The following is a 288,358-nucleotide window of genomic DNA, read 5'->3' as shown; positions in this document are numbered from 1 at the left end:
ACCGTTCAATTCTCCGAAGGGATTCGGCACACTTCAGGAAGCAGCTGCCTCCCAGTCAGACTCTCGTCCTCAACGCTGATATGCGGTTGTGTGTAACGGATTGTAATTTACTATGGCGACTGTGATTGTCTCTTAACGTACATCAATACATCAACAAATGCTGCAAATGGAAAATATGAGCAGCAACATTATTTCTGTCGTATTTTTGAAGCATTCGTACCAAATCTTTTAAAAATACACAAACTGAGAGAGCCAGCCAATAGGATGGTTTCCCTCCAGATGGTTGGTGATGTCATACTCTTTTACTACAACCACACACAGCCAGCATCTGTCACTGAAGTCCTTTTGTGGATCATTGACCACAGCACAGGGAGGCAGTGTGGGAAACTGACATCAACCAGCTCCTCACACCAACTAGAAGGCACGTGTCAGATGACATGAGTGCATCTGGACGGCAGCATGATGATTATCTGAGTTAATTCCCATCGTCAGAAACCACACTCTACATTAGAATATTGTTTTATAAATGTATATCAGCGACATTTGAGGACAATTTAAAAAAATGTAATTGTGGAGTCTGTTTGTCTAAGAATTGAAGTCAGTAGTCACATGTTGCATTTTAGGACTGGGATCAATCAAACTCTACACAACAACTACATTTCTTATTTCCTTCATGAAATCGTTCACACTTTTCTGGGTCTGATCATTTCTCCAGTCAACATCATTGAACATTTGATCCTTCCATCTCCGCCCAGTCCTCCACCTGTTCCCCTGAGACCTATCTATTGTCCCCAGAGAATTAAAGGCAGTGTGTTGCTGCTCCACATGTCTCATTGTCTCAACCAGCTCTCTGATTGGTCCAGACTGTGGGAAACATCCACCAGAGTCAGACCCACACATTCATATGGAGATGCAGGAGTATAAATAGGAGGGAAGCGGCCAGCACACATCAGATTCTCTCTTCAGAGACCTCCACAGCACAGAGATCCAAACATGGCTCCTACAATCACTGCAGCAATGACCAGTCCTCAGGACCTCCTCACTCTCAACCACAAGGTAAATTGATGATTCATCAAGTTTCAATCAACTATGAGAGATGTATTTCTTTATTGTTTTGCAGCTGAACAGGTTCATTAATGACTTTGTCCTTGTTTGTGCAGGTGAGAAAACCTCTGGTGGAGAAGTTACGCAGAGAGAGAATCAACAGCAGCATCGAGCAGCTCAAGTCTCTCCTGGGTCCAGAGTTCCTCAAACAGCAGCCAGACTCCAAGCTGGAGAAAGCAGACATCCTGGAGAGGACAGTCTGCTTCCTGACACAGCTGCAGCAGCAGAACCAACAGCAGAGAAAACTGCTCAACCACTTCAACAAGCTGCAGTCGTCCTCTGATCACAACCTGAGAGAGGCTGACTTCTCTCCTCTGAGCTCCACAGTCCAGACCAGCAGCTCCAAAGACAAGAGTCCAGTCAACAGCGCCCTCTGGAGGCCGTGGTAGACACCTACAGACTGGAGATGACGCAGACAAACTCTCAAGACCATATTGGTCAACGATTACTGGACTGAATTAAGTCACATTTTATGGACTTCTTCTTCTGGATTTACAGAAGATTAGATTACATTTGCAATAAAATATTTCCTGAGGAAATTATTGCAAAACTTATCCTTCATATTAAGAAGGAAAACATGTTGTCATGCATGTTGCATGAATCCAATTTGATTGCTTGAGCAATCTGTCTTAAAATGTACTGTTGTATTATTTGTTATTGATCAATGTGGTCAAACATTGAAACGTCCTTTTCATGGACTGATTATAACAGACAGAGAAATTGTTAGAAGAAATTCGATCTATTGTAAGATCCAAATGTTTATTTTTCACTGTGAAAGATTTGCTTGGTCAAAACACGTTTTGTTAACTTTACTATTATTGATCAGTTTGATCGAGTAATTTAAGTGTCAATTTGTGGACATTTAATCAAAGTAATCTGCTTTATTGAAACTCAATAATGGAACTGATCTGTTTTATGATCTTTAAAGCCATGATGTCACTGTTTTTTGTGACCATGTACATTTTGCTTGATGAATTTTCAGTTTGTTATAAACTATTTGATCTGTTTAAAGGTCAGACTGAAGGTCGTTTTAGGCCCTTTGAATTAGAAATTCAACTCCAGTTGGAGAAAATGTTTAATACATGTTTCATAAGACTTTTATTCAATGTGTAAGAAAAGTTTTTCTAAGGAAATTATTACAACCATTTTCTTCTATATTAATACATATTGCATCAAATCTGATTGCTGAGCAATCATTATTATTATTATTCATTTATTGGAAAGCACTCGTCATATACGACTTCAAATGTGATCATTTTGATTCAGAGACGTGTTATTTGTTTTGCTATTTTGTGTTAATAGCTTCATGTGTTTGTTTTTAGAAAATAAGTTGTGCATTTAACCATACCATGTTTTATATAGAACTTCTGAACATTTTAAAATTAATGTTTTTATCTACAAGAGCTATTTGTTTTATGTTTTGTCTCTTATGGAGACTATTGTTCCTTTACTCTCTTGGAGTACAGGGTATCTTGTAGAAACCTACAAGTTGTTATTGTGGTGAATCATCACCTCTTGTTGAGCTCTAACTCATTGTGCTTTAAATAAACAAGAACGTCCAGCTGAAAATGTCTCGACTCTTAGTTTTTAATTCTGCCTAAAGAGGTGACATTGCATTTTTCTTTCAATTGTGAAAACATTTTACTGAGTTCAAGTTTAGATTTCAAACTCATAAATGAAATCACATCAAGATATTTACACATATGAATATGCATTTCATAAAATCAACATACATTTCCCAATTGTCCTGCTTTTCTGGCAACATCTCTGGTACTTGGAGCTGTAAAAGCAGTTTGGATATTATAAGATGGACATTAAACGAAGCTTTAAGATTATTTTTTGTCCCATTTGTGTGAAAACAGGTGATTCAATGAACAAAGTTCTTTGTGCTGCGATTTGGAAAGTCCGCTTCACAATACCCATGAGATTCTCTGTCAGGGGTTTGGATCCAGTCTGTCCTTAATCCAGGTATTTATACATCTGGCAGGCTGGTGAGAGGCCAATCAAATCTACATCTCCCTCAGAGGAGAAGGGACAGCATGTAGAGAAAAGGATGTGGACGAATGAAGAGACACAAGATTTCTTTGATTTGTACTTTCCATCGTTGTCCAGTTTTCACTATGTCGTGGTGAAATAGTTCCAGTGAACACCTGGCAAACTCCCAAATCACTTTTCGTTGTGACAGGAGTTTAGAATTGTGTGTTCTGTGGTTATCACTCCCTGAAGAGAACCCTGGAGGGAGCCTTTATTTGTTCATGTTGCTCTGGACAGTCCAGACAGAATCTGAATGATCCTGTTTCCTGAGGCCACGCCTCTTTTATTCAGGGACTTTTCCAGGATTGACAATTAAAAGATAGATTACCCACTATTCATGATCACATTAGTTAGATAATGACAAGCAAAGCACCAGTCTTCTTAAAAGGAAAGAAGGTCTTTGTTGGAATAATCTTACGAAAGGTTATCACATTCATTGTACCAACATACTTTCTCATCTATTAGGACTTGTATTTCTCCACTGTGATCTTTTATGGTAAGGAGGAATGTGGTCTGCAGATGGGAAGTGCCTTGAAATCAGATAAGAGGAACCCTAATAAAAGGAGAGGAGGCGGCAGAGGTTTTTCAGAGCGGGTTGGAGATTGTAACTGAAACACTCTCTGTCCGTTCTCCTCGCGAGTAAAACCATCTTAACTCGGTGTGTGTTCTTCCTTGCAGAATTAATAAATGTTCAGAGGTTGGACCTGACAGTCTTCTTCTTTTTTTTTGTTTTCTTTTTTTTTTTTTTTTATCAAATCAGGTTATACAAATTTCACCTTTATTAACACATTCGGAGCAGTTAAAGAAATACACAGACAAAACGCACACTTTTAATAGGCCAGTGATGACAATTGATTAAAAAGAAAATCCCAGTGGAAATGTCTCAGGCACCGCGAGTTTAGTCACGAGTTCACAAATGAAATGACAGAAAACAGATTCCTGCCGCTATGTGAACCCTGGTAGTGAAGCAGAGTTTTAAATCTGAACAATTTTCACACAAAGAGGCAGAGACTGACTGCAAAAAAGTGTCTGGAATTTTAAATGGTTTGTCACTCATTATTTTTGTTGCATATGGAAACAAAGCCAACCATTTCTATTTGTTTTTTAGAATTATATGTTAAATGTCATGAAGTGTCTTCAGGAGGATCAACTGCAATCCCAGATGTCCCACAGTGTTTCTGAACCAAACTCATTTGGACAAAAGCCGGTTGCATCCTTGGAAGTCTGATCCCTGCAGCCTTCAGCATGCTTTTCAATGTTAATGCTGTTTAGGTGACTATGAGCGAGTTATCTAGTATTTGTGCATTACTACACGGGTAAAAGAGTAATAAATACGTAAATAAAATTATGACCAGCGGAAAAAACAAACTCTGCATGAGACTTTTTAAGATGTTATTCTTAATTGTTTTAAGCAAAGACTGTTACTCCCAGCCAGAGATTGCTTTGTGAGCTATTTGATTCCAGTCCAGATGTTCTCAACAGCCTTCAGCTAAAAAAAAAAAAAATACAAGTTGTAATTTAACAAGATGAAATGACAGTGTCCTCATTTCGGAGCCAGAGTCCCTTTTAACCCTCGTCCCTCCGGGGCAAAGGTCTGGATCTATTGTCCCACAGCGGCTCTGTGAGTGCGTTTTCTCCGGTTTCCCACACTCTGTCCTTTCACCGGAGGAACAATAGAAGTGTGCCCCATTATACATCACATTAGATAAGCCTCGCGATTGCTTCAAGCAGGAAAATTAATAACGTGAAACTTTTGTACGATAAAAACACTTGAAATGAAGCATCACCCAATGGCATTCATGACAAATATTAAATTATATGGTCGTCGTGGTTTAATGTCTTAGATGTTCCGACATAATCAAACTCTCCTTTTCAAAAAGAAATCCTAGAATCAACTTTGTTTTATGATTTAAAGACAATATAAGAGGCTGAACTGGAGAAGCCAGCACTCAGGATGTTAATATATTCACTGGGATTAAGAACTATGGGCAGGATTAGGATGGAGTACATTATGTTTGTCATACATAACAATAGGGGCTGTAGTTTGCAATTGTTTGTGTGGAGATGGAGAAGCAATTATATATTTTCTATTAGTAAGAAAGAAAATTGTAAGTCAAACAATAGAAGACAAAGAAAACAGTATATTCAGCAGGTAGTGTTTTTTATTGAACAAAGCACAATGAGCCACATTAAAACTGAAGCTCATCAACAGGTGATGATACATCACAACAACAGCTTGTTGATTTCTACAAGACACTCTGTACTCAGAGAGTAAAGGAACAACCGTCTCTATAAGAGACAATTTACTGTATTTCAGCACATAAAACATACTGTTCATTCCACCTTTTTCTCCAGTTGGAGTTACATTTCTAATTTAAAAAGGCACAAGACAACCTTGAATCGACCTTTAAACAGATCACATTGGAAGAAACTGAAATTTCATCAGTTAGGACAAGCAGTGACGGTGTGACATTACATAAAAAACATTTAAATCAAAAGAAAAACACGGATCTTAAAACAGATCAGTTTCATTAAGAAGTTAGAAGCAAAGCAATGTTTACTTTAATGCCCTAAAATGGACAATGAAGGTTTTGGATCAATACGATCAATGATAATTGAAGGGTCACAAATATGACCGTAGTACTGTGTTTAATACACAGTGAAACTTAAACATAACAAAACTTGTTCCGACCAAGTTAAATGTTTCACAAGGAAGAATAAACATTTGGATCCTACAACAGATCAGGTTTTAGTAACAAGATCATTAAATGGATAAAAATCCATTGTGATAATTTTATGTCCATGAAAAGGACGTTTGAATGTTTGACCACATTGATCAATAACAAATAATACAACAGTACATTTTAAGACAGATTGCTCAAGTAATCAAATTGGATTCATGCAACATGCATGACAACATGTTTTCCTTCTTAATATGAAGGATAATTTTTGCAATAATTTCCTCAGGAAATATTTTATTGCAAATGTAATCTAATCTTCTGTAAATCCAGAAGAAGAAGTCCATAAAATGTGACTTAATTCAGTCCAGTAATCGTTGACCAATATGGTCTTGAGAGTTTGTCTGCGTCATCTCCAGTCTGTAGGTGTCTACCACGGCCTCCAGAGGGCGCTGTTGACTGGACTCTTGTCTTTGGAGCTGCTGGTCTGGACTGTGGAGCTCAGAGGAGAGAAGTCAGCCTCTCTCAGGTTGTGATCAGAGGACGACTGCAGCTTGTTGAAGTGGTTGAGCAGTTTTCTCTGCTGTTGGTTCTGCTGCTGCAGCTGTGTCAGGAAGCAGACTGTCCTCTCCAGGATGTCTGCTTTCTCCAGCTTGGAGTCTGGCTGCTGTTTGAGGAACTCTGGACCCAGGAGAGACTTGAGCTGCTCGATGCTGCTGTTGATTCTCTCTCTGCGTAACTTCTCCACCAGAGGTTTTCTCACCTGCACAAACAAGGACAAAGTCATTAATTAACCTGTTCAGCTGCAAAACAATAAAGAAATACATCTCTCATAGTTGATTGAAACTTGATGAATCATCAATTTACCTTGTGGTTGAGAGTGAGGAGGTCCTGAGGACTGGTCATTGCTGCAGTGATTGTAGGAGCCATGTTTGGATCTCTGTGCTGTGGAGGTCTCTGAAGAGAGGATCTGATGTGTGCTGGCTGCTTCCCTCCTATTTATACTCCTGCATCTCCATATGAATGTGTGGGTCTGACTCTGGTGGACGTTTCCCACAGTCTGGACCAATCAGAGAGCTGGGTGAGACAATGAGACATGTGGAGCAGCAACACACTGCCTTTAATTCTCTGGGGACAATAGATAGGTCTCAGGGGAACAGGTGGAGGACTGGGCGGAGATGGAAGGATCAAATGTTCAATGATGTTGACTGGAGAAATGATCAGACCAAGAAAAGTGTGAACGATTTCATGAAGGAAATAAGAAATGTAGTTGTTGTGTAGAGTTTGATTGATCCCAGTCCCAAAATGCAAAATGTGACTACTGACTTCAATTCTTCGACAAACAGACTCCACAATTACATTTTTTTTTTTTCCTCAAATGTTACTAATATACATTTATAAAACAATATTCTAATGTAGAGTGTGGTTTCTGACGATGGGAATTAACTCAGATAATCATCATGCTGCCGTCCAGATGCACTCATGTCATCTGACACGTGCCTTCTAGTTGGTGTGAGGAGCTGGTTGATGTCAGTTTCCCACACTGCCTCCCTGTGCTGTGGTCAATGATCCACAAAAGGACTTCAGTGACAGATGCTGGCTGTGTGTGGTTGTAGTAAAAGAGTATGACATCACCAACCATCTGGAGGGAAACCATCCTATTGGCTGGCTCTGACATTCTGGAAATGTGAGAAAAATTATTGTAATATTTTTTTCCTATCAAAACAAAAACAACCTAAATGATATTGCTAATCAAATGTTTACTATAAAGAGACATTCTAATGCAGTTTGAAGGTTGAGTCATGCTCTTAGATCTTTACTGACCGTTAAACAGAATAAGAGGGAAGTTGGGAGTTTTATTGGGAGGCAGCTGTTTCCTGAAGTGTGCCAAATCCCTTCGGGGGAATAATGGGCTGCTGGTGGAGTGAGTCTCGCTGACAGTCATTTGTGCTCTCCAGAGTTTTCCCACACTTTGCTCATTAGCTTAAAGCAGACACGGGACCCATGCAATGTGATTTGGGAATTCTGTCTGGCCAAAGTGTTTACCTTAGATAACAAACCCCCACTGAAGATGTATTTATTCCATTTTATTTAACATATCTGCCATGAGCATATGTACAACAACATATGTGCAACATACCTTGAGCAAAATATATCGTAGAAAGTTTTCTGTTTTCTGTATCGTCTCTGAATTTAGCCAAGAATATTTGGGCTGCCCAAGTAGAAATGGACACATTTGAGTAACAGTTTGTTTGTTTGTTGGTTTTTATCGTTCAATGGTTTTTACAAATTATTACGTAATTATATATTTATATAGGAAATGCAGAGTGCAAACAGGGGTATCAGGGGGGGCTCAGCCCCCCTTAATAAAACATGTTTTCTGTATTTGGTAGTGTTTTCTGTATTTGGTAGTGTTTTTTGTATTAGGTAGTGTTTTCTGTATTTGGTAGTGTTTTTTGTATTTGGTAGTGTTTTTTGTATTAGGTAGTGTTTTTTGTATTTGGTAGTGTTTTCTGTATTTGGTAGTGTTTTTTGTATTTGGTAGTGTTTTTTGTATTTGGTAGTGTTTTTGGTATTTGGTAGTATTTTTTGTATTTGGTAGTGTTTTCTTTATTTGGTAGTGTTTTTGGTATTTGGTAGTGTTTTCTGTATTTGGTAGTGTTTTCTGTATTTGGTAGTGTTTTCTGAAGTTTGTTCTGTTTTGCACTTCCAGGCCACCGTAAGTCCAGACAGGTAGAAACAGAATCTGAATGATCCTGTTTCCTGGGGTCACTCCTCGTTTATTCAGGGACTTTTCTAGTATTGACAATTAAATAAATTGATGATTGACTATTCATGACAGGGCTTTTTTTTTTTTTTTTCCTCCTTTCATTTTCCCTTAATTTCGTTCTCCAACGGCACAGTTACAGGTTTTCACACACCTGGAAGCGGGTGTGTGAAACCAGCCTCAGGTGCGTTCGCCTTCCTCCTCCTCGTACTTCCATCTGCTTCAGTGTCTCGAAGACTCGAGGCTCAAGTTTCCCATCGCCCCTCCTCTGAGCCCCCACGGCTCCCAGCACAAGGCCGAACGTGCCCCGGTCGCACGCCCTCTCTCTCTGCTGCTGGGAGCCACGGGGACACACGGCTTCCCACACTTCTGTATGCAGCCGGCTCAGCCGCACACACAATGGAAGTGTGTCTGCCTCGACAAAGCCTCAGGGCCGTTCTCAGGCAGGGCGAGGACAGAAGGCCACTTCACACATAAACCATCTGGTTTGGCTGCAACTCACTGCTGAGCCACGCTCACAGGTAGAATAATAACCTTATATACATCTATATATCATACAAGCATATGTACAGATTCTAGTGAGATTAAGGATTTTTTTTTTTTTTAATACATAAATCTTAATGAATTTGTAGGGTTTTTTTTCAGCCTGTGCGAGTCAGAAACTTGCTCATATCAGGTACAATTCTTTATAAAAGAAGTTAAAACATTAATATGTTGCACACGTTTACTCGGTATTGCACAAATATATAATTTCATAAATTTTCACTATCATCGAGGGGATTTTCCTCCGTCCTCTCATTGGTCAGTGTCCTCGCCTGAGCGCCACAGAAGGAGGCAGAATTTTCCCATGTCTATACTTGAGAAAAAAAATATTTTCCCACTGACCCCGGTGACGTGTGTCATACAGATAAAGCATCCCACCTGTTCTTTCTGACAGCCATTAAATTCAGCCCATTGTCCAAGAGCCGCGAGGCCCCTGATTGGCCGAGCGGCGGAGAGGGCGCCGCGCCGGCAGCATAAAAGCAGAGCTGAGACGCAGACGTAAACAGAGGGAACTCGTCTGCACTTTTGCAAGCAACGCCACCGCAACCAGGAGAAAGGAAGCTCAACATGGCTCTGTACACAGACCTCGCTCTTCAGGACAGCATGAAGGAGCAGCTCTTCAGGTGAGTTCACATCAAATGTCCTCTTATTATTTGCAGAGTTGCCGCCACCAACAAAGTTTGTCAAAAGTAAAACGAAAAACTGGATTTTCGCGAACGTCTTTAATAAAACTTTTTTTTTTTTTTTTTCTTCCTTAAATCCCAGGTGCAAACTTCAGATGCTGGAGAGGAAGTGCAGCATAGGAGTGGAGAAGCTGAAGGCTCTGATAGGGGAGCACCTGCAGAACGGCATCCCCGTTTCAGACATCCTGGAGAAAACCAAGTCACTGCTCACCTTGAGGAAGGCCCTCCTGTCACACAACGGCTACTCCAAATACTCAAGGGACATTTTGCGTCTCTTTCCCGACGCGGAAGACGACGTGGCGCCGCTGTGCTTCTAGCGACGAGAGATTGACCGTCCAGGACGGGACTAAAACTGCTGCAGCGTTCACATGATCAGTGCGTCGCAGGTTTCATCGCGACACATCTGCGTCTGTGACGGAAATCTACAGAGAAACCAGCCGGATGCAACAGGATGAGGAGGATGAGGAGGCCCTCAGAGACGAAGGAAGCCTTTTTAATTGACAGAAGACATTTTGAAGGTCCCTCGTCGAATGTTTCATTCCAGCGGCAGGTGCCGAGTCCAACCTGAGGAGACGACTGAATGTGCTGGAGGCTGTGGCGTCACATGCTGTGCTGCTATTTGTTGGGTTTATAACTCCAGCGCCTCAATGTAAACCCCGTCTCTAACCTATGCAATGCCTAGTTGTTGGTGACTTAGAGACACATTTTAACTGTCCTTTTTATTTTGCCATCAAAGTTCTGTCTTTTTGTTTTGTTTTTTTATTATCCTGAGTGAAGTTTTCGATTTGAAGCCAAACGGAGCCGTGTTGACCTGTGATTCCTGTGAAATGACAGGCGGACATTGTACGACTTCACTATTTTATCTTACTGCCTTATTTCAAGGCATTTTGTTCTTTTTAAATCCAGCCTTTCTTCTGAAAAGGGAATCCGTCATTATCTTTTGTATGCTGTGTATGCATATTGTGTTCTGTTCATCGCTTTTGTTTTTATTCATCCACAGTGGATTTAAATTTGTTTTTGTGTTGTTGCATATGTGAAGAAAATAAATATCTAAAAACGTTACTACTTTGCCCCGTGCCTATTCTTCTGAAATACTACATTTTTACCAAGTTAAACCTTCAGACCTTCACTGTCCGGTGTTTGAGCGATCGAGCTCAACTCCATGAGGAAATACGAATTTATCGAAATTGACTTTTACCGATCGACTGTGAATGTGACGTACTGTACAGACCCTGAGGACGAGACGTGACAGACTCTACTCAGATGATCATGACTTCAAATAAGCAGTCAGGTGGATGATTAATGCAAAAACTTTAACAAAAAAAAAAGGACTTGAGCCACATAACCGATGCACTCTCATAAAAGATCAGAGGACAACTTAAATGGTTTAATCTGTCGGGTTGGACGAATGTGAAATTGCATAAATTATTAACTATGGCATTCATGAAATACCTCCTATGGGAGATAGTGAAGCGTGGCAATGCACCACCATCAGCGCTCAATGAGGAATTAGAATCTCTGGCTCAGCTAAAGCAAATGTAAAGAATTCATGATGCAGCTGTTCTGCATGTTGACGGAGCATCGGTGGGACACCCTGCGATCCTTCTACTGTTTGTGTTTCATCAATTTTCCATCATGCGCCTCTATCTTGCATCTGTAATCGACAGTGTGGACTCCCGACTCAGCAAGTGAAATTTCATTTGAATGACTGAACCAGCAGCTCTCGGTTTGGGTCACTGGTCGTCATCATATGTGATCCTAAGCTGAGATTGAAGAAAAAAAAACTGTGTTGTTACTGAGATATTTGACTTTTCACACAGTTGTGATCAGCTGCACTGCTTGAAGGATGGATTGGTGTAGAAACTAAAGTAGGGCAGAAGCAATGAGGTACAACTAAAACAAAAGTTAAATACTAAAAGGAAAGCAGTCGCCGATTATGTCTGAGTGTTGGTATCATTAACTGCTCCAAACAGCAGGGACAAGAACAGAAAACACTTTATATATCCTTACATAATATTCATAAATAATATTGTTTCTGTAGCCACACCATCTAAAAATACAGATTAAATTACAAAAGAATTCATTGATGGGTGAATAAAAAGGAGGCAGGCAAGATTTGTTGTTTTTTTTCCTGATTGTTTTATTGCGCATCACTTGGCTTGAAGAGATACATTCAGCGTGAGACATTTTCCCAAAACACCGTTCCTTCATTGAAGGTATGCGTGCAGTCACTCACAGAGTTATAAAGCAGCACGCTTGTCTCAGTTTTCCTCTGCTCAAAATGCAGACAGTTACAATATTTGAAAGATAAAAAAAAAAAAAAACAATTTCACTTGAGAAAATATGTGGATGTCACATAGAAATCTCAAAAGATGTTTGACATGTATGAGTCTGTCTCCTCGAATGGAGATGAAAATGACATACATTACTGTCAGTAAAACCAACAATACAGAGGAATTCCCAGAGGGAATAAAAGTCTACTTCACAGAGTAGGCAAAGTCACAGGCTCAAGACTTTTTTTCTGAAATACAAAACATCACCAAACTGTGAATATCACAGATACACAGACCTTTACAAAAGGTACACACACACACGTACACAAAAAAATGCTGATTTGTTGAAATCAAGGTATGGACTCTTTAAAATAAGAGGTTAAAGAACCTACACAGGTACTTGCACAGTACTAGTGAGTTGACACAAGTCCTGAGGCGTCTACCACGGCCTCCACAGAGCACTATTCACTGGACATTTGTCTTTTCTGCTGCTGGTCTGGACCGTGGAGCTCAGAGGAGAGAAGTCAGCCTCTCTCAGATTGTGATCGGAGGACGACCGCAGCTTGTTGAAGTGGTTGAGCAGTTTTCTCTGGGTCTGTGTCTTCGGCTCCTCCTTGGACATGAAGTGCACGACTTCCTGGACACACCCGGAGTATCCCTGACTGACCGCCGCCGAGTCCACAGCCCGATGCTGCTGCAGCTGTGTCAGGAAGCAGACGGTCATCTCCAGGATGTCTGCTTTCTCCAGCTTGGAGTCTGGCTGCTGTTTGAGGAACTCTGGACCCAGGAGAGACTTGAGCTGCTCGATGCTGCTGTTGATTCTCTCTCTGCGTAACTTCTCCACCAGAGGTTTTCTCACCTGCACAAACAGGGACAAAGTCATTAATTAACTTGTTCAGCAGCAAAACAATAAAGAAATACATCTCTCATAGTTGATTGAAACTTGATGAATCTTCAATTTACCTTGTGAGTCGGTGTCTGCTGCTCCTGAGGATTGGTCATTGCTGCAGTGATTGTAGGAGCCATGTTTGGATCTCTGTGCTGTGGAGGTCTCTGAAGAGAGAATCTGATGTGTGCTGGCTGCTTCCCTCCTATTTATACACCCGCATCTCCATATGAATGTGTGGGTCTTGGTCTGTCTGGAGTTTCTCACAGTCGCGGCCAATCAGAGAGCTCAGACAGACAATAAAGGATGCGAGACGCTGAATGGTGTTATTGCCTTAAGGATAATGGTTAAATCCCAAGGGAACAGCTGGAGGGCAGGGAGGGGGGGGGGGGGGGGGATGGAGAGAGCCTCACAGAGCTCTGTGTGAATCTGGGAAAGTGGTGACCCTGTAGAGGGAGCAGATCTGCTGCCTGATGCTGGGATCAATGACTTTGACTGAGCACACGCTCATCATCCCATCCTGCAACCTATAGGCAGGTCATGAGAACAGATTATGTTTTCATTTCTACAAATGCTCCGTCCTATTTTATATTACTCTCTGTCGGCGTCGACCGGTCTTAAAGTACTGAATTTCATAACATGTCGTGTGTGACGCCATAATTGAATCCTTGAATTTACAAATCCTGCTTTATATCCTGCAAACTACTAATACTGACGTGTCAGCGCAGAAAAGTACTACTGTTTTGGTGAAACAGCAGCTGGACGAGGGCCTGGTTATCTCTTAAGTTCACCTGCAGTTGTTCCAAATAAAACGTTTAACTCGAAATTCATATGTCCACAGCGCCGCGACCAGCACATGACCAACTCAATAATGGATTCACTTTCTATGCCCCCCCCCCCCGTCAAAATAAACTGCCAGGAATGCAAAGGAACAATCTGAATGTAAAGGAGGGGAAAAGGAGCTTTTGAATGTTCATTAATCCTTAGCATGTCTGCATTCCTCATAGACCTTTTACAAAAGCCTGGTAATGACGAGTCTTGATGGCAGGAATTTCCATTCAGGGGAGGTGAGACAAAACTCGTAAACTGACTCCATAATTAATGTGATGTGCAACCAGACACACTTCTTTTGTTCTTGAAAGCGGTGAATGGACAGAGTGTGGGAAACCAGAGAAAACTCACTCACAGAGCCGCTGTGGGACAATGGACACGGACCAGACAAAGATGTCTGTGCAGGGGGAGGACGAATCCTTTACCACTGAATTTTAAATGTTTATATATTTTACTCACCAATGCTGAGAAAATATGTACTCCTATGTCTAGTCCAAATATTGCCTATGTCTTTTAAAATATAAGATACACAATTTCTTTTTCAGTTCTGGATTTCTGCTACTTATTTAAATGAACTTAGATCAATTGAATTCTATTCCATTCTATTCACAGCTATAACGTGTGCATTGAACTATTAGAATCATTAGGTTTATTATGTAAAATAATACAATAACACATCAATTATTGCTTATTGTCTATGCATGTTATTATTAAATGTCCTAACTTTGGTGATTTCGGCCGGAAAATAACAACAACTTCAACAACAATACTACTACTACTACTACTACTACTACTAATAATAATAATAATAATACTAATAATAATGCATTCATTAAAATTTACTTTTAATTTTCTTATTTACTTCTATTGCTGTTCAAAATGTACATTTCCATTTTCAGTTGCTTGTGATGAAGGTGTGTGGTCGGCATGTCGCATGCATTAAGAAATAGTAAAATATATACGGTATAACATATTTAAGTAAGTCTTCATTAATGAGCTTCTTTCTAAATGTGTTTTGCTGACTGGTCGTTATACTACATCTCAAGTCAGAACATTTGTGTTCACTTCTCTTATCCCTCCATCTCAATAGAGGAGAGTGTCTGACAACAAATCTTGGTCTGGGAGGAGCGCAGCGAGCTGCCTGTGTGTGTGTGTGGATGAATTAGCATTTAACAAGGCACATGTCCATTGTTGAGTTGAGGCTCCATCAATGGACAGAGTGTGGGAAAGCTGTGAGCGAGAGAGTCACAGTTCAGTGTGATTAGCATCCTCAACCCCACCAGCACCTGACTATTCTCCAAGGGGAGTTGGCACACTTCAGAGGAAGGCTTGTCTTTCACTACTCAATGTTTTTTTGTTTTGTTTTTTTCCCGATAGTTCTTTTACTTTCTGCATTGATTTTTGTGCCAATTTTGGTTGCTTGATTTCCACACTACATCAATATTTATACATGAGGCTTTTGATTTATTTGGTTTTTTTTTCTATTGGCTGGTGCCAAACTGTCAGGGCTGTGTCAACTGGATCCCAAAGACTTTTGTTTATAACGGTGTTTTGACATACAAACTTTTATAGTTATACAAGAAGCCTTTAACCAACAGACAGAGGGAAGTAAATATATTTGGCATTGACTTTGTTTCAAAATAAAGTGTAATGCAGCTCTTTTATAGTCATTTATTTCAAGAAGCCTTTGCTTTCATACATTTGAAAAGTTTTTGAAATAGTTGTAGTATACAAAATACTACCACAGCAGTTGTTTTACCCTGAAAAAACAACGACAAACAAACAAAAAAAACAACCCCCGCAGCATATTGGATCTACTTTTCCCCTCCCTGACTGTCAGGTTGTATCTTCTGAACAACACAAAGCCAATATTCATTGAAAGTCCTGTTACATCAATCACAGCTCACAAAGCTCAGTGTGGGAAAGCTCGACTGACGCTGTACTCACTGGAACAACCTGTAACCAGATACTGGACACATCTGGACAACGATCAGATGACTTAAGATTCCCGTTGCTGCGCTTATCAGCTGCTACTTTATATAAAGAAAAGGCTCCCAAGCTTTGTTTTGGCTTGAACGTGACTCACATTGTGTGTCAGCTTTTGCATGAACATAAAACTGTTTAAAAGAAAGGCTCAATAATGTACAGGGATGAAGAACTGGGAGGAAACTACAGGGAGTCTCTCGCACTGTAAAAAGGATTATACACAGGTGATTGTAGGTATATTTTTACGTTGGGTTTGGGTGTGCACAGGCATATTGGGAAGGGGAACACTGTCTGAATGAATTAATATGAATGTAAACGTGAAATTCTGTGCTTGTGTGTGCGTGTATATATAGGTGTTAAATATGTATATGTGTGTATATTGTATGTGTGTGTATATATAAGTCATATCATACTAATTATTGTTAATACAGAAAAATAATTATTAAATATTGGAGAAAGGATCGGACTTGATACGTTTACTTCTTTGTACCCCTGTTCCGTCATGTAATCAGATATATGAGGTGTATGTATGTATGTATGTATGTATTCAAACATAGAATTATATATTTTGTATAAATATATTTTCATAAGCTATAATTTAATTATTTAGTATCATCAAATGGTGTATATATTTTTGGATACGTGTGTGTATGTATCTGTGAATGCATAAAATGTTTGACTGTCACATGCCTGAAATGAATGAATAAAAAAAATACAAGTTTTTTTTTTTATTGTTATTATGTGATTAAAAAAACCTAATTCTTAAAAGAACAAACAAACAAACATGATGTGTTATTTTACTAATCAAGGAGGATGAATGGATGGGATGCAGAGGTATTTTTTCAGAGAGTGGAGGTATTTCATAGACCATCTCAGGTCTTCCTCCCACGTGTGTGACAGGATGATGAGCGTGTGCTCCGTCAGATTCAATGATCCCAGCGTCAGATCTGCTCTCTCTCTACCAGGGTCATCACTTTCTCAGATTCACACTGAGAGCCCTGTGAGTCTCTCTCCACCTCCTCCCAGTCTTCCACCTGTTCCCCTGAGAATCACCTATTGTCCCCCAGGGCGATACAACAGCATTCAGTGTGTTGGTGCTCCACATGTCCTATTGTCTCAATGAGCTCTCCGATAGGATGAAGCGGTGAGAAACTTCAAGCAGCGGTAAGACACGCACATTCATATGGAGATGCAGGATTATAAATAGGAGGGAAGCGGCCAGCACACTTCATCTCTTCAGAGACCTCCACAGCACAGAGGTCCAAACATGGCTCCTACAATCACTGCAGCAATGACCAGTCCTCAGGACCTCCTCACTCTCAACCACAAGGTAAATTGATGATTCATCAAGTTTCAATCAACTATGAGAGATGGATTTCTTTATTGTTTTGCTGCTGAACAAGTTAATTAATGACTTTGTCCTTGTTTGTGCAGGTGAGAAAACCTCTGGTGGAGAAGTTACGCAGAGAGAGAATCAACAGCAGCATCGAGCAGCTCAAGTCTCTCCTGGGTCCAGAGTTCGTCAAACAGCAGCCAGACTCCAAGCTGGAGAAAGCAGACATCCTGGAGAGGACAGTCTGCTTCCTGACACAGCTGCAGCAGCATCGGGCTGTGGACTCGGCAGCCGTCCGTCAAGGATACTCCAGTTGTGTCCAAGAGGCGGTTCACTTCATGTCCAAGCAGGAAGTGAAGACACAGACTCAGGGGAGACTGATGAACCACTTCAACAAGCTGCAGTCGTCCTCTGATCACAACCTGAGAGAGGCTGACTTCTCTCCTCTGAGCTCCACAGTCCAGACCAGCAGCTCCAAAGACAAGAGTCTAGTCAACAGCGTCCTCTGGAGGCCGTGGTAGACACCTAGAGACTGATCGTGTTGATCATGTTGGTCAAAAGTTATTTTCAGGCATATTACCTTCCATGATTGTTTTTTGTTTTAACTGTGTAATGTATTGTACAGTTTGTTATTAAGATACAAGACTGACTATGATTTGATTCTCATTAACTGATATGCATTTGTCCTTTAATATTTGCTACGTTTGGGTAGTTTTATGTTTAAGATATACATCTTTCTTGTACATTCGTATATACATCGTCTGTTGTGAAGGCTTATTGACCCATAATGGGCCACTATATATTTTAACATCAGCATGTTTTGTTGTGTCAACATTCCACATGTATGAACACGTGAAATATATTTCCTCTTTGTGTATGAGAGCTGTTTAACTGTTTAGTTTGAACTAAACGATTCCTTGTCTTCTATTAAGATGCTTGAAGCTGTTAACTCTGCTCCGATGAGTACGTGTCTTGTCCACAAGTTTTTGTTGTGATGTATCATCGCCATTAATGTCTCTGTAGAGGCGTGTTATGCCTTTATTCTTTTGTATAAGAATAATAATAAAGACAAAAATCCTCAACAGAAAACTGATCTGTGCAGTTGTATTCTTAACATTTACACTTGTCTCCTTGAGTAATCGCCAACTACTTTCTCTAGTGGCTCACTGCTACCATCTAGTGGTTAGTTTGAGGTTGTCCAAGTTTGACGAAATCATGCATTCTGTCATAACATTCGTTTTTTTTTTACGACACTGGAAAATATTAAAACGGATTCAAATTTGATGAACTAATAACAAATATTTGTGACACTACATGTGTTTTTTTTTTTAATATTTAGGGAAAGCTTGACACATAATGTGCATGGACAGTTTGTTTTGGCTAACAAACCTCAATGCAGGGACTTGTCAATCGTGCAATGTTATGCTCAGTTGTTGTTTTTTTAATAACTTCACCCTGCTTTAAACATCCCCACATCTGCTTCATGATACCGTTTGTTCACAAACACCGGAGGCTTTCACAAATAAATTGTCAGATTAGACTGGACATAGGTGGACTCCATTTACTAATGAGGTGACTTCTGAAGACACGTGATAGTCTTGGTTTTATTCAGGGGCATCAGAATTAAGGGTTATGAATAGTTTTGCATGCCACACTTTTCATATTTTTATTTGTACAAATGAAATAATTGAAAACCATGAATGTTTTCATCCCATTTCACAATTATGCTGCTATTGTGGTGGTCCATTCATCACATAAAATCTCAATAAAATAAATTGAGATTCATCTTTGCAGTGTGACAACATCTGGAAAAGTTTAAAAATACGTTTGCAAGCCAGTTAACTTTGATAAATATTTTTACTTTTATAAACTCGATCTTACTCTAAGGAGTTCCTTGTGACTCTGGGTTAAGGAGGGTGTTATGGTGCTTTTTAATGTCTGAGTTAATTTGTGAATATATCAAATGCAAGTGGAAAAACTGCAATACAAAAAAACTACATAAACTAATGAGAACACGGGTGTTAATACATAAAACCTTCTAAGAAGTATTTCCATTCATTTGGGGTACAAATTTAAATATAACTGCGATATTTTTACCAGACATTCATCGATTAAAAATGAAATACAACGCCTTCGAATTACGCTTTCGAGAATAGCTAAGCCACGCCCACTTGTTAAACCGTGCGTATGCGCTGATTGGTCACTATAAGGCACGCACGCCACGCACACCACGCACGCGAGGCACGCAGCGTCAAATCATCACCGACCATGGCGGAATGTGGCGGAGTTGACAGCAGCAGAAGTGGCCACACGATGGATAAGAGCATCACCCTACCGCCAGACGAAATATTCCGCAACTTGGAGAACGCGAAGCGCTTCGCCATAGACATAGGTACCCGCGAATGTGCACGCTGTCTCGAGTCACTTTCCCACGAACGGCGCGGCGCTGCCCCGCTCGTGACTTCCAGCGAAAGTAAACAGCATAAACCTTCAAGCGTTGAACCGTCTGGAACGGCAACGTTGTCGCTTGCATGCCTGTTTACCCCGCACCGCGGAGGTCTGGCGAGCTTTTAGGATTATTTTATTTTAAACTGCTTAACAACTTTGGATAAGTGCAACAAGCCTGCGCGTTAGCTGCTAGCTGCCCCGTGTGGAGATCAAGTCTCTTCACATAATCAATCGGTTCAATAACAAACAAGTGAGTTTAATCATTTTCACCCTGGTGCTTAACCTCATTGGACTCTTTCTGTTTGGTCGCTTTAACAGGCGGATCCTTGACGAAGCTCGCGTACTACTCAACTGTCCAGCACAAAGTGGCCAAAGTACGATCTTTCGACCACACTGCAAAGGTGTGTGTGTGTGTGTGTGTGTGTGTGTGTGTGTGTGTGTGTGTGTGTGTGTGTGTGTGTGTGTGTGTGTGTGTGTGTGTGTGTGTGTGTGTGTGTGTGTGTGTGTGTGTGTGTGTGTGTGTGTGTGTGTACTCTTATCAGCTCAAGTAACGAGTCCTGATTTGACGTGCAACAAGAGGTTGACCTCAGCAGCTGCATTAACTGAAACGTCCTCTCTTTGGTTTTGGTTCGCAGGAAGCTGCCAGTGACAAGCTGTACGAGATCTCGGTGCAGGAGGAGGTCACCGCTCGGCTGCACTTCATCAAGTTTGAAAACGCTTACATCGAGACGTGTTTGGACTTCATCAGAGACCATCTGGTCAACACCGGCACCAAGGTGATCAAGGCCACGGGCGGAGGTGCGCACAAGTTCAAGGAGCTGATAGAGAAGAAGCTGGGACTCAAGTAAGCACGTGATCCATGTTTGCATCTATGCTGGAGGTTTGGAGCTTGCTCGTTCTCAGTGTGCGTGTATTGCTTTTGTCTGGGTACACAGTTGGGAGAATAACTGCAGTAGTTGTGTAGTGGCGTAGCCTGACCAAGTGTCTGAGGCCCTAAGATGGATATGAAGTTCAAAAGCGTACCGTTGCGTGTTCAAACGAGAGAGAGAGAGAGAGTAACATTTCTGGCATATTCTGGATGTCTGTGTTGGAATGAAACACCGGTCCCACTCAAAGACAAATACTTTGTACTTTTACTGCAAGACGAGTGATTTTTCAGGTGAGTGCTTTATTATAAATACTATTTAAAAAGGTATTTGGTTTACCGGCTTGCACCTTTGGCAGTCCCTTTTGCTGGCCGGGCAAACGTAAACACAAAAGCGACACATGACGTTAATGCGATTGTCGGCATTCTTGCGCTGTGAGAAATATCTATACTTCATGTTTTTGTAGGTTTTCTCAGTTATTTTGGTAGTTATGATGAGCGAGAAGGTAAATGCATTTAGGATTGGAGAATTTTAATACACCCGCTTAACTGTACTGGATTTTATTGATATTCGACTGATTTCTGTTCCCTTTTTTTTTTTTTTTTTTTTTCAATCTTTTGTTGGAATATTTTGAACCCTGGTTTAAAATATCTCCTTCATGTATTACTATTTTACAACCTGAGTAATGTGCTGCCACGTGAGAAGAGTCGACAGTTAACCAACTTTTGAATGAAATACTCACCGGGTGATGAATATTTTTGAGTCAAAGCTTCCTGTACTGATCTGAAGCAACAAATTCAGATTATGTAATCCGCAGATAAAGTGGCAAGATTACTGTATACCTGAAGAAAAATGTACTTCAGCCCCTCCTCAACAAGAACAGTTAAACTTCTGGATATTTCGGAGATTGTATCCAGAGTATAAATACCTTATAGCTTGGTAAATGAGATTGGCTGTTCATATAGAGGACGGCGCAAACGGATCTCTCGTTGCTTTCTGACAGAGTGGACAAAGAGGATGAGATGACCTGCCTCATCAAAGGCTGTAATTTCGTGCTGAAGAACATCCCCCACGAGGCTTTCGTGTACGCCAGGCACGCCGACTCGGAGTTTCGCTTTCAAACCACCAATCCAGACATCTTCCCTTACCTTCTTATAAACATCGGCTCTGGAGTGTCCATAGTTAAGGTGAGCAATTGGATCGTAGTTATTTTAAAGAAAAGTCTTCATGGTTATTTTACCTGGAAACAAAGTGGAATACCATCTGTTTATTTGAAAGACGATGCCTGGAACCAATTTATTTTAAAATAAATGTTACTGTGGATTCGACGTGTTTTTGACATCAGGATTAATTGCTGACCAATTAAACACTTGCCATATTTCAAAGTTTAAATATTCACTTACGGTGTGGACACTGTAAGAGCAATGTAGCACATTTCTGTGTATTTGTTGAACTAAACTGTCAAACTATTTTCAAAACTCAAAGTATTTCTACAGTCTGTCAACAACCGACATTTATAGAAGCTGACAAATAAGGGTTCAGTGTGTAACTGTCACGGTTAAGACGCATCTTTCTTTCTATAGCATCAGCCAGGGCTGAAGTGAAATATAATCTTTAACTCGACAATAAATTTACATGCGAATTTGACTTATTGCCGTTTTATTCATTCGCTCGCTAAACAATATCCCAATGTTCCCCATGTTCAACAGGTTGAGTCAGAAGACAAGTTTGAGAGAATTGGAGGAAGTTCAATAGGTGGGGGGACATTTTGGGGCCTTGGCGCTTTGCTCACAAAAACAAAGGTATGTTGAATGTTGCTGATTTCCTTTCATTGTCAACCAGTTCAATTGCTGATTGGAAGAAACTCTTTGCTCTGTTGAACCTCTGTTGAAGGAATTTTTCCCTTTTTTTCTCTCTTTCTGTGTAGAGATTTGATGAGTTGCTGCAGTTGGCCTCCAAAGGGCAGCACACCAGCGTCGACATGCTTGTTAAAGATATCTACGGGGGATCTTATGGGTGTTTGGGCTTGACCGGGGATCTCATTGCCAGCAGTTTTGGGAAGTCTGCTACTGCTGACAAAGGTAACCACTAAGGCATATGGACTTTATCTAACAATCGTGAACATTGCTCCGGATTTAGTTCTGACTCTGGCAGGAGCAAGCAGCCTTGATCCAGAGGTCTGGTTGGTTCTTAACATAAGAGTTAGGATCAATGTTTTTTGTGTCTGTTCATATTGACGTAGAAGCTTGCTCAAAGTCCTAACAAAGACTGAACTCTTTTCAGTTAATATGTCCAAAATGGTCATTTTAGTATTAAACCCTCAGTGTATTTTGACTTTGAAAGAGGCTTTGACATATGAGCATATAAGTGGCTCGCTCTGTAGGGCCTTCGCTGGCGGCAGCTTGAGTTCATGGTTGGTTAAACTATAGCCAATTGGTGACCCAATTTCAACAGTGTGAAGTACCAGAATATCCAGTGAAGCCCGGACTGTTGAAATCTGCTCTCTTGGTGTATTCATACTCGGAATATCACAGTTATAGTCTTGTTTTTCTGAAAACATGAGACAAATCCATTGTACTTTAATCTTCAGACATCCTAGTGGACTGTCATTATAATCAGTAAATATGATGAAGGTTGCCTCCCGCATTATGCCAGAATTTCAGTGTGGAGGGACTGGTTTTAGTTTGAAATGTGGTTACTCTGGAATGTTTTTGACATAGTTATTGGAAAAGCGATTGCTTTTCAACAAGTGTTTTGTAACTGTGAACAAATGGCACAATCCGTTACGAAACGTGTTTATGATTTTCTTATGAAAAATCATAAAAACCAAGGAAATTTGAGTTTGGTAGATTAAAAAAATAAATTAAAAATTAAAAATAAAATCCCTCCTGCAATTCAGTGTATGACTCTTCAGCTCATGCCAGTTAAATCAATTAAAATAACTAACTTGTTCTTTTGACTCTGATTTACTAAGCACACTTATTCAACAGATTAAGCTGTTAGGCATTGGCAGGGGTTTTCTTTTTCAATGGACACAACCCTCTCATTCCGCTTCACTGATCATCCCACAAATGCATGTTGGTTACAAATGCGGCACCATTTAAAAGGGAAATGAGGTAATCAAGAACTATACTAGGAAATAACAAACCTAATAATCTATCCACATATTACTGCTTGATTTATTTATAACTCTGCTCTGACTTGTAGAGTTTTCTAAAGAAGACATGGCCAAGAGTTTACTACATATGATCAGCAATGACATCGGGCAGCTGGCCTGCCTCTACGCTAAACTGCACAACCTGACCCGGGTGTACTTCGGAGGCTTCTTCATCCGAGGCCACCCAGTCACCATGCACACAATCACCTACAGTATCAACTTCTTCACTAAGGCAAGACGACTGCTGCTCTCTGCTGACTCCAACCAGTTCTTACTGTCTGCTATTTTTATTTTTTTTTATGTAGTCATGAACTTTTGGTTTGTTTTTGTCTGAACGGGGGAATGTTTAACCCTTCACCTGGATTTCATGCCTCTGTTTGTTTTTGCCGTTGCAGGGTGAGGTCCAAGCACTGTTTCTGAGGCATGAAGGCTATCTGGGAGCGATTGGAGCTTTTCTTAAAGGAGCAGAAGAAGACAGTAAGAAAAACAGACGGCAAATGCCTGCTTAAGTAAATCACGACCACATCTAAGGGTTGATTTGTAATGTCACAAAGAAAAATGGCATATATCTTATCTATGAATGACCACAATTGGAAAAAACTACCAAAATGCTTGTTTTTATAGTTGGTCGATACTCAATCCAGCCGTCTTTATTGAAGGAAGTTGAGTGTTTAAGAAATAAAGGTAATGACATTATTAGTAATAATGATAAATAAACTGGATCAATGTGCAATCAATCAATTATACTTTGTTAGACAATGCAAAAATAACCAAAACAAGTAAAGGCATGCATGTACTCTATTAACTGATGGCAAAATCCCTAAAAAGTGTAGATTTAAGACTGGATTCCTGTTTAACTTCTAATATCAGCATTGGTAAAATCTTTAATAATGTGAGTAATGCACAATACATATTTGCATTAACGTCATGATTCTGTTCTTTTAGATCCAAACCAGTACAGTTGGGGTGAGAATTATGCGGGAAGCTCTGGACTGATGAGCGTCTCTCCAGACATGAATCCCATGCAGCGTGCTCGTAGTGGAACGGTGAGTCTGCGGAGTAACTGTGTGATCGGTGGGAGCCTGAACCTTTGAGAAGCCACTTCAGCGCTCATGAAGTATTTAATTTCAGCTGATCTTCCACTGATTTGATGATTTTGTTCACCATTTTCTGTCCAGTTTATGAGAATTTTACACTTCATGTGATCACCAGCAGCTTCATTGCGCCTGTATGATCATACAAAGACATTCATCACATCAATCTTCACTCTGATAATCTTTTTTTTTTTTTTTTTTCATTTCCTCTCCATACATTTCTCGAATTAACTCTCCTTCAGTTTCCCGTAAGTACCTTCGTCTGAGTCACCCGTTTGCTCTGGTTTGGCCTCTGCTCACATTTCCCCATAAAAACATCGGACCGATGTGTTCGCGTCTCGCCGCCACTCAGTCGTGTGTTTTAGGAATGAGAGCCCACGTCACAGAGATGGATATTTATGTTGGCTTTAGATATCCTTTTGCTGTTTCCTTCTATGGTAAATCAATATTGTAGTCCCATCATATGAATCAATAACTGTGACTTTGCTTTTTTATAAATATCTGAAATATTTCAGCATATATACTTCTGGCCACTGAGAGCTTTTAACCTCCATCAGTAGCTTCCTCCTCTTCGCAGCTTCAGTTTCTCTGCTTGTCATTAGTGCAACAACTGGAAATTAGATTGTAGCTCCTCTTTGCTCTTCTGGCCCCTCGTGAAATCTCGTGTGGATGTAGCGTGTGTGTTTATAAAAAGAACTGACTTCTTCTAATGGAGTATTGATTGTGTGTCCAATTAATGAATCTTCTAACTCACCACTGGCTTTAGGGATTAAATCCTGCTTTGACCTTCCCTCTTGTTTCTTACGTGCCTCATCCACCTCTTCCCACTTGTGTTGTTTGGGTGAAACAGAAAGCGTTGACATGAGTGAAAGACCTTATAAATGAATGTTTGAAAGAAGGATGCTTTTCTTTTTTTTGTGTAACGAGCTGGGACGGTTGAAGGACATCACTAACACTGTAAACGCTTGTTTGGTTATTGTGTCTAGTTTGACATGTTGGAGATGGACCGTCTGGAGAGGCAGCTGGTGAATCTGCCTCTGCTGCAGGACGCGTCCTCGTACATCCCCGACACCGTGGACCTCATAGAAGACGCTCCAGCTCGCGAATACTGGCTCAAGTGCTTTGAAGAAACCCTGGATGGGGTAGAGTCAATCAGTCGATCAAGCGTTGTTCATATCGCGGTGATAAAATGAAAGGATGGCGTACAACATATTATACGTTTATTTCAACACTCGCACAGAAAGTGACGATTTTGGTTTCGGAGATCAAGATTGTTGTGTCTCATCGAATAGCATTTTCTGATTTTGCTGCAGATAAAGCAGCATTTGAGTAGCACATAAGGTTGCCATCCTTGTTTCTATGAGCAGGTGGCTAAGCGAGCCATGGCGAGCCAGCCCGACACGCCCGAGGCCGCCATGCAAGCCGAGAGGTTCAGGCACAAATACAGACACAAGCTGCAGACCCTCCGCCACCAGCCATTGTAAGGACTGCCGCTGCTCTTGCATGCATGTGTTTGAGACAAAGGTCACTTTTAGTCCAAACTAAAATGCTTCTCTTCATTGTTTGCATTAGTTTCTTGTCTTCATATCTGCTGTAACTTCTGTGCTGTTTTGGTAAAAAAAAAAAGAAATAGACACTGATGTTAATTCAGTTGGTTTATGGGAATTGTGTGTTCGTGTGTGTGTTCCTCTGGCTAATGTAGAGTGCTTCTCTTCTCACCTAGTGCTTATGGATCCCTCACAGTGAGAAGTCTGTTAGACACGAGGGAACACTGTTTAAACGAGTTCAACTTTCCTGATCCCTACTCTAAGGTCTGACTGAAATCTATCAACTCTCTTTATCGTTTTCTCCTTTTCATTTTCTTGTTATTTGGTGTTTGTTTTTTAAAAACCATGACATCTACAGGATTTAAGTTTTTATTTTATGGTAATATTTATTTTTCACATTTCTAGATGTAACAATTTAAAATATTGTTGCATTCATGTCAGACTAATGGTGGCGTTACATCTGTTGTGTTTCAGATCAAAGAAAAGGAGAACGATGGTGCTCTCAAGTACTACCAGAAGGCAGTGAAGTCCTTGGAGGAGCTGAGCTGGGAGGACAGACAGTTTGCCCTGGTCAGGGGCGTCCTGGCTGGGAATGTCTTTGATTGGGGAGCCAAGGCCGTGTCGGAGTGAGTGGAGTATGTTGTTTCGTCCGTGGTGGCTGCATGGTGCTGTAGTGGTTACAACTCTCTACTTGTGACAAAAACACCCCGGTTTGATTTCTGGCTCTGAACCTTTTGTGTGGCCTTCGTGTCCAGGGGGTCCCCTGCCTTTCACTCATTGTTGGCAGTAACCCCCTAAGTGGGAAAACACAGGTATGGAAAGTGGATGAGACGCGTGTTGCATTCTTGTTATTTTTGTTTGAGCTCTGAGAGGTTTTCGCTGCCTCGATCAAGCTTTCAGCTTTAATTAACATTAAGCTCCTTTGAGGTTGAGTACCTGTAAAAGGATTTATTTTGAACTTACTTAAAAAAACAAATGCAAGTATTGAGGAATGCCTGTATACCGGACCCTATGGAGTTTCTGCAGGGTTGTTCAATTTAAATTTTGTATAATTTAATTTTCTTTCTTACTTTATCCACTTTAGGAGCACTGAAGCCGGTAGTGGCTAACAATGGGTGAAAGCAGGATAAAAGATGGGACGGCCTCCAGTCCATCACGGGGCAAAACACAGAGACACATGGCCACACGCTCACCAGTTAAACTCATGTGCCTGTTTTTGGAATGTGGCATCAAACCGGAGAATGCTGAGAGAACATGCAAGCTCCAAACTGCAGTCCTAATAATGTGCTTATAATGCATCTGGTTATATAGAGGAAGAAGAAAAAGCTGTTTATTCAGGCTGTAGTTTTCCATGAAGCCTGGCATTTTATTTTCAGCATCAAAGCTCACAAAAGCCGTTTTTGACTCAAACATGTCTTATCTGTGTACTCATGTCACTTCTGTACATTTCATCATTGCAGTGTCCTGGAGTCCGACCCCGAGTTTGGATTTGAGCAAGCCAAACAACAGCTGGAAGGTAAATGGTTAACTTTTATTCTTCAACTCTGTCTACACTATATATATATATATAGCAACATGGGCAGTGAGCAGTGCTCCATGTCCAAACTACCCGTCTTTATGCAGCCTGTGTGGACTGCTGGATTATATCCACCAAAAAGATGGAGTCTCCTCAATACATGAAACTTGTGTGGCAGTGAATGCCTCTTAAACTCTTCCTTTATGTTTACTAATGTGATACTTGATGCCTTTTTTTTTGTTTTTATCTCTGCTCTTGAGCTGTTTGATACGAGATATCCTTCTGCACATTAATTTTTTAATGTCTCTGTTGGTTGTTAATTTTGTTTTTATTGAGACGCAACACTTTTTCGGTTCCTCTTTCAGAACGTCCATGGCTTGTTGATTCGTATGACCAGTGGTTCGAGAGATTAAAGGTCAGACTTGTCAGAATTGTCCACACTCAGTTTAGGTTTAATGTGACCTTTCATTGAGATGGAGGCTTTCCTCACAGGAACGCTCCCAGCATGCATCGTCAGTCTGGACACAACAAACGCGCACTGACACACGATCCCAAAAAATTTGTATTATTAAGTAACCCAATCGGCACTTTGTATCAGCAAGTAACCAACCTTAAGTAATTGTATATAGTTTGTATCGTGCTTTCCTATCCCAGATAAAACGATCTCAGACATGTTCTACACTGTTGGTTTAAAGTCACAAACACTTTCTGATCAAACTGACAGAAACTGAAATGTTTTCATTTCTCAATATGTTTTTCTGCTCTTGATCAACACTTTAATTCACTTGATCCCGATTTTTCTCTTGCAGGGTCCCCCTCACAAGTGTGCCTTGTTTTTCGTAGATAATAGTGGACTTGACATCATTTTAGGGGTGATGCCGTTTGTCCGAGAGCTTCTCTCTCGAGGGACACAGGTTTGTAACGAGCAGTGGGATTTTTAATAAATACTGCATATTTGTTAAATGTCACCAAAAGTCACTGATGTGCCCACCATTCAGGTCGTTTTGGCCAGCAACTCTGGTCCAGCTTTAAACGACGTGACGAATGGAGAACTGGCGATACTAACGGAGAGAATTGCTGCCATGGATCCTGTCATCCAGTGAGTGTTTTGTTTTTTAAATTTTTCTTATCATTGAAAACTGTCATTACATGCACGAACATTTAAAGTATTTCAAATGTTTTGTTTATTGATTTCTATAAGGACACATATTCATTTCTATTGTACAATCTCTACATTGACTATAAACAAGAATTGAGGTGAGGTTTCAGCGAACTCTGAGAAAAGCCTGCAGTTAAGAAAACAAAATACAGTTTTGATTTATGGCTTGAGGCTTCCTCTGGTGGCTGAAGTTAAGATGCATTTCATCCACACGTTGGACCCCAGTGGTCATAATGCAACAAACGGCAGATAAAAAAAATTCAAATGAGAAGCTGAACAAAATATAGATTAAAAAGTTCAAAATGAAACACTTGCACAAACGTCACATAGTCTTCATGTGATCTCCACTTGCTTTGGCAGCAAGAACGTGGCTCATTAAGACATGAAGAGTGGTGTTGTGTACAAGCGGCTGAAAAGCAGTTAATGACTTGTTGTGTTTCTGTGAAGAGCCGGCCTGAATGAGGACAGACTCACGTTGGTGCAAAGCGGCTCCAGTTCTCCCTGTCTGGATCTGAGGTTGGTTGCTTGATTTTTCTAAACGCATTAATTGTGTTACATGTATGGCTTTGAGTGAGCAACTTCAGTGCTGCACACTCACACAGGAAGTGTTACGTTTGCCGTGTATTTATGTTGACACTTGTTCACACAATAACAGGAACTTCAGGTCAAAATTCAGGGGACGGATTCTTATTCTTTTTTTTGACAGTCACTAAAAAGGACTTCTAACACTTTGTGATAACTACGCCAACTCACTGTGAGCTGGATGAAATGTTTCTTTGTAATTTCTCTCTCTGCTCTTGGCGACATGAAAACAAAACAAAAACAAATCCAACAAACGTGCAACAACTTGACACATGCAGAAGTTAGTCATGGATCAAAATAGGAACACTTGTGAGTATTTACTGAGCCTGGCAGTCCTTCCAGTAGATGTGACCGTCCAGCCTGTGTGCTGCCAGGATCCTCTGCAGGTAGCAGAAGCGTTTAGCACCTGCCAGTCCGGCTGGCGGCGAAGTCACTTCCCCACGTGGATTCGCCGTGACGACACGGCCACAAATAATCCACAGGTCAATGTGTGAGCTTTCATTTACATACGGATGACATGCGTTGTCTGGTCAAATTATGCCAATAGATGTATTTAAATGCAGTGTTAAGGCCAAAATCATGCATTAATCATATCTTTGAATTTGATTAGTTGTTTTTTTTAATAGCTTCTTTTTTGTTTGTTTATTCATTGAGAAGCAAATGTATTCTTTCCATTGCTGTTTTGCAGACTTCCTGAGCATTTATTTTTAACTTGAAGTCGATCTTATTTAAAAAAGCACCATTGCAAGTACTTTACAGATGATTGACATGAGAAAGAATATTCAACAATGGCACAAACGTTGACGTATGACTGCTCAAGCGTTCACAATACAAAACATGCAGATGTCCAGAGTGATGAAGTTGAATAAAGGAGACTAACACATGCCCGAAACCATGATAAAATATGTAAAAGGTGGGACAATGATATGCCGTGTATAAGAAAACTAATACCAAATCGATAAGAGAGAGTCTAGATAATTATTTCTAAAGCCTGCAGGCATGAGGGAAATATACTAAGAAATTCAATAAAATGAATGTGACATTAAAATTTCAAAGTTCTGGAACAAAATTTAATCAGAATTAAACATTTATAGAAGAGGATAGGATCTTATAAAAGATTTCAAATAAACCAACGGCCAGTAAAATGACTTTAAAATTGGGTGCCCTTCGTTAATTGGGTATATTTTGTCTTCCTTTGAGAACTTGACTGAAGCGGGCTCTTCTCTTCCTGGAGGAAACGGTCGGACGTGTTTTTCAGTGGCTGCCGTCTGTTTTTGCTCTGCAGTCGCCTGGATAAAGTTCTGGCCATGGTGGTCCGCGAGCGTCAGACCGACCTGGTGATCATCGAGGGGATGGGCCGAGCCATCCACACCAATTACTACGCCAGGCTGAGCTGCGAGAGCCTCAAGATGGCCGTCATCAAGAACTCGTGGCTGGCCGACCGGCTGGGCGGGAAGCTTTTCAGCGTGGTCTTCAAGTACGAGGTGCCGCACGGAAAAGCCAGTGAGGACTCGGCAGCACCGACAGCCTCCTGAGTGTGACGGACAAAAGGTGGAAGGTTGAATTGGAGCGAGTAGAATTTGTTCAATCTGAATGTGAGCATGAGGACTGCCTCAGACTGAACGAGTGATTGTAATCTTGACTGTTCAAGTTTTGTTGGGTATCTTTTTTTGTTTTGTTTTTTTAAAAGGAAAATCAATACCGGGAAGATTTAGCGATTTTATTTTCAGTGTTTTTTACTTTAATTTTGAATAAGCTTCAACTTCAGGTTGATTTTTGCTTTTATCAACGTGTCGTTCGTTTCCAGTGTTTGTCCAGTCGCCTGTCGGCTCACTTCCTGTTCGCCTCACTAACTGCTATGAGGTGTGTGTGTCTGTGGGGGGGGGGGGTCATTCCCCAGGTATGTCTAGTACACTTTTGAAAGATTTCGAGGAATGAGCCAGGAGCTAAGCTTTCACTTTGCATCAGTCCCGTGACGTGAGTTTCTCACTGATGTAAGTTTGTGTTGAGCGGAGAACGAGCCTCTTCTGGCTGAAAGACTTTTTAACATACGGTAAAGCATATTTAATGTGCCTTAGGCCAATGTGATGTAAATGGTATTCACTCGGATTGCGTTTAATTTCAGTTGAACATCACTACATCAACCAGAAGGAGCCAGTTAAGTGAACTGAGCTTATCGAGCGTAGTGGGTCCTTTTGTTCCATGTGTAGCTGTCGAAGGGGGAATTGGGGCAGATGTTTTAAAAATGGGGAGAAGCAGCACTTTATCGCAGTTATGACGTTACACCATGTTTCCCCACAAGGTGGCGGTGTTTCACTGCATTAGTAAATTCTTAATTCACTCACCTTTCTCGAGGTGCTTGTTGTTAGAAGAAACACTACGTTTTCAGGTTAAATAATCTGGAAATGGAAAGACACTGAGCCGGTCAATGAATACTGTAATGAAATAGCATGTATAAAAACGCACTGTAATCCACCCACCAGTCAAAAAAACAAAAAAGCAATTATTTGAAGGCAATAACACTGCAGCACCGAGTTTTAACAAACAGGTGAGTGTATTGGTAACTTAGTGAATATCTGAATTTAATCAAACAGATTTAAAAAGCTTTGCATAAAAAATCCTTCCAAAGTTAAAGTCACTTGACTTGTGGGCTCACCTTTGCAATATTGTAATTGTCATTTGTACAGATATGTGACATACAAGTGTGTACATAGTATATGTATATATACACACATCTATATAAAAGCATTTGCATAATTTCAGTTGAGGCCACTCTGCACAATTTTATGTATTATTCCTCTGACAATCAATTTTAATTAAATGTTAAAAACCTATTTTATCTTCTTTTGTGTGTGCATGGTCTTTTTCTCTTTGTGGATGTGTCGGGAGAGTTTCTGTCGAGTAGAAAAATGAGAGTTGAGAGCTGCCCCATATTTATATTTTTTTTTAAAAAAGAAAAGGGAATCTGCCCGTGGCAGTATGAGAGCTCGACACCCTGGTATGTGGTGGTTGATGCCTGCTGGGGAGCTGCGAGCTGATAATGCATGAGGAGGCCTGGCAGGGGGTCCCGCTGCTTTTCCTCTTGCTCATCACTCCGACTGCCAGAAACAGTCGAACGCCAGCTCTGTAACATGCCCTCGTGGATTTCATGACATCTGCTGGTAGCACATGCACTATCTGCTTTTTATTTCTAATTTCCTTTATACTTTTCATTGCTTCATTGCACTCGGCATTAATGCCGACGGTCAGTGTCTCGACCCATCTACTAAACATCCAAACCAGCATTTGGCAGATTTCTTTCCAAAGTTTGTTGCTGCTGATCTTGTTTTTCCAGTTTCTCTCTTTATTAGCGTGCGTTATAAGTGATGCAACAAAGAACGAAAGATCCTATCATGTGTCGTATCACATCCCCGACAGTCTTTGCTCCCGCTGAAAAATGTTTTGTGTTTAAACATGTGACTAATTAGCAGGGAACAGGAGGAAATAATTCAAATAAAAGGATGCTAATGATGCGTTCAACTAATAAATCATGACATTTCTTTCATCCACATTACAGCTTTTTATTCTTAAATTAGAAAATCACCCCAGTCTGTAGTGATCCTTATACCAATTCACCCTCTTTAGAGCTGCAGTGACTTCAAAACCTGCAGCTCAGCGTCAGTTTCTTTCTTTTTCAAAATTTTCAGATAGAGAGTGGATCCGTCTTTTCTTCATACATATGGCACGATAGCCTTTTTTTTTGGTTAAATCCTTTAACAAACTAAGAAAAAGCAATACACAACAGTGAGCTGTTTTTATATGTGGTGAGGTTTTGAGTTGATTTGATACGATTACATCTTGAAGATACGGTAGTTTTTAAAATGTCAGCGATAACACCTCATTCAGGTAAAACGAGCCACCTGATCTACCGCTACACTTGTTTTCCATTGACCATCTCTTCTGGACCCTCCGGTTGTCTCTTATAAAAATACAAGATGGGAGAGAAATAAAACTACCAGACATCAACGACGACAATAAAGACTTCTGTTACTGCATCGTGTGCAAAAGCAGCGCTGCATAAAGTAAAAGTGTAGAACGCTGATATTCTGATAGGACGTACTACTCTAATGTGGCTATAGCTTCAAGGTGATATAGTTGATAAGATTTGTCCAGAAAGAGCAGCAGAGTGAGCCAGGAGGTGGCGCTATCGCCTCATAATGGGAAAGTCCCCCTGTTTGCTCATGGGCTTGGGGTCTTGGTGGAGTTGGCACGTTCTCCCTGTGTGTCTGGGTTTTTGTTTTGCCCCCAAAGTCTAAATACGCATGTTCGGTGTGAATGTGAGTGCATGTGTTCCTGGTTCCCTGTCCGGTGCCTTCACCCTGCAGGGATCGGCTCCACAGACCCTCAGTCCTGAGCAACATATGAACATGAATGGTAGAACATGAGTGAAAGGGTCACTTTTTCATTTCCTCCCCATTGAAATGCATATGTATTCCAGCATCTTCCTTCAATGCAAAGAGATGCCCATAATTCGGTTGGTGAGTCTAAATGGCCCATATGTGTGTGTGGGTGATTCATTCTATCTGTTAGTCTTCTAATAACTGACAATCCGGCTTCCGCTCATAACCCTCTCTTGGATAAAGAGTCCAATCATGATGCTCTGAAGCCCCACCTTCTCGCTTCCATCACCAGCTCTGGAAAGCTTGTGTGACGACCTGATAAATGAGTCCCATTCGGGAGAAATGTACTAAAAGAGAAACCGCTTGCATAATATGAAGATCCAGGATGTAAAACTTTCAGCAACAAGCTGAACTGAAAAAAAAAACATTGGCGATTCCGGCGTGCATCCTGAGAGGATGTTCATGTTCAACATTTACTTAAAAACCCGATAATCTCCATGTTTTTTTTTTTTTTGAGGGGTCGTAAACTATAAACTGGAACATTACCGAGAGAGATTGAGTTTTGACTGATGGGTTTCAGGGTGGAACCGTGGATCGTGTGATCTGCAGTCTGAGGGATCCACAGTGGTGATCCAATGGCAGCTTCCCGTTATAAACTCACTCCCTGAACCTCCAGGCCACCACTTCCTCTGCATTTCTGACATTATTGCGAAATGTTCAAATTTTGTTCAAACCTCACAAATCTCATTTTCAGGTAAAGGAATATAAATCCAGCTTTTACACCTGATTCATGAGTGTTTGAGCCTTTTTTCGGATAACAATGGGAAGAAAAGGAAAAAGCACCACGCCAGTTAATCACAGGGCTGAAACACACACATTTACACATGCAGCCAATTCGAACTCACACGTTGACCAAACAGCCATGTTTTTGAACTGCAGGCAGGTGATTCAATCACTCATGGATTTTTTTGGTTTTGCCCTTAATTTGGGTGTCTGTGTTCTTTTCTCTGCAGCTGCCGAGGAACTGTCCGGTTTTTTTGTTTGTTTGTATTTTTTCACTGTATAACTTTCTAATTATAGACAAGGCTCATAATGCAGTGATAGCGCAGGCCCTGAGAAAACAGTGCAGCATTGACTGTAACTGTTTACATAACACTAATTACCGTGGTTACCGTAAACAGAGATTTCAAAGGACCCTTTTTATTTTTCTTGAGCCTTCATTTCAACACCATAGCTGAACCTTTTGTTTCTCCAAGTACCGAAAACACCACTTCAGGTTACCCGAAACACACAATGCAATTCTCTGTTTATCACTATTGCTTGTACGTGTAAATATGTGTGTGGTGCGTGTTTTTGTAACATTCGTCTTCAGATCAGGAAACTATTGCCCAGGCACTCGCCACCTCTATAATTCTAGTGAATGGGGTGACACACAAGAACTGTCAGAGGAAAAGAAATGCTATTATGACCTTCAACTAGGACGCTGTCCTCCGTTTCACTGGTTCTCTTCTGTTTCCCGTGAAAACAATCTTATATAACACTGTAGTGTATGCAGAAATAGAGCAACAGTTATACCGAACATGACAGTCCCAGAGCTCTTGATATTCCTTCATTTCTGCAAGTTCAATAAAATCATTTTTTATGCATTGCTTTTAGATGTTTTGAATTCTTCAATTTCTTTCCCAGAGGTCATTTCAGATGTTTTTCATTCTTTTCCAATAACAGGTAATACTGGCTGAAACTGGTGGAGGCAATGTATCCACCTGTCAGCCTGTTGCAGCCATTATCTCAATGGGTAAAATAAGTAGAAATATCGTAATTACCCAATTTGTGTGATTCTTTTTCTTTTGAACGCAAATTAAAAGTTTTAAATACATGGCTTTTTCTATTAGCAGACCTTTATATGTATCCTCATAATTGCAGATCTAGAGAAAGAAAAAAGTCACTCCAATGAACAGCCCCCATCTGCATTCAGAGTGGAGGAAACCTGTATTACTTTCAGTTTCAGATGTTTACACCCAAAGTTGCAGCAACATCGAAAATACTAATAAAATAAACGTGTGGGGAATTTCATTTCTGCTTTTGGCTTTGATTCTAGCAGTGTGCTGTAGAGTTTCCTCATGATCTCTCAACAAAAGCCTCGTCTGTCTGAAGTCACATGAGCGCTACGGAGTCCTGTTCGAAAGACATCTACTGAGTTGATATCTTATTCAAGTGTGACTGACAGAGGAAGGTTGGTGCTGCTATATATATATATATAGATATATATATATATCTATATATATATATAGGAAAGGAGTAGTGTAAGAGCACTTTGATAATGCCGTCTACACCATCTTGAATAAAGTTGAATTCATCAACCAAACCTTATGTGTATAGCATCTTTCAACCAGTTGAATTGATGATTAATAAAAAAGATCCATCCAGCCTCCAGGGTTACAGGCTGTTTGAATCTGAAACCATCTGTCAAGGGCAAAAGCAGCCGATACACAAACACCTGCACATGCATGCAAACTCTCACACTTAGAGAAAAGATTAACTTCGAATGCCTGTCTTTCCACCGTTTTCTGGGAGGAAGAGGGAGTAACCAAAGGAAACCCAGTCATGCACAGGCAGAACATGCAAATCCAAAGCCCAGAGTCCCCACTGTGAGGTGAGAGTGGTCACCACTGCTCCATTGTGTGGCTCAACTTATTCAACCACCACACGCAAATGTGTTCTCTCCATTTACATGTTGATCATCACCTCATTTGTTATTATTAAACCTCCGATGTACCATTAATTACCAAGTCAGATGTCAGATTTGTTTTTTTATACTGTAAATTAGACGCCCACTAAGAAAAGTTTCCTCTGCCTGCGAAGCTCCCCTCTCGAATCATGTTTTATGGAACTTGAGCTGGGAATAGTACATGTTCTATACTCAACGTACACATTTGTCTGAAGTCAGAGACAATACAGAGTCCTTCACAAAGTAAGATGTTTAAGAGCTCAATATTCATTTCCAAAGTCGTTTTGAATTTCCCTCTGTTATCTCCCTCCAGCAGACTGCGTCCCTCTGTGTTACACTCAGTTTACAAAGTGGCTTGTCACCATTTGTTTGGATTCACAACAAATGAGCATAAAGCTTCTTTATTGGTCTCAATGAAGCTAACAGGCACATTCTTTCAGGTCAGACAAACAAAAACAAAATAGCCGACTACATTTCTAAATGTCAACCAGTTCCCCCGGGTGATTTATATGTAATAGCTCTGCAAAGACTCACTTTTAAATCTGCCAGCACACAAGAGAAAAGATATTCTATTTTTATCAGGAAATTGAGTAACAACTGTCCATGAAAATAAAAAGATGCAAGCACAGCATTTTACTGTCCAGAATATCAAAAAGGGTTGATTTAGAGTTGTGTTAAATGAGGTGCACGTCAACATTACGTCTATTGGTGATTGTAGGCCAGCAAAATGCACAACATATACACTCACATGTGTTGTGTCGTCACCTCTGCCTGTTTGGATATCAGTAGTGTGCAGTGGTGTTTCAGTCAGGGCCAGCAGTAACACAAAATGCCGATACAGCCAATGCAACAGCCTCACATTATATCCTACAGTCAAAACACAATCCGAATCCAATGTAAGGCCACTATCGATACAAACATGACAGCTGATAAACAACCACAAAAACAACGCACCACTGGGCAGCATCACCATCAGATCATCTTCCAGTGTCTGTATGATTGACAATAACGGAGAAAGAGCGTGATGCTTAAATGAATGAACAGAGCGATATTGCGTTCGTCGAACCAAAACCTGGCATAATTTAGTCGTGGCGGGCGCCACGATTGTATGGGAAACACCACTTTACAATCAACAACAGCACCAAATCCCAACAGCAGCGCCAATCTAATCCAGAGAAAGCAAAACAATTAAAAATTAACTAGCACTCACCCATCACTTGTCGATGAAATCCATCCTGCGATCCTTTTAGATGAATGGCTCTGTGAGGCTGCTAAAACCACTGCTACTCCATGTTAGCTTGTACTGAAGAATCAACATGGCCGACAGAGCAGCTTGTTGTGCTACCAGCTAGCTTGTCACCCAGTCGAAGTGTTAGTAGTTTCCCGCTGTAAAATGCTGCACAAAGCCTTTGGTCTTCCTCGACTCACAATTTCCATTTCTTCTGCAAACGTGCGCCTTGAAAAAGGCCCCCGAAGCAGGTCCGCTATCGTATCACCCTTTTGTTGTTAAATTCGCCGCCATCACCTCCGGACGAGCAGATAATGACAGTGCATCATCACGTGCCTGCCCATGGGCCAATCAGTGAAGCTCATTTCAATGACGACACCAAGATCTCCGCTTACCCTAGGCCGAGGGGGTTCCGGCAAAAACACAATCAAAATTTGATTGGCTGGTGATACTGTCACGCAACATTTTAACCCAATAGCAGCGTCCAGCTTCGATCAGAGGTTCGCAGTGCAATTCCTGCTGTGATGCGTTTAGAGGACATAGGAGATTTGATCTCCACAAAATATAACCATTCTTTTTCTGGATAAAGTTGCATACTGAACAAGCAGCCCAATTGATTCCAGACACAGATTTCAGAATCACTTTTTAATTATAAAAAAAAAAAGAAAAAGAATTTTTGACAGGTCTAGCAGTGCAAGCCTTGCTGCCCCTGACTGCAAACCACTGCTGGATATAGAACACCAATAAATCCGCCCCTGTGATTTCTGCTCAGGAGACACATAATTGTTTAGATCTTAAAAACCCCACTCACAGAGGAAACATGCAAATTCCTAACAGAAAAGGCCAAGTCTGGATGCAAACCCATGAGAATTTTACATTCTCTTCACCATCTTACTGCACTGTGATGCTGTGATCCATGTATTTCTAAAGTCATGCCTTTTATGCTTCATGAAGTCTTAAAGTAAACCATAAACGCATGAAACAAATACAGAAGAATGATTTCCCCAAATAACCTAATGTAAAATCAGAAAATGTCATACTCTTCTTGGATCACTGAGGACGTTTTGAATCTTTGAAGAACTCAATGTGCTTTTCGAACATAAAGACCATTTGAATTTGAATTCTTTATTACAGTCATATCTTCTTCTCTGCATCCAGAAAACTGACCTGCTTCTTAAATCGTCACGTCCAAACTGAACCAAACTCTCCCAGCCCCTCTGTTCTCAGCCTTCCTGGGACAAACCCCCTCTCTGCTTTGCATTCAGCCTTGACGCTGACGCGCGCTCGGGAGCGCGCGCCAGGAGCCGGTGACTCTCCTCCTCATAAGAAGCAGGAGACGGTCCGGATGCTCGGCACATCCCAGGAGGAGGAGGAGGACTACAGAGGAGGTGCTGCTGCTGCTGCTCCTGCTTTGTTTCGGTCCGGTCCGCTGTCAGCCTGCAGCCTGATGACCGAGCTCTACAAACCTTAAACTGCATCAAAGGAAAACAAAGACGATCTCACATAAAGTAAGAAATTCTCTTAGAGTGGAATCGCAACAGTTCCGGCTTTGATGCTGTTTGTTGTACCGACTGGTTATGTTTCTTTGAATGCCTCTCTTGAATGTCTCTGTGACTCTCAGTCGAGTTTGGAGCGACTTTTGATTATTCGTTTTTTATTTCACACTTAAGGTGGAAAATTATTTTATTTAATAAAGCAGCGGACTGTCTTTTAGGTGAGGCTATCTTAATCTCAAACCCTTTTAAGAGCTGCAATACTAATTGAACCTCCTTTGACACGGACGTCCTCGTGCGTAAATACGCAGCACGTCTCGCGTCTTGTTAATGTCGCCAAAGTTAATAAACCGATTAATGCAAATTGCTTCTTTTCACTGATGAAACAGCTTTACTGACACAGGGGGAGAGCGTCGCTCTAACGATTGAGAGCAAGAGTGCGTGTTTCCAAACGTCAAATTAGGTTTGGTTAGATACGGCGAAAAGAGATTTGGCTCGATAATCAATTTAACTTTTGTGACGGCGGTGTCTCCTGCTGTCACGCTTTTCGAAATCAGATCAGCTTGACAAAGGAATTTACTGCATGAATAGTGAAGAAAAATCTGGAATGATCGGAGCGATTGTCTCCTCTTGACACCTCATTGTTGCTCACCGCGCACCGAAAAATGGTTTTAAAGTGTGCGCGAGCTTGCGTTTGGGTGCGCGCGCGCGTGTGTCACTGCTGTTTATAAAGAACTAATTTGCTTAAACATTCACATTATGAGGACTGATGACTCTTTCAGGGTGAAAATCAAGTATCCACAAGAAAAATCTGAATGTGTGTGCGTGTGTGTGCGTGTGCGTGTGCGTGTGTGTGTGTGTAAGACATGGTGACACTGTGATTAAATGCGAGGCACGCTCTGAAGGAGCGATTTAAGATTTAATATTAATGAATTGTAACTCAGTCAGCAGGGACCTTTTAGAAGTGATCAGAAGAAGTGGGGAGGGACCCCACAGAGAGTTGACCTCAAGCCAAATACAAAAACTCTGGATCAACTAATGACGATGTAAACCAAGGACATATTTGCATCATCTGATGATGTTTGAATTTAATTATTCTTTTAAAGATTCATGACTCGTCTTAGAGATATAACCTTGTTGTTTCAGGTTTGTATTTCATCCTAACGTCTGTTTTCAAAGACAACAAATTAATGTAATACCAGGTTGGTTATATATATATATATATATATATATATATATATATATATATATATATATATATATATATATATATATCTTGTGAGGATTAGAATATGTTTCCAATTTCTGTGTTTCCTTTGTTTTAAGTTTGATTTTCAGCCAAAAAGCGACGCTGCTTAACATCAATGCGGTCTCCTTCCATCGTGGTGTGAAACTCGCCTTGAACGCCACTGCCAAGCATGGCTGCATCTGTTTGATCAAGAGTCTTTCAACATTGGCAGGCAGTCAGTGGTGCTCGCGTCCACCACAGGGGGGGGTGTAGAGGGAGGGATGGAGGGGGTTGTGGGGAGAAACTTTGGGTTCATATAATGCGTTTGCATGCTTCACTTGATTATCTCTAAACTGGAGTGTTTCCCCCCGCTGACCGGTCAAACTGTTCCCATGCTGAAACGCGGGCCCAGGTGTCCAGATTTCACGGGTCCGCAAAGAACAAGTTTTGTTGGTGGTTGCAGAAGCCAAAGCTTTGTTGTGTGTGTTTGTGTGTGTTTGAGGGGGATTCAGCTGGTGTCCTTGTCTGCCACCAAATGAAAGATGCCACCGACACTTTGTTCTAATTAAGACAGGATAAATCCTCTCTCTGTTACTGCCTCTCTCTCTCTCTCTCTCGCTCTCTCTCTCTCTCTTTCTCGCTCGCTCTCTCTCACTTTGATTCCACTGTTTCTCCTCTCTTCTTCCTCCCTCACTGTTTCTATGTCACTCTCTTCTCTCCCTCTCTCTCTCCTTCCTTTCTCTTTCTCTCTGTATTACATCTTATTTTCTCCTTTTTTTTCCTCAGTCCCCCCCCCCCCCCCAACCCCCCTGGATTTTCCTCCTCCTCCTCCTGCTCCTCCACCTCCCTTTTGTCTCTCTCATTCTCTCCCCTCTCTGTGGGATGCCTCTCGCTGTGCTTCTTGTGCAGTTTGTGTCTCGCAGCATTTTTGGAACATGCCTCAATGTGGGTGTCTGGAGGAGGTTTCCCCGCTGTGAGTGTGTGTTTGTGTGCAAGCATTGATTGCAACAGAGGGAAAGTAAGTGTGTTTGTGTGCACTCAGTCGAGAGATGAGGGCCACGTCGCAGGATGCTGCTGATGATACTTTGCATCGGTGACAAGGTTCTGGTCTCGCCCCACATCGGTTGTACCTGCGAACCAAATTACCATCAAATCATTTTGTGTCCCTTCACTCTCTGATCCGGCTCACTTGCTGACAGATGGACCTTCCTTATGGCTCTTGTTTTGTTTGTGTGTGTGTGTGTGTGTGTGTGTGTGTGTGTGTGTGTGTGTGTGTGTGTGTGTGTGTGTGTGTGTGTGTGTGTGTGTGTGTGTGTGTGTGTGTGTGTGATGCTTCTATCACCCTTTGTCACTTCTAGGGTCCCTCACAATCTAATACACCCCTAAAGCTGCAAAGAAAAAGAAACAAAATTCTCACAGTCACTGTGTGAATCTCAACAATATCGGTGGTGGAGGATTTGGGAGACAAAGCAGTTTTGTTGAGCTGAAGTCGGGATTGGCCCTTAAGGAAATTAAGTTTTATGGTGTGAACTGCAGCTTTGCCGACATGTTTGTTATGCAGAAACAGGAGCATTAACAGGAGCTGTATTTTGGAGGCTTATTATTGAGATGGCTTTTGTGATCATTTGGTGGCCGCAAGGTATTTTATGAACGTTAAGTGAGTAAGGGAGCAACATTATGCAGTGACATGAAGGGACTGAGATGTTTGTATTGAGAACTTTGCTCATCATTATCCCGCTTTTTTCATATATATATATTTGGAGGTCTTTTGGGGGAGTTTATGCGACTTAAAACAAAGAAAAACCTCCCAAAATAATCCTACATTATTAAGTTATTACAAATGACAATATAAGGACAATACAAAAGGTGATGAAAAAAAATCTTTTAAAAGTTTATTTGCAATTGTAACCATTTTTTAAAATAGAAAAGAATTTACATACATCGATTGTAGATATCAGTTCTTGCATCATGTACCTGAAATGATTAACTTGCATGTGTGTATACTGTGTGTTTGATGTGTGTGACCTGCTGCTCAAAGGTGCATGCACTTAAAAGGAGATATTTTTTCTTATTTCTGGGCAGCTGCACACTCCCAAAGTGACCCATTGGTGTTTCTTCTTTTTCGTTTTCTCTTTGACAGCCTGTTACAAACCTGCGAATTGAGCATACGCTCATAAGCCTGATTAATAGCCAGGTGACGACTTTCTGCTCCAGTAGATAACATCTTCCGAGTAAATCTGACATTAATCAACGGGAAAGCGATCCTGAGTTAAACCTCACGTCGCTGCATGTGGCCAGGAACAAACACACACCCTTGAAGGTGGCCTCTGCCTGACATGACGGCTCTGCTTCAACGGCTTGTTTTTGAGGAGTCTTTGTTTGCTGGATCCTTATGGCCCCGCTGGTTGCTATGAGAGATAAAACAACAGGAGCAGATGGCTCCTGGAGGTTTGGTGTCACAGCAGGTGAAAGCTAAAAGATGCACACAAACAGCAGTTTAATACCAGGGACGCATCTCCGCTCTGCCTCACTGCTTCTCCTTCTATCACTTCACCAATATCAGCCACAGACCTGGCTCCAGACTCTATTAAGTTCATATAAATATATATATTTTTTAAGACATATTTTTGTCACCAAAGCACCACCTTGCTTAAGGGACTGACCGATTGATCACAGACTGGAGAGAGGTCTCTGATCTCATCAAAGCTTAATCATCCAGCCCTCCACCAGTACCCCTTTTGCAATTTCTGCCAAGATTACCTATCACTTCACACTTATCACACCCCGCTCTGATTCATGTCTGCCGGGAGGCACTCTCACACTGTACGCTGTACTTATCAGAGATCCTGACTCACACATATATATTGTGTTTTCTTAAAAAGAAAAAAAACAAACTATAATAACCCAATCTCATCTTCACCGTCCAGGCACCTTAAAGATAGAAAACTGATATATATATATATACACACACATATCACCCCACATCATTTCCATGCACAAGATATACCTGAAATTAACTTTCCAACCTCCAGAGCAGGAGGTCATATCATAAATTCAGAGTGGGGTCAAAGTTACACCTAAAGTTTTATCCTGGTTTTGTTTAAGAAGCTTTTATTCATATCTTAGTTTGCAGCCTGTTTTACTCTCTGTGGCTCAAATGTGCCGTGGCAGCAGGAGCATCACAAGCATTTTTGTCATTTCATAACAAATTTCTCTATTGAAGCTGGACTTGAATAACCCAGTGAGTTCAGTGATGTGTATGGTTAGTAGGTTTGGATTGCAAACATTAAAATATAGTCTCTTGGAAACCTTTAATTCATGTCAGCTGACGGTCATGTTAGCACCCGACGCCCTGCGTTGGAACTCATATTAAATCAATTTACTTTAATTAAATGTAAGTTGAAAGCACATTGATTTCTAGAGATATGAAAATACACAGTTTCTACATGTTTCTAACGCTGTGCATTAAAGTAGAGTATGAGGATTCAAGGTAAGATGTGGAACTGAATGAAGCCGGGAACATGTGGGTCACTTTGTGTGCGTTTCAATGACAGAGGGGGTGAAAACACATTAAAAGTTCTAATAATGCACCAACAAGGTCAGAAAAGAAGTTCAGTTGGTGGATGTACTGGACTGTTTGGATTTATTGGGGTTGGTTGTGTCTGGAAAAAATAATGGTGGAATATGAGTAAAACACAAACAATCCTAATCATTATTTTCTTAATTTTTCTTTACATCGTTTCAATTAAGTTTAAATTTTGTTTACATTTTGCTCAAATTCTGAGACATAGTTGATCTTTACAAACATCATATCATAAAATGAATAAATTGCAAGTGAATATATATGATCCAAATGATCTCTGTGGGCAAAAATAAGCACAAATGAAACAAACCAAAGCAGACCAATGATGATAATGATCATTTTAGAAAACTGAGACAGTTGGGAAAGAGTCAGAATCGTCATAACGTGGCACTGACAGAAAACCAAATAGCTTTGAGGTGGCTTTTTATTCTACAAACTGAGAGCTATTTCGAAGCCATGCAAGCTGAAGTGCCACTGTAATTTGTGTTATTTATGTCGCATCAGTCACCACTGAAATGTTTCCATTCAGTTGGTAGATTATCTCATTAGGGAATGAAACTGGTCGGCCCACTTGTTCGGCCTCCCATCGCCTCCGTAGCAGATGCTCACCCTGCTGTGCTCTACCTACAACACGCAGCCTCGTATAATGCCGGCTTTAGCAGGAGGCTGTGTTGTTCGCAGAGGTTGTTTATCACACACAGGAGATTGAGCCTAAAACCCAGAATGCCACCCAGAGAGCTCTATTATCGTCTCCATCCTGTGTTTCCTCAAAGGGCCACCTGTTAGCAGCACATGAAAGTCTGAGAGAGGAAAAGCAGGGCACCGCTGTGCCGAGTTACTCGCTCTCCGTCCATCATCGCCTGCCATCCCCCCAACACCACCCCCCCCCCCCCCCCCCCCCCGGTTCACACGGTGAAAGTCTATTCAGATCTTAGATTTGATGAGATGCCTTCCTGTTTCTATGGAGGCGTCGCATCTTTCTTTTATGTGGAGAAATTAATTTTTCGCCGGTTCAGGCCAATGTGGCCTCACTTCGTGTCTTTCATCTCCTGTTCAGGTGATTCTGTTCTTTTTCTGTTTGAGCAAACAATCTGAGGGGTAATCTTAAATCAGCCACACGAATAATAAGTGCAGTGATGAAGGCTGTACAATATGGCAGTGGGACCCAACCTTGTGGGACCTCAGAGTTAGATTTGCACATATCTGAGAAAACAATGAACAACTTTGCCCCACGCTTTTATTTTGTATGGTCGTGGTGTCATGAGGTGTCCATCCTCATTTGGCTTCACTGGAAGATTTGGGTAAATCAGACATTGGAGGCAATTAAGGAAGAAATGGGTGGGCACCTCTGCATTGAAGGTAGAAAGTCCACAAATATATCTATTGGCCATCCATCCATCCATCCATCCATCCATCCATCCATCCATCCATCCATCCATCCATCCATCCATCCATCCATCCATCCATCCATCCATCCGTGTTCCCGCTGTAATGAGAGTGGAGAGAGTCTTCCAGAGGTGGACGTCTGTCGTGGTCTGGAGCAAACAAAACGTCCATCACTAATTAATGCCGGGGAGCAGGTTGCAGGAACAAAAAGTGCGACTCACAGATGGGATCACAGGTCTGGAGAAAAGAAGGAGGGCAGGCAGGTTTCAAACAAAGGGAGGAGACTGACAAGGAGTCAATACAAGAGACGGATTAAAGGTGTGTTGATGCTTGTGAGGTTCAAATGAACTTGATGCGTTATTGCAATCCGTTTGTAGTCGTGTGAATCCTGAAAGGAAGAGAGTCTGTTTGAGGACCTCATCTCAGCGCTCTCACAAAGGAACTCTGGTGCAGTTCGATTGAAGTTTGGTTGGAAAAATAAACACAGTTTGGACGAAACAGCTGTCGACGGACTCAAAAGAGGATGTGACGGGATTCCAAAGCCCCACATGCTCACAGAAGATTGTAACTGATGAGCCCTGCTCCTGTTTTGACATTTTTATGTACGTTTTATCAGCAGTTGGTGGATTTTCAGCTACTTGAAGGTACGTGTTTGTGAAATATAGGGAGCATTAGTCGTTCAAGCATAAGTGACCAAAATCAATGCATATGTTTGGTTTGAATCTTCGCCCTCTAGTCTGCCGTCTCAGAAAACACAGGGGAAGAGACAGGCAATGTAGAGTCACCCTGTAACTGTCTTTGGGGAGAAGCAGGGTTAGACGAGGGACACCTAGACTTGTATATAATTTCACACAGGAAAGACCCATAACGCAGAATTTAAGTGTGAAATAACAGCGCAACAACCTGTGGCCCTCCCTCTTCACAATGAAACAGGAATCTGGCGCTGTAAGTGTTTTTGTGTCTCCCAGACAGACCAAATGGCAGCTGTGGCCTTTTGTGACTCCTGCTTGTTAAGCTTGATTTACTTAATTAATTGTAGACGCATCCCTTAATTGTCCCTTCTAGTGGGAGTTGTCTCCCTTTCTCGTCACAGTCTATGAGTCAGGCTGCAACTGAATGGCATTCAGAGCCCGGGTTCAGACCCAGTGTCCACACAGCCGGTCCATTCCCGTTTGAAGTGGGTCAGATTACCAGATAAATGGAATTGGAGGATTGAATCATGACACTCCTCTCTCCAAGCACCTGCTTTTGCTGAACAAACACGAAAGTGGTATCAATCTTCTCAAGATACTTCATGACAAGAGGGAGTTTTTCTCAAGAGGGCACCTCACAGCTAAGATTTATTGGTTTTCTCTCCTAAATCACCCTTCAGGCCGGGACCGCACGACACCAGCAGCACACAAAAATGTAATCCCGGCTAAGCACAGTGTGTGTATGTGACATGGCTGATTATCCTTCCCTCCCGACACCCTGATGGCCTGTTTAGAGATAAAGGTCTCACTTCAGCAGCCAGCTTCACACTCATGTTTGCAAACTGCACAGCTGGTCGACCTCCCTCAGGCCGGCCTGCGCAGTCTGCCTTTGAAATCCCCCCGGGGACGATGCTTGCACTGCCACTGCAAATTTCCCCCGACATCACCGACAACCTCACTGGCCCTCACACACACACACACACACACACACACACACACACACACACACACACACACACACACACACACACACACACACACACACACACACACACACACACACACACACACACACACACACACACACACACACAGACACACCACCCGCGCCCTGTTTTGTAAAAGCACCTAAATAACCCAGTGTAAACCCAAGGGCATGTTTTTTTTCAACTTACCGTGTGTCAGTGTGATGAAAGAGCAGAGACCTTATCAACCCCCACCAACTCCACCTCGCAGACACACACACACCATCACTAGCAGCTCAATACTTCTCGCTCATTGATTTTCTGTACGCCCTGCACCGCCGTTTGTCTTTTAACACAAAGGATTCGCCTCCCACAGCGTCACAATGGAACTGTGTATGTCTGTGGCCATGTTAAAGTAGAGAACTAAACCAAAACAAATCATGTTTAGAAACATTTCCTGTCATTTCACATAATAGGATATAGCAGTTTTTTGGGGGGGTTTTTTTGCGACGATGGACATACAGAATCTTCCTGTCTACAGTACGCTGTCTTATCCTTGACATTATTCTCCAGCCACGTGCTCGGGTTGGCACCATGTGGCGCTCAAGCACCTGCCCATTTGGCCCCTTTCTTACAAAATTATTCAGTTTCTTTTCCATCAATTTGCATTTTAAAATGTGATCATAGCGCCACCAGTTCTTAATTAAAGGCATCGATGAAGCCACTGTGAGAGAAATATGGTTATGAGTTTGTAGAATAAATAAACATGTAGTACTTTAAGATGCAGGAAAAGTAGTTGTTGTCGTATCTATTTGTCTTACATCTCTTATATAAACTCAGATTCTTATTTCAATCATGTGGAAAAGAAATAGTAGTTACATCAGTCATCATGGTGAAAAAGAGGAAGTTTTGCACTATTCTCTCTTTCATCTTCCTTCATCATGGAGAAAAAAAAGCTTCCCATCATACTTTTAATCAATTCTTGTCGATCTACCCTTAATTACTGCACACATGATTGATTTTGCTCATTCACCAGTTGCAGCTGAATTAATGAATGAATGCAGATTTCAGATCAGCTTTGAATTGAATCAGTCTGTGTCGTATAGATAAACTGAAACAATGACAGTTATGCATTTCACTTCTCAACATTATTTCTCATGAACATCAACGCCAAATTTCAGGAGCATCTTGTTTCAAAACCATCCAAGTCTACTCTGCATTTTGCGGAGAGCTGCTAGAGCGATTCCTGCAAGAAGGAGCAGCTGAACAGATACTATGCATATGTATACCGTATATACAAAATATGCAACATAGGTGAACTATATTTGTAGTTTGGAGCTTTACTATTGTGATATCTCAGTAAACTACCGAATACAAGCTAATAAAAGCAAATAAGATGTGATATTAAGAGGACGAGTGTGACATATAGCAAAACTATCAAAATATAGTTTAATAATTATATTTTAAAATTGTCTAATTTTGTTAGATTTTTTAAATCAAAATTTAAATGATTTCTGTCTGCTTATGAATATTCGGCTTCAAATTATGTTAATCCCAAAAAAATTTATTACTTTATTAAGTCTGTTGAGTTGATTTTCCTTGATTATGCATCCATTTACATGCTTGATATCTTCCAAATATTACACACAATAAAATCTTTACAATAAAAACGTATTTCATATCTTGTCATGAAGGATGAAATAAAATAAGAAAGAAAGACTTTTTTTTGTGGTTGTCTTGGTCAACTGACAGTACAAATAGGTAGAGGACAGTGTTAACACAGAAAGCCTTGAGTGGCATTAGATTACAGTTTAAATTGAGTCTGGTCTTCTGGTATCTTGGGATTTTAGGGGGGGGGGGGGGGGGGGATAAAAGAACAAAAAGTGAAAAGATTGAGTGTTTTGGTTTTTAGTCTGAACACCAGTTTTGCTCAGGTTTAGATGAGGTGCCAGTCCTTTGATGCAGATATACTCAGCCTCATATTTCAGTTCAGTCACACCTCACAGATATGTTGACTTTTGTAATGAAAGGTTCGGTTGGAGGGCTCTTGAGGCCCCTGAAAAGGCAGTGATGAAGGATGAGTGCAGTGCAGTATCTCGTACTGAGGAAGGTTTGAAAATAGGGTCACAAAGGCTGGAAAATCATTTCTAAAATGAAGAACACGCTCCTGACCGTCTCTTTATCGCCTCCTCAGATGTGCCAAATTGAATGTGTGCTCCTGAGAGGTTCCGTACTGAATGTGTGGGTAATGGTGAATACAGCCGAGAACAAAGCGCACTCAGAGTCGAGAGTTAGACTTTTGTCTGAAGGCCTGACAAAGCCAAAAGAGGGAGACTCTCATTAAAATTATTCCGCTGAAAGGTGTATTGACTAGTGTTACATTTTGCCAAAAAGAAAATAGTTCATATTTATTTACATTTAAGACTTACAGGCTGTGTGTCAGCAAAAATACAATAGGTTGCATTTGATTGCATTGGAAAAGTCGAGGTGGTAAAAAGTGGTTTATCCAGATGGGAATCGTTATCAAAGGTCACAGCAGAAATTTCAATCCATGCCTTAAATATTAGATGCGAAGGTTTCGGTTATATCGTGTTTGGGGTCACGGACGTCTGGTAAACTTATTGTCGGTCAATCAAGAGGTGAAACACTTTCTGTGGAGTAAACAGGCAGAATATTAAAGTTGCATTCACACATTCCATAAAATTCAGGGCAGACTGTTGAATTCAATACTATACCCCTTTCACTGGATGCACGTCCTTTCCAAAAATATTGGAATAGAGACACATTTTAATAATTTAAAGTTCTTTGTTTTGAGACATAGAGACTTATCTTAGGCACATGGAGCCGATCCTGAAGGGTGAAAACAGGTTACACACTGGACAGATCATCAGTCAACCACAAAACTACACAAACGATAACATGCATACACGCTTTCACACCAATCGTACCATTTTTTGGAACTCTGGGAGGTAACTACATTACCTGGATGCACGCACAGCGAGGACATGCAAACTCCACACTTTTCGAGCCCAAACCAAGAGTACAAACAACCACACCTCTTTAGAGCCTAAATAAATAACTAACATTGTATTTTCAAACTGTAGGTACAGGTTACTTTGGATAAATAGCCATTGCTGATTTAGAAAAAATAAAAAAAGCTATTTTAAGCTACAAGGACAGAAAATTTCAATCAAATTGGAGCTTTACAGAATGTTTATCTACTTTTTTTTGGGGGAGGGGGGAGGGGGGGGGGGGTTATTCAACGACAAAAAAAAACACAATGCCAGTCATGCTCATGCTCAATGCTCATTCCATTTACTTATTTAACGTTTCTGTTTCCTCCCTCCTCTCTGCAGGTGGCGCTGCACTTGACAGATGATGGCTCTCTCCCGGAGTCTCCTGCTGGCCATCCTCTTGGCCGGCCTGTCGCTGTCACACAGCACTGAGCCCGGATCCCCCCACAGCAAGAGGAGGCCGGCGCAGGCCTCAGCCGGTGGCAGCAATGCCCTGCAGTACCCTCGACACGCTCTCCAGGGCCACGGATACAGCAGGGACCGCGGGGCGCACGGCAGCCAGGGGGGCCGCGCCACCAAAGGCGGAGCCGGATTGCTGTCCCGCAGGCCCCTGCACCCCTTGGCCCGGCCCGAGGACGACGGGACGGGCCTGGAAGGTCTGAGCCCCGTGCGACTGGAGATGGGCCCGGGCAGGGAGCGAGACCGGGGGCGGATGAGTGTGAAGGTTCCATCCGAAGCTCGAGAAAACCACCTTCTGGGGACACGCAAGGCCAAAGGTCACGGACACGGACACCACTTTGAGCACAGGAGACAGGGAAGCAGGCGTGACAAAGGACGGCACAGAAAAGGTGACATTTCCACGGATCCTTTGCAGCAGACGCTTGTGTGAAGCCGACAAGAGGCTGCAGGCCTTTTTCACACATTTATGAAGAGTAAAATTAACGCTGACTGAACTCCAGCTGATTCGGTTCGTCACAGTATCAGTGCTTCCCGGGAAGCTCTATTCGATTAAAGTTTCCTTAGTAATAACGTTGTGAGTTTTACCAAATGTCAAAATGTCTGTTCGAAGTTGGACCTTTCCGATTGAGCCAATTTTGTAAATAAACGTTTATCTGTTGGACGAACAGCAAAAAAATGTTTGTCCTGGATTGGAGGAGAACATTCGGCGAAAACTGTCATGAGCCCAGCCCACGCACTCAGCTCTGCTGCTTCTCCCACTAATACATTTTCTGACAAATGTGGCACCCATTTAAAAATAAATCATCGGGCTTTCAATGGTGTAGGTTTTATTGTCAGGAAGTATCGTAACGATGAAGAGACGGTCGACCAAACACAATGTTCGAAGTTTCTGTTTTCATGGTTGGAATTTATTGCTGTAAGCACCAGACATTGAACTTTTTTGCAGAATTCCTGCAAATCTGCTCAAATTTAGAGACTTTTATGATCAGTCAATATGATTTGAAATTGAAATTTAGTAACCTCAATTTATAACAAGCGTTTTTACAGGATTCTTTATTTGAAAAAAAAAAAAAAACACTGAATATTCTTCTTGTGCAAATTGTTAAATTCTATAAATTTCTCTGTCTCTCTGCAGGTTTCCCTCCTGAGCTGGAGCTCAGCTCTGCGTTGAAAGACAGGGACATGTTCGAGGATCCTCCCTCCTCCTCCGCCACCTCCCCCTCCGTCGGTTTGACCCCACCCAATGAAACACCCTCCCCCAACTCTGGTGTGTTTGGCTCCGGCTCCTCCATGGTTACCACGGTGATGAACGAGCATCCCCCAACGCTGCCCCCGGCCTCCACCAAACCCCAGGTAACCCCGACCAGACTCCAGTGCTTATTAAAGGCCGGGTCTGTTGTGCCTCAGTGTGAGTCCAGGGTGTGTGTGTGTGTGTGTGTGTGTGTGTGTGTGTGTGTGTGTGTGTGTGTGTGTGTTGGGGGGGTCGTAGAGTGAAAATGGGCCCCATTGCTGCCGTTATGCCGCCGCAATCCTCATGGCTCATCTCGCAAATGGCGTTCTCACGCTCGACGGTGTGAACGGGGAAATCGCCACTTCTGAAAAATGTCCTCGGGAAGGCCAGACTCACTGGCTCTCGGTCACAATCTTCATGATGGATAAAACCGTGTTCAGTAGAATAAAACGACGCCTCTGGGATGAAAACCGCACTGCTCAGAGTCCAGCAGCACATTTTCTCTAACTACCCTTTTTTTTTTTTTGGTTTCCTTTATTGGAAACCGTGGCAGGATAAAATCAGCATGAGCAAAGATTGCTGTGTGTGTGTGTGTGTGTGTGTGTGTGTGTGTGTGTGTGTGTGTGTGTGTGTGTGTGTGTGTGTGTGTGTGTGTGTGTGTGTGTGTGTGTGTGTGTGTGTGTGTGTGTGTGTGTGAGCACATGGTGTGAACAACCTGCGGGGGTTCATGGAGCACCAGTCGCCACCTGTCACATCCACCCAGCGTGGTACCTTAACAGCATCAAGAGGAAGGAGACTCTCATTGAGTCGTCACGAATTAGGAGTGAGTAGATGGTGAATATGTCCTCATGCCTGGGAAGGTTTTATTTTAATCAGGAGTGTTGATAACAGCAATTATTCAACCGCTTGCAAATCGTCCATGGAAAAAGAGCAGCATATGACGAACAGGAGTTCTGTTTTAAGACAGCAAAGTGTCTTTCACACAACAAACATATCAATGCAACCCTTTTGAAAGCCAGCCAGTATCTGGTGTGGCCTCCATTTGCCTCATACAGTGCAACACATCTCCTTGGCAGGTTGGTGATTGTGGCCTGTGGAATGTTGGTCCACTCCTCTTCAATGGATACGCAAAGTTGTTGGATATTGGCCTGAAATTCTGAATACGCAACCATCAATTGATTTTTTTATTTTTTTTTTATCTTCAAAATATCAAGAAAAAGTACTTTGTTTGTATAATGTCTTGCTTGGGGAACTGAGTATTGTCTTGGACTGTAAAAATAGAATCCTATGAATACCTCAAGGTTAAATACATGCCTTTGTTCAGTTCTTGTCAACTTATGATCTTTGATTGACCAGAACTGAAGCCAAATATTGGTGGACAGTTTCCCTGATCTGATCTATATTCTTTTACTGATTGTGAACCAGATAGTGCCCTGGTTCTCTGTGCTTCCCACTACTACGACGGAGAAAGAGGCTTTTTCAGTGTTTACTTCAGGCAGAAACGACCACTCCTAACAAAACTGTATTAATAGACTCTGATGTCCGTTTCATTGGAATCTTTCGGTTTCCATTCATTTCTTACTTTATCAGGATTCACTTTGGCAAACGTTACACCTCAACGTCTTTGCAAGGCGGCCGAATGCAAATCATCTGTGTCTTTACCGGTTTATCCATCACCTCTCCGACAGTTTTATCAGTTTCCAATCAGACATGATAGAGAAAGAGACTCACTACTTAATACCACTGTTCCTTCTCAGCTGCAAAACGAGCCTATTATTACTATTTGTGTTGTTTCTTTAAAAGGAAGGACGTTCTTCCATTTAAACTACAATACAAACTCATATGTTGATCATGTGGAAAATGTTTCTCTGTCTGACTGCTCTACTCAGTGTGTTTGTTTGATATCTTGAGAATTCGAAGATGCGTTAAGGCCGTCGAATATCATTGGAAGAAATAACTGATAGCCTTTCCTGGACTCCGAGTCAGTGGTGTGAGCACACTGCGAGGCCCCTTAATTAATGTTCGATCTTCTGTTGATGGTTTAATGAGCAGCGGAGCAGAAGCAGGCAGCCCCCCTGCAACTAATCTAATTGATACTTCCATAAACTGGTTTCCTGCGGGTGAAAAGAAACAAACACGGGTTTCCATGACAAGCTTTTTGTTTTTTCTTTTTTTGATGAATAAAGCACACCTGAAGAGTCATCTCAAACTCCTGCTGGCGTAATTATTACACTATGTAATGTTTCTTTTTTTGCTTCCCCGGTATGAGGGAAATGACAGCAGCCATGTTTTTTGGGGCTTTTATAGCCATTTATTGCCACAAGGATATGACCAAAACAAGTCTTGTTTTACAACATAAAGCAGTAATTTGAACTATATTACATTTTACTGAGGTAAAATATGTTAAGTTACGACACTTCTTTATTTTGTCGGTATTTATGGATTTTTTTATTTTTTCCGATCCACGCCTACCGACTTTAACCATTAAAGGCAGCAAGTAGAAATTCACTTGGTTCGCTGCATTTATCTCATCTTAACACAGAAAACATTACAAATCTGAAATTTTGAATAAATATGAATATTTGATCTTGTATACACATGTGACTGCTATAAAATGAAATTGGGTCAATACATATCAGTGGGGAAGTGAGTTTGAAATAGTCTCTTAATTTATTGATATCTCAATAACTTTTTTATTTTAATGAGAATTTAAGTCTGAACTGTTCGGGTCCATATTTTAATGTGTTTGAATTTAACAGTATGTATGCACTTAAGGTTATTGACGTTGTCGTTTGGATGTAAAAATACGGTGAGGTGAAATCTGCTGCCAGTTTGTCTTCGTTCTTCTTCTAACATCTAAAGTTTTGTTCAACTACAGTCTAGAGCCGGAGTTAAGGACCTTTAAAATCCTGAAGTCCTGCTTTCACCCTTTTATGACAATAAATCCTGGATTTATTCAGACTTGTTTTTGCCATAAAATAATGAAAATGTGAATTGAGTGAATAATTGTGTTGTTTATCAGCGACAACATGAGGTGTTTTTTTTTTTTATTATCATTATTGTATTGAGTGTGTCATGCCATAAATGTGTGACACGGTTGTACTGCCCAAGTTTTTTGGAGCCACAGTAATGATGTGAATATTGATCTAAAGCTTTACGTTCTGGTAGTTTTGATTGTTTTATATTTCATAAACAGTCTATGAGTTATGAGAAGTGTGCATGCTGATACTGTGAGCTTGGACGGGATTGGAGGAATTGTTATACACATTTATGGTGTAGAACTCGCCACTGTGTTTCTGCTGCTCTGTTTTCCTCTTCTGTTGAATATTTATAATTTTACTTGAAATTTTGTCGCAATATATTCCATGTTCCCAGATGATATGTACCAGTATATTTTGATATATAAGTTGCTTTTGTAATATAAATCACATGACCGGTCAGCTAAAGTCTGTATAATACAGTGCATATAATGGTCTCAATAAAAGTCACATTTAGGTTGGAAAATACAACCCGTACAGGCTCGCTTCGTCCATGAAACAAGAGTTTAATGAAATAGTAACAGAACACCTGGTCCCTTCAGTGTCACAGAAGCAGCTCTGCAGTTTTCCAACTGTTTTCACATTCTTAGCTGCGTTGAATCTTTTATTTATTACGGTGGGATAAAAACTGTTTTTGAGCCTGTTGTGGTCTTCATGTCTCTGTACCGCCTGCCTGACTGGAGCAAGTGTGTGAGTGTGTGTGTGTGTGTGTGTGTGTGTGTGTGTGTGTGTGTGTGTGTGTGTGTGTGTGTGTGTGTGTGTGTGTGTGTGTGTGTGTGTGTGTGTGTGTGTGTGTGTGTGTGTGTGTGTGTGTGTGTGTGTGTGTGTGTGTGTGTGTGTGTGTGTGTGTGTGTGTGTGTGTGTGTGTGTGTGTGTGTGTGTGTGTGTGTGTGTGTCCAGGGTGTGGAATGTCCTTTAAAAAGTTTGGGGCCTTTTGAGGACAAAATACTTGGTTAAAGTTTCTTTCCTGCAACACAAGCTTTTAAAAGACATCTTTTTTTTTCCAAATGGCTTCCATAAACAGTGATTTAAATATTGCGCAGCATTAACTATCTCCCAAAGCTATATTATGCGGGTACGGTAACACATCCACTTGGGACGGTTTATAACCTGCAGGCAGCGTTAGTCGCCTGTTGTCCTCACTCAGGAGGATTAAGCGCTGCAGTCGTTTGTAATAGACTGTAGGGTCGATTTCTACGTCTGTAATCTGCACTATTTATGTGTAATGTATATTTGTATGCAAGTCCTTTTGCCGGTGATGTTCTCAGTTACCAATCGATTGGTTTTTAAAGCCCTGCTGTTGTCTTTGTTGTTTCCGGGAGGGGATTTTATGAATCAATGAAGCGACGCTGCTGCTGGTCACAACAAAACGTCCAGTGTGTTTCATTACGACTCCCCTGAATGTGTTTACCTGAAAAATACTGAGAGCAAATCAGACCGCAGTCATCTGTTGTTACTGTGGTTTAATAGAAGTAACCAAACGGCTCATGAGTTGATCGCTTTAATGTATTCTCGGCTGCAGCTGCATAAGTTGGCTCAAATTCAGGATTACTTTTTAGTTCACAACTTGAATGCAGAAATTAGAGCAGGTAACATGGTGACTCCTACCAGAGATGGATTTTAGTGTGTGTGTGTGTGTGGGAGGGAAATGACATTTTGTGTTTGTTTTCAGAGATCAGGACGAGAAAAGGGACAAGGTGAGGTGATGCCAACATTGGACATGGCACTCTTTGATTGGACAGACTACGAGGACATGAAACCCGTGGACACATGGCCGGCCTCACGAAAGAAAGGTTAGAGATGTGACTCGTTTGGTTTTCAGGAATTGTTCATATCAAGTCAGATTATTTTAATACGATGCAATTCACAGGACTTTTGTTTAAAGATCTGCAGCAGTCGTAGTATTAATATCCTCCCTGTCGATGGAAGTGAGGGTCACGTTCTCCCTTTGACCATCAGAGTCGTCCTGATTCATCCTCTGCACACCAGCTACTCAAATGTTTTAAATAATTCACCAGCTGGTTGTACTCTAACATGGGTCAAGACTCCTGCAAGCTGTATTACTTCAAACACAACTATGGCTACTTTGCAGCAGTTTGTACACTTGAATAAACGTTGCCGTTTTCATAGCAGTTGCAAGAATTTCCCCAAAGGGATTAATAAAAGTATTTCTATTCTAATAAAGTCCATTAGGAAATCCTGGGATGAAAAGATGCTTTGGGTTTGCTGATAAAGGCTGAACTTAAGTATTTAGATAATGTACATGTTTATTTCAGAAAACTGTTTTAATGTTTGTATTGGGGAAAAAAAATGTATATACTGTATATATTTGAATGTGATCATATGACCAGGTTTTGTGACTAAAGGACAATTTAATCGATATATTTTGCTGTTGATCAGAAAGATTAAGACAAGTTTTTTTTTCTTATTTTTTCTCCCTGCAGATAAGAGGCGCAGTAAAAACCTGAGCAATGGAAATGTGACCGCGGATGCTGATGCCATTGAGCCGTGTGACCACCACCTCGATTGTCTCCCAGGTCAGTCAAACTGAAAAGCATTAGACAGTCCTAAATCCACGCTTGTCTCCTGTATAACTGCGCTGTTGTTCTTAATAAGAGATCACAACCTTTAGCACATAAACAATCCGCAGTCTGTCATAAACTGTCATGATGAACGTCGGATGTTTCTTGTACACTAGGCTCTTGTTGTGACCTGAGACAACACGAGTGCAAAGCTCACAACAGAGGCCTGAACAACAAATGCTATGACGACTGTATGTGTGAGGAAGGTGAGTAAAGAAAACATGGCGCGGCAGTAAACTTAAGGAAGAATGTGGCGCCTTCGAGCTGGGTTTATATCCACGAAGTACCATAAGATGTTGTATTTTTGCTGACTGACGTTACTCCTCTGGTGTTCTAAAGACTCGTAGCTCATCCGATTGACTCACTTGACGCAGGAGACGACTTGTCACATGTGATCTTCCAGGGTTTCGGTGTTATGCTAAGTTCCACCGGAAGCGGCGCGTGACCAGGAGGAAGGGTCGCTGTGTGGTTCCAGACTCCGTCAGCAGCGACCAGGGGGGCTTCATCACTATATGAAGAGGAAGAGGAGGAGATGGGGGACAAGTCGCCAGTCTGATATCAAAGACGGGGACAACAAAGGCATCACACGACTCTGCGGACGGATGAAGTTCTTACAGGTGCCGGGTTGCTGGTCGTGCAAATCAAGCCCACAGTATGAATCATCCAGATGCCAACACCTGGACGGTTGAAGCCTCATACAAAGCGACTAATTGAAAACACAGTTTGAATTTGTGTATCGTGGGAAGCAGCCAGCAACTCATCAGCTTTAAGAACTTAATCAAACAGTTTTAATTGAGTTTTATTTTGAAAGAGAGACTGTCTAAAATGGGCCCACGCTACCAGTATGGATGTTGGTTCTGCATCCGGATGATCAAAATAAAACACTTAATTTTTAATTTTTTTTTTTCATATTATTTCAGTGCTTCAAGACCGATCAGATTGAGTTGAGTGCGGTCGCACATAAATTGTACAAATTGTACTTCCAGATGAAGTCTCCTGGCCTTTGAGCTGAACTAGTACATAATAATATTTGTAAAAGCTGTTTGAAGCAGTCTGCTGCCCCACACTGTAAATATGAATGTGTTGCCATTTCCAATGACCCTTTTTTAATTGACTCCACAAATGTGCTTAACAGTAGTATTAAAAACAGAGATGCTTGTTTGACCTCCAATTTTACGTGTCTTACTATGTGTTTTATTTATTCTGTACTCACACATTTTGTCCTTACATTGTATTTTTCTGCATTTTTTTTGTTTTGTTTTTCATTATTAAACACTTAATAGTTTAAAGACTAGTGTAATGTGATGTAAGCCTGCTGCTCATTATGCCACGTGCCTTTAAGGCAGCGTACAGCCAGGAGAGAATTAATAGTCTTTACACAGGTTCCTCGCCTCTGAGAGGAAGTGAGATATCTGGATTCTATTTTATTTAGTAGTATTGGACTGCATCTCTAACTTTGGTCAGTATAATTGAGGACATGGAGACTTCACCTCCGTCTGGGTGCAAAACCGACTGTTCAACAGATTTCAGAGGATGGAACCTTGCCTTGAAATACCCATCAGTATTACATTCTCACTATTGGAACCGTAGTGTGTCTTAATTATGGCAAATTTCCCAAATTTTGACAGGAAATTCATCCCCAGAAAAGCCTAAAAAATCTCTTTAAGTATAAAATTAGATAAAAATCAATAACCCATTACTTTCTTCCATGCTTATTTATTAACTTGTATAAGTAAAGGTTTCGGGCAAAGGGTCCAAAGGGTGCTAAAGGTAAATAATTGTTCTAATGAGAGTGTTACAGTTCTGAGCCCTTTATAAAATAGACTTAATGCCACAAATCTACTGAAAAGACATAATCTTGGGAGTAAAATTACATTTTTTGGGGGACAATAATAAGCCTTTTATGTCCATATATTATGATTCTATAACCAACCAGCCTGAACAGCCAGAACCTTTTCCTACAAAGCTTATTAAAGCAAGACAAAGCAGCTCGATGTGAACACACACAGAGCCTGAAAACACGTTCATGTCAATATGTGATTAGATGGAGAAAGTTACACTCATTTTTCTTTGCTGAGCAGCAGCAGCTTTGCTCGAACTCAGATGGTGGCATACTGATTCAGGGCCTCAGAATAAAAGCAGTAGCGATCTATTTTTGATCCCCGGCCTCCGACAGAGCTCCCCGGCGGAGCTTCCCATGCGAAACCTGGCCAACCGCCAGCAAAGTGATAGATTACACACAACCACGTCCCGGCAGGGCCGCGGCTGCTACAAAGGCACTTCCACCTTTCTTGAGGCTTTTTGGACGAAATTGATTAGAAAAGTTCATGTCTTCAAGCCAACGTCTTCTCAATCAGCGGACTCTCGAAGGGAAACGCAGCAGTGAGAAGAATTTATGTGTGAACAAACAAAGCATCCCAAGACTTGAATTAAAACAGAAGAAAATCCTTTTGCTTAACATATTAATCTAAAACATTTTTTTACTGCAGGTGAGAATGAAAAGGAAAACTGTTTGTGTTCACCCAAATTGACGTGTCTGTGACGGTTCAGGACGTTACACCTCAAAATTAAAGCGTTTCACGTCTCCACACCACACATCCTCCAGAGCACCCGAATTCACTTCTGAAGATTTTAAAGCATCAACACTTCAATTAAAGAGAGAAATCTGCTGTCACAGGGGTCAGAGGTCACACGGGGGTCAGAGTTCAATCCAGCTCCTGCAGAAGCCATCTGCCGTGCTCGAGGCATAAAAATGGATTATCTCCATTCGTGCATCCATCTTCTGTACCCGTTTTAGTTTTATCTGAGCTAAGGTCCAAAAGACTGAGACCACACACACACACACACACACACACACACACACACACACACACACACACACACACACACACACACACACACACACACACACACACTACGTTTTCTTTCATGTTGCAGCAAACAACAGCTTCCAATGATGCCAGTTCTAATCATTGGCGGCGTCAGAGGTCTCAATTTAGGATTTCTACTTTATTTTCTACTGCAGCACCGACACTCAGCGCACCGTGCACGTAACAGTCGTGCACATACAGTGAAAGCGCTGCGATTTAAGACAAAGAGGATATTATGTCGCTTCCCAGTTCCGCTCCCATTTCCAACGCGCAAACGTTTTAGCAGCTAAAATCGCTCCGTGTTTTACTGTTAACGGCAATTTACACAGTCATGGAGAGAAAAAAAAAAGTGCTCTCATTAACAGGAAGTGGTAAGGTCAAAGGTTAACACATGCGCTCCACCCATCTAAATCTAGGAAATCATCTTACTGTCTAGATAGAGCTGCTCAGGCTGGTTCAATCTAATAACAGTTGGAAAGTATTTGGATGAGTGTGATTATTGCAAATAATATATGTAGCACAACAAGGACATTGTATGTTATCCCCTTCCCCCCACCCCCCTCCCCCCTCCCCCCTCCCCCCTCGACTTTCTTCTCTCTCTTCTCTTCTCTCTCACTTTGAGCGTTCCCCCCCGGTCGTGTACGGCAGCCATGCCAGCTTCTGACGGAGAAGGCAACAGGAGGAGACTCCAGGTCTCTCCCTGTTGCAAGACCAAAAACTGTTCTGACTCCGAAGGCTCTCAATCACATCATATTGTTGGCCCAAGCTGCCGAACAGGACAAGGGCGAAAGAAAGATTAAAAAAAAAATAAAAAAAATAAATAAATAAAAAAAAAAATAAAAAATAAATCTTTTTATGGATGTATTTATTAACTAACCAGACAACATATTATGATATTCCCACACAGAAAACCTGAGTAAATAACTTTATTTTATTTTTTATTTGAATCATAATTCTCTGGGGTGCTGGCTATCCCAGGGGCAGCTACAGCACCACCAAGCCCCTCACTGGTGCCCCCTGTGGTTCCACTGCAGATCTATCGCTCTGAAAGCAGGACAGAGAAAGACTGCAGCTCTGCAGCTCCACAACAGTTTTAATAAACAATGAAAGCAATGAGTATCAAACTAATGGACACTTCAGTAGCAAGTTAGTAGTCTTCAGTAGTCTTTATACAAAGTGGTGGAGCTGTCGTCTCTCCCGGTTCGACAATGGCCTGCCTCCACCGTACCTCAAATGTATTCACAGTTTCAATTAAAAGTCAACTTACCTTTGTAATGTCGGTAGTTTACCTCAGCTGTTTGCTTGCTGCTTCTTTAATTAGTTGGTCTATCAAACGCAGCTGTCATTGCAGAGCAGGAGAGCTCTCAGTTGAAAATATGGGGCTTTATATTGATTACTTGATGAACTGAAACAGACATCACGAATTGACTTCTGACAAACTTCATCTGAACTTAATGAGTAAATCAGACTGACCCACGGTGTTGACAGCTCAGCTGATGTGTCACACCAATACACTACCTGACCCTGACCCCCTGTAAAGTACACTACCGCCCCAGAAGGAAGGCATTTTATTCATATCATTAATATCTACAGAATGAGTAACTTTATAATTGTACATTTTTCACTGTTTCTCGCTGAAAGTTATGAAATCCTCACTGGATTTCTGTAAACAATTGCCTACAGCTTCATGTATTATACTATTATACTATTTGCAATATAGGAGTCTAAATATACACAGACATGATTCTATTTCCTCTGGACAAGAAGAAAAGCTGAGTTACCATTTATGGTCACTTACCTCCTTAAGGGTTAAGAGATAATTGCACTGTTGTGTTGTGGTAGAATACCTGTAGTGTCAGCCAGTCTGAGTTTTAATAGTTTAAATCTTCTTCCTGTGTGCGAGAGGGTTTCATCTCACAGTCCAAAAGCATTTCAGGTTAATTGGAGATCATAATATGTGTTTTCTGTGTCCAGGGTGTCTCTATTGCAGAAGACCAAACTGAACAAAGTTACTTCCTCGTGCAACAAATTATATTTATTTTAGTCAAGTTCCTCCGCTACTTTTCAGAGAAGTAATCATAAACTTGCACAAATCTTTTGGTGAAGTTGGAGGAAGATGAGAGGAGAGCAGGAGGTGGGAGTCACATGGGAAGCAGTCAGGCTGCCGTCACATGGCTTGTGTTTGCAGGTTGAGCTGAGGGGAGGAGGGGTTTTACACTGAAGTTTGTGCAACACAGAGGCTGCATCAGTGCTCCATGAAGCCTTTCAACAAGTTCAAACTGGTCGGATCAAGGGAGAGCTGCTGGAAACCAAACGGCCTGTCATGGAAATCCCTGCCATCAATCTGAAGGTGAGGCTTGTCCCTAATGTTTTATCATACAGTGTGACTGCGCACAGGATTACATTTGGTGTCGATCTAAACTTTTTTTTTTTTTTTAAACTTCTCATTTGTAATTCCTCTGTGGTGCAACCAGCTTCCTCTACTTGACTCACAGACCTCAATGAACAGCAGCTTTTCATTAAGTTAGACAGAAACTTCATTATTAAGGAAATAAAATAGTAGAGATATGTTAAAGTGGATTTAGGATTAAAGAATAAACCTTGCTTATTGAAAAGAATGAATTATGCTGTTGGATTTGTTCATTAAACATAGTTTAAACTAAATGTATTAGTACAAACATTTCATTAGCTATAAAAAAAAACAAAGATGGCTATATAAAGTCCACAGCAGTAAAATGTCTTGTCATTTCCAATTAGTTTGGATGTTATACTACAATAAATGCTTTTAAATGCAATTAGTTTTCTCTGGTTAACGTTCAGAGTAACTTGCAAAAGAAAGAAAACCAATCAATCATGGAAAATGAAACTTCCGAAGACTAAAATATAATCCCAAGGGGTCACTGATACTGGAATATTTTCTGGATTCAGCCTTCCAGTTGACTGTGATCACATGTTTCTTGTTTAACTGAGTAATTTCTGATTTTACTGTCGGTGAACTAATTGATGGAACGCCGCATGCATTTAATTACTGTTCTGATCATTTCTTGTTGACCAGATTTACTTTGTTTGTATTCATCAAGTCCCTTTGTATCCTGCAATTCTTTAGCTTTTTATAAAAGACATAACTTTAACAAGTTGTTTTATTGGTATATAACTGGTCAACTATGAGAAAACTTTAGTCAGAGACAGGAAAGACTTTTATTTATTTATTCAAGAACCTAGTCATCTCCCTTCTCTCCTCTGTTGCAGGCCATAGTGCTGGTGCACTGGCTGCTCACAGTGTGGTGAGTGTGAACTTTGTTTTTCTTCCACAAACCTGAGGAATTTAGCTCCTCTTTTGACACACATTCTCACTGTCTCTGTCCAGCCGCACTGCTTCACCTGCACGTCCAGCACAGTCAGACGTCCTGTCCCTCCAGGACACCGTGTAAAGATCTCTCCTGTGTGAATTCTCTTCCCGCCAGGGGCTGCATGGCGTGGTTGCCCTCCTCTTTCGCATGGGGCAACTTTGGTGTTTTGGCGATCGGAGTCTGGGCGATTGCACAGAGGGACTCGATTGACGCGGTGCTCATGGTGAGTGTTTGCCGTAATTCTTTCTTCACGCAATCTTGACATCATGTGACACATGCAGGAGTCTAACTATAGGCGCAGCGCTGTGTATCCGTGATAACCTATTTGTGTGTGGAATCTGGGACAATCCGTGTGCAGCCCTTTGGGAGAGATAGCCTCTCCTTGTCGCAGCGCCGAGTACAGTAGGTTTGCCTGTCAGCCTTTTAGTGTCCCAGCTGCACCGAGAGCCGGAGTCACAAAACGCTCGCTCGTTCGTGCAAAGCAAGTCTTTGCTATTGTCAGAGTAATAATACACATGATAGATTCACTGTACTTCCAATTTTAAAAAAACAACAACAATTGAGTTCGTCGTTGTGACTGATAATGTCTTCAAAAGTGAAATTGGACTTTCTGTATTTCATAATCATCAAATATATAAAGTATTTTATAACTTTGAAACTAAAAGTACACCTCTGACCTTTACTGGGTCCTGCACATATTTGTATTCGTCTATTTATCCATCTTCTTTACCCGCCTCGCCCGGAGGCGAGTGGTGTCTGACTGTTACCAGCGCAGGGCAGAAGACACGGTGAACCTCGGACGAACTAACTAATAGAGTGACCTCATTACCAAACAAGCATGTGTTTGTGTGAGAAAGCCAGACTACCTGGAGAACATCCATCCATCCATCCATCCATCCATCCATTCATTAATCTTCTATACCGCTTAGTCCAACTAATAGCTGGGGCAGCTGATCCCAGCTGAAGGCAGGCTGCAACCTGGAAAGTTCGCCAGTCCGTCACAAGTCAAACAGAGAAAGACAGACACACACTAATGTATGCAGCCACAGTTTGGGACTGTTGGGAGGAAATGGCACACATGTCACAGGGGCGAACACGCAAACTCAGAAACAAAAAGTCTCAGTTTTAGCCAGGAGCGTGAACCAGGACCGGCTCTACGTACATCTGCCACCAACATTGACTTAATTCCAGTGTAAAATGAAGTTTTCCCTTTTCAGAGACGGCTGACTGACAGATACAAGATGGTTTGTACACTGATGTGTAAGAATGTGTATTTTCTGTCACTTTAGGAGAAACGAAAAAAGTCACTTGATGTATTCTGAAATCTTGTTTCATGGTGCAAAAAGACCCTTTATTCATAGCTTCTTTATGCCAAGCACTCTAAATCCGGGTGGTGTGTCGGACACAATGATTAAATCCAAACTCGTCAAACAACCTGGACATACAAAAAAAAGATGTTCACTCTGCTAAACATTATGATCACTGATCATCTGGCGAACAGGCGAGCTACCACACTGCACTCGCCCTGCACACACAGACACGTGGGAACTGGTGATGGAGAGTTTCGGGTGACAGACTTCACTTGTGACACGAGTCCACCTTCTTCCTTGCCGCCACAGTTTCTGGTGGGGATGGTCGCCACGATACTGACCGACATCATCCACTTCGGGATCTATTATCCGATCAATGAGTTTGCGGAAAGGCCGCGGGACGTGTTTCGCTTCAGCGCGGGAATGGCCATCCTCAACCTGCTGCTCAAACCCGCCTCCTGCTTCTTTGTCTACCAAATGTACCGCGAGCGAGGAGGAGACTACAATGTCAACTTTGGTGAGTCAGACATGAGGGTTCTTGACTGTGTGAAGAGTTGCACACTACGCATGTTTTCTTTCCTCCTTTTTCTATGTGGAATCTATACAGCGAGAAAAGATTCAGTTCAGTGTTTCCTGTTTCCAGCCTGACGTTTAATAACGCACATCTCGTATGCATACATTGCGTCGAAAGTGTGAATTCAAAACCAGTGGGAAGTTGTGACTGAAGCGCATGGTGTGGTCTGCTGCATGTCTCCAGAGGCACTTCTACATCCTCCCTGCGTTGCTCCATGCAGTTCCTCTCGAAAGACATGCCGAGCGCGGCACAAACTGGAAAGACTGTGTGTGTTTAAACCACTGGCAGATGATTCCTCCGTCAAACTAATTAGTTACAGTCACAAGACTTTAAACGCGGTGAAATATCCCAGCGTTGCAATGATTTCTCCATAAGTTGTTTTTAGCGCTCGTGTGTCATCCCTGCCACCGATTTCTGGTGCGCCAAGGAACATATTAAACATATGCAGGCTGTCATGATGGCACGAAAATAGGACAGGAGGGATGTGGAAACGCAGAGCTATAAATTGCTTTACGGATGAAAAAGAATAAACAAAATATCAAAGACAGTCAAAGGGTTACAACTGCACTAATGTGATAACTTGACAGAAACGTCCTCAGACGTAGAGGAACTCTTATAAAACGTGTCTGATAAATACACTGGCTCCTCTCAAGGATTCACTTCATTTGTACTTTGATCGGCCAAGTGAAGCCATTGATTTGGAGACTTGAACTTGCTCTTCTGAGAGATTTCCCATTAGAAATCCAGCGGAGCTGTGAGGTGTAACGGACACTTAAACGCTCGAGACCGTTCCGCCACGCTTCAGCTTTATCGAATAAACAAAAATGGCAGCATAGGTTTTTTTTTCGTTGTTTTGTTTTTTCTCTTTCTTGTGTAAATGTGTTCTCTGCAGGCCGTCTCTCCTCAGGCAAGCCGTTCCAAAGGACACAAGCTTTGATCGCAAAAGTTTGGTCATCTTTTAGGTTCAGCCAGCTTTTTGCACAGCCGGCAGGGATCTATGTGAGGATTTTCTGGCTGCATCCAAGCTCAGGAGGGCCCAACATTTCTGAATTGAATTGTGTTCTACTCCGATAAGTGAACGGCAAAATCGAATTATTACTAAAACACACAAGACGTCAATACAGGGGAGTACAAATTGGTATAGTATGAGAATATCTTTCGTTAAAAACGTCCATTTATTCGACTGCAAATAGGGAGAAGTAATGAAATTACTGCTGCATGGCAGCCCAAACGTGCAGCTGACAAAAGAGCCTTTTGAAGGATAATTGAATATTGATGAATGTGCTCTCTCTGTGGTTTTGCCGTTCTGCCACACTGACACAGCAGGTACAGCCATTAGTCTTTGCGCTGACTGATGAAAGCAGCTAAATGTTAGCTTCAGACGATGTCTGTTTTAATTGCAGCCTGATTGCGTTGCTGGCATTTCTGCGGTTCCCCGCCGCACACGGCGCTCTGGGAATCGGTGTGAACTGTTGATGTTGGGAGCTGATGGGGGGGATTTTTTGCGGTGGTTTGAGTTAATGGATTCGGTTCAACTCTCACACTGCTTCCAGAAAATCCCTGAAAAAAATGAGACGATTCAGTTTTTCTCCAACTGTCAGTCAAACGGTTCATTGCATTCGCTCAAATGCCAGAAACTGAGAATAGCCATGGACGTCTTATCACGTCAAGCACCTGAACGATATTTCAATTCCTCATAGTCAAATATCCTTGTTGTCAGTCTATTGGCTCCAGATGAAACCACATCGAAAAATCTATGTTCAAGGTTTTCTCATTAAAAGTAGAGACGGTTGCGGTGCCTGGTCAATACTGAAATAAAAATCTGTCATTGCAGTCTGGAGGAATGTATTTCCAGTCACGTGTCCCTACATTTACAATCCGACTGGTGATGATTACAGCAGTATCTGGAATCGAAGATAGAATCAATAGAAACAAGAAAACTTTTGTTATGTAGACGGAGATAAATGTCAAGTAAAAACTGTTTATGGGCATCAAACTTTTTCTTACACTAATTTTGTTATATTGTGAATATAACACTGCGAATATTAGGAAACTATCGACTTCAGCAATTTCTCTTTCAAATGCATTCAAGATGAGAGGTTGTTGTTTCCGATCTTTCAAATTTAATGTGTGAGGTTGAGGTCAGAGTCGGACAGTGTTAGAGTTAGTGGAGTATTTTAAGACGTATGTCCTAAACCGATTTAAATCAAAATCTATTAGTTTGTGGCTCGAGCAGGAGTCTGCAACATTTATGACCAAATTAACTTTCCACCAAATCAAATTTAGCCGGAGCCGCAAAACACAGTTGACCTTTTTAAAATGAGGCCAGCACAGCTCTTTTAAGTTTCATATATGAATATAAAATGTGTCTTTATGGTGCATTTATGAAGTTTTGATTTCTGTTTAGGATGTTAAACATTTCATTACATTTTGAGGTTTTTTTTTACCTGATTTTACATGTTTCATCTTTTTTTCTGCATTTTGTGGACAATTTTGACATTTTAGCAGCTTTAACCATTTTTTGAAGCAGTTTTGTGTTTTTTGTCCCCCATTTTCAAGCTTTTATTCCTTTTAGAACTCCGAGTCATTTTAGATTTGTTTGTCAAAGCTCTTTTAGTAGGGTTTTTTTTAAACCCCATTTATCATGGTTTTATCTATTTTTCTCGATTTTTGCCATTTCAGTTCTCTTTTTTTTTAAATCCCTTTTTAGGCCAAGAGTTAAAAGTCCTTTTTAAAATGACTTTGTGTGAATAAATAAAATGAAAACAAGATAATGTTGGGGTTTTTTAAGGTATAATTTGGTGAAAGTTTAAGCAAGCCAAAGTCCCCTGGGCTAGAGAAAGACTGTTACAGATGGTATTTCAAAACACTATTGAGTAGAAGTCAAATCTACAACAACTATTAAAATATAATGTCATGCGGCAATGCTGGGTTGTAGCAGTCCTTTGCTTAACTCTGTCCGCTGCTCTGCATCCTCTGGTCTCCCTGCTCCACCACAACCTGATTGAATTGAATATTTTGAACTTCATCAAATGGCTTCATGTTATTTTTCATTTAATATATCCAGGTGGGCTGGTTTCACGCAGAGTGTCTGGATCCACACTAGAAAACGCTGTCTTAAGCTGTGTTCACACTTGTCAAGTTCGGCCTGATTAAAACAAACCCCGGAGTCGTCGCTGCGTTTGTGCAGTCTATTTCTGGAAGTGTGAACCCCACTTTGATAATCCTGCGCCAAACCAGTGATCCGGGTCTGTCTGGGAAGCCGCTCACAGACGTGTTCAGACGCCCCGGTGCTGCTCGATGGAAGTTTGATTGAAGTCTGAACACAGCAGGAGTGACCAAAGAGTCCTAAATTTACCCACCGTGGGACATCATGGCATGATTTTGTCGCATGTTGAGAGCACAGCGGACGGATTAATGCTTTTTAGTCGGTTAAAAACGCCAAGAGATTCGTGTTGTTTAGACAAGTGCATAACGTTGCTGTGGATGACAAGTCGCAAATGTATAATTAGTAAAAAAAAAAGATAGTTAATATTTTAGTTAAACACCAAAAAGCCAGGGTGAGTTTAAAGGAAACTGCAACCTTTTTGTCCAAACCAGTAACCTGGCACCACAAGTGTAAACTCTAGGAAACATTCATATTTTTAATTCATCACCTGGTCCACACTGAATCAAAATAATGTTCTGAATATCTGGCCGTGTAGATTTACTCATACACTGTCGATGTACCGATATATCGACAGCAATGCTGGATGTTGCTATGATTGCGATCGAACCCAAGTGGAATTGTCCTCTGTATATTTTCTTATCAGCTACAAACTAACAGAGGCACTTGTGAAATATATTTTAAAAAAAAGAGACAAACCAGGAGCGTCGAGGTGTAAAATTGCAGATTAGTGGCCGCATACAGTCTGATCTCAAAGCGGCTGGAGCAGTAAATTTCAATACAAATACATTTTAAATCGTGAAAACTGAAAATATTTCTTCTCATTTTGACACATTCTTGGTTCCTGTGGAGTGTTATGATATTACTGTTTGGCATCCTTCACCTTCTTGTGTTTTGCTTTTGTACATCTATGTGTTTCTTTAGTTTTTCTGTTGTGATTTGATCATTTCTCTGTTTTCCTCTGATTTCCTCTCTGATCTTTGACCTCTCAGACTTAGAGACCTCTGTGGACAGTCGATGCACTACGGACAGTGCTGACAGTGCCTTTATTGCCCGCCGCTATTGATTCCCGGCTTCTTCTCATTCATTCTTTTTTGCTCTTTCTGTACTCCGCCCGTCCTTTACCGCCCCCTTCCATGCTGCAAGTAAGATTACAAATCAAGCAGCAGAACAAACGGGCTGCAGGATATTTTCCTCTCAATCATTATGTCGTCAATTTTCTATTTTCTTTCACGTTGTAATTTTAATATCTGTTTATCCTCATTGTCATCTTCATCCTCCCCTAACCTGCCTGCAAAAGCTATGTTTGTCTGCACATCTCTAGTATATATGTTTTTAGCAAAGTTCTGCATCTACTGTATGTTTAATTTAGAGTTCTAGTCTCCAGATACCTCATTTGTGCAGTTGTATTCTGTTGGCATATATTGGAAACTGAGCTGCATGATAGCGCAGCTCCTAATTAAAGTCAATATAATGTTTGACTCGGTAGACAATGAATGTGACCTGGTTATTTGCAAACACTTAATTGAACTTAACTTGGTGTCATTTGCTGGTTGTTTGACTTGTTTTTAAATCGTGTTTTAAGAAAAGTCCGTATATATTTTTGGCAAATAATCCAAACCTTCTGCAATGAATGTAAATATCTTGTTTGATTGGCATTTTATGTTTGGTTGTCACAGTGGTTCTTTATTAAGCCATGCAGAGGTGAGAAAGAGGACCTTGAACTTCTTAAAAAAAACAACAACATGCTATTGTTATTCTATGAAAGCAGAAGCATGTTTGCGCCACTCAAAGTTGAATTTTAAATAGAATTACATGTTTGCTCACTCCAACATTCATCAAGAGCAGTGTTTGCTATATGTTGGGGATAATTGCTTCCAACGGCACAGGGTATATTTATCCGGAGGCAGCCAGATGCTTAAGTCAAGATAACAAATCTGCCCGACTGCGTTATGACTCTGCTTCTGAAGGAGAAACGAGTGTGAAAGACCAAGAAAAAAACAAACCAAACCTTGGGTTTGGAGGCTTTTCAAGGATTTTCTTTTCCATTTAGAAAGCTGATTTCTTATACAGTATGCAAGACAAACGATAGTCCAAGCGACGGCAGCCATGATTACACATGAATAAATATTACATATTTGCCCGGGAGGCGTTTTGTGTGTGTTGAAGATCTCTTGTGTGTCCCTGCAGGTTTCCCCTCCGTATCACGAAACCGAGACGCCTATCAGTCAATCGACAACCAGGACGAGTCTTCCTCCTCCTCCTCCTCCACAGCAAATCCCTTCAACCAGGCCCAGGACAGCAAACCGGCAGTCCGCACATACTGACCGCAGAGCAGACTTCTCTTTCTTTTTTCTTTTTTTTTTAATGCATCGTTGCGATGCACGGGGGGGGGGTCAAATTTTCCAGTTTTGTGTTTCCTGCAGATAGGCTTCTGCAGAGCGCAACACTGAAAGCAAACTCCTCTCATGGTAAATTAGGATCGGTTTGGGTTCCAGCAAGAAATGTGGCATAATTAAACACTTTAATTTCAAATTAAGTTCAAAGCCGGTGATGAATTTTTTGCTGAGCTGGCACGTTACTGCTGAATAAATGCGGAGGAAAAAGCGTCTCTACCGCTCCCATGCTGTGTTGCTGTTGTTACCACCTGCTATTTTTAGTAGACGGGTTTTACTTCCTACTTCTAGAAGACCCCCCTCCATTTTTATTTTATTTAATTTTTTTGACAAATGTGCCACTGTTTTTGGTTCATCTTTACTGAAAACGCTGAACTCTCTTCGTCACGAGACAAATGGAATTAATTTCCAATGTTGTGCCTTCAAAACTACCTTGGCCTTTTTCAATTTCCATTGCAACAGATGTGATAATTTATCCTACATCTGCAAAGTTATTCATAATTCTACTTCCTTATCCAGATGCTAATTTCTGAAATCGGAAATATCAAAACACGATTGCTCGTTTTTTTTTGTAATGATCGCAAAAGGACCACATTTATGTTGTAATTTGAATAAAGAGCTGCTCACAATACAACGTTACATCACAGCTCTCTTACTGTGTGCAGCTTGAGATTACCAGTGTTTTTTTGTTTTTTTTGTACAGTCGACATGACAGTGTGGTCACATTACAGATGTTAAATGAAGTGTTTTAAACCTTTTAAATGTGCACAGATGCCCCGTCGGTGCAGCTCAGTGTAAAGCCGTGCGATATCTCATATTGCTCGTAAAGCTTTTTATGAAGTGTGCCCTCTCCGTTTTAGTGTGCAAACGGTACTAAACTGTCAGATCGGAAGGCAGCGGACACTGTGGGCTGAAATCCGCACTGAGTGATTTTGTCATTTGGACATTTTCACAGTCATTTCTCTTTTTAAACTGTTATGACTATAGAGTTCCTCAATTCATGGCACTGATGATCCAAGTGACCGAACGGAGACGTCGTAACTGTTATTGTCACATTTCGGGCTCGTGAAATCACTCCTACTTGACCCATAAGAGGCATTTTAATGACTTCTACTCTTTTTCGAATTATAGCTTGATTCAGTGGATGCTCTCATTGGGTCACGCAGCCATTAAAAGATTAAAATCTTTGAAATCATTTGTCATGTCCATGTGCAGCTCTGTTATAGAACTGCGCAAAACATTATACAGTTCATGATGTTACACGGTGTAATTTACCCATTCTGCTTGCAGCCTGCCTCAGAGAGTTACAGCATGTAGATGTTCAAGATATTTTACTACTGAAAAGAATAAAGGCAAAAAAAAAAAAAAGCTGTATTTTTTATCTAAAAAGATTTATAACACCCTGTAAGAGCAATGCTAAAATGGTATTTTGGAAAAAAAAATTATAATTTTTTACAACCTTTTTTTTAAATATATATATATATATATAGATGCCTCTACTCTTGAAAACCAGGTGTCAGAGTATTGAAATGATAAAAAGACCAAATATATTGTTTTAACTCCAGACTTTCTGAGTGTTTGAGTGTTTTCTACCGTTCTTTCATTTGAAGCTTTCTGCCAAGTTTTTACCTGAAGAATGAATAATCAAACTGTAAAGCGTTTACCTGCTCAGGTTTTATATCTGAATCTTGTACAAAGAGACGCTACGTAAAGTAACTGTGCTTTGTTACTGTATTAAAGTAGGTCCTTCAGGTATCTGTACTTTACTGGAGTTTTGAGTGAATTCTTTCAACCTTTATGAAGACGCTTCAGAGTTACAGTCACTGGACCAAAAAGTTTTTATTTGAACTTGCGTTTTCTATAAAGTCAAGCCGGGTTGTTGCCCGTTTATTTCACGTGTGAGACAATTAATGATTAAGCTGATGCATCTACACATAATAGAGCAGCCGAATAGACTGTTCTGATTCTACACACTGACAAACAGCATTACAGTCATTGTCATAATGTGTGTGTGTGTACGTGCGTATGACCCCCACCTAATACGCCTTGAAAAAGACATTGTGGATCAATAAAGTTGGGGGGGTGGGGGGGGTTCACCTTGGTACCACTCTATGTAAAATGCATAATTTTGAAACGAAATTCAAGCCTGTTCATGTGTGTTTAGTTCTCTTAACTAATTTTTTTTATTTTTACCCTCCTCTGTTTGTTCTGCCTCTCACGGATATATCAAGCTACGTTTACGCTGCAAAACAAGACACTTATCTTCTTTTTCGCACCTCATTGTGCACATTCACGGTTGTACCACTTCAAACCTTAACCCATTTACACCTTAAATATGTTTCACGACTCATCTCATCCGACCGAATACAGTGTGACTCAAATGACCACACACTGCAAGAGCGATAACTGCATGCACACCTGGAATGTAAATACCCCTGCAGAAAATGTGTACCTCCATCTATTACTTGAAATGTGCTAAGTAGTACACATACAGATTGCGAAGTTGCACTCAAGGCTTCTGTCCCTGGAGGCTTTCATTATGTTGCAGTTGTAACTGTGGTGAGTTTGAATGGTGCATTGTCCTGGTGTGCGTGCGCTGCCGAGCTGTGAGCCCTTGACGTTAAATCCTTGTCGTCTGTTTGTATATCGCTCTGCCTCTAATGAAAGCATGAATGGAAATTTTATTGCCCGTTACACACGTTCGCATGCAGCAGCACATATCTTCTGCTGCACTGCACCACCTTCACCTTCAACACGGCACACGGGTCTAAACATGGGGTGTTTCTTCAGCAGTCAAACTAATCAATAATGGACCCCCAGTGGTGTGGTGGTTAATACTCTCTTCTCACAATGAAAACACCCTGGTTTGATTCGGGGGTTTCCATCCTCTTCCCTGGGTATGAGGATTCTCTCTGGATCCTGCAGCTTCCTCCCGTTATCCAAGGACATGCTTGTCGGATCAATTGAATCGCTCTAAATTTCCTTAAGGTGTGTGTGTGTTTGCAGCTCTTCCTGACCCCTGATTAAATACAATGAATATTGCACATTGATAAAGAGTAAAAAGAATAAAACTGACCAACTTTAACCTCCAAACCCTCTAAAAACTAAAGCCTCTTGGAGCTGTCAAAATGTTCATAATCTATTATGTCCAATACAGTAAATGCATGTTTGTTCCATTCAGTTCCAATTGACAAGGATTACCGAGAGGAAAGTCAATGTATCAACAAGGACACTTTCTACCTCCATGGGAACTAAAACTAATGTTGTATTGGTCCAATTTAATGTCATTTTTTATTTTGTAGGTTTGTGTTTTTCTTCAGTATCCCAATCGATGTTCCAGGTAGTTTGTGGGGAATTGCATTAGGTGGCCTCTTCAGCCAAATGATATACTAACCATTAGTTTTGATAACAGGGTTTACATTATTTTCACAGGCATCGTGCTTGATAGCTGAAAGCTTTTCATTCCCTCATGGTCGGACATTTAGGTGGAAGTGAGTGATAGTGTCTGAATCAAACATATACTGCACAAATAATTAAAACGAAAACATTTGAACAGTGGGTCAATGTACACATAACATCAATGTAGTGGGACGGGAGGCTCACCGGAAGTGACGTAGTGGCCGTTCCATCGCGGTTGCTTTGTGTTTTATCACGTCGCGCCGCGCTTCGTCACGGTTCTCACGGTGCCGTTTCATCACGTTCTATCGCGGCTTATCCCGGCGTGTGACGGTTTGTGGACCCGCGTTACGTTCTAACCCGGTCAGCCACGGCGCGCGCGGTCTGGGAGGAAGGCGAGTCCGAGTCCGGAGGAGAGTTTCATTCGCGTCTAAGCGAGCAACGACAGAACACCTTCTTCAAGCTCTGCCGTCGAAAAAGAAATCCAGAGGTATGTATGTACCCAGTAAAAGTCTCAGGATACAATGATTGCCTTCACTTTTGGTGGCTCTTTGAGGCATAAACGTGCTTCAAAATGGTCCGGCGTCCATATTCCATCCGTAGAAAGTCTTGACAGAACGTGATAAACTTACCACGCCTTCCTCAGAATTCTCCAAAATCCCACGGCGCACTACGTTTCAGGCAAACGAGGCTGCCGGGAACATAGTGTAAACGTACCTTCACCAGCTGATAGTACTGTCATAAACTTTATCTCGTATAAAAACTCTGATCAACTCTTTGCACCATAGTAGGTAAAGAAGCACTGACTTCCTCCAAATACCTGAACTGTCATTTTATTTGCTTTGTAATATTACAGAGATAAAAATTGCATTTAAAAGCATTTAATCATCCACTGAAATGAAAAAGGGTCAATGGTCTCCTCATTAAATAAGATATCCAAACTTCCACCACCACAAACATCCAGACGTTTTCTCATCTATAGTAAATTCGTTATTTGCCATTCTGTAGGTCAACCAGTAACTTATGTCAGCCAGCAGCAGTCCATAAATCTGGAAGGTTCGGCCTGCACGATTCGAATGCTAAAGTGATTTTCTGTGCAAGTTCAGCTGGATTCTTGTAATTGGAAGTTAAATACATGTGGTGTTCTGACTGAGCCGAAAGTCGCGACATAAGATTTTTGCGCTTTAACATCTTTATGCATGAAACTGCAAAGCTTCCTTTGCTTTTGTGATAATGTCAGAAAGAACATTCAATTTGTGTTAGGAAGCTATGGCTGCCACAAAAGCATGGAGGATAAGCGTGGAAGGCGTGAAGGTGCACGGGAGGAGGAGGAGGAGGAGGAAGAGGAGGGGGAGGAAGGTATGACTAGCAGCTCAACAAGCTGTTGATTAATATGGAGCTGCCGGGCTGCCTCTCCTGAGCTTTGCATGCATGCAGGTTTGACACATCCTCAGGCTCAAACCTGTGATTCCTCTGAGTCAAGGACACGCTCACTCAGTGCCATTGTGGTTCGATGCAATAAAAGGAACTCGATTTGTCAACTCTGTTATTACATTAGCGACAATCCCCAGAGAGGCTTCGAGAGAAAATGTGAGCTTCAACTCCGCAGATGCTCGACTTTGTAAGAAATATCTTATTCGCAGCTTCTTGAGGCGCTCAATATATAGCTGAACTTAATATTGGCCGATAGTTATCAGGACTTTGTGTTTATTCCCGAGAAAAGCTTTTACTACTCCATAATGTTGTTTTTAAAATGCGCCGCACGCTCAGCTTGCAGTTCAGCAGCTGTGCCTGAGACAAAAATATGTTCAGATAACATATACTGCAAGTTTCCTCACTTTTTATTGCATCATCTGTCTCAAAAATATGAAAATATGTATCACAGTTTTCGTGAATATTTTTTTATTTAATGAACATGTTTCTTTTGATTCCACTCCTTTTTTTTTTAACTTTCAGAGATAAAGAACAAAAATTATTCTATACTTTCTTTACAGGCTTTTACATTTTCTTATGCATTTATGCATTCAATTAAAAAAAATACAATTTTATATATTTTTTTATATATATATATATATATATATATATATGCTCCTTGACAGATTTTCAGATATCAATTAGTCAACGAGAATCCGAATAAAAAATATGAGCCCCGTAGCAGCTGGGGTCAAACTCATGGCTATGACTCTTTGGTTAATTATACAGCATCAGGGCCATAAACCATATTGACAGGCTTTGGTCTACATGTTTGGAATTGACTGTGAGTTGCTCACGAGGAGGAATACTGAGCGTGGAAGAGCAGATGTTGGTGAAGAAGAGTCGATCTCTCAGTCTCCAACATCTTAGGATTACTATTGCAACAGCACATCATCAGTCGGGTGAAAGTAACTTGTCTCTCACGACGGTGTGCTGCAACCACCAACATTGGGGAAAAAAACCACACAGCGGTCATGAGGGATTAAAAAAAATACTCAAATGTGAAATTGATTCAGGAATTACACTTTCAGCATGGTGACTCCCACTGGACACTGACGTCGACCTTTGACCTTTTCATGCTGCTGCTTCTCGCATCTGTCACCGATGATAACGGCATAAAAATTGATTCCAATTACCCAACAGTCCACTGGAGCCAGGAGAGAAGGGTGGGGGTCAACAAACTCCCCCTGCCATGGAGCAAAGAACGGTTTTACTTATTCAAAAACAAAATAATAGACTTCTTGCCTTCTTGGGTGATTTTGAAAAGGTGCAAAAAGATTGACTTTAGACAAACGAAACGGCTGAATTTATGACTGCCACTTTCTACCAGAGCGCCATAGAGAGTATCCTGACCGATGGCATCTCACGATGCTTCGATCCGTTCGGCTGCAGACAGGAAGAGCCTCCAGAGAGCGGTGAGGAGAAGATTATCGGGAATTCTCAGGTGCCAAACGCCGTCTGTCACAAGCTGAAAACATCATCAGAGGCTGCAACACACCAACATCACCCACATCGCGGACAGTCCCCTGCAGCCTGAGGTGAAGAACCGCCAACAACTTCATCCCTCAAGCAAGAAGGCTTATCAACTGCAAATGGTCCCTAGTCTGTTGTCAGGTTTGAGGATGATGCAATGTCTCGTGCAAAGATTTAGTACATCAATTCATTGGAATAATCCAGAGAAGGGCTTTGCTGTTTAAAGTTTCTGAAGTACTGTGCGTTCAGTGTTGCTATCAATGGACCTAGTTTAGAGTTTATCAGTTTATCAAGAACTCTTCACTTGAATTTGTACATATTAGTAGCCATTAAAACAGTATAAAACGGGAAAGAAAGAAATATTGATGAAAACAATTATACCAAAAATAAGGTTTGATTCTGCAGGGCATCTTGAGTAAATAATAAAGATAAATAAATAAACAAGTTATTAAATAAAAGAAAGCTTTGATGGGGTTTGATGATTTACCATTATGCATAAGACATAGTTCCAAGAACGTTAATCAGTTCTTCACAACTTCGCTGATAATTTCTGATTATTTATCATTTACTTGGTTATTTTGTTTGTCCAGTGACCTTCAGATACAATTTTCGTCTCTTGTGAAACACCCTCCGGCCTCTCTTATTGACACTATTCCAAAAGAAGGACCTTAAAATGAACAAAAATGTATTGCAAATTATCATTATCAAGCCAGCACTGATCACATTCTTAAGACTTTTGTAATTTGAGCGAATGAACAAAGGAAGATTTCTTTTACTGTTTTGAACTCTCATTAATGTACCATTTCCAGTTTTTTATCTGTGCTATTTGTTCTAATTACATTAATTTTAATGGCAGATTATTTAATTTCGTCAGTGACCCAATTATTTCTATGCAGACGATAAATTTTTTATTTTATGTTTTCCTTAGCTTTCCCGTCCATATTTAATGGTTTTTCTCTTCAGTTTACATGATAATTAAGACGTGATGGTTTAAAACGTGACGCACGGGAGGAAGAGTGCCTCCTTGTTCACGAGCTTGGACTTCTGCTTGTACCTGCTGTGAAGAAAAACAAGAAGGCGTGTCCTGTTTTTCGCCATCTCTCTTCCGACTTCACTCGCTATTTAGCCTCTCGAAACCTTTCTTTTTATTGGTGGGGTGTAATAATCCTGGTGTTTCAGTGGGTCCGGTGTCACAATACGAGCTCTCCAAGAGAGGGAGAGTAATGAACAGTGAGCATGAGGCTGGTTGTTCGATGAGTGCAGATGATGAATGACCGCAGGGAGGGAGTACAGGACCAGAGCACCGGCGCAGCCATTTGTTACTCTGCTGTCACAAATGTATTTTTAATGAATCTACACCTCTGACTCCTCTGCAGAGCAGGACTGTTCCTTAAGGCCAGTGTGACCTCGATACTTCGAAGCCGCGGCTCCGAACAAGCCCGTGTTTATCCCGGGCTGTATAATGCAAATAACCTTCTCCTTCTGTTGACTGAAGCCATCAGTCTAACGCTTCATTATCATCCTCACCTGCGCCGAGAAAGGAGCCATCCCAGTTGCTGTAATGTTGACAGATGGGAAGTTTTCACCTTGAATTAATCCTGTAAGCTCTCTGTTTCTCAAACTCTTTTTTTCTTTTTCTTTTTTTTTTTTGCAAGGATAAAAAGTCCTTAAAAACTATTTTCACCCTGCAACACTACCTGGAGGAGTTATTTAAAATTCATATAGTTCTGGCGATATGTTTGACAGCGCCGCTAGATCAGTGAAAGGTAAACACCATTTTATGCCACCGCTTGTCAGTTCTACCACGGACTATGTTTAAAATGCAGAGCTAATTAATCAGGATGAATATATAAAACGAGAGAAAAGGAGAAAGGGAAGTGAGAGAGGAGGAAAGTTTCCTACTGTTCCTACCTGCAGGCCAAACACCTAAAAGCTCGCTGCTGACACCGATGTGTGATGAAGTCAAGAGGCAAACTGTAGGGAACAGGTATTCACACACCTCTGCAATCCCAGCTCTCCCAATTTTCGTATGTGGACGTAGAAACTGCCGGAGGAGGGAAAAAAAAAAAAAAAATGTTCTGTAGACTGTCTGCATTTTTGAGGCTATCCAGGAGATGAGACACTTGGCCAGTGTTTGCAGTGACAAGGTTTGGATTTGTGAAGGATCTGTTGCAGCAGGTCTGTTTTATTAAGATTGAACATTTATTTGATGTGTTCTGCTGGTGAAGTATTTCAGCACTGCGCAGGTGGGGGGGCGGCGCTTTATTCCTTCCAGCACTAACAGATAAAATATGTTAACAGTAACGATATTACCCACGCTGCTCCGTCTATTCTGTGCTCCAAGATAACTGTTTACTATTTCTCCAAGCTCTCGTTTACTCCATTTATCCAGCTTGAGACACTGACACCAAAGCCCAATCATGAGAAAATATGCAGTACCCGATCTTAAAACTACCTCAGCTCTCCCGACGGCATCATGAAAAACACTGGACTGTCAGTGACGTGTTCAGCCTGTGCTCTTGGTGCATGCGATGCATTCGCAGCATCACATAATCATTGGCTTACCTGTTTAAGACTTGTGTACGTGTTGGCGGCTTGTCTCAGCTGTTTTTCTTGCATTTTCTTGTCATTAATTCATAAATCTGTTGTTTCTTTAAGCATTGAAATGCAGTTTATAAAGCATCTTCTTGTAAAAAAAAAGAAATGCTCCTTCAAATATTAGATGAAGGGTTCAGTCAGAGGACAGTTTCGCTGTGTAACGGCACATGGGATCATATCAAGATAAATATGAGCAGTACAACGAGAGAGATATTTTGAATTGAGAAGTAACTTTTATTTTCACTAACTTTGAAGACGTCAGTCACTTGTACAACCCTGCACATTCCCTGAGCCGGGCATTTATGCACAGAATAATATAGGATGAGATCATTCGCTAATTGAACCACAATGTGGGAATTTAAAAGAACTTTAAAAAGTAGCTCACATACACACATGACAAAAAAATACAGTGTGATAATCCACACTTAATAATGATGAACACGCTCATCATTTAAACAGACTTGAGATATCATTTACTGTGCCCTCTCTCTCTCTCTCTCTCTCTCTCTCTCTCTCTCTCTGTCTCATTAGGCAAGTCCATTGCTCTCAAGTAACACCGAGGCAAGTCTTTGTCCGCTCTGAACATATAGATTATCTACGTCAGGCTCTGACAGCTGCAAGTCTCTGAGATCCGTGCACATCCAGTTAGCGTCAATCCAGACGTTCACCTTGGAGCTGCCGACAGCAGCTCCCCCGCTGCCGAGAAAAAAAACGTTATGTTGGACAGCCAAGGAAGTCACATGCCATCCTGAGCTTGTTATGGCTGAATTAAGGTACACAGCAGCACTGGGGTGGAGAAGGAGGGGAATAAAATGATGTTTATGAAGGCATCTCGTTGCCGCCGGACGTCTCGGCGGGGCCCCTCTGCCTGACTGTGCGATTGGTCTTGACAGAGCTCTCCCCCGACTCGTGCAGCAGCGGGCGGCTGTTCTTGTCTCTGTCCTGGTCGGTGACACAAGCCTGGCTGTCACTGTCAACGGAAACAAATTAAGGGCTCCACTCCCAAACGCAACACATGGACAGACAATAATAAATGTCACTATTCTCGTGCCAATGACAGCCTGCGCCTCAGCAAACTGAAACACACAGCATTGAGGGAAATACTCACTAAAAATGTCTGGATCTATAAAGTTAATGATCACAAGACGGAGTACTCCTGTAAATTAGTTTGTTAGTGTAAATATTTCACACTGCAGGAACTCATTGCATTCGGCATTGGTCGACCCAAACTGAGCTTCAATGTCAAAGAAAGGTGATTCGAGTGAGTTTGAGCGCGACATGGCTGCTGGTGGCGGGTAGGCCGGTCTGAGTGTTTCAGACACGGCTGATCTTCTGGGATTTTCAAACACGACCGAGACGCAGAGAAATCCCAGAGGAAGGTCCGAAAGAGAGAAAATATCCTCTGGGTGGGGATGAATTGTTGATGGCAGAGGTGAGTAGAATGGCCAGGCTTCTTTGAGGTGACTGGGATGAAAAGTTAAACTAGCAACTTTATACCCAAATTAGAAAAGAAGAATCAGATTGCTTCTTTATCGAGACGGGAAGTGTAAATCAGTTCTCAACTTCTCCATCTGGCTCTTGAATGTTTGTGGAGTGGACTTTGTTAAAAACGGAAGCTTTTAAATGGAATCATCTTACAGGTGAGGGCAGTAAATGTTTGTACCTCTGTTGACTCTCCCTTGCTGAGATGCTGTCCTCATAGATTTTCAGCATCGTTGCTGTGCGGTCATCCAGGCGTTCTCTATGCTCCTGAAGCCTAAAGAAGAAATAATGCATGTTAACCCATCTCCCTGTGTGCTTTCTCACTTTGATAACCTTTCCCCGGTAAGGCTGTCTGTTTTTCTTGTCCACCGAGAACATTTCCAACTATTATCACAACTTTGTATTTTTGTATTTTGTGGAAAAACTTTAGAATTCAGGAGAGCACACAATGATCATTAATGACAGGACAGAGAATGTTCTCAAACTTTGACATATGTGATAACTAAGACTACAACATAATGTTGGTTATCATGGAGGCTATATGAAGTGATGGAGAGAAAAAAACCCTCAGTAGGAGCATCTTTAATAAAATCTATAAATGAAGGGACAATGTGGAAGCATCTTTATTTCAAAGATAGCCACGATGTATTTGACTTCTTGTTTCTCTGTGTAGTTTTGGCAAATGTGCTGTATTGTTTCACTTAACATGTAATAAAATATATATATCAGGATGAAAATTGCATGTCAGGCTTTTTGGGAGAGTGTTTTGGTTGGGCTTTTTTTTGCTTCGAATTAGAGCAAGCATTCTGCACTCTTGAGCCTTAACTGCAGCCGAGCTGCTGTTTGTGGGGCTGAGCTCGCATAATTAAGATAAACTACACCGCCCAAGTTCCCCCTAATGAAGAAACATGTTAGCGGGTTCAACAATGGGGCTGAGGGATGCGTCAACGTTAGTGTGATGTCAACTATAAAAGCAAAACGAGGCCATTTTAAAAGCTGGGAAAGCCGAAAGAAAATCAGTGAGGGTGGCAATTCCTTTTTTTTTTTTTTTTTTTTACTTTCTTATATTCCCTGTACTATACATACAGCCTGGTGCATAATGAAGTGGTCAAAACTGCTGAGGAGGCAAGAGTCAGTGTCATCAGTCAACCAGTACTACTCCAGAAGGATGAGCTCCAGAGTACAACACCTGGGCTCGAGTCGCTCTTTGACTTTGGCAATAGAAAGGATGTAGGGGCTGATCTGCCGGGTGATGGTGGTCAGGTACGAGTTCTCCTGTTTCAGCTGCATCAGGTCATGAAGCTGGGCTGCAAACGGTGCAAACACATTGGTTAAATCGAAACGTGCGCACCATTTGAAACAGTGACGGCCACAAAAAACAAACCTTCATAGATCTCCTGCTCGTTAGTGACCCTCTGAAAAGTTTCATCCCAAATCTGTGGAGGGGAGAAAAATGTGGAAAAGTGAGCTGATTCTCATGAAGTAGGATAATATGTGAGCTGCAGTCAGCCGGCTCCGGGGATTCCTTGACATTTGCTGCTTTTTCTTTTCCATCTGTTTGCACTTCTCGCAGTCTAAATTTATAACAATGGGCAAAATTGTGCTTGTTAGCATGCAGTCCGGGAGGGGGGAGGGGCGGTGGGGGGGTGTGGGGGGGGGGGGGGCACCAACTGGAGAAACTTTTTTCATCAGAAGTGGCTGGCACAGAAAGCCACCTAGTAAAGGTCGGGTGTCACCTGGCGCACCTCTTCAAACATGACTCTCATAGTTTCCACAGTGGAGTAATGGGAGGCTATCTGACAGTCGATGTGCAGCGATCGGTCCAAGATCTCTCCCATTTTTTCGGTGTTGATGATGGAGTGGTGCTTGGTCAGATCTCTGTGCAGCTCCTGGACCTGGTCCTTCAGGCCCTGGATGTCTGTCTGGAGAGTCTGTGAACACACACACACACACACACACACACACACACACACACACACACACACACACACACACACACACACCACACACACACACACACACACACACACACTTGAGATGATAGGTGCACAGATGCTAGGTGATGTGCATCCGAGTGTGAAAGTCTCGTTGCTAACTGGACAGGTTGAGCAACAAACTCCTCGAGGATTTTGTGCCGTTGCCTCTTCACCGTATCCGTCTGAAAGCTCCTCGCCTATTAAAGTTGAAATCGGGAAGAAAAGTTTCTTCAACGGGCCAGTGTGTATCTAAATACCTTAAAGTCTCAATATTAAAACCCCCTAAAGTCCTTGTGAATCTGAAAAATTTTATCCTGTGTCTATGGCCCCATTATTGACTTATATTTCAATTAGTATCAAATTAATGTGAAAAAAACCTCAAACAATTGGAGTATTTTTGCATATGATTCCTTCCCTTTGTCTTCCCGTGAAACCAACCGCGGAACCAACCTCTGATATAAACAAGCTTGGTTCTTTTGTGCATATAAAGCCTGATTGGCTGCAGAAACATCCTACACTGACCTTCTACGCTATTTATTTGTTGCTCTCATTAGCATCTCTTTATCCAGGAAAGAATAAAACAAAAAATGCAGTCGCACACAGTTATCACAACACACCTGATGGTACAATGGCAAATAGAGAAATAGGAAGAAAGAAAGAACAGAAATAAATACACCCTAAACATGCCTAAAAAAGATTTTATCAGTTAAAAGTGTCTGCAAAATGATGGTATTTGTACATAATCCTTATTTTTTCTGTTTAAATGGCTTTTAAATCATTCATTAAGTTTTGTACTGATTTTGTACATACTTATCAAAAAATAAACTATTTGTGAATTTCATAATAATGTAGGACCAATAGATCAAAACAGAACAAATCCTTCTCATCTCCAGAACCGTGAAGTGTTTTAAGCAGAAATGCATACATGTAAAGAATGAAATACCTTCACTCAGAACAAAGAAGTATTTATCTGTGAAGTTACTCTGGCACACATGGTTTCAAATCATCTTTAAATGTGTCCCTCGCTTGTTCCCGTAAGTTTGTAAACTTGTGGCAGTAAATGATTTTAGTCATCAAGGGACGCCGCTCACCCGGTACGTGTTCTCATAATTGCGGCAGTGCTCGGTGAAGGGTGTTTCCCGGCCCTCAGCCAGGAGGACCTTGGTACAGATATTGCGATGCGACGTGGGCCTTCGCCCAAACGCCGAGCCGAGGGGCATCTCACTCAGAGACGGCGAGCGACAAGACACAGAAAGAGGGGAGTGGAGCCTGAAGGAGGAGAAGGAAAAGAATCACTTCTTAATGTAGCCCATGTCACTGTGTCTTGTGACGTAGTTCATGCTTTGACCAATCAATTGTGTCTTATAAAGTGTCTTACAGACAACCAGAAAAGACCTGTGTGGGACAGTACCCTTATGTCACCTCTAAAATTGTCTTTCACCCGTCTTGCAATCCTGACACGTCATCATAAACAACCCAATCCTGTTAATGACCATTAAAACTACATAACAGTTCATCAATGTGTTCACAGAACAAGACAACACGGCTCATTTTTCCATATTTATGTTCTTGTATTTCACCTTTTTATTTTTCATTCTTACTGTGTGCTACACTTATTATGTCTTTTAATCTCTATATTTGACTGTTAATAAGGTAATAGACCATAATTTACCATAACCAAGTTTTACATGGTCTTTTAACGACATCATGAAGATCAAAATTTACATTTCTGGGGGTGCAAAGGGCTGATCTCTTTGCTTTTTAATAGTAATCAGACCAGAGCTGCACTGAAACGTAATTTTGCAGAAGTTCTTTTATCAGGCAGGAAAAGAAGCTGTGACGGTGCACAGTTTCAGAACCACAGACTACAGGACTTCTTCCTTGAAGCACACGTTGCTGCAATAATCTATTTCAACGTCATATCGACGCTACAATCTACTGACATGCTTGTTTCATGTCTTCCTCTTTAACACCTGCTGTCACTCTTTATCGTGTGTCCGAAGTAAATCAATACACAAGTTGTTACTCGTAATAACGCTCCATTCTCATCGCAGTCCTCTTCATAAGTGCTCAAGTTAAATACACTTTCATATATGCATACAAATATAAATGACATGGAAGATCATCACTTACTGTGAGTAGATGATGTTGGATTTATTTGGATTCAGGTAGGACCCGAGTCGCTGGCTTTATGCCTTACACAGCATTACTGTGGACAGTTCCACGGTGGCTGGGGTGGGAATGTATCCCTCTCACGTTTCTTTATAGACAAATGTCCCCTGAGCATCCAGGCTGAGTCCCGACGCAGCCACTCTAAGACCCTGACACCACTAAAGATGCAGCATTAGTTGCAAGAGAGAATGTGCAACTGCAACAAATTCACTTATCTTCTGTTCTGTGAAATCCTGATCAAACTAAAGGCCACCAGCCCTATGCCTGGTTTGCATCCTGCATTAGCGACAGTGAAGAAAGATGCTGTCCGACAGCGATCGTTAGACACAACAGCATGTGCAGCATGTGTTCTCAACAATAACACCTTCAGGAGAAGCTTGTTTGCCCCCTCTGACTGTGATTCGAATTATTGAAAAGATTTCAGAGTCTTTTTCTTTTTTTTGGCAGCTTCTTTTTCACTGGCTTCATCAGAAATGCACACAAAATGTAAAAACCCAGGGTGAGACTTGACTTCCGAATCCAATTGTTTTCATCAAACAAATTCAGATGAGTCTCTTCACCAAGCCAGATTATTTTCAGATATCCAGCTGGTTAGAATGAATGCATTCTGTTCCTTGTACTGTCACATACACATGGTAATCATAATAAAACAAAAAGGTAAAAAAAAAAAGTCGCAAAATAAAATAATCTAAAATTTACCTGGGATCTATTGGGCTCCGCTCTTTTTGTCCAGACTTGAAGCAAACTGTCAGACACATACAGTATATTCCTCTCACTCTGCCATATACATGTCATCCTCTGCACGTCCAGCCTCTGTCTTCCAACCACTGACGCCAATTAAAGATTCTGCCCGTGCTGAAGCAGTGACATCAGCGGCCTGGAACAAAATGCTCCGGCGTGCCAACTTCCAGATGAATCACAAAGAGTTCTGTGAAATTATGATAAAAATAGTTCCAGCCGGCCGGCCACCAATCCCAGCCCACTTTGCGTTTTGTACTGTTGGAGAGTTGTCAGTCTGCTGGCATTAGTAAGTGTACTTAAAGACCTGTGAACACTGGGGGGGGGGGGGGCTGTCAGGGGAGTGTTTGTACGTGGAAAGAGACGAGAAGCACTGAGAGAGATAACAAAGCTTTTTGTTTTAAAGGGCAGACGTGTGATAAACTATTGGTCACATTCACTGTTCATACTGGGGCAGATCGATGAAGCTGTGAATCAACTGGAACAAATCTGTGTTCAGGAGCTGTAGCCACATGGACATCATCCATTTGACCATCATGTACTTTCTACACAGCAGGACTGGGGCTTTCTAAAATGGGACAGAGACCCCCCCCCCCCCCCCCCCCCCCCCCCCCCCATGCAACAAGGTGAGTTACGTAAACGTATCTGTACAGGGCGTACAGACAGGCGGAATAGCTGCCATAGTAGGACTCAGCATGGCGCCTCCTCTCCTCTCTCTCTGCACTCCATCTGTACTTACAACCATTGGAGGTGGGGTTTGGAGGCTTTTGAGAGTGTGAAACTTTCAGCCGTGACTCTTCACTTCCTTCTTGGAAGAATTCGAAACGCGTCACAAAGATATTCAGGTGATCCGATCTATCATTGTGATAGAAAGACTTAAGAGGAAGGGATCATTTAGCGACGGGAGCCAGGTGACACGGGGTGGCAGGCGGCGGCGGCGCGTGAGGTTCAACCATCTTACCGTGTCGCAACACCCGTGGAGCCGGTGACAGAAGGAGGGCAGCGCTGTCCGAGCTGCAGCAGAGGCTCCAGACTGCGTGCAAACTCACTCCTGTACTCGGTGTTGATCTAACGGAGGAAAGTATGAAGGAGAGCAAACAACAAAGATTACCATTATAATTGGATATGGAAGTGGGTCGGTGGTGCAACACTTTACTGCTAATGCTGTTTTATAATGGATGGATGGATGGATGGATGGATGGATGGATGGATGGATTAATTTATATGGGGATACAAGTGCAGATGGAGATTGAACCACGAACCTCAGTTGCCGCCTTCGTAACAAAGACATAAACACACACTCCAGTTTTTCTATTGTGAATTTTGATTTTACAGTGTATCGAGATCTTTTTTCTTTTTTTCTTAAATAATTTTCAGTGACATTGACATTACTGTTTATCATTGTTGGTGCAAAGTGAAAGATTTCCCATATTGCTGTAGTTGTGCACTGGGTGGTCATTTACTGAAGTGTTCAGTCACTTCCTTTCTTCCAATCGAACTCTTTGGCCACAACTCCAAGGACACTTTAAGCTTTATGTGACTATTAATTCAGCCGCTGACACAATCTCTTGCTAAGATGCAAAAATGTATTTGAATTTGGAAGAAAGAAAAAAAGCATCGATAATTGAGAAACTGCCAGCAGGACTGGAAATGACTGCAGTGCAGAGGTACCTGCAGTCAGTCTTGGTTTGATAATGTAGACATGTTGGCTTGGAGACACTCTCCTGTGCTTTTCATAAAACGAGCCAAAACCTCCCACTAAATCTGCAAACGAAGAGAACATAACTGAGACCCATGATGTAGTTAGTATTTAAGTATTTGGAAGTTAAAACCAGTTAACCAGCCCGGATTGTATGAGACAATAAGTTTTATAACTTTCTTTCCTATGAATAAGTCAGGACTTCCTTTAGCACTTATACATTCATGATATGGGATTGTGCATAAATTACTTGGGAATCATCTTTTCTTTCTAATTCAAGTGCCTGTTTGCCTGTTTTTGTTTTATGGTTATATGGAGTGATAACTGTGATTATAACCAACTATGAGACAGTAAAGTAATGACCATAGTAACAATTCAAACTAAGCTTCCCTCACATTATATATAAAGGGACAGATTTCTAAAAAAATGTAACCTGTTTTTAAAGGACTCCATCCAATGATTTTCTGCGGTGACTGGTTCCAGTAATATGCTTTGCTGTGTGGGATTTTGTTTACTGATGTGAGGTTATATATATGCTGTGTAACATATTCTGTAATGCATCTCGAGAGATTCCTTCTCATTTACTGTGTAAAATATATCTTCTTGAGTTTGTTTTTTTTCCTGTGTGTTGTTTCTTTCTTTATAATGTATGGCGACTTCTATCCAACGGCTGCACATAAAGTCTGTGTTTTTCTTGATAAATAAGGGCATAAAGTGGCTATTAGAAGGCATTAAACTTTCTCGCCACAGAGGAGAGACGGATGAAACTACAGTGAGAACAAGTGAAACAACTAATCGGTGCACTGCAGTGGGTTGAATTCCAAATGTAACCTTTTCCCTGCTCTGCATGGCTGCTGCTCTTTTACTCACTTTGCTGCTCTGCACCGGTCTCAGTCGATGAGGGAGCTTTACAATCCTCTTCAGCCTCTCCATGAGTTGCTGCGTAAGCAAGAACATCCGGGTGTGATTCAGTGAACTGTTTCACCTCTGGACAGCCTCCGTTTAATAAAAAAAACAACAACAAAAAAAAAAAATCCAGTTCAGCTAATACTGGAACGTTCCTCCGGCCAAGACTTTTCTTTTGAAAAGTCAATACGTCACATGATCCTTCATAATCAGTTCATTCTGAATTAATTCATACAAGTGATGAACAACTATTTAGCAGTTATTTTATGTCAAATCGTGTTTTCCCTTTTCAACCATTCATTCGGTTTTATTTACCATTATGATGCAGCGTTGTCGGTCATAATTACCCTAAATATCGTTTATTACAATATCAGCTTGGTGCGATATTGACAGGTGATAGTTTATAGACCCAAACTTTTGCTATACTCACATAGCCCATATCCAAAAACTCAAACTTGTTGGCAGAGCTGAGGAAGGCTGAGCAGGTGACCAGGTGGACCTAGAAACATCAGGGGGGGGGGGGGGGGGGGGTCAAAGGTCAGAGTTCAGCCAAACTGGGTGAAATAGTACAGAAATTATGGTACGAATTGAGGAAATACACAACAATCTCATGAAATCTAATAAACAGGCATCGATTGAGAGTTAGGATCTTGAAACCACAGATTTACATTTAAAAACTCTAGTAAGGGATTATAATTCAAGTTTGTAATCCCTCATCAAGTTCATCAACTTTTTCATATATCTAGTATATGTTCATATGTTTAGTATAGTATTATATTGTTTCTCTTTGTTTACCATTCTCTTAATGGTAAACAACTCGAAGTGCGTGTAAATAATTCTTTTAGGAACTAGTTTTGATGAAAACCTCAGTGGGGAGACGCATATAAATATCCTGAAGTCAAAATTATGTGTGAAATCAGATCAGTATGAGATCAAAATTCTCTAAACTTATTATACAATGGTGTGGAAATATGGGGAAATAATTATAAAACAAACATTGATCCAATTTTTACTTCAGAAGAAGCCTCATAAATCAAGCTGATTATTGCGCTCCAACAAATCCTCCATTTGCCATATCAAAGATACTAAAAATACACCATAATGTCGACCTTAATACACAAGCATGTTTTTTTTTTTTTTTTGTCAAATATACTTAATAATCCTTCCAAATGTGTCAAATATTCTTTAAATCCTTCAAATCAATAATGCTGAAAAAAAATTGTCGTGGACGAGAGGTCCGGGACCACATGGACGAGTTGTCCGGGGTTGTAGTTTTATGTACGAGTTGTCCGTGCACCGTGGTTTTGTTAGTATTGTCAGTAATGAGCACGTTCTACCATCAGATCTCTCTACCTGTAGAGTCGGCAGGAGGGCAGAGAGGTGGGACAACTGTTCCTTCAGCGCTTTCTCCTTCTCCTCGTGTTGACTGTGAGAACACACACGTGTAAGACGACGCCTCGATATTCGCAGGCCGACAAAATGCTCGGAGGCTTCGGCTCAGGAGGCGCAACCATAAACAACATGCTCCATATTTCCAGAAGCTAATCTGTCTGTCTCCTCCTGTAACAAACACAGCGGCCGCGGACGCAGGGTCCGGACACACAAGGAGCAACCATAAATAGCCTTTAACACTCTTCCGGGAACCCGGCCAGTGGACCGCTTCCAGGCAATGCAGAAAAAAAGAGAGAGCGGGGTGGTAAATAGAGATAGAGGAGGCACTGGCCACAAAAAAAAAATCTCATTAAAGATCCCCACAGAGAGCAGCCTGATACACTCACTCACTCACTCACATACATGAAGTTGTTCTCATTCAATCACACATGTGAATAGAGTGAACAGGGAGGAGGAAAAGTGCTCGGAAATGGCCGTTATTCAGATTCTCTCGTTGTAAATCAGAGTTTGTCGGTTGTTAGGTTTGTTTATAAGAATAAAGGAAACCTGCATTAAACACTTTTTGTCTCTTGATCATTAAACTGTGATGAGTCATTTCATCAATTTCCACTGATGTGCGCCAACTTCAATCTGCACACCAAATTAGTCTCAGGGCTTAAATGACATCAAATCAAACGTCATTGATTTCTCAGGAGATCTATCTTTAATTATTTTTATGGTTGGATAACCACTGCATGCTAAATTAATGGTTCGAGAAGCCGATACTCAGCTTTTTAAGTGTATTTTTTTTAAAATATTTATCACTTTCTGGTCTTGTTTCTGCTCAAGGAAGCAGCTGCAAAGTGTGTTGTTGTTGTTGTTGTTGTTGCAAGCTGCCGCAAAGGAGAAAAAAATAGATAAATAAGGGAGAGTGTAATTCTCAATATACCATGTAATGATGGGAAAAGCACAAGTACACTTTGATGGTTAGTAAAGGAAATGCAAGATATTGATTTCTCACAAGGCCCCAACTGGTCCTGAAGGGTGTGTTTTTATTGTAAAATAGAGAGAATCAGTAGAGCGCTTCCTTCTTCTCTTGCAACAGTTTTTTCTTTTTTTTTTGTTGTTGTTGACATTATATGCTCAAGCAAGTCTATAATTCGCGTATTGTCAATGTGTGTGCCAGTGATTTTCAGCTGGCGTCAAGTAGCAAACATTGGCTTGAAAGCTGTAATCCCACTGAAGTGGTTTTAATTCCACATCGAGGCTTTGTGATGAATGGAAAGCTCTAAGAAAATGTGTTTGGTGCAGACAGACATTATTCCAGAGCAAACAGTGCCCTGCCATTCATTACCCTGACTACAATGCAGCGTGACACAATGGGGAAAGAAGGTATCAAGTCCCTCAGTGACGGCAGGATAATAGCATTCAAATTAAAAGATATGAAGACAGAAACTTTGCCTCACTGGAAAAGTGTTTTTTTCTTTTTTTAATACGATAAGAGTAAATCTTTGTGTTTCGTACCTCTGAGCTGCTTTCAGCAGAATCTTCTTCCTCTCTGCTAGTTTTTCCTGTTGGAGAAGAAAAGAAAAAAGACAGAGTCTTTCATTCCTCACGCTGCAGTGAAAATGGCCTGGAGCTTTATAATACCTAATGAATTTTCAAGATGGGCACAGAAAAAAAAAATAAAAAAAGAATGGCGCACAGTTCACAGTGTGACGTCTTCTCTCTTAAGATTGTTCATTAAGCAAAGGGAAATACACTCTCCTCTCAAAATTAGGTTAACAGAGACATCCGGTGGCCAACTGGTGCCAATGGCGCCAACATAGAGGAGAAGGAATAGAGTCAAATAGAAGAGAGGAGGATGTTTGATTCACATTTTAGGGGGATTAAATGGTGGAAATTTGTCATCCAAGCTGCTGAATCAAAGGAAATATATCTGACAGTCATTTAGTCCACATGAGTTCATTTTTCAGCTGAAGCTGCAGAAAGCCCTAAAAACTATAATTAAGTGAACACAAAGCTTCGCCTCATCTGTCTGAGATGGTTGTAGTAAAGAGTAAATGGGACTTAATTGAATTAAATAGTCGTGTAAAAAAAAAATAACTTGCAAAGTAGCCTCGACCACCAAAATCCAGCTCGATGCATACCAGTTGTACATGATTATTATTATTAGAACCAAAGAAATGCAGAAATAGAGAATGTTTCAATGGTATCTGTTAAATGTGTGAATACTGCTCCTCGGGCACAACAGTTAGTGTTTCTACCGATGGTCAGTGAACCAAAGTGTCGTCACCAGGGTCGATTATTTAACCTGCAAACTGTTGAACAGACAGCAGATCGCATTTTCTTCTTCCTCCACGTTCAGACACACTTCTCCTATCATCGCCCTCAGCAGGAGGATTGCCTCTCCAGTTGAAGTTTGCAGCTCTTTCACCACCTGCAGGGAGAAGACGAGGCTCACTGTAACTGTAAATTAAAGAAAATTTTAAAAAAGCCAGTGCGGTCGACTAACTTTAATTCATCATCAAAAGCTTCTTGATGCTGAGAGAATAATATAACCCGACTGAATGGGAAATACTGAATCAACAAAAGTGAAAACCCTCATCGTTTATGTAATTTTAGTGCTGCAGTACGTTAAATACAGACTTCACAATCTCATGTTCCAGTAAAAATATAGTCCTTCGACTTGTTTCTCCCTGAGCGTGATCTCCACCGACTCACAACCCTCCTGGGATGAAAACGATTAATAAGATTGAGTCATGGATGATCGTGTGACCTTGAGTTTAACTTTAAAATGGAAAAATATTTACATAATTTACCCCATTACTATCTTTTTTTCATGCTATTTTCATTGTCTTACTTCCTCCAAGATACTTTAATTTATGTACCTTATTCTAAAGTTGTGCCTTGATTTCAGTTTTACCAGTTCTCAGTTTGAACAAAGTGTTTGTACGCCAAAAAACTGGAATAAACTTCAACAGAAACTCCTCAAACTGTCAGTTCGGTTTGTAATGAGAGACTGAAAAGTCTCCAGAGTTCGTCTGAAAGCTCTTCTTATCGCTCACAATCATTAAAAATAATGCCGCTGCGCCTTTTCATATATGTTCTCGTACTTTTATTTTTGTCTGTCTGTCCCTTCCTGTGACATTATGTGAGTTTGTGTTTTAAAAAGAAGTTGCGATTACCTGTATGACAAAAGTTGAGAATTAAAATAAAATAAAAACAAAAACAAATACAAATACAAAAAAAAACAAATACAAAAAAAATTAAATTAAATTAAATTAAATTAAATTAAATTAAATTAAATTAAATTAAATTAAATTAAATTAAATTTCTTAATATCAGTTTTGCTTTTCTATTGTCAAATAATAATAATGTGTTATCTTAATATTATTTCATGTAGTTTTGTCGCCCGTTTTACCTTGTTCTTCACATTTTAATATTCTCTCCTGTTCAGTTTTCTCTTTCAAAAGGTACAGGTGATTCACTTCTCTTTTTCTTAGTCAGCATCAGTTTCCTTGTCGTATGTTTTTGTGGTCACGTCGTCACTGATCGATAGAGTGACTGTTTGAAACCAGCAGGACTTCAGAGAACCCTTGCAGGCACAGGGAGGACGTGAAAACTCCCCACCAAGGCCCGAGTCTACAGTCTCACCGCCAGCCACTACACCAGTGAGTGAATTATGTATGATGACATTTTTATTTTGTTGGATGTTCTGAATATGTAGATGAGCAGACAGATCTCTCTCACCAGCACAGCCTGGTCCAACATCTCACAGCCCTGTGCGTAAGCCGTTTCAATATCCATGCAATGACTTCGGCTTTCCCTGAGGACAACGGAGAACAACAAAGTTATTTATTACGGAGAAAAGAAGAGAACTAAGATCAATCACTTTATTTCAGTGTGGTGGATTCACTCACACTTGCATGTCTCTGAAGCATTTGATGCAAAGCATAGACTTGTTCTCTGTTGAGAAGAGGATGTAGGGCTCCTCGTGGAGAGCTGAGGAGACACAGACGTCTTTTTACCTTCAGGGTGCCGTCATTAAAGTATCCCGTTTTTTCCGGTGAGCAGATTTGTGACAAACGGGGGTTTTTGGAGTACGAACACGGGTTCGCCTGCTGCAAGCGTGAGGCGCTCCTCGTTCTGGGTGAAGTGTGGTTTACCTCCACGGCTGGCTTTTGTTCTACCTCCACAAATTACCGCGGCACAATCCTATGCACGAAAACATGGATAACATGCAGCCCCACCCCCCCCAAAAAAACACAAAAAAACAAAAACCCAAAGAGAACACAAGAAGACAAGCCCCTGTTGGCCCGAATCTCGTCAGGAGTAAATTCCAGGTGGTACTCACAGCATTTCCTGTGCTTTGCTTTGGTGCGTTTGGCCAGGGACACGATCTCATGGTGGGAAAACATTCTGGCCTTATGTGTCAGCTCCCTGCACGCAGCGCACAGCGGCTGGCTGCAAGTATTACAGTAATACATCACCCCTGTGTCCTGCACAAAAGAGGGGGGGGGGGGGGGGGGGGCGACACATAAACTCTTTTATTGTTTACTGTGTTTATTAGGCGGGAGGAAAGAATTACTTCTACTTGAGAACAGTAATATGTCTTGCGTTGTCACTGCTAATGTAACATGTTGTCATTAAATGTTATGCAGGTTTAATACCGCCAGGGTATAATAGCTTCTGCAGGCTTTAATATCAGAACTCAGCCGTGTGTACGTGCGGTCGGGAAGTCGAAAAGTTACCAGTTGGGAAAGTTCTATCTCTAAAATAAATGGGCACGTTCACAACACAAGAGACAAACGAGAAGCCTCCGCCACACAATATCACACGGATGGATGAATTCCATGTAAGCCACCTCTACATATTTGGAATAACTGTTGTTGTTTTTTTTTGAAGCTGGTAAATACTAAATAATAAATCTCTTGATACAGTTTGATGTTTTTGTTACATCAAGTATTTCGTCTCTTTCACAGTAACAATAAATACAGTGAGAAATCTGTGTGGTTTGATTAAATGATGACCAGTTTTAGCATCAGATTAATTGTTATCATCGCCCCCTTCATGGTCTTTAGCCCCCCCACAGTGCTCGGACTAATAGAGTCAGGCTTTCTACACTTTAACTGCAATTAATCGGGCGTTATTACAGACATTACTGCATCAGGAAGACATATTATCTCTCGTTCATGCTGCTTTCAGAAACTTCCCACTGTCCCTGTGGGAATTCTCACTGATCATCAGCAATCAGGTGTATTTTCCTCATTTGGAGGTTTGAACTTTTCTGCTTTCCAGTTATTCTAATTTGTAAATATTTGATTTCAGATTTTCTTGGTGGTTTCTCTACATTAAGCAGTTTTTCATTACTGGAGCGCGGGGTGGCTGCATAAATGCCAACAGCTTTTACCAGTAAGGGGTTTTTTTTGTTGTTTTTTTTCAAAGATAAAAACCAGAAGAATATCCTCTGAGCTTGACGGTTAAAAACCTCTCTGCATCGAGGCTCTTAAATTGTAAGTGACAAATAATTAAGAACCAAATATAAAGTGTTTCTTCCAATAATGGAAAAAAAAAGCCTTTTTGGTCTATAAATGCTTCAAACATTCTTTAGTCTTTTATTTTTCTTCTGTTTTCACACGTTCTGTACTTTCTGCTGAAATATCTTAATAGTCACAGAATTATGGGAGTTTTGACGGTTTATTTATTTATTCATTTTTAACTTCGTGAAGTGTTTCACCATTGTTGAATATACTTGGAAAGTGCATTTAACTAATTGATCACGTTAAAATATGCCCATAATATAAGGTATATGTGAAGCTGGGGCCAAGAGTTTTTGTTTTTTTGCTTTTACGAAAATTCAAGTTATTTCAGGCTTTAGCTCTAAAATATGCAAATTAATATTAGCCCTTCACTCTATTTATTATAATTCAGTCTCTTTGTACCTTTATGTTACTTTCCTCGTCACAGTTGGCACACTGCACCGTCTCCTCAGCATCTCCATTATTGTCCACCAGAAACTTCAGCAGACGATCCTCTGGTGGAAGTCCGTTATTTCCTTTAATTATCGACGGGTATCTGTTTCGGAGAGAGACATTCAAACAGCTTCAGTGGTTTGTTCAGACAAGATATGATATTTATCATTAAATCACTCAAATTTAAGTGTGAAGGATAAAATATTCCTTCGAAAATGTTCAAATCAGAGATACTGCAGCTTTCATTTTAGAGCTTTCACTTATATATACATATGGATATATAAAGTTTAGTTAATGTCATATTACACATAAGAAAAGAGTACAACATTGATTAAGAACAAACAGTTCCGTCCACTGCGAAAAGCCAAAGTCACACAAAAAGTGTCTTTTCAGATCCAGTCACAAACTTCCTGAGTAACTCCTGGCTGGTTTTCCGCCCTGGGAATGGTCTTCTTTGCGCACAATACGCCCAAGTACTTAAATATGTACATTTTACTTTTATTTTCAATTTGTTTTGCTAACAAAGACAACCATGTGGTTAAATGAGAAGAAAAAAAATCATGCCAAACTACAGTAGAATATTGCATTCCCGCAAAATAAAAAAGTTTTCCCATAATAAACTCAAACATGGTGTCATTTGTCAAAACATTAATGATTTTCTGAACTAAAAACCTTTCTGAATTGTTGTTTCTCATTTAATTCAACTAGTTTAGTTTAGTTGATTTCATGTGTGACTGCATTTTTCTGAAAAAAACAAACAACTAAAAAAACCCCACAAAAAACCAATATATCGTCTCCCATAAAATAATCAATAAACAATGAACATAAACTTATTCTATTCTGATAAATAGCAGTTTGTGACGTTTTAGTGCAGTACCACAGACAGTCTGCGGGGGCGCTAGATTTCTCCTGACCGACCGCTGCATGCTACACGTAGAAGAAGAGCATCCGGAAGTGTGCGTCAGTCACGCTGCACGGCAAGTTGGAGAACCGTCTGGAAACTTCTCTGCCTCAGAGAGGCGTCGGAGGATAAACGACAGCGTGTGTGAACAGTTTGTCCACCCAGGCGTTAAACATGTCCGTGATTTCGGAGGAAAGTGTTCGAGGTGAGAGCGTTTTCAAGGATATCAGCGCCGATGACGAGGACTCGCAGCCCACCGAGATCGAGAGTCTGTGTATGAACTGCTACCAGAACGGAACCACCCGCTTGCTGCTCACCAAGATCCCTTTCTTCAAAGAAATCATCGTCAGCTCGTTCAGCTGCGACAACTGCGACTGGGCCAACACCGAGATCCAGTCCGCGGGTCGGATCCAGGACCAGGGCGTCTGCTACACACTCAAAGTCCAGAGTAAACAGGACCTGAACCGGGAGGTCGTCAAAGCGGAATGTGCGACCACCAGGATCCCGGAGCTGGACTTTGAAATCCCTCCTTTCACCCAGAAGGGCTCTCTATCCACAGTCGAGGGTCTCATAGACCGAGCTGTGGCCGGACTGGAGCAGGACCAGCCCGCCAGGAAAGCCACCGACCCCGAGGTGGCCAACAAAATAGACGAATTCATCGAGAAGCTCCGTAAGTTGAAAGACGTGGAAGATGAATTCACGGTGGTGATCGAGGACCCCTCTGGGAACAGTTTTGTGGAGAATCCCGTGGCCCCTCTGAAGGACGAGGCGCTGACCGTGTCCCGGTTCGAGCGGACGGTCCAGCAGGACATGCAGCTGGGGATCAGGGCGGACGATGACCCGGAGAAGGAGCCCGACTCCAACACGGTGGAGGCCATGAGGAACGAGGTGCTGGTCTTCAACACGAACTGCCCAGAGTGCAACGCGCCCGCCTCCACCAACATGAAGCTCGTCCAGATCCCCCACTTCAAGGAGGTGGTCATCATGGCCACCAACTGCGACAGCTGTGGCCACCGGACCAACGAGGTGAAGTCAGGTGGGGCCACTGAGGAGCTGGGCACCAAGATCACCCTGCGCATCACAGACCCGTCAGACATGACCAGGGACGTGCTGAAGTCTGAGACCTGTGGCATCTGCATCCCGGAGCTGGAGTTTGAGCTGGGGATGGCAGCTGTGGGTGGGAAGTTCACGACCCTGGAGGGTCTGCTGAAAGACATCAAAGACCTGATTGTGGCCAAAAACCCTTTTGTCACAGGTGACAGCGGCGTGACGACTCGGCTGCAGAAGCTGGTGGAGTTCGGAGAGAAACTAGACAAGATAGTGGCGGGAGAAACGAGCGTCCACTTCATTCTGGACGACCCGGCTGGGAACAGCTACTTGCAGAATGTGTATGCGCCGGACCCGGACCCGGAGATGACTGTGGAGAAATACACCCGCTCGTTCGAGCAGAACGAAGACCTCGGCTTGAATGACATGAAGACGGAGGGATATCAAGAAGAAAACTGAACCCAGGGAGCAGCTTGACCGGACTGAGCGTGGCCATAATTTAATAATGTCTCATTGTATGACCAGTGTCATTATGTTGCTCTGTATTTTCTCTGCTTTTCACCCTTTTTTATTTAAGTTCAATGCTGGTCACAAGTGAGAGTTTTAAGTTGTTTAAATGTACAAAAGAAAATTTAAAAATATATAAGTAACTTGGTTTGTATAGTAACATAAAGATGCCGCTCTTAAAAGTTCCATGCTTTAAATATGCTGGTTGCATTTTTGTATCATCCCAGCAGATGGCGCTCTGTCATCTCGGATTTAAAAAGATTCTTTTCTTTGTCGACCACAATGTGTGCAACAAATTAATCCGTTTTTACGCCTGTAAAGAATGCGATTGTCTTAAAAAGCGTTCTTCTTTAATAGTTTGGCTCTTTTTTGACAACTTAAGACCAGATGCAGGTTTGTGCTTCGGGTTCTAAAGCCAATTGTCTTTTCTTTGTTAGTCCTGGTAGAAACAAGACTCACCTGTTTGCTTACAAATCTTTTAGCTTTTGCGTTATCTTCATCTAATAAAGAGCTTCAATAAACAACACTATTGTTGGTCATTCATATGTTATACGAGTGAAAACACATTTTAGATCAGGCCAAAGTTATCTAATGAAATGATTATGATCAAAACTACATCAGATTTGAATTTTTTCATTCATTCTCATGAGACATTTAACCTCGGGTTGAGGGGATAAACGCATGCAGGTGTTGTATCCAGCATTTCATGCGACATTACCACATTTTACTGGGAAGTTTTAATTAAAACATTGCACCTCTCACCCTCATTGCGATTCGGTTTCACTGTCGCGGTTGTTCCTGCCGAGAATGTTTTATCTATTTTTCATAGCAATGGCGGTCTGTTGTGTTCCACTAATAGCCGAGAAGTGAATTCCTAGATTACACAGTTCTTGAGTGAGCAGCTGCTGATGGAAATAGCTGCCAGACAGCAGGCCTTGTATGCAGAGCCCAGACAGCAGAGCACTGTGGCTCTGCGCCCACTGGGTGATGGAGAACCATAAAACCATTGATTGTTTGCTTTCCCCCTCCCATTTCTCACCTCTGTGCTCGCTGAGTGAATGCGCCTGCATTTCAATACTTCCACCTCAGCTGCCGACTCAAAATACGAGAAATGAACACGGGGTACGTTAAGACGTGGGTGTCGCCCAAAGATCAGGCAGTTCATGAAGCTATTCATATTATTCTAATCAATTCATAACACCTAATAGATGTGGACGTGTAAAGAAACACGACTTTCCAAATATTTTCCTAACCTTGTGTTGGGGACTACGGAAGAACTAACAGAATTAGTAATGCAGTAATAACTCAGAAGCTGTTGTCGACTTGCAGAGCCGCTGTCTCTTCCGATCTGCTTAGTGAGCTAACTTTTAAGGATTACCTTCAGCTGCTCTTTTAACAGTCTCTTTAATCTCGAACTAAGACCAACTGACAGCGACATGAAAGATGTCCCCCCGTGAGTAACGTTAACGTTTGAATTTACCCACCGTGCTGGTGATGGATTAGCTGCATTATATTAATGCCAGCTTACCTTTATAAGAGCTGCCTGCCGCTGTTTGCATTATTACCACTTCTTCCTCTTGTCGTTCGTCCATCAATCTGTTTCTTTAAAGAACAGCAGTGATAGAGCATCTTCCTTGAATTGATTAAATTGAGTTCAGCTGAGCTCAATTTTAGCTGGAGTTTAACAAGAGTTACTTTTTAAAGTAACCAGGCCTGTTTTTACTAGGAAGAGTAACACCACTACTTGTGAAAGAAGTAATTAGTTACTAATCAGGATTCCAATTTTTTTCAAAAACTTGCAAAAATGTTGCTCACAGCACAAAACACATTGAGGACAGAGATGACGTGAGTGCGACAGCTTGGGGTTGTTTAAAAAACTTCACAAGAACAAGGTGTGCTCATTTTGAGAATAATGTGAGGACGTTCAGACGAGATATCAAAATTTGTATTCCTCTAACGATGCAGTGGTGTTTTTTATTTTGTCTGACACTGCAAAATTAAGACTTTTATATTCACCTTGCATCAGTGGGCAGAAATATTAGGAAATTCAACACTGCCGCAAATTCCAACTTGGAAAAAAAAAAGAATTTACAGTTGATTGAAGACATTATAACTCTTCTAAAGGCAGAATTTATTGCAAGGCCGTAGACTGAATCAGAGCACAATGTGCCTAATGAAGCAGTCAATAAGCATTCATCCCTGCTTCGATGGGGAAAAGTCAACACTACAGACCTGAAGGTGACTGCAAAACTATGAGTCATTCTTTAATAAGGGATGAAATGGGCTTGTATCAAGTGACCGCCTTTTGATTCCCCTGAGCTGCTCGTACTGCTGCCAAATACCAGTATGCTTTGTTTGCTGTGTGACTGGTCTTAACGGAACTTGCAGCCCCTTTGAGTGTTGGGGCCAAGGGCTAAATAAGAGACTGGGATGACCTCGCAGCTGCTCCAGCCACTCAGTCCTGCCCTGCACACACCAGGCCAGCAGCGGGTCACGGCAGCCTCCTCCCCACAAAAAAATACCGGTTTTGATTCTCTTTGAAGCCAATAGGATTCTCCTCAACTCTGCTGCATGAACTGAACCAACGTGGAATGAATGTCATTGAGTTTTACCAGTGTAGAGATCCAAAACATCACATGTATCATTTAGATATACAGTTTTTAAAGCAAGTAAAATGTGTCATCCTTTGGTTATTATGCTGTGTTACACACATAATCACAATGGGAGCATGGGATCAACTCAAGTCCTGACTATAGTCATGAATTCACATTTTTTTGAGGATATACTGTTCTTTGCAGTAAGTGTACCACAAATACTTTGGTTCCTTCGGCAGAAACTATGACATTGTGTTGTTAAACTTTAAGGTATTATCTCTTACCCACAGAGGGGGCAACTGAGGCGGGCGTCATTGGTCCGACCCCGCAGACAGCGGGCACAGAAGATGTGATAACAATCCAACAAGCATGGGGACTGGTACTGCTCGTGACACAGGTGACACACCAGGGGGTGGACATTAGCACAGTCCACATTACACAGATTACCCAAGTTGGTGAAGATGCCTCCTGCCATCTGGGGACAACAGAGAGGGAATTACAACAAACCGTGAGTCTACTGTGTTTCTAAAGCCCAAGTTATCACGTCTCTTGCCGCGATGGAGCCGAATCACAGTCCAAACATTGCAGTTATTTTAAGAGAGGTTAAGCCACTGTGATGTAAACACTTTGATCACGAGAGTCAGATAATATTTGAAGAGGAATCTTTTCGCTCTTACCCCGTCAGATATGTAACGAGAGCCCGGAGACTCTGCTTCCACTCACGGCCGCCACGTCGCACTGTCAATGAATGGTGAACAATGGCAGTATATCCAGTCACCAAGACTTACTGTAAATGTGGTACGCTGAACTACAGAAAGTACAGAGAGACACTGTCTTACCTTTCAGCGGCGCTATCAGCCACCCCCAGCAGGAATGACAGCAATGCAGAAACTCTTCAATAGTGGGCCGATGGGGTCCGTCCACCAGGCAGCTGACAGCACACACCTCATGCCAGCCCCCCCCCCCCCCCCACCACCACCACCACCGAGTGCTGCCAGAGTGCAAAAGGGGCACTCAATATTGCTATCACACACTGACAGGAAATACAGCTGTCCCATTTCCAATGTCGCACTGTCAGCTCACCTCGGACATCAGCGCTGGGGAAAAGCAAAGAATAAGATGAAAATTGCAGCTGTACAAAGCCCCTGAATCTGCTGTGAAAAGAAACACTTGAGCATGGAGAGGTGACTTCCAGCACCGGACAATGTGTAAAAGTATAAAGCTTAGTACTGAAGATCTGTCAAAGTGCGCGTTCATATTTTGGATCATTCGTTGTTTACAGAACCCAATGAAGAAGTCTCATCCGAGTTACAGGAAAAATACTTCTGTTTCAATTTACTTTGAAATAAAGCAGGAATTGAATCAGCTCAGTCTATTTTTGGTATTTTTGTGGGGGAAGTGATGATGGTCACCTATTTTCATGTGAATGGCACGGCTGTTTTGAAATAACAAGCAGGAAATAATTGTAGGTTAACTAACTACTAAGTCATCTATTGTTCTTGGTTTATTATGGATGATTGAGGCTTTGTCCCAACTTTAAAATGGGTTGAAAAATTTAAGAATGTAAATACTCAAGGGCGCAGACATTCCCACAACACACAAGGAGGAGTTCAAATTTCTGCTCTTCCATGAGTTTCAGTCAGTGTATTTGCAGAACATAGAGAAAGCTTAAACAGCCATGACATCTAGTAATAATTAAACTTAATGTGATGTACTTTGAGTACCAATGGTATTTATTACATCCAGCTGTGCTATCTGCTACACTTAAGGTTTTACATTTTATAGGTTCTATTCCTATGTAGTAATTACAAATATTTTAAAACGTTTCTTCCTGTATGGAGTTTGTATGTTCCCCCCCTGCATGTGTGTGTGTTTTCTCTGGGCACTCCGGTTTCCTCCCACAGTATGAAGACATGGAGCATAATTTGTCAACCTAACTTGCATATAAATGCCAATAAGTGGTCGTCTGCCTCTGTGTGTGTCCAGTGGAAGACTGTTAATCTGTCTAGAGTGTATCCTGCCTTTGTTTACCTGGGACTGACTTTAGGGCCCCACAAGCCTGAATAGGATAAAGAGGCATAAAAGACAAATTAATGGAACCAATCCCAGATGACAAGGAAGGATGAGGAAACACAGACCCATGGCACACAGGAAGAACATGCACACTCAATTCAGAAAAGTCGGAATCTCATACTAGATTTTTCCCCTCTCTGAGGCTCCGTCACAGAGGTCAGTAGACATAATAAAGAAAAGCTTGAAAGTCATGCTGGCAGGGTGACTGTGTAAACACACGCAGGGAAAAGGCTGTAAAATGCAACAGTTAAAGGACAAGACGTAGGATAATTCACTGTATTTTGCACCATAAATTATCATTAAAATGAGCTTTTGTGTTGAGATTGGAGTTTTTTTTTTTTTTTTTGGTACTAATTGTGAAACGCTTTGCAAAAAACATACACTTTTTCAAAACATATATTCAGCCCCACAACAAAGAAACACTTTGAAGTTAAAATTTAAAAGGTTATAATTCCACTATTTTACCTGGCCCAATCAAGATGATATAAAATTAAGACTGAACTAAATTGAGTTTGTATGTACTTCGTACCTGGGTGGTTTAAGACTGAAGCTGCGTTGTAACAGGACAGACTGTAGAATCGATCACAGAGCGCTCGATGCGTTCGATCGCTCGGCCGGGTGTTATAGCGCCTGCGCAGCCGAGCTTCCTTCCTTTTGCTGAATCTGTCAGCCATGGCTCCGCTTGTGAGTAGAAAAAACACCAGAAAAAGTGCACACAGACCACATTTTCCGAGCTATCTTCTGCATGCACGGGCGTCTGAATTGTTTGTGTTCGAATTTATACCACCCCGTAGTGTCTGAGTGCGGTTATGTGTCTTTTATTCGGCGTTTCGGATAAATACCACGTTGGGCTAACCGTGGATGCTAACGTTAGCGTGTCGGGATGAGCGCTCGCGGCGCCTCGTGATTGGGTTTTGTTAAATAAAGAGACTAAATAAGGCGCTGTGGGGACATATACTACACGATCGGGTTTAGAAACATTTCGTAAACGGCGATTGGGCTTCCATTTTGTTGTTCAACCATACGCACGAGGCACTTAGTACGCGTTCGACCGACCTGCTGGCCTTGTGTTCCAGAAAAAGCAGATGGTGAGAAAACCTGGTGGAAAGAAGAAGAAGCAGATCCTGAAGTTTACCCTGGACTGCACTCACCCTGTTGAGGATGGCATCATGGACGCTGCCAACTTTGTGAGTGGATCGGTTCACGAGTCTCGGCTTGTCTGTAAAGGCATGTAGGATGGATTAGAGACACTATTAAGAAAATATTCTATTAGAGGAGATGTGAGTGTAAAATACCGAATCGATTCCAGTCCTGTCAATGTTGATGACATACAAGTCAAATATTTTATTCCACTATTTTTAGTGTGGATTATTTCTACCACCAAGGGATGCACAATACTATCAGCTGAATTAAACATCAGTTTTAGATTGATTTGACTGATTTCTGCTTCTGACTGATTAATAAATGTAAGACAACTCTATTGAAGAAGATGCCTTACGGTGTCATCCCAGATAGACACTTCCCGTTTAGATGTCTTATTATAATTTAATTTGTAACATTTCAGTGACCCAAAATGAATGGAAATGTATTTTTACACATAAAGACACTTAGTTCCTTTAGAAAAGTAGCTCAACATTGGTTTAAAATCACGGCCGGGAAAAGAAAGGAGGGGGAAAAAGCTGCAGGATCTAACGCTGAAGCGTCTATCTGGGATGAAATCAGCCCGAGACGTATCTAACTAGTTTGATAAGACATTGATTTTCATTGGTATGGAATAATTCTATTGGTGTTTAACCATTAGAGAAAAAGATAAACGACATATTCCCTTGATTTCTTTAATACAGAGCAAACCCTAGTGTACTAACTAGTATGTATACTGGTTGCGATGTCCTGACCTTAAATATTTGTAACTCTATTTGCAAAAAATTATATATTTGTGCATCCCTCAAAACCATTTTTTTAAAAGTCTAAACTGTCATTTAGTTTGTAGCTACTAATATCTTATCATTTCTCACCCCAGAAAATGTTATAACATACAGTTGCTTGAATAATCCAAACTTTAAATGTAACTGGATTATGGGGCTATACATTATAGGTCTTTGTTGTGTCTGACTTGCTGTGTCCTCTGCACATGTAGGAGCAGTTCCTGCAGGAGCGCATCAAGGTGAACGGTAAAGCTGGAAACCTTGGCGGTGGCGTGGTGTCCATCGAGAGGAGCAAGAGTAAAATTTCAGTGAACTCCGAGGTTCCCTTTTCCAAGAGGTACACATGTGCTACTCTATTCCCACCCGCCCGTTGCATATAGCCACAATCCAATGACATGTACACGAGGCGCAAATATATCAAAGGGTCCACTTGAAGGTATGATTGAGATCCCGGTGCTTTGACCAGCTCGCGGCGTCTTTTTCACTTTTGAAACTGAAGTTACATCAGTAAACACATTTTTTTAGCATCTGGCCTTTTGCCTCTTCATTACTATAATATGTGGATAAGAAAATCATCGTGATAATGTTAAATGTGTTTTACCAAAGCAGATCCATTCAGTTTTTGTTCATAATATGTTCCTCAACATGAGTGAAGACAAACTGTCCTCGGTGTATTCCTGGTGGGGTTTTTTTTTACCCGTGGATCATTTTCATATATCAAAGCACATTCTGAAGCCTCCAAAAAGTATGAAGTCCCTCGTTCTTATGTTTCATTGTTACATGCAAACATATCTAACGGGGGTGTCCAGCCTCGGTCCTCGAGAGCCCCCGTCCTGCAGGGTTTAACTCCTCCCAGTTGCAACACACCTGATTGCAATGAGGGGCCGGTTATCGGGCTTTTTCCACAACCTTGGCGATGACATCATCATTTGATACGCGTATGATGAAGCAGGGAGAGAACTAAGACATGCGGGACGGGGGCCCTCGAGGACCGGAGTTGGAGACCCCATTCTCAACAACCATAAAGTTTGCTACCAAATTATGAAGGAAAAGATTTTCTATTGCTCGTAAAATGAAACGGATGCAAATTGTCCCTCTGAATGTGATATTCTCAAATATATGTCCCATGTTAATGACTGTTGGGATACAACAATTGTCACTTATTAATGATTTAATGAAACAACGATCAGGCAGATGCAGCCGACCGACTCTTGGTTCTAACTTTTGCCGACATCAATCGATAGTCCACCTGAATATGTGATGGTCTGAATCGTCACGCTGGTCCACTGGGTGTGTGTCTCTGAGAGGTCTGTGGTGGGACACCCATTGAAGCCCTGTTCTCAGCTGTTTTACTTGTAAGTGGTAAACAAGCAGGTCACTTGCCAATAACAATATTTGCATTCGTATTCATCAGCTGACGTCGATCAATCTTCAGACGGAACAATTTGAGATGATTTCCAAGAGCGCTGACTCTATAATGTAGTGTGCTGCTTCCTACAGCAACATATGAGCCGTGCGGCCACAAACTAACTAAAATAATTTTAATAATAATAACTTTATTTTATTAATAATAATGAACGTAGTTTTACCGGGAGTGCAAAAAAGAAAAAAGACTTATCTAGACGGCTTCAAATCCTGTCAAAGACAGGTTAACCGTCACCGAATGAAGCGTGTGAAAGTTCATTCAGCAGTTATGGGAAAGTGTCAGACGTGGCGAGAACCTCAAATCTCCTGTTGGGAAGAGATTTCATGAGCTTTTGACGGCCTATCAAACTTGGAATATTCCGGCTCAGTTATGGTTCTTTCAGTGTCTTAATGAGCGTCCTGAAAGGAGAGATTTTTATTTAATCTACATTGTTTTAATTTAGTTTGAATTTCTGTAAGGGGGGGGGGGAGTTCCATACGTTGAATTGTACTTAAACGCTCTAAAATCAGATGTGACTGTTGCATTTAGCAGCCAGATTAAGTGGAATACAGGATTAACTTTTAAACACATTTATTGTCACTGCTGTATTTTGCTGCCGTAACGGTAAACCTGATTAAAAGTATAAATTCCAGTGGGCAAGAAGGGCAAGGAAAACATATTCACGTGTTTTATGTAATATCTGTATATTACTGTCCTCTTGGGAAAATGAAGAGTACTACCCCCCCTGCCACAATGTTCTGATGGATTTCCCACAGTCCTTGAATTAAACGCCGCCACCAGAGGGTGACTGAAGCTCTGTGAGTCTTTAATGAACCTCTGGATATCACCAGGGGAGGAAGTCACAGGGTGTGCTGGAGTTAACCCTTTAAGTGTCGTCTGTCCGCGGAGGGGCACTACTTTGTGTTTTCACTTGGTGGATAATGTGACGGAAATAACACATGGTGGAAAAAGTTTTGTCCCGTTTTATCATATTAAACAATTCATTGGGTGTGCAGTATAATTAGCAGACGATAAGAAATAACAAATTGACAAACCTCTTTGTTGTTTTTCTTCTTCTTTTTTTTTTTAATAGGTACTTGAAATATCTCACCAAGAAGTATCTTAAAAAGAACAACCTGAGGGACTGGCTGCGGGTGGTAGCCAACACCAAGGAGAGCTACGAGCTGCGCTACTTCCAGATCAATCAGGATGAGGAGGAGGAGGAGGAGGATTAAACCTGACATCACTCTTAATAAAATGCTGAAAGAGAAAACAGAACTTTGTTGTTTCCCGTTGGTATTTATTTATTCCTTTTAATTACTTAATTTCAGGTTTTTTTTACTCATCACACGTCCGACAGCTGCTCAGGTTCTGACAGATTGTGATAGTCAAAGGAACGACGTATTTGGATGTTGCACACACTGGGGGGGGCTTCTTTTTAAGAGGTGGGGGGGGGGGGTCTTTGGTCACGAGTCAATCGGAGGGAAAACCACACTGGTAATTTGGAGTCACTAATTAGCTTTAAAAGTGTATTTCAACTGGGGAGAACATGCAAATGGTGCACAAGCTAAAAACTGGTCTGATAGTGAGGCGACGCTGCCAAACACCACATCTTCCACATTATCTTCAGAAGAGAAATCTGACTATCCAGAGGAAAAGACAAGCACACGCAGGGAAAATATGCAAATAAAAACATGCAAGCCTGAACTGGGAATATTCTTGCACCATTAATTCTAGTTTTAACACAACAGTTGACCCGAGCAGAATAATTCAGATGCTGAGAAATTCACTTGGTGCAAATATTCAAAAAGGGAATTAAATTGCACCATAAAAAGCTTGAAGTGGATCTTTTTGAATTCTAGAGGGGAAAGACGTTCGGTTGGATCATTTCCATGTGTATTTTGATTTGGAGGCCCGAGGTGGAGCTCTGGTCAGCTCTCTGCTGGGCATCCTGGGCCATACAGCTGTGGGAACAGGTTGGACCACTGGCAGTCGGCACCGCTCTCCCAGCGTGCTCTCGTCACACTGCCTTTTGCAATATATATATAAATATATATATATATATATATATACATATAAAATCAGATCAAACCACCTTTTCACACAGCTCGTCTTGAAGTTTACAGTCGAGACGCACAGTTAATTGTGTTAAAAGCTTTTCCTTCAAGCGGAGATCTGTGCCGCTTCTCTCCCTGCAGGCGGGCTTTATATTTGGAGGAGAGGCTGTGAGTGCACACAGTGCAGCAGCTGTGTGATCAGGCGGCGGCAGCGGCGGCAGCAGCAGCAGAAGAAGAAGAAGAAGAAGTTTCTGTCTCAATTCTCCGGACTTCCTAAAGGAAATGGGCAGGCGACAGGCGCGGGACTGCATCCGCCTATCAGCGGCACATGGCCACGCCGCCGCGCGCTGTGCGTTCCGCACACTACTAGTTGAAGTGGTAACTAGGAGAGTATGACTAACTAGTCGTGGGGTGAAATTATGGGATGCATCGCCATGGCAACAGACCAGACGTCACAATCTGGGCATGTGTGTTCCATTTTTGTCTTTCTTATTTTTCAGACTGGAAGACCTGGATAGAGATCAGGGGGGGAGAGAAAAAAAAATTATAAATATTTTTTTAATTAATTAATTAATATTTATTTTTTAATTTTTTTTACTACTGGGGACAAAGTCCCCCTATTAGACAAAAAAAAAAAATAATAATAAATACAAAAAAAAAATAATTTACAAAAAGAAAAAAAAAAAAAATTCCACAGAGCGACGAATACGTTTCTTTTTGGGTGAAGAAAGCGACTGGGCTGCGGCGTCTGGAGGGTTAACTTTCAGTATTCCCAGCCTAAAAGGGGTTCGGGGGCTATGAGATAAAGATGCCGGGGTCGCTGAGTAATGAAGACGAGGGACAGGACGACATGGATTTTGAAGACGATATGCCAGGTGAGGGAAAGGGGGGGTGGAGGCGGGGTGTCCTTCACATTATTATTTTTTTTATTTTTTTTGCGCTGCTACGCCTTGAATGCGGGGAAAAGGGCTTGTCCTGCGTTTCTGAGACCACAGAGGAAGAGGAGGAGGAGGAGGGGTGGGCTGCAATAAGCAGAGTCATGCTATTATGTTGGGGTTTTTTTTTTTGTTTTTTTTTTTGCACGACCTAGTGTCTTTAAGATGGGAACAGGCTTTTTGGGATTCGCTTGTCCTCACATTGCGCCTGGTTTTCGGTGCACGATGAAAAAGCCTGCTGCATGGTTTCTCTCGGCTGTTTTTCTCTCCCCTCTCCTCACAGGCTGCATGCGTGTGCAAGTGAATGTGTTCACATTTTTATTTTTAATTCTTTTTTTAAACAAGTTTTGTTCGGGGATCCTCTTTAAATATATATGTATATATATATGTGTATATATTTCGAAGAGCAGTGACAGTTTAATCCTGTGCGTGCTGTGCTGACATTCGTCTTTTTCATTGCATGTGTGCACATGATTTGAAGTAGAAACGAGTGACAGCGGTCGTGCTGCTTTTTTTAAATTGATTTATTTATTTTTTTTACCACTCATGATTATGAAGCTTTGCTCCAACTTTGTTTTTTTTTTTTTTGTTTTTTTTTCTTTCTTCTTCTGGCATTGCATGGCCGCAGAGGTGTGAAAACCACGTGTGGGCTTCAGTAAACAGTGCCTACCAAGTGGGCTCCTTTTTTTTTTTTTTTTGCGCACTGATGACTGTGGTTAGGTCACCAGCATCTCTCCAGATTCTGCTCGTGCAATATCTGGCTCTAACTCAAACCCACATTCATGACATGCGGCTCACTAAGTATGTCCAGCAGACTGTAAATGAAGATGTCACCTTTGCATGCAGTTGTACTTTCAAAGAAATAATTAGACCGCCTAATAGATGAGCAATAAAAGAGCCGAGTCAAACCACAGCCACTGGGCTTCCTTTTGGCCGATGAGTTTGTATTTTCAGTTTTCAGTCTTCAGGCACTACCAGTTGGGGAAATCCCAGTGGCCATCGCTGCCAGGCCTGTTGTGACATTTCATTAAACTACAAACTGTAATATTGTCTGTGCTTGGAGCAGGTGCCATCTACATATTTATTGGCCTCAATCAATCCAGGTCCTAAACTGTGAGGAGTTTCTTCCTCCCGGTCCAAGTATCAGGCTCTGAGGTGCTGAAGCCTGTTCTCTGGATCCCACTGTGCAGAATTAAGTGGACACCAGTTTGTCCAGTAGAACCAATGGATTCAGTGATTACATCCCCCCACACACACCCCCACAACCCCCACACACACACCCCACTCTTGCAGCTTGCTTTGAGCATCAGATGGTTTGATGTCAAGGGCAAGACTTTAAAAAAAAAAAAAAAAAATGCTGCTTTGCCGTCTGCTTCACTTTCACATCACAATGTGGAAAGTTTTCTGGTTATAAAATAGACGTGAGTGTGAAATGAAGGTCGTGTAATAAATTCTCTTTAATTTCCTTTGGAGTGGCTTCTTTCTCTTATTAGAAATGTTGCTTTACGACACCGTTGCGTGGATACATGTGATTGAATGCGTGTTTTATGAAAATTAGCGTGGTTTGAGATGAGGGGAGGTTTTAGAGGTTGTCTCCTGCAGCGACACACGGCCGTGTTTGTGACAAAACCCAGAGAAATTCCTTTACCGAGACAATAGTTTGGTGTTGTGACTTATTGCTCAACGGTTCAGAAATGTCACGGGCAGTTGTCACGACTGAGAAAGTGCAATCTATGTTCATTTTGAACAAACCCTGTGCAGCACAGTGGTGCAGTGGTGTCGACTCCCAATGGGAAGTTCCCTGGTTTGAGTCGGGGGGGGGGGGGGGGGGGGGGGGGGGGTTGCTTTTGTATGTGCAGTTTTCATGTTCTTCCTGTGTGAGTTTTCTCCGGGTACTTCTTTTCGAATCTACTCGGTGATTCAGCTATCTGCCTCTCTGCTCGCCCAGTGATGGACCTGTCGAGGGCGAGCCAAACCTCTGACCTCAGTCAGCTGGGATTTGCTCCCTTCAGCCCCCCAGTGGGTATAAAGCCGTATAGGAGATTGATGGGCCACAAAAGCTGCCTTAACACTGTGAGATTCCAAAGCATCATTAGAAAGCGGTACAATAACTCCAGCATTGCTCACTTCACACTGACCTTATTAGTTAGTATCTAGGCTACTGTATAGACATAGAGGGAGAGCATGACAACAAATCATCTGCCATCTTATGGCTTCAGTATCGTGACGTCAGCCTCATTTTTTAATCATCTCTGGCATACGGTATATACATTTTCTTCTCTACCTCATGCAATGCGCAGTGTTCTTTGACATGCCGGATCAATACCTGCGAGCTTCGAGTGTTAAAAGTGTGCAGCGGGAAAGCGAAAACACAGACAGAGAGAAGAGAGAAGGAAGGGGAGGGACAGAGGGGAGTCGAAGCATCATCTGTGACTGCCAGCCATGGCCTGCGGGAAAACACAATCACTGATGTGTGTCCCCAATAACCCGGCACTTGGTTAAACATGTATGAGGAAGGAAAGGTGCAACTGATTATGGCAAGTGAGAAAAATAAGCGGTAATTCAGTTAGAACATTCTTTAGTAGTTTCGTGTGTCGTTTGAAATCGTTTCCATCCGCACTGATGTGATTTTGATATTTTCAGGCTTTGGAAAATAAACGGCAACGCTCCACGACCCTATGATCATATATCATAACATACTTTGTGATAAATATACAGAAAATCTGGAATATTTATGGTTCATTCCCTAAAATATCCTTGTGCCCTTTCTGTTGCAGTGATTATAATTTTAGTAAAATGCTGGTTTGGCGAAATCTGACTGCATCGGGGATGACGATAAAATGTTTCCAACTCTATTGCTGCTGATGCGGGAAGCGTTTTTCTGACCGTTTATGACCTCTTCAGCTGGCGGTGAGGTGACAGACAAGGTCAAAAATCCAGGTCAGACTCTTCCTGACAACAAAACGCTTCCTTGAGATGAGAATGCGACGAACAGGCCACGCGAGTGCATCTTTAGGGGGCGGCAGTCCCCCTACATGCTGTCCCATCACGGCCCTTTTTTTTGTCAGGCTGTTGTGGCACATAGCGTGTTCTAAGTCCCTTTGTTTCACTCCGGGTGCTTACAGTGTCGCAGATTGCTCCATTGTGTTTTATGTTTTAATTGCTTTGTTCTTCTCCAGAATTGAAAGATTATCATGGGCTTTTGTGTGCCTACAAATGTTATCCCCAATTGGAAAGGGGTCTATTTTTGGATCGCTGTGAAAGTTGACACAATTTGTTCCTGCTGCGCGTGCACGTAGCCAAGCATTAAATAAAAAAAAAAAAAAGAGAAATATTTTTATTAAATGTGCATTTTGCGATGAGCCGGACAACGGTAGAGGCAGCTTCAGGTCTGCGGATCCATTACGAAATTAGAACAGATATGATTTTAACGATGCTATTTAAACTTTATCCTTCCATCACCCTGATGGTTCCACTTTCTAATAATAGTCTGTTAGTGTCTTTGTCAGAAAGCATTTGAAGCCTGAGCTATAAGTACCTAATCAATGAAGAAAGAAAACCCTCTGGCCCCTGCCTTTCCTGCTTTGTGGAAAGCAGTGCTAGGCAACATTAAGTGGGTGTTTCCACACAGGGGCCAACAGAGAAAGAACTAATGTGCTTTCCTGTAAACTCCCAGCTTCCTCACTTGGGAGTCGCTCATGAATCTCCCCTCTAATGGGTCAGTCCAGTGGCCAAGCCCTTGCAGGAAGGTCAGGACAGTGTCTGTGCCATCCGTCCTCATTGTACAGAGAGCTTGTTTGCCAAGTGGCGCTCCGGTCGCTTTTCGCACACAATCTGGTGCCAGGCCTCCATGTGTCATGTGACTGAGCAATGTGCCCCCCACACCCCCACCCCCCCTTTCAAACACCAGCACTGCCTGGTCCACTCACCAAGCAGAAAAAAAATCGCTCTCCCCTGACGGCCTTCCCTGCCGCGGGACTTCACAGGTCATTTACTGGGTGTAGCGCTCAGATTAGGAGGGAATGCAGGTGTTAAAACGCAGGCTTTTTTTTTTTTTTTTTTTTTCCCCCACCCACCGTGAACTTTAATGCTGTCCTTTCACCAGGAGATCATGTCTTGATCTTTTTAGATTTAAAAAAAAAAAAAAAATAATAACAACAACACGTTTTTGGCTCGGTGAGGCAGTATAATTGCCAGTGCTTAAACTAAGTGTCATTATATTCCAACAGTCTCACAATCGCAGTGTTAAGATGCTGATGTGTTGTGCGTGACCAATGACCCATTGTACAGTCGTACAGATGCACATAGTATTCTGACAGAAACCCGTATAACGATATGAAGATTTACCATGATGTCATACAAAGAAAACGTTGCTGACTATAAAAATGTGTTTGTTTTAAGTAGTTTAAAAAAATTTCTAAAACAAATCTTGTGCCGATCACACCTTGGTATTCGGATTGAGTTTTCGAAGTTAAGTTAAGTTTAGACCCTGATTGTCTTTGAAATATATTCAACACTTTGAAGTCAGAAGTCAAGAAGACAATCAGATCTCGTCCCAATTTGTGTAAAACTGACCGAATAAATGTTTACAAAAAACTATGTAAGACATAAGTAGCAACTTACATGTTTTATTGAATATACATATAGCGATAGATACTGTCACGTGCAGTGGTGTCATATGTTCAGTGCACGTTTTGAATTAAGAGTCCTTCAAAGCGTTTGCTATCCGAACAATAAATGCATCTTTCATGTTTGCTTTGTGATGTCCATTATAATGAACACAGCAGAATACTCCCTATCTCTCTTACAAATGTTCCCTGTTTTCTAGTATCTCCCTCAGTTTTCCCTTGTTTGTTTACAAGACCAGATAAAGAATTGCACAATATACCAGATAAGGTCTGACAAAAGCTCAAGTAGACTGGCGGCAGACATTAAAAAAAATTAATGAATTACATGCTGAGTAATCAAGCAGCGGTCCTCAGTTTTTGTCATTTTCCGGGTCCACTGTCTAACTTGTATAGCTCTCCTTTAATTTCCTTTATTTTGTAGCTTGAACAAATGCATGATTTGTAATCAATGCAATTCGATACAATATTAAATTGTTTCCTTCTTTTGTGACGCATTTCCAGTTTTGCTGACAGGAGCATTAAGTAGAAGGACATTCAGGCCCATCCTGATATAGACCTCAACTACTTTTCTGGTTTGATATTTCGTTTGAAGCAAAGAAAAACCTGAGCGGTCTTACACAACAGCACGATTTATCTCCTGAGACACGGATGAGACGCTTACTTCTTATTTTGACGGATTTAATTCCTTTATTGCTCTTATCATTCATATTAATCTAACGGCATTCATTAGACGTACACAGTAAAGCTTATTTATTTATTCATTGTAAAGGTGTTTTGTCTACGTTCCTATGATTCGGGGAGAGCTTTTTGAAAAATGCTGTTCAAAACTACAAAGCTCGTGCGAAAAGGGCCTTTAAAGCAAAAAATAAAATGATCATCGTTGTATTAATCCTCCGGGGACCAACCGTGTCTGTCAAACTGCACGTTTCTTTATGTAGATAGATACACCCTGCATCCAATGATTAGACAACCAAACCAAAAAAAATAACCATTACCTCCACGCCAGCGTAGCTCCAGAGAACAGTGTAGTCACCTCAAAGTGAATTAGATGCCTTAGATCGAATCATTTAAACATGACATCGGTAACGCTGCATCGCCGCTGTCAAGTTTGATTGATTTATTGTACAGGAAGCCAAGCGAAGGACACACGGTTGGGCATCGTGTGTTTTATCTAATCAGTGATGTGTGGTCAGCCTCTCTCTCTCTCTCTCTCTCTCACAAGAAGAAAAAGAAAGAAGAAGAAGAAAAAAAGAAAGACCAGCACAGAGTGATGTACTGTGTACTTTGTATAACCCAAAGCCGTCTGCATCTGCATCTGAGCCGTGTCATCAGCCCTGCATCTGAGAGAGAGACGTACGGCTTGCTGTGTTGCCATCATGACTTGCCTGGCAGGCGGCTAACGTACATCTGAGACATAAAAGAGCTCCCTGTTTGAGATACTGAATACATAAACTCCAGGCTTTATTTTTAGAAAAAGAGAAAGGAAGAGAAACGCACGGGTCCGTGTCGAGAGGCAGAGAAGGAATGAGCATACATAGATTGGAAGGAAGATGTCTGATAAATGTTGCAGTGATTTATTGGAATTTAAATTTCCCTCATCACTTTTGCAGTAGAAACATTGGTCAAATTAGATTCCCGTGATAGTGAACGAGTGCTAAAGACAGGATGTATTAGGTGGTAGCTGGAGGAAACACAATGAGGTGTGTGTGGGTTTAGGTTCAGATTAGGGTGAAGGTTACCGTGAAGATGAGCGATGGTCGACTTTATGTCAGCGTGAAGAACAATGTGCTCTGAAGTAATGCATCAACGGAGACACCCAATCGCAACTAGTGAAGTTTCAGAGGGCTTGTTAGTGATTTTTGTCGTTCGTAACAACCGACCGCGACATTAGCATTAGAATTAGGTATCCACAGTACTTATGGTGCTTTACCAGCACACTGTACTTCAACAATGTAATATGTGTTTTCTGCCAGCTGCATGTGGGTCATATATCATCCAGAGCATCCGGATTATAGAGCATCTTCCTCCAGTTAGGTAGATTTATACTCAAGCTGACGCCACGGCTGTTCCATCACACCAAGAATGGACAACGTAAGCGTGGCAAGTAAAAGTAGTGCAAAAGTAAACTGCTCTCATATATCTGTAGTAAGTGGTACGGGGACCCCTCTTAAAGAAGTAACTGTAATCTTATACACATTTCAGTAACTTGCAGACCGGTTTTTGAAAGAATTGTCTCCAGAAAATGAGTGAACGTCGGTACAGTGTCTCTGAAATGTACGCGTGTGCGTGTCCGTGGAGCGCCACGCCGGCTTTGCTAAATAGAGGATAAGTGGTCGCTGAGGTTTGTGTGTCTGCTACACAGGGATCCCCCCTCCCCGATCTCTCACTCCAGCTACCCAGGGGAGTGGTACACTGCAGGGCGAGTGTCGGCTGATTGACTCTGATACATGTGTTGCATATTTCATGCCCTCCGGTCTGTCTGCATGAGACGCGGGGAGAATGAAAGCGCGCGGATAGACAGACTGGAAGTGACAGACAGACATCCGGACATGCGGAGTGGGAAAGCGATCACATAGGCCTTCGCGGGGCGGTTGCGTCCTGTGTGTATTTCTCTGTATGTCTCTTTATAGTGATGCATTGTCTGGGACTGTCTCCCTCCTTCACTTGCTCCTCTGTGACCCACTGTGGCATCAGTGAAGTCTGCTGTGCTCAGCAGTCAGCGCGTTTGTACACAGCAGCTTTGAGACAGTGCAGCTGACAACCAGCAGCAGGTCGCTTTAGTCCCTGCGAGCATTAAAGGCGGAAGATATGCTCGGTATACCTCAGTGGTCCTTCGGGGAGTTCCCATTTAGCAGCGGGGCAGGCACTCCGTTTATTTGTGTTTTGATGGGTAAAGTTGATCCACACTCAATGATGTGTGATTATGAGGTTGATTTTTTTCACTACTCCTGTTGATCTAATCATAATTTATCATCATTATTTTCAGATCAGTCCTACTGATTGTAAACTGCCGCACTTTTAAAACAAGTCCTACAAGTCACATTTTTTGTCTTTGTGCAGTTTGCACTTTTTTCTTCTACAGTCCAGACACACGTATTAAGTGACTCTGTTTTTGGATTGACCATCGACGTGAATAACAGTTTGGCTTTTGCAGTGTTGCTTCTGTGATGGACTGGTGATCCGTCCAGGCTGTGCTCTGTCTTTTGCCCAGAGTCAGCTGGGATTGGCTCCAACCCCCTGCGAGTTTGACAAAGCGATATTGAAAATAAATGGGTGGTTAAACGCTCGGTTCTGTTGTCATTGCTCAGTTTATCTCATCAAAATTAAAAGTGCATTGTTCGAGTTGCGCTAATTTATCAGTAGGAGAATATATTTATTCTGAGAATCCATGTCCAGGTAAACGGAGTTCACTTATATCGCGATTTTCCTCTGATTTAAAAGCCCCCAAAGCGCTTCACAATGTTAATCACATTCACCCATTCGCTCACACACTAATGGAAGCAGCTGCCATGCAAGACGCTCAGTCCGTCCATTGGGAGCAATTTGGGGTTCAGTCTCTTGCTCATGGACACTTTGACATGTGAGCAAATGGGAATCGAACCTGCAACATTCCGATCGAGAGACGTCCCGCTAAACACACTGACCCAAAGGAAATAGAAAAGTGTCATTGTGTTTCTACTGGAAAAGAAAAACCTGCTTTCTTATCTCATGTTGGTTTTCTTTGTAAAGTCTACCGCGTCGTGTCGCTCAGCGAGTAAAAGTCTTGCTTTTGTGTGTCTAGATGAGGATGACGAAGGTGAGCGCAACACGGTTCCCCTCACACCCCTGGACAGTTTCTTTTCTGATGACGACTCCCTCAAACAACAGAAGAAGAAGAAGCCCAAAAAGATGAAAGAGGGGAAAATGCCCAAAGTCAAGAAAAGGAAAAAAGAGGTAAGGTGTGATTCACATGTTGCCCCATCTGTCATAACCTCAGACACAACAACTTGGCAGGCATTCTGGCTCAAGCCGCGTTCTCCATTTCTCAAACTGTCGCTCTTTTGATGGTTGTGCAATTGGATCAAAGGTGTGTTTTGGCTGCCGGACGGCCGCTGTAATCTAAGTGAGAGGCAGTGGACTGTCACAGGCTTAGGGGAGGCTGGCAGCCGTGTCACCGGTACTGCCAGTGTGCGCTGTGGACGCAGAGTGCCAGCTTAGACTGCAGATTTGAGCCTGCGGTGCCGCTGCCGATGGCATTGACGGGAGGTCAGAGGCACATTGTTGGTGCCAAGCTTAGCAGCAGGAGTCAGAGTGATGACGGAGTGGTTTTGACAGCCGAGCGTCTCCGAACCTGATTGGTTTCGAGCATTAGCTTTTGAAAAAAACAGGGGAAACTATTAAGAATGAAGTTAAAGAGGACATAAAATGAGTTCATAACCATTTATTAGTTGTCATGAACGGTGTTATTTTTATTCAATTGGTATTACTGAATAATTCCAGGTCTAGTTTTTAGCCGTTGAGTCACGAAATCCAAGTTAAATCCATTAGTAGTGGTCAGTCTTGTCACTTTATTACAAGCCGCTGGAGAAGTTTGTCCACCAACTGCAATACTAAATGATTATAAATCAAATGATCTTTAATCCTTCCTGGACAGGCAATTAAAATAATTTCTCATAGAGTTCTTAATATTGTGAGATTTTACTAATTAACTGATCAATGCTTCCACTTGAGTTATCAGACGACTGGTTAACATTACCCACCATTAAATTACAGTTGCAGTTGTACGACGACTGACCAATTGAATTTAGCGTAGAAACATAAAACCCTGACCAAACGGAGGTTAAACTCTCTGTAAAGCAGAGCTGGATGTCAGTCATTCAATTGCAACTCTGTTAGTGTCACTTTCTATATGTTATGCCTTCTCTGCTGTATTGTGAGTCCACGTTAAAGCTGTGTTCAAAGTTTTGTGCAGTTTTCTTCATCCCGGAAAGCGAAAAAAGCCATGCTCGTCTGGCCGTCTCGTTGTGTTCACATGACACGCTGGACGTTTGATTAAAAGGTATAGACAGATCAATCGCCTCATTCTTAAGGCGACCACACTGTGCTATCTGCAGGGCTGCGCATGGGATTGTTATTATGGTGGTATTTCTAACCAGACGATAGTTCACAGTATTTTATAAACCCTGTAAAGGAGGGGGGAAAAAAGTGTTAGGAGGTTCTCTATTGCACTACCCATCAAAGATATACTGTAAGAAGGCTGCAGCTCTGAGGTCTGTCACATCCTCCGTTTGGTCTATTTAGACATCTTTGGTCTGCACTGCGTTTAAACTTTGGTTGAACTGTGGCAGAGCGGGTTTGGAAGCACATTAAGACTCTCTCCTCAAAGGGTCTCGGTCCGCTCATTCGGTGTACGGCATCGTCTCGATGGCAACGTTCACACTTCCACAAATGACCTGCTCCGACGATGCAGCTGCTCCAGAGTTTGTTATCATTCAGTCAAACTTTACAAAGGCGATCGCAGCCCACTATATAATATCTGGCTTTAGGAGGCGTCTCAGAAAGGCTTCATCCATCTCTACTTTGTGCTGAAAAATGTGCTGCCCAGAGGTTGGAAGCTGTATCTTTATTTATTTATTTATTTTCAATTCACTAATCATCAGGAATTCACTGTATTCCCTGTGCTCTCCGCGCCTGTATTGGCAAAGACTCCTGCAGTGTCAGTGACATGGCCAGGATGTTTCCCTCGGCTGGATGGAGATGCCAGCAGTGCTGCGAGGAGCTTGGCTGGCCGGGTTGCCACCCGGCCCTTTGGCTGCTCGTGGTAAACACTGAGCTCAGGGTCTCAGTGAGCTAATGAGGGGGGGACTCCCTCTGACACTCGTCTTTCTCTCCACTGCCTCACTTGCAGGCTGAGCTCTGTATTATCCTTTTTCCTTCCCTTCCCTCTGGTCTCTCGCATGCATCACCTCACTGTGACTTGTGGTTTTGGATGCAGCCCCTTTTATATTGCTTCCGTCCCTTCTTCCTTCCTTCCCACCCACTGAGGAGCCACTTCTGCTGTAATTCACCTTCAATCTTTCCCCAGAGGCTGGTCGCCAGAAGTCAATTGGGGTCAGACGGTGTCTCTGGCACATCCCAGTCTGAAGTCCCGGCTGCGATGGGAACGGTAGACAGAGTGAGATATGCTATATTACTGCGCTCTCATCTGCAATTCCACAAAGAAAGTATAATCGTACAAAAGGAATGACCCTTTGTGTCTCCACTCACGAGAGTTTATTGAAAACACTTAATTTTATTGGTCGAAGAAAAAGCTCCAGTTTGGCCACAATAAAAAATAAAAAAAAGAATCCATGAAGCTGTGACAGAGCCGCTCTCAGCTTTAACATTTCGCTGAAATACAGTCAGTTTGAGATGAGCCACAGCCTTGTTTTTATAACTTCAATATCCTCTCTGGGATTGTGAGTCAACAAAGAGCCGTTGCCGAATTCTGGGAAAAACAAAGAAAAGGCCATTGTTTTGGGATCATAAAGTGTTTTTACAGCGGTATTTTTTTCTTCTTCTTGTTGAACTAGATTTGATTGAATATCCACTTCTTCGCTCATTAGATATTTTCTGTGGCATCCGCTGCAATCTCCCTAAGGCAGAGCCATTATGGGGAAGCATCTAATTTGATTACGTTATCAGTACTTATCCGATTTTCTTCCCTCTGAAAGTAGAGACACCCTCTTTGTTACTGAGTAGTTGTGTCCTCTTTTCTTCGGTGACGTGTATTTCACATGAACTCTGGGCCACCAAGAAGGTTGTTGCAGACTTCAACCTTGTCTCATGCACTTGCTCTCAATGGAGGTTTTGCTTCTCCGCTTTCTTTCTCTCCTCCATCTCCATCTCCTCTCCCCATCCCCCATCACCCATCCTCAATCTTCAATTTACTCTCTCTCTCTTTCTCTCTCTCCCTCTCTCTTACTCTCTCTCTCTCTCTACCCCCCCCCCCCCCTCTCTTCTTATGCATAAACGAGATTTGTCTAGACGGTGCTGGAGCACCGGCTCTGCAACCACAGGCCTCTGCATAACAAGCTCGTTATGCAAACGTGTCTGATTGGATGGCGCCGTTCCATTGGCTGCCACTGTGATAGAGTGTGCATGGGTGTGTGTACGTGTGTGTACGTGTGTGTACGTGTGTGTACGTGTGTGTGTGTGTGTGTGTGTAAGAGTGAGAGAGCAAAAGAAAGGGAGAGAAGTTAAGAGATAGAGTGAGAGAGAAAATAATGGGGTGGAGGAGGGAGGGAGGGGGAAAGCTATGAGATGTGAAGGAGAGAAAAGTGAGAGGAGGAAGAGGAGGAGGAGGGGGGACTATGAGAAAGAGAGAGAGGGAAAACTAAGAGGAGAGTGAGAGAGGAAGGGAGAGAGAGCCAGACACTGCTCAAATTTGGTCACCATGGCAACACAGCCAGGCTGCTGGTAGGGTTGGCGGGCGCTGCGGCAACGTGAGCCTTTCCACTGCGCTACAGAGCAAAACGCCTGCAAGTCTCTCCATGGAGCTGCACAGGCCTGCTGAGCAACAGGCAGCGAGCAGAGCACAAAGCTGCTGTGCACTAATTTTACTCCACCGCACGTGCACACACATGTTCACTCACAGGTAAGTGACACACGGAAAACACAGGAGAACACATGGGAAGCTATCTGCTTCGTGAAAGGAGACGTTTATAATGCACTCTCCCGTGAGCACGTATACACACACACACACACATATATATATATATATATATATATATATGACCCAAACAACAATGGGTGTTTCCATCAGTGAGAAAAAGACACCCATTGAGAAATGTATGCACAAATTAGAATGTATAAGCACACTTGCAAACACCTACCAGCACGAGTACAAGTAATTAGGTGAGAGGTGCATAGAGAGAGAGAGAGTGACAGAGAGAGAGAGAGTGAGAGAGAGAGAGCCTTTCCTCTTCCCTTGCTCACACATGCATGCCATCGTGAGCAGCCGCCAGTGAATTTGCTCATATGCAACACTCCTGATCACACAAACAACACCTGTTAACTGTTAATTCCATACAGCCTTCCAGATGTCTCATATTAAACAGGCAGGATGCAACTCGGTCCACAGATCAGCTGCTCGAGGTATTCTGTTTCTTGGCTTTCATTTATTGTCAAAGCATGATCAAAAGGTGAGTATGCATCTGACTTGACTCCTCATCAGAAGCAAGGCAGGAGGAATTATCATATTAGCGATGCAGTGACACTTTGGGATGATGTAATTTAATTTATGCAAATGCCATCTCGTGGAAGCATTCATCCGAAGTGCTTTATAGCACACGGACAGCATATGTTTTAAGTGTGGGTGGCCTCCGTGGGTGCTTTTAATCTCTCACCCTGGCAAAATTAATGCCTGTGCTTATTTGCCCTATCAAGTTTCATATTTTAATGATTTCCCCTTTTATCACTCGATAAGAAATTGGGTCTCAGAAGATAGAGGGTTTTTTAGTGCGTGTGCGTGTGTGTGTGTGTGTGTGTGTGTGTGTGTGTGTGTGTGTGTGTGTGTGTGTGTGTGTGTGTAAAATTCAGACCTGGAATCTAATTGTGACCCAGGAATCTGGCTTTGATGCTGGCTTCAGTCAGTCACGCTCAGAGGTAGGGAGCTGAAGCGAGCTTCCACTTGCTTACATTTATAAAAAAAAAATATATAGCAGTTTGGCAGGAGCTCTACTCAACATCAAAGAAACATGTCTCGAGTGAAGTTTTCATTCAGTAAAAATACGGTTGTAACTTCTGAAGCTACGAGTTACAGACATTTTTAAATCGCGGGAAGCCGAGACACCGAACGGTTAATCCACGTGTGAGTTTGTGATATTTTTGTTTCTCGCCAAATGTCCCAAAGGGGGGGATCCCGGCACGAGTGGACAGCGACTTGGAGGAGACCTCAGAGGTGGAGGAAGAACGGGAACGTCCGGAATTCGGCTCAGAGAGCGAGAACAGCACCTTTGGTCCCACCAAAAAGAAGAAAAAGAAACCCAAGGAGAAGAAAGAGAAAAAGCCCAGGAAGAAGAAGAGGGATGAAGATGACGACGACGATGACGATGATGATGGTAACATGAAAGTGAGTTAGGGTTCATGTTAAAGATATATCAATAGCTCTCTGTCGGTATCTATATGGATTTTCATTCATTCATTCTGCCACGTTAATTGAATAACTATTGTTTATGTCAGACTTTCCTGCAGCTTGAGATGCTTGCACCATGTGGAAAATTATGAAACAATTCATTAATGTAAAGATATATTCACACGTAAAACAGGTGTCATTTCAATCTATAACTTTGGTTTTTTTTGTGTGTGTGTGTGTATTTTCTCTTCCACCCGTGTGAACTGAGGAACCCAAGTCATCCAGCCAGCTGATGCAGGAGTGGGGTCTGGAGGATGTTACGTATGGCTTCACCGAGGACGACTACAAAACCATCACCAACTACAAGGCTTTCAGCCAGTTCCTCAGGCGAGCATCTGATTTAGTGTCGGGATCATTTTCCCTGTTTTTAAAACGGCCTTGTTCCGTCTGGGTTTTTTCTGGATTGTCGGGAGTCCCTCGCTGAGAGTCTTCCGGCGAAACTCCACAGTGAGACGTCGAGAGTGTGGCGTGACGAGCAAACACTGCTCTTTTTGTTTGAGCTCGAAAGCTCGGCTGTTGGTATAAAGAGTCTGTCTCACCTGGGGCTGTCTGGCTCAGCTAAGCCTCTGCTCCGACAAAGTGGAGCATGAGCTCCTGCAGTGCCCCCCGTGTGTAGTCAGCTGCTTACTGGATGCCTGTGACAGCCGGGAGGCTCTGGGACTCGGTGCTCTGACCCACTATCTTTCACAGGCCAGTGTGCCAAACCTCAAGCTGTTGCCTGACAAATCACAAACATGACATACACAGTGCAAAGCAGGGAGAACAAAACTAAAGGGGGCAGTGGAGTGTCAGCAAATCAAGACCCAGTTCCCTCCAGTGCTGAGCGAAGTAGAAATGATATCAACGGGAATGAAGTGTGACATAATAAATCTGCTTGTCGCTGTTGTCTCGTCTCCCCCTGGTTTCACTCAGGCCTCTCATTGCCAAGAAGAACCCGAAGATTCCCATGTCAAAGATGATGACAGTGTTAGGGGCCAAGTGGCGAGAGTTCAGTGCCAACAACCCGTTCAAAGGCGCGTCTGCCACCGCTGTGGCCGCCGCCGTGGCCGCCGCAGTGGAAACGGTCACAGTGGCACAGCCGACGCCTGTCAGCAGCGGCCAGCTGAGTTCTCCCCCAGGGCCAATCAAAAAAGCCAAAACCAAAGAGGGAAAGGGTAAGGCCTGGCGAACTCTAACAAGGAACATATTACATTTTTTTTTTTTTAAAAGAAGCAATAGCATGGATGACACCGTTAACACATCTGATGTCTGTATCTGTGCAACTCAGGACCAGGAGTAAGAAAGCGGAGCAAGACTGTGAAGGAGGTGAAGAAGAAGCCCAAGCCGAAAAAGACCAAATCAAAGTCGGGCCAAAGTGGGAAGAAAAAGAAAGCGTCCTCGGTACATCTCCTCGTTTTATTCCCCTCCAGCCACCTTCGTCCTCTCAGCTCTTCAACTCCATTTGTTTTTGTTTTTTATTTCCCAGTGACATCAAAGTGACCACAGTGTTTACTTACTGCGAGTGCTGGTTTATTTTAATTCTCGGTGTTGCTCTAAGCTCTTCGGCTGGTGTGTTTGCCTTTCCAGAGCGAGGAGGACTTCCTGGAGGAGTCAGACTTTGATGACATCAGCATCCACAGTGCCTCTGTGCTTTCTGATACCTCGGGGGCCGCCACCAAGAAGAAGGCCCGACGTGGGCGGAAAAAAAGGAAAAGTATGTTTACTGTCTGCTCCTGCCGTGCTCTGCGGTGTGCCCCCCCCAGCCCCACCCCCCCCCCCCCCCCCCCCCCACCCCCACCCCTCTAAAATCCCATTGAAATCCCTCAGAACCAGACTGTTTGATTATGGGTAATGAGGAAATTAAAATGTAATTTTTTCTTTAAGCTTTATTTATTTTGGGAACGCTTTCTGGAGGCAGATGGTCCTTCACGGCAGCGCCTGCCCTCACACTCGTGGAAACTCATTTCCATTTAGAAGCTACTCAGGATAACGTGCGAATACTTGAAACGTTTTACCGCCGATAACCGAGCAGCTGCGCGAACGTGACCGGGGCCGCACGTGTTTGATTACTTCTTCTTTTGCGCCGTGCAGAGGAGGATGGCGACGGCTACGAGACAGACCATCAGGACTACTGTGAAGTTTGCCAGCAGGGCGGAGAGATCATCCTGTGTGACACCTGTCCAAGAGCCTACCACCTGGTCTGTCTGGACCCGGAGATGGAAAAGGCCCCAGAGGGAAAATGGAGCTGTCCACACTGTGTATGTACATCTTCAAATACATTTAATTTATTCCCCCTTTTTGTGTTGCAGAACTACTGAGGTTCAGTATCTTAGAGAAGCATTAGATTCCCATTACAATCATCTGGGATTACATGGAAATATTTAATGCAACTCACTTTACTTATAGATAATGAATCTCATGATAGTATGAATTAAAAAGTATTTATTGTTTCTTGGAAACAGTGGCTGTTGTTAGCCAATCAGGGACGTTGATTAAAGTATGTTCCAAATATTCAGTGCTTTGTTATCGGACTTCAGTGAAAAATTCATATTTTACATAACCTAAATTCAAGTAATGCATCTTTTGTTTTTTTGTGTTTGTTTTTTGCTTGTGAGGCATCTCTAACAAAAGCAAACATAAACTGAAGCTAATCCCACTGCAGGAATTAAATGTGAAATATACATGCAGTGAATGAAAGTGTCAGATATCAGCGAAACAGATCTTAATACTTTTTCTATGTAACATCCAACAAACTTTAAGGACCAATGTAAGCACTAAAATATTGTTTCATATACAAAAAGAACAACAAATGTACCCTAGGTATTATCAAAAAGTTACTGTTAGTTTTTAACCATGCTTTTACTTCACTGTTCTTGCTCAGTTTTTAAAATCATTTCTTACTTAATAGCAGGATGGTGGATTGTTGAGCAATAATAAATAGCTAATATCAATTTTATGAAAAAGGAAAAGCTGTTTTAGTTCAATCTCATGTAAATTAAATGTAATAACACAATTGAAATGCCAAAACATGGTAAATGCTGCAGATAAATCGGTTCTAGAAACTTAGTATGACTTTCACTTTTACCTCTTTATCGAGTAAGTGACCATATCTGGTACGTTGCACTCACCATGATAAGTTCGATAAGTAAACGCATTTATTTTCAAACACACGGCCCAATGTACCTGAAGAAGACATATTCAAACAACTTGTTCTTTTTTTCCCCGATAATGCATTTTATTGTAGAACACCAGAAAATCAGCAAAAAAGAATTGTATAGTTCTTCACAAAGGCTTTTTGTTGTCCCTGTAGGGACATTTATAAGATGTGATATATGACATTTAATATGTGTGATTAACTCACACACGCGTGGCAAACTAATTCTGAATGTTTATTTTAAAACCCACAAAACTAGGTTAAACTTCAATTTGCTATTTCAACGAGTGACCTAGAAAAGGGTGAAAGTAAAACCCTCTAACTAGCATTCTTATGCAAATGTAATTCATCACCTGTTTCACCCTTAATGTGTGAGCGGTGACCGTCCTGCTTTATTCAACATTTTCTCTTAAAATGATGGAATCCTTCAGGAGACAAAACCTTTTCAAAGATTTTCTGATTTTATGGATTAATCTTGTGATTTATTTTGCATGGTTCCTCTGGTGATTCACCACCGCTGGTCTACCAGGTGATAGGTCAAGTTAAAGCTTTCCCTCTGTGAGGAATAGTCCTCTTCTGAAGTCAGTCCGATTTGTGCTCCCGGAATGCTTCCTTATGATTTCACACAATTGCTCTGAATGCTTCATAACCAACTTCAGACAGCAGGCGAGTCCTGGCACGCAGTCTCTAAAAACAGACTCCGTAAATATCACATATAGGTGCTTTTAAAATTAAGGCGATAGTAAGCCTCGGGTTTCATATCCAAACAAAGCTCAGTCCCACTCTGTCCCTCAGGAGAAGGAGGGAATTCAGTGGGAGGCCAAAGACGAGGAAGATGAGGAGGAGGAGGCTGTGTGCGAGGAGGAGGATGACCACATGGAGTTTTGCAGGGTGTGCAAAGATGGAGGGGAGCTTCTGTGTTGTGACACCTGCCCTTCGTCCTACCACATCCACTGCCTCAATCCGCCTCTGCCCGAGATACCGAACGGGGAGTGGCTGTGTCCTCGCTGCATGGTGAGCTGGTCTCTGTGATCTTCATGTCTCGTGTCCCCTCAGCCTTCCGCTATCCAAGTTTTATTGAGAGCGAGGATGCAGTTCAGGAGCGGTCACCAGTTCATCATAGGCCTTACATAGCGAGACACAAATTCATCCATGCATCCCATCTTAGTTCCCACTGTGTCCCCACGGGGTTTGCAGCATGGAGAGGATAACAATCAGCCACGCTGAGGGAGAACATGCAGACTCCACAAAAAGAAAGCTCCAGTAACACAGATCTTTCTGCGAGGCAACCCGTCAAACAACTGCATCATATTTAAAAGCTGTTTGACTGACAAAAGTTTATGATCATGCATGGCGAGCGAAACCAAAAAAATATATGCAAAAATATTCAGGGATTTAAAAGTGTCTGAAAGATCAAACATTGATTATGATGTTAATTTCAATAGTTTAATTTCTTAGATATTTACTTATTCTAATGCTTGCATGATGCATTGACCTTAATTCTATAAAATCTCCCTCCTTGTTAAGTTGATTTATTTGGCAATGAATGTTTCCATATCTTACCTGACCCGTAAGTGCTTCTATTGATGCTTTGGAAACTCATTTAAGCACCGGATTGTAAACAGAGTGATGAATAGCTGATTTCATAATAACATCGAGATAATGAGTTAATCTTTAGTTTTAATGGTGTCTTGGTTTTGTCTTTTAACATGTCACATAAAGATTGCAAAAAAAATTGAGTGTTTCTGGACAGATTTATCCCATTACATCAGATAAAGTATTTTTTTTCAAGCGGCCATAATGCAGCTTTAATGTGAGTAAGTAACTTGCGTGTATGACAGCGCGTCTCTTTATTGTCTCAGTGCCCTCCCCTCAAAGGAAAAGTACAAAAGATTCTGCACTGGACCTGGGGGGAACCCCCGCTGCCGGCTGAACCTCCTGCAGGCCCCGATGGGAAGCCGGCTGATCCGCTGACCAAGCCCCCGCTGAAGGGCCACCCAGAGAGGGAGTTCTTTGTGAAGTGGGCTGGCCTCTCCTACTGGCACTGCTCATGGGTCAGCGAACTGCAGGTGAGGCGCCATGGAGGAGGCCTCGTCTCAGGTCAACACTTCTGCTCTCTTCCGCCACAGAAACTCGACTTTAATGTCGAAAGATACAGAACAAGACGAACGAGGCTTTGTTATTTGCTATATATTATGAAGTGGCTCTGCTTTTTCAGGCTTTTCCACAGTGCGCACAGATGTTGTTTCATTAGTGGAATCATCCAAGGTGCAAACCGCAGTCACAGTTAGTAAGCAACCAATATTCACAAATAAGTCGCTGGCATTTACTTTGGTGATGAAAGACGTTAGTTTCTTTCTATTTTTTCGTAGATTTGGAGAAGTCCCATGTAATTCCTAATTTATTTTGTTTGTAGCCAAGTAGTCTCCATTAAAGATTACTCTGCTATTTGGTGTTTTAGGTTAAATTAATCTTTTTTTGTTGGAAGAATTTGATGCCGCATCTGTATATCTAAAATAATCTGCACGTTTAAAGTGAAATCTAAGAAATCTCAGAATCAATCATTGTGCTTTGTGGCTGTGTAGTTGGAGCTGTACCACACGGTTATGTATCGAAACTACCAGCGCAAGAACGACATGGATGAGCCTCCGCCGTACGACTATGGATCCGGAGAAGAGGAGCTCAACAGTGAAAAAAGGAAGAGCAAAGACCCCCAGTATGCCGTGATGGAGGAGCGCTTCTACCGCTACGGCATTAAACCAGAGTGGATGGTGATCCACCGGATAATCAACCACAGGTGGCTGCTTGTAGTTATTCAAAGTCTCACATTCGTGTTTTTTTTTGGGTTTTTTTGGGGCACAGATTTCTTCAAATTTTCAGATTTTATTTCACAAACCTGAAAATCTCAACATGAAGCTGCTGCTTCATGATGCCTGCTGTCATCTTGCTTTCACTTCCCCCCGTACTTTATAGAAGGGGATTTTTGAACAGTTAATAATATGAGAAGGCTTGTCTTTAAGATCACAGCCAAGAGTTATATAATCTAATTATTGATCGGTATTATATAACCTCAAAAACTCTAAACCTCATGTCATTTTCATGTGCTCTTTGTAGTTTCGATAAGGATGGTGACGTTCACTACCTGATCAAGTGGAGGGACCTTCCCTATGACCAGTGCACCTGGGAGGTGGATGACTTTGACGTCCCAGAGTACGACGGCCATAAAGCTTCCTACTGGGACCACAGGTTCGTGACAGGCATCGTGTGCAGCTTATTCCAAGTTTTTCTGTAATAATGTGATGATTAAATATCTCACACAAAGAAAATAAACAAATGCATATGTCGGCACCTGCTGTCATCTCCCTTCTGTCTTCCTTTCTGTCTGCGATTTTGTTTTTTCTCTTTTGTTATTTGTGTTCCAATTTCTTTTGTCAGAGAGCAAATATTAGGGGAGGATCAACGCCCCCTTGTGGTGAGGAAAGGAAAGAAAGTTAAAGAGGACCATCCAAAGAGGGAGGTTCCTCCTGATGCTCCCATAATAGATGTAAGTTGGGATATTCAGAAGCACTGACGTGACGTACATTGATTAACTCCCTTACAGTCAACACCATGACTATTCTGTCAAGATCTTCAAAGTGATGCTACACGTGTGAATTCCTACATTTACTTAATTGAGTGTTGCCTAGTCTTCCCTCTCTCATAAGACATATGTTCACCTCACTAGCCGACCATCAAGTTTGAGCACCAGCCGTGGTACATTAATGCCACTGGAGGGACGCTGCACCCGTACCAACTGGAAGGACTGAACTGGTTGAGGTTCTCGTGGGCTCAGGGCACAGACACGATCCTGGCCGATGAGATGGGGCTGGGAAAGACCGTGCAGACAATAGTGTTTCTCTACTCACTATATAAAGAGGTAAGCCTTAAAGACTTTCTTGAGTTCAGCCTGCCTATTGCGTAACATGTGTGGAGTCATGGTTCACTGACAGCGGTGTAGAAAGCCCACTCGAGGAATAGCTTTAATAGAAATGCTAATGTGAACTGAGATTTAACCAACAAAGCAGGAAAAAGGAGTGATAAAACTTGTTGTTACTTCTTTGCCATGTCTTTCCCCCTTTCTGTCAGGGTCACTCGAAGGGTCCTTTCCTAGTGAGTGCGCCTCTCTCCACTATCATCAACTGGGAGAGGGAGTTTGAGATGTGGGCTCCAGATTTCCATGTGGTGACGTACACTGGAGACAAAGACAGCAGGGCAATCATCAGGGACAACGAGTTCACCTTCGAGGACAACGCAGTGAAATCGGGACGCAAGGTTTTCCGTATGAAGGTACTGCAACTGATGCTCGTCTCTTCTGCGTCACAACCGCGTCAACCACGGCTAAAGCAAGCAAATGGGGTGTATTGAACGAAATACCGTTTCCCATTATATCTCACCACTGCTGAGAAAGTGAAAATTGTATTTCTGTACCCCTTTGCAGAAAGACACGCCCATCAAGTTCCACGTGCTGCTGACGTCATACGAGCTGATCACTATAGATCAGGCCATTCTGGGCTCCATCACGTGGGCCTGTCTGGTGGTGGATGAAGCTCACAGACTGAAGAACAACCAATCCAAGGTAGCAACGGCTGCAAAGGAAGCAGAAACGGCACATCTAAAACAATAAACTGCATCTGTCTGTCTGTCTATAATAAATAACTAGTTAGCTCATGGTTTATATGAAGTTAACTGATAAATACATAGCTATTATAGAGAAACACATGTTTGTGATGATTTGTTCTTTTCCTGCAAGCTTCATACACAAAGTAAAACGTCTGATAGTTATGATATGAAGGTAGTATAAAAAGACGTGATACTGCAGGCTTATAGTGAAACATGTCCTTGTGATTTATTACTTAGGTACGTCACGTTATCATCCTGACAAATGTGTCTATTTTTTCAGTTTTTCAGGATTCTCAACGGGTATAAGATCTATTACAAGCTGCTGCTCACTGGAACTCCGCTTCAGAACAACCTGGAAGAGCTTTTCCACCTGCTTAACTTTCTCACCCCAGAGCGCTTCAAGTGAGTCCTCTGTCCACTTTTCTGTCATTACCACACTTTCTACCAAATCTTGTGTCTGTTAGCGCCCTGCTAGATGTACAGATAGTGTGATTCTTCTTTACGTGACCTGTCCTCCGCGCAGTAACCTGGAAGGGTTCCTGGAGGAGTTTGCCGATATCTCTAAGGAGGACCAGATCAAGAAACTGCACGACCTGCTCGGACCTCACATGCTCAGGAGGCTGAAAGCCGACGTCTTCAAGAACATGCCTGCAAAGACAGAGTTGATTGTCAGAGTGGAGCTCAGTCCCATGCAGAAGTAAGACAAGAAAGGATCATTTGCCGTATCGCTGTGTCGCATTGCGGTCATGTGCAAAGCTTTTTTACCTGAAAACCTTCTTGTATAGCCGGCTTACATATTCAGTCAAAATATTCTCATCATATCGCAGATAAACTGTGACGTTGTAGATGCTGCTTGCCAAATGAGAGACACGTCTCTTCCCTCCTGCAGAAAATACTACAAGTTCATCTTGACGCGAAACTTTGAAGCTCTGAACTCAAAGGGTGGCGGAAACCAAGTGTCCCTGCTCAACATTATGATGGACTTGAAGAAGTGCTGCAACCACCCCTACCTTTTCCCCGTGGCTGCCGTGGTGAGGAACCGTGTGGCATGTCAATACTGTTTGAGGAGGCCATGACTGTCAGACAAACATACCAGCAGCCTTTACTTTGCATTGCATTGTTAAACAAAAATCAAGGTCGTTTTTCAGACTGACGCTGATGGATTCCATTTTTTTTTTTAATCTCCTAGGAGGCCCCCGTTTTACCCAACGGTTCCTACGATGGCAACCAGTTAGTGAAGTCCTCAGGAAAACTGACGCTGCTTCAGAAAATGCTCAAGAAACTCAAAGACGAAGGACACAGAGTTCTCATATTTTCTCAGGTAGTAGTTAAATAAGTATTGCACCGAACCCGGAAACAGTGACTGTTATTGAAGTCCGCTCACCTTTGACCTGACAGTGTCATTCATGTCATCTCCTTGATTATTAGGTGTGCAAGCGATTATCTAAATTATTCCAATTGGCTTAAAGTGTGATAACGTCTTGTTTACAGATGACGAAGATGCTTGATCTGCTTGAGGATTTCCTGGAGTTTGAGGGTTATAAATATGAGCGTATTGATGGAGGAATAACAGGAGGCCTGAGGCAGGAGGCCATTGACCGTTTCAATGGTGAGTTTTGGTTAAGTTTTTCTCACATTGATTACTCATGAGGTTGTTTCTTAATGAATTCTTGCTTCGTTTGGTCTTTGGAGTGCGAGAAATTGGTTAAAACGGTTAGATGGAACTGTATTATAAGGGCCAACAACACAAATAATAACTTTCATGTTGCTGGACTAAGTTTTGCAGCTCTGTGCCTGTGCCTGCATGTTTGCTCCCTGTACTTTGCATTTGCTCACTGGCACACTCCTGAACACGGAAAGCCACGCTCTGCTTTGTCTTGTGTCACAGCACCGGGTGCACAGCAGTTTTGCTTCTTGCTTTCAACGCGAGCCGGAGGCCTCGGCATCAACCTGGCCAGTGCAGACACGGTCATCATCTACGACTCTGACTGGAATCCTCACAATGACATCCAAGTATTGATTTCTCACAGATTTTTATTTTTATTTTTTGTGACGCATGCTTTCGTTGCACTTGAATTTAGAAGAACGTCGCCACTTCCTTTGCCTGCTCTTTGCTCCGATGCCATTTATAACTTTCTCCTTTGTGTCTCGCCACCTTTTCATCATCCCAGGCTTTTAGCAGAGCCCATCGTATCGGCCAAAACAGGAAGGTGATGATCTATCGTTTTGTGACTCGGGGCTCGGTGGAGGAGCGAATCACACAAGTTGCAAAGAGGAAAATGATGCTGACCCACCTGGTGGTGCGACCCGGCCTCGGCTCCAAAACCGGATCCATGTCCAAACAAGAACTGGATGACATTCTCAAGTTTGGCACTGAGGAGCTTTTCAAAGACGAAATGGAAGCAGCACGGACCATGGGTGCGTCCGTCTCCCAACATGAAACATTTTTCTGTTTCACGAGTCACAAAAAAAAAAAAAAAAAAAAAAAAAAAGAAGTTTCAGATAGGTTCCAAACCTCCAGTTGATTTTCACGGTGTAAACAACACTATTGTTTGATGTTACCAAACAAATGAGACCGGGGGTTGAGACAGTTGAAGGTGTTGTTGTTCACTGTGATTGTCAGAATAAGTTTCCATCGTGCCCGTCACTCACACGTTCAGTAGCGGTGCCACGGGACGATAGTGCATCAGTTATTATGCCATTTATAAATCCTCGCATTGCCTTTAGACCAACGTTTACATATTTTATCTGCCTGAAAGGTCCTCCTGCTCGTCATTAAATCAGAGATTCTTATCAACAGGCGATAACAAGGATGGCGAGGAGGGTAATGTAATCCACTATGACGACGATGCCATCTCAAAGCTGTTGGACCGCAGCCAGGATGCCACTGAAGACACTGAGATTCAGAACATGAATGAGTACCTGAGCTCATTCAAGGTGGCTCAGTATGTGGTGAAAGAGGAAGACGGAGAGGTGAGAATTAACCAGTGACACCGGGTTAACTGGCATCACACCGGGGCGGCAAATTGATTTCGTGGATCACAGTCTCACCTCACAGCATGCATGTTCCCATCATGCCAGCATCGGTTCCATCCAGGTCCTCCGGTTTCCTCCGGGGATTGGGGGACACGCTTGTTACATGAATCTATGGCGCTTAATTGTTCCCAGATGCGAGTGTATGTGGGTGATTTGTCAATATATTTGTGTGTTTTATAATCAAAATGAAGTATTTTGGTGATACTTTCAACATTATTTCTATCAGTACAGGCTAGTTTAAGTGAGCAGCTGCTGAGCTGGTTGCTCCTCGAGGACTTCCTAATATTTAGACGTAATTTCACAATAAAACATTGATGAGATTGGATTCAGAACAAGCTGCACACGAAGAGAGGTAGACGCACCGAACGCCAAGGAGCTGTTTCATTGAGGCCAAACCCAGTTTGTAGTGTTGTTTCCAAGGCAACCACATCATAATTCATCATGTGACCTTATAAATCATAAGTATGAGCCATTAACATGAATACCAAGTTTGGAGAGTTGGTTTTCAACCTAGTCATTGTGTCAGGATTTGCAGTAGCTTCATACGCCCCTCAGTACTTCTTTACAGTATTCACTGATGTGTATATGTGTGTGTGTGTCTGTGTGTGTGTGTCTGTGTGTGCCGGTGTGTGTGTGTGTGTGTGTGTACTCAGGAGGAAGTCGAGCGGGAGATCATAAAGCAGGAGGAGAACGTGGACCCAGACTACTGGGAAAAACTTCTCCGCCATCATTACGAGCAGCAGCAGGAGGATCTGGCCCGGAACCTGGGCAAAGGCAAACGCATCCGAAAGCAGGTCAACTACAACGACACGACCCAGGAAGACCAAGGTAGGTCCTGTCAACAGATACAGAGCTGCTCCATCAGGACCCTCATCCCTCGGATCAATGTTTTCTCACATATCTCCACCACAGATGCTTTTAAAGGTGCTAATCTTTTTATGTTGTGATACAGAAACATCTTAGCGGCAGTATTCGTAAAAACAACAGCAAAGTTCTGCTATTTCCCCCTTCAGTGTCAAATATTGCCAGGATCTGGCCTTTCTGCTCATGTTTGAATGGGAGCAAAACTGCCCATTAAGAAGCTCAGCTGATGATGACGTTTGTGTTTGCTGCTGGAACACTGTGGGCCAGTGCCTGCATGAAGAACAGCTTTAACTAAACTAATTATTGCTAAACAGATTATTTTAAAGATCAGGACAATCCCTCTGAGTCTTCTGTGATTACTCTGTCAATGTTAGATGTTGGACCTCATGATAATTTAAAGCCATTTTGAAGTGAGACGTCTCTGCCGACGATGCAGATGCTTGACGCCGCAGTTGGAGTTTAATTTTAATGGCGTATTTTCTGTGGCGCTAATCATTGTGCAATTTGCTGCGATCGATGGATGGATAGACGCCCTTTTGGTCTATGTATCTCAGCCCTTCTGCTTGAATCTTCTTAAAAGGGCCTGGATGAATGTATGGATGTATCTTCCATACATAACAATTATATGATTTCTCCCGGCTGATAAAATGAAACGCATCAAAGTAAAGCCGGGCTGTCACCTCTCATGCATGGAGAGTGATACGCATGTGATTCAACTCGTAACGCTCACAAAATAATAAATGTTTGCCCAATATCCAGATTTGTATTTTCAAAATAAAAGATATCAAAGGCAGAGCCACAGAAAAAATATATTGGTTGACGGCTTCTAGTTTGAGACCTTGACTGAAGAATATTTAGTCTCTGCGTTCATACATTTATTACATGACTGTTTGCTAAAATATTGATTTATAATTAACATTTTCATCTTTGACACACTGATTCTACTGCATTGAGTCACGAACTGACCAATATCGTGTACGATATTGAAACCGAGGTTCAAAAAGTGGTAAAGTATGTGAATTAAGTAGCTGCTAACCCAAGAATCATTTAGTTTAAATTAAGCCAAATATCTCCACCAAACTTACCTAACAAACACTTATCTATAACTAAACTCAAGACAAATAACTCCCAATGATCTTCTACCTAACAGAGCATTGCTGTTGCATTTACTTCCTGCTGAATGAGTTTATTTTTCGTTGTGTGAGGCATGTGTTATCCAAACACAGCTTAGTTTGGGCCTATCCCAATTAACTCCTACCGGAAAGTGTTGGCCTCGCTCAAATTGGCCACAGAGTGTGTTACACAGACCTAAAGCTCGCTTGAATCTCATACATTTATTTAGTCTGTGCACGGGGCTTGAAAGCACTTCTTCTAAAGAAGTTAGCGCTCTCCATGTGTATTGCAGTTGTCCTGCATTTGAACTTTTTCGAGAGAGTGGCGGCTCTCGGGCCCACTGCAGCTCAGAGAGCACTCTAAGTTTGAAGTGAGTGTCTGCCAGTTGTCAACTCTCACCTCTCTCCCAGAGGACAGGAGTAGTAGTCCAGCATGTGCTGCTGCTGCTGCTGCCCAGCTGTAGTGGTCTGTAGTAATCTGCAGTGCCATGGCGCCCTCAGGTGGCCACCAACGGAAGCGAACGCAATGTACTGTTTCTCTTTGATGTGTGGCTCAGAATGGCAGGATGATCTTTCAGACAATCAGTCGGAGTACTCTGTGGGGTCCGAGGACGAGGACGAAGATTTCGAGGAGAGGCCTGAAGGTAGGCCGACAAAACTAGTCATTGCCCTTATCGAACCTTCATACTTACACACTCGGTTCTTATTGCGGCGTCTTACGAACGCCACCGTGGATCATCTTCCCCCAATACTCTGTGTGTCATCCTTCCTCACCACATCCTTCCTGGCAGCTTTGTCGTAAACATCCTTTTTTCCATCTCAATTTTGTCTCTCTCACCTTCCCAAAAAAAACTGTCCCAACATAATGCAAGTCATTTAAGTTGCATCTCAAATTAAACGTATTTTAAACAACGGCTTCGTTTTATTTTTTTTTATTACTATTTGTAGGTGGACGCAGACAATCTCGTCGGCAGCTGAAAGGCGAAAAAGATAAGCCTTTGCCACCCTTACTGGCTCGTGTTGGCGGGAGCATTGAGGTGTGCATCTCCACCACAGCATGTTTAATGTATTCACATGGTAGTCATGTGCATTTTAGAGTTCTGTCATTTGCCAGACGTCTTACGTTTTCAAAAGCCATTCTCAAAACGTACCTAGAGTTTTGGTTGGCAGACAAGCCTCTGAAGAGACACAGCATCGTGTCGACAGTCTCGTACATTAAAAATAGATTGAAACGTTTCTATTTTTATCCTTCCTCTCATCCATAAGGCTTCCGACAATCTCCAGGTTTTTTTTCAACCTTCTTTAATTCACCCACATGTTGAGGTTCAGTCGTCCCAAAATACACGGTGACGTACACGCTACAGGTTGAGTTTCTCAGCTCAGTTTAAACATTTTCACTGAATTCAGAGCGAATACTTGTTTAGTGTATTTATTTGAACATACAGTAGATTTCAAAATTTATTAAAATGTTGACGCACGCGAACACTCCCAATTTTAATTCTACTCGGCTCTGATTTTAAATTTTATTTCCACTTCCTACCCTGAAAAATATTCCTTCAAACATACTTACATGACCCTCTCATCATTTCCAGGTACTGGGGTTCAACGCCCGCCAGAGGAAAGCCTTCCTTAATGCCATCATGCGTTGGGGCATGCCTCCGCAGGATGCTTTCAACTCTCATTGGCTGGTTAGGGACCTGAGAGGGAAGAGTGAGCGTGAGTTCAGGTAACGTCCCAACATTCTTCATGCCTAAACTATGACACTCCCCAAGTATTGCTGTTTGATGAAGCTGTAATTAGGTTTTTCATGGTTATTCGTGTAAAGAAGCAGCTCAGGGCCATTTCATTACTTTGACAGAGCGGGTGTCGTTATTCAAGGTCCAGTTAGCGCCACGGCACTCTGACAAAGTCTGCAAAAGTTGGCCTCGCACGTCTCAGGGTTTCCTCACTTTGTTATAGACCAGATATAGACATGACATGATTACATAATCAGACCCAGAGTGATATTTTAAAAGTAAAATACCTACATTATAACCAGTAACCATCAAACAAAAAGTATGTGAATACTTTCAAATTAGCTTGTTTTTTTTTTTTTTCCAGAAAGATAAAGGCTTCGGAATAGATTGAAAAGGACACTAAAAGCATAATGAATAAATGTGAACAGATAATTTCGCAGCTACCAAATATATATATGTACATGCATGCGCATTAGAGTAATTATATGTTGAAGCTAATGTAATTCTGAAACAGCCGAATAAAGCAATTTGATAAAATCATTACTGAAAGAGACATAATAAGCGATATTTAATCTAATAAAGAAATTAAAACTGGACTGTAATGATTACTGCTAATGGTTCTATTTACAGTATGAGAACACAATGATAGGTGTTTATATCACTGTAGGTGTTATTACTCATACCGCTATTATTATTATTATTAATATTAGTATTAATATTATTATTATGATCAAAAATCATGTTTCTTCTAAGTTGTAAATAGTTACGTTGCATGAATTTCAATATTATATCATAGTATTTTCCACAGACACACGATATCACAATTCTGATCCAAATGAAATGAATTATTTTCATGGTTTGTTGGAACGTGAAAGGAAAAATCGAATAAACAACTTTAAATATGTTTAAACTTTGGACAAGACTACAGATTAATGATTTTTCTCTTTTTTAATACCGATGCTCCCTCTGTTACAATAACATCTTTGATAATACTACTTTTAAATATGAGAAATGCTTTTCACTTACAAAAAATGTCAAACATCGTTTTTACCTAGAAACTAAAGTAAAAACTGAATACGGCAGTAAAACATGAAAGCGGATTTAATTGAATGTGTTTAAAATAGATAAAGATTCCAACTGATATTCTCTGGCAGGCTGTTCTCCACGTCTGCGTCGCCTTCAGGTTTCCAATCTAATCCGACGAGTCGCTTACAAGGAGCTGTCAGAGGAAATCAAGCTTCGTTTTAGCCTGACAAGGAATCAGATATCCAGTTGAGGGACAGGCACATCCTTCCCTTTAAACGTGTGAATAACTACTTGAAAAATAAAAAAAAATTCCAAAATGTTCATCTGGTAATACATCTTTTACTACTGCAACAAGTACCTCTCTTACAAATGCTGCGGCTCCGCCTGCTTGAGTCTGTAACACTTCCTCCATAGTTGTTAACAGTAGTTTTGGAATGATTGCTGGTTCCCTCGGAGGGTTGTTCTCTTGTTATATCAACTGTAACATGTCTTTGCTCATCAGGGCCTATGTGTCTCTGTTCATGAGGCATTTATGTGAGCCGGGGGCAGATGGAGCGGAGACCTTTGCAGATGGCGTCCCCCGTGAGGGACTGTCTCGTCAGCATGTTCTCACCAGGATCGGAGTCATGTCCCTTGTCAGGAAAAAGGTGGTGGTTATTCAAGCAAAGACATCCTCTTCACAGAACGTTGAGTCTTGGTGCTGTAACACTGTGGGATCGTGGAGAAACTAGGTCAATCTGTCTGGGCAGAGGCAGGAAGGGGAAACGCTCTTCCACCTGCAAACTTTCGCCCATTTTAAGCAAAACTGCAAAATCTACAGATTTAATCATCTGAGTAAATAAAAAAAACCTTCTCACATACAAATGATATTTTAGAGTCACTCCCATTCACTCTTATATGTTGCTTTTCTTGCACTGGAATAGGAGCTGTTTTTCAAGGCACATTTCCAGCATTTTTCACATTTCCAAAGTCAAATATATTGAATATATCTTATTACAATTGGATCTAATGTTCGGCATTGTAAAGCGTCATGGTTTACCTGGTGTGGCGTCTCCGTGTGAATCTGCACAAAAATAACTTCAGTTGTTTTTGCATTGAGTTCTTTGGGGAAATTATTTCTCGGCATGTAACACGTCCGAGTCACAGTTAACTTTAACTACACGTAGTAAAAGCAGTGGGCTCTGCCTGTGTGCCGCGTGGTACCCGAGGAGCAGTTGAGGGTTATGGGCCTCGCTCAGGGACCTACTGTGGTAACCAGTCAGCACATTTCCAGCAATAAGCGCACTCCTCTTACCATTAACCTTTTCACATTTATCTTTCACATGGTGAGGGAAGAAACTTTGTATCCCCAACACTGTTTTTTTTTTTTAGAGATTCGTGTTCTGTAAATATGTAGATTGTCTTTTATTGAATCTTTTTAAATGCACGACCTCTAGTGAAAAAAATGAAAACCTGATTTGATGTGTTATTGACGACGTGTCCAGATGAACCACGTTTACTTTACAGTCCAGTTCTTTTACTTCAGTTTATCCAATCTATTATGTTGTAGGTGCAAGAGTTTGAACATGTGAATGGGAAGCTGAGTTCTCCGGATCTGATTCCCATCGGATTGGAGCTGAAGAAGCTGACCGAGAGCCTATCGTCCGATCCGAACACCCCTGTTCCAGCCAGTCCCGTGGCGACACAGCCAGGCACCCCCGTCCCATCAGGTCAGGGCGCAGCCTCTTCACTCACTCGTCGTTCACTGTTCAGACTCAGAAGATGTTTGGAAGGGCAACAAAGTCTGAGCTGTTGTCGGTTTGTGGATTCTTTAGAGAAGACTGAGTCTTTCCCGGTTACTGCCGAAGACAAAGAAATCACAGAGCAAGACGGCAAGAAGCTATTAGACCAGGAAGTAAGTCCTCCTTTTCTACACATTACTTTCATTCTCCTCACTTGTCCCGTCCTTCTCGTGGGTCGCCACGCTGTAACCTCGAGCTCTCCCGTTGTCCTCAGAAGACTCTTTTTGTCGAGCGCAGACATCTCTCTCGCTCGTTTCCCTTGGCCTCGTCCTAACTTTTCTCCCTCTCCTCCCCCTGCCGCCCCGCCTGTGTTCGCCCCGGCAGTCCTCCAGCGCAGAGCCGCCGCCGGCACCTGAAAAAGAAGCCGACAGCGAAGAGGGCAAGGCCAGCGCAGAGGAGAAAACAGGAGACGAGAGGAGGAGAACCGAGTCGCCCTCCACAAAGACCGAGCCATCTGCTCCCCCAAAGGAGTCCGCTTTCAAACAGACCGAGCCGCCATCCAGCCATCCCTCGCCCAAGAGTGAGTGGCGCACGATCCGTGTGCCGCCGGTTTTTATTCAACGGCAAGGTCGTGTTGTGTTGATTTAATGCTCCTCCCCGCGTGTTTCCTCAGTGGAGCCGTGCAAAGAAACGGAGAAGCCCTCAGAAAAAGGAGACACAGATTCTCCTCTGGCAAAAACGGAAGACAAGGAAAATAAGCCAGGTATACATGCTATGAATTCTTGAACTAAACAGGTACAAATGGCGATACGACCGAGCACCTTTGGAAAGCATAACCACTATGAATAGCCCATTAGGTGGATATATGCCCCCTGAAATTGCTCTGCCATTTATGTCACTATTGCAGATGATGTGAAGAATGAAGAAGCATTAGAGGGACGATTAAATGGCGACAAAGACACTTTGGACGAGATGGATGAGAGCAGAAAGGAGGACAAAAATGGATACAAAACCAAGTTCATGTTTAACATTGCCGATGGAGGTTTCACAGGTAAGAAAAAGGCTTAATCATGAATAAGGGGTTCCAGCGTTATTTTTCATATTTAAAGGAGAGCAATAAGATATAGTTGTTCAGCAGTGCTGGATGCATTTGTTATCCAACAATATCAGCAATACTTGTGATTCATATGTTCTTAAAGGTTCTGTATAAATATGTGGTGTTTAATATAAATGTATCTACAACATATTCAAAAATAACATTACGGAGTTTCCAAATTATCACATTTTATTGTAATGAGTAATCTGTAATACGTTTCCTATCTCTCACTGATGACCACAACATTATGTAACTCAAACTGAATTTAAAGTTGTTAATCCATTATCAAGCAACTGACAGTATTAATTAACAGAGTCACCATATATTTTCTCCCTGAGGGTTAATTGTTGTTCTTAAAAACCCATTTCAGACACATTAAATAATCACATTCAGTATGTGTGTTTGTCTGTCCACCCTCCCGCTTAACAAACTGAACTGTTAGAACTACCTCACAACTTCTCACATGTGTGTGCAAAAGTATTCAATTCAGTTTTAAAGTATATAAAAGTAAAAACAAAAACATAAATTCCTTTTTCTTTTTTTATTAACCTTTATTGATACATGATGCCTTTTTTATCTTGACATTTTTTATGTTGGACAGTGCACTATGCAGATAGATTTCTACACATGTGCCCGTGAAGACATTATATATAAATCATACTGTGTTAGTCAGCAGGGATACCTTAACCACAGTGTCACAGATCATAATTCAACACGTCCCAATGTGTCGAGTGAGAAATCGAATTATTTTCTGAAATGAAAAATACAAACAAAAAAATCTCTAATAATCCCAGTAAGTCGTAGCATTTAACTATCCTAGATGTTATTTGATTTGACATTGAAACTCCAAAAACTATTCTTACTGATAACATCAATTACTGATCGTCTGATCACGTCATTTACGGTCCTGATAAGACAGTTTGGGTTTTTACATCAGCTCAAAGGATGGGGCGTGCCTCCCCTGGGGGGCGCCAAAGATCTTTAGGGTGGCGCTCATGGGCAATCTAGTACTACAAGTACAACTATGTGTGATAATATGTGTAATAACTACAAGTTTCTGGTAAGCCAACTTCATATATGCTTCATATAAGATGCTTGTGTGATTTTCCTGGTGTTGGATTCAATAATCTGCAGTTTGTAATTGCTTTATAACGAGCAAGTTAAATAAGATAGTCAAAGAAAAAAAAGCCACATTTGATTAAATTAATCTGTGTCAATATGCACTTCCTTGTTCTCATGAGCAGACGTTCCCTTTATTTTCACCTGATATCTTTGTAAACTCTCTTGTTTGTCGTCACGCCGTCAGAGTTGCACACCCTCTGGCAGACTGAGGAGCGAGCGGCGCTGACCTCCGGAAAGATGCACGACATCTGGCATCGCCGCCACGACTACTGGCTGCTCGCCGGCATCGTAACGTATCCTTTTCCCGGGTGTCAAAGCGAGAGGCGTGGAGCCTCCCCTAGGCCCCATTTAATACCTGATATTTACAAACCACGAGGCGTGACGTGAAACGACGCTTATTAGGAGCCGTCTTCTTCTATTTGAGGCGTCTCGCCGGCTTCTGCGCCCGCATTTGTTTTCCTTGACTGGGAATTCATCGCAGACACGGCTATGCTCGCTGGCAAGACATCCAGAATGACCCGCGCTATGCCATACTGAACGAGCCCTTCAAGACTGAGATACACAAGGGCAACTACTTAGAGATGAAGAACAAGTTCCTGGCTCGCCGCTTTAAGGCAATTCATATCTGAATACAGATGAAGTCAAACTTTCTCTGCCAGTCACGTCCGTGTTTCACACACCACCTCTTTTTTTTTTTCTTCTCCCCCCCCCCCTTCCACTGCAGTTGTTAGAGCAGGCTCTGGTGATCGAGGAGCAGCTGCGACGGGCAGCTTACCTGAATATGACCCAGGACCCCAGTCACCCGGCTATGGCTCTCAACACCCGCTTTGCTGAGGTGGAGTGTCTGGCAGAGTCCCACCAGCACCTGTCCAAAGAGTCCCTGGGCGGGAACAAGCCTGCTAATGCTGTACTGCACAAAGGTCTGTAGTTCCACCCCCAAAAAAACACTGAAAACACCGGGAATATAATCCTGTACGGAATTGCTTATATTGCAAAATATTCCTTTTTTCAAAATTTTTTTCATCATTATTCTTTCTTCAGGTAAGGCTAATTTCAATGTTGAAGTTGTTTTATTTTAAGTAGTATTGTATTGACTTGAATTGTCATTGCGTGTTTCTGTACAACTAAAGCATCCGACTCATGGAGAACAGAAGTAGCTCGGAACATCTATTCATTTTGAGACACACTCGACTCACACAGACGTAGAACATGTAAAACACTCATGGTGCATTCAGTGCAAAATAAATAAATAAAAAAAATGCAGTAAGTCTACATTTTCTCCTAGAACTTGATATATTACGCATTTGAGAAAGTGTTGAAGCAACTCTAACGCTTCAACTCGAGTGTCGCGTTCAAATCAAAAGAGGTCCAAAGAAAAGCGAAGCGGTGAAGCGGCGACAGGGTCACCAGGAGCCAATGCTGACTAGTGCACGTGGGCTCACCTCCCACCTTGCAGGATATAAAGCGGCTGCTGCTCACTCCTTGGTGCCTCAAACCACAGGACGTTAGGCGGGTGGCTGCTCACTGTATGTAAAGTAGAATAGGTTGAACACCTTTATTAGTCACGGCGATGCACAGTGAAGTCCTGTCCTCTGCGTTAAACCCATCCTGAAGGAGCAGTAGGAAGCAACTATTCCATGCCAGGGGAGCTTTTCGGAGCCTTGCTCAAGGGCTCACAGTGGTGGTGATTAGATAGGGTTTGTGCCTCACCTGCTGGTTCATGACCAGCGACTCTATAAAAGCTTATCTACCAGTTCCCGTCGTAGGACTGGTGATAAGAGAAGTGGGATATGCAGGTGAGAGTTCAGTTCTTGTACGACTGCTGAAGTAAAGACGTTTTCTTGAGAGTCGAGACGTGGAATCAAAGTTTCTTGTGTCTTTTTTTTTTTTTTTTTGCCCTTGTTCAGGCACATACCCTGTAAGTGTGTTTGTTGTTTGCCCTTGCGTCATACTCACAGGCCTCTGGAGAGTCTGTATTCAAAAGCTTGTACTACATTTGTGTGCAGTTTTCTGTTCGTATAATATAAAAGTAGAGACTTTCATGTCGGCTGCCGCATTTCTTGATTGGGTGAAGGTAGATATTTATGTTCGCACCGCATCATTTGCCCGCTTGACTTAAAAAAAAAGTGTGCTTGTACTGAGGAACTATTCGAACCTCTAAAACATTACCTTATGTACAAACGAAGAAACGAATGAAGACCGCGGGCGCGTAGATTTTTCCACATTGCGTGACGATCTTTGTGACGGCAGCCAGAAAACATCCCGGTTGACTAAGGTGCCTTTATTTTATGCAAATTTTGCTTCCCATCTAAATGGCGATGATTAGCAGAATGAAGGTTTGGGAGGAGGCCAGCATCAGTATGGAGACTGAGGCGTTAAAATGTTATGGTTTTAAAATGATGCTGTTTGTGACTTTTCCAGCTGATCAGCCAGTAAAATGTTCCTTGGCATTAATTTCTTGGCCGTTGTTGATTTCAGGTTCTGGAACAAACAATTAATTAGCTTTTTTTTTTTTTTTTTTCTCCTTTTTTATTTTTTAATCGTTCGAGCTTCACAGTCATTTAATTTTTACAAGCTTTTACCATTTTACGCATGTTTTTCTAATGTGCATTTCTTTATCCCCCCCCCCCCCCGCCCCCCTCCTTAATTGGAATTAACCCAGCATTAGATTAAAGCCTGACTGCGCGCTCTCATGCTGTTACAGTGCTGAACCAACTGGAGGAGCTTCTGAGTGACATGAAGGCAGATGTGACACGGCTGCCCAACATGTTGTCCAGGATCCCGCCGGTGTCCGCCCGCCTGCAGATGTCCGAGAGGAGCATCCTGAGCAGGCTCACCAGCCGAGGCAGCGAACCCCCGCCGCAGCAGGTGAGACGGGACGTGGCCGTCAAGCAGGTCAGGGAGATTTAGAAAGCCCTCTCGCCAAGTAATCACAGCTATTTGTTGTAAAACAGCCAATTTCGCCACCGAAAACGTCACGGTGACTGGTGATGTCGAGGAAACAAAGTCCGCTCAAGTGCACAGCGTGGTCGAATAGACTTAAGGAATAAAAAAGCGCTGTGGCCTGAACCCTTCGAAGTAGTTTGCAGTCACGACCGAGCAGCCGCGTTATTCCCTTAAAAAAAGAAAAGCTCTCTATTCCCCAAGGAAGAGTTTCCTCAGGTGCGATGTTTAAAAAAAAAAAAAAGAAATCTCCCTTAAGTTGTTTACTTTCACTGCTCAACTTCACAGCTCACTCCCAAAGGGTTCGACAAAAGCACGTCTCCGTCTCAACCGTCTCCCGCACTTTTCCAACAGTTTGGAGTGAGTGTGATATCTTCCTTTGCACAGGAGATCATTGCAGCCAGGTAGTTGCAGTGTCCATGTGTACATGGCTTTTTTTTTTTTTTTTGGTTTAATTAGAATTCGGTTCAGTTCATTTTCATTTATATTTAAACACAACAATCCCACACGAGCAAGAAAAGATGTCAGTTGAGAGGGAAAACTCCCCTGGATGAATCCTCTGCAGGAAACCATCCAGGAGGAAACAGGACAGAAACAGGCTGACTTTGCATTAAAATTAAATCTTTTTTCTTAACGGAATTAATTGCTGTTTCCTATTTTCTTCACTCGGGTGTTGCACGGTTAAAAAGTTTGCTGTCTCGTTGCTGCCGAAGTTGCGTTAGGAACACGCGTGCTGAATATCGCACAAATCGATTACCCACAGCGGTCCGCAGAGAAACAGTGTTGCAGGGAGGATTTCAGCAATAGGGGATTTATGTGGCTGCTGAACTAAAGTGTGTTAGTCACACCCCTGGTTTAGAGGGAGGGAGATAAAAGCTGGTGACATGCAACAGGGACATACGCATGAATGAAGCTCAGTACGATAAAGACGGTCTCCAAGCAGTATAAACCTATAGAAGCTTAATGAGATGACGATCCGACATGGCCTATTTTATTAGATAGAACATTTTTAAAACCTGATTGTAAAAGGAGACTGTGTTATCCTCCCTCACTGAAAACTGGGAGCTATTTCCTCATGACGGGAGCCTGATAGCTGAAAGCTGGAGGAATCTCCAAAGAGAGAACAAATTGTTCTGATGGGATAATGTGGGACGAGCAGCATTTCAGGATACGGTGGAGCCGGGTTATTATACCTGATAAGCAGAAGACAATATGATATGTTTTTCAAAGAAGCATCAAGTTGAAGCGGTAAGATGTGCATCTCTTGTTCTAATGTGTTTGAGCTTCGATTTATAGTGTTTTATTCTGCGCTGCTTATATCACATAGTTATTTTTTTTTGTCTCCGTGCTGGGATGTTGAGGAGTAACGCAGATTTTTAAGGTTGTGCCTAAATTGCAGTTTTTCTTCTCAGTACAGCTTCACTCGCCAGAAGATGTTTCCCCCATAGGGACAGTAAAGTGTATCTTACTGTACTATATCAACGCATGCGCTCACTCAAACGAGCTCGTCGCTTGCAGCAAGATAATTAACCTTTGTGGGGTTTTGTTTCTTTGTTTTTTTCAGCCTTTCGGTCAGGGTGGGTTTGGCTGCTCCCAGATGTATGGCAGCACTTTTGGCGGAGGATTCAGAGGACCCGGTGGACAGCCCATGGTCAACTACAGTCAGATGCCCCTTGGACCTTATGTCAGCGGTAACCATCCTAAGTAGCTGTAGAGCAGACCAGGGCCTTGTACGGCCTGTGGCTTACAGGCAGCTCTCTGACTGTCCTTGATTGGCCCATGATGGATCAATTAAAAATAAAAAAAATTATAAATCTAAAGAAAATTGGTGTGCATGTTGCATGCAATACAATTTTGCTTTGACTTTGAAGGAGGCAGCTTTATTTTTTCAGTATATATCATTTGTGCTGGTGAGCTTAAAAACAAAAAATCCAATTTGTGTCTCCATTATGAGATAAAACAGGCAGAAATATAAAAGAACTTGACTGTTGCAGAGCAGGAAGTTATTTTAAAATAACATTTATACCCATATGGTGCTGAATTGAGAAGACTGTATGGCTCAGCTCTCTTTAGTAGTTATAGTTTATTTATGTGGCCTCCACTAGAAACATTATTTGCCCACCCAGGTCCATCATAGGTTGCATAGTGTTAAATGGGGAGTTGTTCATGCTTCTCGGAAGATCAGGGGACGTTTTTGACATCATTCCCTCAAGATACAACAACAACCACTACTATTACTGTTACTACTACTACTACTACTACTACTACTACTACTACTACTATTACTACTAAGTAAGAAATGTATTTGAAATTAGGCTTCTATTCTGTAAATTAAGTAAAACATATTTAAATAAATAATTTCTTAAATTGCATTCAATATTAAACAGTTAAAATAAAATTAATAACATAAAAATAAACAAAGTTTATCAAATTAATAACAAATAAAATAAAAAAAATACACAATTCTTTTAAAATCAAATCAAATTACAAAAATATGACTTATTTAAATTAAGTCTTTATTTAAGCTTTTTTTTTTTCCTTCTATTTATTATTTTTTATTTTAAGTGAATTTAAGCTTTTCTATTTATCGGAGACATTTAGTTTGTGAAGGATTATATGATTTAATTTCAATAAAAAACCCAAAATGTCTACATTGTTACAGTGAACCGCTAAATGTTGGCTCTTTTTCCTCCTCAGTGTCCTCTAACGGGCCACCACCCCCTACAAGCCATTTGGACAAGAAGTCACTTGACTCGTTGAGAGACGTCGCCACACCTGATCTCAAGTCGGGCAAACCCAGTGATGTCATCTGTATCGAGGACTAAACCAGCTCTGTGGGATGGTTTCTTTATGGATGACTGCTGTACATCTCCCTCCTCCACCTCCTCCTGTTTCCTGCTCCTTCCTGACTGTATAAAGGCTCTCTGCTGTCTGTGGATAAGGCAATTTAATTTTTGATTAATGCAGACGTCTCTATCTTGACAATTGCACTTTTCTCTTTTAAGGATACTATAGAAGTATTTCAGCATTTGTTTTTAAACACCTTCTATGGAGAGAAAAAAAAAGCTGCAGATTTGGAGGATGAAGCGAGAATTCTTGAAAAGAGTTTTTTTTTTTTTTTTTTTAGGCCTGCACTACAACGCCAAACTCAAGTGAGCTGGTGGCGCTAAGTTTCTCTCGATTGTGGCTCGTTTCTGATACGGGACGCGTCTGTTGTTTGTGTCAGACTTTTTATTTGGGCGTGCTTTCACTCATCTGCCTCTTCCCCTGTACACTGTGACTGTGCCACGCTGGATCCGTTCCCTGTAAAGAGGAATTAAATGGAGGGCGTCTTCAGTTGAATAGCAGATTGTTTTTCCAAGGGTCAATCTTGTTAATTTAAACAACCACGTGTTTTTTTTGTTTTTTTTGCCATTCATGTTGTAACCAATGGATAAAACATTCATCTATCTGCACCAACAACTATTATCAAGTATGCAGTAGCTGGACACGCCCTGTGTGAATCCTCTGAAGACTGCCACCTGCTGTTCATCTGGAGAACGTCGTTTCTGCGCAACCTGCAGTTATACTTGACTGGAGTACCTGTGAAGGTTGGCTTGCTGTAAATACTTAGAGACTGCTGTTTATTTTACCTCACATAGGTCTAATAATAGTGAAAATATGTAAACATACATGGAAGAAGTCTGGAGACCTGAGCATAGCAGAGGGCGCGGCAAAAAGGATTGTTAACGCATTTTAGAAAAGACTGAATATTTCTGTGTACGGTACAATATTTGTGATTCTTTCTATATTTGAATGTTAGTAGTGGCTGTAGAGCTTAACCCTTGGGGCCATGACCAGTGAGGCTTCGGTGTGAGCCGGAACTCATCTGGTCGACATCCACATGCAGGCCTTCGGTACTCAGGCATAACTGAGGCCAGTCCTGGATGGGGGGTGGGTTTTTTTCCCCTCTTATATCCCAGGGACTTTCCCAGTTCCCTTTTAACTGTTAGGACTAAATAAGAACATATGTGCTTATGGTGCAGCGTCACCTTAAGATTTGTATTTGACACAAGCTGAGCTTTTGTTTTCTGCTTCTCTTTATTTGAAATGAAATCAGATGTATTTGGTCACTTGGTGCCATTAGGGGAGATGATCCAGAATGATTTGTTCTTTAATGCAGTGTATTCCCTCGACACGGGTTCAGACTGTATCCGGTGCTGCCGCAGTCTGAACCCAACTTTGAAGGAAAAAGTCTCTGTTAATGACCTTTTAAGGACCAATGTTGCACAGCATTACTCTTAGATGATGTCTTCACTTTTTAGCTTCCTCAGTTAAAATTTGGTTCTTTCAAGAGAATGTGTCGTCACTTATTGTTTTTAACCTGCTGTTAAAGCACGTTTGTATGGTACAGCTACATATGTTGTCCATTGCAACTCATATTATTGTGGGCAAAAGTGGCTATCCAGTAAGTTAAACAATCCTTTATAAATTTCAGTGAATTATATTTCATTTTTCTACGAAAGTGTTGCTGAGAGGTTGGACTAGAAGTGCAAATCTTTATCGACATATTTCTTTTTTTTTTTTTTTCTTTCTCCAAAGACCAGTGGCATTACCTGTTTGTATTATTATCGCCATTGCCACAGCACTTATTTGAAATCGTTGGAATAAAAAAAAAAAAAAAAAAAAATGTGATTGACTAATCTGAAGTGAAGAGGTAGTGTTGTACAAAGTTGGTGAGTGTATTTTCTTACTCTCTTTTTGCCAATTCTAATGATTGTCCTGAGGTGCTTGTTCTGACCCCCTCGTTCATTTAACATCCCGCTACCCCCCCCATTTCTGAACATGCATTTAACTTAAAGCTCAAATCCAGAACTCTTATCATCCGGACTCCGAGATGAACCTTGAAGTGCATCACAACAAGTTTTGGCGCTACTTTTCCCTCGCGTAAACTCAATGCCGTTTTGTTGACCGTGTTCCTGCGCACGCCATCATTTTACTTGACCACGACATGTATTAGTTTGCTTGACAGATAGAACCTCAGAAACATGTAAATACTTGAAAGATTTTTCAGAGATAAGTCCATGTCCTATAGATTTTTGTATTAAACTGAAAAAAAAAAGATGAATGTCTACCAGATGGTTTTGCCATAGAAACTGCTCTGTGCGCCGTACGTACGTGCTCATCAATCAAAATCATGTTGGGAGCGATTGGGTGTGAGATGACGTCAACAACACAATACTCAACTGAAATGCAATCAAACTGAAGCCAGTACGAATGTAATGTCTGTTTAAAAATAAGGCTTCAGTCTAATATTATAAATATGTTAACAATGTATGTACGTGCTTATTAACAAGGCTTCAAAAGCTACCAAAAGACCCTGATAAGGCACCTTTGTTGCAGTGAATGCACAGCATGTGAAACGTTTGACATGACGGTTCACTTTTGGGAGGTGGTAGTGTACCTAGCATTTACAGACAACGAGCTCCAAGCAGTGTTATGGTTCTGATATTTGTGCTGTATAGCAAATTGAATGAAAAAAAAAGTGAATTGTCATCTTTTTATTTGTATTCTGTGTATTTGTTCAATGTGTTTTAATAAATCTTCTGGACAACAGTGACACTGTCTGACAATCTCTCTCAATGTGGTCAGGCCTGCTGACGCGTTTGGATTTATGCGGGCGATCAAACGAAACTGAGTTTCGCTGGATGACAGATTTATCCAAACATCAATCTTCTAAAACCGCTTTATTTGACTGGTGGTCATTGGGGACTGGAGCCATTCCATTGGGTGCTAAAAATGACACATAATGGAGCCCCGTTAGAGCCTGATATGTTATAACATATAATCCAATGATACCCGAAATGTAATAACTGGTCGATAATGTAACAAAAGTGCTGAGCAGGAAATGTAATTAAAGATAAAGTAGTAAAACCCAAAATGTTACAACTGGTCAATAATGTAAGAAGATTTAACACGAATTCAACTGGGATCTTAATATGGTCAATGCTTATACAGTATTTTTGACTGATGATTGGATAAATATATTAGAGATTATAGATATATTTTTTTTTATTATAGACAAAAAGAAAACAGACTGTAACTAGATATATGTATCAACAAATAGTCCAAACTTTTAGAACTCATTCTTTCAATGTTAATCAAATTGATGCAGTTCAATTCAAAACCATAAATCATTGACTCACTTTATGTTTTAATCAAATTATTACAATATTAGGGGGAAAAATGTATTTGCCTACCCCATAATATAATATTAAAGGTTTAAAGTTTTGGGCTCAGGGTCTTGTTACATTAATAACCAGTTATTACATTTCGGGTTTTATCACATCATATTTTATTACAATTCGGGTCGTTGTTACATATCGGGCTCAAACACGGCTTTTTCACTAATTTCGCTGAACTCTGTCTCTGTGGGGTACTGAGAAGTAAAACTGTCTCTGTGGGGTACTGAGAAGTAAAACGACAGAGGCAATATGCAAACTGCACACAGAAATATCCAGAGTCCATCAAACTAGAGTCACTTTCCTGTTTGACTGACGTGCTTACCATTTAATCCAGCATATGGATTCATGATTTATTCATTAAAAAAAATAAGAGATTCTTGACTGACACATTTAATTGAGTATTGTTTCATTCAGACAACTTTATATATTCTTGATGGGAAACTTATACACACCATCCTCACAAAGGATTGCACCGAAGTCTGTTGTGTCTGTATAATGTTTAATTTTGATGATGCAATATTAAAGGTCCAACAGGTAAAAAAGTGATTAATACTCAAAGTAATTTATTTACAAACACCAAGAGACAGACAAACCACACATTTACACAATTAACTAAACTCAAATGGGCAGGTGGGAGCCAGAGTACTTGGATAAATCCTGTATATGCACATCGAGAACATGCAAACTGTCAACTGATATACTCCCCAGCCAAACCGGGGATATTCTCATTATGAGGTGAGAATGCTAACGTCTTCACTGCTGTGCAGCCAAATGGATACGTTTTTGGTTTTTAAATAATAATTTGCATTGTATGATTTACTGTATTGTACTTTTGAAAGAACAGTACATTTATATTCAAGTACATATTAATTACTATAACAGAGGATGCACTCAAGGACAAATCTCCAGTATGCTTTAATCTCATTTTGAGTTGAAACTTGTCAGGTTTCACAATATTGATGCAAACTATTTGTAGGTAATCTAATTTGAATGAGGGGAAAATTACTAATGTTTGATTTATTTGTTCATGTTTAAATTTAATAACGCTCAATGTCTCTTCTTTATCATGATGATATATGATCTATAAAAAAATCAGTTCACTACCACCTGAAAAAACGATTGCAAGAACGAAAGAATACCTGACTGAGCAAGATTGAGAGAAACGTAAAAGCAAAAGTCTTACTGCATTTATTTTTTTAGTAGGCTGGATTATTGTAACAGTGTGTTTAGAGTAAAACAATCTGTCAGACAGCTGCAGCTCATCCAGAGTCGTGACCAACACAAAGAGGGTGGAGTACATACAGCTGTGCTTAAGTCACTGCACTGGCTGCTTGTATGACGGTCAAAGGATCGACTGCAAAATCTGACTTCTGCTCTATAAAGTTCTGAATGGTCTCGGGCGAAAATACATCTCAGATTTACTTGTAGAATATGAAACATCAAGAGCCCTGAGGTCCTCAGGAAGAGGTTTACTCAGTGTTCCCAAAGCCACAAGCAAACAAGGTGAAGCGGCATTTAGTCTGTGGAACAAATTTCCTGAACCCCGAAGAACTGCTGACACAATCACTTCTTTTACACAAGGCCTTGAAACACTATTATGTCCTCAGGCTTTCCAATTAACAATAATTTACTCATTCTATTACCTTTATCTTAATACTTTTTACTTAATTTATTCTTCTTTTTAAGCTTTCCTTAATTGCTTTGTTTTATTTTATTTCATAATCTTAACTGCTTAAGATTAAGATTCTTAATTGCCCTGTTTCAATATATTGACTTTATATCCTTGTGATTGCCTTGTGTCTGAATGGTGTTATAGAAATAAATTGGCCTTGCCTATAAAAACGTATTTGTTAATGACCTGACATTTCTGATATACAGAATTTTGCTCTGTAAAAAAGTCCCTTTACATTTACAATAAGAACAGATATGGATGATAATTTTTTTCGGGGTGTGAAAATCTGTTGAAATGTACCACATTTATTGTTAGTTGCTTCGAGTGCATTCTTCAAATATCTTGGGCTCAGGAAAACATTATTTTTTTAAATTCTAGATAACCCTATTAAAATCTTACAAACCTCAGAGAGAAATGAATTGAACTGCTTCCAGGGAGCAGAGAGCACAGAGCACGCGCCTTCATCCAGTGCGGAAGTGCTGCAAGACCTCTGTGCCCCAAATCCTCTTTGTCCCGCCTACTTCTTCATTACGTCACCTGTTATTGGTGAGAGCGTCAGTCCAGAAGCTTCTCATTGGCCGAACGCTCGCCCGTGCTCTCCTCCCATTTGCCAGTAGCCAGCGAGATCCCGCCCCCCTGCATTGTGCCGCTGTTTGGGAAGCAGAAGGGGTCTGGAGGGTGGGAGGAGGGAGGAAAAACCAAAGAAAGGACAGAATGAGCCTGAACGGGCTAAAGGGTGGAGGAGCATCTAAAAAAGAGAGGGACAGAGAGGGGAGATAGAGGGAGGAACAGAGGCAGAGAGAGGGAAAGAGAGAGAGAGAGGGGAGGGGAGGAGGGAGGGTTACCTCATCCTGCTCTGCTGGTGCTCACGGTGCAGGGGAGAAGTTGTGGGAAAGTAAACAGCAGAGGAGGATCCAGTCTGTGTTCAGCCACCAGCAGCCCTCACTGGACACTGGGAAGATGAGAGTGGTGGACCCGGCGGTGTGGTAAATACCTGGGAGTTCATGGGAGGTGACCAGGATTAAAGGGTCAACGGGGAGTGCTTTTGGAGCTTCTTGGCGGACATACCAACTCAGGACAAGGAGGTGAGGGATGTTCATTTCCTCTGTCCTGCAAGCACTTTCTCTCTGTCCTTCCTTCATTGTGCTTCTTCTTCTCGCTGTGCTTCCCTTCCCACAGCATGGTTAGCATGTTGCAAAGACAGCAGCTTTGTCCATGGGGGTTATTGATGGAGTGGAGTTGGGGGGGTGGGGGTGGGTGGGATGGGTGGGGGTTGCTGGGGTGCTGGTCTATGCCTCTGTGTTTCAGTCTGGTGGCTTTACAGGGAGCAGCTGAGAAGACCGGAGAATGTGGAAGAGGAGAGCGGAGGATGGCAGATACCGGTGTGGCCCTTTGCTGGAGAACGAACACACACACACACACACACACACACACACACACACACACACACACACACACACACACACACACACCATCATGGACGATTAAACCCGAGTCTGCCTCAGAGCCGGCAGGAATACAGCGCGAGAGGCCTTGTTATGATAGCAGCAGTTCCTGCAACAGACACCAGGAAGGATGAGAGAGAGAGAGAGAGAGAGAGAGGGAGGGAGAGAGAGAGACAGAGAGAGGGAGAGAGGGAGAGAGGGAGAGAAGGGTCCAGCCCAAACCCCACTCTGGTCCACTGTTTTTCAGCTGCACTGCACAACTCCTGTGGTGCCTCAGGCTATAAAAAGAGATTCCCGGGTCTGGGTCTGGCCTGCACCATTCCAGTTTGACGGTTACTTCCCGGAGTACAATAGCCCCTCCCAGGATGGATTTCACGCTGCCTCTGTGCTCCCAGTAGAATAGAGGGGACACAGGGAAGAGAGAGAGGGGGGACTAAGGGACCTCTGACCAACTCATTTGCATTTTGGGCCAGGCCAATGTTTCTGCTTCACTTGCCGGATATCCAAGAGCCCCCTTCTTTAAGAAACTCCATGGAGTCACTGTATCAGATTTTTTTTTCCTCCTTACTCACAGTGCAGCCCTTCCAACAGACATTAACAATCCCTGCACACATGGCCCGAAGCTGCCACAAAGACTTCACTGTCGATGGGGAACTGTCTCCTATTTTGCCACCCAGAAAACCATAAAAAAAAAAAACTTGTTCTCACACAATCATGTGTATACATGTAAGGCCTTGGCACTCAACTGCACAATCCAGTCATTTGATAGTGCTGACACGCCCGCCAAATGTCTGATAGTGTCCTCTATGACACACCATGACTGCAATCCACTGGGAATGTTAGATAATTAACCCGTGGAAGGAATTCTGGGATGTTTTTAGCGTTGAAGCTTATCTCAGGTGTTTTATTGTCACAGTCTCACCGTGTGACCAAAACACGAGGATTATGTGTTTGCCCTTCTGATAACAGACTCCCAAGGCTGAATCACCACAACAGTACTGGTGAACCACAACTGTCACCTCGATAACTGTGGCTCATGCTCACCTCGGGGTGGAGAGAGATTTGTATAGTGTTAGAGTAACTATGAAAGTGTTCATGTAAGAACAAGCCGGCACTTTTCCTGGGAGTTTATTTTCATTTGTCATGTTTGATTTGTTTGGCACCTTGTTGCCTTGAGCTGAAAAATATCAAACATCCAGTGTCAAAGTTGATGCCAGAGGCAACAGCAGACTGTGGGAAATCGAGACGTTGGTCACTGCTTTTCAAAGAGGCAATTGCTTGGAGATGTTTACATCTGATGTAGATCTACGTAAACGTCGTCCATGGCACCACTGTCGCTGCGTACTCTGTTCACAGTTGCAGCGTTACAGTTGTGGCTCGATTAGCTGGAGGAGGCCGACATTCACTGTCAACGCAAAAGAAAGTTCACCCAAAGTCTTTGACAGGCAATAGTGAATACATCCTCCTCAGTTTGTTTGCTTTGGTACGAGTCTTTACGATATTTAACGTGGACATACTGCAGATCAGTCGGGCACATCACACGGCATTGAACTGTACTTCTGTACTTCCTGTATCATTACCGAGCCCTGAGTACACACTGGATGTCATCATGAGTGAACATCATTTATTCAACATAAATAAGAAACAGATTTTTTTTTAAAGAACCAGCCTGCTTGTAAGTTTGTGCTTTTTTTTTTTTTTTTAGGGAGGGAATTGCACTGATTAAGCACAAATCTACTTTTTAAGTAATCTGGATGACTCAGCTTTGTGAAAACAGCAATCTGAAGTTTTTTTGTTGATCACCATGGTGAGCCAGTCGTGATGACATCTAGGCGTGGGCTTGGAGTCGGTGAAGTCTGGAGGTGTGGTGTGTACCTATTGGGATGCGCTAATCCATTCCTCAGACATGGCCCTTTTGTTATGGGTGAATTTTCTCTCTTCTGTGGAGGGAATAGTTTTCTGAATAACACAGTCGTAACAATACTGTTATGCCACTAGTTTTGAATGAAACACTTTAGTAACTGATGCCATCGTGAAATTAGCTACAGTTACAGTTGGGGAAGATTCAGTGGGCTCCTTCCGTTTGTCTTATTAAAAAAAAAATGTGTTCATGAAGTTACAAATTAGCTTCAGCAATCACAGATTCAGAAGCCGTCGTCTCCTGGAAAAAAGCTTCTATGTTAAGATTTTACTAAACTCCTGTTTAACTGAAGATGAGTGTTTCATGATTCCTGAAATACCACATTCGTCTTGACAGCAACGTTTGTCTTACAGTACCTGTTACACATCAACTTTAGCTTTACATAATAAGAGCTGCCTTTTTCATCGATGCTTTTTATTGTCATCAATTGTTCGTGTGTTTGTTTCATTTCGGAATCAATGGAATCCACATAATAAAGCATCTTCCTTCAGTTAAGTGAAGGAACATCCTGTGAACTTACCCTATTTTCTTAAGTAGTCATTTGAGTGACCCACAAGGTGCAAACTGTTTTGTGAATATTAATTAATTCTGATTTCAGTAACCCACACAGCATTTTTTTATTTCTTAGTAGTTTGCATCGTTTCTCTCCTCATAGTGATTCACATACAGATCAAATACAAATCTGTTTACAGTTTGCATGTTCTCCTTGTATGCAGGTTTTCTCCTCTCACACTCCAAATAACATGCATGTGAGGGTCATTGTTGACCCTAAATTGGGATCAGCTCCAGAACCCTGCAGCCCTGCACCCTATAAAGCAGTGTTGACAATGGATGGATGGATAGTTCACATCTGCTTTGCTTCCATTGATCATCTTAAATACTGATGACAGTTAGGGATTGAATGGAGTGATTTGCTCGCGGGTTCTTGTGTTTTCAGGGAAGCTTTTTCTGTATGTTTTCAATTTATTTCTTGTTCTTCAGTAGTGATGATATCGGGATTATAACAAAACCTAGAAGGACTTTGGCACGACATGAAGGTGCAAAGTGTAATAGATATATTTTTCTTTTAAACATAGTAGTGTGTTAAAGTCACTCTCGCACCCACACGGTCCTCTGTCCGATAATACAAGAAGTAGCAAATGTCAACATGAGTAGGATTTTTGCTGCTGAAGCTCTTTGCAATAATTAATCAACCACCAACTAAAACTCTGTGAGCTGGATTGAGAGGAGACGGGACAGTGCAGTGACTCACCACAACTTTCAGTTTCCAAATAGTATCATTGAAGTCTTACATATTGTATTAATCTTGCCTTTCGGTCGCAGGGTCGATCCTCCACCTACCGTTTGTCGAAGTGTCCTTGAGCAAGACACTGAACGCCCATCCTAATGTTGAGTCAGTGGGAAAGTGCTGTGTCACTCAAATATATTTGTAATTTCACACCCTTCATGAGCTATTTATCACTGCGACGGCTATTTGCTGTGTCAATAGGTTTGTCTAATTATCCACTGATGCCAACTGATCACATGTTTTTAGCACGACGACACGTACCTGGCTTTGTTTACCTCATTCTCCTCCCTTTGTAATATTTTTAATGACACCATCTCACTCCTGATGGTGTGCAGCTCATTATATCATTTAGGAACTAAAACTAGGCACAGAAAGTCTGGACATACTGGCCTGTATTGGAGTGATTTTAACAATTTCTTTTACATTTTTTTTTTTTTTCTTGAGGCATTGCTAATATCGTGGGAGTGCATTTTTCAATTGCTGGTGAGCTCATCACATGCATCGGGCGTACAAGAGACAAGAGGTGTCTGCTAGAGGTACAAGAAATGACTTTGTCCGCTGTATGTATCATACATTTGAATAGTAAGGTTACTAACAAGACATCGATCATAAAGTCCCTGTAGTCCTTTGAGTAACTAATTACCTTCCTTCATTTCCAGTGGCTGTCGGGAGGGACTGCAGCACTTATTGAACTGGTCCTTCGCTACATATGTTCCGGTCACAGCCACCACCCAGGGATTGATTATTAGGCGAGCTGATGTATGGTGGTACTCCTACCAAATGTAAAATACTGCAGTAATTCAAAACAACTTGTTGTTAAATATTAGTTATTTTGAAGTTATCATATGTTGAAACTATCAAACTCTTAACATGTATTTATTTGATTTCTCTCTCTCTCTCTCTCTCTTTTTTTTTTTTTGGTTCAAATTCACCGTCCAGTGAGAGAATTTGTCTCAATCTTATCTCTTTTCCGTGTTTGTGCAGCACAGCACACATGTTCAGGACAGTATTGTGTTGCAAACACAAATGGCAGATGGGAAGTAGAGGCGTTTGTCCTTGATTAATGTGACAACAACACATCTCTGCTGTTGTGGACTGACATCAGTGGAGCGGCACGGCAGAGGGCACGTGAAGGCCAAACTGATTTGTGAATGGATAATACATCATTGCACGTCTTAGCAATGGCGACACAATGGCAGACCTGATGGAAAGCAAGAATAAAGTATCTCAAATGTGCAGCGGGATAACCTTCTTATCATGTCTTGTTTACAGTGTGATAAAATCATCCGCATGCGCCTTGGCGAACAATCCACCGAGATTTGTCTGAAGTGAAATTTAAAATATTCATAACACACGAGGCTTATCTACTTGTGTGTTCAGAAATCTTCGGTGGCTCGACGTTGCCTTTAAGTGACTGCATGAAATTCACAAACGCCTGTGAGCTGCCGCCTCCCACTCGGATTGTTATGCCTTTTGACAGGCACAGAAAGACGTATTCCGTCTGTTCTCAAGGAGCTGTTTGCTGTTACTAAATTGGCCGAGTCACATTCATATCTCTCGCTAGGAAGTCCACGGAGGGAAGCTGAAGACGGAAGGAGAGCCAGAGGCAGAAGCGTCTCTGCCTGGCACTGTTTATTGTTGTCAGTGGTCTGCTGGCCTTTCATTGTCTGCTGAGTGTTCTGTGGATTAAAGCCCTGAAGTGGCGCTGCTCTCAGTGACTTTCTGTTAGATTTCCTAATGCTGTTTATTCAGTCGTCACCAGCTGCTGCTTTCTGCCATTGTCTATTAGATATACTGTACACAACTGCCACTGACCGATGGCTGTGAGGTTTGTTGGGGAATGGTCAAACAGCTCGCTTTGTACCAGTGGCTGGAAGTAAATATGGGGCGAAATCCCAATAGAGAGATTTGAATGCAGTTAACTGTTTTTGTCTCTTTCAGTTTTTAAAATCCTGTCGGAGATTACGTATACTTATTGCTTTGTTTAGTGTGTTACGAGAGGGGGCTGAGATGGAATCGTTCAACATAAATCAGATGCCAACTACCCACAAGATGCAACTCGGTAATGACACAACCGAACAAAATATGAAAGTGTAGGACGTGGTGTGTTTCAAACACATCAGTGCAGCTTATTAAAGTTAAGGGTTGCGAGGCACGTGGAAAATGTGCATCCTGGCACTGGCATGCAATGGATGACCCCACAAAAGTGTACCCATGCTTCATTTTCCCCTTGTACACATGTGACGTCTCTCCACTCATTACCACATTTGGTACACAGCAAGGGAGTTTTCAGCGCTCTATGTAGGTCAGGGACAGGGTGTGTAGGAGTTGGTTTCATCTCTTTTCTGTGATGCGTCTTATTTTCCCCTCAAGAATAGCTTTCATACAGCCCCACTCCTGGGGCTCTTTATTTTTCTAAGCTGGCATCTGTTTGATGGATTGTCCAAATGCTTTTTCGCAAAGACAGTTGCTCAAGATACCTGTCGGTTTAACACTGTGGAGGGCATTTAATAGGGAAAGGCGGAAGGGTTTCAGTTCAGTCATAGTTGTTGTCAGTCAAAGTATTTATTTCTGGTACCAGTTAATCTGCTGCTCTGTAATAATAATGTGAAATTATTCAGGACATCTCTTTTTTTTCTTATTTTTGTCCAATCAAGCATAAAGTTGAGAATTTTAGGAAAGCGTAAGACTTTCCGCAGCAGGTGATAATCTTGTGCTGCTTTCTCCAGACAAGCAGTGCTGTGACGAGGGCTGAAACAATGCTTTCTGAGGACAGAGCAGAAGTTCTCTCCCCACAAAAGAGTCATTGTTGATGTGACCAATGAGTGGGCCGAATGGAGAAACTGTGTGTTCGTGGTACAGAGGAGGGGAATGAGTCCAAAGGCTACAGAAGCATAATAACATTTTAAACATTGAAATAGTCGACTTTTTAAGAAGGCGCAGCTTTCCTGGTAAAACCTGATGATTCTCCACTGTAATCTGACATGCTTACAGTATGAATCAACACTTTTTTTTCCAAGTCTACTTCCTGAGTCAAAGTCCAGCACATGTACGTTTTATTCGCCATGGTTAAACTTGAACATGGAAATTATGATTTTACAGTATGCACATAAACCCCTTGTGTCACATGAGCTAACTCACTTACATCACTTTAAAATAAGTCAGCATTTCTCTTTTGCTTAGACTTGACGCCACAGCAGGAACACACAACATACACACTGACTGTTGATATTCAAACACTGGGTGGTCTAGTGGAGGCAAAAATCCAAGACTGTTCGATTCTCATGTAGCTTAATTTAATTATCTTTCAATGACACTGGTGGGACTCACAGATGACTTGATTATTCTGGTTCACTGACACGTGTCGTAGTTTTTTGCAACCTTGGATTAAATGGATGTTGACGGTGCCAAACATGATGCCATGCCAAGTGTATAAGAACCACGTCCCACGATGTAGCGGCAAATAAAAGTTCTTCGATTGTTAAAATCAGCAGGAGGTTTCAGCTTGAGTCCGTGTGAAAAAGGATCCTGATGAGCAGGGGTGAACTTTCGCTGCTTGGTCGTAGAATCTTAATGTTGAAGGCGCTCAGTCGACCAACATTGTTCTTCAGGATGAAAGCCTCATGTTTGATTCATGCGGCCGCCCCTGACTCTTTCCTACGGAGCCTCTAACTTCATATGACCTCATCTGACATGCTTCTCTAATTTTTTGGCAACATGAAAGGTAGGACGGGAGGTTGACTCACCCCTCACTCTCGTCCAATTGAATTTCAGGCATTATGAGACATTGTGCTTCAAGTTAATATTCAGGGAGAAAAGAAAGATGGCATACTTTAGCAATTCCTTAGTTAACCTTCACCACACATACCAGGAGCAGTGGGCTGTCATGTTGCGACGCTGGGCGTCATGGGACTTGCTCACAGGCCGGCAGTGGGAATCAAACTTGCAGACCTCCAAGCACAAGCTTCTCTGACCTCTAACCCGCCACTGCCTCCGGGCATGTGAGAATGTCTTCAAATTTGGCAAACGTTTACCCAAAGATGAACCGTCAAAGTTCAAATATCAGGGTCACGGTGCATCAACATCGAATAAACCGGCGGGTGTTGTCGTCATTTCCCTGTCCTTTTACGGTGTGATCTCACCTCACTATATTACTGGAAATAGTTCTTTTCCTGCATCCTTACTTTTAAACCTGACTTATTTTAAAACATTTTATGAGAAATTGGTCATTTATCAAGCAGTAGCTTGGCTTTAGGATCGGGGACTGCCGCTGTGTAGGTCGAGCTTATTCACCTTGTGTGGTCTTGTTTCCTAAATATATTCACATTAGATTAGAATATAAATGCAAATATCCTGAGAATCAAAGGTCACAAATTATTGAAAATGAATGACCTAAAGATCACAGTTATCATACAAGTATATTTATAACACCTATAATACTTTCACCAGTACAGAGAAAGCTTTAATAAGCCAGACTCTTGTTCTCATTCTGCAGCTGAGTAAATGTTAAAGCGTAATTACCTTTGCAACATCACGTTGTCAGTACGCTGTGAAAAGGTTGCTGTAAATGTTACAGTAGTTTACTGCCATCCGGTCTTCTGCTTGCAGTAAAATGGCTGATGGTAACACTGCTGTGATTTCCTTTGCAGGAGAGCGGCGCCTCACTGGTGTGGCAGGCAGCGGAGATATTTAATACTTTTTCATTGAAATTGTTATGATGCAAATCCAATTATAACAGGAGACAGCGTTTTACCCTAATTGCTCAAAATTCTAATAAGCTTGTGCTATTTACAGTAATGCATTGTAGCAATATTTTACAGTGCAATACTTTTCAGTTCACAGAATTCAGTTACAGTGAATAGATGAGTGAAACCATTCTGACGTTAGGATTACACCTGCTGATGTTTGAGACGAGACAGATTTTAATGTTGACTGCAACAAGTGCTAAGTGGAAGACTTTAGATTTGGTGTTAATACGAGTCAGTCTGTTAGTGGTCAGAACAAACATGTTATATAAAATGTACAAAACATGTTTCCCTAAAGGTAAATTATTAATTTGAGGTAGTAAATCCTTCTGTTATACACGTTTGTCTGGGATTCATACACAAAAACTGAGTGAATATTAAGCCGTCAGCTTCTACTAAAGTTTTATGAGCGCTATAGCGGACACCGTGACGGTCTCACGGAATCACAGTTAAATCGTATTGCATGTTTGCAATCAACCCATGTCTGTATCAATAAACTTTAATTCTCTGAAAAAATTGAATGTCTAAAACATGCATGCAGTTGTTATAAATTCGTCACACATATTTTCATTTAGAGGACGAGATGAAACGAGACAGTCATGATGTGGGGATACATGTTTTCTACAGTTGTGTGGAACATCTTAATTAATCTGCTACTAAGCCTTCTGAGCCTAACGGCCTTTCTAAAGGCCATATGTTATGTGGTTAGTGTCAGTAAACTCTGCTGGCGTGGCCATCGAGTTGGTCCATGTGTGTAAAATATCGGTTTGATTACAGTATAATTCATTTCATAACGTTTGGACGTTTCTTTTCACTTGCAAGAAATCTTCAGTCCATCGGAAGTTATAGTTTACAAAGATAAAAGGACACTTTACTCAACTGAATGGGTTAGATAGTATTTCTGAGCAAATTAATTGACCAATTTTGAATTCTGACTGTTTTTCACAGACATCATGTCGACTTTGATGTCCCAGCAACCCTCTAAAGAGGACGAAGAGGAGGATGATGAGGAGCAAGGGGAAGGGTTTGAGTTTGATGACAGTGCGGACGAGGAAACGCCAAAAGAAAACGGTGAAAGGATCAGTGTGGATTGTACCGGTAAAACAAAAGGCAGTGGATCACAAACGGACGCAAACGGCACCCGGCTTCCTGAAACGTCTCCTCCTGCTGGACCGGAGGACAACAACAAGCCCGGAGCTTCAAGCACGACCACGACCACGACCACGGGTAACTCCTTTTGAAGAATAAGATGTATTTAATCTTGGTTGGTTACGAGTCGTACAATGACTCACCCTTATTCATCCTCAGTACACCTTGTAATCCAAACAACTACTGTATTTTTATATGCGTGTATGGTAATTCTCACCAAGTGGAAATGGACAGACACAAAGGAAAGTCATGGAGTGAATTTATGTCACATTTTTGATATAAACCTGAATCGATATGGTAAAATTACTCTTTTGCTGTGTATCGTGTAATCCTAAAGTCATGAAACTTAAATTACAACACAAGCTCTACTAAAGCTTCGTTTCAACTGCACAGAATGTGCCGGAACGGTACGGTTCGGGTTTTTGTGCGTCCCCACTGCAAAAGTTGTGGTACCGACAGAACCGTACCAAAAAGGGGTACCCAGCACCACGCAACTGGTGATAGTGGCGATCGTCACTCGTGACAACAGCAATATTTAAATAGCTCATTGACCGTATAATCCCTCCCGTTGTTGTTCACATACTCCACTTTGTGCTCACTGTTTTTTTGTTACCTGGATTTATTGAAATATCGATACTCCGCAGCATCCATGTGCTGACGTGGCGCAGACCCCGACACAAAAAGTTTCAGGCCTGTAATCACTGCAACATCGCAACTCCCCCGAAAACTCCAGGTTTCTTAAACACTGTCACACCACAAGTGTACACAGGAGCAAAGTATATCACTTTGTACAGCTGGGGTGCTTGCTTTGCACTGCTGACTTCATTAACTGAAAACACCGTCAACTGTTACACTTATAGTTAGAAAATATTTATCACTTTGTCCTTCAGAAAGGTCAGAGGTTTTTCATTGTTAGTTTGCAGTAACAAAGTGAATTTCACACATTTAATTATGTCTGGCATTTTATAATGTACCTTTTCCCCTTTGTGATGATAAATCTGTACTAATAACTGAGTTAGCGGCTCAGCACTACACACTCTGATAGATGGCGCAATTCATAACTTTATTTAAATTTTTAAAAAAAAGCCACAATGCTTACTTGTCACATGTGACTATGGACACAAGGAGGAATCAAACCACTTTTATACAATATATCACAAAATCATTTATCAATGCATTATACATTCAAATCCCTGCAATGTAAAAAGGACAAAACTTTGAATATGAAAGAATATTGGTATCAATTGTGATTATATGTAAGTACATTTCTATTGATTCAAAGCTGTAATTGTTTTATACCGGTTTGTGACGAGGAAGAAGTCAATGAAATATTAGGAAAACTGACCAAAATAAAATCAACAAAAAACATGACCCACAAGGTAAGGCAAGGTAAGGCAAGGCCAATTTATTTATAGAGCACCATTCAAACACAGGGCGATTCACAGCGCTCTACAAAGGCATTAAAGAAATACAGAAAAGCATATTAACATCATTTTCTTAAGTGTTAATATCTATTGCAATTCACACCATTATTTAAAAAGTCAACAAGTTTATTGCATGTCTACCTAATATTGTGTTTATGTGATTATTACAAGCTACACCTATTCTGATTGTATAGCACAACTATTTAACGATGCATTCAACGATTCAGTTGATTTAAGAGAAATATGAAGAAATTAATAGTTACCAAATATGGTCACTCGTACGATACAAAGTTATTAAAAACCAAACATTAGTACAAAAAGGGCTTTTTTGTGTTATTTGACTGAAGTTACATTATTACTCAGAATGCGTTGATAAGTGCTCTATGCTGTCTTTTCCACGCGTGTACGCCACTGTCAAAGCCGCCTCCAGGCACGGCAGTAAATTGGATGTTTTTTGTATTTCATGTGATATGATCTCGCTTCTGTGACCGTTTGACCCCCAGCGTGTGAGTGACAATTATTAGACTTCATTTAATTGCTGCGGGGGAATCAAAGAGCAGAGTTCACTTTGCTAATTGGAGGAAGTTGTGTGGATGTAAGTTTGATATATTTTACTACCTGAGTAATGTTTCCTAGGAAGCCCGTGGTGATTACACACCCAGATAAAGAGGGTGATTTCAGTATTGGATAATTTCTTTTGGACTAAATGAAGTGATTACAGCTTAATTGAAAAAGCTTTTTTTTGGTTTTTTTTTTTTTTTTAAAGTCTACCTGGTGGGACCTGGAGACACGTGGGGAGTTCTGGGTGTTGGTAACAGTGTGTGATGGGAGTCTGTTATGTTGTTATGCAATTTAATGGAGGGCTGCGAGTCAGTCATGAGACTCACCTCATGTCAGGAGTTTACACGACGGGATCCAAAGGAGGTTACTCACAGCATTTGTTTTACGGCACCTGTCTTACGCATACCTTTGCTGTGAAAATTACCCCCAACCAGACCAGTTGAGACTTGCTCACGAGGAGCGTGTAAAGTCTTACGACTTCACGAAAGCAAGTTCAGTTTTGTTTTGACTGTAATGGTTTAGTCTTTAAAATTTTTTACTTGGTTTGGTGGTTTGAGTCCCTGTGTGTCCATGATGAATCACTGGACTCCAAATAAGCCCCAGTGGTGCTCTTATTGCGTCACATGGAACAGAACATGATTTATTTATTGTGAAAATGACCCTCAAATAGTCTCAAAATGAGCTAAATGATCCAAGTGACCCAAAGTCTGGGTTAGTTGTAAGAAGCCAAACAGTCATAAACTGTGGTGAGACTTGAGTGTTTTACAATTAAAATTATTGGGGGAAAAAGAGCTGATGACAGCTTTTTATTGAACTTTAATCGGGCATGCAAACACAACTTCAAAACCGAATAAATGTCAACATGCTTCAATAATGTGTGAGCGCTTGTTCCGTAGAAGACAAACTGTGTTGCAGTGCAAACAAAAAAAACAAACATTAACCCAGAATTGAATTACTGTGGAACTAAATGACCTCATTTGCCAGTTTAAGGTGACTTTTTGTGTCCTGTAGGTTATAAATTCACTATAAATTCCTTTTCAAGTTCAGTCATTTTGCACAGAATGCCTCGTGAAGTAGTTTTGTTCCTCACTAACACAGTGAGCGCACACCAGAGCAGCATCGCCTCGAGTCTGCCCACAAAATGTTCGTTAAACTATTGTGATAGAGAGGCTACGGTTTTGTAGTTTACATTATTACATTACAAGAAAAAGTGACAGGTTTTCTTAAAACTTGCCGTTCTAAAACAGAAGAGCTATTCAGGACATTATTTCCTATAACGTTTCTTATTTTATTTGCCCGGTCATGGTTGAAACAAGAGCTCTTATGAGATGTATTGCAAGTTTACTGGTTTGAATCAGATTGTGAAAAATATTTATGAATAGGGTGTGAAGTGAAATGCTGACAAATAAATGCTTATTTTCTTTCTAGTCATCTGGAGGCCATATCAAGTGTCCTGTTTTATTTATTTTTTCTTACATCATAATTATATATATTTTTTTGTCTCACTGTTGTTTTCTTCCTTTTGACAGACGTTGCAGTTCCTGAGTCATCCACCGGGTGAGTCGTCTCTGATTCCTATCGCCATTTTAAGGAGAGAATTACTGAGAATGGGTGGAGAATGGAGTAATCCCAGCACCACATCAGTGTTGTGTCATTATGTCAGAGATAGCGTCGCGCAGTGGGGACGAGATACTGCGATGTTACGCCGCTTCTGTTTGCGTGTCATTTCTGATGCCAGGCGGCAGGTCGCGTCGCGTCACGTCACGGCCTCTGTGACGAGTGCTGGTGCTGCTGATACGGTTCTCACAGGAAATCACATGATCAAATGCAGGTTTCATCACAAGGCCTAGTGCACCGTGACTCCTTTATAGTTCACTGTGCATTTTGTTTAAGTTTCATTAAAAAACTTTCGCCACAATGAAGAATCGATATCATGTAATCTATGTTTTTATGTAATCTAAAATGTTACATTTTGTTACTATTATAATGGACAATAAAAGGAGGTAAACTTTTTTTTGGGGCATTGCTTTTTTGTGAATTCTCTTTTGGCGCATAATGCTTTATAACTTTATTTATTAACCTACTGTTTCCTAAAAAACAACAATAAAAAGTATTGTATTCAGCCAGAATGCAGCACCCCATGAACTGTTTGAGTTTATTTAACTGAAGTGAATCCTAAATGGAATTAGGTTTTAACTAATGCATTATAGCGTTCCCTGTTGTGATGTGAACTTGTGTCTTTTGGAAAAGATTGTGTCGAGACAACGGGCTCTGTCAGTGTAACAGCACTACTTTTTTAAATGACAGGACAGTAACCGATGGCTGTGCTGAAATTGATAATACAGGGACATTTACTCAAGTTTCAGTGGTTTTGATATATGAAATTAATGGTAGAGGCACAGAGCTGCTGTGTCTTTTGGTCTTTTGCTTATCGTGCAACTGTTTGTCATCGCCCAAAGCCAGTGGAAAAGCCACTCCTGTTGTCTTTTATTAAAATTGAGTGCGCTCAGGCCTCCTCACAGCCACTGTCAATACAATAATCACAAGCCTACATAAGAGCTTTCTGCGTGTCATTGATTTAACTCGGGTACTTTGTTCTTTCTTCCGATTGTGCATCTGTTTTCCGAATAATCAACCTTTAAAGCCGATGTCCATCTCTTGTCGTGTCCACTGAGCAATATGGTGGCCAAAGCTTTTATTTGCTGAAAGATGAGGAGCACCTCATCAGTATGGAACTGAGTCATCCCCTACACAGCCGTGCGAAAAATATCTGAATGGATCATTAACATCACCCTCTAACCGCAGTACCTCCTTTTCATTGTCATTAGTTATTGAATATATATTCCTTTTCAACAAAGTGCTCACATCCGGATTTTCACCTTATCTTCCTCCAAGTAATGTAAACTCAGCTAATGTGTCCCCGCTCCACTACAATAACCCCATAGTACAACAAGAAAAGTGACTTCAGTTTCTAAGTTTTGTAACTTTCACAACATTTTTAAACGTCAAACTTGTGGCTTTTTCGGGTTGAAAGGTTTCCTTACTTCTCTGATGTGAAAAATAAATACGTGAAATGAATCGTACACCAGACTGGTGGAGCAGGTGTAAAGGGGAAATGACCTTAGTTTGATGCAGTCTGAAAGCACCTCTCGTACAATCAAGCCGACGGTTTGCTGCAAGGCCCCGGTGCAGTAAATGATAATGTGATAGGTTATTGATTCCTCTAAGGCGACTGTCTTTTTGGCAAACGCCGCTCTGTGGGGAGGTCAGCAGTCAAAGTCATCGACTGAACGGCAGCCCGGGAGCTGATGGACAGACTTGGAGTCTTTTTCAAAAGATAGTTTAAGCTGGCAAGTGAGCTAAAACTCAGACTCTGCACTTGAAAGGCTATTTAATGCTCCAAGAAATTAGAATCGCATCAGGCAGTGTTATATTAAAAAAAAAAAAAAAAAAGTGAAAACTGGAATATAGACTACCACTGTGCAAATATATTCTACCGCTGTCCTTGTTTGTTAGTTTGAGCTGCAGCTAAAATAAATATGCCATTCCTCTCCAGCCTCTGTGGCCCAGAGGGGCCCCCGATTTTGATGAGGCCCCCCACCTGTGCATGTAGGAAGTGTGTTTGAAACCGCCGCTGACCAAACTCCACAGTTAACCTCGGGGTTTAGATTCCTGTGGGGTTTCCTGTGCTGAAACGAGCGGCCTGTGTTTGTTCACAGATGTACCTTTTTGTGTGTGTGTGTGTGTGCGTGTGTGTGTGTGTGTGTGTGTGTGTGTGTGTGTGTGTGTGTGTGTGTGTGTGTGTGTGTGTGTGTGTGTGTGTGTGTGTGTGTGTGTGTGTGTGTGTGTGTGTGTGTGTGTGTGTGTGTGTGTGCGTGCGTGTGTGCTGAAGTCAACACCGAGGTCTTGGCAATTTCTCATGCAGGGAGATTTCTGCTGAGTGCACATTTCCACTCGGGTTTACTCGATCGTCTGCCTTTTAAAGAAGAGCTATCAATAGCACTTTCCACGATCAAGGTGTTGAGACTGTCAGCACATCTCACCACATCTGTCAGCAGGTTTAGAATAATATTGCCAAAATTACTTAGGGATTGTTGCTGCAGAAATGCGTTGTTTCTTTTCCCCGGCACTGCGCTGACAGCGCCTCCGCTTGTTGTGACTATTAAGCTTCAGGCAGCACTTCTCTCCCATAGGGGTTTTATGTGCACGCCATTGTTTGTTTGATACCTGCATCTGCTTCTGGCTTTAATTTTTAGCCCAGATAGCAGACAGATAGACGGATAGTTTTCATTAAACCAATTGCACGAGTCCTCCGCCATGAAAGACCAACACAAAGGGTACTATGACAACACCGCATGCATGTGGGGCTTTATGTACACAGTGCTCTGCCCTTTGTGACTATAACTTTACTCTTTTACTATTGACTGGGCTTTTACAATGTTTTTTTTTTTTTTTTATCCTGCTGCCTTTTGGATCTTTAAAGTTTTGCTCTTGCAAAAGGAAGTCATGTAACGTACCTCACGGAACACATTCAGTTTTCACAGCCACTTTGTTCGAGGACCTCTCACCTTGTTATACTTCCTGCAGTTCTGGCGCGCTGTGAAAGCGTAAGGAAGAAGAAGAAGAAGAAGAAGGAAAAAAAAAAAAGTTGTCACCGTTTTGCTTTGCTGTCCACTTTTCTGCCCCCTCCAGTGTTTTATCCAGCCTTTGTTTGTAGTGCCCCCTTTCATCCTGTCTCCTGCCTCGTCAGGCCATCCCCTCCCCACCTGTTCTGCCTCTCCGCCCACTGCTGCCTGATCTTTCCTGCCTTCCTCCACTTTGCCATCGGCCACCTCCGCATACATACATTGCGTTCCCGTTCACTGTGTCTCGATTTGTGAACTTCTTCACGTGAGCTTCTCTCTGCGTCCGGTCTAACCTTTCGCCACGCATATTCTCCATGACAAATTACACGTAGAGAATACACGATTAAACAACTGGTGTGAGCTTTTTGTAGGATGTCTGGGAGTTGCTGAACTGTATGGCAGTGCCAAACTGTTCTGCTGACGCTTCTCGAAATAACAAAACGTTTTTTTTTTGTTTTACGCCTTTGGGTTTGGGGAAATCCTGTCTTTCGCTCTCTCTTTTTTTTTTTTTTTTAACACATCGAAATATAAAAAAAAAAGTGACAGCAAAATTTGCACAGTGCACATTATTACTGCCCTTTTTAACAAATGCCCCTACATGTTTAAGGAAAAATAGGGTAGTTTCTTTTTTTTTTTTTCATTTCTTTTGTTTTTGCAAAATACCACATGATAGGACCGTCTGACTCAGTAGAGGAGAAGATGTGGCAATATTGTTGTGCAACCGTCGACAGACTTCCATTGAGAAATACTTCCATTTAGATGAAGGGTGTCAAACATAAGGCGCGTGCCGCATGGGTCAAAACTGACTCCAAGTCGGTCCGCCAAACCACCGAGTAAAAGTTTCAAGGAAAACTTATTTATTTTATTTTTTGTTTTAAACACATTTTTTAAGAGTACTGAACACAACACAACACTGAGACTCGGGCTGAGGTATCGGTGATGCTGGCAGCAAAACTATCTACTATCTACCACCGCATTCTGTAATAATGGTGCAATATGTAATAATGTAAGACATTTTCCACTCATTATGTAATGACGCCGCATTTTGTAATAAAATTCTTTTCTTTTTAGATCACCTGGAGCTGCCATTGTGGCTGGTAGATTTTTAAAGTTACAACACAACCTTTCTTTCAAATTAAACCAGATTGTTAAATGCATATAATCATTTAATCCACATTTTGTAATAACTTGCAATATGTAACAAATTTTTACAAATTGCGGCAAAAGTTTATTAGAAAATGCATTAAAGAACGTATAATTAAAATTGGCATTATGTTGAGATCATGATTATTTTCCAGAGTTATTGCTTGGTTTTGTGAAAGTTTTTATTCCGTATACCCGCAACACAGTAAAGAAAAACTTTAAAGTATAAATTTAAAGATTATTATTGCACCTTTTTACCGGTCCAGCTCCACTCAAGATGAAAATGTGGTCCCTGAAGTCAAATGTTTGACACCACTGATTTACAGAAATGATTAAGATATTAATGGTATATCAATTTTACAGGGTTACACTTTACAGCTGTTTTTTTAAACACGTAAATTACATTTAATTGCGTCTTATAGAATTAAGATCCAAATGAGTCACAACTAACAAAAAAATACAACAACAAGTAAATACATTTCTCTAAATATTCATTCACAGCACCCGAGTGTTGAGTTTTCACACTTTCATGCAGATTGATAATCGTAAAGAGTTAACCTGACTCCAGTTGTCTTCCTCTTACACTTCAATTTGTGCGTTTGTCTCCCCTCCGAGTCGACCAAACCAAAAGGTTATACAAGAAAAGGTTTAAAAACAGTCCGACGTGTAAATATAATGAGAAGCCATGCCCTGAATTCTGAGGGCGCTACCTAATTGGAGTCCACAAAGTACAGAACGACTTAAGCAGGAACTCTGTGAAGGAGCGGTTCAATACGAGATGTGGGCAGTTGTTTGTGGAGGAGATTTATGACCCGAGGACAAATAGAGCCCCATCAGTATGGTCAGCACAATACTTGTGCAGATATAAAGAACGACTATATACCCAGCCGAGATCAGGGGGCAAAACAGGTAGAGCTTGTGGCATGCGGTACTGCCCTGGTGCGCTTGCTGCGGGGAATAGAAACAGATGGAAATTGTGAAAATTTACATTCAAGGAGCCTCCTCTTTAGGCTGTGCTGTGCCCCAGGCTACGTCATTTGCATTGAAAAATGATTCCTGTTTCTCTCCTTGAGCTATATGACTCACTGGGGCTTATAGGCCCGGATAAGTTGTGAAGGAGTGTGCAAAGATATGCCTGGATCGATAGCTGCGCTGCTCAAATCAATCAAACCTGACATGAATACGCACAGGCAAAGCAGGCAGACAAGCTCGGTGCCGCTATTGTTCTTTTCCGCACAAGCAATTTTAATGACAGGATATCAGTTTATCACAAGAAATGTGTTGACAAATATCTCTTTTTTTTTTTTCTGCGTTTCACGTGGGTGGAGATCGTTGGATTGAGATGAATGGTCCCAAAACATCATGGAGAATGCATAAAGTAATACTTTTCAGTCGTTCTGTAGCTCGAAAACACGGTAAACCAAATGGCTGCTGTCAGTAGATCTTTTATGACATGTGGACATGTTTACTTCCAGATTTGTGGCCGACGTCCACTGTACTGTTGTGAAATAATGGGGGGGGGGGGGGGAGTGAAGTAAAACTCAGACTATAGCTGTACATATAATATTCTTTCCATTCTAAAATGCTGCATTTTCATACTTTGTCACATGTAGATAGTTTTGATAATTTAGTAAATAATAAGAGTGTGCTCTCCGAAGGATTTGAAATGCTGTGCTCATAAATGACGTCCTAATTTATTTTCATTTGGTGAATCTTACCTATCAGTATTTCCCATTATGCAGACGAAAGAAATTACCTCCTGTTATTTATCATTCTCGTCTGCTGCAGGCAGCCTCGCTTTTATTTCCAGCTCATAATACATGGTTCACTTGACGTTGTGCCCTACAGTAAAAGATAATGGTTCGCTAGATTGTTGAATACAGAAAGTTTACTTCTATTGCCATTTAATAGAAGGAGAAGTCTGCGAGGCCTCCGCCCCAGCAGTTCCAAATTACAGCACTTTGTGGACGCTATTTTCTCGGCGTGCCTTGTTTGTCTTCACGTTGCCCATGACTCTGCAGCTGCTTCTGGCATTGCCGGTGTTGTTGAGGTGTTTAGCAAAGGGACAGATTTAATTAGCGTGGATGGGACTCTCCTACACGCTGGAAACTGTCATATTATCAGTCATGTGGGGGCGGACAATTCCTCACTGGCAGCATCAACACAGACACTGTGATAGCTGTGTCAACAAGATTTTCCCCTGTGGTGTTGGAGTCTGTTTTTAATAGCTGGTTCAGGGCATGTTTTCATTCAGAAAGCCAGCGGTGATTATAGTAAGCCGCGGGCATGACAGATAATGATTTGACAGAGCCCAGAAAAAGGTAAGTAACCCAAGTAGGAAGCGTTCGCTGCATTTATATTTCCTCCTCGCACGCAGCTGTGTGAAAGTCTTTCTGCCAAAGTCCCTTTTAGCACACCTCAGAGGGAACGTGTGACAAAATATTGCTTTTTCTCGGTTAATTATTATGCCTAAGTATTTCTTAAAATTTTACTTTTTTCCACTAATGGTGTATAAAACTTGGAAAAAGCCATCAGAAGGAAATGAAGAGTCTACATTACTATCGGGGCTGAAAAATCCTTCTTTAAATGTTTGATACAAATACAAATACACATGCTTGACAAGATCATCTTTATTCATTGAAGTGCAATGTGCAAAAACGAGGCTCCATGCAAAGATGTAAATTGTATTTTGTCTGCCCCGGTGCACGCTCAGGCTGAGATTTGTCTGCATGTTCTACCTGGGTCCCTTATTTGGCCGTGTGCGTGCATGTGTGTTGGCCCTGGAATGGACTGGCAGCCGCTTGGCGCGGCCCTGCTTTTGGCCCAGTTTCACTGGGATATGCTCTACAAGGGCGAGTATGGAATGTCACACCACGACTAATTATTCTTCATCAGGCGTCTTTCAGAATATCTTGAGACCATTCTACTGGTGATTTATCTTCCCAAATATCAAAAAGACAGACAGAAAGGAAAGAAAACACATTTTATGGTGGAAGTCAAGAGACACACAGCTGCCCGAACGGAGGAAAAATACTGTCCCTCCTTCTCAAAAAGAGTTACTTGGAAAAAAAACAACAACAAAAAAAAACCCGTCATGACGATTTGACAGAAGCAATATGTGGCCTGTCAGACTTCAGGGAGTGTACATTTCTATGCTTGGATAGCAGGGAACTATTTTCGACCCCCATGTCCAGCCTCTCTGCCTTCCCTTCCTCTCTGTGAAATTAACTTGTAATGAGGCACACAACACGCAGTGTTTGTTTAACTGTGCTAATGTTTGGGTACCTTCCAGGGCTTCAGCAGCAGGATCAGCAGCAGAGCCCAGTATCTCCACTCCTTGTGTGGAGAAGGAGCTCCGGGGACTTCCTGTACCGCCGTCAGCTGTGGACACGCCGGCTGATTCAGGAGGCGCCAGCAAAGAATCTATCAAGGAAGGCTGCGGCTCCGGGGACATCTCCGAAGGTACAAAACTAAGTTATTTTGACAGTGAACTGATGCACCTTATATTGTAGATCAAGGGTTCAATTTCAAACCAAAAAGATTAAACCTCAGCTTGCCCTGGGATTCAAGCTCATTCCACCTATGTATTATTGTGTTCACATTGCGGACAGATCTGATAGAAAACCAATTGGGCCTCCACAGTTGCGTAAACAGTACCCTGGACTGCACGATAATGACACCGGCAGTAGAAATCGTGCACTAGCATTTTGTTAGTTGCTCACATAGCAGCTCTTGACCTTGATCGGAGATGACAAGTGCACCATATTACAAATCTATGGTCATCTTATAGATCATTGATTTCTTCTTCAAAAGGCCAGACACACACACACGCGCGCGTGCGCGCACACACTTTATCCACATAGATACCAACAAACACACACAGTGACTTACTTGCACATGTTGCCTGTCATAGTTTGATTTCAACAAAGGCATGACATGAATCCAATTAATTCGGGATGAGGATCAATAGAGAACCATTTCCATGAGGTAAAATTGCTTTTGGATTTCGACTCAGTCAGCAGTGCTTCTGTTATTTGAAGGTGGCTCAGGAATGAGCGATGTAAAGGAGCCTTGCAATACTGCACGACATTCTTTTTGTGTCCCTCTCCTCGCAGAGGCCTCATTCCGAATGCATATAATGCAGTTAAAGGGATTCAATAATAAACGTATATTAAACTTCTCCTGATGTCTAAAATTATAACGCAAAGGGAGGGGAAAACAAACACGCTCGCAGAAAACAAGATCTATGGCCACTGTTGGGTTTGTCGTCAAGACAAATCGGCTAATTTAAGACATCCGTTAATATTTTTCCATTTGCTCCTTTTTATCAAAATAATTCAACATCAAAATCCAAATATTTTCACACTTCTCAGCCTGGATAAGAAAATAGGTTATGTTGGAAGACCGTGTTTCCCTTTGAACATACTTTATATGCTTCATTATGAATAATGAAGCATTTCCTGTTTGCAAAAGCGACCATGTGACTGTGGTGCTGTTTGATTTGAACCACGCCGCGCAATCTTTTAATTATCTGAACATTGATTTCCAATGCATTCCTACCTTTCCTTGCCGGTTTGCTGCAATTATTACATATTCATTTAAACAGTGGAGTTCTTGCAAAGGCGTCGTGACCTATGAATATTTTTGGAGCGCCTTTGTGTTGCTTTAGAGAAAAAGTTGAGTATAAAAAGTGAGAAAACAGAGTGAAAAACTTCAGATTTCCCACATTTGATGTAACAAGCCGTGTTCCCAAGAGGCTCTGGCACTTTGCAGATATGCTGATAGTGGGGCTGATAGCCCAAATCCAGTTTGTTTTCTTCTCTATTGTGAACCTTTTTTTTTTTTTTTTTTTTTTTTTTTGAAAGCACAAGCACGGGGAAGTGAGTGAGATATAAAGAACATTTGTGAAGATAATCCTCTTTTGTTAAAGAAAAAGTACAGAGTCCTTTTTTTATTTATTTATTTATTTCTTTTGGTCCATCTCCGGGGCTTGTGTGCAAGGATGTTTGGAATCGCACACTGAATAATCCATGACAGAAAATACATCTTGGGTGAGATTAATTGAAAACAGTGATTGTTGCTGCTCAGGGCTTAGGTGAAAGTGTTGTAGACAAATCACAGTTTAAGACCAAATCAATAAAGCTCACTGAGCTAAATTAGGCTGAAACACTCTCAAAGCAGTTAATGACAAATTCGTCCGGGCGTGGCGATAGAGCGGGTCAATAGCTCAAACAAGCTGGATACAATCGTGCGCCGTCACATGGCAGATCGCCCAGAGTGGGAAGACTTTTAAATGCAAATAATATCATAGGTATGTAAATATTCAGTGGTTGTGTGAATTTCTAACCAGAGGCGAAAAGACTCTGCGCCTTTTATCTTGTGTTTTTTTGTTTGTTTGTTTTTTTTTTTTTAACCCAAAAAGTTTCAGGCAAGTTAAAAGTGTTTGTGAGTCTGTGTGTGTTGTTTTCGGAGAAATGTAAATGAAAGATCCAACAACAAGAGGTGCAACTATCAAACTGAATGGAGATAAAAAAAAAAGAAAAAGAATGCAGGCTTCACTGTATTCCTCCACATATAAACAGTGTTTACTTTACTTTGGCTTTTTCTTTTTTTTTTTTTCTTTTTTTTTGCCAGGCTCATGCGTGGCTGAAGCCGAACCACAGACCGCAGAGGCTTCCGAGGTGATCTATGATGACGTTCCAAGTGAGGAGCCCCTCTCTCCTGATGAAGGTTAGTGAGCTCCAGACTTACCCCCGTTCTCTGTTTCCACTATTGAATCCTGTTGTGCGGGTCTCTGTGATTGTGTAATGTGTATTTGTGTTGGGCAGATATGCTTTATGAAGATGTTCAGAGAGACAGTGGACCCGTGCGCGCCGACAACGGCTGGAGCTCCAGTGAATTTGAGAGCTACGACGAGCAATCCGATAACGAGACCAAACCACCAACAAGGAGCAAGGTAGAGCGCGTGGGAATGTTTGTCTCATTCATAGATTGTCTTCTGTTGTAAACGCCATCATGACCGACTGGGCTGTTTTCTGGCTGACACCCAGCACATCAAAAAGAATCAAGGAGAATATTTTATCTGTTCTTGTACAGTTGTCTTTATTAATTTATCCAACTGGAAAATAACTATAAAGAACATAAAAAATGTATAACAGGCTGTCTAACTTTCAGTTTTTTGGTTTTTGTTTTTTATGGGATGAAAGTAAACACCAGGCATTTCAGTTTAAAAAGCTTTAGATCTCCTCTCCTCTTTTCTGCCAAGGATGTTGTTAATCAGCGTTGTGCTTCAGCGTGTCATTCTTCCACATGATGGCACTGTGTGCACGTTCACATTGTGCCGCGTTGCCTTTATGCTTCACCGGCCTTTTGCAGCTTTGAAGGCACGAGGCAAATTTGAAATCGTACTAATGGAAAGCATTTTTGCTGAGTTGAATCATTATTGATGTATAGATCCACACCTCGCCTTTACATAATTTTACATATTGAAGGTATTTGTGTAAGAATGTAACTCTGCTGTAATCCAAGAAAATCCTGAGTTGGAAAAACTACTTCAAGGAACAAGGGGAGACCAAAGGTAACAAAATACATCCTGTGTCAGGGCAGAAAATGAGTTGCTCAGGTAATTACAGGAGGGCACAGTGTGAAAATCCCTCCACAGTCCCAGGCCACTGAACAAAAAGAAGGATTCAGCTACACTGGTAGAGCAATTACTGAAAAAAACTGTAACTACAAGGGCCCAACAACACTTTTCCAGCTAGCACAGCCTTCATCAAAAACACATCGTTTTTAATTAGTTTCGCCCAATTAATTTTTTACCAAGTGCACCTGAAGTTCTCTTCTCGTCTGAGGAACCTGGGAGAGGTGCAATAAAGTTTGCTTATTTTAATAAATGCTGCCTCCAACCCTTCACATCCTCCTCCAAATCTGTGGCCATCAGTGTCGCGCAACATAACCCCCTTTGACCAAAGCAGGACTCCAACCTCTCACTCCCTGTGCTCGTGATTAATTCCCAGCATTGCAGAGCTTGTTTTTGCTTCTTTTTTTTTTTTTTTTTCCCTCCATGCCCTTCTCCCTTACTATTCTCCTCCTCCCTTTGCATCCTGTGGCCTCACACAACCTGTGCCGACGCCATTCCTCCCCCCCCCCCCCACCTCCCCTCCCGTCCTTGTCCAATACATGTAGCTCGCTCCTGAAGTGCGTCGGCTGAGGGAACGATGTGCCAGGACCAAACGTGAACTAGCCACCAAGCTGTCTGGAAAGAACAGCTATGACATGAAGGTATATCTCCGGCAGCAAGGAAACGCAAGCTACACCCATCAGCCTTAACATTAGGACCAATGCCAGGTGAAGCGAAAATGATTATCTCTTTAGTTAGTTGCTTGAAGGATTTATAAGAAGCAAGTGAAGATTTATTTATTTATTTTTTTAACCCCCCCCTCAAAGTTGATGTTTGAAAAGTAGGAAAAAAAACATTGCACTCGTAAAGATATCGGTAAATTTACCAAGTTTCAAGTTGTGAAAGCGAGAAGTCTGAGCCAGAGCATCTCCAAACTGCAGCTCGTGACAGGATCTCCTGGTCCAGCATGCTCATTATCTATCAAAAAAGGGCTTCAGGAAGGGAAAAAAGTGAGAAGCTGGTGACAGGGTCATGGGTTTCCAATTCTTACTGATGCATATGATCCCATGGGAGGTACTGCCATATCACTTCGGGGATTCAAATGATCTTCTGTAAACATGCAGTGACAGGTCTCTAGTGGAATCGATGTGGACCTACACGGTAATAGACAGGCAGTCATAATGTTATGGCTGGTCGATGTATATCACACGGCCTCTTTGCAGAGCTTGGGTCACTGTGCTAGATGTTTTCCAATTGTATTGATGATCACCCCGAGTTGAAACATGCTGTCTTGTATGCTCAGCTGACACAGAGGCTCAACACTGTGCGATCCTCCCCATCTTCCCTTTGGCTTGTGGCTTCGCTTGGAGACTCTCTCAGCTGAAACTGCTGGTCTCTCCCTTTCCCTGCTTTGGTTTAATACCAAGACACGTTTATGAGACGCATGAATTATTAAATAATATTCTGCGTATTTACTTCCATAAACACCCGTGCAACTTGCCCCCAATTAATGACCTACTTTCCTGAAGTAGCGTCATTTAAAAATACTACCACCCTGGGTGTATTCTGGGTCTGTGGAGTCTGGTTGCAGGGCCTCAGTGATGCTCAGGGTGTGAGTTTGCGGTCAGCTGAATTCTCCTCCACTGAGCAATGGAGCTGATGTGGAACTCACTCTGTTACCATAATCTGCCTATGATATGCTCATAGACTCTCTGATTAGAGGCTGTACAGCGACCCGCGGGGAGTCGCAGATGGTGAGATTCATGATGAGCCCGCTGAGCGCCACTTCTCTCCATCTCTCTCCAGAGGAGCACCGTAGGTTATCGAGTTGCCACAGCATGGCACTTTCCTCCCGCTCTAACGCTCCTTTGTTGTTTCTGTCTGCTCCTTCCACCCAGGTTCAGCAACTCATGAAGGCGGCAAGAAGCGGAACGAAGGATGGGCTTGAAAGGACCAAAATAGCCGTCATGCGAAAAGTTTCATTCCTGCAGCGAAAAGATCAATTGGGTAATACGGGAGGGTCTGGAAACTTTGGAAATCTTGGTCAGCTGAGTTTTATGGATGGAAATTAGACTTTTTTTTCAGTAATGGCATTTGTGAAGTTTGGGTTTTGTACCTCTTTACAGTTGACACTCTGAATTATAGGCAGTTGCTTATATATAAAGCTACTCAAGCCAAAGTAGTATTCAAGGCAGCGAGAGTAGAAAGTCCTACTTTTTTTTCTTTCTAAAAATCCCTTCAGGGAGAAATGGAAGCACTCTGAAAAAGTGATTTCATTGATAATGACTATAATAAATAAAACAGGCAAGCGTTTTCATTTCAGACAGACAATGTGGTCCAACAATGTGATGTGTGAGAAGGAGTTAGAGGAAGCTCTGCATGCGGTATCATATAGGCATTGATATAGAAGCCCTCGCCGTACAATGGCTTGAGATTAGCATCTGTTAATGTAGAGCTGAGCATCCCTGTAAACCATAGATACCAAACTTATGCCTGAAACAAATCTCAGAGCCATCTGAGAAGGGTAAAGAGGCCACCGCTGCTATTTTTACGTATTGATTGAGCAAAATCTGAGCAGCCCTCTTATCATTACAAAGTCTTTAATTGGAGCAGAGAAGCTCCCGGTATGTTTGTCTTTACGGTTAAAGGGGGAAAATGTAGATTTTTCTTTTTAAAACTGTCACGTCTTTGTGCCAATGCAGAGATGGGAATGTGTCGGAATGTGTTTGTGCAGACATACTTTTCTTTGCCTTCTCTGCTCATGCAGCGAAATGCTATTGTTTTCATTTTTCTTTCTTCCAAAGGCCCCTCTTCCTCTCTTTCTCTTTACATTTTTCTCGATTGCTCTTTCTTGTTTTTTTTTTCTTTCCCAGAGAGAGTACAGAAGTCTCACATTTTAGAGGTAATAAAGTTAGTGTGTCGCTGTGTGTCTCCTGCTGCAGTGAGATCTGAAGGCTGCCTTTCTCTTGTTCTCTCTCCTCGCCTCACTCTCTCTGTCACACACACACACACACACACACACACACACACACACACACACACACACACACACACACACACACACACACACACACACACACACACACACACACACACACACGCTCATATTATTCACACACATGAGCACTCTTTTAACCACTCTGTCTCCCTCCTTTGTCATTTCTGCTCGTCTGTAGAGGAGGAAGATGATGCAGGGTACCTGGATGTGAATGTGTCAGAAGTGAAGCATCCCCCTCCCCAGCTGAGCCCGATGCCAGAGGGTCTGACCAGCCACCAGGTGCAACTGACAGATTCCTTTTTATTTTTTCAACTGTCAAGCCTGCATATGTACTCAGTTTCTTTATGCGAACATATTCTATAACCGGTAGGCTTAAGATCAGGCTTTCGGCTGTTAAAAGCATTCATTTCTTATTTTAAGTATTCCTCAATTTAAAAAAAAAAAAAATCCTGTTTGTAAAAGCTGTATGTTTTATAACAACTGAAAAAGCCGCTTTTTATGTCGGCGGAAATCCAATGAATCAATACTCCGACGGAGCAAGCGCATTTCTTCTTTGAATCTTTTCCTCCTGCGACAAACGCGTGATTATAGTGCAATCCATCAGCCTGCGCCGTGCTTAACTGAAAGCATACCGCATGCTGCAGCCCAATCATGTCCTCTTAGGGCGTGATTTTCTGACTGGTCTGTTGTCTGCACAGGTTGTCAGACGCCATATCCTGGGCTCCATCATTCAGAGCGAACGCAGCTACCTGGAGTCTCTCAGGAGAATCCTGCAGGTGAGCTGTTCAGTCTTGTTGTCCTCCTCTGCCACATGCAATATATTCACAATTTAACCATCATGGACTACACGGAAAAGGGAAGTGGTGATATCCATCAAATTACCGAGGTGTCTCTACATAAATAATCGTGATGAAACAGCCGTCCTCAGTTCTGTGGCTCTGTCCTGATGCATAGAGAGAGAGAGAGTGAGAGAGAGGGAGAGACTGTCAGCACTGCGCAGGAAGGGGTTTAGCTTCTTCTCTTTAATCTCTCTTTTTAGAGGGGAATAGGAGACTTGTTATCTCATCATCACAGAAAAAAATAAGAGAAGCACCTACTGAAATGGAATCAACAGTGATCAATGGCTGCATTATGCACGGCAAAATCTTTCACTGTCAAGATGCAGTTTGCTCCCTTTGTTGTCGATTGACATCATTACGTGTGATACTTGGGGAGGTTTAGTTCTTTTGAAATATCGCTTCCTATTCAGAGAGTCCAACCGAGTAGTAAATGCACCCTCTCCAGACATATAACATAATAGATGAAAGGCCACGTGGCACATTAGCCAGTAAGGTTAGCAGATCTCATTATTACTACAGAGTAAACTGTACAATTGTTCATGTTGTTTTATCTTTTTATGTAGATAATTGATTTGTCGTTGTGGACACTCATAGATCATATATATATATATATATATACAACGAATATATATATATATATATATATATATATATATATATATATATATATATATATATATATGAAGAACCTGGTCATAATAGATTAAATTATGCTCTTAATGCCTGTTTTCTTCTTTTGTGTGAGGGCTTGTACATTATGTGATCTATACATCAACACGTTCGGATTCAAAGAGAAGTCATGTTTACTGGCTTCCACAAAGAGCCCGTCAGCTTATTTCTTCAGGCTATGCTAATACTCCCATGAGTGTTTTCTGAAGAACCAATCAATGTCTCTTTCACAGCGTTGCTTTTCCCTCTGTATCTCAGCTGGGAGCTGCTTTTTGCTATTATTATTCAAGCTTTTTTTTTATTAAAAAACACCTAGCATTCTCAACATAGTTGCAAGTGGTAAATGCTCCTTTACAGGTTTTTTTTTTAATTTTGTAGATTTCTGTGCTTCTGGCACCGTGTTTACATTTCCTCGATCCACGGTATATTTGTCAGTTGTCTATTTATGCAGCAGAAAAAGAAGAAATCCTTAAAAAAATGGTGGGTTGCTGATTCATCTTAAGCATCCACCCACTCCGGACGCATGCATAAGAACATAAAATACAACAATGAACACCCAATTCTCTGTCACAATTTCCCCAGGACTACCACAGGCCGTTAATGGAAGCTGATCCACGCATCCTGAGCCCACGGAAGATCCGGCCCATATTCTATCGAATCAGGGAGATCACTCAGTGCCACTCCATGTTTCAGATTGCACTGGCGTCTCGTGTGGCTGAGTGGGACAGCAGCGAGAAAATCGGAGATCTATTTGTTGCTTCGGTTAGTGTGTGTGCATGTGTTTTGTATATGGTACATGGCATTCATACGTGTGAAATAGAAATGCTGTTTGAGACCCATTGTTTGCTTTTGTCATCTGTGTTTGTGTGTGCATGCTCAAGTTCATTACATTGTGGGGGTACACCTCTGTATTATTTTAACAAGAAAATGATTCCTATAAGGCTAATCCATGAAAATGCTGTCAGGGGAAAACATGTTTTAGGTGAGACATGGCTTAATGTTAGGGGCAAGTGTTATAGGTAGGCAGGTAACAGATATGATTAGGTTTCATGAAATAAACGTGTGTCAAAGCAATCTCTCAGGAAGGCATAAAAATGTGTGTGTGTGCATGTTTATGTATGTGTTTGTGGACTCTTTGGCTTACGTGCCCTCTTTGTTGCTGTCTGAAATGCAATCAGAGACTTGCATTCTGGGTAAAGCACTCATATTTTCTCTGCCATTTTCATTTGACTTTCTAACACCGGCTCTGCTGCCAGGGTTTCAATGAGCTACAGGTTTTAAATTGAGCAAACAGGGATAGTTTACCCCAAACACAGAATCAATTACAGTTGTGATGAATATCTCCTCTGCATCCGATGCTCCCTGAGATAGACGTTTACTATTTTGGTGCTGGAGTAGTAGTCTCCTCTTCATGTTTTCTGCTATGAGTCTCTGCAGTGTGCTCCTCCATGAGGTCTTCTCATTATTTGGCTATTAGAGGACCTGATTTGCCGGCCGTTACAGCGCTGTCCCCAAAGGCTCAACACCAAAACGAGGCCACTCTGAAGGAAGACAGACACTGTGCTCTTCTTCGTAGAAATACTTTGAAGGCAGGGTAGTGACGGAGGCTGTAACCGAAGACGGTTAATTCTTTCATGCCGTTTGCCGATCCCTCACTGCGACTATCAGCTGCCTGGTGCGGGTTTAATTGAGGGGAGAGAATAAATGTCTGGCGCACAACAGACACACCCCCTTCCACGCAAACACACCATCTGACACTGTCACCTCATTCCTCTTTGCCCAACTTCTTAAATGGCTCGTGAAGGGTGTTTCACAATGGTAAACAAGCCATTTTTTTTTTTTTTTTTTTTTTTTTTTAAGGACTATACTTGAATGTCCATTTGCTAGCCTCTCTTTACATTGAAATTACCCACAGGTTGCCCAGTGAAAAGGATAGTTAGCAAGATGTCAGAGTAAATTACACGACTGGGAATGCTGTTTTAAAGACAAAACATAGCAGAGCAGAGCAGCAGGGCCCTCTTATTGTAGGACCGTTGTCACAAATGCACATAATTATGTGTCTTGTTTTTCCTCGCTGTTTCTACAGTTCTCCAAGTCCATGGTGCTGGATGTGTACAGTGAATATGTGAACAATTTCACCAATGCCATGGCGCTGATCAAGAAGGCGTGCATATCTAAACCTGCATTTCTGGAATTCCTGAAGGTGAGTTAAAGCCCAGAAACACAATCTATTCCAATATTGTTAGTTTTTTTAAATTGAAAAATTGTTTTGTTGTGGTTGTTTTTTTTACCATTACGCAAATATAGATATTAAAAAGCTCCAAAGCATGTAATGCATTCATGTCACTTCTCTAAGTAACAGACAAGTAGTGCACTCTATTAAAAGGTGGTTACTTGCATAAATTGTAATTTACATTTGATCCATGGCTGTTATTAAATTGTACTTAATGGTCACTTCATTAGGTACTCTTGCACCATCTAATATGATTCAGTACAACAGCTCGCTCATAAATTCTGCCTTTACTAAGGTAATAATGTTCAGTTTTTCTTGAGCCCGTCAGAGATCTTTTAATTTAACCACACGTTCATTTTTGAGGTTATGGTTTACGGCGGTGTGGAGTCGGATGGAGGTTTCCTGAGAAACGTTTCCAATATCCTTCTCATGTAAGTTAGTGAAGTGGCCAAATTATTCAAAACGGGTTATAATATCGTGCATAATGCTGTACTGGGTTTACAATTGTTTCTCCAAAATGAGACTACAATGGAAAAGCTGATTTTCCCATAATATGATTGAAAACAAATCCATATGTTGCACATTTAAGATAAGATAAGATAAGATAAGATATCCCTTTATTTATCTCACATGTGGAGAAATTTGCAGTGGTACAACAGGATAGTAAAGAGAAAGAAGCACACAAAGCAGAAACTAAAAAAAGCAGATAAAATACAATATAATAAAAAGTATGCACACAGTGCCTATAAATGTGGACATGTACAGAGTATGGGGGTGGATGCATTGCACAAAAAAAGCAGATATTTCTTAGATTTATTACCCACAAATCTGAAGTTATTCTTCCTTAATTATTTTTGAAATCTCAGTGCATCTTGAAATATTATGTAACTTCATAAGATCAGATGTTTTCTCTGTTTATTCTATTAGAGGCCATAGTTGCTTGGAACAAAAAAAACACTGGTCGGCCAAAACTTTGTCCATTGTTAAAAGATTACTCACACATTCTGTCAGTATCCTCTAACTTTTCATCTACTTTTTGTGATGAATTACCAGTCTGTGTACTCTGAGAACAGAGGTTGATTCACAAACACACAACATCTTTGAAACACCTGATTGCTCCATCTCTGGAGGGGGAGTATTAAAAAACACACACACACACACAACCTGACAGTCATGCTGTGTTCATCTGTTTACTTAATAACATTAATTGGAGATCATGAACAGGAGAAGAAGTGTCATAGTGCAGTTAAGATGCCATGAAATGACTTAAATGTGCCGCCTTTAAAGGTTCCCCGTGTGCCTAATGTTCAAGCATGAGTGTAACCCAGATCATTGAGCCATAGTGCTGATTTACAGAACCAGATCACACAGATGACAACTCTGCATGTTACTCCAGATAACGTGCGTCCCGCTCTGTCTGTTGAGAGGTTCCTCCGACTCCCTCGCTGCATGTTGCACTTCTTGGCACTGTGAATACAAACCAAATCCTAAATTGGATAGGGATTGACCGAAAAATGGAAGAAAAGAAAAGAAATATACATACTGTGTTCTGAAATATTGTGGATGCAGCCGTATTGAAGAGTCAGGATTCTTCATTTTTCATTTCCATCCAATGATTGAGGTGGCCGAATAATTTAAGAATTAACCTTAAAATGTAATGAATAAGCTGTTTTATAGAGACGTGCGGAAAAGATTAAAAGGTTACCATCCATTCATCCATCTTCTATATTGCTTTATTCAAGCCAGGACTGCAGAGCAATGGAGTCAGTTGCAGTACCTGCAGAAAGCCCAAACACACACACACACACACACACACACACACACACACACACACACACACACACACACACACACACACACACACACACACACACACACACACACACGGACGGACGGCATGCACACCTCACAAAGAAAGACCCCCAAGCCTGGTGTCAAAGCGGGATTACTATTACTCTAAGCCTAAGGCAAAAGTGCTAACCGCTACAACTCAGTGTTGCCCACGATTATAGGTTGACACTAAATTAATTAGATGTTTCACAATCGCTGAACAGCTGTCTGCAGTTACATAAACAAGCTCTTTTAATCTGTCTTAATTGTGACATTCCGACAAAACATAAAATCTATCATTAGTTTGTGATTGCAACGGGCGAATAGCTTCAGAAGTTTGTCTGTCCGTGCTGAAGCCTCATCCGGTTCAGAAGTCGGAGCGGGTGTGTAGGCGGCAGGACTTATTATTTAACATGCCGGAGATGTCACAGGCCTAATCTACTTCATGTCAGCTGTGGAGGCAAGTGTCCTCTTGACAGGTCCAATGACATATCCGGTCTTACCCATTTCCCCTTTTTTCTTGACATCAGAAGTTAAGTGTCAAGTGATTTTGCCCAAAATTAGCATAAGGGACAGTTTCTATCAGCCCTTGCATACTGCTGAAAGCCGAAGCGTGTTGCTATGCTGTTGATGTTTCCCTGGCAATAAATGCAACCCCACTTAATATTGAAGGTTACATTGCCAGGAATGTGCAGAGCAAAATAAGAATCTCCTTGGTTTTATTTTTCCTCACATACTGGGACATTACTGAGAACTCCTAGAAATATACTATAAATGTTTACAATCAAATCCGCAGTTTGCTATTATTAACAGAGAAAAAAACAAATTTCTTTTAGAAGGACTCTTACCTCAGCTGTATATAAGCCCCCTTCTCTCCTGTTATGGTGGTAAACATAACCTCGAGGCAATGCGTAAACTATGTGGTCTGTACTGCTTTTTCCTGGATGTTGCTTTACCTGCTGAGGTGCTGCTGATGTCTTTTCTGGTCAAACAAAATTGTTATCTTGAATGTGTAGCTTGACAAATTACAAAGGTGTCTTGCGTCATCGTCGATTTGATAACCTGGAGTGACTAGTGTGGCAACATGAAAGACTCTATACCATCAATACCATTAAGACATGAATCAACAGGTAAGGCATTCTCCCTTCTTTTTTTTCTGGGCTGGATGTGATGTGACATTAATGTGACGTCACGCTTTTACAAATCGATGAAACCGATGCGTTTCTGACCTGAACAAATCCACATATGAACAATTTGGAATTAAAATGCATCGAGGTCATGAGAGAGAACAATAATGCTTCAAACTGCAGTAACCCAAGTAGACTGCCATTGATGAGCATTTGTTCTTTGGAACGACAGTTATAAAACCTAATGAATACAGGATTAAACATTTTAATTGAAACACCAATTTTAAGTAGCAAATGCAGTATAAATGTAATACACATGAATTCAAATGAAATATGTTTTGTGCAAAACAGGTCAAATTGACCATATCGTGCCTCTCAAAGCCTTCAACTGGCATGTCTCAACAAAAACTCAGTATTTTCATTATTCCAACAGCCCTAATCTGATATTTTATTGTGAAATTCGAAAGTTTGGCATCCAATTCTGAGACAAAGTACAAGAATACATACATATTTATTTGTTTGTTTGTTTAATCTATCTGCTCTGTGTGTATTTCTTCTCTGCTGTTGTAGTAACTTAAATCACAGGACCTGCAAATCGCACTCTGGATGCAGGCTAATTTTGCGACTCGCCGATAGATGAATTACGTGAAAAAGAATAGTTAATAAGTGAGAGCATTTTAAATTGTTGTGACCTTTCAAAACTGACCGGCTTACAACTAGACCCCCCCCCCCCCCCCCCCTCCCCCCAAAGGAAAAAAAACATAAAAACAAATATATATAAGAACAACTTTAACAGAGTACAACACAAACAGAACACAAGACCCGGGATCGGTGTAATTTACTGGCAATTAACAAGCATCTGCAGTTGAAATCTTTCCCTTCACAGTTGCATCTTGCCTAGAGAAACATTATTTTCTCACAACGATTATAGCAAAACACATTATCAGACCTGATAAACTGCTCTAATTCATCTGGGTTTTAAACACCCTGGTCCAATTACACTGATTATGATTTGGATCCAGCTCGGCACAGATTTTAAACACTGGAAGTGGTCTCCCGAAGACCTCTCCTTTGGCCTTATTTAGCATTTTCTCAAACGGCCTTTGGTAAACGCCACAGACACAATGCTGTCAGGTTGTAGTTTTCAATGCATTACGTAACGACTCCTGGGCTTTATGGGGGAGTCACACTCATGACTTTAGTTTTTTTTTTTAACAGAACACACAACTTGAATATTGTGATATAATTCAGAACATGTCCTCCTGAACGTGGACTGAGCTGAGCTGCTTCCACATTCAGATATTCTGAGACAGTGTTATATTGTTATGTTTTCACTCTCTGGCTGTGTGAGACAAGTTTGAATGTACACGGCTGCCCTGAAAAAGGGGAGCTAGAGCAAGATTCTCCTTAAAATCCCTCTCACCCACACCTGCCTCGACCTGACAACTCAAGCGTATTTATTTATTTATTTATTTTTTCCGTCAGGCTGAGAAAAAGTCCATCTCCAATGACATCTTGACCCAGTCAGATGTGGTGGAAAAGATTTTACTCAGAGGGCCCTGAAACTTTCTCACAGAATCCACTCAAGTGTCATGTTTGGTTTACAAGGTCATCAGCGAAAAGAGGAAAGAAAGAAACAAGTTCTGTGTTTGTCCAGCCACTGACCATTGGATCAGGCAGATAAAATCTTCAAAACTGCTGCCTTCCTACGCTGACCTGCATCTTTGTTGGCCGATTGTTATCTTGTCCTGGTTGTTGGTTGTTGGCGTCTCCTCAGTATCTCCTCGGTAGGAACTATCTTTACATGGAGCTACGATATATTTGGCATGAGATGATGTGACATGAAAAAACTGGTCCTCTGTTTGAATCCGCATCGGGCTTGGGGCCTTTCTGTGTGGAGTTGTCATGTTGTCCCCGGGCATTTGAGGGTTTTCTCTGCGTGCTCTGGTCTCGTCACACAGTCTGAATACATGCATTTGGAGGTCATTTGTGACTCCATATTGCCTGAAGGTGTCAATCTGTGTTTGATTGTCTGTCTTTATGTGTTTGCTTTGACCTTTTGACCTCTCCATGGTGTACACTGCCATAGACAGCTGGGCTCCACTGTCCTATGAAGCTGTATATTTATATGACTTTATAAAACATAGACTGAGCCAATCCTGGCTAATGTTGGGTTATAGGTAGTGATAAGTACATAATTGGCAGCTCGCGAATTTATCACCAGGAAAGACAGTCATACATACATACATACATACATACATACATACATACATACATACATACATACATACATACATACATACATACATACATACATCGCGGCTCACATGAAGACAGTAATGACCACAAATACCAATGAGATCAGGGAGTCAGACTCAAAGGATTGTTTGGAATGTGACAGTGAGAAGATTCTTTGTTGAGGACCTCACGTCAAAACCGGTATCATAATAAGGCAGAAGATCCGTGGTTTGCCTCGGTGCATGTGTTGCAGGGACTTTTTAAAGTTATCAATGTCTTCAAGTCAGTTCTAAAATTTACTGAAGGGAAGTTAAAACAGGAAAAAATATGGGGGAAATCTTTGGTGGTCATCAGAAAAACGCTTCTCAGACACATCACAGCGGCTGACTCAGAGCTTGAGCTACCAAATTGGAATATAATGTGAAATGATGCGGTATACAGAGGCACAGCGGTGGACCTATAGCATTCACTATTTGCTGACTTAAGGCTCACACTGCACCTTCAATGGAAGTCCAATGGCAAATTTTATACCGATCAGTTGGTTAAACAGTGTGCCTTTCATTTTCTCTCACTAGATGATTGTATGTGTGGCGTGTGTGTGTGTAGATGATTCCTATCCATAAATGAAAGGAATATAATAGAAGTTTAAGAGGAGAAAACTTATTTTTTTTAAGGCGTAAAACTGATTGACCAATGGTCACGATACGCGTCACTTCAGCACACCTGCCATGTGTATATATATGTGAATTGAATGAGAACATCTTTATGGTGAATAGACGTCAAGCAACGTGTAAAGTTCCGAATGCCTTGAAATGTCTGACTTGTATATATCATTAGATAATAGCACAAAATAAATCTGTTAAAAGTGCAAAAAAAAACCAACCTTTATATTTACATCAACACTTTGCAGTTGATGCCATTTGATTTAAAAAAAATTCTCATTTTTTTCTTAATTCTTCTTCATTGTTCCTTATCCAAGCTTTTTACCCTGACTTCTCTTAAACACACATGGTTGTTTCCAGTATGCTTTGCTGACCTGCACCCACATAAATGCATTAGACATAACACACTCAACAAATCAGCTCTTTTATACACTCATATGACTAAGAGACCCTGATTTTCATACCTTATTCACCCACTCGCTCGCCTACATGAGGTCCACAGAGAATTCTGACAAGCTCCTCTTGCAGTAGGAATAGTATAGTTTCCTCTTAATGGCCTTTCTGTGAAAGAATATTTTTCTAACCGCATGTTCTGCTTTTTCTTCTTATTTTTTTTTCGGTTCCAGAAGAAGCAAGCGTCCAGCATCGACCGGATCACTCTCTATGGCCTGATGGTGAAGCCCATTCAGCGATTCCCACAGTTTATATTGCTCCTTCAGGTATAAAATGCTTCATCGGGGCCATCATTTTATTTTCTTCAAATGTAATTTGAACCTGGCAGTTTTACATGCTTAAACACATTCATCAGCACATTTACAGTACTAATGACGATGTGGACGTGCAAAGTCACAAAACTGATTATTAGGTTTGAACATTTTTAAAGTACAACAAGTCCTACCTCACATATCTTTCCAGCAGTATCAAATAGAGCTTGAAAAGTCACTTAGCTTTGTTAGTTTTTTTTTGTTTTTTTTAGCATTTGCTGACTTTATATTCTCATTTCCAATTTCTATTTTGAGCAAAGATTTGGATTTGAGCTCTGACGTCCTGGATCGGTGGTAGCTCATTTCATCCCTCAGTAGGCATTGATTATCCACGAATTCAGAAGATAAGTTATGAATGTGAATCAGGCATTTTCTTCTGGTCTAAAGTCAGACCTCTTAAGAATGTAATATAGTAAATCACACGTTTGCAGGAGGAAGCCAAAGTCAAAGGCACCGAGCTCCATCTGAGATGCATATCAAGCTTTTCACTGGGTCATACATGCAGGACAAATATAGATATGCGAGCCACATGACATACAGTTTGACAGACATTGAACATTGGGAGTGTTCACATTTATTCACATTGCCTTTGAGCTTCACTGAGTTTACATAACCGCTAGAAAGTCAGTGGTGTGCACAGTTACCTTAATCCGCCAGAAGCTGAGACACTGAATCAAAGAGAGCATTTGACCCAAATTTGAGCATTTTAAGGTGGAGACAACACTCCCGACCGGAGCACATTATTCTGTTAGAATTCAGCATGGTGCAAGACACAGGAGAAATCCTCAAATCATAACAGAAGGCTGCTTTATATTTTCAACTGGCTGTGCCTTGTGTTTCAAACTTTCCCTGTGACCTTTTTCAGGACATGCTCAAGAACACACCAAAGGGCCACGTGGATCGTTTGCCCCTGCAGCTCGCTCTGACAGAGCTGGAGATGCTGGCAGAGAAGCTGAATGAACAGAAACGAGTCGCTGACCAGATTGCCGAGACTCAGCAGCTTGCCCGCAGCGTCAGTGATCGGCTGCTCAGTAAGGTGACTGAATACACAGTCACCCCCTCGCGCACGCGTCCGTGCTCCAATCAAATCAGCCGCGAGCTACCCTCTGAGCCCGGCAACTCCTCGCTATCGCACTGGGCCAAACACCTAGAAATTAAGCCCGCATGCAGCAATCACTTATATCACTTTCCCAAACATTAATCTGGGGAGGCATTTTTATTTAGAAAAGTCATCTCCTTGAAATGATGCGCATTATCATCCCTAAACAGCACCAAATGCAACGGCAGAGGCGTTGCTTCCCCATTACCGCACCAAAATTACAGTCCTGCCGCTGCGAATCTGAACAAATGCTGCTCTGAATAAGAAGAATTAGGGGGTAAATGAGACATTTAATTGGAAACTGTAAGAGAGCTATCTCTTTCACCCCGCCGCTCTCCCACTTCTCCGCTCTCTCTCTCTCTCCACTCTACCTATCCTCTGTTCCCCTCTTGCTTACCTTCTTAGTCTACTTATATGCTCTTCTTCCCTTTTACTAGTGTGACTGCATCTTCCCATGTCCTCCTCTCACTCTCACCCTCCCCTTTTTCATTTCTCTATCAGCCCTTGCTTTCCAGGATCCTGATATGAGCTGATTCGGCCAATCTCCTCCACTCACACCGAATTCCATTTGCTGCGGTGACACTGCAGAATTCCAATAGGAAACAGTCTCCTCTACTGCCCCATAACCACCCAATGAAATATTCATTCTTTGTTTCAAAGTATCTAAGTCACCAGAATAGGACAGATAACAATGTGGCTGTGAATGGGTTTCGAATACAGACACATGCATGGTGCAGTGTCCTCTGTGCTTAACGACACTTGAAGCCTTTAAGGGTGCATTCTCATAGAAACCCACCTTTTGATGGAGCTGTATGGATTCGTGGCCATCAAACAGCAATCCAAGTCCAGCTAATGACTCGTTCTGTGAGCTATCTGAGCCAAGATCAGCCCCAGCTTGCAGAGAAGAGAGGCCTCGCCTGTGAAATGTGGTTGGTTTGCACTACTTCACGCACATTTTGTCTTTTCGAACAAACTCAAGCATCAGAGCGCGATGGCGTGAACTTCCTGTTTGAACTTAACCCGCTGCTTACAGAAAAGTGGCACCGTTTCAGTTATGACGACCTTGGCGTAGTTTGGTGCAGTATGCATATAGTAGAAGTATTGATTTAGGCAGTCGTAAAATAAGCTGGACCAAAGTGATAAAAAGGCTTTCTGTTGCTATTTGCCTTTGCCAAACATATGGATGACTGGAAAGCACAGCATGTGCCAACATACTGTGGCATAACTTGCATCTGGTATTGTGGTCTTTCTTCAACTGTGTGCGTGTTCTTGTGTGTGTGTGTGTGCTAAGTCAGAGTACACTCAGCAATAGTGGTAAAAACAAAGAGGCAAAGTAATAGGAAGCATTTAGGGAAGTGTTTGAGGGGGGGGGAGCCCAAAAACTCTTTTGACACCTCTCAGGGCTCCAGTGATGCAAATATTGCCTCCTTGTTGCCCTATCATCACTGTAATAATGTGTGCGAGGCAGAGCCAGTGAAAGGGCATTCGCAGACCTAACTAAATCTTCGAGATGTGTGTATACATACACACAAGTTAAATGACCTTCAGGAAAATGAATGTGTTGCTAATCCCCGATGAGACATCTTTTCCTCCGAGCCTGACTTGTGTGTCCTCCAGGCACCGAACTCCGGAGGACTGCTCCTTTGTGATACTGTCTCCTCCTCCTCTGATCTGATTGCTGTGTCCCTTTTAGCAACTGAACTCGGAGCAAGGGTCACTGGTCCTTTGTGAGACGCTTATTGAGACTGTGTACGGCGAGCGGGGACAGATCCTGAAGTCCAAGGAGAGAAAAGTCTTCCTCTTTGATGATGTGCTTATCTGTGCCAACATAAATGTCAAGTAAGTCCCTCTTGTGGAGCAAGATGAGCTAAATAGCGTTGCATGTAAGAAGATCTTGCTAATGCATTCATAAGACATACAGTAGTTCCAGCATGAAGTTGTACGTACATTTTGAAAGGGGGAGTCTGGTAAACTGCATAGTCTGAAGAAATAGCTATTAGGTGGCACAGGGCTCTAATGTGATGCCCTAGGACTGCAGGGATATTTTGGCAAACTGCTTAGCAAAGAGAAATAGCTGCCGGGGGTTTTGAGCACTATCTGGAGTCGCAGGAGCTTTATCAGCTTGAAACAAATGGTAGAATACCTAACTAGAGCTTCAGGAGTCCTAGATTACTGACATAAAACATTTTTTGGTTCCCGTCCAATTTATCTTCCGCGACAGCACCATTGATCACATCTCTCTCTCACTCTCTCTCTCGGAGGAAGTAAACACGAATGGGATTTTGTAAATTTTGCAAAGTCCCTGTCAAAGATGTCGCTTAAAGCACCCCCCCACCCCCACCCCCCACCCGTAAAGCCTTCAAAGTAATTATCACTCTACGTCTCATTCAACTCAAGTGTCCTGAAGTTGACTTTGTCTGCCCTCCAGGATCTTGACAAACTGATCACAATGTTGATTGTCTGAGTGATTACAGGAGGAATACATGAATAACAATGAACTCCTCCTCACAGCCAGGGGTACAGTTTTGGCGAGGAACAGCGGCGATCATACAAATCCTAACTCCCCCAAATCTTCCACGTGATATTATGAAGCGCATCTTCCCCGTTTGAGCACTTATGCTGTTAGCAAGATGCGAACAGGGAGGGAATTCCTTGTGTTTTGTTCAGATGTGTGTATTGCATTCAGGCAGGTGAGGAAGTGCTCTGTTTTTTTCATGAAATAGCAAAAGAAAATAAAAGCAAAACATTCTCCAAATGGTTTTTGTCTTGATTAACAATGTAATTGCATTGGGGAAAAAAATGTTTGTCTATTTTTCCTGAATTGTCATAATCCAATAAACCAATAACTTGCCCGTATTAACCCTGTAACCAAGGGAGAGCTTCTGATACAATTTTTTGAGGCAACTCCTCACAAAAGACAAAAAATAAACCTTGTCTTGTTACATTAGACAAACAGAGCATAATTCTATATTCTGAATTTGAAACCTTTTCTGGCTTCTTTAACACATAAAAGCCTTTCTACAGTTTGTAGAAGTTGACTCAGCAGTAAATTTCCTCTCGCAATGATTAGTAAACACAGCAAACTGAGATAATCAAGGAATAATTCATTCTTAAAGTTTTAATTAATTAATTATCAACACTTATGTACTCGGGTCTTGTAAAAAAATTGTTATATTCAATATTGCATTTCGCCTGTGTGCATTGTGAGACATGGTTACCAACAAGGTTTGACTGAGGAAACCAGAACTTGCTTGTTTTTTCTGAAAAGCAATCATGAATGAAAAGGAATAAGTGAATTTTGCTGTAACGTATATACATATATAAATGAATGTTTTGAATGAAGAGACATTTAAAATCAACATTTGAAAGTATTATTAGCTATTAGTTACAGTGTTTGTTACAGTGCATTAGACATAACCCACTCCAAAAAATCAGCTCCCCGTTGGACAATAAGGTTCGCCTTTTAAAAACCGGTGTCTAATTTATTTCTCTTTTCTCCACCAGGGGGCCTCCAGATATCAGCAGTCTGGTCCCCATTGGCCCCAAGTACACCATTAAGTGGAGCGCCCCTTTACAGCAGGTGCAGGTTGTGGAGGTTGGGCAAGAGGCTCCTCAAGGCAAAGACACCTTGTTCCAGCAGAGTGGCGCTAAGAGACCAAGTGGCGCCTGCACGTCAGGTAACGGCGGAAGAGTGAACCTGTCCTATCTTATATTTCCTCTTATGTGTCACCCTAGAATTAATCTCATAACTTGGACCGACTCTTAGTCTCGGTCTCTTCCTCTGACTCAGCACGGCTAATCTGTTTCTGTTCTGAAGTATCGCATGAGGGAGAGGAGATGTATCCGTGCTGCCTGTCACTCTGATTAAGGATGTGTTTGTGAGGAGGATAGTCACGATGGTCACTTGTTCCCATCTGCCTGGGGTGTTTTATCTTGGAGAGCGATGTGGGGGTAGTGAGCCCCCTGCCGCATCATCCTCACAGTCTCATTTCACTCTCTGATAGACCACAAACACGTCTAGAGTGGAGTCATCAATCTGCAGAGATTATTCCCTGCCTTTCCCTGCCCAATTAGAGAGCCAGTAGCAGTAGATAGGAATCACTGGTTGAAACACTAGTTCTCCCACCACCTCTCACAAAGCTCTGGTGTATACAGAGCCTGACGAGATCCCTGATAAATATGCCATGGGAAAAGGAAGATACAAAACCTTATCAGGATGTAATGCTACACACTTTTTAAAGTTGCAGCTTCATGACTTAAATATTAATAGTGCCTTCCTGAGAGCTCTCTGTGTCATGCTCAGTAAGCAGCCGCTGTTTGGAGAGATGGCTTAGATTGTCACTGGATTTAGGTTTGTTTTTTGCTGGTGTTCAGGTAGTGTACATTTATGAACTCACAACTTTGCTGCAAGGTTTGGGTATCACTTCGGCAGCCGCCTGTCGCCCTTTACCCATGTGTAACTCAGCAAATGTTATGCATCAGACTCGCTGGATAGGGACTCCGACATCCTCTCTTTCACCATTTCGACACGGTGTGGTCACCTTAATCACGTCTATCCACAAACCTTGAACATCTCGGAGGCTGTTCCCAAAATTTTCATTGAAACGGGCAGACCCATCTATTTATAGTCCCATGTGATGTCATTCAGTGGGGTGTCTAGTCTAAATCCAGCTCTCCCTCAGCATGGCTGTTAAATGGAGTCATTTTTCATCTTCTGCAGACCCAGGTACACTTCTTTATTGAAGAAAGTTGGCCTTTAGGGATATGCAGGCCCTTTTTTTTCACTGCTTTACCCTTTACCGCTGATTGTCTCTATATGGCTGTCTTGCTTGCTTGTCTATTCCCACGAATGTGTGGAGCTCCCAACAATGTTAATGCTTTTTCCTCAAAGTCAGTTTTTTTTAAATTTTGTGCCCTCTCATTTAGACTTGCCCTTATTGTACCTTGTTTTTGCCGTGTCCCTTCAGACCCGCGGCTGTAATAGCAATTTATTTCCCAAGAAGCCTTCAGGTGGGCTTTGGATGTGGATCAGACGAAGGGTTTTGATGCAGGTGTGGGAGCTGCATTGTCTTTAAAGCCACTTGCGGGCCTCATTGGCACAGCAGCTTGAGTGCAGGGAGGGATCCTCCGGGCTCAGGCCCTCCACATCAATGTGCGACGTGCCTGGCGCCCGGCGTGGATAGCCATGTCTGAGTGTCTAAACCATATCCTGCCTCACCAACGGGATTACGCTGGATTACAACTCAGCACATTCACCTCTCAGGCTGTAGCCAGCAGCGGGCCCAAGAGGACACAACGAACCTGTACAGAAGTCCAGGCAATCCCTTTGGAGAGGACGAGAAAACACATTGTTCTTGCAGCCCGCAGCAACACCCCCTTTATATTCAGATGTCTCACCTATTGATTTCCTCGCACAGATGACAGATGTCACTGTCTGCCGGTGTCAAAGATCCCATTAAACCTCAAAAGCTACAATGAAGCTCTTTAGATGAACAAAACCAGCCCACCCCTCTCTTCTTTTCTCCCTTTTCTCTTATGGCTTTACTCCCACTCCATTTACGCACGTGAATAGACAGAAACCTGCAGGTCCCTCTGGAGGAGCATGCCTCACTAAGCCCGCCTACCGGCTCAGCTATTCTGCTTCTTTATTATGTGGTAGTGGTGACAGTGCAGGACAGCTACGGAGCAAAATCTACCTGCAGAATTTAATTAGGCAGCTCTCATAGAGCCTGCTGCTCGGTGAGATGTGGGCCAGGGGAGCTAGGACAGAGTGTGGCAGACAGGAGGAGACACAGCTATCGATTCCGAGCAGTGGGAGAGAGAGAGAGACTTTGAAGGCAGCAGACCTCAAATCGATGCTGAATTTTGTGTCTAATGAGACACCTGCATTCCTTTTGCCCAGCAAAAGGGCATCATAGCTCCAAATAACAGTTTCTCCATCTAATTTTTTTACTCATAAACTCACTCTCTGTAGTTCAACAAATAATGAAGATCGATCCGCCTACACATTGAAACTCTTTTATTAGTGGCAGGGGAGTTTCAACAAAAGTTACTTTTCTTTCTGTACTTCCACTAGTTCCTGCAGACAGTCGCAGTGTTTTCTCTCAGTCGGGGGATCACGTTGACCTTGAGTTTTATAGTTTATATTGCAATATCTGCATCTGGGCAGATCTAACATATTCTCATTTATACCACGTTTGGGGCTGACATCACAAACTACAACTCATAATGTGACTTCTTTAAAGGGCAAACTTGTGTCAAATCGAAAACATGATCTGCTGTAGCGACTTCTGTAACTATCAACACTTATGTACTTGCTTCTTGTAGAATAATTATTATATTCAATATTACATTTCGCCTGTGTGTATTGTGAGACATTGTTATCAACAGAGTACGACTGAAGAATAAGTGAGTTTTGCTGTAACATACATGCAAAAATGAATGTTTTGAACAAAGAGACATTTAAAATCAACATTTGAAAATATTATTAGCTATCAGTTATAGTGCTTGTTATAGTGTTACGGGCGGTGATGACGCAATTGTAAAGTTGCAGGTTTAATCCTCCATCCATCTATAAGGGTTGACGTGTCCTTGGATAACCATTGAACCTCAAACTGCTGGACGGATGATTGAGCACCTTGCATGGCAGCCACCTACATGGTTATGTGTGAATGGGTGAAAATGACTAATATTATAAAGTGCTTTGGGGGCTGTTAATCATTGGGAAAGTACTATATAGGTGAAATCAATTTTCCATTTACAATGAGTCTTGAGGTGGAGTGTGGCTTTTATCATGTGATGAAAATATTTTCGTCGAAGTTGGGATATGCAGACCATTGTCCCGGCAATCACACATGGAACACAAAAATGTCCCAAGGTTATCAGTTTATAGGAATATTTTTTATTTCACTCAAGTTACATAAACATTGTAAAAAAAGAATTGATGTTACATTTGTGTATTTCTCAGGTAAAGCGATTCTGGGCCCTCCGCGGCTCTACCAGGAGCTGCAGGAACTACAACATGATCTATCTGTGGTTGAAGAAGTAACTCTCCTCGTGGGCACACTGCAGGGGACGTATCAGGTATGTGCCTATTTGTGTTGGCAACCCTGCTGCTGCTGGTTTATGTAGTCTAGAAAGGGCTTACATTCGAGCATTCAGAATGAAGTGCAGAAAAATTCAGCCCGATGGCAAAATATCAGCCAAGACTTTGTCAGTGTGGCTGACTCTACAGGCCAAACCACAGGGCAAGACACAGTTTGCTATGTTTACCACAATACCACACAGGGCAGATCTCTCAAGATGTGTTTAAAAGCTTTAATTGGCCACTGGAAAAGAAAAGACAAAACAAAAATACATGTGCTACAGACTAACCTTGAAGCATGCAATCCTCTCCTCCTAAGCCACTTTCAGGATTTTGAATCATTTATAGTTGAAGTCTCTCAAGATATTGAGTGAACTATGAAATGAATTTTATAAACCAATGTTTACCTTACAATACCTCCCGAACACAAAGAATTGAAGGAGATATCACAGTGCTGGAGTATGCACAGTTTAATTAGACTGCTGAATTCATAATGAAGAGATTTAGGTGCACAGATAACCATTTGGGGGGAGTATCATTCTGCTGCTTCCTTTAAGGACATTGCAGAAGACGAGAGAAGGTACAGAACAAAACGCTCTTAAGATGTACCTCATATGTATCTCCAATGATCATTTTACAAAAGCACCAAGTCCCCCGTTCATTTCTTCATCAATGACGCCACTGTGGTGTCATTTTCTTTCCCACAGATATAATGTGTAAAAGTGTCAGATTTATTTTCTTTCAGGGAAACAGCCCCCGCCCCCCTGCAGTGCTCAAATCAGGACATTTCCCAGTCGCCTTCCACTATCGTATTAACACGATCATGCACCACATACAGTACCACGTCCTGGGAGGTGTACTCCAGCAATCACCAGAGAGCCTCTCAGACTAATGGTGGCACCTTTGGCTCCCCGCACTTAATGAGCACAATGCCCTCATGAGGAGTGATACTGGGCTGGCACTAAATCACTGATATTTTCTTTCCATCCAGTTATAATATTGTGAGCTCAACAAATAGAGAAAATACTTTTGTGCAGCTCATTGACTTCGGAAAATTGATTTGATTCGTTTTGACTTGAGGGTCTGGGCTTCACCGCAAAATGGATCTACTACCCAAAGTGAATTCAGTGGTTCATTTGAGAGGATAAAAAAAAAGAAAAGAATGTTTCTGTAAATGGTAGCGTCTGCGTTTGTGAATATGAAATCCCGTCAAAGTATACGCCTGTGTATTGTGTCGTGTATACATATTGTTGAAAGGTCTGTGCAAGATGACACTGGTGTGTGCCACAGCTGAGAAAGAAGTTTTAACTGTGTGTGTGTGTGTGTGTGTTTTTTGGTTTTTTTCCCCTCCATCAAAGAACCTGAACACAACTGTGGCCCAGGACTGGTGTCTGGCTCTGCAGAGGCTTATTCGCATCAAAGAAGAACAGATCCAGTGCGCTAACAAATGTCGCTTACGCCTGCAGGTGCCTGGCAGGCCAGACAAGTGAGTTGTATTTCACATACAGATTTGGCACAAAAAGTAAAATGCATTGTACTGTTTATGTTTTGGAATGAGGATGTGATGATGACAGGGGGAGAAAAGACAACAACAACAAATACAACAAGAACACCAAAGCACTTTCCCATGCAGGTGAATGATTAAAGGTTTCAATAGATGGAGACCAGATTGTGAAGCAGGGCTGATTTCAAAGGTGGTTTTTAATGATGAAATTACCAGGAAGAACTTGTGCGTCATATAACTTTTGTCTAGCTTTTCTATGGACATGAAGCAGTTGCTTTGATGGTAAGGAATCATTGCACTATACATCTTCAATAACCTTTGGACCTTAAAAAGGTTCATTCTTCATGAGTACAAAGTAGCCATAATTAATTTAATCCTTTAATTTCCTTTTTATCGACAGTTGATGAAACAAAAGCTACACAAGATAACTGCCGGAGAGAAATAGATTGGAAAAAGAATGATCCAAGAACTTGTATCAGATGTGCACTTAGACAATTGGGCTTTTAAGACATCCTGACCTCTTTCAAATTAGAGGCGGGTACAGTTTGTTCTGTCTTGAGGAGGTAATTTTCTAACTTCTCTCTGTACCTGGATACAATATAGATATATTTTATCTTTAGAATGTTTGAGCAGGTTTTTTTTTTTTTTGTTCATGTTCTTTGGATGTTTTATATTCACTGTGAATTTGATGTAGACCTGTAGCTTCATATCCCAATGCAACCACTCCTCGAACTAATTGTTGCTGTATTCGATTTCGCTACAAGAAAGGGGTATAAAAGCTTGATAACCTTGACATTTTAGAAGGAGTGTTATTTGGGGTATTTATATTCTTTCATGCATCAGTGACCACTTCTTCAGTTTTATCTGTCCATATATCAGTCGGCTGCAAGGGGAGATTTTGTAACACAAAGTGCCCACATGCAATTCATTTCAGGTCACCTTGTCGCATTTGAAGTAGGCGTCTTGAGTATTGGGGGGGTGGAAGTGACTATTAAAGGACTGAACACCTACTTAGACAACAACAAGGTTGGCAAAGACAGAGCCTGTGAGCCAGCTTAGAGCACAGCACAGGAACTGGGAATAGCAAATAATGGCAGATTATAATGGATCCCATTCCGTGGCTTCTGGTGGGGACGGGATAAGAAAGACGCAGGGGAGGACAAAAAAGAAAAAGAGAGAGATTGCGATAAAAAAGCCAAGCCCTGCTGAGACAGACTAAGCAGAAGAAGGAGAGAAAGAAAGAGAGTGATGAGCAGCCCCCCCCCACCCCCACCCCACCCCCCCATGAAAGACTTGGCTTGGTGCCGGCAGGGCAATGGCAGTCAGAAGAGTGGGCCTAATGCTTCAGAGCCAGGGAGAATCTAACTGTGCCAAGCCAAGCTAAAGTGACAGCTTGAGCAGCGGAGCTCTGCAGATCAGTTCTCCCACATCTCCCAGCTTCCTCATCGGCTGTCACACCAGGCCTGCAGGGCCAATCTGCTTACTCAGATGTTTGGTGGAGCCAGATGTCATGCTTACAAGAGAGTCCCTGAATTCCCCTTCGAGGGGTACCCTATTTGCTGAGTTCATGTGATAATGTCATTAGCAACTGCACCGACAAGGAGATTTCTAGCCCCTACATATGTCCAAACTGTACGTTCTTGTGTTGTTGTTTTTTTATTTTTTTTAAAGTTGAACAATACCGAGCACAACCTGCACTGAAGTCAAACTTGAAAGTAGCTTCAGAGTTTTTGTGGAGATGTAAAAGGAAAAAAACAAACCAAAAAAAACTACAAAGTCAGGTGAAAGGAGAGAAGTCTTCTGTCAGGGAAAAAGAGCCAATTCTGGTTGTGTGATAGCAATCTAATTGAGGCTGGGCCTCGGTGTTGGGTGGCTGGACCGGTAGTGTGCCTCAGGGCTTGAGGTGACAGGTGGCACAGCGGGTGCCCAAACCATTCTGACACTACCCAGGGTGCAGTAGTGGCAGATTGCATGGGAGAAGAGTGGGCTGACCGTCTCTGTCTATCTTATGAACACAAATACACGCCCACCGTCTCTCTCTCATACACACACACACACACACACACACACACACACACACACACACACACACACACACACACACACACACACACACACGCGCGCACACGTCGGCTTTCTCATGCGATCCCTCGTGGTTATGTCATTAATCATTCTCCAACAATCTGTAAGGTACCTCAGTGCTTCCGGAGTCATTGTATACATCTCACAGGTACTCGCAGGTGTTCCACATGAAGGGGCACACACATGCAAAAGAGGGAGGAACATAGAGACACACACACACACACTCGCATGCGGAGTTGAGCCTTTGCTCTGCTGTGAGAGAGTGGGACCGCAGCAGGGACCCCCTGTACTGAGTTGGTCCCCTCCTGTCTGGCCGCGAGCGACTCTCTGCAGTCAGGCAGCACATCACAGCCTCCACACTGCAAACAGACAAGTACGTGGAGAGAATCCTGACTGCCGCCTCAAAGGCACCAGCCTACGTGTGACAGCAGTTCATTAACATCCTCTTTTACTGCATCTGCAGGAGCAACCGCAGGCAGAGATACACGAGCCGTCCTGGCAAGCGATACGTACAGAGTTCAAATTTTGTAATTTAACCAAATTTGTTTGTTGCTTCATCCGCTTTTACCACCAACCCAGCATCTATGAAGGAACAGTATTGTAAGGCTGAAGACTTTTTTCTTTTTTCTTTTTTCTCTCTCTCTCTCTCTCTCTCTCTCTCTCTCTCTCTCTCTCTCTCTCTCTCTCTCTCTCTCTCTCTCTCTCTCTCTCTCTCTCCTTCCTGAAAGCCTTTAAGGGCAGACTACCTGCAAGGAGAGTGCAGATTTTCTCTCACAGTCAGATGACTGATTCCGGCTCCATTTCTTGCTCATTCTGACTGACAGTCTTGGCCAAATAGACGTGCTCCCGGAGAGAGTCTTTGGAGTCCTTATGACCTTATCACAGCGGCTGAAACACAAAGGGGTTTCTCTGATTGTACCATGAGTTTGAGAGAAAGGAGATGTGCTGTGGATTGGTCAATGGTAGGATCTCACTTTTGAGCAGGTACTCCCGGCTGACAGGAAAAGGTTAATTTCTGGCTTTCTTTTTGTAGCAGATAGGTTTGAAATAAGGTTCTCTTTTTCCTTTGGGGATTGTTTTGAGCTTTTCACAACATTGACCTCCAAAATGTCTTTTTTTTTTTTTCCTTCCTTTTTTTTTTAAATTTCCAAACTTATTTTCAGTTAGGTGTAGTCAACATTTTCTCTTTCTGCACAAAAACTGACAATTACAAATAAACACTCTCCTGGCCGAAGGTGCAGTGACCCTGCCAGACTGTAACCAGACAAGGGCAGAGGGCTAACTAAACAATTGGATGACTCTTTCAATTAAACAAAGCGAAACCAAAGACAAGCGAGCTTGTGCTAATGTGCACAGTGCATATACACTTTGGGCCGCCGTCAGTCTCTGACCGCCAGAGTCCTGCTGCCAGTGCTTGTTGCTGCAGAGCACACAGGACAGTGCCAGCATTCAGCGGCATGAACAACGAGCCCCACTTGTTTTCCAAAGTGTGCTTCTCAAGATCTCATAGTATCTCTGTAACATCTGTAACATCCTTTTGAGATAGTGTGGGATGGTACGTGAAGGCACTCCACCTCTGCACTCACTCTACATTCACTCTGGTACGTTCAGCCTTATTCATCCAGGGAGAGCTCTCTCTCTCTCTCTCTCTCGCTCTTCTTTTTCTTTTTTTTTTCTCTCTTCACACTCCCACATGTAGGCATTTTCACACCTGGAGATGAACAAGAATAAATGCAGTTTTCTACTTTTAGCCGGTCGTGAGGTGCACCGGGAGTGTTGTTTAGGGGCACCTGTGATGCATCTTGTTTTGGTCAGGATGTTTCTGCCAGGTTAGTAAAAACACGTGTCCTCAGCTCATTTACTGAGAAGGTCTTTTATCTCGTCATCACACACTGCTCAAGCAGAATACATTACCCACAACCTGAGGCAGAAGGCATTCTGCCTTTGGGGTGGTCTATCTTTACATTTAAAATGCATGTTGGAGGCATTCTTGCGAATGCAATTTCTGTGGAACACCTTGAGGGAATATCTTTGAATTCGACATGCACAGTCCGTCTGACTGGAAGATGAAGTGATTAGATTTACTTGGTCTCGGGTCGAGGTCACTGCCACCGCACCATTGTGGGGCAGCCGGGGCTCAGGAGGTCGAACAGATGGCTGTGTGATCTCAAGGTTGGCTGGTTGATCATTCTCTCCTCCTGTGCCCAAGTGTCCTTGAGCAAGACACTGAAAACCAAGTTACCCCTTAAAGGATGTATAGCAGCTCCAGCTTTCTCTTGGTGCGACTGTGTGTGTGAAATATTATTAATATTCCCGTGGAGCAAAGACGGACTCTGATTTGGTGCACAAAGATCATTGTGACCTCACATTTGTCGTCATTCTTGTGAGTGACGTTTTAAGCGAAAGTCTTCAGTGCTCCTGTGTTTTAAAGGATGGACTGATTAGACTGTGGTGGTTGCTGTCAGTGCAGTGCGCTTTATATTCTAAGGAACTTGGGAGAGTTTATTAAATCTGTGACATAAGTGAACACAAAATTTCCTTTTTTATGGGCAGGAAATACTGTATAATGAAGACCAAAACATGGTTCTACTTTTCATTGCAATGAATGAACAGACTCCCACACGTATTACAGCATATAAGTTGTCTGGAGAGATAATTCCTGCTTATATAATGTTTTTTTTTTTTTTTTTTTCTTTCAATCTATGTTTGATTTCAAGCATTTACTGTGTAGGCAGTACTTTACGTATTCATTGTGAAAAGAAAGTAAAGTCTATTCACAATTTACAAAAACTATTTCACAGAAATTTTATGACCAATTACCAAAAGTATTTCATTATTTATGGCAGCCTTTTATTACTTATACGAAAGACATGGCCCCGAACCAGTATGTCCGTGTAAATTGAGTTCTATCTTCGTAGTCTTTATCATGCTACAGATCCGATTCCCTATGAAAGCTCCTTGTAATAACTCATCCGTCTGTGATGTATGTGCAAGTAAATATTCATTTGAATTTTAGCCTTTAGCCAAGAACATAAATAACACCAGATCGCAGAACTCTGTTAGGCACCTTGACTGTAAACACTGCAGCAAGCACTTAACATGAGTATGAATTTAACCTTGTCATGTACACATAATTTTATGTTTTAGCACAAACATTTACACTCCGAAAGGTGGCGGGCCGCGTCTGGGATAAATTATGACAGCCTCATATTTACTTGTGATCAAAGGTCAAACCAGACTGAATCCATTTTCCAGCATCATGTCATGGAAATTGTGGGTTTAACAGCATTAGTGACTCAGTACTGGCATTTGAATCAAGACCTTTTAAAGGTGGCAGTGAGAAAGATAAAATACCACTTATATTTGAAATGTCTACTGTTCAATCGGTGTGGTTTTTACTATTTTCTGTCAAAGTGCTGTTTGCCGTAGCTTTAATGACTAATCGCGGTGCAAGATTGTTTTGGGCCAGGCGCTGGACTGATTAAAAAAAAAAAAGAGAGAGAGATAGTATACATGCAGTATAAGGTTGTAACTTCTCAAATTCAGGTTTTTACAGCACTATAAAAACAACAATTTATTCTTACAGGCTGTATTGTCTTGAGCTGCGCTAACAATGTGTGTAGGATGTGTAACGGATGTCACTATGCCAGGAATGTTTCCCGTACAGCAGTATATCAGTTTAGTGGATTGATTAAGGATACGCTAATGACGCCCGTCTGAACCATCTATTAAATATCAGGCTGAAAATACTAACGGCATTCACTGTGAAATAGGCACTCGACAACATCCAGTACGGCATCGTTTACTTCCCTGGTATGAAACTGTCATGAAGATGATTGTTGTATGATACAACTATTTTCATTGAGTTATGCAATTTTTTCTTCGTGTTTTATCTCTATTACTAAAAGGAATTTAGTAAAATTGGCCCCGTGTGATTAAAATGACCAGAGGAAGTGAACACGGCGAATGTAAAGGAACATTGGATTGCTTCCCACTCTCAGAGCTTTGTACCATGTGACAGTTTACTGACGATGCAGTTTAAAAAGAAATGCAAAAAAATTTAATAAAAAACCCACAACAATTTATTTAGCCTCTCAGAATCAGAACCTGATCTCTCAGTTGGAAACAATTCAGGTAGATTGACAAAAAAAAACAAAAAACAGCTTCATCTCTGCAGGAACATTATTCAATATTAATACTTTCATGTTTGTAAATCATGAATAATTTTTTTTTTCTTTTGTTCTATTTGTTGATGATAATAATATACTTACATGATAATACATTATCAAATTATTTTGTGAATCATCGTATTAAATGTCAATTTAATATTTCATAATGTCAGGAATTTCAACTTTTTAATATCTTTCACAGTAAAAAACATGATGAAATATCATCAATGTTTTTTCTTTAACCTTTATCCTGCTGCAGTGAAATGATAAGTTTTTAAACCGTGACTTTACCAGGTGTTAATAACTCTGGTGGAAGTGAATGTGAGATAAAGATATTACTTTTTCACTATTCATACAACCGTGTCGAGCTTGTATTATGATTATTTATGAGTTTTTTTTACGCAAAGACTTTTTAGCTGATACATCTGGTCTAACAAGCTGTTTACACATACATCCAACTGCAAAGTTTTGCTCCCCTTTCTTCACGTGAACGTGCCACACGTGTCACCAACACGGCAAGTGTGTCACATTCAATATTAACATGCGGTAAAAGGTATCTCTGGTAGCGTTGTTCTGTCAAGGCCTTCCTCGGCAAATTAACACACTCGCGGGGACGCCGAACTGTCTGCTTCGGCTCATCTCAGTATTTGCACAGCCCACTTGCTCCCGGGGCTGGCTGATTCTTCGCTGGGAGGAAGGCGAACTGAAGGGCTGGTGCATGACAGGTTGCCACTCGGCACACTCTCCTGCGTCTGTCCCGTCCTTGTGCGTTCGTGTCACCAAACGTGCTTCGGCACTGACCTGCTCCCATAAATCCAACCGGGCCCGCTCTTTGCTTTCGCTCCCCCTCGCCCTGCTCTATCGTCTCTCTCTCTCTCTCTCTCTTTCGCTCTCTCCTCTCTCTTTTTGACTCTCCTTACCTCTCGCCTCCTCTCATCTCCCCTCTGCCAGCGTGCCTGAGTCTTGTTCTCCATTCTGGCAGTGCACCACACCTGCACTGCGGCTGTCAATCAGTGGGCAGGAGGGAGGCAAGGAGACCGTGCTCAGTTTAGCATGTTTGATGCCGTGTGGGCATGAAGTGCTACCTAAGGAATCCAGCCAAGTGAGTAGTTGTATTCTTGTCACACCCTGTCTCCCCTTCTGTCTTCGGCAAATTGCCTCCGCTATATTTAAGCAGCGAATGGTATGAATTACACCTCTTTGTGAAAGTTCCACTTTTTCAACATGTCAAGCAAGTTTGAGATCTTACTTACTTCATGGTGTTCCTGTCTGCAATTGCTCCGTCTCACTTATTCACCGCGTGTGTGTGTGTGTGTGTGTGTGTGTGTGTGTGTGTGTGTGTGTGTGTGTGTGTGTGTGTGTGTGTGTGTGTGTGTGTGTGTGTGTGTGCGTGTGCGTCTCTTTTTGCGCCCCCCCTCCTCCTCCTTCCTGTATGAAATGAAAATGAATTTGCAGCGGGCAACGGCTGGTACGACAGAAGCAGAATTTCCAGCCGCACGCTGTTCTCCAGTCAATTACCCTCTAATGATGTCTGAGTGTGAAATTGTCTTCCGTATGTGTGCCTGCCACCCCCCCACCCCCCACCCCCTCCCTCGCAGGCTCCCTCACCCTTTTCACGCACTCTCTTGCTCTTGCCTTTTCTTTCCTTTCAACCGCCTGAGAATCACTGTAGACTAGTTGCACAGGTGACTGAGACAGGGTCGTTATTTTGAAAAGCTGCTTAGTGCTTTAAAAAGATGTCTCATCCTTGGCTAGACAGCTCACTTGTAGTTCCAATAAATCCTGATCAATCCAGACAACACAGGGACCCTGTCAGTGGTTAGACACCGGCTGAGTCATTGTTAACTCAGGGCCCATACTGCCAGTCTCAATTCAGAGTGCTCAGCATTCAGCATCAAGGAGTTATTTAAAAAATAGATATATATTTATGTAGTGGTCTCAAACGTTCCTTTATTTATACGTAGGTGTTATTATGATAACTGTTCAGCTGGCAATATCGCATCAGGAGATGTGTTTGTGTGTTATTAGTCTTTAATAAAGCCATTTGTTGGTTTTAAGTCAGAGCTGTCAGCTTAGCTTATAGAGAAAATTACTTTAAAACACTTTTCTTTGGACACCTTGTATTGACTTTGGTTCTGACTTTAAGGCTTTTTTTTTTTTGTTTTTATTGGTTTGCATAATTCACCTACAACTTTCATATCATATATATCCACGGTTATCTTGTCGTCATTCCCACTTTCCTGTCATGGTTTTCATTGACCTTGATTTTTGATGTGCGCAGATTAAAGTTTGTCGTCAGGGTTATAAGTTGGGTCTCACTGAATTATGAAGAGATTTGTTTTACAGCATGTTTTTTATAGTCTCTTTTAAGCAGCAAGGTGTTTTTCTTCAGATAGCCGGACCCCTCCTGCTTTCCTGAAGCAGTGAAAGACAAACCTGATTGAACAGAGCGCGTCATCTATGAGAAAAGTCGGCTATCTTGGTAGAGACGCAAAGGAATATCATTTACCAAAAGCTAATCTTGTGCAGTTTAAAAAAAAAAAAAAGAAAAGAAAAACACTGTTAGTTTGTAAATAAGCTATTAAAATTCTTACAAGCGTTTTGTTTCCATTGCAAGTGGGGGCAGATATGACAGAAAACTGTCTGCGACTGGAGATCAGGTAGTTGTGAAGAATCAGGTTGTAAAAGCACAGTTTGACATTTATTTGTTTACTTCACATTGTCTTGCACTGTGCAGCCCAGCACCAGTAGGGACATACATTTTGTGGCTGTTTTATCTCGTGAAGAAAAATTGACCCGGGGGGGGGGGGGGGGGGGGATAAAGGAGACACAACAACCCCCCACCGTTGGTTGTCGGCTGTCTCCTCGTCTGTAGTCGACTCTATTGTCCTAAAAATAAAGACCAGATCAGTTTAAAGTGATAAAATTCACACTTATTAGAATTTCAAGTGAAATAGATAATATCTTTGCCTTTTTATTATATGGGATTTGTTTTTTTTCCTCATTTAACGCCCCAGTATAGGTTGTCTGTGTCTGTGGGAACTAATATTGCTTCCTTTCAGAATGCAATAATATCTCTAGATGTTATTTGTATCTTATTTGTATCTTATTTTGATTTCCGTCATAAAGAAATCAGAGTAATCGTAACTGTTCTCCCCTTCTTTTATAAACAAGAAAATAATTTAGGCAGAGCTTGCTGGCTGTGAAAATGATCATAGAATATATAAGGAAGAAACAAACAAAGCAGACGTCAGGGATGGGTTTGGCCGTTTGGTGGCTAGAAGTTGGTTTATAATGGATTTGAACAGGTTCAGAGAGCTCTATCTACTGCATATACAACAGGGAGAGTGGGCTCCTTGAAAATACAGCTGGGCTTCTTTTGTAGGGGACCACTGTGAATCTCCCTGAAAGGGGAAGTGATCTGTTAAGTTCATGATGTGCTCTGCAAACCGTACCACTCACTTCAAGTCCTGCTTTGTCTGTGCTTTCGACACGAAGAGCCCACTTTAACCTAGTGTCTTTGGAAGAGCCTTGTGTTTTAACATATTAAGGGGAAAAACTGTATTTTATATTATATTTCTCCATGTATCACATGCACACTGTAAATTATGGCCGTTTGTGTGTGTGTGTGTGTGTGTGTGTGTGTGTGTGTGTGTGTGTGTGTGTGTGTGTGTGTGTGTGTGTGTGTGTGTGTGTGTGTGTGTGTGTGTGTGTCCTATGATGGCAGCCTGTCCAGGGTGGACCCTGCCAATCGCTCAGACTCCGCTGGGATAGTCTCCAGCCCCCCGCAGTCCTTCTGTTTAGTAAATGGATGAATAAAATAACCCAAATTTATCCTAATTACCAGGACAAAGCCAAAATAGCCAACCCCACTGTAAAGACGTATAATTCCAACATGCTAAAATACCGTAAGCGCCCTGTTCTCATGAAAAACAAGTTGTTTCTTTAAAACTCCGTGTTAACACATAAAACTGACTTTTCACATACAGATCCTTTGAGCACCTTCATTTATTCACTCGCAGTGATGACAAAGCTTGTTTTTTTTTATTGTTTTTTTGCTTTACCGGGTTTATTGAGTGTCCAAAAATTCTCTTCTTTCTTTGAATATCAAACGCTCACTCCCTGTGGGCTTGAAAGGCACCCACTGAAGTTTGTACCTCGCTCCTTGCAGCGGGATGGCAGGTGCAGTTGGCTTGAATTCACTGCTTTTACAATGGATTCCAATGTTGACCCAGTTTCAAGGCAAAAAAAAAAATCAAAAATCTTCATAGGAACCTTTTTTTGTTTGCCTCTCCTACTGCATAATACACTGATCCTCTACCTTTTATATGTTTGGTATTCATGCCCCGGTTCCCATTATTAAAGTATTTAAAGGGATTACTGAGGCTGCCGTCTCTGGTTTTTGAGGAAAGACTGAAAATTAATTGCACACAGATGAAAACATCACAAAAATTATTCAGTTAAAATTAACATACGTGTTTCCGGGTTCATGCAAGTATGTGGAAGCATGATTCAATCTATACAGAGCTTTGATTGTTCGGCTTTACAGATTATGTTCCTTCCTTTTCTTATTTTTTTTCCTCCACTGGCACTTTTGTACTTTCTGTCTTTCTTTCACACATCTCAGATCGAGTCACCTACTGCGTCAGGGCTTGATTGGGATCCAAAAATCTCTCAGTGATCAGAGCCTGCACAGGCTGTGAGAGGAGAGCCCACACATTAGTGGCATTTTGAGTGTTGCAGCCCACCTATAAGCGATTTACTGTGACCAGGCTGCTTGATCATCACAACTTGTCCTGAATGTTGACGTGCAGGCTGAAATCAGAAAGCCTCGGCTTACTTTCACTGGACTGTTACAGAGCTACAAACAGGCAAGCAGCTGCCTTGACAGCTGCCCTGACATGAGAAATCTTTTCGTGGTAAACTGAAAGTCCCATGAAATGAAAAATTTCCTTTTCTTGTTGGTGCGCTTTTTCCCAAACTGTATTTTACCGCTTTCAGTTTTTATGCAGCCCATCTAGAGCATATATATCACAGATGTATTTTGTCCACTTTTCTGCTCCTTGTGATGTGAAACCCTGTTGTAAATTCAGCAGGATCCAGTGACGGAAAAACGGCTGGGATACACCAGTTTGTCAACTTCAGTCCTAAATTTTGTGGTGATGGTGATTTCCACATTCATGCGCAATTCTTTAAGGCAAAATGACATAAGTTGATGACAATTTCAAAAAAAAAAAAAACTATAAATGAATGTTTTGGAGTAAAAAGAAAATGCAGCGCAGTCATAATTTAAAGTATGAGACAACAGGATTTTGAAAGTCCCTCTCGCGAGCTTGCCTGAAAACAGGCTGTTTCTGTGTCTGTACATTTAAATGCTAATGAGCTGTGTTTGTCCACACCTACTCCATATCTTTTTTCCTGTAGCGTTTGCGAGGAAGAAGAAAAACAATGGTGCCCGCTCGTAATTTTAGATTGCAGAGCTCATCTAGCAGTGGGAGGAATGAAGAGAGTATCCACTACTAGAGGGAGTGGTTAATTCCCCGCATTACATCATGAAGGGAAAATCTCTGATCCGCCTGTACGAGCACACATTTGCTAAAAAGTGGAGATGACAGACTATCTTTACTTCTGGGGCCTCATTACACAAGTCCACAAAATATTGTTCGAAAACCATTATAAAGTGAATTTTGCATAATGTGGGACCTTTTAGTGGTTTTCTTCTCTATTTATTTAAGTGATCTTCACTAACGTCAAAGAATCTCTATCCATACGTCCAATAACAAAAATGTTCAACACAAAAATATGGAAAACAATAATCAAAACAATTAACTTCACCATCATTGAAAATCATCACATTGACGTAAGTGAGTGTAATAAAAAGTGAATGACCATTCATGTTACATTAGCCAGGGTTTCAAGCTTGGTTAAACAGAATCCGGTAAATTTCTTTGTAATTTAAAGGACATTGTCTAAAATGGAGAGACACTGAAACAGTACAAGACTGCAACATAAAGGAAGTGTAAACGCAAAATATCATTTAAAGTGTGGCGTTTCATTTTTCTGTGATGTAAAACTTGTTGACAAGATGAGTTTCCCCTGCAGATTTTTTTTATCTTTTTCTACTTGTTCCAAGGTTAACGTTTTTCCACATTAGAATTTAGAGAGATTTGAGTGTCGAACCAGGGTGAATACCAGGGACACATATCCTTTTTAGATCTCGAAAACATGAGACTCTCGGATGTAATCGAATGGAAAAAAAATGAAAAAATAAATAAAAAATCACTACTTAAGCGCTAATAATGTTTTTCATACTTTTTCATGTCCCGACTTTTCATCTGACGTGTTAAGATTTTCTCATTAACACTTGCTGACGTGTCAACGTGTCTTCACCTTCCTGTGTTTGTGCCGGTGTGCTTTCTTTCCGTAGGTCAGGGCGTCCTGTCAGTTTCATGGTGGTCTTCAACACTCCCAACCCTCTGAGTAAGATCTCCTGGGTGAACCGTCTGCACTTGGCCAAGATTGCACTACGTAAGCACACGCAAGTACACACAACGGCCATACACACACACACACAGAAAGGACTACTATGTCATTTCTTGTTAAACGGGATGATGTAATGCAACGAAATGCAACAACAATGTTTTAAGTCAGACCCAGACACACCGTCGGCGTTTGCGTCACACTCTATTGGTTAAATGCGCAACTGGTTTTATGACTTATGTAATCACAGCAAAAACTGAAACTTTCAACTGGGTCATTGGGAGTTTATATGCGGTGGAAATGGGCAAAGTGTTTCCACGGTGCTGTATCAATAAAAGCTTGTCGCAAACAAACGATGCTCGTTCAGGAGCGATCCAGTCCTCAGAGCTTGTCGGCTCGTCCTTGGAAAAAGCTGCAGTTTCAGAATTGCTTTCAGTGGGACGTGTTTTACTACCATTTAAAATCCTAACTCATCCCTTTTTTGAATTCTGGACATCTCTATGTGAAGTCTCTCTGCCGTGGTCATCATTCAGCATTGAAAGAAAAAAAAAAAATTGACCCAACCCTGCCCAGCAGGGAGCAGCACAGTCCTTTTTTAATTTTATTTTTTATTTTTATTCAATCTCCCCAGCTGGTTCCTCTCAGCCTGGCCTTGCTCTTCTCAGATTTGATCCTATTATGCAGTCTGGCCATGCCGTAGTACAGGGGGTCTTCCTCTCTTTGGTTCATCAGTTTGTGCTGTCATCCACTGACAAAAGCACACGCAAGACTATCGAGGACATTAATCTGCTTATTTGGCCATGATGGCACACATATTCAGCCCACTCACCGCCTCTGTCCTCTGTTCCCCCAACCTTTTTTTTTTTTCCTGCCTTCTGTGTCGCCTTGAGCACTTTCTCTTGTCACACATACTTTATTCTGGGTTTGTTGTGCATGCAGCAACACTTACAAGGCTGCTTTTGTGCAGCGTCGATTGTACCGTGCGTGTAGTAGGCCTCCATACATGACTCCTGTGCGTTATCGATCGTGCTGTCGTGGCTTCTTTTATTCAAGAAGACCTTTGTGATAAGAGTTAACACAGAAAATCAAGGTCACTGGAGTTTATATTTATGTGGTTTAAAGAACACACGGTGACGGACATATATCTGCATAGCTCACCTTCCATACCAGCTGACTGTGTGTGCAGGGAAGGGTATGCCATGCACAGAGTCACACGCACACTCACCTTAACATGAAGGGTTCATTTGGAGTCGCCAATTAATTGTGTGCAGAACATGCAAACTGCACACCATTACCAAACCCTGCCCAAAGCCGAGCAGCTGCGCTGGTTACAAAGCACATGGCAGCCAAGGCTCAGTGATGGGAAGCGAAGGCTGACCCGCGTGGTTTGATGTCACAGAAAAGCTGAAATTGCGCAAATTGCTAATACAGGTAATGCTGAGAAAGCTGTCAGCACACAGTGCATTACAGTCTCCTGCATGTCAGTGGAGGCCGCTACGAGGGTCCGAGCCGAATCCTGTCTGCCACCCTGGTCTGATGTGGTGGCCGCTGGATGCACTATGAGTATAATCAAATCCAGAAGAGGCTGTGTGATACCCTGGGCGGCACTCTGCTAGGAGCTTTTGGGTCTTGTCATTCATTTGAATGTTACCATACCGCCCATGTCGACGTTGTTCTATCTAACAAACCCTGGCACTTTGCAAACATCAGCTGCGTTTTTATGGTCACTTTTTTGCCAATCTGACAGGAATCTTTCCGATTGTAGGATCAGATTTAATGTTTACATGAACACTGAATAAAGTAATTGGAATGTTGTCCCAGTTTCTAAGAACCAAGATGTAACCTGATTCATTTCACTGAATCAATCCCATAATACTTTGCAGTGTGGCGTTTGCGGTTTTGTTACATGTGCACAGAATCCCACATTTGGCTTTACCCGGAAGCCCGCTGGTATCCAAAATGGGATTAACTAGAGTGGTCACGCATGTGGTGCGTCTTTGAAAAGAAATTGAAATCAAAGATACTTTCTCCAGGATCGAGATTTAATCAGCAAGAGACGAGCATGGGTCTCTTTTTTGCGTGATGGGAAACGGATTCCTCTGCTCCTGCTACTTTGCTTTGCTCGCACCACCTTTCTCAGAACACTGGCGTGGGTATGCGATGACGTCATGACGTTAAGTGAAGTGATGTTACAGAGATGCACGCAGAGCTCCGACTGTAGGAACCCGGCGTGCCGTTTACATGGACTATGATGGGATCAAAAACCGGATTACACAACCCCCTATAATCTGATAATAATTTCAATCGGATGGTGCAAATGTAATCAGATTAAAGTGTTTATATGGTGCAAATTTTGATGGGGTCATTGTTGAATCGGATTACTTTTGTTCCGCGTATCGACAGCTCGTGTTAAGGAATTGTTCTTACACGTTGACAGTAAAAAATAAGAAATCCATTACAATCACAAGTTACCCATTAAAACATAATCTTAATCTAGTCTAAGAGTAATTTTTTTTTTAAGCAAAACATACAAATATGTAAAATGTGAATTACATCACATGAAACCACAACAATAGTATTTACTGAAACATAATTGTTCTATAAGTTATTACAGGATGTACAAACAGAAAACAATGAAAGGCATGTCATGTGTTAACATGCTTTACAGTTCCTTATTAATTACACAATATCAACAGTCATAACAATCATTACACCTTCATGGGATTCTCTGCCCTGCAATGTTATGACATGAATCCACAGAACTCAAATTGACATTAGTTTTCTTTTATGAGCGCTGTCTCCTGCTGTTTCGAGTATTTATACTTTATTTCAACTCTTCTGCTTCTGATTATGCTCATAAATGTTTTAACTATTGTAACTTCAGCTAAACGTAATGAGTGAGTCACGCAGTTCTTCCACCACAGTTAGGATGTCACTGCTACACCACAATTACACAGTGACGTGTACAATATTGAGACGGGCCAAATTAGATGAGCGATCACCTTTTTTTGCAGCAACGAGTAAAACTAACATAGAATTCAGAAAGCCTGAATTGGGCGGACAAGAAATCTTGAAATGTGCTTTACAGAGGTTTTCCTGAGACTTCGCTCCCACTCTGCTGGCTTATTCTTTGTTCTCAGCATTACAATAAAAATAAATCACACAAGCCTGTATTCCAATGCCGTACTCCTGACCTACCTGCCACAATGTAGGAGCCCACAGGTGCATGAAACATGCAGCAGCCCTACAATGGAGCTTACTGTATGTAGTCTGGGTCGGAGTGACATGAAAAACATCAGACCGAGAGCAGATGAAGCCGCGGCCGCAGTGAAGCGCAGCCTTCCCAGGCTCTCCTTGTTGCGCACACCTTTATCAGCAGCACAGCAGGCGTACTGATGAGGACGGCAGCGGAGTGAGAGCACGCCACTCTCCTCCCCTGTTGGCTGCCGTGTGGACATGACTGATATTCAAAGACAAATCATGCAAATGATCCCGAGCTGTCATGCTGATTAGGAACGCCTCAGTCGCATGTGTGTACTGAAGTCAATAAAATAAACGGAGAGAGAGCAGAGGTGTGCCAGTCAAACTCATTTTGCCTTGTTTAATTCAGAAAATAACGTTTATTTAGCATTCACTTGAGGATATCAAGACAAACCTTGATTGAAAGGTTTCATATTGCACCTATAGGAAACACCTAATCATTCCAAAGACAATGGATAAACTGCAATCACAATTTTCTTATTTTCTATTTTTTCCACTTTCATATTCATTGCCTATAATGACACACTGTTTGCTTTTTTGTCCTTGAATCTTGACTCAAACTGCTGCTGGGTGTTGAGATCAACCTGAAATCTCTACATTGTTTTATTTAAACAAGTTTCACAGCATAAAAAAACACAACTACAGTTGTTATACAAAACATACAATGAGAACAAAAGTAAATAGACTCACAGTTTTCCATTGTCAACATGACACAGAGTCAGATGTATAGAAACATAATTGAAGGTGACAGAAAAGATAAAGAAAAAGACAGAGTGAAAAAGAGATGAGAGAGACTTCCGCCAACGCCTTAATTCTACAATGAAAATATGTGGGTGAAAAAAGAAATAATAATGAAAGAGAGATTGGTTGACAAGCTGAATATTGCTATTGAGGCAACAGCAAGCTACACGTTGGTCTACCTTCGCATTAAGATTTCTTTTTCTTTTTTCCCCGCATGAGCGCAAAATCTGCCAGACACAACGAGGTACCAGTATTTAGGTGTGGGTTAGGTATTTTAAGTGTGTGCAAGTTAATTATCATTTTGTTTAATGTTTACGGGGTTCTAGTATCTCTGGTGAAGGAACCACAGGTGTCGTCACACACGCTGTGATCTCAAGCCAAGCAGTAATGTTTGGTTTCGTGCCAGATTTCCTCCTGTATCTTCATGAATTTCAAAAGAAAGAATAGCATTGTTAACATCCTTTACAACCTTTTACTTTGAAATTTACTGCAAGTCTCAATATTCACCTTGCAATAGTTTCACCTGTCACACAGTAAAAAAAAAAAAAAAAGCTTTGTGTTATTGGTGCTATTTTGGCATTTTTAAAATGACATTCAGTTCTGATAAAACTAAATAAGTGTCTCACTTGTGTCTTTAGCATGATCCCTCTCACAAATCATCTCTGCTGGTCTGAAATGATTAGAAACAAGATAACTTAATGTGCCGCATATTATTACATATATACTTTCTAATACACGCACGGACGCACATACTGCAATCACTGGAAAACGCAGAACAAACAAAGTATTCCAGTTGTTCAGAGGAGCCACCCTCCTACACGATGAATTTCTTTTCTCCCTCCTTTTCCTGCCTCACTCACCTGGAGACCTGGACCTTTTCATCAAGAAATTATTTTGCCGAATAACAATTGAAATCATGATCTCTGTGGATCGGTCGGTCATTGTCACAGCTTGGGTTGGAGTTGTCTGTGACGCACAATTAGACATCAAATGGTACCCGTCAGCCTCAGCGTTGTGTGTGTGTGCAGAGCACACAGCACAAGCATGCACAGGGAGATGAATCAAAGTATTTATTCTATCACTCTGTCAGCCTGTGAGCGACAGTACTGGGAGAACTGCATGTTTATTCTTTTCCACAAAAGATAACTTTCATTTTCCAGACCTGCTTTATACAGGTAAAGGTTACAGAAACTGGAGCCCGCCCCACCATTGGATGAAGGGCACGGTGCACCACCATGATATAGAATATAGACTCAGTGATCAACTCGCAGCCTGCGGAGATTTGTAGTAGGCTCTGACTTCATAGAAAGAATACCCCCGGTGTGAGTTGGGGTTCTCATACTTTCCCTTTCTCCGGTTCCCTCATATCAAACAACTTACATTTGGGTGTGATTGGCGACACTAAATTGCTCCTCGGGGTGAATTTGACTCTGTGTGGTTGTTGGTTGGTAGGCTTTAAAAGGCGGATGGGACAATTTCTGGTCAATTTCTGGAAAATTTCCGTTACAAATATCCTTGGGAAGTTAAGCTGGGGAATTTTGGAAATCTTCGTTCTAATCGATTATGTTTCGTCGCTGCATCGATGCAGGATTGCCTCACGTCCGCATTGCGACGCATCGCTAAAACAATTAAATGTACACAGACTCGTATGTGTGGCTTCAATAGTCTTGTGCTCTGGACTCAAAAAGTGTGGTGCAGGATTGTAGAAATCATCTGTGCATGTGATTGAGGAAATGCAGAGTGCATGTCGGGCGCGTGACCTCAATACACCTGCAGTCAGCTGTGTGCTAATCAATGTGATTGAGGCATGGCATAGATATTCAACTGCACGTAATCTGGTTGTTTTAGTCAGGATTATGCTAAAATATATTTTACCCCAACTCTTTTTAAGTTCCCTTAAATGAAGAGCCCAGCTTTTTCAATGAATTTTGCAACCCTGTCCATTGGACTATACCCTGACTTCCTCCATATCCAGGTGGGATCGCCTCCAGTTGGATTAAGCCAGAAAATTGATAGACTGGTGGATAACAAAACTAGCAAATACGTCTTTAATGGTAGAAAACCAGAGTACCTGTAGAAAAATCCTACAGACACAGGAAGAACACGCAAACTCCACACAGAGAATCTGTTGGTCAGCAGGTTCAAACTCAAATTTATTTTAACTGCTGTAGTTTAGTTGCTAATCGTTGAATGTTTAAACTTCTTTTCCCTACATAAGGTGTTTTATACAGTAGAGTTTATGTAACACACCTTATTCTTTTTACCCCAACTTTGATCATAGATTAATCAAGTAATTCTAATACTACAATATACCCAAAGACTACCAACATTTTGATATTTAAGGCACCTGTTGGTGGAAGTCACCACGTCATTGTTACCGGAGAGCAAGACAACAAACGTTTATACATCAAAATTTCAGGAAGCAAATGTGAGCAGAAATTATCCCACTTGATATACTCATCCCTTTTTATTTTGAAGATTTTTGTGTGTGTTTGATTCATCTCCAAATATTCATATAAAGTTCTGGATTTTGTCTTTAAATTACATCATAAATAGTTTTTTGCTTTTAAATCTACACAGGATTGTTGCTTCCCTCTGCAGATGCTGGTTTTGTTATTTCACACTCCTCTCTCTTCTTTCGCCATGAAGTAATTCTGATATCATGCATCATACAACTTTTATCAGTGCGGTTTGAAATCCCCTGCAGTTTGACGTAACCACTGCTACACAAAAAGAGAGAATCAAAACAAATAAAAGAACTTAGAAGACAGAAGACTTTATAAAAGTTGTTTCTTGTTATATATATTTTTTTCACTTCAAATGTCGTACGCAAAATTACTCACATACCTATGATTGACTCATCTGAAAGGTTAATGGAAATGTTTATAGTAATTAGCAGTTATTCCTGCTACCCTAACGAGAATGAAGTGTCTATAAATGGTGGAGGAAGTTTTAGTTTGTTAGCAGGGAAGTCAAACACTCACTGAGAAAACACCAAAAAAGGAAATGCTTGTACAACACGTTATTAGTTCTTTTTTAAATTGATCAGAGTGCAGCCGCAACATACAAAGATTTAGTTCTACTAAATTATACTAAATACACTAAAGAAATGGACAATCTATAGATTCAAAATGGTAGAGTATAATACAGTATTATTTGGCTTTGCTTTCTTTATTTCTCCTTATATAGTCCTAATACGTAAAAAAAAACAACCCCCCCCAAAAACACAAGGCCTGGTCTGTCATAATCAAGAGTGAAAAAGAAATAATGAGAAAAAAAATAATTAACACTAATTCTTCTATGCTGATATGTGCAACACATGTAATTTCAGTTTGATTGTAATCATTAAAATGATTTTATCATCACAGTTGTCTGTCATAATTCTTGGTCAAATAATGACTCGACTCACAAAGTGAAGCAGCTCTGAGCAGAGCCTCCATCCTGAAACAGAGCCAGTCGGACGATATTTGACCATTAACTGCCGGCCCAGGCCCCCATCACAAAAGATGTGCTGCATTCAGCCAACATGCACCCATAATAATGACGTTTTGACAAAGTGATTCCGACCCATCGACCCACATACGCTGTTGCCGAGCAGAGTACGACCCAACGTGAACCTTGGAAGATCGATGTGTCCGATGACCCCGCTCCCCGTGCCGATAAATCACGTACACAATAACCACGTACCAATCAAAGGGGGGCTTGGGATCAGTAGGTTGCCAGGTTATTGTTAAAATAGTTGCAGAAAACCCGATCATAAACTGGGTCAAGAGTACGTGCCTATGGTTTCTAACTGAAACTGATGAATCGATTGTTATATGTCATTGCTTTCCAGTTTGACTTTAAAGCACTTTGAAAAAGCAGACGAGGCTATTAGTTTGTCCGCCTCGCTGTAGAGGGCAGTACTGAGCACGCGGGTTCTTTTTATTAACAGTAACTAAAGTTCAGTTTAGACTTTGATGTTTTCTGAGTAAACGCAGTGCCAGCACATATTAGAAACATTTTCAAAATGATTAATAAGACCATATTGTAATCTGAATGAGCGTGAGGCTGCAATGAACGTCATTGAACGTCACAAACGTAACTAATCACAGTAGCATCGTGAGCACATGAACTGCAGAGCCCTGTGACTCGGCGGTACTTATCAGATCTTTCAGTCGAGATGAGGGCGGGAGATGGATTTCATTGAATCCCTTGGGGAGGTAGATCAACACCAACCTGGTCAGGATGACAATTACATGTTAATTGTATTACACCCACATTTTGCCTTCCCATTTAACCAAATGTAATTACAATAAGGGAGTTGTTGATTTAATTTCACGGATGGTGTACTGTCACCGAGGCTTCCCCGCCGTTGCAGTCGTAGGCAGACCTGGCCTGTGCTCAGGGGAGACCTACAGTTGAATCAGCATTTCAGAGGCACCGAACCATGGTCTTGTTTAGTTTGAAATGGGTGCCTTGCTTCGAAATGTCCCTGAATGGTGGACAACACAAGTAGCTAATGTTCTCACGCTTGATTTAGTGAGTGATTAGATATCACAAAACTCATTTACCCAGACCCATCTTCACACCAGTGTTTATCCTATTACCCCCCCTATTTAGAGGAAATTGCCACATTGGCCTGCTGTACTAGGTAGTCTTCCCTGAACCATATGTGTGAATATCAGTGGCTTTTACCCACGTTCCTGCATGTCATATTAAAGTCTAAGTAGAGTATTGCTCATTAACAACCCCATGTTAACACTGTGAGGTTTTTCCAGAACCTGGATTGTTTTCATAAAATTATGAAGTCTGTTCTGAGTGGTGATTTCTAAAGGGGTTGAAATGGAGCGCGGTGTACTCTCGCGTGACGTTGAGGCGGCTTCACTTGTCAAGCTTTACATGATAGAATGTGGCAGTCAAGCCTGATAAGACACATTTCCAGTAAACAGCATTTGTCACTTTGCGAGTGCGTATGGTGCCGTTCTATGAGGCTTTGAAACAGAAAGTGAGAATTACCCTATGGTGGTTCTCCAGTAGAAGCCCCGGGGTCCATTAATAACCTGGTGTGCCACTGCATCTTTTATGCCTCTCTGAGTGGCCCTACTGTTACTGAAGGGTCTTCGTAAAATAGCCAGAAGCATTGCCTAATTAATGGGCTTTCTCACTGCAGAATTAATTGCTTCCTACCATGCAGTCCCAGGCCTTTCAGACAGGGTTAGGGCTGCAGACGTTGATGGCCCTCACAAGAAGAACAAGGGGCCGTCAAATCATGAGAGATTGTTGCCGAGGCGTTTGGAGACGGAACCGGAGAAATGAACGAGGGCAAAGCGAGCGAGTTGTCGGGCTGTGTTGGGTTGTGTGTTTGTGTGTGTGTGTGTGTGTGTGCGTGTGTGTGGAGGGAAGGGGAGGGGCCATTGGGAGGGGTGAAAGGATGATTGAGACAAGCAATCAGTCCCACTGCAGGGAACAGAGGGCAGGCAGGGGGCTCCTGCCTGCAGTTACACCGCTAAGTGTGCCGGTCTCTCGCTTTTTCCCCTCATACGAGGATCAATAGATGAGTGGAGTGCAGCTCGGAGGTTCTAGCACACACTCTGACACGCCTTCTTAATCCACTGTGTGATAACCTATGCCATGCCGATGTATACCGCACAGGAGACAAGCAAGGGAGGGGAATACAAAATCCACTCTGCTGAAGGGGAGACTGCGAGGGGTTTACTTTCATTAGGCTCCAGATTCCGATTGTTCAGTTGCTTGCGCTCTTTTGCATCTGTTCAAATAATATTAGCTCTATTTAACGTGTAGCCGTTTTATCATTACTAGTTTCCGGCTGTTAAAGTATGTTTACTTAAATGGAGAAGCTTCTTTTGAACACTTCTTTGAGAATATAAGTAGGGCTGTGCGGTATGGCCCAGCATTTAGATCTTCATATTTTTACTGAAAATGGCAATATGCACTTTAAACTCGAGAAGTTTTTCGACAAAGATAATTGTGGGTCAAAGTCACCGGTACAAATTGCAACACAGGCACTTTTATTAACCACCAGCAGCACAAAATAAACAAGTGAATACTCCAGAAAAATGTTGGAATAAAAGAAAGTGGCACGCAATAAAAAAAAACAACTAAAAAAAAAACATGTTTGTACAGTTTTAGCCAGCGGGGTCAAACTCATCTTAGTTCAGGGAGACGCTCGTGGGGGTCAGACCTGTGAAATAAAAGGGTAATAATGCACAAACATCCACAACTGCCGAATGTTTCAGAATACTTGCATCAAAATGGAATATGTTCCGAATAGGTACAATTTCAACAGTAGGCCAATTTTGAAATGATGTATCCTGGTGGAAAATACAGTGAAATGTGTTTTTCAATACTGCTGCAACTGAGAATGCAACAATCACTCAACTGTGTGCGTCTCACAGGCCGGACTGGACCCTCAGGCAGGCCGGTTTTGGCCCATGAACCTTGTGTTTGACACAGCTTTAGGCTCATGTGACGTTCCCTAAAGCTTTCACTGTATTTGAAGGTCAGGGACCTCACTGAGTCAGATTAAACTTTATGGCACTGTGTGTCATAAAAATCAATGAGAAGCCGGCGTGGGGCTTTACATTAATGCATGTAGATTTACTCCCATTATTAATTTATATATAAATAAAGCACGTCCTGTGTTTAATGTGTTCGTTCTCGTGTCTTCCGGAGCATTAAGAGTAGTGTTTTTCTCTGAGGCAGAGGTGAGCACAATGACAGGAAACATGAACACACTCCTCCCCGACGGCGCCCCGGAGGAGGTGGAAACAACTTGTTGTGCTCAAACTTTTGGTCGAAACATGTTTTGTGCGTTCTCTGCAGATTCTGTTTTTCTGCTCGGCATCGGAAGGCTGAAATCCGAACCGTCTCCATATTATTGGGCCGTTGTGCTTCTCCCTCCTACTTTATTGTCGCTTTTTAGACTCTTACTCAACTCGTAAAATTCTTAAAACTAATATTTTAACTAATATATAATCATAAGGAATATTGGATTTCTCAGTATTGAATTTGAGGAAAACCTTGACACATCATAAATATCGACATATCGCCCATCTCTAAATATAAGAATTCAAGGAAGAGTTCCCGCTAAAGAAACGGAGGGATTTTCTGTTAGCCCTAAAATGAATCTGTCAGACAGCGAAGATTATCTCCACATCTCACTGAGCTCAAACATGGGAAATGTTTATGATGAGTAAACATTATCACGGATTTAATTAACAGATCCCACACTCGCATTGATCCATGGGAAATATCAATTGCAGTGGTGTATTTAATTAGTCTATATCTTTGCCCTTTGTGTCACCGGGGTTGATAGAGCGCCACGCTCTGCAAATTAATCTTCATCAGCAAAAGACTTGAAACAAAAGCATGACTGGAATAAAGTCATGGAGAAGCTAAATCCGACCACTTAATATTCCAAACCACCAACCTCAGAAATGAGGTTATTGTACATTAATATTGTACAGTAGCAGGGATAGAGCATAAAGATGAACTTTCACCTGCCCTCTGGTATCCCTGCATTAATTTTCTATAATGAAGATTGTATTTGAATAAGCAAACTGTATCCTAGCAACTTTAGAGAGGAAATCGCAATAACAAGTAAAAACGGCACGATGAGACTAATGGCAATTATCTTTAATACAAACCTTATATTTCCTAGAACTAAATACATTCAATGTGATAGATACAGAAGTGCAACTGGATCTCTAATCGGGCATAATATGTCTTTAAGTATAGAAGCGTACATCTAGTATATGTCGGCAGATGCTTTTTATTGCTTATAATAACATCTTGTCTTTGAGTACATTGGGTAGTTAGCAATTAGTGTAAACACATGCTTGTGAAAATGTGAATTTTGAAGTGATTTCGAGAGTTTCTCTCATGATGCTTGGTGCTTGGCAGTCATTGTTTATGCGGCCATTTCATGGGTTCTTCTTCATGGGTTCTTCTTCATGGGATTTTCATAGGAAATAGCAGTTGTTCCTTTGTGTGAAACAAACTGTGGACTTTGTCTTTCCAGGTTGAAACTGTTTGTCCCCTTTTGGGGAGAACTCGACAGCCTAATTATATGGTTGATATTGTTCATACAGACATTGTACATTTACTGTTGTGGTGAGTTACAGCGAGGGGGTTGAGGTATATTGTTTCCCCCGCAAAACCGGACAATATGGCCAGTGCAGTTATTTAGCTAAGCAAGCACATTCTAATTTAACTATTGCATACTAGCAGTTTTAATTCATCTGCCTCATCAAAGAGTTTTATTGTGTTAAGTACTCAGTGCTCTTAATCTTGGTGAGTTGTTGAGCTCTCGTTCTATATATTTGCTAGATATAATTCTTTTCATCTCAAAACTCATTTATTCTTTTTCGAAAGCCCATATGAGTAACATGTTTTCAAATTTCTTTCTTGTGTGCCTGTCCTGTGGATTTTAATCCGCTTACTTGTTGTTCGTACCACAATTGTCTGTCTGTGTTTGCCGTTTGACCTTATTTAGCTGGTCTCGTCTCCAGTGCCCCGCGACCCGGAACACGATGGCGGCGTAGAAGATGTAGTGTTTTAAGATAGTAAAAAAGTCTTCTTTATACATTTTCTCGCAAAAATTCAAGAGCACATATGATGGGGGAAAAAACACCGATTTTTAACCAAAAACTACATCCATATCACTAGTTACTGCGCAAAAGCAAACGTTTACTGTGTTCAGTGAAATCAGCAGACATGTGAGCCCAAGTAAAAAAATAAATACATTTCTGAGTTCCTCCCTTGGCTTCAGAGATGCAATCTGTTTCACTTAGATTTTAATCATTTTCAAGTTGGTTCCTCATGTAAAGTGAAAAATTGAGTTCATGTAGGATTTGTTCTATTTTCAAAGTTACAATACATGCAGCTGATGCACTTAACCTTTTTGCCAATTCATCGAGGCAAGTATTTAATAAAACGGGGCTGAGATTGCTTTGACCCACACCTCTCGAGGGAGTAGTTTTAGTTTATTATCAATTTTAAAAGTTAAAAAAAAAAAAAAAAACCCTCTTTAATACAAGTGTGAAAAAAGCCCCTTGTGCCACATATAGTGAACATTTGTTGGGGTCAACGTTTAGCCACTGATTCTTGTGTTGGGATGAAATAAATATAGTTTACTTTGAATAAAGTATATTATGTCTGTGGTGTAGGTTGTGTTTTTTATTCGATTCATAAATTTTTGGGGGGGTCCAAATGAGTTTGGATTTAATTAGTTTTCACTTGTGCTTTAGTAAAGCTCAAACCAACTAATTAATTTGTTTATTGCTTCGAATGTGGATCCATATGGCATGTGTGTATATGGTTTTGTGTTCTCTTTTTTTTGAGCTTTCTCTACAGTGAACTAACAATTATACAGATAATTTTTGTATTGACACAGATGCTGATGAATGAACACCGCAGGCAGTAAAAATGTAAAAAAAATAAATAAAATGTAATAGACTGTGTGTGTGCAGGATTCTGCGCGTGTGGGGTTTTTATGGCAGTAAAAAAAGCTTAATCGTTTGGAATTGCTTCTACAGTCTGCTCTATGTGAGGAAACCATTTTTCTCAGCCACTAATTGACCACCTCCATGCAAAATGACCGGTTCGTTGTATGATATCGGAATAACTCAAAGTTTACATTTTTACTTCACAAGTGGCTTTCGCACATTTCTATAATTTAAACGCAATTAATGTACATTAGACGACACTGTTAGTCAGAAGACAAAGCTCACTCCTTTCCTGTATTTGTGTCTTTATTAGAAGGCTTGATATATAATGGAACGCAAGTAGAATATACGCTTTTCAAAGCAATAATTTCTCTATACACTCTATATATTAAAAAAAAAAAAAAAACTCACCAATCGTATATAATACAGTTTTCTTTCAGACACAACAGTTTAACGATGTTAATCATAGTATACAATGAGGGTTTTACCATTAAAGTGATTTATTTATACATTCATCCATGAACAGTAACTTGAAAGAAAGATAAATGTTTTGCATTTTTGATTAGACTTCTTATTGGATTATTCCTCCAGGTGATTATTAGTCTGACTCTTTTTCAAAGTCTCACCTTGTTTGGTTTGACAAACGACTGTGAGAGTGAGATACCCACAGAAGACGTAATTCTTCAGACAAAGGAGGCTTACTTCGAGGCAACGGCTCCTGATTGTTGTCTTTTCCTCAGTTTAGAGAACATAAGTGATGAAAATATGAAAACAAATGAATGGACAGCAGTTTGTATTTGTCTGTGGGTGTACGTGCGTGAGGTTGGCAGCTTGCTCGTCCCTATTTAATATATTCCTCTCCTTATCGTTTGTCCACAGTTATTCGTCTTCATTACTTCACAACAAAGACTGAAGGTTAAGGCTAGTTTGTGTTCTTTTGCAACCACTTTCACTCTTTGTCCTTCCATGTGTGTCCCAGTCTTCTCTAATCTCCTTTTTTCTGTCTCTTTATGTAATTTCAATGACAAACGCGGCATACCCAAATGGAACATTATTTATGCTAATCTAATAATTAGCTGAAGAAAGTTGATAATTACTCGAGGGTAAAGGGAAGCGCCGGACTTCATGCCCCACCTGCAGCAATCTCCTCTCAATTAAAGTCTTAATAAGTGACCTCACACCTCTCTGTATTCTGTCGGGGGCTCGCTGAGGGATCGTCTGCGCTCAGGCCGGCCCGCCCCAAAATATTTAATATTGAAGAGCACTCCGCAACTTTAGACGGCTGTAAATATAAATGACTCAGTCATTTATGGCTGACATACCCCTTTCTCCACCAAACGACTGTTTGAGCTGTGTAACTGTAAAACATGAAGTGTGACTATCTCAGTTCTTCCCATATCGTTCAGTACAGGTCACTGCCACGAGTTATGACCAGATTAGAATGCATTGTGAAATTTTTGCAATCTAAAATTGAATCAGTATAACCTATCATACAACCCACAGCAACGCTGTATTTATTGCAATATTTATTTAAGTACATCTTGATCTCATGAGCTAGTTTCTTTCCAATTTTATTGAATAGATTCACCCTCATCAGAACACGACGATTGATATTATTAGTCAGAAGCTAAAGTGTCTACTGAATTTACAGAAGAAATAATTAGATGGTTACCGTGTGTTTTATACCGCATAGCAGTTCTGAAAATGATCAAAAGATGTAGGGTCTGTTCAGGACAAGGGTTCAAAAGATTTCCACAACTTTTCGAAGGTCTTTCAACGACTGCCGGGCCCTTCGATTGTTCCTAAATGGAAAAGCCAACATGACCCCCCGTCCCGCAGATTTGACTTGTTTGGCCAACTGAGGAAATGTTGGTCAGGGAGGTGACCAGGGACCCAACGGTCGATTTAACAGACCTTCAGAGGCCCTCTGCAGGAACTGAAGGATTTTAATAAAAGGTCAACTCTCTAAGAATCGCTGCAAGTCAGACCATTCATAGTATAGAATACATACATATAAGCATGCATGCACCGACATCCATCTTTCACTCCATGAAGAATAGGGATGCACTGGAGCCAATCTTAGCCGGTTGTTGGAGAAGACAGCACACACTCTGCCATATGTAATACATCCCTTCAGTACGGACATCTATAGTGCAGATGTGATCTAATTCGCGTTTTGACTTTGCAAATGTTACAGTCTACCTGGATGTCGTCAATTAGCGTTTGAAGGATTTGATGAAACATGAAAACAAAATTTTCTCTAATATCAGAAGCCAAAGCTGAACTCCGTGGGCTGAAATCAATGCAGTTTGTTTATATCAGCCTCTGCTCATCATCTGTCTCAGGAGAGAAACATAAAGCTGGAGGTGAAGAATCGCACTGTGTGGGTGTTCCAGGGGCAGCAACGCTGGATGGAGCAGAGGAAAGGATGAAGCAGAGAGGTCTCTCTCTTGCTCTCAAAAAAAAAAAAAAAAAAAAAAAACCTACTCTACAGTGCATATAACCTAAGATTGGGGAAACAGTTCAAAGCGCACACCTATGACAATGAGAGAGTCACTGCAGGACAAGTCTCCCGCCGCTCATGCGCAGCAAAAGACTTAAACCCACAGAACATTTGTGGGCAGACCTGGAAATGGCAGTTTCCCGATGCTTTCCATCCAAACTGACAAAGCTTATTGGGATCTGCCAGAAAGAATTGGATAAACCTCCAAATCCAGGCTCGCAAAGCCTGTTGAGAATCACCCAAGAAGATTGGAAGTTGTAATTGCTGCCAATTGGGGCCTTCAAGTTTTTTTTAAGTTTTTTTTTTTTTTTATGAACAAACAAACAAAGTCTGGACATTGGATGAGATGAGAAGACACAGTTATTTAATGTTGCTCATGTCCGCCATCATTTTTTGCAGCTTCGCAATGTGTAAACATGATTTGTTCTTTATTCAGTTTTACAGACAGTCTCTGTGCGTGGTTATTGCAAATGCGGGGAACATTTGCATTGCTGATTCTCAAACAAAAGTCACACGTCTTTTAATGTACAGTAATTGATTTTATTTTCTGCTCTACCGCTTAAAACTGGTATGCTATTTTCGTTCTACATGTTTTCCTGGCTCCTGGGTAAATTCATTATCTATTAAACACTGCGAAAGTGAGAAGTCCTTACTCTGATCAAGGAACACAATCAACTTCTGAAACTTGGACAAAAAAAAAAGGGGGGGTGTAGTGCCTCATGCCTTGGAGCTAAACAACCAGTAAAACACAGTTTATTCCAAGGTATCAAATGCAGACAGACCGAGGTGAAAGTTTTAGCAGGCTGTTAAATTTCATGCACAATTTAGTTTCTTTAAATTGAAATTGATGATTACACAATCACATAATGGGCCTACCGTGGCAGATTCTGGCTGGTGACTTGTCAGGGTGCACCTGTTGTAAGGCTCAGCCGCTGCGAGCGAGAGCCGGAATATACACACCAGGCAAATCCATTATTGTAACTCAAATCCAGCAGTTGCATTTTTTTTCCTGCTGGGACAGACTCTCATTGTTGATTAAGTGCAGGTTTAATCACTGCTGAGGCCCTGCGATGGCAGCACCCGGCCTTGCTTCTTACAACAGGGAGTAAGCCTCTGGCTGATTATAACATTCACATGCTAATAACGCCATTTATATTACATACCTCAGGTTGTGAAATTTCCCTCTGATTATGTTGCTTGGTTTGACAGAGCCTGACAGGCAGAGGGTGAGATGCAGGCTCACAATAAATAAACCCAAGTCAGGGAGGTAAACATAAAGTTGGTACGAGTGAATTGAGAAGTGACTAAAAAGGCTTTTTTTGTTTTCTGTTTTCAGGAGAAGAGAATTCACCCGGCTGGCTGTGTGGAGAAGATGAAGGGAAAACTGTTGCCCCATTTTGGTATCCTCTCCTCGCTTGCCACATGCCTGTTTTTGCTATGAAGACCCCAGAAAGAAAGGTAAATCCCATTACGGTTCCTGAAGATGACAGCACGGGGTGTGGAAAAAAGCATTCGGCAGAAGCATCAACTGTTTCAGTTAAATTCAGCATGGTTTATGTCGTACTAATTACAGAAAAATATAAAAAATCTTACCCCAGCTTGACTATAACTCAACATTTTGAAACCATATTGATTTGTATGATCAAATAAAAATACCATGTCACAAGATTAATTACACCTGCTTGAGAGATCAATTTGGCAATACTTTTAAATCAATAATACAGCGTTCAAATAGCCACAAGGTGCCCCTACACACAGTCAAGTGTGGAAATTAATTTACATGTGACGGTGGAAAAAATGGTAAACTGCAATAATGTATAAATGATTGAAATTATGCAATGTAGGCATAACAATCTAAAATGTCAAATAAATGTAAAAAGTGTAGTGTTTAGCACTGTTGCCTCAGCAGTAATACCCACTGAATATCAGTATGGAGTTTACTTGATCTCCCTATGCGAGTATCGTTATTTCCATGTTTCTTTCTATAGTCTAAAACCGTCATTGCAGGTTAATTTATCTCTGAAATAACTAACTTCGGTGTGAATGAGCGTTCGTGTGATTGTCTCTCTGTGTTTTGCCTGTGATGGCCTGCTGGCCTCTCCTGCTTGAACCCTCCTGCCGTCGCCCAACAGTCATCTGGGATCGGCTCCAGCGCCCCATGACCCTGACTTGGAAAAAGCCATATAGAAGATAGACGGATGGACAAAAGTAGTCATGTCCCTTTGTGTCACTGCTTACCAAAACTTCTTTGCATGAAACAAAAAAGCACTCTAATGGTAACAACTGATCCACTTTACATGGTTTGTGACCTGAAACAGGAGCAATGCACAGGCAATGCACAGCCTTTTTTCATCCATCATTTATACATCTTTTGTATTTTCTTTATTAAACTTAGAGTCACCGGGGAGATGGATCTGATGCCCGGTGGCCTTGACCTCATATGGCTAACACAACGACGCGGATAATCACTCTCACACATATTGGTAAACCGGAAAGGCCAAATGACCGATCACCATCTGATATGTAGAGATTGCCAACGTACACACTAAGAAACATGCCAACTCCACAGGAAAAGTCCAAAATTGAACCAGGGCTATTTTCGCTGTGAAGCGAGAGAGCTAACTACGACACCACAAACAGCACGACACCACAGAAATGTGCATTTTCAGTGTTACCGTCTTTATTTAAATGTGGTACAACCTGCTTTCACGGAGTTCACAACGACTAAAAACATGTGATTTTTTTATTTATTTTTTTTCCAGAAATGTTTTCACGAAGTTAGGTTTTCACAGGTATTACTGTCAATGCTGTCAGCTTCCCGATGGTTAACACCTGTGCAGCCAAAGATTACCATGCATTGAAGGTTTTAAAGTTACTTGTCAGTGTCATCTGCAGACTTTTGGAGACATTGGAAATATGGATACCTTCTCATACATTTAGAGTTTCTCTTGAATCACTCACAGCATGAATATAGACTTAACGTAAAGGAACAAAAGCGATGGTTTCAGTGTTCGAGCTGTGTTCAGACTGTTCAAGTTACGCTGGGTTTCAAGCCTTCAGTGTAGTAAAATGTACTTACACTGTGTCGACTATTTGTTAGAGTGGATTATATGGATTTGTCTTAAGCAGTTCGAGTATATACAGCTCATATTGTGAAACAACAGCGCTTTTCCTTTACAAACCAAGGGAATGAATTAGACAGAAATGTTAGTTTGCAAATGCAAACATATGCAGATATTGAAAAGAAAAAGTAAAACTGCTTTTGGTACAGTGGGGGGGAAAAAAGCAACCCTGCTCATTAATTTGTCATATATTTGTAAGAGATTTAACGAGGTCGCTATCTGTGCATTTGGTATGCCAAATTATCTGACCACGGAGGAATTTAACATCTCCTGCTACAAAATGTGGCATTTACTAATGGTGGCTGGCCGTAGCTATAGATGACAGCTCTGCAGTGTGACCCCAATTAACGGATGAAATGAAAAACCAAATGAAATATTTTGAATGCAAATAAGTTAAAGAAAATAAGCTAGAATGGCTTGACATGAAAGAGTGTCTTAGTGCTGAGGCACTAACTATGGAATTAAAGAATTAAGGTTTGTACCGTCCTGCCATCTGAGTTTGAAGTGCAACACTTTAGCGTTGCTGACGACAGCTGAACAACAAGCATTTTTGGATGGGTGATCTTACCATTTAATTTTAAATTTTTAGATCACTGCTTACTTATTTGTACCGAAGGTGCACATATTTTGAGGTGTTCATTGTTTCTAAACTGCCCATGTTTATATTCAGGAGGCAGAGTTCCTCCCTTTGGATCAATCTGTCAAAGCAGTTCGACTTTTAACGACACTACCTTCTCCCCCAAAGCACCTATTAGTCCACAGCAGTGACATAATCTTTCTTTTCTTTTAAAATAAAAAGGTTTTTGTCAGAAGGGATCATAGTGACATTTTGCACAGCCATTTTCAATTGAATGCAATCAAAGCCCACTTGCCTTGACCGAACGGATGGAAATACACTGTCTTAGTGATGATCTCACTCGAAGATACATAGACTGTTGGAATTACAAGGTGACACAGGAGCATACCTTCAGGTTGCTGGCTGAAGAACTTGGATCAATACAAGCTGTTAAGATCTAGAAGCCTCCAATAGATCAAATGGTCAGTACAGGTGAGTGATAGGCTTAAGGGGTTTTAGAATGCCGGTGGAAATGCTATGAAATCCATTTGGAAGAGGTGAAAGATGATATTTTCAACCACACCTTCCATATCCATAATGTGGTTATGGGTCCGACTGAACAAATTGGGCGGTGGTGGGGAGGGCAAATTACCATGGCCACCAAGGGAGGATGTTATAAAGTGATCATGCAATTATCTTAATGGGTGTGGGACACCCAAGTATAAATCAATGTTCCAGGATTAGATTAAGACCCATACACCAACCCATAGTCTGCCTGGCATGAGGACCAGAGGAAGGTGAGCTCAAAGAGCAGCTGGGAGTGCAGGGAGTGCAACTCTGACAACAGTGTGAGGGGAATTTCCCAAAAGATCTTGACAACCTTCCAGAGCATTCTGCAAAAATGTGTAACACCTGACTGGCAGCCGAGCCAAGTCAATTAATATATTTTGAGCCAGAGGGACCCTGCAGTCTCTCAGGGATCCCCTCATATTCCCTTCTTTTGCACAAACAAACGAAGCACCTGAGCACAGCAGTGGCGGGCAAGGCAGCTCTGTCAGTCACAAATGAGGTTTACCATGAAATGGATTCATTTGACAGTGCTTTCTGTGAGCTGTAAGAATGAGCATGCTTTCACCTTGATAAGAACAAGGAAAAATCAGACAAGTGGCTATTTCTTCTTGTTTCTTTAAAACTAACAATGATATATCAATGAAAGACATATGATTAGTGAGGGTTTTTTTTTTCCTTAATTCAAATGGATTCCAAACAGTTGTGGTTGACATCAAGAGTTGTTTAGAGTTTTCCTGTCCGGCACTGCACAACACTTCTCATTGTAACATTACAAATTTAATACTTTCCAACAGATTTTATGTAAGTTGCATCAGTAAATGCAACTTTTATAAATGCAATAGATTTGATAGAAGTTGCATTTACTGATGTTCTTTACTTACTGAAGTTCCCTATAGCATTTCTAAAGGGGTAAACTTCTCAATCTCCACATGTAGAGTCACATTTGTTGGACTCTATATGTATATATAGACACTCATATATAACATACATGTGAGGTTTAACTTTTTTGCAGCTCTCCTGCAGCTTTGCACTGTTCCGCATCTTGCAAATAGGAACGTGGTAAGAACCAAAGTATTGGAAAACTGAAGAGGTAGGCGGGAGTATTTCTTTTCCTTCTTTTTTTTTTTTGATGAAAGAGAAGGTAGCATTAAATGGAGTGACTTTAAGTCCTTCATGCAGAGCAGACTGTGATTAGGGGCTTAACTCAGCAGCAGCCCCCTACTCCCTCTCTGTGTCTCCATCTTTGCCTCAGCCACTGCCTTTAGGACACATACGCCTCTCTGTGCCAAAGCTCTGCAGCTCTTTCTCCAGCTCTTGCAGCTTCTCTTGGCACTCTGAGTTACAGTGAGTAGAAGGGATGAAGAAAAGAAAGCAAGAAAAAAAAAAAAAAAAAAGAAATCCCAGATTAAAGGAGATGTGGCCGAAGGGGCCGAAGCCATTTCCTACAAAAATAAAGTTCTAAGGCAGCATAGCATGAACAACACGCAGAGGTCACCTAAGGGAGTTCAAGCCACTGCTGGCTGTGCACTGCTCTTCGCACCCTGGTCCACTCAGTGGGAGCTGAAGTGGGCTACTGGGTGAACTCGTTAGGTGCCGGAGATAAACCTTATCTCAAGTCTACTGAGTGAGAACAGCGGGGGCGGACACACTTCCCTCAATTTATCTCTTTCATTCTCTATGTTACTCTCTCTCCATCTCTCTAACACATGCACACACACACACACACTCGGGCTCTATCGCGGTTAATAGACAAACCACATTCTGATGGTCCTTGTTGTTTAAAGAGTCAGTGCACGCTCTGTTTCACTGCCCTCTCTGCCATTTTGAAAGATGAAACGGAGCAGGTTTGGCAGTTGGCCCAAAGGGAGGGTGTGAGGTGGTTGGGTTAAGGGATTAATATGAGACACTATAGCAGAAAGGGTAAGAGCTGAACCACACTTCTATTCTGGAGAATTGGCTGTTAAATGGAACAATTAATGGCAGTTTCTGCCGTGGTAGTATGTAGGTGCTGGATGTCGGTTTTAACAGGATTGACGCTCTTAATTATGAAAGATAAACAGAATTAAACAGTTGGCCGAATTTCACAATGTTCATTTATACATTGTCAGTATATTGAGTTGGATGCAACCGTCCACCTATCTTCTGTAAAGCTTTTTCCACTTCAGGCTTGCAGGATGTTGAGGCCATGTCTCCATGACCTCCACACAACTGTTTATTGTGACATCTGGTCTTGAAAATGAATACCTGGTTATACTTACTGGCTACTTATTCAAGTATAGGTGGTGTTACCTTGCAATTGCAATTTACACATTTGGTTCAGGTGGTGTTCACATTCAGTTTTGAGACCGGACCAAACCATCTATAAAATGTCATGCAATTACAACAGCTGCTAGTTTGGGGGCGCTGTCGCCTGAAACAAACACTGACCAGAGAGGAAGTAAAGAAGAAACACGGCTCACTGATTGGTCCGGACCGAAACCTGAAGTCCCACTGCTTTAGTCCGTGGTGGCTAGGCTAGTTAACTCGTGGCTAATGGGTAGCCACAAACAACCGCAATATATAGTCTTCAGACCAGATATCAATAAGTGCCCTTTTCACTACTTCTTCCTCTTCACTTCTGCCTCACTACTCCACATCTGCCCGCAAGATATTTTCCATCTTTGTCTTTCTGCGTCTGCTTCTTCTGATTCGCGGGGTTAGCTGTTTGTTTACTACCCAGAATGCATTGTGCACGTCACGTCCTCCCCCGTCCTCTCACCCCACCCGCTAGAAAGATCGATTGTAAAGGAAGCACTTCCTCACTATTCCACGTCTGTGCACGAGCCATTTTCCAGGAGACAAAAAATGTTACAGGGCTCCCGCTTCTTTTCCGTGTCTTTGTATGATTCACGTACCCAACATGCATTGCACTCTACGTTACGTCCCCTCAACCCTCACCCCGCCAGCTGAAAAGTCTGTTTGAAAGCGGACCGAAACTGATGTTTTGAAGGGGTCCAGATTCCCCTTGAAAAATCCAGAACCGAGTTCGGGGTGCAGTCACATTTCCCCAAACGAAACAGACTTTCCCAGAAAGTCCCTGAAGAGAACGCTGGTCCGCATCAAATAGGGGAATGTGAACGTGCCCTTAAGGAACAGACTTATAAAATAACAATCACAGCTAAGCTATATTTCATTACATTATTCTTGGAACCGCTCTATTTATTCCTGTATATTTTATGAATTCAGTAGTTTTGGAAAACTACTAAAACTAAATCAGTGGCATGGTCATTTTGTTGTTTTTACATTTTAAATCAACCGTTAATTCACTGACATCGCCAATCCCTAAAATGCTTTTGTAGCTACATTCAGTATAAATTTTCACATATTGATGCCAAAAGTGATGACTGATTATTGTTCTTTTCCCCCAAAAAATGATCTGCTGCTTCTGTCTAAAACAAGCTGGACACCGTCCACTTTTACCTTTCATCTCTTTAATTCACTGTATGAGTCCTTCATTGTGGCAAAAAACAGTATCTTTCAAATCTGTCAGGCAGGCTGTATCAGTGTGAAACCTGGAGACCAATAATGGATGTATTTATGAAACTCAATAATCTGACAGCTCAGCAAGCTGTTTAACAATTGGCATTCGATGGCGTCCTGCGCATTGGGAGCTGAAAGACTTGAATTACGTACCTGTCTCTATCTGGGGCACATATATTTTCTTGTGCACAGTATTTCTGTGTAACAGCTTATTCAGCAAAGCCCTGAAGAAGATCAATGCCTGGTTCGTGTCCTGATCTAACCATTTCTGAAGACGAACATGTGCATTCTATATTTGCAGTATTTTACGGCAAAGGGACAGGAATCCCTTGGCCACATAATGATTCACAAATGCCTCATATCTCCACCAGTAGGAAAGCACTTCTTCCTCTGCAGCTCGAAAAAAGGTTCTTAAAGATCCAAAGCTACAAAGACTTACGGAATAGTAAAGGGACATGTTTCCAGACTCCATTTATGAGGCATTAGGCTAGGACAGGGTAGAGGATGGCTGCTATGCCAGAGCTCTTATAATACCTTGGGGGATTTCATCATGTATGCTTTGAAGTGCGGAATGACAAACTGGAAAAGGGTTTGCATCGAGGTTAGCTTTCTTTCTCTTTTTCTGAGAGGATTAGCTTCTGTGTCTCAGCTCAGAAAACGACAAAGCCTGCTCTCATCTCATCCCTAATGCACTCTCCTAGTTTACATAGATCGCACAGATCATCATTATTGTTTATTTTTTACTTATGTTGGCATTGTTCTTTTTCTTTTCTTTTTTTTTAAAATTTTGAATGAGTTAGAGTTTAGCTGTAATATCCATTATATTGTGTTGTAGGTCATCTGTGTCGCTACCGCGTCACAATGGGTCTATACTTTGTGTACCGGACCAGCTGCTGTTTTTTGCGACACGCTGGAACATGACACAGGAACATGACTGCTTGTACAGAAAATGAGCTTGCTGAGTGGCATCCCTGGCAGCAGCAAACACTCTGTGTTCATGGGTGCATTTAGGGCATTGTCTGGGGAACGACTGATTTACAAACATAATGACTCGAAGCTCTTACAGCCAAGATGAATGAAAGGGTACAGTGTGAAGGCTGTGTGTGTGTGTGTGTGTGTGTGTGTGTGTGTGTGTGTGTGTGTGTGTGTGTGTGTGTGTGTGTGTGTGTGTGTGTGTGTGTGTGTGTGTGTGTGTGTGTGTGTGTGTGTGTGTGTGTGTGTGTGTGTGTGGTGTGTAGCACACCGCAGATGAGATGCCGTGTTATGAAATATGGATTAAAAAGGAGAAGGACAGTGTGAGAAGGTGGCCTTTCTCTGAAGCAATGCCTTTTTGATGATTTATTTCCTCTTCCCCCTCTAGACTGTGTTTTTATTATATATTTTTTAAGGTAAAGTCATCAAGTGGACATCTTACACAATGCCTCTTCTTCTGTTTTTCTTGAAGGTTGTTCGCCGCCTTTTAGAGGAGCAGATATTGGCCACATCTCTGATTTGTTGAGAATAGATGCCACAATATGGATTAAAACCTTGTTCTAACCATGTATCCACCCGAGCACAGCAGTTCCCTTTCTAACTCTGCAGTAATATCCTTCTGGCAAACAGAAAAACACAAACAGCGGGATACATAAGTGCTGGAAACTGTTTTGAGAAAGCACGTCGTTTTTTCTCAGACCTGATCCTCATCAAGATTTTCTTTTTCTTTTTTTTTCTTTTTCCTGCCTCATGGCTTATTGGAGATTTAAGATCATCTGCAGAGCACAGGATTTTCCATGACTATCAGGGTCAAATGAATAATGATAATGATGACCAGTAATGCTGAGTATGCAGTGCTCTGTGTGGCTGCTTTTTTCTCATTATCTTTTCCTCAAACGATGCTCAGACATGCCACCCAAGAGAATGCCTGCCTCTTAATTTTAGACCTTACATGTACGTCTTGCACTTTCTTCTGATGTAAAAATCGCAAAGCAATGAGCGTTCATGTCACAACATGAGTTCTGCATGGTGCTGTTTATGCATTGCGATGGTTTGCATTTTTAGATCCTGAAGCCTTGAGGTGGAAGCTCATCGAACATCGTGCTGATGTTTTCAAGGCGGCTGGATTTGAACTGATTACAGGGAGTTGATTGTAAAGTACAAAACTTAAGAGATCCTGCATATTATCCTCCTTCTACATCAAGTGCTCAGATTGTACTCCCCGGTCAGTCACTTCTTACAAGAAGTAAAAATCGGTCATGGTAAAGTTTTTGTGGTGATTAAAGTGGCTACTGCAATAGCATGTCAAGACGGATCGGACAGTTCCTGCCATTTTCTGTGGAGCACGTACATTTTGTTCTGACTGTAATTGTTAGAGATGGAGAGATTAAAAAAAAATCCAGTTTACATGAATAACGGGGTAGAATGATAAGATTGATGTGAATCAGTCTCATGATAATGGGCAAAATTGGGAAGCCCAACTAAGAAGGATTTTGAAAAATATTTGAAAATGGGATATTTTCTTAAAGTTACTTAAGGTTTTTGACATCACAGAAATAATGAATCTGTGATAATGTGCATCTGTTACTTTGTTCCTTGGTTTTGTGTGTTTCTTGTGAGGAAAAGTGATTTGTTATTGAAACAAACAGAATAACGTACTGATATGAGCAACTATAATAATAATGATAATAATATGTTGTGACATTACATATAAATAAATATCCCTGTTATCTATACATCTTAAAATTATATAAACCTGTACAGCTTTGATATAGGGCAAAACATGCAAGGTTTTATAAAATAAGAGGATATAATCTTTAAAACCATTATTTGAACCACTATTTAACCACTCTCTCTCACAGCAAGAAGAGTTGGTTCATTTCTGTATTCTCCCGACAGTCCAGACACGTGATAGGTTAATTGGTGGACTGGTGGACTGTTTCTGCCTTTTCACCCCGAGTATGCCGAGATCAGCAGCAGCTCTCTGCTCCACTAACTTGGATAAACGTATGGTTCAAAGGGATGATGAAGGAACAGATGGATGGATGAGCATCCATTTTATTTTTTTATATATTCACATATAGAGAGGAAATTATCACTCATCTAGCTCTTATAGCATCTTAATCTTTGTTTGGAGTGGCCCATCTTTTTGAAAGTGATGTCCTCGATGTCATTATCTGTGCTGTAGCCTCACAAAGCCCTCGGATTTCCATAGAGGAGCTGGAAAATGTTCTATGCCTTTCTGAAAACCAATATTTACCAATGCAGACTATATTCTCCCAGTCAACTTTCTGTGAGTTGCAAAACTGTAATTTCCCGACATTAAAACTTAACAGCAGTTTCTGAGATAAAAAACAAAACAAAACAAAAAGGACCAAAAAAAGATTAAAGTTGAAAAATGATGCTTATGGGGAATTTGAGCTGGAGAATTATTGTGGTTCAAAGATAATGTGCGCGAGAGTCTCTTTGAGGACTGAGCCGGAACATTTTGTGCTGCATCTCAACTTCCAAGTTGATGAAAATCATAAGCTGAACAGGTGGAAATTGGTTCTTTATAGCGCGGTGGTGGAGAGAGGAGGATGGTAATGTTTCTGTAGCGGTCCAACAACAACTGAGCTGAAGCTGTGAAAGCGTCTTTACTGGAGCGGCTTGGCGGACCACCGCACATCAGGACTGATAGCCACGGGACGAAGGTTTCAGATTCAGGATGACATGCAGGGAATGAAGGCCTGTGTGTTAAAGGGTGTTTTCACACCCGTCGCATTTATTGAGATTGAAAGAAATCCTGGCGTAAACTGCTCTTGTCAGTGTGCCTCGTGTATGGCTGTGTGCACCAAATAAGCAATCGAGGCCGTTTTTGGTCCTCTTCCAGATGAACTCTGGTGAAGTTAATTGATGTATGAACACAGCACGGACTAAAGACCTCCAAGCAGACTAAACACCGGACGTTACAGGCTTTAGAGGCGCCGCGCAGAGGATGTTAACTGGTATCCAGCAAACGCTGCTGAGAAAGGGAAAATACCACCACATTAATCCAGTCGCATTGCAGTGCATTTAACTCATTTCTCATTATTCGTATGTTTTGTCAGATTAAATATTCTATATTTTTCAGTAACGTAGATTCTATAGTGACTTGCGTTGACATATTTTTGTTCATTGTTAAATATGTCAGTTTGAATCAGAAGCATTTGTCTTCACCAAAGAAATGCCTCACAAGTACTGTCCTTGAGAATTTCTGCGATAAACAGACTTTTAAAAAAAAAAAATGAAGCTCACAGAACTATTGCAGCACATTTCTGCAACAACTCTTATTTTTAACTTTGATCCTTGAGTGTCCTGTGCCTGGTTTTATTTTTTATATGGATTAAACTGTGTTTGACTGAAATCAAATACATGCATCCATAAGGCGGGGACACGATCTCACGCACTCGCAATCACACCTACGAGAAATCTAGAGTCACCATATGACCTTCAGAAGCTTGTGTTTGAACTGCCGAAGAAACCTCAGTACCCAGAGAAAATGTAAGAGAATTCAAACTCAGCCGAATAGAGAATAATCCCTGCGCGCTTCGCGGATACCATTAATTATTTGTCTTATCAAAGTCAGTCTTGACGAACTTTCCAACAATGAGGACTATAGATTTCTTTTTTTTTTTTGATAATAGTGAAAAGATCTTGTCTTTCACTTGTCAAGGTCTACAGCCATTTTTTTAATCTGTGGCTCTTTCTCGCAGCGAAGCTTCTTAACTGTTTTGAGATGTTTGAAAATTACAAGACATACTTGCTGCAGGTGTTACAACAAGATCACAGAGGCACTTTGGTATGAAGAAATAGTGAAAATAAGACACTTAGTCAAAAAGTTGTGTTATTTTGTAATTCTGAAAGGTTTTGAGTCTGAATGACAGCAATTCCCATTAGTCTATGGTAAGAAAACAATTGGAGTCGACTCAAAAGAAACACACACAGAAAAAGATGAAGCCGTACACTAAAGGTGCACAAAACATTCTTGAGCTTCATTTGAACACGTTCACTGTGCACGTACATGACAACATATCATATATCTAATTTATAAAAGCCTTCTAAAATATAAAATATATATGCGGTATCCGCTTCGAAAGCAGTGACCATGAAACATGTATTTGGAGATGTTTGATGGTTAATGTCTTTATGTTAAAAATTTTCAACTGTTTCTGTGCCACTCATTGCACTTTAACCCTTTATTAGAGAAGTGACCTCATCAGAGCTCTAAAACTTGCGACAGTTCTAGTATTTGTGAGCATTCATGTCTTGGAAATTCTGTAACAACAGTGTGGAAGGAAAACGTTCTATTTTCAAGTATTTAATTGAGTCCCTTATAAAGAGTTAATCTTTTTCACACAGTTGGCAACTATTAAAAACAAACAAAAAAAAAAAAGACAAGAGGAAGAGGCATTGGGCTGAGTATTGAGGTAGTTATTTAAATTTTGTTGAATAAAGAACCATTAATTAGCCCAATAGGCGGTTACATTTATTATCATCAGCAACTGTCGTGTTGTAAAGTGGAGGGGGAGGAAAAAAAAAAAAAATGAGGAAACTCATTTGTGTGCACTGTGAAGATAGGTGCTTTCATCATGGATAAATGTTAATTAGGCGCTGGATAAAATCCAATGGCAGGAAATTTTAAGCACCCTGCAGCAAACACCAGTATGTGACCGGGGCTCAAAGCCTTTGGGAAACGCCTCCTTGTCCTTGGTTAATGTCCCATCTGGAAATTAGTCTTGCAGCCTTTCATCTGAGGGGGAAAAAATAAAAAAAATCATTGGAGACGGCAAATGTGACATGGTTTCATAAATACTTTGTCAGAAACTACCGAATGACTGAGGGATTGAAGTATTGTTAATATGTTGAAAATTCAGCTGTTATTTGTTTTGGTAAGGCCGTAGGCATTGGAATTACTGATTTATAACAGCAGGGAATTATTTGAATACAAATGCATTCTGTTTTCAGGTGTTTGTGACACAGAGAAAACATTCATAGCCCGTGAGCCGCCAAAACATGCAATTTGTCAGCGTCTTGGAATTTCTTAAATTTCCGAGCTGCAAGTGCATTTCTAATTATTTTTTTGCCACTTTGGAGAAAGTCGCACACTCCTCCCTATCTCTGCTCCCTAATACTGTGTAGCATTGGTTCCAAACACCAACAGTGGCTGTGAGGTCAGTCCCCCTCATTCCAGTGATGGACGGTTCGATCCCTGACTCCACCTGCCCAGGCATCAAAGTGTCCTTGATGAAAGCTTCTCCCAGTGGTGGGCGAGCACGCTGCATGGCAACCAACGCCGTTGGTGTTTGACCGTGTGTGTAAATGGGTGATTGTGACCAGCAGTGTGAATGCATAAAGCAGTTAAAACGTGCTGTACGTAAAGTTCATTTATCTACTCAATCTTTGTCCTCCCCTGGGGAGCGTTGCAGTACTTCCAAGCAGGACTGATGAACCTGGAGCAAATGTAAAAACAATATATGTCCCGAAAGTCACCAGGTATAGTGGATTGTTACACTTTTCTTTTTTTCCCCTCTTAGATGTTTTATTTAAACCTTAAAAAAAAAAAACTACGTGAGGATTTTGTCTTTTGCTTTTTATTCTAATAACTTTGGTTCAGTAACTTTTAAGGCACTTCCCCAGCACATATAATATCTATCATATTAAATGACGGTCGACTAGAAGAGCTCCACATTCATATTTGTCGATCAAATGATGCCTTTCTGGCAAAACCCAATTATAGATGATGTTTTTTGTTGAATATATGGATGTTGAAGGATGATTGCCTTTAGCATATATGATCTTTGCTGATCGGTGGATACCTCATACAATTCATATGATAATGTGGGTGTGTGCTGCCCATCTGATTGAGAATCGATTTGTATATGTAAATGTTGGCTCAGCCTTTCGCTTCTGTGTATTTTCTAGCGAACCTAGTTTTGAATGAACATAATGAGCAATCTGAGGATCGAATCAGCTGTGGGAAACTTTTATTATGAGTTTGATGGACAGTAAATATGTCAGCGGGGTGAAAGCTGTAGCTGATGCTGCTGCATTACTTCTGCTGCCAAAAAAAAAATAATAATAATAATAAGGCATTGCAGTTTTTATCTTGTATCTTCTCCATTTATCAGAATTTAACAGGAATTATATAATAAAAACAAGCTAGCTATGTTACAAGAGTATAAAAAGTAAATTTAATAGTTAATCCACTTTTTTATGAGGTACTATCTAACATTAAGTTCAAGAAGGTTGTTTTTCCTGAGGCACACTGATTAGAAAGCTTTAGAAAGTTTACTTGTACTGGTGTCTAAGGGACTACTTTCATATATATGTATATATATGTTTATATTTATATATTTATGGCAGAAGTGAAGACTACATTTTAGTGATGCAAGTTTGCCTCTTAACCAATTATTCAGCATCATCAATCACCCATGCCATTCAGATGTAATTTAATCCAAGTCTAACATTTGAATTAAAAGTAAAATGTCACTCAGAAGGATTATTTTGTTTGGGTGCTTCACCTTTATTAGAGATCCACAAATGTGATTTTAGCGTGCCACGGCTGTGTGAGCTACCACCACCGATCTGGTACAACCACAGACGGTGTTTGGGGCACAGCTGCTGCTTGGCGCTGGAAAATGTGTCTTTGCTGTACACCGCAGGGTTTTATTTAAGGTAATGGCTTCAAATCAAATTGACCCTTTTTGATGTAACATTTAATATTAATACAGGACATTGAGAATTGACTGTGGGAGTTTATATTATTCATTTAACATTTTAGACTCTGGTTCAACCTTTATTATTTGGATTCAATTTAATGGAAACTTAAAAATTGATATTAAGAAATGAATTTGACAGTTCTCATAATTGCTAAAGCTAAATGTGATAACATAGCTTATTTAATTTAGGGCTCTTTTACAGTTGGTTTAGTTGTAAGGCATCTATACTCTTAAGCAGGAATTAATACTTTCCTTCTTAATAAATTCATATTTCATGTGAAACTGCTAGGATTTGTACAGAATAAGATGTCTCCTGAGTTATTGGACGTTGTTGGAGAAAACTACATTCATTTAGACCAGGGGAGATATACAGCCCAGTTTCAACTCGAGTGGGCCGGCCAGGTAAAATAGTGCCATAATAACCTTGATATTTAAACTTTAACGTTTTTCTTTGCTGCAGCACAGAGTATACATGATGAAAATGCCTATACTGTATTTCTGCTTAACCAAACAATTACTCCCAAAAAGTGCTACAATCTCAACATAAAGCAGATTTTAATGATTCATTCCAGTGTAAAATAAAGTGAAATATCCAAATAACTTCTCCTTTAGCTGTTGGATTTTTAAAAACTCTCTTTACAAACAGGATGGCTTTAAGGTTAGTGGTCGTCCCATAGCCTTCATGGCAGCATCACCAATATCAAGTCTCGGTGTTGTGTTCGCTGCTCATCCAAAATTTGTTTAAGAAAAACAAGACGTGGTTTAGCGGCCACATTGGAGGCGTTCGCAGGCCAGTTTTGTCCCGCGGGCCTTAAGTTTGACACCCCTCCTCTTGTGGCAAAGTTCTCTCCTCCTTAAAAACAAAACCGCTGCTGCTTCTCCTCTCAGTTCAAAAGAGGGGCAAAGGAGCGTTTAGCATGCAGAACATAAGAAAAGCAGGAGGAAGCGTCAATCTAATTTCTCCGCGTGACGCTGGATCACAGCAGACCTGTCGTTGCCGCCGATACGCTTTTGGCCCTTCCGGTCGCTCGCGGCTCGGCTCAGCAAAAACCCAGGAGCAGTCACACCGAACCCGTCACTGTCACAAATGCAGGGGGCAGTGACAGCACACCGTTTCAGACTGCTTAACATTCCCGATCAAAGAGGCGCAGCTCTGTGAGGTCAGGGCAGGAGTCAGACTTCGCCGTTCAGGAAGAACAACTCTGGGGGAGTTGTGACAGTTTCCAACATGTTGGCGAGTGTACCACAAGCGTGCGGAGGTCAATCTTTTCTTTGTTGAATCTGGACTCCGTAACGGCGAAGCAGCGTCGGCCCTTCGGTTTGTTCCTCTCATATGATGATTGGAAAGTAATTTCAAAGAAGGAAAAGTAGCAACTGACAGCTGTGTTTTCTGCACAATTATTTGAGGCTGGAGTTAAGAAAGAAAACGGGAAAAAAAACAAAACAAAAGCAGATGGACTACCCACAGAGGCGGAGATGGAGACGATGAAAGTTTGTACTTTATTTTGACATGTGCAGAGTTAAGTAGCTGGTGAGAGGCATGTGCTTTTATGAGATTTTACACACACACTTGAGAAAAATTGAGGCGGGCCAAGTAAATTGCCAAAATGTTAAAAACTGTTTAAAAAAACTGAGGCTCATAATACAAATTTTGTACTATTCCAAATGCTGCGGTGAATGTTTGTTTTGTTTAGTTTTTTTTCATGTGAATTCAGACAGAAGTCAGTTTATTCAGGCTCACTAACACTACTACCGTTTCCCACTGCCACTTGTTGTCCAGCACTGCGCTGCCAGAGTCGACAGCAAAGTTACCGATGTATGCGATTTGAAATTCAAATACCCAAGGGGCTGCGTTAGCACCAGTATGTTAACATAATCATGTCATCGTCACATCATGCGTACCTAAGCTTTTAATTAATTTACTGGAACACGGATGGTGAAAAGGATTTAGAAATTTCAATTTGTGCTGTATTGATAGGACCAGAGTGTGAGTTCTGGGTGGATTATCTACTCCTAGTGATTAGTAGTACTTCACTTCAACAAAACATATCTGTGTATATATATATCTGTATTTCAAAATTTAGGGGAGGCAGTGTCAACGACGTGTGTGTGAACAGTAGTTGTTTTGGGTCGAATGCCAGACATCCTATGTGTGATTTGAAAACGGTATTGTTAGGATAATTTGGTAGCATATAGCGTTTGTTAATGGGAGTCAGAGGCTTTTATATTGAAAAAGGCAATACGTCCCACAACCTATAACGGTTGCTCCGGTTACACAAGCTTAGTTTAATTTTCTTTCTTAGTCTGTTTTTATTGCATTTATTATGTACATTTTTTAGTGAGGCATAAAGTTCTTAAGTTGTTTATCCTAAAACCTAATAAAATAAGTTATACATTTCCACAGTTTTATCTTGTCTGTAGGCTAACTTCATTTTCAGGAGGTTTATTGTCGCATACACGGCAGAACGGGTTCTTCCACTGTGCAATTAAATGCTTTCTCACTACTGATCTTTTTTGTCTGGACTGACAAACAAAATATCACCCCATAAAAATATAACCACAGTATTTAGACATCAAATTCCATTATTTTTTATCTGTCTATATGGTGTCCAATGTTTGATGACTCATGTTGCACTTTAGGGCATATACGAATCCGACATCCAATGGAAATCTATTGGATGCAAGTATATTCGGATGTTCTCCATTTTACTTTGTTAGCCACATTCACTCATTCACACACCAAGGGAGGCAGCATAATGAACTGAATCCATCCATTGGGAGCAGTTTGGAGTTCAGTAGAGTCTTGCTCAAGGCCACATGGGGGTCAAACCTGCAACCATCTAATTGAGAAACAAACTGCTCTACCAACTGAGCCACAGACACCTGGACCCAGGCCCCGACTACACCAAAAGATGTGGGTTTACACGGAAATGGAAAAAAATGTAGAGCCACTACTGGGTGCTCTCTATTTGTTTTATAATGAAACCAGAGACACTTGCGTGCAGAAATCGACCGAGTTGGATCGCTGTCGCAGGTTGTTGTTAGTGTCTATCTACCTGTGCATGTGCAGAAGAAGTGTTTACTGCAGCTGTGGTGCGCATGAGGAGTCGCAGCATAACAGAATGGTTTTCAGAAAGTTCTCCACTTGGAAGCCGTTTTCATAATCTTGGGATTTTCGATGGCTCAAAGCACCATCGTTGCATAATGATTCAAACCTTTGCTGAGTCTGCATGCCACGGTTACGACTGGGCTTTACATTTGGAAGTATCTCAAAATGTTACGATTTACTTTACAAGAAGTTCACGATTAGAGCTGTAACCAAAAGGAATACACCGACACTTGTTTTCTGGCCACTGTTACTTTCTTTCCCAACAGAGGGCAGCACAGAGCCTGTGCCTTCATGAAAGGGTTCGCTTGACAATAGAGGTCATTTGCGAAGAGCCTGATCTGTTGCCGTGACAGTTAACATACTAATTACAGGGAATCATAGACGCTCTAGCAATGCCTCTGAGTAGACTTCTTCTTCTTCTTCTTCTCCTTCTTCTCTTGCCCTGGGTTTCTGCTCACTCTGTACTTGTCAAGATAGCATGCAGGAACAAATTATGTACCCAGAAGGGAAATCCTGCAGATCTGCTAAATGTGCTAATTTGGTCACATTCTTCCTCTGTGATTATGCATCAATGTGGAGGGGACGATAGGAAAAAACTGCATCAATTCAAAAGGAAAGGGAAGAAAGCCCTCTCTCCTCTTTGATTTCCTATTGTGCCAAATGCGTCTTGTCTGTTGCGGGGATATCTTCTCTCCTTATTCTCTGCTCGGCTAATTAGTCTTCCTGCTACTTGCTTTCAAGACATGCACAACTCCCATTCTAAATGCTGTCTAATTTATTGTTGTTGGCCACTGTTAAGAGCTTTAAGGACAAGTTGCCTTTACCTTCTACTGCTTTTTGAAGTAGATGCAAGTCTCAACTTTCCATTTAGCATTTAAGTTATTTGTCAGTGTGTCCACTTACTTTAATTACTGTGTGTTGAAACTCCTTCAAGGAGGCTTGATCTTTGTTTCTTGTGATTACGGGGAAAAAAAAAAAGAAAAACAAAAAGGTGAGGGCTGATTCATCCAAACTACCGAAGAGTGCATTTATTTAAGAAATATCAAAATATGCTGAATGCCAAGAGAGTGGATCTGAAGTGTGTTGCTTGGACAGGAAGATTAGTATTTGGGCAACATCTGTGATGAGTGTGTGTGTCTCATGTTGTGCCAAGCAGGCCACCGTAGAATCAGCATCCAAGGACTGTAAGGGGCAGATTCAAATTCAGGAGGTGCTCCTTGATGTGCAGAGCTTTCTTGGCAAAAGTAGCTGCAGCTACCACATGGCTCGGACTGAGCTGGCACCACGGCTCCCTTTGTTCTGTGTTTCCTGCCATCTGATATCAAGGATTATAGAAAGCCTTGTCCACTCTTGTGCCCGGGGTTTCATTTCGGACCTCATGTTGACAAACTGTTGTGTCAGTTTCTGTCTTTGAGGTGGGTAAAGATCGCTCATCCGAAGCTTGTCCGGGCCCAGTGCGGATGTCTCCTGTCTCTGGCAAAACGGGAAGGAGAAAAGATGGAGGAAGTGATTGACGAGACACAAGTTTTGGCCCGTAGTCCTCTTTTGAACCTATTAATGCAGGGGCAGTATACTGCTTTCATCCGGCATTGGAGCTGCCGTGGCCGCGGGAGTCGGCGATGTGTGTGTGAGTGTGTGTGTGTGTGTGCGTGTGCAGAGGGGGCACGGCGACACAGCGCATTTGCATCACATTTGTTAGGCATGTTGCAACCGTTCAGCTAGGAGCAGTGAAGGACATGAGGAAGAAAATCTCAGACGAGTTATGAATATGAGTTTGTAATGTCCTACCAATGTCAGGCTGTGGCTCGAAGCAGCGATATGCTAAACCTCTCTCCAACTTCATTCCCCTTATTACTGATATGATCTGTGGCACAGCCGGAGGAGACAGGGAATCATTACTGTACAGACAGTGGTTATTAAATTGAGAAAAATGTCCTGAGCCAGTTTTAATAATAAGCTGATAGCCATATGGTTTTTTCCGTGAGACCTAACCACCTAATGCGGACCTATGAAGAGTTAAAGATCAGGCTGTCGACTCAGCCTTCTCGTGCAGATGGTTTAATCTCATTGTCTTGGAATGACTTTGAATATTCTGGGTGTAACCCAGGCCTGCCAGCACAGCAGGTGGTTGGCCCTTTGATCTGTGCGTGTAGATGCTGATGGAATTTAAATCACAGGGTGACATCTCGCTCATGAAATCATAACATGAAGCAAGTTTCAGCTTTGATCCTGTTGTCCTTCTGTATTAAGTTCATTAGAGCGTATGATGTATTGGAATGTAGATCATGAGCAAACAAGCATTTGCTGTCCTCATGGTTGCATCATTGATGTGTGCTTATCTACAAGTCATTGGCACGTCACATCAAGGCTTCTGTAGTTTATCCTATAGTCCTTCACTTGAGCCTTTGAGTCCCTCAAATAACCTTTGTCTTTTACTCTCATTTTCTGTTTTAGTAAAAAAGAGGCAATGATAACATTATTAAAGCCCCTGGTTTGTTTAAAAAAAATACTGTATGACACCACACCTTTTAACAATGACTTTATGAGTTCATACCTGATTCACATTATGAAAATAGTAACACAGCAACTCTTACTGTTCACGGTGTACTCGTTACTTTTGATGTATATGGCAATCTGCTGCTTTCTTTCTCTTCATGCTGCTCACTGACCCAGTCACGGGTGTTAACCGAGACTGTTCTTTTCACAGTTAAGATTTCGCTAAGGTCCATCGGTGTGTAACGTATACACAGTTGTGATTTTGCTTAGCTCCATCAGTGTGTAACATAAACATGTGGTTGTGTCCACTTGCCGCAGTGATGATTTATCACAGGTGTTAGCGTGTTTTTATTGCATGTCTCTGCAGCCGTTGATACTTTATCTCAGCTGTTTTGTTGCTGCTTCCTCTCATGAGGTGTGTTTTTTAGTTTTATTTTTAAAGTACTGGCATTATAGTATGAAGTAATTGGTACCTGAAACTCATTGCTATTTTTCAATACCTTAAACTGGCCCAAACCAGCTAGTTATCTCATAATATAGCATAAAATAATAAATGTCTTTATAAACACAGCCAGCAATGTTAAACCCCGATGAGCAGGGCAAAATGCCAAATTTACTCTTTCTGGACTATGAAGTCATACGTCACTAACGTACAGCAGTACTAAGGGTTTGTGATGTGTACACAACCATCATGCTGATTAACTTTGGAACTTCAAACTCATTGCAAAGGATCAACAGCACTGTGACATTTATTTCCCCTCTGCTGATCAACAAATGAATTATTAAATAAAGAAAGCGAATGCATATTCATAGTTTGTTGTGCCATTAAAGTCACCCAACCTGTTCATCGAGTTATTTGTATTGGCTCTGTAAGCCTGTTACTTTGCCTAAGAAAGCGGTTGCTGCTTTTACTGATGCACATGGAAACTCGTCTCTGGTGGTCTCCCCCTCCATCTTGCTTTCACCAGTCAATCATCCTCACTGAGCAGTTGTTTGGCATCACCTTGCTAGTTAATTTTCACTCTCGCCATCTGTTTTATTAGTTTAGGAGATCTTTGAGGAGAGGCGGTTTATGTTTGTTTCTCATAATCTTTTTCTCTCTTTGTGTATTACTTTTATTTGTGGATTTAGCATCAGCTGCTCATTTTCTTATATCTGTCTTGGGAAAAATAATAGAGCCATACTGTGATGTTTCATGCATTCAAGTGCAGCCATATTGCATCGTGCAGGAATAGTATTTTAACAGTTTTTGTCAGGAATCAATAACAAGGTCACATCTTCGAACATGAGGGAGCATCTGCCATCGGAGTCATTCCTGTCACACTTCAGAGCCCACCGTGACATTTAAGGTCAAGTGAAAACAAACCATAATTAACAAGCTCCATATCCTCATATATATATATATATATATATGTTGGCAGAGAAGAAAAGTCCCTTTCTGGGCTTACCTTTTTGATAATCTCGGCATGAGCAAAATCTCAAATGGTAGTGGTTTTGTTTAGTGTGCATTACCTGTAGCACTGCTCTGGATGTAAGTAATTTCTGGTTGACTGGCGATTCACTGAGCGGCCGTACTGCCTGTAGCCTTAGGCAGTGAGGTTGCAGTGGGGAGAGAGCGCCAGCACCAGTCAATTACCAGTTAATAAACAGTGGAAGTTTTCTATTAGTGCTTGTTAGTGCGTGTAAAAGATTGTTGGTATGTGGAATTGGGGGAAGGCAGTGTGACTATAGAATTAAAAAAAGAAAAAGTACAGGCATATTTTCTTTCCCTGGGTCTAATATACAGCAGCCATTTCTCTTTATCCATGCAATTCATGGAGATAATATTTGTTTTTTAGATTTTTAGCAGGCTGTACATTGCAGTATTTTGAAACAGTTTTTTCCCCCCTTTTGAATAGTCCAGAAATGTGTGGTAGGGAGTTTCACGCAAGGCAATATTTCATAAGTGACTATAAAAGACTCTTTCCAATAAAGCGAATATATTACATAAGCATGGGGGCAGCCAAACAATGCCGGCTGCAGCGTGTCTCATCACTGATAACATTATAGGCCCCTGGTGTATATGAGACACCAACCTTTTTTGGACGGCGTTGTCACAAATCTCATGTGTGATAAATATCCTACATATCTGAGAGCTGAATTCACTGTGTTTACAGAGGAATATTGCACCTGAATAGCCTTAGGAGGTAAAACAACATTAATTGGATTTGGGAAAGTCATCCTCACCAAGGGGAGACTGCTTTGACAGTGTGACAGTGAATCGCATGAATCATTAAAACCCTCCCCTTCCATATTAGACCACTACCAGTAACTAGTGGTAGTCACAGTTGTTGACATGCATTACCAGAAGCTGTAGCAATGTGAAGAGATAAATGTTAAAAGACAATTACAATCAACGGCGTCATTTATTCTCTTTAGCGCGAATGCATGTAATTACACAGATTGTAACATCGTCTTCCATTAAAAAAAACAGCGGGTAGTGCCACCTGGAATCAGCATATGGGCTGGCGCCCTCTCGGGGTGATGGGTGGGGCGGACTCTCTGTCGACCATTGGGTCATCGGTAACCAGCAGCTGGGAGGCTGCCCTCTCATCACATCAACAACTCTCGCTTTAATTAGCTCACCTGCCCATTTCCTCCCATTTCCTCCCCACGTTCCCCGACGTCCTCCATCAAACCTCCCTCAGCTGGTTTACAGGCTCACCTTCCTCTCCCATCCTGCCCCAACACTGGGGAAAAGCTCCAGCTCCTCAACTTTGACTGCACACACATACACACACACACACACACACACACACACACACACACACACACACACACACACACACACACACACACACACACACACACACACAGAGGTGGCATAAACAAGTCTGACAATAGACTTCGAAAAAAGCTTGGACGTCATTGATTTTTAAATGGGGCCTCACTGATACCGTATTAGCATTGGGATTGCTAGTGATATGGTCATTGCTGTAGGTCCACATTTCCTTTGCGTCTGTCGATATAATTTGCACATTCGCAGGTGGAAATGATCTCACGGGCTTTGTTGTTGTGCTCACTCGTGCTCTTTCCATCGGCTGTTTAAGGGAGGTCAATAAGTGGACCAGTGGTTTACTGTATTGATCACAGTCACTGTCTGCACTTAGATGGGAAGGGAATCCATCCTCGCCTCAGTATCTGCTCTTCTCATACACAATGTCGCTTCATACCAAGCTGACAATTTGGAAAATATGCCCGATGCTAATTATTGCATGATTGTCTGGATTTGATAATGTTCCCTCTGGAAAGAAGTGCTGTTTAGTATTTTTAGGCATAATAGAGTGTCATTAGCAAGTAGCTCATTACTCACACAATACTCTTTAAATAAGGTTTCCTCTTTATACTCTCAGTCACTTTAGAGTAGGCGTCAAATTTTTCAAATGGCGGATGTCTCATTAACAGTCCTCATCATTTACACATCAACCCTCTGTCTGAATGATCCCTGCGCACATTCCTGCCTTTGAATGCTTTATGGAACCATAATGTGACTGCTCCGGTGCCATGAACATATCCTATTTGTAATGCCAGACTGACTGTGCCATGTGTTAACATACAAAGCAGTCTAGGCCTGGGAAAACTGGTTCACAATGCTTCCAAATCTCAGGTGACTGATAAAAATCTGGCCGTCACTGAACTGCCAGGACTGTGTTAAAGTCCCTCTGGTCCCCCCCCCCCCCCGCCTCCCTCTTTCCCTTAACCACGGGGCCTCCATATGGACACCTATTATGACTGCCGCTTAATTACTTCTCAAAAAACATTTCACAGCATTTGATGGAGGGCTAGCAGAAGGAGAGAGGGGGGAAAAAGACAAAGACAGAGGAAAAGGGGCAGACATTTAAAAAAAAAAAAAAAAAAAGCCGTAACGACGGAACAGAGAAATGGTAAAGTGGGACGGAGAGATTGATCGAGAGGAAGGGCCACGCATCTGTGGAGTGAATCTGAATAAATGGAGACAGATACAAGGGAGTGGAGAAATAGCCTGGCGGTGCAGATGAGGAGAGCGGTGTTGTGGCCAGCGTCCTCTTTTGTTTAGTGTTTACAAACACAACCTACAAGAGAGAGAAGAGGGAGGGTCTTGGCCAAGGGTGGCTATAAATTAACTGTGATTGATGCTTGCAGCCACGGAGGACGACAGGTAAAGACATGCAGCTCTCATCGCTGACACTCTCCTCACTTTCTCTCACTCTTCCCCCTTTTCAAGCCCCCCCACCCTCCCAACAATCACCCTGACAACACACAATTAGCAGGTCCGTCTGTCACATGGCCCACCCTCAGCAGTCATACACCAAAATAATCAGAATTCCCAAGCAGACAGATTTCTGGTTGAAGGAGCAGTGCGTTTAGCGCCAAATCAGAAAGCCTCTGTAACGACAGCCTCAATCACTCATTGTCCGACAAGCAAAGCTGCTATATGTTGTAGGAATATAGATATATACTGTACATCTTTTCCTTTTAGTGAAATCCTTGCTTTTTTTCCATCCAGCCATCCATCCATCTTCTCCCGCTTATCCGTTTCCGGGTCGCGGGGGTGGCAGTCTGAGCACTGTCACCCAGATCACATTGCACCGATTAAGAACCTTCCTGCAGGTGGTGAGCCCACGGGAACCTTGCTTTTTTTATGTTATGTCCATCATTTGGACCCCTGTATATATTCCTACATTTGACCAATTTTACTCCCAGGAAAGTACCACAAATCCCGTGTGTCTTTTCAGTCAACAGTCCGTGCATTTCAGTGTGAGAAAAATTATGATCCATCAAAATTTGCCTGCAACAACCATATAATCACCTAATCACCACCTTAGTTTGTATCCATCTGGAAGCAACCTGAAAATAGAAAGGCTTTCTTGACATTTCCTATGTTTTACGTGGTGGTGGCGTTGTTTTTTTCAAGATTTCCTAAAAATATTGTGAAAAGGTGTTTTGAACATTGGAATCTGTGTATCAAAGGGTGTAAATGGCTGAAAAGCAAATAAACAACATTAGGCTTGAACTCAATGGGACAATAGTTGTGTAAAGACAATAGACTATTGGTCCTCTGGTGATAAAGAGGCTGTAGCACAATGCTGACTAACCTTGAACCATCCATCCTTTTAAAAACACCTCACTCTGACATACTGGAAAATGGTTCAGTGTGAACCTTTCAGAAACTTAATGGTGATTATCTATTTTATAGATAGATGTGTTTTGAAACAGAGAGACATCTTAAATTTGCTTGAATGTCCTCAGTTTCGCAGGATCAGCGCAGCAATACGACCACTGAGGAATTGTAATAGGGATAGAAGCCTATACCAGCTGACATGGGGTGAAAAGGAGAACACATCCCAGACACCCCAGATACTTGCCTGGGGAGTAACCAAAAGGCTTCATCAGTTCATATGATGATGAAGACTTTCTGATGAAAGGTGAATGTATTCAAAGCCTGAGGTCATGAGGCTCAGTCTTCAGTTCTTCAGGCTATTGCACAGCTTACACATAGAGTCACAAGCTTAGGATTACACCTACAACCATTTTGCAGTCACCAATGAATCTGGAACTGGAGGACCTCAGGAAAACTCTTCTAGACCAGCTGAAAACATCCAAACTCCTCTAGATGAAGAGGGACTTGAACTCTGCATGTTTTGACGTCTCTCTGCTTCTGCATGCCTGGCTGTACGAAGCGGCTTGTAATCAGGCTTTCTGCTGTGCTTGATTATGACACATTTGTTAGCTTCAGCTGTGTCCGACGAGGGCCCGCAGGACAGTGGAAATTGAAATCTGAGAGTGTTTTCAAACCCTTGTATTTGCAGCTTAAGTACTATCATTGATAAGCCATCATCTTGAAATACATTTTCTTCTTTCATTCGTGAATGGCCAATTTGGACTCCCATTGTATATCCTTTTGCGGCGACATAAAAAAAATCAGTTGTCAGTTCGATAACCAATTGTGGGTCTTTGAAGAATGGGTGATTGATAGAAAGGTAATGTACTACTCTGATTGGACAATTCATATCTGTACATGGTCAAGGATACATTGGTGCTATCTATCTATATCTATCTATATCTCTCTTTATATATATACTGAGAGACTTTCTCTTAATCTCAAGGAGGATATCTCAAAGTTTGGGGCCATGGGACGTGAAAATAATATAATTCCAACAAATGTGAAAACAATGTAGGGGGCGCTATGGAGCCATTTTGCCAGGCACATGTGCAATGACGATAAAATGAATAAAAAAATTTGCCACTTCTGTCTTGTGTGCAAATTTCCATGAAGAGCACGTTTAGGCTGTCAAAAATGCAGCAGTTAGCGCAGTGGTAGAAAGTAGAAAGTAGAAATAATTATATATATATATATATATATATATATATATATATATATATATATATATATATATATATATATATATATATATATATATATATATTATTTATTGATTGATTTATTTATTCATTTATTTATTGATTTATTTATTCATTTATTTATTTATTCATTTTATTTTTTTATTTTTATTTTTTTTATTATTCATTTATTTATTTATTTATTCCAATTGGGTCCTTGGACCCAAATGAGAAGGCATGTCTAAACTTTTGACTGGCAGTGTATATCGGTTTAATCGACAATCATTCTCTGTAAGGATTCCAGATACATACTATGACATCGGTCCCGTTTCTGCGTCCATATAGTCTCATGGACAGTGGTGACTGTGACAACAGCTGAAATAAAAGCAGCTGCATAAGTCGGCATTCTCTGCTTTCATCTTTGGCATTCCAGCTGTGGAAGATGGCTTTTTTCCTCACTTCAAAACGCAAGACAGCGAGCTCCTAGTACTGCAGCTTCACAGATGAAGGCATCTACTTCTATTCTTCTTCGTCCTTATTTCTTTTCTTTTCTTTTTCTCAAGTTTGCTTTTTCTTCAGAAAGCAATATCCAAAGGTGTTGTCAGCTGGAAATGAGATCAGACCCAGATCAGATCTCAGTGTCAGTGTCGACACATATGTAAATGTAATTGGAATTGAGTATTTGAAACACATTTTATTGTACTGCTATGCTGTCAGACTAAAATAAACTTGTTCTTGTAGTGATACACAGATTCACTATACATACAATGCATCAAAGCAGTTTGCATTGTGAATATTAATCCACATTAATCTTTTCTCTTCAAGCTGGAAGCTGCCCTCCACAACCCCGTACACTGTGCATTGCTGGGTTTCTCAGCAGCAAGTACCTCCTTACCTCAAGGCTACCTCTGGGTGAGTAATATGTTTTTATGAACACACACTTGCATATCGTCAGTCTATATGCATCATGCATACACACTCGGTTCAGTGTCAAATGACTAAAACATTCCTGATAATTTGAGCTTTTTGAATAATTACCATGACCATTTAAATGCCCTTTCTTCATTATGTTCTCATTCCTTTTTGAAAAAAAAAAAGAGAGAGAGAGAACAAGAAAAGATTTCTGAAGGCTGCAAGTGAGTCGTACAAAACATTTTTCTCTGTAAAATGTCACCACAAAACTGTGAATTAATTCAGTATAGAGGGAGCTGCGGTAGAGTGTTTTATGATGAGTGGGGCAAGTTGTGCTGCGAGACTATCACATCACCATTCCCGGATTTGTGGGAATTCGGCTGCATGTTGAGAGAACGGTAAATTCAAAGAGGGGGGGTAAAAAAAAAAATGATGATGCAGGGAATCTGCTATTAATCTTAAAGTTTCAATTTTTGCTCTCGTCCTTTTTTTGAGAAGGTGAGTAATTTATCAAGTAATCCTCCTTTGACCTAAAAGGTGGCTAAATCAAGTCTAGGTCCCTCTAAGACACAAGGTACGCATCGTGTGTCTCGGATTTAATTGCTTCTGTGCTGCTGTTCTGTAAAAGACTGGATGCTCACTCAGATGAGGAAAAGGGACTATGGTGGCATTTAGAGTCCTGTGAGATCATGGCACAGGCTGCTCCAACTTTGAGCTTCTTTTGGAGTGCAAGCACAGATAACGTAAATGCCTTGAACCTTGTATTCCCAAAACATTTGGAGAAACAATGGTGGACTGTCTGCGAGCTGAGTCGGTTACACTCGGAAGATAAAATGTGAGGGGTAGTCAGAGCAAAGACTTCAAAAAAGGTTTCAGTGTGTTTTTACTTGCATGTATCCATGAGGACCAAACATAGTCTCCTCAGCTTTAAACTGCATATATATATGTTACTGTGATGTATAAAACATGACAGAAATACACAGTGTTAATGAAGACCTAAAACAGCTTGTGCGTGTTTGAAGCGCCAGTGTTACGGCGTCTCGACACTGCAGATGCATCGTGTGCAGCTTGTAAAGGCTTGTGAGAAACTCTTGTGTCTTTAGTATTCTTTGACCGGCTGCATAGCGGCAGAAGTTGTTTAGAGACTGAATGGAGGGGAGGCCACAAGAACACCCACAATTGTTTTAAACTTTTAGCAGAACTCCCAAGGCGGGGGAGCTATCTTTCTATCTCCCCTCAATAGTGACTACTGTAGCTTGTTTTGTGTGCCAGGGGGTGGTTGTGCTTGTCAGAAAGTCACTATTACATGTCAGCAAAGAGCACAGCTGACCAGAGTATGTGAAGAGGAACTGTGGATTCCTAAAAGATCAACAAACTCAATAAAGTACAGTCATTTCATGGCCTGATAATTAAGAGTAATATGAAACTCTATCTGACAAAATCTAAATTATAACAGGGGCACCAGCTGCAGGCTGTATATCATGACATTCAAAATGTGAAAAGGTAGGGACTTTATAGATACTATGTCAAGGATGTGAAACATATTTTTTGGGTTTATTTTTAACTTCTGTGAAACAAAATTCCTTCTTTTTCTTTAATAACATCTTTTTTAGTTTTTTTTTTACATTATTTTTTTTTTTTATTCCATCTTGCAGAGGACAGACTCACCTGATTACATTTTTAGAGTCCGAAATATTTTAGATTGCGTGCGTGTGTGCGCGCATGCTTGTTTGTAATTCTATGCTGGCTAGATTTCAATCAAGCTTTGGAACTACTGAAATGAAACAACGCATAAAAAGATTGTAGACTGTGAAAGGTACCAGGTTCCGGATGGAAGCTGAGACTAAATCTATTCTGATGAATTATTGCTCCTATGACATATGCAATGTATGAGAACATCACCCGCCCATGTTATGCTGCAATTTTGACTAAATGTCAAGACTTAATTCTTGCGTAAGTGTCAAATCTACATAGACTACATAGAGTAAATATTATTTACATGTCAGCATTTTGACATGATTAAATAAGCCCAAAAAGTTTGTTTTCTCTCACGATTGAAATAAGAATATTTTTAATAATCTAAACAAAAATAGGGGCTATTATAAATCTGCAGGTTCTTCTTATTGAAAGCTTCGTCCTTTAAAGCAAACTCTAATGCGAAATTCATCCTGGAGGTCTCTGTTTGATTCGAACTAAAATCTCAATAATGACTTTTCTCTGCGTTCCTGCTTCCTTGGATGTAGTGGGGCCCGGAACCCGTAAACAGAGCACGTCTGACCTTTTTCCAGCACAGTGATTGTTACATAAACACCCAGTCCCAACATGCAAGGAGAGCAAAAACAAAAGGGTATCTACGAAAAAAATTAAGTAAAATAAAATAGTGAAGGCCTGCAGATCCAGGACGAATAATTAGTGGCTGAGCGTTCCCACCCCCAGTTGGTTCTACCTCCCTGGCAGGCTTGTCAAATAAGGGATGACACTAATCATGTTAAAGTGAGATGGGCTCTGGGGATTTCTGCGTGCTTTGATCAGAGTAATGACATTGTGTCTAATCAGCCTGATACCCCAGTGTTCCCATGTTTGCCTTCACCTTCCTTGTCCCACTTCTTTTTTTTTTTTTTAACCAACTTCGTACTTTTCCTCTTGTGTTTTGTACACCTATTCACTAACTTAGCAATTTCTAGCGTGAATCAGTAATGGTAGACTTAAAGAGCACAATTTCAGGGCAAAACAAATTATCTAGTGACCTGTGGTTTCGGATTGCTAATGTGGCGAACGCAGTTTAGCAGAGTGCGTTATCATGACTATTCTCCCATGTTTCCTCGCTGCATCCACAGCAATCTAATTAATGTTGGCAGTGCATTTACTGTTCAGGAAGTTTGTGCTGCTCCCGGGTAAAGAATCTTTCTGGGGCTCAGCTCTAGATATCCACTCCTTTAAACAAGTAGTAATGTCTTAGTCACGACACTGGTTTTAATGAATATCGGCAAAAAAAATGTTTTAAACGGGACAGAGAGGGAGTTCACTTTACAGGGATAGTGGGTGTTTTTAGGCGTTCAAATGAACATGGCAATGTATAAAATTGTGTATAGGAGCTTGGATGAGGGGTCCGTGCCTCTGGCTCCAGCTCCACACTCTCTTTTAAACATAGCTTTTTTTGAGTTCCTCGCTGCAAGATAAGTCCCTCCTATCTTCTTTTCGCCCTGTGCAACAGACCATTATTTGTTCTGGCTCATTCTCAAAAGCCCAAAGGATCGCTCCTGTCCAGATCCTGCACGCTGATACAAATCAAACAAATGATTGCATGCAAATAAGGGTGAGCATGGAGGAGAAGAGCTAAAGACTATATTTAGCTCATGTCACATTCACACGCTGTGATTCATACGGAGAATAAATCTTTGGGCTCTTGCAGGAGGCAGCTGTGTTTCTTTTCCAGGAAAGGCATTGTATTTGTGTCAACAACCACGACCTCACATACACACGCGCGGGCATAACGAATGAAATCATATTGAAAACCTTCAGCACTTTAATTGTTTGGGAATGAGAGCAATGCCACCCTAATTGGAATTGCATCAGAGATGGGTTGGAGGGCTTCCACTTACTTAGTTTGCTCAGTATTGGCATTGACAGGCTTACAGAACGGCCAGTGCACTTTTGTTACGCGGGAAATCAAGCTTCCATTGAGGCGGACACTTAGGCTGTGGGGTGTGCGTCGCCTTGGGAAGTGTGTTATGATCAGTGGACCTCTTTTGAGAATATCTAAGATTATTTTCGCCTTTGGACAGTATTTTTTTATTTTTTTATTCCACGTTTTCAAAACGGGAAAGGCAGCTACAGGTGTTGATTGATAGAAACCCACTCCAAATTGAGCCACGGAAATCCCCCAGCTTTCAACTTCCGTGACGTTAAGCTGGTGTGTTCTTCTTTGTTGATAGTGGGCTGTAAAAATGTTGCCCGTAGAAAAAACAGTGACTTAAAGGCAGCTGGATTTAGTAAGTAACTGTAGTAAAGTGCTTTCAATAACAGTACTTTCGTTGGATTTAGTCCGTTCACATTCACTATATTGTTTGAACCAGTTGTCAAGTGGCCACTGTCCATATTCCCATCTGGTGATCGGTTGAGATAAAAGAGAAGAGGTTATGGATCTTTTCTGTTTTCAAACAAAGATACATATTAATATTTCTCGGCTTTCCTGGTAAACATATTGAATACAATTAGACGCGCTGAGTTTTACACTGAAGTTGTTTCAGATTGTCAGTATATCTATGTGGGCACTGATGGACAGCAGTAACTATGGCCAACGCAATTGTTTTGTGCTCTCGAGCCACATTTGAACCAACTACAACTACAGTATTGCTAAATGCATTTGAATCAGAGACACGTCACATGAGTGCATGTTGAGTCATGAATGTATGTGGTCATCTAGTAATGCGTGACTCTTGATTAATAGTTTAGAACAATGTCAACATTTCAAACCATCGCAAAGATAAATATAGACAAGAGAACATGTTTTTTTAAGTTAACTGGGTCAAATATATGGTGATTGGGCAAAAGTGCTGTGCATGCTGGGAAATGTCTGTCTCTGTCTACATCAACGCTCGCTCCATCCATCCATCCATCCATCCATCCATCCATCCATCCATCCATCCATCCATTGAATTTAGAATTACTGATCTGCTTAAAATGAATATTTTTGGACTGTGGACGGAAAACCCACGCACCCACAGGGACAACATGCACACTCATATTTCGACTAGTCTGTGTTTTTTTTTTTGCCAAATTCCACCGGGTGAATTTGAGAAACTTGTCTACAACAGCCGGTTTATCAGCATAATTCTACCCTGTTGATGATCGTGTCCTAAATTGAAGAATTTCCCCCTGGGATTAAAAAATGTCCTCTGTTGCGTCATCCTGGTACGCCACTGGCGCCTTCGGGAAATAAAGGAAGAATGGAGCAGTTGTTCTAGTAGCATTTATGTAAAGGGAAACAGCTCGGTGTGGAAATAGAGGGAGAATGTGCATATGGTTCAGTACTTTGTCTCCTCGAGAATCTCCAAACTATTGTCTTGATGCAGCACTTTGTCTCACTCTGATTTCTGTTGGTTACTTGCATCTTGTAGGAGCAAGTCGCCCTGTGAGGTGCAGTGAGACCGTGTTCATGAGATTTACCAGAGAAAAACTGAAAGCTCATCGCAGGCTGTCTGTGGTCACACGGCTGTGACGACGTCAAGCTATTGGACAGTTTTTCTTGGGCTTTTTCATTCCCACAACTGCACGCATTCAATATATCTTATCTATATTTGACCGTCTCAATATGTTATTCAGCACAGTACATCAAATACTCTAATTATGGGAATCATTTACAGCGTGTGAGCGTCAGTTTGACCTTGAACGTGCCATCGTCGGTCGTCAGTTTAATTAATTGAAAACGATTGTATTGTCATCTTATCAGAAACTGACTCCAGCAATAGGTCGCTCATTTGATCTCGTAAACTCCTGAAAACACAAACCCTCATTGTTAACCAGCTTGAATCCTTTCTGAAACTTACGAGAGGCTCTCTGTTCTTTCTGATGAAACGATCGCAGAAGTTTCGAGTTGATTGTTTGATGTTCTGGAGATGACATTGTGAATCTATTACATGATGTGTTTAACATTCTGAGAGATATTAAAAAAAAAAAAAAAAAAAAAAGCCAGCATAGACTACAGATGTCAAGGTCTGAAAGGATAATTGACCTTAACTTTTTTTTTTTTTTTTTTTTTCTGAATCTATTGCTGACAGGTTTAACCGAAGTCACATTATCCTCTGGCCTTCACAAATTGATTAAAACAGTGAGCACACATTGCCAGGATGATCTAAGGAAGTCTGGCATGGATCCGCTCTCTCTTCTTCCTTCCCGCGCTACTTTTTTTTTTTTTTTTTTTTTGAAGCTCAACACTATATTGACTGTGGCATTATGATTCAGTGTGTTGGTAAATCTTAACATGGGGTTTCAACCTTTTTCCTACTTTTCTCTCCCTACAGGTAGCGGCTGGTGGAGAAGGTTCTCAAGGGCAGATAGAGATATTTTCCCTCAACAGGACCACGCCGAGGGCTGTAAAGAGCCTGCAGGTAGGCTCTGCTGTCCGATGTCTGGATTATGTGCCAGAACCTTCTCCGACAGAGGAAATGGAGGTGGGAGTGAACAAGGCCTCCACAGGGATCGGCTCCAATGTTTGCGTTGGATTAGACGACGGCCGGTGAGAGACTCGTGTAAAGAAACCAACACATAAGAAGAGATTTGCTTAAAAGAGAAGGTGTAAATAATGAAATCTAATTTTTCTCGCAAAGATTCAAGGGCACCAGTGCAAATGTTAGGAAAGGAACACATGCCCCTTCAGATATGCCCTACATGTTGTGTTATAAAATCATGCCTTCCATTATCTTTTGTTATGGTCCCTTGAGATCCTTGGCAGTAAAGATTTGCTTGTCAATATTTCATCAAAGCAAGAAATCAGAGTTAACACCCCGGCACAGCGTCAATAAAATGACTTCTGCTAAGATCAGTGTTTCATTTTCAGATCCAATAAACCTTCTGATCCCCACTGTGTGTAATACAGGAATGGTTTAATCTCAGTCTCCTTTCACAGTCATACTGAATAAATTGAAGTTTTCTTTCTTGAGACAGAGAATATTGTTAGTGTATCATATTTATCTGTTTTTATGTTGTTTTCATTAAGAGTAGTGTAAGTCATTTGTAAGAGAACTTGAATCACATGTCAGCAGTTTCCTTATGCTGACTCAGTATCCTCCAGTGGGAGCGTCTGTCCAGGGAAAAAGCAAAAATACATACAGTGAAATAAAAATAATAAAAAAAAACAAAAAAAAAAAAACACAATTTCAGCACTTTAGCACTCTCGAAAACCTGTCAGCTCAAATGCTACTTAACGTTTTTTTTTTTTTTCCCCCACAGACACAGAGAAACAAACAGTCATGTGCATTTGTCATTCTGAAGAAGACAATAAGAATGCAGCAAAGTTCAGATGGCATTTCAAACGCGAGAAAGACGGAGTGGCTCCACATACGCAATGCTTTGTGCGCTGTTAAATCAAACCGCACGAAAACGAGGCACTCTGTCATTTCAAATGACACTCATTTATCACGTTGGCTTCTGCTGCTCTTGTTCTTCCAGCGTACTGGTCTATGGCAGTGTGGACAGTGCAGCACAATGTCTGCTGACCCTCCGTAACCCAGAGGGCTGCCCCGTGATGTGCCTGAGGCACTCGTCCCGCTTCCTGTTTGCGGGCCTGCGGAACGGGACCGTGATGGTTTATGGAAGAAATAACGGTGGTAAGGTGCTCCAGAGGTTGCTTTGCTTCCAGACTGATAGTTTAGTGCCTGTCAGCAGGTCCTGTTGCCTTTCTGTGCAAGAAGCGAGACTGTGTGTGTTGTTACCTACTATGTTTTTACGTTTACGGATGATTCCGAATGCACACTGTGGTGCGCTAATCATATTGTAGGAATGTAGGAATGCTGGCTTTAAAAAATGCAACCTGACATATTTGCCCATTTATATTTAACAAATTGATAAGTCTCATTTTCATAATAAGTGGAATTTATAAATCTCTGTTGGTTGTTTTCCATGAGGTCATTGAATACAGTTTACCCACATGCCCATAAGTTGGTGTTGTTTCTTAAACAAATATGACAAAATAGACTGAAGTGGGTAAATTAGGTTTCTAATCAACACAATTTGATATATTCTTTAACAACAATGAGATAGTTTTCCTTAAATATACTTACAGTGTATCTCATTTGGGTAAATGTAATTTGATTTCATTCTATGAACTTTTATGCATTCCAATGACAAATTTTCTTTTAAAAAAAAATCTATTTTCCATAGTCTGATTTTTGTGTTTTGACTCCCCTTTCCAATAATTTCCCTAAAATCACTTCTCCTGTGTGACTATAATCTCTCCATCCCGGTGATTTCCACACCTGCTGTAAGTATGAAAATAGCACTTCACCATGTGGTCGATTGCGTGCCATGTTTAGTCAGGCATTGCAGTCGGCCAAGGCGGGGGCTTAACACCATCTCAGCAGTGGTTTGCAGCCTTCACAGCCAGCGGGAGCACAATAGCTCTATCGCTGGTTTCTTTCTACCTGGCCACAGTATGTCAACGCGCCTGCCTGCCTCCTGTGCTACTCTCTCCTCCCAAGTAGAACGGATGATTAATTACACCAAGCTGCCGCGTGCCGATTAAATATTACTCTTCATGCTTTGTGTATATATATATATATATATAATTTTTTTTTTTTAAAAGGACAGGAGAAAAACTCCGGAGGGAGCCGGTGAATGTTTGTGGATTCGGCACATCTGTTAAGGATTTATGCCCTTGACTAGAGTGCTACTGTCTGAAAACAAGTCTGCAGCAGCTCGGAGGTACCCGGGCTTTAGTTGAGACTTGTAAGAAAATGCATATCCATATACTCGGCATTGGCACCGCTCTTGCTTCGTGAATGTTGCGCAACGTGCACATCAAACATCATGTCGGCTCGCAAAGGAATATATCTTACAGTGATGAGGTGGAGCCTGGTGCGATAAGGTCGGTCTCTGCGCTGAAGAGCCAGGAGCACCGGCGTGGCCGTACTTGGCACGTGGTGCCCGAGGGACATTCACAACGCTGAATTTCGAAAAAGGTGGAGAAAATAATGACCTTTATCACATGCCAAACAATTAACCTGTGGAAGCTAGAAGGCATTGTAAAGCTATTCTCTTATGAAAGGCAGAAATAAACAACTCAAAATGTTAATTAAATGGCTGGGTGCACCCCCTTTCTAATTTTGCTTCATTAACGCAAAGAAAAGAAGAAGAAGAAAAAAAACCCTCTGCAATTCACTTTTCTTGTGGCTTATGATTAAAACTCAAAGTAAAACGGCCTGCTTTTTCATCTTTACTCTGATGAAGCAAAAAGGGGCGATGACGCATCCAAAGTTCCTCTCGGAGACAAAAGCACCAGTGATTTCAAGGCTGGAAAGAATCTCCATTAAAGTGTGCATTTATTAGCCCATGGGTAACAATGCATAGTGATTTCAGTCATCCTTTTCCCTTTCTTATATTTGTTTGGTCATTAAAGTACATAAAAACAAGAGAGAGAGCTCTCTACTTTGGACCATCTTCACTGAGGCTTCAGTCGCTGCTCTTCCGTGTTAAACAGCTTTTAACTTTACACACTCGGCATTTATCTGAAATGCATTCAATTTCCTCACCCAATGTATGAGAGTCATTGTCTGGAATAAAAGCCCCAGAATAACAGGATGTGATTTCAAAGAATCCCTCGGTTGTTATCCTTATTATCTTCTGTTTTGTAGTTATTTCTCGTCCTCTGCATTTTCTTTCCCCAGATGACCTTTGGGACCCCGACTCGTGTCGGAGTGTAAGTTTGGGTTCAGAACCTGTTCGGACCCTTCTGGTGCTGGATGACTCTGTATGGGCAAGCTGTGGGAACTCAGTTACAGTCCTGGAAATCTCCAGCCTCAACACTCAGGTAAACAACTCCAATACAGTTGGAAACATGAAGTTGTACTTCAACAGGGGGGGGGGGTTGTAAAAACAAGAAACAAACAAGAAAAGCTTCTCCTTGAAAGTGCATTGCGGTAAACAACTCAAGAGTTGGTGAAGACCAAAGACAAAGCTTATGAAAAGACTATTGTGTTGTTGTTTTTTTTTGTTGTGGTTGGTTTCTTTGTCCCAGTGATGTGCAAATAAGCAACTGTTGGCCAATGTGCGCTGACAACACGTTTATAACTCGGTTACTAACCAAAATTATGTTGAAGGTCAGTCCGGTTTGTGAGGCTGGAGTGCGTCAACACACGTCATGACAGTCCATGACAAGCTGGAGCAACAAAAAAAAAAAAAAAAGCCTCTTTATTTTTAAGAAAGCACAAAAACAGTTTTGTTAGAAAAGATTAAAAAAAAAAAACAGGTCATAACCTGCTTGGAACAGGATTTGACGGACAGTACAAAGTATACTGTCAACAAACAACAGAGTTCGCCACTCAAATACAAGAGAAAGAGAAGTTGACGAGGGAAAAGGTGGAGAAAATCCATGCTGGGAGCTATGACACCAAGAACATCTGAAACAGGGAAGATCTATTTGATGTAAATAACAAAAATAAGTTAAATAACAATTATTTACAGTTTTACTTTCAAAATGTGAGTAACAATCCTTCATCCACATGATGAGAACCTCTGGTATACACGGTCAGACAAGCATACACACTAACGCCTAAATTCAAACTAACAAACATATCTTTTTTTATTCTTATTATTTTTGGGAGAACCTGGAAAACACCCATGTATGGTCGGGTATAACATGCAAACTCCACACAGAAAGACCCTGAGCCCCGAATCAAACCAAAGACTTTCTCACTGTGACGCAAGTGTGCGAACAACTTCAGCACCGAGCAGCACGACTAACAACACTGGTACTCACATATTCTTGTTTGCACTTGCGTCTATAGAAATCAAATTGTCTGAAACCGCATAATATAACAATATATAGAAATTATCCCAAAAATGGTCTTATTTTTCTTCCATTCTTACCTAAAGATAAATACTCTCATTTTCAGCAACGCCATGGCTGGACGACCTAAATGAATAAGCTTATTAGGGAAACTATTGAGGCGCAGTGTTTAATTTTTGCAATGATGTTTTTTTTTTTTTTTTTTTTAAATCAATTTAGGAAATGTTCCCATCCTTCCATTTTGTGGATTTATGCACGCTGCTTTAGAGAGCCTTTCTTATAATGCGTGATGTCATCGAGATTTACTGCCGGAAGCTTCTGCGTGGACAACGAGTCATGCGCCTCCTGGATTTGCACGATGTTTGTTGGAGCTCTCACGCACAAATAAGCTCGGCTTGGCTGCGTCACCCTGAGTTATGATACAGGAATTTGTTCCATTATCTCCAGCGAGCCATCCTGGGTGTTGTCTTAGTCATGCTCTCCATTTTTTTGTGCAGTCACTCTCCAAGGTGTTCTTCGGCACGCCGTGTCATTAAGCGTGTATATCAGGGTGACTTCTCCGACTGTGGTAGACAATAATGAATGACATAAAACAAGCTCCTGTGGGCAATGATAATATGGTATTCAGATGCCGAACTGCAAACCATTACCATTTAATTATAGCTCCCAGATGTCCATGTGGGATGTTGGATAAATGGGCAGAGCTTTAGCTAAAAAAAAAAAAGAGCTCTGTGTACCAAGTAAATCTTCCCTGGATAAATAAAAATGTATGACTTATAAAGATTAAAATGCTGGACGGGATCAAGTCAGCAGAGTAGCACAGTACCAGCCAAAGACAGGGATTTCATTGCTCATTATGTAAATGAGGGGGTTTTTTTGTTGGTTTTTTTTTCAACTCTGAAATATAATTGAGTTATTTTCTGGATGAAGAAAATGAATAAATAAGACAGTGAGAAATGCACCACCTTCGTTTCATCAAATATAAAGCTGCAGATAGTACGCACCGTGCAGCCAAAGAATTATGCAAAGTTGATTTTGTCCTTTTGAAATTGCAACAAGTTGGAAGAAGCAGCTGACAAATGTGAATAATCAATACACACCTGCTCGGTGAGTGTTCCTGGCGATCCACATAATCAGGGGGGAGCTGAGTGAGCAATGTCTTCTTTTATTGCGTCCCCCCCCCCCCCCTTTTTTTTTTCCCCCCTCCTGCCCGGTTCCCCCAGGAGACACAAGCTTAATCAGCTGGATGGCCACGCAGTCGAGCCACAGTTCTGGTTCAGCGTATCTCCCGCAGAGCTTAGCAGGTCAGCGCCGGTTACTTCTTCGCTAACCTTGTCTTCCTCACTAATATGGACTCAAGAGGCCCGACTTCATGGGGGCTGCGGTGCATATCCTGGAGCTGGACAAGCAGCATTTGGCACCTGTAGGATGAGATATGACTGGCTGCCAGGCTGGAGGGTCACGGTGCTCATATTCACTTCACTTCATTCCATTGTTTTCCCACATGGATGTTCGCCGCTTTGTGAGATCCTGCTGTACTCTTGAATCATTTATCCGTGACTTTGCAGGTAGACTGTGCCGTGTCTCATCTGATGCCGCAGATCTTCCATCCGGCCGCTCGTCACGAGTTTCTTTTCAAGCGCTCGCAGTCAAAGCCTCAAACGTTGCCGTTGTTTGACTTTCACCTTTTTTTTTGTTTTGGTAAACATGACTGTGCTTACTGAGGTGTAGAAACTGTATGAAACGGGACTCCAATACATCATCGGAACGCTTGCAAGTTTGCGCGGACTCGCACAGCTTTGTGTTATTTGATTATACACACACTACCCCCCCCTGTGGGATCCATGAAAATTATAGTGCTGACAAAACTTCAACAGCACAATGGCTGTTAGCAAAGAGGGAAACAAAAAGGAGCGAAAGGAGGGATTCACAATTTGTCATTAGTCTTATGATGACAGTATAGTATAACAAAGCCTTCAAACGGCACATTTGACAGTGTTTACTTTAAAGACATGACTGAGATTTAAGCAGCTAATGAGCTAAAAGACGTATTTTTTTTATTATCTTTTTGATACCGCCGCCGAGATGCTTACCGCTGGTAAAAAAAAAAAAAAAAACATTTTATTTATACGATACAAGAACCTCACGATGGTCATCATACAGAAATGCCCAGTTTCACATCCAAGCTTTCTGTGTGAACGTTACATGTTCGAGTCATTTGTTGACTCTGAAATTGTTCCTCGCTGTGTGCGTGAGGTGTGTGTTGTTTGCCTTGTGATGGACTAGCGACCAGTCCAGGGCTTTCCCTGCCTTCGCCCACAGTCAGCTGGGACGAGCTCCAGTGCCCCACGATCGTAAATTGTATAAAGCAGTACACAAGATGGATGGACTACTCAGCTATTGTGCTGAATAAGACAGCATGGTGCATTCAGTAATAATAATAATAATAATAATAATGACCAATAGAAATATAAGGTTTATGTTGCACAAAGGAAAAACACTGTATAATATACTGCACAATAATTTAACATCAGCTTCTTTTCTTTTATGTTTTCCTTTTTTTGCTGTTTGAAACAGAAATACCAATCTGAAGCCGACAAAAGATGGAAAAGTCACCATAATCATTTTGGATTCCATCTTCTAGGACCCCATGAATGCCCGTGCAAAATTGTCATGGTAATCCAATATTTATCAAAATATTTTATTCAGGTCTGCGATTGCCATCTCCACTCGTGAATTGGAATAAGGAGGCAATTCGGATAGAAGCAGAGCTCTCATCACTACTGAAATTAGCTCCAGCTCTCATTAATGCTATCTGTGATTTGCTGCATAGATACACTAAGAGGGCTTGATATTGTGGAGATAGTTATATTTAGCAGAGTCACTGCGGATAAAAGTATTTCGTCCGACCTTAAAAAGCACGGCCACCAGCTCTTTGTTTATCCACATTCCCTCTTGCTCTGTACAGAAGCTGTCCCCTTCACCAGATCATGATGTTTACAGTAAAATTCGGTTTAAATAGCTTCGCTCCCGACACAAATCTGGATATGTCATTGAAATCACAGCATTTATAAAAACCTCTTTAAAGACCCACGGAAAGGGCTCGGTAGCAGCAGGAGCCGGGGAACACAATGGGATTCTGAAACAACTTAATAAGGAGAAAATGAAGAAAATCTCAACCAATCAAGTGATATTTTATTTTGCAAAGAGTCGCGCAGCGGGAGTCTATTTGAATCAAAGGATAGCGAAACCCCCTTTTGTTTGTTTGTTTTTACATTTTCGCACAAATGTAATTTTGTGCAAACATGTCAACATTTTGTGCGGTGGTTTTCAGACTTCCTCGAAGGATCAGCCACTGTCTTGTTATTGCAGCCCCAAACAAGCGGCAGGTATAAAGTGGCTCCCACGTAGGCGGGCCTTAACAAAGGAGGACACGCATGGGCACACTGGCTTTGATCAATACCGACTGGCAGGCGTTGTTCCTTCCTCTTCCCATTACTATTTCTTACTCCCACTGCCTTCGCCTATCATTCACGCGTCCACTCGACTCCTCTGCCCTCGGAGTGGAGACGCGGACTTGGCTCTCGGTAAAGGACAGACACACCGTGTCACCTGCCGTAATGAAGGACTAATGAGCTGCTCAGACTAGCGGCAGTGTTTTCTGGCTCTCGCGCCGCCGCTGTTTCTCAGTGCCGGTGGAGGACTTTAGCGCGGATGTTGGTGTTAGTGTGACACTGCCGCGATGAGTGGAAAGGGCACATTACGACTGTCAGGCTTCACTGACTACCTCATCTCTGTGAGCTCTGCTGGATTCAGCAGACTAATACCAGCTTGTTGGTTGGGGGCAACAGTTGTGGCTTGTACTTATCCTCTATTTGACACAACATATATATATATATATATATATATATATATATATATATATATATATATATATATATATAGAGAGACACATACACCTCACTCCAGGCGTTTAGGCGTACCCGTCTGTCTCTCCGGGCTTGCCCTGCCCATGTGTCCAGGATTTACACTGCTTTCGGTCATAGTCGGGATCGGCTTCAGCGAAGCGCTGAGTTGGATAAAATCATATTGATGACCAGAAAAGACACAGAAGAAACAAAAACAAACAGCCAGTTGACAACGGAAAATTATCTTCAAAATTCAGCTCATGCACAATCCAAAATATCCACAAATAATAACAATTATATTCAGAGTTCATGTAATGAAACTCTGTAATGTCACTCACTCTTCATAGGACACTCATTAAAATATGTTTAATTAGGTGTTTTCTCCCGCGGGTGCTAAAGGCTATTTCATGCAACCTTTTCTTAGTGTTGTAACATTTTAAAATCTGCATCAATTAACACCTGCTAACAATATTTATATGTAATAGAATCTTCTAGAAAGTGTGAAAGTGACCAAAACGGACATTGAAAAAATCTTTTAATTGTGATAAAATTCTGACCGGATCTCTTAGAAAAGCTTTCCCAACCCTGTCATTACATGGTGCTAATGTCCCACAGAAAATGTGCTATATTCAGAATATTGATTTGGAATTGTCATTAAGTTCTAAAGGATTGTGTTCAAGAAACAAGGGAAAAAAATTGAATGGCAAAATATGGTAGCTTGATGATAATATTCTTATTATCAATGAATTATGTATTTTCAACGCAAGTGAGGGTTATGGTAGCATATCTTATTAGTTTGCATGTTTTCCCTGTGTGTGGTTATTCCTTTGTTTCTTCCTGCCATATTATCCATCCCCCCCCCCCCCCACACACACACACACACACACACACACACACACACACACACACACACACACACACACACACACACACACACACACACACACACACACGACCCCAGTCTGGATAATGCAGATATAGAAAATGTTTCTTCCCAATGTGTGTTTCCATGTAAATGAGCATATTCTTTTACATCATGTTCAGTGTCCCAGAGAATCGCTCTAATGGTTTTAAAAGCACAGTCCAGTGTATATAAATGCCCTTTAGTCACTGCACTCGGTCATGACAAACCATGCAACACATACAGGACAATCGCAGTGTTTTCTTAACCATCTTGTCCCATTAGTTAAATTTCAAAGGGTTATTGAGGATAAAAGTATCCTTTTTATTACGGATATCTTCTTTTTTTTTTTTTTTTTTTTTTTTTTTTTGATGGCTGCAATTGAAAAACGGAGCGATGCAGTGCATATCGTTTCCCAGGCGGAGCAGGCACCCGGTGCTGAGGAGTCAATTAAAACAGAAAACACATCAAAGGCTTCTTTCCTTTCCTTTCCTTTCCCCCTAATTTCAAACAAAAGGAGGACCCACTGGCAAGGGCACATGAACAGGTGCTAATCCCTGTCTGCCAGTGCACTTGGGTTGGGGTGGGCGGCGCACTCTCGTCCTTACTCAGTCATTCTCACTGACTAATTGCCCGGCTTCATGCAACTTGTGCATTGACGTTGATACCAGTTCCAAGATGATGCCCAAACCAGCCCCTGTCACGCCTCAGACCGCAGGGGCCGCATGTGTTGCCATGATAAGGCTCGTTGCATTTATTTCAAGCTACTCATTAAGACTCTGGGCCTGGAACTCTTTTTTCCATTGTGCTCTTAAAAAGATAGAAGCCGGGGGAATGATGCAACAACATGCCCCCACGTGTCTGGGACTCTGTAAATTACAATATTAGGAGGGACAGTCGACATTATTTACAAAAGCAGCGGCTAAATGTAAGATTGAAGGGAGGGGCTTCTTCACTCACTTGCCAATACATCAACATAATTTTTCTTTTTCTTTTTTTCTTTTTTAAACCTTGCATCAAACAATAATAGGAAAACACATTCAATCTTTTACCAGTGCCTTTTACAGCTAAGCACAATACAGTTTATAGTAAATAGGTACATATGACAATTATATTTGTTCTTTATATTGTGTTTTTTCCTTTGGGATTGCACACTCAGCAACATATCGCCCCATTCGGGGGACTTTTTGGAGTTTGCATGTTCTCCCTGAATATGGCTGGATTTATATGGAAGTACCCATAAATGTGTTCCGTCTGTCTCTCTGTTCACCCTGGGATGGACTGCTAACTGTGTCGTTGCCTCCATTACAGAAGTTTGAAGTCCACCCCGACCCGATGGTCAGCGTCGCACACATGGCATGTGCCGGCGGAGGCGTGTGGATGGCGTTCTCCGAGGGCTCCTCCATCCGGCTCTTTCACACCGAGACCCTGGAGCTTCTGCAGGAAATCAACATCTCGAGACACTCGACACTGCTCAACGCGGGTAAACACATCACAACGTCCACATGCAGGGGACCGTCTCTTTATCCTGCAATGCGGCGCTCAGGCTCAGTTTGCATCAGAACTCCTGCAGCAACAACACATTCAGAACCAGATGTTTCCAAGTCGCTGTGCCAATATTAACTTTGCCGAATACGAGGCGACGTTTTTTGTCTTTATTATAGAAAAGCTATGAGAGGGCACAGACTGAACATTGGATAACACTTTCCACTCCAGAATGATATTCTTGTCTTGTCCAAGTTGCTCCTTGGGTCTCGCACTCGTGGGACGGACCTGAATAAGTCTCCATCTCAGGTCTTTGCAAAGCCATAATAGAGCCGCGGGGGGAAAGATAGGGATTAATAAAAAAAGAAGTGAAGTCATTGAGCAGCACTTAAATGGCAGCCCTAAAGACTTTCATATATGGGGTTACTATAGAAGTATTACATTTCTTTTAAACATCCATGCTTCATTGGTATGTTTTTCACTTTTTTTTTTCCCCACCTCACTTTCTCCACATGCACCTCAGCTCTATCCTACTTTAGAGTTAATATTTTGCTTTCATTTTGTCCCACTTTCTCTCTGTTTCATCTCATCCGCTGTGCTTTAAAATCCCTTCACCCCTGTTTCACTTCTCACGGCAGTCCGTTTAAGATGCCACAGATAGGCCATTACTTCCCGTGTGCCTTCTTTTTTCGTAATGGATGAAATATTTATCAGCAAGTGTGGGCGTTTTACGTTTTTTTTTTGAGGCACACACCGTGGTAAACAAATTAGATGGCTCTGGAGCATCCCAGAAACGGTCTAAACTACTACGCCGTCTGCTCGCCGTCAGACATGTTTTTGCCATCAGCTCATTCAGTACTTGAAGACGTAACATTTGAAGATCATTTTGAGCGTACGGGAGTGGTATAAATGCATTTGGATTTCGAGACTTTTGTCCTTTTCATTGAGTCAAACCAGACTGTGATTGATGTATTTAGAGCAGTTCTCAAAGCTGTGGTAGCTCTTCACCTCATCAGGAAAAAAAAAACAAACTAAAGGTTTCCTCCTGTGAGTTCAGTTAAAAAGGAATAACAACAGGCATGTATTTCAAAGATAAAACTTCTCTTTTTGATCAAAGTTCCCCTTTTTTTGGTGTAAAGAAAGACTTTAAGGGGAGCGGACTCCTCTGGCCATGGTATCTGGTGAATACCAGTGACCCAGGGGTCATTTACACGCTGTGCTTCTGCTCCCCCTTGAAATATGCAGCCGACTTGAAGGGTGGGGGGGGGGCGGTGTTGGAGGGGGGGTGGCAGCCTCGAGGCTTGGCCCTGAGGGAAGTTCCAGGGTGAAAAGAAAAAGAGTTGCTCGGCTCATGTCTTTGGGGTCCACAAAAGGAAGAGGATCTTTGACTTAAGTTGTGATTTGTTGAGCTCACAAGAGAAAAGAGGATCCCTCGACACTCCACAACCACAGATACTGCACATGTAATACTTTCTATTCCGTCACTGGGTCTCTGCTCCCGTAGGTTTCTCCTTGACTTATACCAGGACATGCAGTAATGATATACCCTCCTAATCCTCTCCCCTTAATGTGATTTATACTCAACGGGGAATTCCAGTTGCAGTAAACAAGAGAGAAGTTTTCTGAGGCAGAGGAAACTGCTGATCTCTTCTCTACTAATGCCTTTAATAGTTCTTTCCTTAGGGTGAAAAAAATGTTATTCTAAAAATAAAGTCCTTTGTGACGTATTGTAAGGAAACATTTATCTTCGTAGACATCTTAGATATTTTTTTTTAAGGCAAGTACCAGCTTCTGCGATAAACCCGCTACATACTGCATAGAGCGTGCATCGCTGCAACAAAACAAACACAAAAAAAACCAGAGGTGCAAGATTGCTGGAGGTTAAGCTATGCCTCCTTAATCTCATATGTGTTTGTCATTATCCCTCTTTATCGCTGTCCTAAAGACAATGCCTCGTGCCCACATTTTGCGACTTGACTCTCCATTTCACGGTAACGCAGGGGTGGGTGTTACTGAGCATCACTGGCTCACCTAAGCTCCCGAACCAAAGTACAAATAGATTTCCAGGCGATGGGAGCAGGTGGCTGCCTCTTTGAAGATAGGGGCCTTTTTAAAAAAAAATAAAAATCTGTGCCTAACTCATTGTTTTAGCCCACTGAGGTCTTCACCTGAAGGGCTCCTGCTCTTTATTTGTTGAATGTGTTTCTGTGCTCTGCCTCCGCTTCCTCTCACACACACACACACACACACACACACACACACACACACACACACACACACACACACACACACACACACACACACACACACACACACACGCACACACACACACACACACACACACACACACACACGGCATCAGCTTCCAACTTGCGATGATTCATCCCTCCGCAATGAAATGAATTAATTAATGACATCGTTGAGCCACTCATGCAAATCATCATAATCTGAGCATGACACAGAACAAACATGTAAATACTGATACACATGTAAATGAGCATTCTCTTAGTTGTCTTCAAATGAATGTCGGTGTAATTCAATTATGGTTGCCATGGATATTATGGTAAATGGCTCCATCGATAACTAGGCCACAGTGGGAGCCAAAAGCTGAGGGACCACAGAAGGAATGCAAAAATAAATCCAAAACAAACAATGCCTTTTTACCCTTTTGTAAACTGGGAACAAAGGATGTGCATGTATAATAGGAGCACACAATTATCCTCTGCCGTCACTAATGCAGAGCAAGGAAAACAGCCACGCCGGGGAAATCTTGACTGCAGAAAATACCCGGTATGTTGACTCGTATGCCTTGCCTCACAGCAGAAGCTTAAACCTAAACTTTTATTCAAACAAAAATCACACTTCTAATCTAATTCGAAGGATTATCGGCACATTCAAGAAGTAGAAAATCACCTGAAATTAGATCAGTTGTCAGATCAACCGTATAGAAGTTATAACTTACAGCACCCAATTCAAAAGGAATTCACCGACCGTGACCTCAGCCATCAGGCAAGGCAGCACATAAACACAAACCAGTGGAATTTCACTTACGACACCTCAGAATCAGGAGTAAATAAGACATTAAAGAATCATTACATTTCACTCATCTTAACCCCCAGATGGATGATGAGACTCCATACTGTGAGCGTATAACCAGATTAAACTGTAATAGACGTATGTTCACACATATATAATTATATGTTTCTTAAAATAACCTCAATAATATGGTTGGAATCTGCTTCATGTGTTTCCTCCACGTTTCCCAGTCACAGCAGGATCTGATATAAGGTTTCATATTGGAGCCGAGTGTACGTCTCAGATTCTGAACCCTAGAGAGTAGTAGTGTTTGATGCAGAGGTCAGCCAGCATCATGTGTGCATGCCCACACAGGCCCGAGACGTGGTCTGATCAGATCAACCGCCACGAACATCAGACTTCTGTATTTAGCGTCTCTAACACTTCTGTCGTTTTAACAATAAAAGAGAATTCCATTGCATATTATTAGGAGGTCCTATGTTCTGTGGCTGCTTAAAACTTTGAAGCTCAGTGTTTCACAGGCACTCAGATCTCAGTGATACCAAGTTCAGTCTGTTTTCCCATGTTTGGCTTCCATGGGAGTTTTTTCTTCTTTTTTTTTTTTTTCAACTGGGTCATTCGTAAGTAGAGAGATTAAACTTTTCATAATCTTATGTAGCTCAGTCAAAGGTGGTTGCGCTGTGTGAGCTTGTCAAATACAACCTGATCACAGTGATCAAATCTTGCCGAGCGCGAGCACCGACAACTCAAAATAAAAGTGTTTCCATCCACGTCACGGCCAGAACGGAATATTTCTGGTTACTGTAGGATAAATTGAAGTTTATGATTCATCGGAAAACAAATGAACTCTCCTGTCTGTTAAACTGTTCTCATCTTTGCCAACAGGAGATCTTTTTTTTCTCTCTCTCTTTCAGTAGACCCCATAATGTACTGTAGTTTTTGCTGTGTTATTCTGTAACAATGGGTGGTGAAGAACTCAATTTTCCATCGATGCTTCTGTATTTTCAGGTCAAAAGAGCATGCGAGTCACAAGCCTTCTAATTTGCCAAGGGCTGTTATGGGTGGGCACGGCCCAGGGCTTAATTATCACTCTTCCTGTTCCCAAACTGGAGGGCATCCCCAAAATAACAGGTATGGATCAGAGGGCCGTCTGACTGTGATTGAACATCCTCTTCAGAGGTCAAGTGAAAAAGGAGTGATTTTCTTTTTTATGATAGAGAATTACTCGACGCGGCCCATTATCGACGTCGCACCTCACATTTTTTTGTGGCTCCGGCTCAAGTTTTACCTGAGAGCCAAGACAGGAATCACACTCTATATATTGGAATAGTGTGCTTTCATGTGTAAGTTATTGTTGTAGACTGAATGTAAGTCTTATTAGAATGCAGTCCAGCTTGAAACCACTGCAAACTACAATGAGGTGAAATTAAATCCTCACTTAATATATCAAACAAATCTGGCGTTATTTCCGAGTATTACTGAGCTGGCAGCCACTTTATTAGTTAGACTTTTACAAGCTGATGTGATGCAGTACAACAGATCCGTCAGTGCTTGTTTTTGAAAGTATTTTCTTTATTAGGCCATTCAGTTTCCTCCTTTTCATGAAATGAAGCCTTTCAAAGTGATCAGCTTATGGCATGTGATTATTGTTCACTTTCTCGTTGTTTATTTTCTTAATTACGATACATTGAGATACAGAAATGTGACATAACAATATCGCCTGTCGTAGCTTGAAGATTAACAGAGTTTATAGGTTTCAAATTACACAAAGGTGACGGGAATGAGAATGATAGTTATTGATTTAAATGCAATTATATTATTCTAAATTGCTTTTACTGATGATTTGTTATATGTTCCATGTTCGAGTGGTTTTGAGTTCATGCAATTCCGACTGACAATAGTTTTATGTATAGGAATTATAACTGTTGCCTCATTCAGCAGTGTTTTGAGTTCTTTTTTTCCGCCTGCTGCAGGTAAGGGACTGATCTCTCTAAATGCCCACGGCGGGCCGGTGGACTTCCTGGTGGCCTCCACCAGCTTTCTGTCGCCCGACCTGCTGAAGAGGGACTCTGTCGCCGACGGCCCAGACTCCGCCTGTGGAGGCGAGGACCGCAGTGACACCTCCTCTCAGGAGTCCCTGCAACAATCCTACCAGGGAGACGCCAGAGGCAAAGGACGCGGCGTCCTGCTGCAGTACAAGCTGCGCTCCACATCGGGGCTGCCCGGACGGCCGCTGACGGCGCTGGGCGACGAGGCGTCGGACTCCTCCCTGGAGTCTCTGGAACACAGCGTGGAAGATGGATCCATCTACGAGCTCAGCGATGACCCAGAAATGTGGGTTCGAGGACGTCCTTGCGAGAGAGACGGTGGCCGCAGGGACAAGGTGATGTCTGCAGCGGTCATCTCCGGGGGGAAAGGTTTCCGCAGACTGAAGGAAAGAACGGCGGCAGGTACTAGGACAAGTGTGGATGGTTCAGAGAATATTCTTATGGTGTGGCAGCTCCCACTGACAGTGTGATATGGAGACTCTGTGGTGAGGTGATGTATATTTATAGACGGCTGCGCGGCTTAGCCTTGAATCAAATGCCCTATAAATTCAGGGGGATTTGAATGTATGATGAGAAGGTGTTGCCACTTTAAAAGAGCTTGACATCTTACAATTTAACCCATGGAATAAGCAAGCTGAGACACACTGTTCACCAGAGGCGCTGTCAGCCCATAGGACGCGTCTGGATTGTTGAGGATGGTGTGCGTCATCCTCCTCCCCTCGGTGGCAGAGGCCTCAGCAGATTTGTTCCGTATGATTGTTTTGGTCTGGTCTCTCTTCCGGCCTTAGTTAAGATTGATATGCCTCAGTTTAACCTCATCATCGCTGCCTGTGCTCCGCCACATTTGTTTCATGTGAAGGACTTCAGTGTGAGCACCCATGGACAGCGCGCCTTGTGAGAGGCAGCCTTTGTTGAATCCGCCATGCTCCGCAGAGTTAGAAATGGACGCCTTTTATCTGATCCTGAGGGAGAGATCCCATCTGTTTAGACCGGAAAGCTGGGGACTACCATCACATCACAAAGCACATTAGCATCACTTTATAAGCTTTGCCAGCCTTTCCCTCATCCCATACAATGTGAATGTACGATACCTTCTATTGTGTCTCGAATTTGAGTCTCTGCGCTTTTTGGAAAAGAAAAAGAAAAAGTTCGATTTGTCCTGTTTTGTTGCAGATGTTGCAAAAAAAAAAAGTCTTTGTGGTTACAGAACATGTTGATTTTAGGATCTTAACCATGCCTTTGTAAAAGGGGGTCATACTAGGATGTACTAGCTGCAGAGGCTATTACAAGTTTATTCTACATCACAGAATCTATGTTTGCACTCTGAAATTACTGTGATCATGACATATTTATTTGATCAAATGAAAGTTTTCTGTGCCAGATTTTTATAGTATTATCAGTCCCAAGTAGGTACTGTAAATGGCAGATATCTGCTTCATTATTCACCGGCGTTCATCGGCCAGATAAAGCAAACGCGTGCGCAGCCTTGTTAATACCCACCTCACATTAGCCGTAAACCCCCCCAGTCGCACATCAAAAGCCAGACTCCCAACGAATGATGAAATGAAAGCGCTGCAGCCATTTAAACTTCTGTCAGCTTTGTAACAAACAGAGGGAGTCGACCGAAGAGAGATGGCAATTACCATGTTTACAGGACCAATAATTTTCAATAACAAGGAGGGTGGTCGGATGAAAGGTTTTATTCTGCAGGACATGGCAAAGGTCTGTCTGACAATTATCAGACGACGATGAGGGAAACCGCCAGAGGACTCCAAGGTGTGGAAACCCAATCAACACTAGTTTCCCGACTAGTATTTCCATGCTAGTATTATTTACAGTGTAATGAATCATTCTTATCAAGTGATCAGGATGTGGGGATAGTCATAACCCTCACTGCTCAGTTTAATATCGTTTCAACTCATAACAAGCTAGATAAATAGTCTGCTTTTAACGTAATATGGTTGTAAAACTCTTAAAATGAATGGTGTAAATTGCGTTTCATTTTGTACAGTGTGTTTCCCTTGACTATGAAGGGGATGTGATGAATTGCACCGAACAGCAACAGCACGTAGAATAGTAGTGAAACAAAGAAGCGCTCGGTGGTATGTGTAATACTGTAAGAATTCTCAGTTAAGATGTTTTAATTCCAAGGTGTGGGAGCGTTGGCAGCTGGCTAAGCGAGGCCGAATGGCCTTCACATCAAACTCAAAACAGGTACATGTTTGACAAGATGGCAAGTACAACTGTGTGTTTTCAATGGTGGGGGTCATAGTTCCCTTCGTCTTATCTTGAAACGTTCTTGAACCACTAATCTACCTTCATCATGCTGTCAATTCTATTAACTGAATAAAGTAAAACAGAAATAAATGGACACTTTAATGTTATAATTGTTCTTTGATGTTGTCATGTAGATTAATAATGTACAAGTACCTGAAATAAGAATTTTTAAATGGATAAATGTGTAAACAGACTCTGCAAGAACAGAGAAATTTGTCCTCCCCTCCCAGGGCCCAGACAAAAGAGCGATCTCCAAACAGATTGTGATTGGTCTGAAATTTCAAGTTGCTGTGGTGACTGCAGTTTTAATCTCCTCACAGGAGTTCTGCACTTGCATTTCTCCTGAACCGTGACAAAGTTGAACTAACTTTATTCTTGCGGCCTTGAGAAAACTTGCAAGCGTCTCTGTTCTTGCCGAGTGTGTTGTCCTTCGTTCAGCCCGTTCGCAGGCACATTAATCGTGAGTGTATTTCCTGCTGTAAAGGAGGGTCTTGCACACGCCGATACGTTTCGCCAGGTAAAAATCACTGTTGTTGGCGATGGGACTGCGTTGGAAATGGCGTTTTGGTTTATTTTTTTGGGGCTTTTCAGCCACTAGAATACGTTTCGTCGCGGACCCTGTCATTGCAGCGAACCAATGAACCCCCAGGAGCAGTACACTGGTTATCGATAAGCGCCTGACACGTTACAATTGACCCATATCAGGGCGTTCCTTCATGCGATTAACTTGCCTGCAACCTCCAGCCAGCCGCGGCAGAGGTGCGTTGGCTCATTATCAACAGGCAGTGAAATCGCGAAAAAGGCGTCGGGAGAGGAAATGTGGCACACGGTGAAACCGCCTGGCTCCCGAATCACTGGAGTCGCTTCCTCCTTTGAACCAGATGATGAGACCGAGCCCATGCTCGGCGAGTCTGATAAAATATCCACACGCAATTCCCTTAAAGGCACACGCAGCTGGCATTTCTGAGGAGTTTCACCAGCTTATCCACTGACAGCAATTTGATCTCAAATGTTGACCTTGATGGACATTGACTCAAATTTCATTTGCTTACAGAATATGCCTAGAGGTATTATCCATGCACTGAATATTAATACTCGAGAATGAACACTCTGTACTACTAATGAGAAGTCGTATGATACTAATTAAAGTCATAATCCATTTTGTTAAAAAAAAAAAAAAAAAGAGAAAAGGATTGCCACTCATGTTGATGTTTCAGATTGTGTGCAGTTTATTTACCTGTGGTGAATTTGCAGCAAGGCCTTTTTGTATTCACATATCCGGGTGTTCTTTCTATCAGTTATTGCAGCATGTACTCAAAAACAAAACAAAAAAAATGCAGCGATCTGACAACATAATGACGGGGAAAGAAAAGTTCATTAAAACAACTAACAAAGTTCATAGACTTTGAGGACATATACAGTATTGGAGCTGTGCACACACACTTGCAATAAATCAATGTTGGTGTCAAAGAAGGTGCGTTGCCATTAATTTCTACCTCTTGCAGTATTTTCACAACCTGTCGGGACTGTATTGTTACTTTTTTCTGTAATCTGAGGTCTGCATGACTGTGGTGAGTAATATGTTACAAGTGCTGATAGAAATGAAGGTCAAACTGTCAACGGTGCAAAAACGAACGTAATAAATCACAAGATCATACTCGACGGCAAAGTATTACACATTTGAAAACACGCTGCGTGGTTTACGTTGGTACTTATTGTTACGTGTCTAAATATTGTCTAACAAGCATAAGATGAATTAAAAAGATCTTTAAACATAATTTGGATGTTTCTTGTGACTTTTTTTTTTAATGAATTATTAGCAATGATGATGATGGCGACTGGTGCTGTCAAAGTTTGTGTTATTTTGGTTTTTGATTTCTGCGGTTTAGTGAAAAAGTAGTGGAGTCGGGAGTATGACTCTGGGGGGGGGGGGGGGGATCGTCAGTGGAAGAGGAAATGCATTACTCATCCACCTCAGAAGAGACGGGCTGCATAAAGCCTCACGACGCCGCGTCGACGACAAAGAAATCCAATAAAGCTTTTTTTGTATTGGATACAAAGTGAGGAAACGTCATCAAGTTCAGGGTGAGTCATCAGTTATTTGACTGCAACTTTCATGCATTATAATACATGAATTAACAGTTCTTGTTCCAAGAAAACCAAGACAGACTTCTTTTTTTTTTTTTTTTTTTTTTAATTTAACAGCAGTTTACAGTTGCTTTCTTCTTACGGCGCCTCGTGGGTTGTGATCGAATTCCTTCAGCGACATTTTGAAATATATTTCTATTCTAGGTTTTTGTGTGCTCTGCTCGTGGACGGACCTTCATTAATATGAGGCGCAGATAGATTGGGTTCCCACTGGTGATACGTAAGATTCAGCAGAAGTGGGAATGACTACCAGGAGGAAGGAATCTCCCTCGGCCCCCCCCTCCACTGGACGAACCCCCCTCCTGGAGGTAAATTGATTGAGCTGCAGGATGCAAATTACAGTGGACCGTTTTCACCAGGACTCTGCAGCAGTGTTTACACTGACTACCTCAGTTGAGTAAGATCTGGAACACGTAGTCATGGAGGAAAACCAAATCCGAAGCAACGCCTCATCGATACAAATCCCCTCCAGACGTGACGTGACAAAACCACCATGTCCACATAATTTGTTTTTGTTTTGCCGCTCATGAGCACCGTTGTCTTCAAACTTAACACATCATCAATGCTAAAATTAGATTTAATGTTTCAAAAGCATCGATCATCCCCCTTTTGTTTAGCAAACAAAAACAAACGGCTTGGGAGAGGGAAAGTTTAAAACGCCTCAATTTTCCTCCGATTGACTGTTTCTGTCGATTACAGGCAAAGTGCAGTTTCTATGACGACAGGTACTTCGTGGTTAAATGATCGCCGCTGAGACTTGTTCCGTCTCATCTTTTATGCCTGTTCACCTTCATCCTAGGTGGAGTGCCAGCGGCTTGTGTCATTGCTGGCACACGGCACTTCAGGGAGGAAGATGGGATTGTTATGAGCGCGCTCAAACTGCAGATGAAAACACACGAGGGAACCACTTCCACTTCCCGTCCTCCTCCTCTGTCCCTCTCTCTCTCTCTCTCTCTCTCTCTCTCTCTGTCTGGCTCCCTCACTTTGTTTCTTCCTTCTTTCAACATGTGTACAATGCAAATAAGAAAAACAAATATACATAATGGCAGGAAAGTAAGCGGGACGCTTTTTTATTTTCCTCATGACCGATCATCAGGTCAATGTACACCGTCGCCCTTTAACCTCGGCGTTATATTAATAGTCTCCTCGCCGTGCCGACTCCACACGGAGCAGTCAGGCCACAGGAAAGGCTCCCCCTTTGGCTCCGGCGACGTCAGATGCTGGGGACAGAGAGTTGGTGAAACGGGGGCTGTACATCCACTCAAGTGGGCCTCAGCAGGAAATTAACATGGAGGGTCACCGCTTAAAGAAGCCATACATTACGGGCTAAACGAGACGGGCCAGGTGGAGGTCCAGGTGTGCATAGCAACGTTTAAATCATCACTGTGCCCGATTAGGCTCACATCCTGCTGAGGCTTTTAAACCAACAGCAGAATTAGGTGAATCGTCTGTGAGGCTGCGTGGAGTTTTCTCTTCATTAAATGAGAGCGGTTAGATCTGCAGCTCATAACATTGCAGTTGTGTAAATTCGTTAAATAAGTTTGTTTTATTCGCCATTCATTTGACGCAATGATGTCGTCCTCGGTCGCGCAGTGATTCAGTTACATATCCATAAGGGTGAAAATTAGCGCGAGGGAAGTAAAATGTGAATTTCTTGGTCATTATTATGCCTCCTCGTCCTCAGTGGGGGTGCACAATCTAGGCTTTGTTTACTTGTGTTCTTTTCAATTTTGCTGCGAGCTCTCAATTACCCAAACTTTTTGGCTCAAAGATGTTATCGTGGGAGCGCCCAGTACACAAACCGCCATCCAGCAGCACCGCAGCACAACAGGAAGCTCCCTGGAAGGGTCCATAAAACTCGAGTGGGGTTTGAGGATGTAATACTGATCTGATAAAGCAGTGCTCAATTACTCCTTGTCTCTGGGTCAGCGACCGAGCACATCCGTACCTCCGAGCGCAGCGACGCAATGAGCGGCCAAAATGCCGCGCAAGCGTTTCACCGTCGAAACGTTATGGAGCATAAATATGTCTGCTTTTTTTTTTTTTTTTTTCCTGGTGGGATTTCACAAACCCCCTTTTTCTAAACCCTTTCTATAGATATTTTCTGCCAATTAACCCTGCTCCGGGAGAGATTTGCCTATCTCCAGCCCCAGCTTTGCGCCTGTGCAGCTGGCGGCGTCACTCTCCCTACGTCTCAGGTATAATTTGCATGCCTCGGTCAAGGCTAAACTGAAGCGGATGAAGCATTGCAGTTTGAAGGTCTCCCCCGCTTTATCTGCCGACTCCTAAAAGCCAGGCACATTTGCATTGCTTTTCATTTCCGCAGGCTCGACAGTGCCAACGATAAAGGAAGAAGAGCACACTGTACGGACCTTGCTTAACAAAGGAGGCAGTAGTGGCTGATTTGCATAGGGAGAAAGCGTGGATCAGGCCCACGCCGCGCTGCCGCCGGTCCTATCCTCGCCCTCCATCGGCGCTCGGAGCCGATTCCAAACAGGAGGGCTGGGGCACATTTTGGTGTCGGATGTTGTTGTCTCTCTCTTGGCAAAGTCAGACGCAAATGAGCTAAACCCCCCCCCCAAAAAAAATAAATCAATACTTTAATTGCGAATTTTGGACTCAAGTTCAGAAACTTAGACGTGAACTAAACTCCGCTAATGCTTTTGTCAGTGCTTGTAGCCATCAGTCTCTCCTTGCTTAAGTAGAAATGTCTTTTATAATGATCTCACTGCTGCTCACACTTAGGTTTTATTTACGGCCTTTTAATCACGCAAATAAAAAAATAAAAAAAAGTCTATGAAATTTTGATTACTGTACATTATTGAACTTGTCCCAGAAGAGCGAGGTGGTCTGTCCATGGAGTGGCACCCCCGCCTGCACCGAGTAGTTACCGTTAGTATTTCTTCGTCTATCTCCTGGTGTGAAGATATTGAATAAAAAAAAAACAAAAAAAAACCAAGAAAAATCCAACTGGATAATAGTTTGTTTTTGCAGCACGTTTCTTTGTCAATTAAATTTTTTTTACAGTCTGTAAAATCATATTAGGAAAAATGCA

At 41.6% G+C, this 288,358-nt stretch overlaps 13 protein-coding genes across 17 annotated transcripts; 10 read left to right on the top strand and 3 right to left on the bottom strand.

The window, feature by feature from the left end:
* Window positions 1–956: 956 nt before the first annotated feature.
* LOC308109041 (transcription factor HES-5-like) lies at window positions 957–1,493 on the top strand (the record flags this gene model as incomplete). The annotated part of the gene is made up of 2 exons (XM_080462382.1): window positions 957–1,056; window positions 1,161–1,493. The coding sequence occupies exons 1-2, from the start codon at window positions 994–996 to the stop codon at window positions 1,491–1,493; spliced, it is 396 nt and encodes a 131-aa protein (XP_080318508.1). The 5' UTR covers window positions 957–993.
* A 4,753-nt stretch (window positions 1,494–6,246) lies between these two features.
* On the bottom strand, window positions 6,247–6,783 carry LOC308109039 (transcription factor HES-5-like; the record flags this gene model as incomplete). The annotated part of the gene is made up of 2 exons (XM_080462380.1): window positions 6,684–6,783; window positions 6,247–6,579 (listed from the first exon to the last, which is right to left on the bottom strand). Exons 1-2 carry the CDS (start codon window positions 6,744–6,746, stop codon window positions 6,247–6,249), a joined length of 396 nt encoding a protein of 131 aa, XP_080318506.1. The 5' UTR covers window positions 6,747–6,783.
* A 2,853-nt stretch (window positions 6,784–9,636) lies between these two features.
* On the top strand, window positions 9,637–10,870 carry LOC308109034 (uncharacterized protein). Its single transcript, XM_080462375.1, has 2 exons — window positions 9,637–9,749; window positions 9,892–10,870. Exons 1-2 carry the CDS (start codon window positions 9,694–9,696, stop codon window positions 10,124–10,126), a joined length of 291 nt encoding a protein of 96 aa, XP_080318501.1. The 5' UTR covers window positions 9,637–9,693; the 3' UTR covers window positions 10,127–10,870.
* Window positions 10,871–12,521: 1,651 nt separating this feature from the next.
* Window positions 12,522–13,123, bottom strand: LOC308109035 (transcription factor HES-5-like; the record flags this gene model as incomplete). Its single annotated transcript, XM_080462376.1, has 2 exons — window positions 13,046–13,123; window positions 12,522–12,941 (listed from the first exon to the last, which is right to left on the bottom strand). Exons 1-2 carry the CDS (start codon window positions 13,106–13,108, stop codon window positions 12,522–12,524), a joined length of 483 nt encoding a protein of 160 aa, XP_080318502.1. The 5' UTR covers window positions 13,109–13,123.
* Window positions 13,124–17,019: 3,896 nt separating this feature from the next.
* On the top strand, window positions 17,020–17,639 carry LOC308109036 (transcription factor HES-5-like; the record flags this gene model as incomplete). Its single annotated transcript, XM_080462377.1, has 2 exons — window positions 17,020–17,115; window positions 17,220–17,639. The coding sequence occupies exons 1-2, from the start codon at window positions 17,053–17,055 to the stop codon at window positions 17,637–17,639; spliced, it is 483 nt and encodes a 160-aa protein (XP_080318503.1). The 5' UTR covers window positions 17,020–17,052.
* Window positions 17,640–19,369: 1,730 nt separating this feature from the next.
* On the top strand, window positions 19,370–33,002 carry pank4 (pantothenate kinase 4 (inactive)). 2 transcript variants are annotated; one of them, XM_080462366.1, is made up of 19 exons: window positions 19,370–19,510; window positions 19,885–19,967; window positions 20,202–20,410; window positions 21,436–21,619; window positions 22,142–22,234; window positions 22,360–22,513; window positions 23,640–23,821; window positions 23,985–24,066; window positions 24,535–24,635; window positions 25,670–25,825; window positions 26,051–26,163; window positions 26,407–26,494; window positions 26,705–26,856; window positions 27,691–27,746; window positions 28,112–28,161; window positions 28,556–28,660; window positions 28,745–28,845; window positions 29,353–29,421; window positions 30,773–33,002. In XM_080462366.1, exons 1-19 carry the CDS (start codon window positions 19,387–19,389, stop codon window positions 31,020–31,022), a joined length of 2,352 nt encoding a protein of 783 aa, XP_080318492.1. In that variant the 5' UTR covers window positions 19,370–19,386; the 3' UTR covers window positions 31,023–33,002. The 2 variants fall into 2 exon arrangements, with proteins under 2 accessions (XP_080318492.1, XP_080318493.1); XM_080462367.1 differs by having other exon boundaries at window positions 19,372–19,510; window positions 19,885–19,940.
* Window positions 33,003–39,171: 6,169 nt separating this feature from the next.
* Window positions 39,172–58,778, top strand: draxina (dorsal inhibitory axon guidance protein a). Its single transcript, XM_080462371.1, has 7 exons — window positions 39,172–39,330; window positions 50,526–51,031; window positions 51,778–51,995; window positions 56,584–56,704; window positions 57,356–57,448; window positions 57,610–57,699; window positions 57,897–58,778. Exons 2-7 carry the CDS (start codon window positions 50,545–50,547, stop codon window positions 58,007–58,009), a joined length of 1,122 nt encoding a protein of 373 aa, XP_080318497.1. The 5' UTR covers window positions 39,172–39,330; window positions 50,526–50,544; the 3' UTR covers window positions 58,010–58,778.
* A 3,799-nt stretch (window positions 58,779–62,577) lies between these two features.
* agtrap (angiotensin II receptor-associated protein) lies at window positions 62,578–72,923 on the top strand. The gene is made up of 5 exons (XM_080462373.1): window positions 62,578–62,713; window positions 63,613–63,647; window positions 63,828–63,936; window positions 65,333–65,540; window positions 70,954–72,923. Exons 1-5 carry the CDS (start codon window positions 62,687–62,689, stop codon window positions 71,088–71,090), a joined length of 516 nt encoding a protein of 171 aa, XP_080318499.1. The 5' UTR covers window positions 62,578–62,686; the 3' UTR covers window positions 71,091–72,923.
* Window positions 72,924–80,314: 7,391 nt separating this feature from the next.
* On the bottom strand, window positions 80,315–102,447 carry rnf207a (ring finger protein 207a). 2 transcript variants are annotated; one of them, XM_080462369.1, is made up of 19 exons: window positions 102,307–102,447; window positions 102,145–102,205; window positions 101,752–101,942; window positions 96,389–96,521; window positions 94,801–94,945; window positions 94,367–94,448; window positions 94,197–94,272; window positions 92,758–92,883; window positions 91,968–92,014; window positions 90,426–90,498; window positions 89,503–89,571; window positions 89,037–89,105; window positions 87,429–87,535; window positions 84,649–84,826; window positions 83,327–83,512; window positions 82,966–83,017; window positions 82,771–82,888; window positions 81,763–81,855; window positions 80,315–81,069 (listed from the first exon to the last, which is right to left on the bottom strand). In XM_080462369.1, exons 3-19 carry the CDS (start codon window positions 101,940–101,942, stop codon window positions 80,919–80,921), a joined length of 1,896 nt encoding a protein of 631 aa, XP_080318495.1. In that variant the 5' UTR covers window positions 102,145–102,205; window positions 102,307–102,447; the 3' UTR covers window positions 80,315–80,918. The 2 variants fall into 2 exon arrangements, with proteins under 2 accessions (XP_080318495.1, XP_080318494.1); XM_080462368.1 differs by having other exon boundaries at window positions 80,315–80,795; window positions 102,307–102,444.
* Window positions 97,361–99,382, top strand: zpr1 (ZPR1 zinc finger). The gene has a single exon (XM_080462370.1). The coding sequence runs from the start codon at window positions 97,494–97,496 to the stop codon at window positions 98,823–98,825; it is 1,332 nt and encodes a 443-aa protein (XP_080318496.1). The 5' UTR covers window positions 97,361–97,493; the 3' UTR covers window positions 98,826–99,382.
* Window positions 102,448–104,180: 1,733 nt separating the features above from the next.
* rpl22 (ribosomal protein L22) lies at window positions 104,181–108,148 on the top strand. Its single transcript, XM_080462374.1, has 4 exons — window positions 104,181–104,224; window positions 104,617–104,727; window positions 105,678–105,802; window positions 107,964–108,148. The coding sequence occupies exons 1-4, from the start codon at window positions 104,213–104,215 to the stop codon at window positions 108,103–108,105; spliced, it is 390 nt and encodes a 129-aa protein (XP_080318500.1). The 5' UTR covers window positions 104,181–104,212; the 3' UTR covers window positions 108,106–108,148.
* Window positions 108,149–109,346: 1,198 nt separating this feature from the next.
* On the top strand, window positions 109,347–151,690 carry chd5 (chromodomain helicase DNA binding protein 5; the record flags this gene model as incomplete). The annotated part of the gene is made up of 41 exons (XM_080462362.1): window positions 109,347–109,394; window positions 109,712–109,802; window positions 118,272–118,423; window positions 123,363–123,581; window positions 123,853–123,971; window positions 124,557–124,798; window positions 124,912–125,024; window positions 125,211–125,337; window positions 125,715–125,881; window positions 127,573–127,791; window positions 128,640–128,846; window positions 129,363–129,574; window positions 129,892–130,023; window positions 130,213–130,321; window positions 130,502–130,693; window positions 130,903–131,103; window positions 131,255–131,392; window positions 131,717–131,838; window positions 131,960–132,133; window positions 132,326–132,467; window positions 132,626–132,757; window positions 132,928–133,045; window positions 133,325–133,449; window positions 133,608–133,854; window positions 134,237–134,409; window positions 135,126–135,300; window positions 137,006–137,092; window positions 137,397–137,485; window positions 138,041–138,174; window positions 139,713–139,857; window positions 140,760–140,919; window positions 141,025–141,104; window positions 141,316–141,511; window positions 141,605–141,694; window positions 141,839–141,982; window positions 143,334–143,442; window positions 143,631–143,763; window positions 143,874–144,069; window positions 145,854–146,017; window positions 147,657–147,783; window positions 148,790–151,690. 41 exons carry the CDS (start codon window positions 109,347–109,349, stop codon window positions 148,915–148,917), a joined length of 6,078 nt encoding a protein of 2,025 aa, XP_080318488.1. The 3' UTR covers window positions 148,918–151,690.
* Window positions 151,691–154,650: 2,960 nt separating this feature from the next.
* On the top strand, window positions 154,651–284,321 carry arhgef10la (Rho guanine nucleotide exchange factor (GEF) 10-like a). 3 transcript variants are annotated; one of them, XM_080461405.1, is made up of 27 exons: window positions 154,651–155,073; window positions 164,336–164,614; window positions 168,051–168,078; window positions 175,582–175,751; window positions 177,924–178,019; window positions 178,118–178,245; window positions 179,475–179,570; window positions 180,807–180,915; window positions 182,085–182,185; window positions 182,605–182,682; window positions 183,997–184,176; window positions 185,501–185,617; window positions 192,131–192,223; window positions 193,134–193,304; window positions 195,061–195,206; window positions 196,872–197,044; window positions 200,335–200,450; window positions 201,810–201,937; window positions 214,634–214,734; window positions 231,977–232,098; window positions 258,910–258,996; window positions 265,020–265,234; window positions 266,167–266,324; window positions 268,380–268,522; window positions 275,621–275,792; window positions 279,839–279,961; window positions 280,804–284,321. In XM_080461405.1, exons 2-27 carry the CDS (start codon window positions 164,341–164,343, stop codon window positions 281,346–281,348), a joined length of 3,870 nt encoding a protein of 1,289 aa, XP_080317531.1. In that variant the 5' UTR covers window positions 154,651–155,073; window positions 164,336–164,340; the 3' UTR covers window positions 281,349–284,321. The 3 variants fall into 3 exon arrangements, with proteins under 3 accessions (XP_080317531.1, XP_080317532.1, XP_080317533.1); XM_080461406.1 differs by having other exon boundaries at window positions 275,624–275,792; window positions 280,804–284,315; XM_080461407.1 differs by lacking the exon at window positions 179,475–179,570.
* Window positions 284,322–288,358: the final 4,037 nt, after the last annotated feature.

Source organism: Lipophrys pholis (genome assembly GCF_963383615.2).
Source record: "Lipophrys pholis genome assembly, chromosome: 4".
NCBI classification, from domain to species: Eukaryota; Metazoa; Chordata; class Actinopteri; order Blenniiformes; family Blenniidae; genus Lipophrys; species Lipophrys pholis.
This window is presented reverse-complemented; position numbering and strand designations above follow the sequence as displayed.

Bases quoted from the DNA above. Each gene is read 5' to 3' on its own strand.
- LOC308109034 (XM_080462375.1), top strand. From the start codon at position 9,694: ATGGCTCTGTACACAGACCTCGCTCTTCAGGACAGCATGAAGGAGCAG. The intron at 9,750-9,891 runs GTGAGTTCACAT...CTTAAATCCCAG, and splicing joins ATGAAGGAGCAGCTCTTCAG to GTGCAAACTTCAGATGCTGG.
- pank4 (XM_080462366.1), top strand. From the start codon at position 19,387: ATGGCGGAATGTGGCGGAGTTGACAGCAGCAGAAGTGGCCACACGATG. The intron at 24,636-25,669 runs GTGAGTCTGCGG...TATTGTGTCTAG, and splicing joins AGCGTGCTCGTAGTGGAACG to TTTGACATGTTGGAGATGGA. The intron at 25,826-26,050 runs GTAGAGTCAATC...TTCTATGAGCAG, and splicing joins TTGAAGAAACCCTGGATGGG to GTGGCTAAGCGAGCCATGGC.
- draxina (XM_080462371.1), top strand. From the start codon at position 50,545: ATGATGGCTCTCTCCCGGAGTCTCCTGCTGGCCATCCTCTTGGCCGGC. The intron at 51,032-51,777 runs GTGACATTTCCA...GTCTCTCTGCAG, and splicing joins CAAAGGACGGCACAGAAAAG to GTTTCCCTCCTGAGCTGGAG. The intron at 57,700-57,896 runs GTGAGTAAAGAA...GTGATCTTCCAG, and splicing joins CGACTGTATGTGTGAGGAAG to GGTTTCGGTGTTATGCTAAG.
- agtrap (XM_080462373.1), top strand. From the start codon at position 62,687: ATGGAAATCCCTGCCATCAATCTGAAG. The intron at 62,714-63,612 runs GTGAGGCTTGTC...CCTCTGTTGCAG, and splicing joins TCCCTGCCATCAATCTGAAG to GCCATAGTGCTGGTGCACTG. The intron at 63,937-65,332 runs GTGAGTGTTTGC...TTGCCGCCACAG, and splicing joins CGATTGACGCGGTGCTCATG to TTTCTGGTGGGGATGGTCGC.
- zpr1 (XM_080462370.1), top strand. From the start codon at position 97,494: ATGTCCGTGATTTCGGAGGAAAGTGTTCGAGGTGAGAGCGTTTTCAAG.
- rnf207a (XM_080462368.1), bottom strand. From the start codon at position 101,942: ATGGCAGGAGGCATCTTCACCAACTTGGGTAATCTGTGTAATGTGGAC. The intron at 87,536-89,036 runs GTGAGTAAAAGA...TTCCTCCGTTAG, and splicing joins GACCGGTGCAGAGCAGCAAA to ATCAACACCGAGTACAGGAG. The intron at 82,889-82,965 runs GTTTGTTTTTTG...CACCGTTTGCAG, and splicing joins CGAGCAGGAGATCTATGAAG to CCCAGCTTCATGACCTGATG.
- rpl22 (XM_080462374.1), top strand. The intron at 104,728-105,677 runs GTGAGTGGATCG...CTGCACATGTAG, and splicing joins TCATGGACGCTGCCAACTTT to GAGCAGTTCCTGCAGGAGCG. The intron at 105,803-107,963 runs GTACACATGTGC...TTTTTTTAATAG, and splicing joins GAGGTTCCCTTTTCCAAGAG to GTACTTGAAATATCTCACCA.
- arhgef10la (XM_080461405.1), top strand. From the start codon at position 164,341: ATGTCGACTTTGATGTCCCAGCAACCCTCTAAAGAGGACGAAGAGGAG. The intron at 168,079-175,581 runs GTGAGTCGTCTC...GGTACCTTCCAG, and splicing joins GTTCCTGAGTCATCCACCGG to GGCTTCAGCAGCAGGATCAG. The intron at 195,207-196,871 runs GTAAGTCCCTCT...TTTCTCCACCAG, and splicing joins TGTGCCAACATAAATGTCAA to GGGGCCTCCAGATATCAGCA.